We start from the raw sequence: 288,358 nt of genomic DNA on the forward strand, positions 1-288,358 counted from the left end.
AGAAGGTATTACAAACATAGTGATTTAAATTTAAAAAATTCTAACATTTTCACAAATGTCAAGGAAACTGAGAAGAGACCAGATAACTAAGAAGAAACAATACATTGTTTTTGTTGAAATAGTTTTATTCTTTATCTGTGTACACATATTTTGTTTACTGCTTATCATGCTTTTGTTTCTCCTCTCTTTCTGACTCCTGAATTTTCAGTCTACCTTATACATTTTCCACATTCTTGTATTTTCTAATCTGTATGTAACATGATCAATTTATGATCATTTGAAAAGTTTACCAAATTTTTATAGTATATATCTTAAATATTTTGGTGGACAAAATTTGACATAAAACTGATTTCTACTTGATAACAAGCCACACAATAAAAACTTTTTCCTGAGCACATTTAAATTGATCTTTGCCCATTACACATATTTAATACTAATCAGCCATAAAAATGACGAGATAGCACATGCAATCATAGGCCACCTTTACCCTGTGTGGTGGGAAACATGTGCTTTCACAAGACACATGCATTAGTTAAAACCAAAAAGAAATCGCAGAATACAAAAGACAGTTGGTATATGTATATATTTACTAAGGGGAAAATGAACATTTCATCCATTTCATTTATTCAGCTTTTCTCTAGTCCTTGAAAAAATTTTAAGAATATCTTTAATGGCACAAACAATAAAAAAAAGATAATTAGAAAAAAAGGATGGCTGATGAGGAGCAGTCAGCACTGGTTTGCATAGAAACCAATGCCCTGTGAAGCCAGTTACTAAAGAGGTCAGCCTGAGACAGTCAATGCATTTCACAAAGAGATGTTTCCAGGATACACAGAGAGGGTCTAGCAGAAAAAGGCTAAATGATGTATTAAAGTTATTTAATCCCTTCCTTTTACCACATTTCAAAAACTGAATGCTATCAAAATTGAATAATCATTTTAGCAAGGTCAATCTGTAGAGATAGCAAAAAATAAACCTTGAAGAGGTGCAATTAATATTATGGCAAAACACTAATTAAAAATTGAGCACATGTCTCAAAATGAATGCTTCTACATATCTAAAATACAATTCTGGAGAAATTTACATATCGAAACTGTTGCTATTATTTAGACATTATTTGATAAAATTACATAAAATTTTCATCATGCTGAATTTATTTTTAAATCTTGGATAATGACTTTAAGATACATGTTTATTCATATATTACTAAAAGTATAAAATTATTTTCCAGTTTTCATTTCCATATTTAGAAGTTTCTCTTAAGTCTCATAAAATACATACATATGTACATTATAAGTAGGATGTATAAGTGTATTTGTCATAGGTATATAGATATGTTAGTAACTACACAGTAACTACCAAAAAATCCTAAATTTATTTATAAAAATTGTGTATTTATTTCTATATGTTGAAATTTCAGTAGCCTTCAGAGTACTCTCCATTTGATACAATACACTTCTTTTTTTTTATTTTAATCATTGTTCAAATACAGTTTTCTCCTTTTTACTCCCAATCCAGTCCCCCCTCCCACCCCTCCACAATACACTTCTTAAGACATTTTTTCCACTGTTCAAAACAGTTTTGAACTTGTCGATTTTGATGCCTTTTAGTGCTTCTGCCATTTTTTGTTTCACCTCTTCCACATGAGTGCCGAAATGCTTCCCTTTGAGAACATTTTTCATCTGGGGAAACAAAAATAAAGTTGCTCAAGGTAAGATCCAGTGAATAAGGAGGGTAGCGCATGGGGATCAAGGCATTTTTGCTCAAAAACTTCTGAACACTCAGTGTGGTATGGGCAAGTGTGCTCTAAATCACCCATCATGAAATGGGCAAACACGTGGAAAGAGTCTTCAAAAAAGTCACTGATGCCCATGCAGCTCCTCCCAATGATACCAACTGGTACACTGGTACAGATTGGTTCCTAGAACTCTCACCTAGAGGGAAGCCTATACTCTAAGGAACCTCCTTCTTTAGGCAAGATATTTTGATTTTTTCAGGGGTCCCCCCTCATATATAGGTATGTGTATATATGTAGTAGCCATATAAATATATGTGTGTATATATGTGTGGGAGTATAGGAGGGGTAGTATGTGTATATGTGTGTGAAGATAGAGACCTTGTTTTGACTCCATATTTTAGTATAATATAAATTCTCAATAAGTAGGTAATGAGTGAATCATGTTCCAAAATTTACCATTAAACTTTAACTGTAAAAAATTTATATATCATCGAAAGTAAACTATTCAACTTTAATAAAATGTTGATGTTTCAGCTATAGTCAAATATAAAATTTTCTTTTGAATATTATGTCAAAGGTTTTATCATTTCTTAAACTTTACATTAAAAATCTACTACTGTTTAACATAGCCAAATGAATTTTACTTTTTCAATAATTAAAATACATGCCACCTTGCTATGTATCTTTTTATCCAATTTTTAACTTGATATATTTTCTATTAGCTTCAATTTAAAATAATAATAGTGATGTCCTTCAAAAAAGTTCTACATCCACTAAAATTCAGTTTCCACACAACCTAATGTATTTTCAATTCACTGTAAAATAAAGTCTACTACCTATTATGTAATCCAAATTAAATACATCATAATAGGATCTTTTTTTCTAACTTCAAGGCAGTCTACCGTGAACATTTATCCTTCAAACTATCCTTCAAATGTTCTTTTTCACAGGATGTTATAAGTAGACCATAAGATTCCAAATTCTCACTCAGGTGAAACATTTTCTTTCATTGTAGTGCATATGCGGCACAGATTATATTAAACTAATAAATGTGTTCATTTAATTAAAAAAAGTATGCTCCCAGGAATTGCACTAGGTATTAGAACTGATGAGGCAGATATGTTCCGTGTTCTAGTGGAAATGATTCTACTATATGAATAAAGATACGGCATTATTTACCTAATAATAGAGCACTATTACATGCATTGCATCTTGAAATAGAAGTGTTTAAAATTAGTAAAACATTGACAGTTTACCTGTAATAAAACAGCTGTAAAGATATGGTAAGGTACTACTAAGTTTCATACTGAGACATCACCTAACTTTATAATTTGATGTGTCAGTGATTCTACATGATCTCAAATCCCTGCCCTCAGTACCTGGACACCAGGCTACTTACTGATCAATACTGACCTCACCATCTCCCCTCCCCGCATCAACCAGAGGATATTATCTTTTCTAAAAAACAAGGAATGTTATAAATCTCTCAGGACAAATTCTTTCATACTGCCCTGTTTCATCTCCTTCTTATTTTCACTTTGTTCCTCATCCTCACAAAATCTGCTTTCAGGCTAACAAAACTTCCAAGTTTCTCAATATTGTTAAACTACTGGAAAAACAGAAATCCTGGGAAAATCCCATTGTCTTCCTTCAGTGTCTAAATCTGGAATGCTGAAGGCTACTAGAGAAATGCACTTGCCCATACTGGATCCAGGCTGACATTGCAGTTGTGCATGCCTGCTCACAGATTCCAGAGTGCCCCAGGTCAAAATCACCCCTTCTCTCCCCCAGGCTACAGTGAAAGCCCCACAAGAAGGGGAATAACTCCATGATCTCCAAGTATTTCTCAAATGAGCACTTCAATATACTACTGTGTAATCCTAAATTCACTAGGAAAATATTAAATGGTTTCAGACAGGGAAGTAATAAAATCAAGTTTGCTTTTTAGAAAACTCTCTAAATGCATGAAAGGGGATAAATACATTGGACAGTGCCAAGACTGAAGGTTGTTTCAGTAATTCACTTGGCTCAAATCTAGACATGGACAGTGAGCTTAAATGAAAGAGCCAGTTCTGAAGACTTCTGCTGTGACCTGAAAGCTGAAGGTGAAATGGCCAGGAAGTTTTTTCTGTACCCTGAAGGTTACATGCTACCTGAGTGTTAACAGAAAAAAGAACAAGAGAGAGAGGGAAGGAAAGGGCAGGGGAGGGGAGGGCAGGGGAGGGGAGGGGAGGGGAGGGGAAGGAAGGAAGGAAGGAAGGAAGGGAGGGAGGAAGGGAGGAAGGGAGGAAGGGAGGGAGGGAGGGAGGGAGGGAGGGAGGAAGGGAAGGAAAGAGAGAAAGAAAAAGAAACTAACACAAAATTCAAATATCTACCTTAGAAAGTGACTAGTAGTGCGAACAAAGGAAAAATAGAAAAGGAAAAGGACAAGGGTAGCACGTATGAGGATAAGGGTTGCACAATGAAATATTCAGTCAGATGATGCCTCCCTAAGAACTTGTGATTTGAGTAACACTTTGAAGGCAGTGAGGGAATGAGCCATATGCATTTCTGGGGCAAATACCCCAAGCAGAGGGAAAGGAGACAATAGAGAACCAGAGAAGTTACTTAACTGGTGCTGTGGAAACACCCACAGGCAGGAGAGCTCTGTGAAGTGCCTGTGTGCAGGACTGCTGGGCTCTGCTCTCAGTGCTTGCTAGGACACCTGGACTGTCTCCCTCACCCTGGCACATGCCATGCAAGCCAGTGACATCCACCTTTGACCCCATCCCCAAGTTCCCACCCCAGGTCCCTGCTGCTTCCAGGGCCGCAGGGGCTTCTATCCTGGCACACCTGAGGCATGTGGTGAGAAGAATCTGTCCCTGCAGATGTAGAGGGAAGAGGCAAGCAGGGTTGGAGGTGGGCCTGACATCCACCAGGGTCCCTGCCGGAATGACCAAGCTGAGGGTCAGAAGGGGAGGTGCAGGCTTGCTCTGGGCCCCTGAGGAGGAAGCAGGTGTGGCCTGAGAAGTGTGAGAAAATCGTGGGTGAGGCCTGGTCTGACAAGGTTTTGCAGGCTGTTAAAAAATTTACCTTTCCTTGAGACTAACAGGAGCTCTCCTGCCACTGTGTGGAGAATGAACTGTAGGGTGTCGCTTGTAGAAATAGAGACCTCTTTTGCAAGAATTGAGTGGGATGATGGTGGTTTGACCCAGGAGAGTAGTAAGAAGGATGATAAAAAGTGGGTTCTGGAAATGGATGGATGGATGGATGGATGGATGGGTGATAGATAGATGATACATGATAGATAGATGATAGATAGATGATTAATAGATTAAAAGAAAATAGATTTTTTAAAGAGAGAGACAAAAGGAAAGAAACAGCTATTTGTGTGCTTTATTCTCTTGAAGCCCTCCTTCATCATGTCTATCTGGCACTCATTCTCTCATCAGATTAGTGCTCCATAACCACATTTTCTTGTATTGATTTTTTTTTTAATAGTAGGAATAACTTTGAAAGAAGTTGAAAGAAGAAACTTTTGGTGGTGGAGTGACTGTTAGGGAAGGAAGGGGGAGAACTAGTGATTTAATTGTTTAATTAAACTTTTTTATTTTAAAATCATTGTGGATTTACATGCAGTTTTAAGAAATAATGCTTAGATATATAATGTATCCTTTATCTACTTCCTTGCAGTGATAACATCTTGAAAAATGCTTGAATTCAATATCACAGCTAAGATATTGCTACGGATACAGTAAAGATGTAGAACATTTCCATAGTCAAAGGGATCCTTCCTGTTGTCCTTTTATAGCCATATCACACTTCATGCCCAATCCCTGCCTTTTCTTAATTCCCAGAAACCACTTATCTGTTCTTCATTTCTATATTTAGTCATTTAAGAAGTTACACCTGGGTGGCAGGCTGGGTCCCCAGTGTGGGGAGCATGGGAGAGGCAACCACTCATTGATGTTTGTCTCCTTCTCTTTCTCTCTCCCTTCCCCTCTTTCTAAAAATGAATAAATAAAATATATTTTTAAAAAGGAAGTTACATAAATAAAATAATACAGTGAATTACCTTTTAGGATTGTTTTTTTTCATTCAGCCTAATTCTCTGGAGATTTATCCAAATTGTATATATGTAGCTTGTTCCTTTGTATATTTTAATAGTTTTTCATGGTATAAATACACCACAGTTTATTTAACCATTCACTGGTTGGATGTCGGGATTGTTTCCAATGTTGGGCTATTTCAAATAAAGCTAATAGAAATATTCATATGCAAGTTTCTGTGTGAATACAAGTCTTTATTTCTCTGGGATAAACAGCCAAGAGTACAATTTCTGAGTAGTATGGTAGCTGTGCATTTAGTTTTATAAAAACTGCAAAACTTCTCAGGAGTGACTATCATTTTACATTCCCACGAGCAATATATAAGTGATCCAGTTTCTCTGAGTCCTCACCAGAATTTTGTCTTGCCATTGTTTTGAACATTCTGGTAATATATTATTGTAGCATTCATTTGCATTTCCCAAATGGTGTTGAACATGCATGTGCTTATTCACCATCAATGAACTGTCTTTTTTTATATTTTGGCCATTTTCCAGTTGAATTGTTTGTTTTCTATTCTTGAAATTGATACTTCTTCATACATTCTAAATACAACTGCTTTGTTGGACATGTCATATGCAAATCTTTTCTCCCACTCCACTTTGTACCTTGTCTTTCCATCCTCTTCACAGGATGTTTCACAAAGCAAAAGTTTTTAACAGCTCATGAGTTTTTCTCTTTATGGATGCTGGTCTTAATATCAATAAGAACACATTACCTAACCCTAGATCCTGAAGAGTATGTTCTATTTTTTCCTAAAATTTTATACTTAAATTTGTGATTCACTTGACATTAATTATTGTAGAAGATATGAATTTTTTTTTCTTTTTTCCTTCTATGTAAGTTTAATTGCTCCAGGACCAATTTTTGGAAAGGATATGCGACCTTCATTGCATTGTTTTTCATCTTTTTCAAAAGTCGATTGGACATATTTATGTGGGCCTATATCTGGGTTCTCAATTCTAACGCATTGATCTGTGTGTTTATTCTTTCACCATTTTGACACAGTTCTTACTACTATAGCTATAGCATAAGTTTTAAAACCAGTGGACTGCTTACTCTCACTTTATTCTTACTTTTAAAAACTATTTTAGGTATTGTAGTTTTTTTTCATTTTCATGTAAATTTTAGAATTGCCTTATTTATATCTACAAAAATTTTTGCTGGGATTTTGATGGGAATTATGTTTAAATTTCTAATTTATAAAGATTTAGAAATTTAAAAATTTAGAAAGATTTAATACTTTTATTATTTTTAGTCTTCAAATACATGAATAAATTATGCCTATAGTTATTTGGATTATCTTTGATTACTTTCACCAGCTCTATCTAATTTTCAGCATACAAGTCCAGTCCATATTTTGTTAAACATATATCTAAGCATTTAATATTTTGTGATATTGTTACTTTATTTTTAAAATTTTGGTGTCCATATATTCATTGGAGTACAGATTTTTGTATTTTTTATCTTTTACTTTTCAATGTTACTGAGCTCACTCATTCTAGATTTTGTGTGTGTGTGGTTGTAGGTTCCTTGAAATCTGTAGTAGGAAATCATGTCATATGCAAATAGAGAGAGTTTTACTTCTTATTTCTGATCTATGTAAATTTATTATTATTATTATTATTATTATTATTATTATTATTATTATTATTATTATTTTGCTCAATGCTCACTGGCTAGCACTTCCAGAACTAGGTTGAATAAGAATGATGAGAGTAGGCATCCTTATCTTGCTCTCAATCTGAGAAAAAGCATTCAGTATTTGACTATTAAATATAATGTTACATGTAGTCATTTTTCTGTAGATGCTCTTTATCAAGTTGATTCCCATTTTTATCATATATAGGTGTTGATTTTGTCAGAGATTTTCCCTCTCTTGATTAATGTGATCATGTGACTTTTCTCTTTAACCTGTTAATGTGGTGGATTACAAATCTTCAAATATTGAAACAGCTATGCATCTCTGGAAAAACCCCACTTGATATGGTATATAATTATTTTAATGTAATACTGAATTCTACTTGATAATATTTTGTTATGGAGTTTTGTGTCTGCATTCATGAGGAATATTTATCTGTAGTCTTCTTTTTTGTGACTGCTTTTGTTAATTTTTACATTTGAGAAATACGGGATTCATAAAATGAATAAGAATGTTTTCCTTTCTCTATTTTCTAGAACTAATTGTTTTGGATTGATGTTAATTATTTTTTTTTAAGATTTGGTAGAAAATTCCAGTGAAATTATCTGGAAATTTCTTTTGGGGGGTTTTCAAAGTCATGACTTAAATTTTCTTCTTAAGTGTAGATCTGTTCAAATTACCTATTTCATATTAAACAAGTTTTTATAGTTTGTGATTTTTGAAGAACTGATCTGTTTCTTCCTTGTGTCAATTCAAGTGTATAGTACATCACAGTATTCTCTTATTCTCTTAATATCTGTATGGTCTTTCTAATATGTACTTATTAAGCTTTGTTCTATATGTTTCCCTCAACATTGCTGTAGGTGTATCGCCCAAATTGATATGTTGTATTTTCATTTTCTTTCAGTCCAATGTAATTATTTTAATTTCTATTGAAAATTTTTCCTTGACCCATAGATTATTTAGAATTGTGTGGGGCTTTTTTGTTTATTTGGTTTTATTTATTCACTTTTTGCTTGATTTTGGTTTTTTTGTTTGTTTGTTTGTTTTGGAGTTTGTTTATTTTATTTTCTTGGTTTTGTTTTTAAGTTTCCAATGGTTTGCAAATTTTCTGTTACCTTTCTGTTCATTTTCTGGTTTTACTCCACTGTAGTCAAAGAATAAATTCTATATGATTTCAGTTCTCTGAAGATTACTTTATTGTCCAGAATATGGTCTGTCTGTGGAAAAGAATGTATATTCTGCTTCTGCTGGGTGGAAGGTTTTATGAATTTTAATTAGTTTTTGTTGGTTGGTATTGTTAAGATTATATGCTTACTGATTTTCTCTCTAATTCTGTCAATTATTCAGAGAAGACTTTTGAAATCTCTAAGTATAATTGTGAACTTCTCTATTACTCCTTTAAGTTTTACCAGTTTTTGTGTGACATATTTTTCAGCTTTGTTGTTTGATACACGCTCACTTACCACTTCTGTGTCTTCTTTATAGATTGATCCTTTTATTATTATATAATGCCCCTCTCTCTCTGTGGTAGTTTTATTTCCTCTGAAGTCTACTTTATTTGATATTCACATTGCCATTCCTACTTTGCCTTGATTAATGATATGTATGGTATATATTTTCTAACCTTCCACTTCCAACTTGCCTCTATAGTTACATATAGAGGCATAGAAATTAGTTCCTTGCAGACAGTATATAGCTGAATGATAGTTTTTCATACAATTTTCCAATCTTTGTCCTTTATTTTGTGTATTTAAACTACTTATGCAATTTACATTTAAAATATTTAATAATATGTTAAGACCTAAGTCCACATTACCATTAAGTCTGATATTTTTATTAAAATGTCATTTTAATAAAATGACATTCTTTTTTTCTCTTTGCTTTAGAGTACATCATTTTAGTGTTTCTTGAATATATCTTTGTATAGTTTTTTTTTTTTTAACTGGTTGTTACATGTATTACATTATATATATACACACACTTATCACAGACAATTGGGGTCATAATTTTCAAGTGAGGTATAAAAAAATTCATTCCCTTTATATATATATGCCTTTGTAATTTCCCATTTATAATATATTTTTTGATGCATTGAATTCACTTTATATTTATAATCATTTTTATTGTTGTTTTATTACAGCTGTCCCAATTTATTCTCTTTTGCTCTTCTCTGCCCATCCCAAGCCTCGCTTCCACAGTCAATTCCCACACTATTGTCAATGTCCTTGGGTCATTCACACACATTCTTTGACTAGTTCCTTCCTCTTCTTCCCACCATTATCTGCCTACCCACTCCCCTCTGGTCACTGTCAGTATGTTCTTTATTTCCATTAGATTCTTCTTATAGGTTCTATTTTGTTCGTTAGATTCTTCTTATAGGGGAGATCATATGGAATTTGTCATGTACTGACTGGCTTATTTAACTTAACATAATATCCTTCAGTTCCATCCATGCTGGCACAAAAGATAAGAGTTCCTTCTTTCTTTCTGCCACATGGCATTCCATTATGTAGATGTACCATCATTTTTGATCCACTCATTTACTGATGGGCACTTAGAATGCTTCTAGCACGTAGTTATTGTAAATAATTCTGCTGTGAACATAGGGGTGCATATGTTACTTTGAATTAGTGATTTGGAACTCTTAGGGTATGTTCTTAGCAGTGGAATTGCTGGGTCAAATGGCAGTTCCAATATTATTTTCTTGAGGAAATTCCATACTGTTTTCCACAGTGGCTGCCCAGTCTGAATATCCACCAATAGTGCACTAGGGTTCCCTTTTCTCTGCATCCTGGTCAACATTTTTTATTTGTTGATTTGCTTATAATGGCCATTCTGACAGGTGGGAAGTGTTATCTCACTGTGGTTTTAATTTGCATATTTCTGATGGCCAGTGCTGTTGAGCATCTTTTCATATGTCTATAATCCATCTGTACTTAAAGAAGTGCCTATTCAGATCTTTTGCCTTGAATTTTTTAATTGGATTGCCTGTCTTTATGGTGTTGAGTCATTGAGTTCTTTTTATATACTGGAGATCAAACACTTGTCTGATGTATCATTGGCAAATATGTTTTCCCATAAAGTTGATTCCATTTTCATTTTGTTGATGGTTTCTTTAGCTGTGCAGAAGCTTTTTAATTTGACATATCTCATTTGTTTATTTTTCCCTTTATTTCCCTTGCCCTAGGAACTATATCTGCAAAAATATTGCTATGTGGGATATCTGAAATTTTCCTGCCTATGTTTATCTCTAAGACTCTTATGGTGTTATAACTTATATTTATTCCAAAAAAACACAAGAAGAGGGAAGAATACTAAAGGTTTTTTTTTTTTTTTTTTTTTTATGAGACCAGTATCATCCCAATTCCAAAACCAGGTAGAGACACAAAAAAGAAGCTATACATCGATATCTCTGATGGACATAGGTGCTAAAATCTTCTACAAAATATTGGCAATCCAGATTCATCAATACATTAAAAATATCATACATCATGATGAAGCTAGATTCATCCCAAGCATGCAAGGATGGCACAATGTTTGCAAAATCAATAATGTAATACACTACATAAACAAAATGAAGAGCAAAAATCACATGGTCATATCAATAGATGCCAAAAACCTACTTGATAAAGTTAAGCATACAATTAAGAAAAAAATACTCAACAAAGTAGGAATAAAAGAAACATATCTCAACATAATAAAAGCCATATATGAGAACTCTACAGCTAACATTATATTCAATTGGCAAAAACTAAAACTTTTCTTCTTAAGGTGGAGAGCAAGACAAGGGTGTCTGCTTTCAGCACTCTTACTAAACATAGTACTGGAGGTTAGAGCCACAGTGATCAGACAAGGAAAAAAAAAAAAAAAAAAAAGAAAGGCATCCAAATTGGAAAGGAGGAAGTAACACTGTCTTTATTCACAGATGACATGATAGTGTACATAGAAAGTCCTATAGTCTTCACAAAAAAAAAAAACAAAAACAAAAACAAAAAAACCAAGTCAACCTAATAAGTGAATTTTGCAAAACAGCAGGATACACAGTCAATATTTAGAAATTGATGGCATTTTTGTACACCAATAATGAAACATCAGAAAATGAAGCTGGGGTTGGGAAATCCCATTTACTATAGCAACAAGAAAAATAAAGTAACAAGGGATAAATTTAACCAAGGAAATAAAAGACCTGTACTTGGTAAACTATAGAACACTGAATAAATAAATTAAAGGAAGTACAAATAAATGGAAACATACACTGGTTCATGGATTTGAAGAATTAACATCGTTAGAATGTCATACTACCCAAAGTAATCTTTAGATTCAATGCAATTTCTATTAAAATACCAAGGACATACTTCATAGATATAGAACAAATATTTCAAAAATTTACATGGAAACAAAAAAAAAAAAAAAAAAACACCCAAAATAGCCTCGGTAATCTTGAGGAAAAAGAACAGAGTAAGAGGGATCATGATACCGGATATCAAACTACACTACAAGGTCACTATAATCTAAACAGTCTAGTACTTGCATAAGAAAAGACATAGATATTAATGGAAAAGAATAGAGAATCCAGAAGTAAGCCCAAGTCCCTGTAGTCAATTAATATTTGATAAAAGGATCATAAGCATACAATGGAGTAAAAATAGGCCCTTCAATAAATGGTTTTGGGAGAACTGGACTGGACATGCAAAAAAATGAAACTAGACCACCAATTTACACCATACACCAAAAGAAACTCAAAATGGGTATAATATAATAATTTTAAGTATTTCCTCTACATTAATTTGGAACCAGTTTAGATTGTGCTGGAGTTTTTGCTTTAACCATTGGATATAACTTAGAAAACTCAAGAGGAGAAGCAAAACTTGTTGCATTTCTTACATTTTTTCTTACCAAGCATGGTCTTTCTTCTTACCTGTTGGTTCAAAGTTCCTTTTATTGATTTCCTTTTGTTTAGAAAACTTCCTTTAACCAGATTTTTAGGTCTTTTGGTGACAAATTACCCTAGTTTTCCTTCATATTATAATGTTTTGATTTTCTTTCATTCCTGAAGGATATTTTTACTGTGTATAAAATGCTAGGTGATAGTTCTTCTTATTATGACAATTCCTTCTGTCTGCTATGATTTCTGGTAAGAAATCTCCTATATTTGAATTGTTTTTTTTTTTTTTCTTAGAGATGCAAAATCATTTTTCTCTGACTGCTTTCAAGATATTTTATTTGTCCTTAGTTTTCATCTTTATTATGCTGTATCCTGGTATGTGTTTTCTTGTCTTTCTTCTGTTTGAGGTTCAATTATTTCTTGAATCTGTAGATTCATGTCTCTTGTCACATTTGCAAAGTTCTTAGGCATTATCTCCTCAAGTATTTTTTAGACCTATTCTTTCTTTCTTCTTCCAGGATTCTGATGGCAAATGTATTAGATCTTTTATAATATTCCAATGGGTTCCTGATGTTTTGTTTTTCTTTTACTTCATTTTTATTACTATGTTTTTCAGTTCTAAAATTTACATTTGCAAGTCTTTATGTTTTATTTCTTTAGCAAAAGTTTTTATTTGTTCAGGCTATCACTTTTTATTTCATTTCACTCAAGGATGATTGTAAATCCTTGTTGAAGTATATTTATCATGACCACTTAAAAACATTTGGCAGTTAATTATAACATTTCTATCACCTAGTGTTGGCATCTGTTATCTTTTTTTATTTAGTTGGAGATCTTCCTGGTAATTTGTTGATGAATGGTTTGAGGTAGAAACCTGAATATTTTGTATTATGAAATTTGACATCTTACTTAAACCTTCTGTTTAAATTTTTTTAAACACTGCTCAATAGGAAAAAAGAATAGTACCTTCTCATTACTTTTAGATGGAAGTAGAAGTCCAGGTTTTCCCACTTTATCTTCATTGAAACATGAGGAGAAGGGTTCTCATTTAACTGGGAGGCAGTGGGAGTTTTGGATCCCTATGTGGTCTCTACTGGTGCTGCAGTGGGGGGTGGAGTGACCTCATTTCTTCTAGGTGATGGTGAATGTTTTGACTCCATTAAGCTTCCTTTGACATCATGCTAGAAGGGAAAAAGCGAAAGGGAGAGGGCACCTTATTAGCGCCCAGTGAGGGTTCAAGTCTGGCCTCCGCATGTGATCTCTAGTGACATCATTCCACTACAACTATAGAGGCACTCCATTACATATTTGTGAGGGTAGAAGTCTGTGTTTTCCCCTGAACTTACACTAATGTAAGTAGGCTTGGGCTACTGTCAGCCACAATTCCTTTCTTTCATTTTTAAAAATTTTTTTAAGTACAGTGGATATTGTCAAAACCACTTATTTGGTCTTGTTAGGCTGCTCCTTTATAGGGGTGCTTTTTGTCAACCCAAATATTACAGTAATTGCTTATGGCCATGTGATATTAATGGGCTAAATATCAACACATAAAGTTAAGTAGGCTATCATATACTGAGAGGAGAGAAAATGGGCACTAAAAACAATTGTAGTGGTGTCTGAGACTGAGGCTCAGAAACTCAGTTAATCTCTTTTGTCACTGTATAGATTCTTAGCATAGGAGGATCATGGAAAGTACCAGGGGAATTAAGAAACCTGAGAATCATGTAGCACAAGTCATGTGAAACTAATCATTCAAACTTAGCATAGGAGGATCATGGAAAGTACCAGGGGAATTAAGAAACCTGAGAATCATGTAGCACAATCATGTGAAACTAATCATTCAAACTTTCTCATCTTATTTCCTTTTCATCTAAAAAATGAAGAGTTAGGATTGGTTAATGACAGTGATCTCTTCTTGCAATGTAGTTATCCCATTCTATTATGTGATTCTGCATACAAGAAGAAATTAATAACCCTTTCCCACTGAGCTCAGTGAAATGAAAAGAAACATTGATATTTAGTTGGGCAAAGAGTAATGTGATTCAGAAATTTTTTAACACTAGTCAATAATAAAATTCGAGGATATATTTTCAGTCAAAACAAGCTCTGAATGAAATCTAAAATTGGCAAAAGGCAATATATTTTGTTAGAACTAATCAAAACTTGGTGTTCTACATAACTACATTTTTTATCTAAAAAATCCTTTATTACCAATTACTAAATTATTACCAATGAAATAAGTACTAGGGAACACAAAAGTAAAAATCCAACTCTGTGAAAAGGACAAAGTCCACAGACACTCTTCATCTGCTAGAAAAAATAACCTCTTCAGTATCAGTAAGATATAATCTATATATAATACATGTGTCAAATACTTAGTTGTTTATGCTTTCTTAGTTGCTCACTAACAACGTGACCCAAGGCAACTCACGATTTTTCCACTTCCTTAATTGTAAAATGATGGCAGCTCTGCAAGTCTGTTTTAGATAATCAACTTCAGTTTTAAAGATTTATGACTCATATTAACCTAATAGTAATTCAATTATTTGTGGTAAAATGCCAAGGGTCAAAGACAATAACTCTAAGAATGTGTTGATCTCTTTTATCACAGCCACACCCAGTTAAATTCCCCATACTGCTTTATCTTTATGCTCTTTCTGGCACTTTCACCTTTGCACAGCTCCTTAAGGTCTACTCAAAACATTCACTACTCACATGCTCAGTTGCCTCTTCAACTTATTACCCCTTGGCACTGTTCTATTTCCATGATACTAAACTCACAATATGTTCTTGCTATACTGATATTCCCACCATTTCTTCTTCCTCAATTCCACTGACTTTACAGTTTTCTTCCCCATATTGCTAAGTCCCATGATTTTTAAACACTACATAAAAGTTACCAAATTGTCACTTCAATCCCCTAAAAAGGCAAGTAAGCAATTACAGAGAAGCCTTCAACCATACCAATCAATTATTTTATTTATCCAATTTCAATTCACTACTAGATCCATAAACTAGTCCACCTTTTTAATAATTAATGAAAAAGTCTTCTTTCTGCTGAACTCCCATTTAAACTTTCATAACACCAATTTATTGAATTCGCTATACTATCATTCAATGCTTCAATTTCTTATACATTACCATTAAGTTTTTGCATTGAATATCTATTCACACCCATTCCCTGAAATTGAAATTTCAAAGGTCAGTCACTCAATGCCTTCTAAATGCCAAATAGAATGGTACTTTCTCTGTCATGATAAGACCTGTCAGAGGCTTTCTCATTATCAACCACCAGGTTCTTCTCAGGATTTCCATATCCTGATTTCCAGGATTCCCATATGGCCTGGTAGAGACATCACTGAGTGGTGGAAAAATATCTCCACCAAACCAGCTCTGCAAGAGATGCTAAAGGGACTGCTTTAAGGAAAGGAAGGAAGAGAGAGAGAGAGAGAGAGAGAGAGAGAGAGAGGAACACAGGTACATAAATGGCAATGAATAAGTACCTATCAATAATAACCTTAAACGTAAATGGATTAAATGCTCCAATCAAAAGACATAGAATAGCTGAATGGATAAGAAAGCATGACCCACACATATGCTGTCTTCAAGAGACCCACCTCAAGACAAAAGACCTACACAGACTGAAAGTGAAGGGCTGGAAACAAATTTTCCAAGCAAACGGACAAGGAATAAAAGCTGGGGTAGCAATACTCATATCAGACAAAATAGACTTCAAAAAAGAAGCCATAAAGAGAGACCCAGAAGGTCACTTCAACATATTCAAGGGAAGAATCCACCAAGAAGACATAAATATTGTAAATATATATGCACCCAACACAGGAGTACCCAAATACATAAAGAAAATCTTAGAGGACTTCAAGAAAGATATTGACAGCAACACAATTATAGTGGGGGATTTTAACACCCCACTGTCAAAAATTGGACAGATCTTCCAAACAAAATACCAACAACGATACTGTGGCATTGAACAATGCCCTACATGAAATGAACCTAACTGATATATATAGAGACCTTCATCCCAAAGAAGCTACACATTCTTCTCAAATGAACATGAAACATTTTCAAAGATAGACCACATGATAGGACACAAAACAAGCCTCAACAAACTCCAGAAAATTGAAATCATACAAGCATCTTCTCGGATCACAAGGGAATGAAACTAGAAACCAATCTCAAGGGAAAAAAAAACATTCAAAATCATAAAGATTGAATAGCATGCTACTAAACAATGAATGGGTCAAGGATGAAATTAGGGAAGAAATCAAAAAGCTTCTGGAAACAAACCAAAATGAACTCACAGAAAACCCAAAACTTATGGGACACAGCTAAGGCAGTCCTGAGAGGGAAGTTCATAGTGATACAGGCCTACCTAAAAAGATAGAAACATTTCAAACAACCTAATCCTTCATCCACAAGAACTCAAGGAACAATAACAAAGAGAACTCAGAGCAAGTAGAAGGAAGGAAGTAACCAAGATCAGAGCAGAATTAAATGGCATAGAGACTAAAAGCACAATTTGAAGAATCAGTGAATCCAGGAGCTGTTTTTTTTTAAAGATAAACAAAATCGACAAGCTTTTAAGCAGACTCATTAAGAAAAAAAGAGAGAAGACCCAAGTAAACACAATCAGAAATGAAAGAGAAAAGATTACAACTGATACCACAGAAATACAAAAGATTGCAAGAAATTACTATGAAGAGCTGTATGCCAAGAAATTTGAAAACCTAGGGGAAATGGACAAATTTCTAGAAAAATATGATCTTCCAAAACTCAGTAAAGAAGAAGCAGAAAGCGTGAACAGACAGACCAATAACAGCAGGTGAAATTGAAGCAGTAATCAAAAAACTCCCAACACACAAAAGCCCTAGACTGGATGGTTTCAAAGGAGAATTCTACAAAGCATTTAAGGAAGAGCTAACCCCATCCTTCACAGACTATTCCAAAAAAATCCAGAATGATGAAAGACTCCCAAACTCTTTTTGTGAAGCCAGCATCATCCTAATCCCGAAACCAGATAAAGACACAACAAAGAAAGAAAACTTCAGGTCAATATTGCTCATGAACATAGACGGTAAAATCCTCAACAAAATATTGGCAAACCACATCCAACAATACATTAAAAAGATTATACACCATGACCAAGTGGGATCCACCCGAGGGATGCAAGGATGGTACAATATTCACAAATCAGTATATGTAATACATCACATAAACAAAAGCAAAGACAAAAACCACATGATCATATCAATAGATGCAGAAAAAGCCTTTGATAAGGTACTGCACCCATTTATGATAAAAACACTCAGCAAAGTGGGAATAGAGGGAACATTCCTCAGCATAATAAAGACTATATATGAGAGACCTACAGCCAACATCATACTGAATGGGCAAAAACTAAAATCTTTTCCACTAAGATCAGGAATAAGACAAGGATGCCCACTTTCACCACTCCTATTCAACATAGTACTGGAAGTCCTAGACACAGTGACCAGACAAGAAAAAGAAATAAAAGGCATTCAAATTGAAAAGAAGGAAACAAAACTGTCACTGTTTGCAGATGACATGATAGTATACATTGAAAATCCTATAGACTCCACCAAAAAAATGCTTGACCTAATAAATGAATTTGGCAAAACAGCGGGATACAAACTCAATATCCAGAAATCAAAGGCATTTCTGTACACCAACAATGAAACAGCAGAAGCAGAAATCAAGGAAAAAAATCCCATTTGATATAGCAAAAGGAAAAATAAAATACCTGGGAATAAGCCTAACCAAAGAGGTAAAAGACCTGTATTCAGAAAACTACACAACACTGAAAAAGAAATCAAAGAAGACACAAACAAATGGAAACATATACCGTGTTCATGGATTGAAACATATACCGTGTTCATGGATTGGAAGAATTAACATCATCAAAACGTCCATACTACCCAAAGCAATTTACACATTCAGTGTGATACCTATTAAAGTAACAATGGCATATTTCACAGACATAGAACAAACACTTAATGACCATAAATGACCCCAAATAGCTGCTGCAATTTTGAGAAAAAAGAGCAAAGTAGGAGGAATCACAATACCTGATACTAAATTGTATTACAAGGCCACTGTAATCAAAACAGTCTGGTACTGGCATAAAAACAGGTGCATGGACCAATGGAACAGAACAGAGAGCCCAGAAATAAACCAAGTCTCTACAGTCAATTAATATTTGACAAAGGAGGCAGCAACATAAAATGTAGTAAAAATAGCCTCTTTAAAAAATGGTGTTGGGAGAACTGGACAGCTACATACAAAGAAATGAAACTTGAGCACCAACTTACACCATACACAAAAATAAATTCAAGATGGATAAAATGTTTAAATATTAACTGTGACACCATTAAAGTCCTAGAGGAGAACATAGGCAGGAAAATCTCAGATATTTCACACAACAACATTTTTACTGATGTGTCCCCTAGAACAAGGAACATAAAAACAAAAATAAACAAATGGGATCTCATCAAAATAAAAAGCTTCTGCACGGCTAAAGAAAACAGTATTAAAATAAAAAGAGAACCAATCATATGGGAAAACATATTTGCCAATGATACCTCAGACAAGGGTTTAATCTCCAAAATTTATAAAGAACTTGTACACCTCCACTCTAAGAAGACAAGCAACCCAATTAAAAAAATGGGCAAAGGACTTGAACAGACACTTCTCCAAGGAGGATACACAGAGGATCCAGAGACACATGAAAAGATGTTCAATATTGCTAGCTATCAGAGAGCTGCAAATTAAAACCGAAATGAGATACCACTTTACACCAGTCAGAATGGCCATCGTAAACAAAGCAACAAACTGCAAGTGTTGGAGAGGTTGTGGAGCAAAGGGAACCCTAGTGCACTTTTGGTGGGATTGCAGACTGGTACAACCACTATGGAAAACAGTATGGAATTTTCTCAGAAAACTAAAAATGGATCTGCCTTTTGACCCAGCAATTCCACTGCTAGGATTGTATCCTAAGAACCCTGAAACACGAATCCAAAAGAACCTATGCACCCCGATGTTCACAGCAGGACAATTTACCATAGCCAAGTGCTGGAAGCAACCTAGGTACTCATCAGTAAATGAATGGATAAAAAAACTGTGGTACATTTACACAGTGGAATTCTATGAAGCATAAAGAAAAAAGGAGCTCCTACCCTTTGTGATAGCATGGGTGGAACTGGAAAGCATTATGCGAAGTGAAATAAGCCAGGCAGTGAAAGACAAATACCATGTGATCTCACCTTTAACAGGAACCTAAACAACAAAACAAATAAACAAGCAAAATGTAACCTAAAACACTGAAATAGAGAACAGACTGACAGTGTCCAGAGGGGAGAGGGGAGGGAATTTCAGGGGAATTTCATGGGAAAATGGGAAGGGTTTACAGGAACAAATATAAAGGACACATGGACAAAAACTAGGGCAGGTGGAAATGGGAAGGAGGTGGGGAGGGATTGGTGGGTGGGCTGAGATGGGAGTAAAGGGCAGCAAACTGTATTTGAAAAATGATTAAAATAAAATTAAAAAATAAAAACAAGCAAAAAATGCATAATTGGTAGGCACACAATAGACAGAAGGAGGCTAAGAATTTCAGGGAAAGTTCAGGGGAAAAGGGGAAGGGTTTACAGAAACAAGTATAAAGGATACATGGACAAAAACTAGGGGAGTGGAAATGGGAGGGAGGTGAAGAGAAATGGGGGGTGGGCTGGGATGGAAGTAAAGGACAGAAAACTGTACTTGAAAAAAGATTAAAATAAATTTAAAGAAGAAAACACACTCTCCTCCACCTATGAAGGAAAGAGCAAAGGCTGGAATCAATGTTCAGTAATGTTATGAATATAACATTCAATATTGTTCAATAAGAGTATGTCTTAATATTATGTTTCTTAATTGAAACATTTCAAAAAGAAAAAATAGAATAGTATAGGAAATGGAGAAGCCAAAGAACTTAGATATACAACTGATGGACATGAACTAAGGGTGGGGGATGCTGGAAGGAGGAGTGGTACAGGGTAGAGGAGAATAAAGGGGAGAAAAAAACGGGATGAAGTAACAGCATGATCAATAAAATATACCTAACAATAATGATACATACCGATGAAATTCAAGTGGAAAATAATTATTTACAAACCTCTTTCTAAATGTGAAATTCGAGTTTAAATTTTAGGAACAGAATATCCTGAATGTGATACTATATCTCACACAGTATATTATTAGGATACTTCAGAAATTTAGTATTAAGACTATCTTGGGTCTTTATGGGACCTGGGTGAAGCAAACAAAAGGACCCAATACAAAATTTAAGGAAGCACCCAGTCTTAGGTTTGCACAAGTGCAAGATCAACATTTGTAATGGAGAATAAGTACCTCTTTAAATATTGTGCCTTAGGTACTTTGCTTGCCTCACCATAGTTCTGGTCCCACCATTTGTTAAATTCAATAACAGGCTCTAGAAATCTTTCAAAATGTAATTGGGCAAAGAAATTAGAAGGTCCTGCTAAGGTATAATAAGTTATATGCACATAGACTCTAAGACCATATGGCTTCATTATCAAATTGCATATGGTATAAATTTGGTTTAACATTTTAACTAGCCAAGGTGAGATTGGTTAGATTAATCAGAGTGTATATTGCACAGCCATTATATTTAAGTGATTTTACTGACATTGCAAAATTAGCATGTATAATGTTCAGCAAAATAAGGAGGCTCTAAACAGAATTTATTATCTGATGCCAATTACATAATGTATATGCATATTTGGATATATAGTTACATTGCACTTTTAAACCCGGAAACATATCAAATATAAATATTTAATTTTGGTTTATAAACTTACTGGACATTTAAATATTTCACTTTGTATTTTCTATATTGCCAACACTTTCTTTAATAATACTGGATTAAGAAGAGAAAAATACCCAATACCAAAATAACCAAATAACACAAACATCTCTTAGGGCATCAACATTAATTTTCTATTAGTTTTAATCTCAATAGAGGCTATTGAAATCTCAGAGAACTACTACTGTCCTATTGGTGAGCTTAAATAGATTGTAATTAGTTATAGTGCTAATTTTTTAATGAACTGAAACTTCTTGACTACTCAACACTTAAAAAGATGTTAATCTCTACTCCCTGAAACTGAAACAAGTGCATTAAATTCAGATAACATATTTTTGAGTAAGGTATTTATCCTTCTCAGATTTATGGTACAACACAAGTTTACAGAATATTAATCTACCATGAACACAGATTTAAAAATTTACACCTTGAAAAAAATAGAAAGAATAATAAAGTTCACTCTAATCATTCTTTTATTTGCCCTCCAGCATAGATTTATGGTACAACACAGGTTTACAGAATATTAATCTACCATGAACACAGATTTAAAAATTTACACCTTGAAACAAATAGAAAGAATAATAAAGTTCACTCTAATCATTCTTTTATTTGCCCTAATCACTAATATTTAAGCACCAATTTATGGAAATGCATTATTAAAAAACAGACATACCAGCTACCCAATTATAAAATCCTATCTCATCTCAGTATGTCTTCTTTGAGACTATCAGTTATGTCATTTCATTAAGGCCAAATTTTAAACACCCTCCCATTTCCAGTCTCACAAGTAAGATCTCTGTTGCACCTTCTGGAAAAGTTCTTCCTGTTCCTGGTCTAACAAAGTTTATTATCCTGTCCGAGCACCTTCCAAACCTTAGTTCAGACTCTCCAAATCCAAGGAACTTTAGCCATCTGAAATAAACCATGTCAGTGTCCCAAGTGCATCTCCTTAGTCTTTGTGCCCCTCCTTGCACAGCACCATTTCTTAAGTCTTTTTTCAGTTATTCAGACTCTTCCCAGAAGTACTTTCTTGGCAGGTGGATGGCTTCTAAAATGAGAGATAGCAGATTTGTTTCAATATTGCCATCAGCAGAAGCAATAAGTGTAGGCCTTCAAGTTGCTATTATAAAACTCCTGTTTATTTATCAGAGGTCAGCCATGGCTTGAGTAAACTGATGAAATTTATTAAAGGCATAAAGCTAACCCTGAGAGCATTGACTTCTTACAGGTGCCTCTAGGTATCTGTTATAATCAGGAAAGCCACTAACACCAAGTATTTTTATACAGACACAGAATTGGTGTAGATATTCTTTTATAGTACTTTTAGTTAGGGCTCATTACAGCACTGAATTGTTTTCAAAACTTCTTTAAAACTTCTTTTTTAAGTTTACATCCTCAACATATACTTCCAAGGAAACAGAATTTATGACGAGGTTCACATATACTCCACCCTTCATGTGACCTTGAAAAATATGAACTGATTTTATAATTACAATCTTTGTCTTGGTAAAAGTAGCATACATTTTATAGACAATGGAGATACATTACTGCATCAAATATGATTCAGAAGTATTATTCTAGTCTATAGTCTTTTTCATTATTCCTGTCTATGTAAGCTTTGAAGGTTATAAGCATACATTAACAAAAAGCAAAAAAGACAAAAAGACAAAGACAGACAGTAAGACAGACTTTTTTCTTTTATTTAAACCCTTGGTCTATTAAGACTGATGCATACAATCCTATGTAGCTAAATAACTCTTTTTTCAAATATTTCCTCTTGAACTGGCTTCTCACCCCTGAGGCCTTGCTCAAGCAGAAATCATTAAGCCATTATTTAATGGAATGATGTGAAATGTGCATATACCATGTCAACACTTAGCCATTCTGTCTCAGCCCATTTGGTTTCTCATAAAAAAATACCCTAGACTGGCTTATAAGCAACAGAAATTTATTTCTCAATGGGAAGTTCAAGATCAAGGCATCAGAAGGTTTGATATCTGGTGAGACCCTGCTTTCTGATTCATAGACTGAAGTCTTCCCATTGTGACCTCACATGGTGGAAGGTAAAAGGGTGCTCTCTGGGGTGAGGAGGGGGACTTTCTTTGAGGCCACTAATGCCATTCATGAAGGTTCTGCCCTTATGATCTAATCGCCCTCTAACCATCACATTGGACATTAGGACTTTACATACAAGTTTGACAGGGGGAGGAGGCATGAATATTTGGTCTATAATACATCCATAAAAAGAAATCCAACAAGCCCACCCAGCTGATACAGTCTCAGGCTTATCATAATGACTCCAACAATAGGAACCCAAGGATAAAGCCTTCCACAAGTGTACCACCAATTTGGGGGCTAAAAATCTAAAGTGAGTCAATTTTATAAATTTTTACACTCTTTAGTAATGCTAGATAATAGTGGTTCCTATATTTTTATTCAATTCTTGTTAGATATAAATATGTACTGATTTAAAATTTATTTTTATAACCAGACAATTCATTGTTCGAAAATTTCCTGAATAAATATCAGGTGCTTGTGTAAAAATAGAAGTTTCCTTTCTAAATGCATGAATAACATGTTGACAGGTACAGTGACAAAGTATGAAAGACAAAATGCAGTTGAAAATACTCTCCCACTAGCATCCCTCTCCCTTAGGAAAATGATTACATAGTTGGGAGGGGAATGATATTCATTTCCTTATGCTTTAAAAGTATGTCTAAAATGTTCCCTTATACAAGTGTTTTATGATTATCTCATGTGCATTTTAGTCTTAAAGCAAGTGAAACACGAGTCTAAAAATTCATGATGTGGCCTCGCCTCTTCTAGTCCATAACATAATATTTTCTAAATGGCTAATTAGGAAGATAAAACACATTGCTTTGAAAAGCTATAACACTGAAGCTCTACTCTACTAAAATTAATGTGGAATCCTTAAACACTTTGATTCTGAAAAAAATCCTATTTGAAAATTTGGGACATTTTATCTTATGTAAAAGATTAATTGTATAAATAGATTTTTCAGAACCACATTCTGTATTTTTTTCCTCCAATGAGACATTGGTGAGTATATATCTTAAAGAGTATATTTCGTTCACCCATGAACCTCTGAAATCCCAATTTAAGTAACAGGAACAGAATTTGGTGAAGCTGAATACTGATTATGACTTTCTGAACATGGAATTACATGTAAACTTTTTGAAGAAGGCAAGATTGTTACTTTTTGCTATCTTAAATGGGAAAAGGACCTCAGTATGCTTTGATCTTTGTTTTTAAAATGCATGCAGTATTTGTTTCTTCACTAGTATCTGCTTAATTTTGCCATAGATTTTTCTATGAAGGGAGAATTCATTACTAGTTAATTTTTCTTTGGGGTAAATAGGGTTGCCTTTCATTATTCATTTGAAATAAAAGTGTAAAGACAAGCTATAATAAAAACAAATAAAACTTTTCAAAGGCTTCAATACAACTTGGAATGTAAAACTAACAAATTGAAATAAAAAATGTAGCAATTCAGTATTGGAAAAGCTTTTAAAACACAAATGTCGATTTCTTGGAATGTATGACTTCACATGATGAATGATCCACAAGTATAAAATTATTCATCAAAATAAATACTTTTGATAAAAAGACATATATTAATGTAAACCTTTAGGAAAAAATTAGGGCAAAAATAGGGCAAAATTCAAATTTTATAGTTTTAATTTGGTGTCTATTCTCTCACACTCATACAAGAACACCCATCAGTCAGAGTTCACTATTACCATTAACTGCTGTTGAGAATTTAGAGAGGACCTTGTGCTTTTATTGAAGCAGGAACCAGCCCTAACGTCAACTGTGGTGAGGATAGACTGTCCCAAGAATTTCCTTTCTCAAGAGCTCTTTATATAGGTTCAGAGATTATGTGTTGCTCTCATAACATCTTGATCAAGACTCCTTAATAACTGGTAACATGTACACATATTAATATTGGTTTGCCATTTCTAGTCAGTAAATATGCCTTTGGGTCTGTTTATTTTTGCTAACTTGAAATTCATCTTATCCTGTGGTCCTTGGATCTTGGTAAGAGAGATCCCTCTGGTCTATTATCTGCAGCAATTTTAAGAAGTGGGAAATTTTTATCACACTTGCAAGGTCACGATGTGGTCAGCTGTGGTTCCTTACATCATATTTTTATTTTGGCTATTATGTCTTCATTACTATTAGTTAATTTAATTTTCAGTCTTTTGTTTTTTGTCAAATATTTACACACACATACACACACCTGCCAAATCTCCAGTCACACTCTTTAATAGCTCACTTGTCCCTTCTTTTCAGGCTCATCCTAATTTATCCGTCAGTATAGTTTCAACCAAAAACTCAACACCAATACTTGTGACTTATGTAACAGTTTTTTTACTGTACTGATTTAATCATTTGTTCCTGTGCATTACTGGCAACACTTGCTATTCCTATATGTTTGAAACTGCTCAAGATGGCTTCCTATTAGCAAATTATTACTTTGTGCTTAGTTGTAAAATACTGACTTGAGAGCCTTGCTCTTATAACCTAATTCCAATAGCTACTGTTATAGTTTGTCTTAAATGACCGCCTATTTTCTTAGGATATATTTGTGAGAGTGTACGTGAATGGAGCCATTCTCTTCTTTCCATTGCAATATTCTCACTCTTTCCTCTGATGTAGCTTCTGTTTTTGAAATCTAATACTTCTCCATTACATAAATATTGCTCATTCAGTTGTTATTTTACAATTTCACACAGTATTATGTCCAAAAACACAAGTAACTTTTATTTGATGTGAGCATTTGCATCAAGACTTTTCTGCTGAACTGATATTTAAGCTAAGACTTAAAGGATTAATAGAATGGACCCAACAAAGTAGAAGAGACTTTTGGGTGGTAGGAACAACTTCTGCAGGTTGGAAGTAACTTAAATATTTCAAGCAATTGATAGAAAGTGTAGCTGTGGCTTAGTGAATGACGGGAAGCATGATTAATGATGCTGGGGTGGAGATAAGGATTTGGGAGGCAGAGACCATACAGGGCACTCCAGAATATATTGCAGATTTTGGACTTTCTAAGAGAGGATGATGGGAGTGTTTGAAGAGTTTTTAAGAAAGGAAGGGCACTATTTAAATTGCATCTTTAAATTACCAGCTCTGCTTCTATTGAAAAAGTGTTCATGTGGGTAGGTCAAGAGTGAATATAGTTACAATAATTAGCTATTGCTGTAGTTTAGGAATAAACTGATGGACTAAAAATTGGTTTTTAGAGATGGAGAGAAATAATTTTGGAATATTTGGGATATAAAATCAATAGGCTATCTTTAACTTGTTCCTGCCATGGACTCCTGAGACTACACTTAAATCATTCTGGCCAAATATGGTTATGTGAGGAACTCCTCAACAGAATTAACTGCATGGGTTTTGTGTGCAGATGACTGATCATTTCCATTATGAACTGACTGCATTGCACTTATGATTGTTACCTTCAGAACCTCTGAGTTCTGAGAAGCATAATACTGCTGACTTCTATAGATTTACTGCAGAGTTCCATAATTATTTATTGAAATTAATGGAGTATTACAGAGTTTTGAGAATAGTAATAGCAAATTGGAAGTTTCAGAAACAACCTGATCTCCAACTGTATCAACACTAACCTCAGCCATTCTATCCTATCAGTATAAGTGGGTCCTTTTCTACTATTTGTAAAAGGCTGCATGGAAACAATGACTATGAATCAGCCCAGAGAGAGTGATTGCAATATAACCAAACTCAAGGAGCTGGAGTTTATTTCTATAAAATATACTTAAATGAATAATTTAAACCATGATGATGTGAGATTCCTTTTTTTTTCCTTGCAAAAAGAATGCTTAATGATTTCAGATGTAGTTGTTCAAACAAGTCAGCATTTTTCCAAATCCAGAACCTATTTTAAAACATTGCTACAGTTTGAATAATTATAACTGTGTCTTCACATGATCTGCAGCTAAGGCTTTTATGTGTAGAATTGTGGTTATTCTTTCTCTCGAATAATTTCCATACTTTGCTATTCTACACTCTTAGTTGTTGATTTGAATCCTTTCACAGGCTGAAATGGGAATGAGCTGTAAAATGGGAGCTAAGCCTGTATTCTTCAGCATTTCAAAAAATCCTTGCTGACCTGGGCATTCAGGATATTGGATTAGATATTGTACCACATGACTTTATGTTAAAGAGAAATTTATGCCCTGGCTGGCGTAGCTCAGTGGATTGAGCGTGGGCTGGGAACCAAAGTGTCCCAGGTTCGATTCCCAGCCAGGGTACATTCCTGGGTTGCAGGCCAGAACCCCCAGCAACCGCACATTGATATCTCTCTCTCTCTCTCTCTCTCTCTCTCTCTCTCTCTCTCTCTCTCTCTCTCTCTCCCCCCTTCCCTCCCTCCTCTCCCTAAAAATAAATAAAATAAATAAAATCTAAAAAAAAGCTTTAAAAAAAGAGAAATTTTAACTTTCTTAATTATTATTCTGTGTCTGTCTATACCAATAGTTTTTAATACCTTGAAGTAATTTTGCATGTATAAGTCACAAATCTCCCCCAAATGTGTCTATCATTTCCTTGAGATCACATAGTTTTGTATTCACAATGGCTTGCTTGAAGAAGTGGATGTTCAATAACTTTATGCAAAATATGGTATTATATTGGTATTATATATTTCTGTCATACACCACCAACCTCTTAATGAGACAATTTGCATCATTTCTAGAATACACCTAAAAGTCACATTTTAAACATAATTTAGAAAGCATCATGTTATATAATTTTATTCACAAAATCTTTGCACCTTTGTTGCCTGTTTATTGCAAGTTTAAAATTTAAAGTGATAGAATTAAATTTTTCACACAAATCAATAAAACATACAAAAATATGGAGGAAATTATTTGTTAGGAAACAGGACCTGTATAACTGAGAAAAATCAGGCAGCAGTATCACAGACAGAGATGTTAAAATCATTCAAAATCAAGACTTTAGAAATTACATCTCTTACTTTAAAAAAGAAGAAACCTAGAGAAGCTTATTTATAAAACTTTTAAAATATTTTAAATGGCACATATGTTATTATAGGTTCTTCTATTTCTGCCCTAAGAATATTTTAATTATGAAAATAGTAGATTCTGCACTCAGCACTGTTGTGGCTGTATCTTCATAGAAGAAGGAAAGCAGAGAGTTGACACTAGTGTTTCAAATAGTACCAACAAAATTAAATAACCCTGTGGATGAGGAAGAAGTGGAGATTTTTCAAACATCACACTATCACCGGATGTGGAATTAGTCCTTTTTAAAAATATTTTTACTTTTTTTATTTTTTAAGATTTTATTTATGTGTTTATTTTCAGAGAGAGGGGAAGGGAGGAGAAAAAGAAGGAGAGAAACATCAATGTGTGGTTGCCTCTCACACGCCTCCCATTGGGGACCTGGCCCACAACTAAGGAATGTGCCCTGACTGGGAATCGAACCAGCAACCCTTTGGTTCACAGGCCCATGCTCAATCCATTGAGCTATGCCAGCCAGGGCTGGAGTTAGTCTTTATTGGCATTTTGTCTATTTCCAGGTGTTGCAGTTAAAAGACACAATCTACTAATGGGATTTATGGCCTGGATTCTACTGTGGTAGTTCTGAATGAAAACATTCATTTTCTAAATAATATTTTTTTGTCTGTGAGCACTTCTAACCTTATTTATTATTCTCTACTGCTTAGCATGTACATGTGCTCAGAGAATAAAATATAAGCAGATCTAATAAATAAAATGCATACATGAGGCCCCATAAAAGAAAGTAACCATAAAGTCACAAACAGTAAGGTAAGTGAAGTCAGCTCAGTAGTTTCTATGCCATTCACAGTAAAAAATCTGAGTCTTGGCCCTGGCTGGTATAGCTCAGTGGTTTGATCTCAGGATACAAACCAAAGCATCCCAGGTTCGATTCCCAGTCAGGGCACATGCCTGGGTTGCGGGCCAGGTCCCCAGTGGGGGCCATCTGAGAGGCAACCACACATTAATGTTTCTCTCTCTCTCTTTCTCCCTCCCTTACTATCTCTAAAAATAAATAACTAATTTTTTTTTAAATCTGAGTCTCAAGACCCATGTCAACACAACTAAATAATTCTAAGTAATGTGTGCAATCAGAATAATACAAGCACTGGCAAAATATGAATAAAGTATGAAATATTATTCATAGTTAAGAAACTTTGTTCATTTGTTTCATTTCCTTCTCTCAACTTACACACACCCATCCTCCATCTAATGGATGATAGAATAACTCTTAATTTGTAATATTTTAGTCTGTGTAAAACTCATTTCCTATTTTCATATTCAGCAGCACTTGAAGTGTCTCTTTTGTTCCTCCTTCATTACCCAAGGCACATGTAGAATGAGCCAACCAAAGGGTTGAATATAAACTATGTGATTCCCTTCAGAATATCTTATCATTGCCAGTGAGGCTAGATAAATGTTTACATTTGTAGAGCCAGATAATCAGCAAAGCCTGGGTCATTTGTCTATGTACGGCACACCAAAAAGTGTCCCATAGCATCATGAACAGACATTGCCCTTTCTTAAGCTGCAGATCCTTCACACCTCTGGATCAGCCAGAATCAACTTCTGTTATTTTGCTCTGGATAAAACTCGTGGTAGAATCTGAGATGTTTTACCATCCTGCATAGGAAATTAAGGGCAATTCCTCATTGTTGGCATATTAGTCTTCTCACTCTCTCTGACTTGAAGGGAATGCTTTAAGATGGATAGAGGTAACGTACATCATAATTGAATCTTTACAGCATCCGTGGGCCTTTTCCAGCATAAGAATCTACTAAATATTTCTTTTAACAGCAAAAGTGACATTTTTGCTAAATTTACCATTCTTTTCAACACATTTATTTTCAATACTCTGAAGAGTACTATTGGTAAGAACAGACTGAATATGGGAAATCGTGTTGTTAATATGAATTTTTTATATTACTCCCTGCCTAATGTGGCTCAGTGGATGAGCACTGACCTGCAAAACAAAGGGTTGCTGGTTCGATTCCCTATCAGAGAATATGCTTGGGTTATGGGCCACATCCCCCGTAGGGAGCATGGGAGAGACAACCACACACTGATGTTTCTCTCCCTTTCTTTCTCCCTCCCTCCCCTTCTCTCTAAAAATAAATAAATAAAATATTTAAAAAATAAACTTTTGACATTAGAATATCATTATTACATTGGTGTAGTTTTCCCATGTATAAGGCTCTTGATATTATAAAATTATATAATCTTCCCTCTACGAGGATGAAATTCTACCCCTTTAGTATGTATATAAGACCTCCTCTCTATGGTCTCAATCTGCCTTGCTAATCTAATCTCTAACCATTCCCTCCAACTCACCAAAACTCTCCCACTTTCTTAACAATTAGTGCCCTTTATACCCTATGTTTTTGCCAAAGTTGTGTAGGATCCTTTCAATTTGTCACCTTACAGTTCAGCCCCTTGTATAATGGGGGCTCTATTTAGGACCCCAATTCAGGAAAGAGAAGAATGGGAATATTATACACATACTTTTCTGCAGCCTCAATAAGTCCTGGCATTTCTAGTTTTCACTCCCATCAATGGATGTCTGAAAACACTTCACAGAGAAAAAGGTGGAGAACCAAACATGAATGCCCCTGTTATTGTTACCGTCACAGAAAGTTTTTTTTTTTTTGAAATCTTAAGTGATATTGAAATTATTTTCTGGAGATAAAAATGCTGATGATGGTGAAGGTGATGATGATGATCATCATGATAAGCCTCTCATAGGGACTATCATTTATTGAAAACTTATTATATGGCAGTCATTGATTTAAATGTTTTACTACATTAGTGCTAATACATCTTCACAAGTCTAAAATGAAACTAATGATTTCCCCTCTCAACATGTTCCTAATCCTACTCTCCAGTCATCTTGTCTTCATGAAAGTCACCAGCCTTCACCCAGTTCTTTAGGCCAAAGCTGCAAATCATCCTTGATTGTTTCTTGTGCTTCTGGACTCACATCCATTTAGTAACATATCCCATTGTTCCTAGCTTCAGTATATGTTTCCCTTCAACTTCTTTCTGTCTTCACTGCTATTAACTAGTCCAACTCACCAGTATATTTAGGCTGGAATATGGAGAAAATAAAAGTGACACTGGTAAATGCAATGTAACATTCTGGGTTGAACCCTGGAAGAGAAAAAGAACATTAGTGCAAAAACTGCCCAAATTTAAATACAGTCTGTATTTTAGCTAATAGTATTATACTACATAATGTCAATTTCTTAGTTTTGACAAATGCAATATCAAGTGAGGTGTTAACATTAGCAGAGTCTGACTGAAGGATAGACAGTGAACTTTATTGCCTTTGCAACTTTTCTGCAGCTCTAAAATTATTGCAAACAATAACTTTAAAAAGATAACTCTTTCCTTAGCTGGGATTCTATTCCCCTTCAATCCATTCTTCACAGCAGCTAGAGTGATCTTTTAATAATATAAATCTGACCATGTGACTGAAAGAATTTAAGCAGCTCAGAAAGATTAAAACAAGCTGTCCAAGATTATGTAGGTATTATTGGCTGGGCAGGGATTTTGACTTATATATAAAAGATTCATTGTTTCTTAAACATTATACCCCGGATTCTCTGCATGAATTCAGCATTTATGAGGAAGAATTTAATGTCTCCCATTTTGCATATATCACATGCATGTTTAAATTTTGTCTGATTCAAAACCCCAAGAAATCCTTATCAATACCAAATAAACAAATAGGCCAGAAGAATGAGAAAAAGTCCTTTGTGCTTTTCAGCTACAATTCAGTTTGAAAGGTTTGAGATAATGATTTGAAAATTTCACAAAGTATGCAAAAATGTCTTCCTGTGAGGTTATTTCAGTATTTAAGATTGCCTTCACCATGATGGCTGATGGGGTTAGGCACTCAAAAGAAACACACATATACAGAGAATGGAATGATGGATGTCAGAGGGGAGGGATTTGGGGGCTGGGCAAAAAAAGCTGAAGGGGTTAGAAGTACTAATTGGTAGTTACAAAACAGTCACAGGAGTGTAAAGTAAATCACAGGAAATATAGTCCGGCATATTATAATAAATATGCATGGTGCCAGGTGGGTAGTGGAAATATTCAGAGAAACACTTTGTAAAAGAAGATGATTGTCTATCTGCTATGCTATACACCTGAAACGAACAAAACAATGCTGAATACAAACTGTATTTGAAAGGGGGAGACAAGGAATTAATGGAAAGTACACACACAGAAAAGGATATACCAGCAGAATTGTCATTAGGAGACACCTCACATTCTGAATATGGAGTTTCATTCTCCTCTTTCATATGAAGCAATGGTTGGACTATGAAGACATCCTCTAAAATTATAGTCTCATCCCACATCCTAGAATGCAGTAGAGAACTGAAACTATATAAAACAAAAACTTCAAGGATTCTCAAGATATACAATTATAGTTTACCAGCTTAGAATTATGACAAAAAGAGGCTCCAAGTCCTGTTTTCACAAGGACAAAGGCATTTAGTAGTCAAACCTATTATCTCTGGTTATCTGTGGGATCCTCTTTAGACTTAGCTTTCTATTAAATCATGGTAGCTCTATTACAGAAACTTGGACAAAATGAGATCACAAGCAGCAGTACTTTTTTCTTATCCAGTCATCACTTCACGTGATAATAGCAGGGGACAGAGGAAATCTATAGGAAATTTAACCCTATAGTAGTCACGTAACAAATATTTGTAGTTGTTGAATCTTTTCTAAAAAGTACTTGTTTTTGACTCTAGTCTTCTTTTAAGATGAGTATAATCCTTAATGAAATATTATTGACTCATAGCAGAATCTACATACCATAGTGAGAGGTAACCCTCACCTATTTTAAACAAGTCTGATTATATTGCAATTTCAGAACTATAAATAATGAAACCAAAAAGTTCATTTTAGTAGACAGTACAAAAGGTTTTATGTTTTTTTAGGTATCAGCACTCTATAGAGCTCCAATAAAACTTACATTTTGTGAGCATTTTTAAAGCTTGGGGAGGCTTCCTGTGGGAGTTACTATTACCACATCTGCCCTCAGTGCAACATCATGCTTTTTACAGAGCTGGTTATTCAGAAAAATTCAACTGGAAATATTTACTAATTGTTTCAGTGAGTCAAGAGATAAAATACAAATCATGCTCACAGATTTCATAACATGTATATTAACTTTTTGATATATAGTCATAGCATTTTTATTAATGGAAATAGTAATAAATGCATGTGGGATGTTGGTAAAAATACATTCATATCCATACATATGAATATTTTACTTTAAAATCCCAACAGATTAAATAGTCCTAACATAAAACATTTCAGATTTCAATTTTCTATAAAGCTTCTTTATGTTTGGAGAATTTATTATCTCCACATTCCTGATTCTATTGACTATCCAAATACTCTTGTGTTACATCTTCTAAGACATGCTGGGCTACATGCAATTTGTTTGTTTTGCCAATAGTCTGAAATTCTGCAGTGCTTTTTACAATTACTTCAAAAATACTTCAGTTATACTCTAAGTGCACTAAAATATATTTATTCAAAAATGATTTATTTGAGGATTATTTTTTCTAATAGAATTAGAGTTCAAACACAAGTGTATTTCCAGGATAATATAATATATTAACAAGATTATGCAACTTTACACAAAGTCAAATATCCAAAACAGCCAAGGTCTAGCAGTACAGGTAGCAGGCTGTACCCAGACACCCAAAAATGGGCTTCAGATTTTCATATGGTAATCCAGCTTTAAAGAAAATAAATAAAATAAGTGCTTGCAGTTTATAAAGATCTATATGTTTTTGCCTTAAATGTTTCTCATTAAGCTAAACGTAGGATCAATTAAACTCTCATTGGTCACTCTATCACATCCTTTTGTAAGATAGAGGAGAATACGATTATAGTAGCACTTTCAAGATTCAAACTTCAATAAGAACATAGATACTCTTATTACTCTTTTTAAAGTTTCACTTTACTTAAGTAAAAATGTGTATGTTGTGCATTAAAATTTGGATTTTGCAAGGTAGTAAAATATTTTAATATTCATCCATAAGATCATCCACTCAGTTCTTCATTCTTCTATACAAGATCAGAGACTGAGATATAAGAATAGAGCTCATCATATTACGTCACTCTAAGGGTGAAATCTGTTACTTTTGGCTGGTATAGAAGATATTAAAATATTTTAAATTAAATATCTATCTTGTGCATATGCCTCATTTTATTTAATATTATATTTCCTGAGTATTATACTTTCCAAATATAAAAGTTTAACCACAGTACAAATATGGGAATTAGCAAACTGCATATATTGAAAGATAAAGTATTTACTTGATTTCCAATAAAGATACCTGCTGAGAACAATAGTTCTGACAGTGGGGGTTGATGAGTGGGCATATCAGAATTATCTCAGCAGCTTTTCCCAACTGACTACACATCCACTTCTCTTTCTTTTTTCTTCATTTTGCTTCCAACATTTCTTTCCATTATTCTGTGATGCCCCCTAGCAATGCAAATTAGTGGAACTCTTTATGCTGCTGCAGTTAGAATACGCAGAGAGTAGTTGGCTGAAAAGTTTCCCAAATCACTATCTCTACCCTCGCTCCCTTATCTGACAAAAACGATTTATACCATATACCAGAATAAATTCAAAATGGAAAACAGAATTAAACATAAGTCATGGTACCACAAAAACCCTAGAAGAAAATACAGGCAGTAAAATTTCAGATATCTCACAGAGCAATATTTTTGCTGATGTATCTCCTAGGACAAGAGAAATAAAGGAAAAATAAACAAATGGGACTACATCAAATTAAAAAGCTTCTGCACACTAAACAAACTATCATCAAAATGAAAAGAGAACTGACTGTATGGGAGAACGTATTTGCTAACAATACAACAAACAAGGGTTTGATCTCCAAAATATATAAAGAACTTACACAATGAAACACCAGGGAGACAAATAATCCAATTAAAAAACGGATAAATGACCTGAAAAGACACTTCTCTAAAGAGGATATACAGATGGACTATAGACATTTGAAAAAATGCTCAACATCAGTAGTCATTAGAGAGATAAAAATTAAAACCATAATAAGATACCACTACATACCAGTCAGAATGGTCATCATAAACAAATCAACAAATAAGTGCTGGAGAGGATGTGGAGAAAAAGGAACCCTAATGCACTGTTGGAGGGAGTGCAGACTGGTGCAACCCCTGTGGAAAATTTGTTTGGAATTTCCTAAAAAAACTAAAAATGTAACTGCCTTTTGACCTGGTGATTCCACTACTGGGATTATGCCCTAAGAACCCTGAGACACCAATTCAGAAGAACCCATGTACCTCAATGAACATAGCAGTGCAATTTACAATAGCCAAGTGATGGAAGCAACCTAAGTGTCCATCAGTATAACTGTGGTACACTTATACAATGCAATAGTAGAAAGAAGGAGCTCCTACCATTGGTGAAAGCATGCATGGGACTGGAGAGTATTACACTAAGTGAAATAAGCCAAGTGGTGAAAGAAAAATACCATATGATCTCACCTTTAACAGGAACCTAATCAACAAATCTAACAAGTGAACAAAGTAGAAACAGAGACATGGAAGTAAAAAACAAATTGACAGTGACCAGAGGGGAGGAGGAAAGGAGATAAGGCAGTGGGGGAAAGAAGAAGAGTCAAGGAACATGTATAAAAGACACATGGAGAAAGACAATGGGATGGTGGGAAGGACTGAATGTGTAAGATGGGGAGGGGAGATGGGGGAGAGTAATGGGGAAAAATAAGGACAACTATGACTGAACAACAATTATTAAAAAATAATAAAAATGTGAAACTATGTAAAAACTGAATAAATAAAAATATTTAGTCACAAAAGAACTGTAGCAACTAGATTTCATGCATTGTTCAGTATTTCACATTGTATTTATCCCACTTTGAACCTTAAAATAAAACTTTGCAAAAGTTATAATGCATTGACAAACTGTCACTTCTTTGATAAATATCTTAGTAAATAAAATATATATCCATAATCCATTCAAAGATTCTTCAACTATCAGTTGTCCACATTTACAAAGAGAAGAAAAGTATATGTCCAAATTAAGGAGTAATTTTAATATGATTTACACCGTTAAAAGTTAAATCATAAATGGAAAAAGAGAAAAACAATATTGCAGGTAATAAAAATATTTGGGTCTTGGATCATTGTATCTCTGGGATAAATTACAATCAATTTTTGATAAATAATTAAGTTTTCTTAATTGTCAATAATCAGGTTGTCTTCCTTAAATGAATTCTGGTGTGGGGCTCAGAAAAAGTTATGTTAATGTGCCCCAAAATTAAGTAGCTGGTAAAGAAGAGTTCTTATTTGTACAGGAAAAATTACCAATTAAAAAAAAGGAAAGAAAAGAAGACTTCATGATTCATTCTAAAGATATATGTCATGAATTAAGGTAAATATTTAAACATACACTGTTAACTCAATTTATTCTTGTGATTTGTTTTACATTAGAATTTAATTTAAATGTAGTCGGGTTAATTACTGTTAAGGTTTGCCTTCATGTCCAATGCCTATGTTAACAGATGGTAATGAAAGTGGCTTAGAATCATGCGAACAGATAAAGTGAACCAATATGGGATTAAACTCTTCCAAAGATAGATCACCAAAGGTTAATATGAAAGTGTAGTTCAAACTCTGCATTAAAACTTCATCAAATGGTTTTCAGAAAGGGAGAACATTTTCATCCCCACCCCCCCTTCACTTCTCATTGTCCTTCTTGCTGAGGAAGATTTCCTGAAGGAAAAGTGAGAGATTCATGGACCTAATTATTCCACAGACAGATCATTTATACCTGTTAACATTTCCTAATCCACCTCCCTTTTATTTATGGCTAGAAAGTAAAGCCTCTAATGAACTGTTAATTAGAAATGGAAAAATAGATCTCGCTTTTGAATTCAAACCTCATAAAGAAAAGCACAAGTAGGAAAAAACCCAGCTCCATTTAATATGTATAAAATGTCCAATTGAAGCCATGGCCAAATAGCTGTGTTGGTTAGTATGTCACCCAATACACCGAGGTTGAGGGTTCAGTCTCTGGTCAGGGTACCAGGGCATATACCAGGGCATATACAACAGAAACCAATAAATGCATAAATAGTGAAAAAATAAATTGATGTTTCTCTCCCTCTCTCCTCTTTCTCTCTCTAGACTTCAGGGTTTCTTATCCAATCACAGTGTATGGTTAATAGTAACATATTGACAGACTTGTTTTTATTATAAAATTGGGTGGTGGGTACACAATGCAATATACAGATCATGTATCATAGAAATGTACACTTGAAACCTATACAACCCTATAAACCAGGGTCATCTCAATAAATTTAATGAAATAAAAATTTCAAATGGTAGTTAACCACAGGCCATAAAAAAGGCATTTTAAAATAAAATTTTTTACCAGAATTCTGTGGGAAAAAAACAAACTTAGAATTCCAAGCAACACTATAATAGCATAATAATCGGAAAGTTTACACTGCTAGTAAGAAATAACTACTGAAGATGTGTGGATTTCAGTAAGAGGAGGTGGTGCTAATATAAATATTTTACAGTTGGATTTTAATTTTAATTACACAAATATTTTGGATGCCACAGCAAAGACAAAAGGCATTTCAGATAAGGAAAACAAGGCTTTGAGATTTTAAAGAAAGGTTCCACAGTATTCAAGCATTTGTTGATTTGCTTTGATTTCCAGAAATAGTTCTATTTTTATTATTATGATAGGTTGGCTTTTTCTCTTACCATTCTTAAGTTACTTCACAATGAAGGGAGATGTGTTGAATTATTTTCTTAGTCTAGGTAGTACAAAGATAAGTGAATTGGCCATTTTATCATTGGGCACCAGGATTCTCATCAATACCTGGTCTTGACTTGGCACCTACTTTGAGTTCAGTGAATGTGCCCTTTGTCTCAAGACTATCTGGTGCTGAGTCAGAAACAGATGTGCAAGCAAGGCTATCAGGAAGAGCGAAAGGAGTAGGGCCAGGAGGGAAAAGAGAACTTCTTTCATTTACCCACATGAACGAGTCTTTGTTCAGCGTTTGTTTGTTTTTCCCAAAGCTAACTTTGCCACCCTGAGCTGGGAAAGTTATGCTTTTGTTTTAAATACTATGAAAAATTATTACATATTCTTCCATTATTCAAATAAACCTTAAACTTAAAAGTTTGCAGTAAAATGTGTTGAAAGTACAAAAGCCCTGTATTCATATGTAATATAGTATTAATAATGCAGTAAATTTCACCTCCAGAAGAAAAATGTGATAGTTATTACAGCTGAATTAAAGTATTCAGATTTGTTTTACTGGTCACTAGCACATGTTTTTATGAAACTTATGCAATGCAGCCTCTATCAATTCACTGCATTACTCATTTTATGAACAAGTGGAGTAAATATAATAAAAAAATATTTAATCAAGTATGCTGGGTCTTTTTCTTAAATCACTGGTTGATAATGTGGAAAACCTGCTTTTTACTAATGTTTATCTTTTGCCGTTTGAAGATATCGTGAGATGAAGGTCAACTAGAAATTTATTATTATGCCTCTTTGGTTATATATCATTGAAGGTTCACCACAAGTATGATTTTCTATTAGAATTTTTAAAACATGTGAAAATGGGTATCAGTGCAATAGAGAGAAAACAATTGTATTCTCAGAAATAAGTACGTTGAGAATGAGTAAATATTATCAGAATTAAAGAAGCAACCCCAGCCATGACCTCTTCACCGACGGCAACTCCTGGCCTATGCCAGCTTTCTTCTGTTGAGAAATTTCCCCCTTCAGTTTAGATTTTGTAAAAGCATACTGAAAATAGTCACCTCTGTTTATTGTTACTTCTATTACTATACACTTTAAATAAAGCATGATACTAAAATAAATAAAATAAGTGGGTGAATGTCTTAGTGTCTTTCCTTCTCTTACTTTTATCTTCAAGTTTTCACATTTTCTGCATGCCTAGGTCAATGACAAAGGTCTTAGCAAATTAATGAATCTATTGAAATAACTTTCACCTGTAAAATTTATTCTAGAAATAGAAAAATGAGAAAGGAGCACTTGTTTTCCATTTGATTTATGTTGCATATTCGTCAGAGATTAGTTTCATTACTGTAAAGACTTAAAATAAATCACAGTTTGACTGAAATTTCTCCTCTATGACTTAAATAACAAAATGAAACAAATTGGAAGATAAAAGAACTTTTAAGTTCAGAAATATTAATTACAGTGTTACTTTTTACATATAACTATTCCTAAAGTGAAGATTCATAATTTCATCCAGCTTCACTTGGACAGGGGTTAGACAGAAGCAAGGAAAATAAACACGTAAAACTGAAATTGTTATACATGAGAGAAAACGCCTAATTTACATGTAAGCATAATCCAGCATATATAAACTATATACATGTATATACAGTGTATATACATATAATAGTACTATATATATGTATATATAAACACTCACACATGATTGTGTTATTGCTCCTATTACATTTAAAGGCCTATAATATATTAAACAAAATACTTATATGGTAAAATTAATGGTAACTATGCTCTGTTTACCTGAAGTTTCACAGTTGAGGATTTTGAGCTAAATATGAGTTATAAATGTCCAAGTTCAAATTAAACTAGTTCAAATCTCTTAAAATGGAGTGTTCTTTTATTATTATTTCCCCTCATATTATCTTTACTCATTATAGTCATGTATCTCACTCATAGAATAACATCTCATTAATGTACCCTCTGTCATTGCCATTTTTCAAAAATGCAAAAATTTATTGACTTAAACAATAATGTAATTTATTCTTTGGCAATGTAATTGCCAAAGAATAGGGTGGTATGAACAATGAATTTATACTAAACAAATCAAAATAATGTGTTGTAGTAGTTAAAGTCCTTATCTTCTGCAATTGCATTATCAATGTTCATAATGCTAAATACAAATATTCTTTTTAAATATCAAGGGTTTAAAATTAACATTCTTAGGTAACAAAAAAACTTTTGAAACTCAATCATTAAACTCTTCTTGTGATCTCTCTTTCTGAACTTTTATTTAAAATATGGTTGTTATCAGCCTTATACACTGTATATTATTTTTAGTGTTTTGCAATTAGGTGAAATAATATAATTTTTAAATAAAAACATAAAAGCATTCACAAATAATACTGTATATGATAATATGTTAAAACTATTGTGGAATCAGACTAATATACCACATGTATCCATGTTCCGCTCACCATCTAACAGTTAAAGGGGCATTCCATACATTTTATTATTTTAAAGTACTATTACTATAATTTATGATAAAATCTCAATGAATAATAACAAATATCCACTGGATCTGGGTCTTCTTCAAATTGACCATCCCTATGAAGTGAATGGCAATGCGCCCCTTTTTCTAAAAAACAAGCAATTTAATGCAGCAAAAACATGGAACAAATTCTAATCATAGTGACTATATCAATACCCATGGTACTTTAAGAAAATATATCTGGAATTGTAAACTAAAGTAATTTTAATGCACAATGAAAATAAGTGGCCTAGACAAGGGATAGAAAACTCCATGGATGCAAGAAAATTCTCCTCTTTAATACAAAATTTCATTCTCATATAAATTTATTTTCACTAAATAAATTTATTTCTCATCCAAGGGTAAAATCATTACCTATATTTAAGAAGTATTACTTTCTGTTTTTAATAAATAAAATATAATTATCAAGTTGTGTCATAATTTGATATGGTTTATGAATATCCATTTTTTTGTGTAAAAGCACCAGGATCTTTAGGGATTGCACTTTAACCTGATTTGTATAATTTACTATGTTATGAATGTGTGTACATTTGTTAGGAAAATGATGAATATTGTCAGAAATATCTAGCCTTGTACTTTGAGTTTTTATTAAGCACTTCTCTCTACTATTCACCAAAATATTTAACTAAGAAGAATGGGAACATGATAAGTACCTAGCTTAGAGGGACTCCATAAGTCAGATTTTCTGTGTTTAGAAAAAAGACTTTAAGTGAAGGGAGAAATGTTGAGAACAAGAACAAGGAAAGTGAGATAGCTATGAAAAAGGTGACTTCTGGGAAAGTGAAAAGGAGAAAAGTAAAAAGAGAACAATGACACCTATTTAATCGTGGGTCCGATTCTCTTGCATAAGAAGAGCTACATGTCAATGTCATATGTAAAGAAATAGTGAATATTGCCTGTGGGCTTTTCTTCACCTGAAGTAATTTCAAAATATACCTCAAATAATGAAGGACCAAAGTTTTCCATAGAGTGTGACAAATGCAAAGTAGCCCTGAAAAGTTGTATTTTTAAACTGATATACTTATGTTTTGATTTTATGCATACCTGTGTTGATACCCACGTGTAACTAAACAAGAGATATATTAAATATATTCTGAACATTCACAGGGCTGTTTTATTCTTTTTTTTTTTCAAGTACAGTGCCTTAGTTTTATATCAGTTACACAGCTTTAAAAGCTGTTAGTCTCCTTTATTTATGAAAAAAAAAGTGATGTAAGGCATCAGTGACTTGTGAATTACATTCAACGCACAATGATAATTCCTACTAAGGGCAGTTTGAGGAAACGCCAGCAGAAAACACTTGCCCACGGCACAATTCCGCGGCCAGCAACACGGGGTCTGTGAATCCCTAGAGCTCTGCTGCCCTCTAATGGCCCAATGGATAAGTGCCTCCCAAAGCTCTGTGTCAGCTCAGTTTCTTTTCTGAACAAGTACTGGCACCTTAAACATCTGATTTCTTTGGTTTCACTCGAATGTAAATGGATCATAACTTAGATTATTGTCAGATTAATTTTGAACACAATTTTAATGTTATAAAGAGAGAAAAGCTCATTCAACTTCCTCTGACTTAGTTCAAGCATGAATGGGTCCAGTTGCCATATGTGGTTGGAAAAAAACAGTAGCTACATATGTGACAACTTTCACAGATAACAGGATTCTGACAAATTGACCCCTTGGCCTTAGATTTTGATTGGTTAGTGTGTGTGTGTGTGTGTGTGTGTGTGTGAGTGATTTTAGTGTGCATGTTTTTAATACAAGAATAGCAATTTTTCTTTTCCTTTTATCAGTGTCTTAAGATGCCTCAATCCCCAAATACCTCCTCTTAATGCTAGACTTCTTAGCAGTCTAGTTACCTTATTTTTTTCCCAATTACATCCTGCCTAGGAAAAATGGTGCATTATTGGGGTACTAACTTTGAAATAATAATACAATAAAAAATAAGTGAACTATATATATATCAGATTTTTTAAAAGTCCCAATTATATCCTGGTATGGAATGGGGGTGGTTACAACATATATCAACATCACAGTGCATCAAACTTTGTTAGTAAACTAGCTTTCTGTGTAACGAGTAAAGGAAAGGTTTTTGTTTTTGTTTTTTAATGTGAACACGAAAGGCATGGCATAGCTGGAGTTAAAAGTTCAAGCTTTGTATCCTCTATATATAATGTATTATGTTTTTCAAAAACTTTTTATTAGGAAAGCTATACCAGACGCATAATCACTATACAATGATTAAACATTACCTTTACAATTTATAATAACTGAAATTACAGAATAAATATATGCACATTTCTTTTGAATCTTTGTGTGTGAGAGAAAACATTAAAAGTGCTTCCTACAAAGCTGTTAGTGATATATACCCAGTTGCTCTTTTATATATATATATATATATAAGAAAGTGCAGATGTTCTCCAAAAAATCTTGGCATCAGGATGAAGTGTCACAAATAGGATGCTCATCCCTAGGTGTGTGCCTCTGGCCATTAAACCACCGGGCCTCCACTTCCGCAGGATCCAGCCTAGAATATGACTTTTCCTAGGTGGTTGGAGAGATGTTATGAGCTGTACACTAGGGATGAAGGGAAAGGTGGAGCTATAGAGAGGAGACAAATGGATCAAACCTGAACTAATTAGATTGGTCTGAATGGGAGTAGTGTGTGTGTGTGTTGTGTGTGTGTGTTGTGTGTGTGTGTGTGTGTGTGTGTGCCCGCACCAGAAGCAAGAGGCTGCAGGTTCAGGGACCTGTGCGCAGGGATTTGTGATTTGCTTGTGGGTATGTGTGGGAGAGAAAAAAGAGTGGGTGAGAACATTCGAGCAAAGACCCGCCCCCTCCCTCCCCATCTTGCAGTTTCCAGGCATGCAGCAAACTGCAGTGTTAATACATGTACAGGGTCTGTGCCATGATGGGGAGAGGAAAGAGAGACACAAAATTCAATTTGTTTTCTCTGCTCCCTGTCAAACAAAACTAAACTAGAAAAAAAATAGTTACTGAAAATAAAAAAGATACATTGAATTTTACTTAATTAGGATCAATACACCGATCCGCATTATACCTTATACATGGCACAGTCAATGTCTCAAATTTCTGTATAAAAAAAATAATGATAACATTTGCTGGCAAAAGTCTGCGAAGGCACTTCATTGATTAATGATCTGAGTATGGCCCTTCCTCCAAATCACATTTGCGAGGGGAGCACATACATCTGTATTTTCTAGTTATCATGCGGTTTCAGTTCCGTTCAGGGCAGGGAAGTTTGTGAGAATGGATTTATTGGGGAAAGTGTAAAGGGAGCAAGGGATATATTTCTTTCATTTTTCTTTTCTTTTGAAAAAAAAGCACTAATTTATCTTTACTTTTCAGTCAGAACCTATATGCTGTCTTCTCCAGGACTTCGAGGTAATCCGGCTTGGTTTGAAGTTTGGCCCTTAACTCGAGGTAATCACTTTTTTGGGTTTGGTGGTTTGTGAAGCCCTTTCCAGCCGAGAAGAGAAGGGTTTCTTTAAGCCTGGCATCCTGCTGTAAGTCTGGGTATTGCATGCCAGGAGGGTGGACGTGCAGTTCCTTTAATTTGGGCACTGTGCCATAGAGACAGTCCACGAACCCCACTGAGCAGGGGGCTGGCTGTGGCCTCTCTCGGTCTAGTAATATGCTGCCACCACCACAGCCTCCCCCAGGAGGAAACAGCACCACCCCACCATTCTTCTCCTGGTGGCGGAACCCAGCCATGTCTCCCCCAGTTCCTGCAACTACCCCTGAAACCCCACCAACTGCTGGATGGTGAGGATGAGGGTGATGATGATTCACCGTCACTATGGTGTTGAGCTGGGAAGTGGATACTGCCAGGGACCACTCCTTTTCTTTTTCCAGCAAGGTCCGGTAGTTGCTGTGATTCTCCTTGGGTGTTTCAGCAAACTGCTCACTTCCTAGGAGGACCTCCCCCATTCCTGGCGGTTGTGTCCCAGCACCTCCGCGCTCTGCACTCCCTGCCTCCTGGACTGATGCGACAGCCGCTTCCTCCTCCTCGCGAGGCTTGTAAATGGGGTTGTTGCACATCTGGGTAACTGGGTGTGGGATGTACTCATATACGTGACCCACAGGAGGGGCCTTTTCTGGGGAAGAAAGATTGGGTCGACCACCACCTCCACTTCCACCTCCACCTCCTCCACCATCCTCAAAAAGCCGGTGGCATTGCATCTGGATTCCAGTAAGGTCCACACCTTCCTGTCGCTTGCTTCTGAAGGGCAGCTTCTTCCGGCGCCGTCGGAGCACATAGGCAAAAAGGCCTGCAGTAACAAAGACTGCTGAGAAAAACAGAACCAGTAGGCTGAGAATCAACACAGAAAGCGGCACAGGACCCCCGGGAGGAGAGAACTCATAAGGTGATGCACTGGTCGGCCCCCCAGGAAGGTGAGGATCTCCAGGCTGGGCTGGTGATGCTCCAGCTGGCGCAGTGTGCAGCATCTCTGGGCAGAGAACTTCCAGTTCAATTGTGCGCACATCCCGGTGAGTGAGGTTCTCAGGGCTCCTGCAAAGTACATCACCTACTACACTGACTGAGCTGATGGTTTCAATCCACTGTTTGAAGGGGACCAGGTCACAGGTACAGTCCCAAGGATTCTCATTGAGGTCTATCTGGACAATAGCATTCAGGTGTTCTAGAACACCAGCCACAGGAAGGTAAAGGAAGTAGTTTTTCCTCAAGTTGAGCCGAGCCAGGGATGTGCCTGCAAAGGCATCCGTTGGTAGAGTCCTCAGCAAGTTGTTGTTGAGGAATAGCAGCTTCAAGTTGGGCATGAGGCTGAAGGCTGCAGGCTGGATCTCCCGGATGACATTGAACTCGAAGTATAAATAGTGCAAACTCTGTAGGCCTCGGAACATGCCTGGTGTCAGTTTCTCAATATCATTGCCATTGAGAAAGAGGCTCTTTAGGTTGGGCAGGTTGATAAAGGCCCCATCTTGGACATAGGAAATACGATTGTTCCCAAGATGCAAGAGATCCAATGAAGAAAAATTCCAAAAATCAGAACGGTATATTTTCTGAATCAGATTGCTACTCAGGTACAGTTTCTTGGCATTCAGTGGCCTTGGAAGAAGTTCAGAAATATTATTAAATCCTCGCTCTTTGCAGTTGACAGTCAAGCCAAGGTCATTGATGTGCAAATTACAGGTACACCCAGTAGGGCATATAATGGGAATGGGTGGTCTGGTCTGGTAAGGAGCGATGGGAGGTTGGTTTGGACCAGGATATAGAGCTTGAGATGTGGATGGTGGCCTTGGTGTTCGGGGCTGTTTGGTGGGCTTGGGTTGTTTATTTGGAGACTTGTATTCAACAGAAGAAGCAGTAAAATGGACAGAGGACAACATGGAGGAAGGCTTAGTTGGCCATGCATTCTCCTTGTTGGATGACAAGTGGGGAATCCCCAAACTAGCCTCCACCTCAGAGTCGGACAACAGAGGGCAGAGTTCTGTCTTCCTGATTTCTCTCAAGTCCTTCCCATGAAAGTGGAAAGGGGTCTCACAGGTGATGTCTCCCACCAGGGCAGTGTAAGGAATGCGCTCCAGCCAACTCTTTAGTTGCACAATCTCACATGTACAGTTCCAGGGATTTTCTTCCAGCTGGATCTCCATCAGGCTTCTTCCAATGTGGTCCAGCATTCCTCGATAAAAGAGAACCTTTAACCTGTTTCCACGTAGGTCCAAATGTGTTAAGGAGACAGCCTTAAATAAGTTGGTTGGAAGCATGGGGATGAGATTATCATTCAAAATCAAAACCCTCAATTTACTTAGGTTCCGAAATGCTCCACTCTCAATGCGTTTAATGACATTGTAATCTGCTTGCAGATATTCGAGACTTTCCAAGCCAAGAAAGGTGTCATTTCTGAAGACATCTAGTTTGTTCTCATGTAGATACAGCCTCTTTAAAATCTTAAGACCATTGAAGGCTCCTGTTTGAATGTCCTGCAATGCATTGTTCCCAAGGTTAATGGACACAGCGTTATTCAAGTGAAGAAAACTGTTGGTGTACAATTTCCTCATTGAATTCCTCTGCAGATACAGTTTAAAAGGTCTTGACCAGAACTCAGTAATCTGACTAATATTTGTAAATCCTTTACTGTCACAATGTATATGAAAGAGGCTTTCTTTCACTTCACAGTAGCATGGATCAAAACAGGGCTCATCTATTTCCTCTGAGTCCTCTATCAGGGGAATCGGGGTAGTCCATCCTAGAGCAATTGTGCTTAGAAGAATAATCCACAGCATCCTTCCTCTGTGAAATGTCTCAGCTATAGAAGGTTTCATGGTCCGTGGTTGATTACAAAACTGCAACAGAAATAAAGATGCAGATTTTTAGCTGTTAGTCTTATGCACTAGCCTAATTGACTCCTACATACATGTGGGGCCTTTTAGAAGTAAAATGATAACTCTGACAGTTGTTGAACTGACAGTCAAAATGACCTATCATCATGTCTAATTTGTTGTTTATTTTGAACTTAGGAAACTGAAATATTGTACCATGTGAGGACATTATTCTGCCATACTTCATAAAAAGCATATCATACAAAAAAACAAGCCATTATATACTGGGATGGCTTTTAAGTATAGACAGTCAGTAACGATGGCAATAATCTGGCCATTACACCTGTTTGCTTGTTAAAGCTCACATTGGTATCAGAGGTGGCCGTTATAGATCTGATTTGAACTGTGATGAGGAGGGGGGAAGTTTTTTTAAATAATAGGTTTCTACTCATGAAAAGTTGAGATTAAAATATGCTATTAAATTAAAGGGTATTATAACATATGAACCCATTGCTCAATATGAGATGCTGAGATATATGAAATGATTGGCATCTCAGGAAAACTTAAGGTTTCTCTTAGGAAATGATTACATCATGCTTAATTATAGTATATGCTTAGTGACACACTATACCTCTGCCCCCTTTGCCCAAACACAGATTAATAACATCTCCTTCAATTAAAAGATGTTTATATATGTATCATTTGGCTCTTCAAACCTTGTCCTTTCTAAAGAACAAGCCTGTGCACTTGTCAGAGCTAAAGATAGTGACAGTTAAAGGATGCTGGACCTGGGAGTGTCTGCCTGAACAGCTTGGTTAGGAATGCATGTCCGTGCCTTCAAGATCAAGTGAAGAACCCTGGATAAATCTGGAACTGGAACAGCAGGTGGCTGGTTAGAGGACAGTTGGGTAGTTAAAGGCAAGAAGGGGAACCCTTGATACTCATCTGCAGATAAATGATCTATCACATGAAATACATTTCAAGGAAAGACACCATTCTTTTTTAATCAGAAGAAACAAATACAGTGCACTATTCTAATAATACAGAGCCTTCCTCATGGCTCTTGTTCCTTGCCTAATATCATCAGTATATGAAAATGCATACATAAATAAATTATAATAATGCAGCTTTATTAGATTGCCCTTTCTGAGTCACCAAAATGTCCATAGAAATTGAATGGTTGTTTTTAATCAATAAAAATAAACTGGAGCTTGTAGCATATATTTTCTCTCCTCACTTAGTGACATGCATTAAGGAAATATTTAGTCAACCCTCTAACTTAAAACATAATGATAAAATTCATAGGGAGAAAGAAGAATAAATCTTTACATTAAGCATGCATTTAATGTACACAGTTGTAAGGAAAGGAGAACCAGTGAGAAAGCAGAGAGAAATCTGCCTCAGGCATGCAATACTCAATTTTTAGAAACAATTAAATGAAGAAAAAGAGAGAGAAGGCAGCTGAGACTACAGTGCAGTATCAGTTAGTCTCCTTATAAAATATTAAAATCTACATAAGTTCCTTCTTCACCATTTTTATTTTAATGTTTTTTTCTTATTTTTGAGATCCTGAGATCTAGGCAAACAAGGCTCCAGATGCCTTTAACTTACCTATTTTGCAGAATATTTTTAAGCATTGAACATTGTTGGGGGGTGAGAAACGCTTGAGTTTAAGGGTTCTCTCTCCCTCTCTCTCACTGAAGCAAAGGGGGATAAATGGAGGGGGGGGGGGGCAGAGGGAAAAAAAGGCAACGAGCTTGAGACGTGCAGGGAATGCAATGGGCCTTTCAATGGGCTTCTTTTGGATGCAGAACGGCCGCCTGGCACTCTCAATAGAGGAGGGAGGAGAAGGGGCTGCTGCAGACTTCCAGTTTTTGCTGTTGCTGCTGCTGCTGCCGCTGCGAGGCTGCTTTCTTTGGGTGCCGGCAGCACATCATTGGGCACTGGGAGGAAGGGCGGGAGGAAAGCAGCGAGAAAGGCCGGCTCAATCACAGAGCAGAATCTCGGACTTCCCTTGTGCTGGCTTTTTTTATTTTTTCCAGTGTGGGCTGAAACCCTGGAACTGGCTTTCCACGTCTCGAAAATGAGGTCCAAGAATGGGGAACGCATTTAGCACGGTTCCGGGGAGAGCACTAGGAAGCCCAGACTGAAGTGTATGTGTGTCTGTGTGTGTGTGTTTAAGAGGGGGGAAAAGTATAGAGGTAGAGATAAACTGTCAAAATAAGTGAAAGAATGGAAAAGACACAAACCTATGGGGAAACATCCCTTTCGTGGGGAAGATGGAGATGCTAGGGGGTAGGGGGAGTAGGAGTTTTTTCCTTTTCCTTTTTCTTATCTTAACTCTCAAGGAAACTGTGGCCTGACTGGTTTGCTCCTCTAGTTCCCCAAAGCTCCTTTCTCTAGTGTAGACAGATTCAAAAGTACAACTGTCTCTCGGAATTACCCTTTTCATAGCACAAGCACTGCTCCTCAAAGAGGGGGATATAGGTAAATTCGGGTCCCCCAACAGAAGAGCTGAGTCCTGCTAATTCTGCATCCGTGTCTGGAATAAGAGCTCAGGCAGGCAAGAGACTTGAACAGAGTTTCTCTTGCATTTTGCTTCGATCTCTTTGCACCATAAATCCTTTTACTGTGCTGCAGCACAAACCCTTGTATTTACCCTGGATTCAAAAGCTGTGTGTTTCCTTCCACCTTCTTAACAACAGAAGGAAGTCAGTGCTCTGGAAGGAGATGCAGAACACTTGAGTAGCAATGACAGATTTCACTTTCTTCCACCGGGAAATACTTTATGGGATAGGGATGGAGGTATTTTATATATGATATATATCATACATATCATACATATTATATATATCATGCATATATGTGATTTGTATATTCTCCAACTATCTCAGGGAAGTAGATGATAGGAAGTCATGAGGTCATGAAGTGGGGATGACTGAGGGAACCTGTTTCAGTATAGAGAGGCCACCAGATTATAGTTCACAAGAGCCTTGTAAGAATTCTTAAAGGCTCAGCTGACAGTTCCACAGTCCCATCTGCCAGGGGAAAAAGTGCATCTTAGTGGAGAAACTGGACAGGAGCAAGTGTGCAGAAAACAAGTCCACTTAGCATGAACTGTGTGTCATCAATGCCCACCTCCCCTCCATATACAGACACACATGCCAACCTGTCACCAACTCACAAGGAAGGGAGGGAGGGACTTTCTAATCATTGAAAATCTAGACTGAACCGCAATTGCCTGAGGGGTCAAAGTTAGGCAGTGGAGGTGGCTTTCCCTTAAAGTACTCTTCACAAGACCAAATTTTAAAGAAAAACACAGTTAACGTGTCCATCTCTCACCATCCTAAAAAGCCTAAGTCAACAAAACATACCCTTAATGTCGGTTGTTTGCATGATATTTTGCATTTAAAATGACAGCACAAGTGTCGCTCCAGAATAGCTAAAATTGGAAGCAGCCATCAGAGATTAAGTGAGCAGGTGGGCAGGATTCTTTAACGTATCCTTAATATTCCAGACACACCCTATTTCTCAGATAGGTTTCAGACCAACACGGACAGCCTGAGCTTAGAACCAGAGCAATCCCATCTCCATCACCAGCTGCCAACCTCCCCCTCCCACGCGCGCGCGCACACACACGCACACACACCACCTTCTGTACCCATCGTGCAGAGGCGGTGGCTGTTTCGCGGATTTCATCGCAAACCATAATGCGATGGATTCCATGGGTAACGGGGAGACTTCCCTAAGCTTCCTAGTGACAATAAAGGGCCCTCTTTGCAATCATTCTCTGTTTTCCCTTGAACTACAACCCTCTAAATTCTTGGTTTGGGCCGTGTCCTAAAGGATATTTCACCCATGCCCTTTCCTTTATCTCAGTATAGAGCTCCAAAAGTTGGGATGAAGGGCCCTGAATCTCGGGGTTTGTCCGCTTCCAGCTGGGAGCGCCCGGCATCGTTTGTCCACGGGGAGGACAAGAAGCCCTTTCTCCCCCAAGTGCCCGTTTCCTACCTCCCCCTCCCTTTCCCCTGGTCTCCGAGCCCACTAATTCCCACATATACAGGCTAAATATTCCAATATTGAAGCAAAACTATCTACCCCAGGACAATAATTAAAATGCTGCATCATTCATTTTCTGAAGAGCTCTGAGCCTTTTACAGATCATTTTCTAATTTGCTGTAGCCAGGCGAAACGCACAATAGGTCTGTTTAGAAATGGAAAATGATTAAAAGCGCAAGTCGTTTTTCTTCTATCTTTTACAGCACCAGCGAGCGATCCACTGGGGGAGGGGCCCTTTGCTCCTCCACCTGACCTATTTGATGGAGTTACTTACGATTTCCTCCCCCAGAAAAAGGGTCCGAGGTTATGTTAGTCTTCAGTACCTCGCTTTCTGCCAGCGTCCTTACAGCTGGCTAAATGATGCAGTTCAAAAATGCAACAAACCCCTAGCACCTGTGAGCGTACAAAAAGCCACCGCAGCTGAAGTCTATGTGCTCTACAATGCACATCCCACATTCAAGAAATACTGGTTTCAATTAGACAAAGTAGGAAAGGGTGGTGGGGTGGTACCTATCAGTGCAGGGCGCTCACGATCTCCCAGGTTTGCTCCGAGGGACTTCCCAGCCGGAGCTGCAAACTCTCCCGAAGCTGAATTGTATCCATCATGCCGTAGCCTTGCAGTTTGTCCTCTTCTGGCCGCCAACTTTCACAAAGGCCACCAAATCACTCTTGTAATCCTTCTAAGTGTTTCCACCTTTGAGACTTTCAGGGAAATGGTCGCTGCATACCAATAGGAGAGCGGGGCGCTCACCTAGCGCGGCGATGTTAGTGACAGAGCTCACGACCACAGCTTTAATATGCCCTGGGTGGCAGGCAAGCAAGGCTTAGTGAGTGTCCCAGACTGTTTTTTTTTTTTTTAATTTATTGTTATTATTGTCATTTAAGATCTCGGTGCCCTCGATTCAGTGGTGAGCTTCGCAGTCCTGTAGAGCCCTGGCTTGGTGTCTGGGTCTCTCTCTCTCTTTTTCGCTTCCTGAAAGGTTGTCACTCACAGCGCAATCCCTGCCGAGGCCTCCTTGGATCTGAGATGGGACTAGCCCTTGCCTTCTCCGGGTGTCTTTGCTCTTGATCCTTTGGGTACGTGGGAGTGGGGCTGGGTGGTGCGAAGATGAGAGAAGAAGAGGGTGGGGAGAGGCGGGAAGGATGCAGGAAGGGGGCGACTAGATCCCAGATCCCAGCATTGGCCAGACGGCAGAGGGAGTGGGGGGTGGGGAAGAACGGGAGAAAGAGAGGATACAAATACAACGGTATGGCTGTATACACCAAATTCGACTTGGATTGGGGGGGATCTCAGGCAAAGCACGAAGGTGCAGCGATACTGTTGGCAGAGAGTTAGCCCCCTGACAGCTCACCATTCAAACACCCTCACTTCTCAAGCGGGAAGGGGGGGGGGGGGGGGGTTGGAGGGCGGGGAAGGGGACCGCGGAACGTTTCAGGCCAAGGAGACGCTCGCGCCGGCAGCATCTTTTAAGACTGACCTGCTTTAAAAGTGACACTTTAATGGCCGAGGAAATAACTAAAATCGGATTACACGTTACTTACCAATGTCTGCACCCAAACTGGGAGCGCCAGGTCGGGTATTAGGAGGCAATATGCGAAACGCCAGGCTGCAACCCGAATGCAAATCCATCAGCCGCCCCCAAATCGCGCACCGAGGGAGAGGCGCTCGGGAGCCCCCAGATCAGCTCATCGTCGGAGCCTCCGCCAGCTTGTCCCCCCCGCACCCCCGGCCCCTCCTCCGCGCCAACTGTGTAAATCAGTCGCCGCAGTCCTCTCGCCGCGCATCGCAGGCAAATCCCTGCTTAGGAAGCAAGTGATTCTCTCTCTCTCTCTCTCTCTCTCTCTCTCTCTCTCTCTCTCTCTCTCTCTCTCTCTCTCTCTCTCTCTCTCTCTCTCTCTCTCATCGGTCACAATCTGGCAGCTCTACAAAGAAAAACCTTGTAAAAATGAGTGACAGGAAGTCAGCATTCTGTATCTGTGGATTGATTTTAACTTTATTTGCAAATGAGAGGTGGCTGTTTGGAAAATTACAGTCCAGGCCCGAGGAGGGGCGGACGGGGCGATCAGATTAGGAGCATCTAAGCTGTATTGGTGGGCGGTATTGCGAACCACCCCCAGAAGCTGTTCCCAAGTGATTTTCAGTAGCCCCCCACCCTCATGACACATAGGTGAGAATTTGAAAGTACACATATTTCCTTATCTGTTTTCACTGGCTAAGAGAGGAAAATAAAACTGTGGGGTGAGGGGAGGTGTGTGGGCCATTTGCTGGAGAGATGCTGGGTACCACTTCGTAACAAATTAAATAAGGGCACTTGAACAATTATTGCAGCTATGTGAGAGTATTATTGCAACATATATGCCCACTGGAGGCGACCATTACTCCCGCTGCAGTCATACTAATGCAGTCATTTAATGCTCCATCCAATCTGCAGTGTAAACCAACACAGTCCTTTTTAATAGATCCCTTTCATCAGGGACTGTGTTGGAGGAAGGGTTGTCTCCCACTAACTCCCAAAACTGGATAGGAGGTCATCCAGGAAGTCATCTGCCCCTCTCTTGCCATTCCTTCCTGAAGTAAATGCAATAAATTGTTCAAGACAAGAAAAGTTGTGCAGCTATTACAATTGTAGATGTAAAATGAACTCGACCCTATTTTCAAAAGCTTTCAAAGGAACTCTAGCTCAGCCCTTCCAAAGAGGCAGTGCTCTCTTCCAATTCATATGGGGAAACCTTTGAGAAACAGGCCTGAAAATATGATTTTAGTATTTGTTTCATGTATTTTCTATATACTATGTTATACCATTGTTACTCTCTATTACATACACAAAATACCACAGGCCTAGTGGCCATATTAACTCCATTTAAAGAGAGTATGAATTGGCATGAATTCCAAACCTCTCTTCAATAGTTTGTGAGTAATTGTTTCCATGTGAATTTTACACATGGGAGGACATGGATGTAAAAAGGACATTCATCTTGGGTTTTTGACTCACTAGGGTCTCCAAGTTGAGATTTAAAGAGGTAGATATCCAAGAAAGCTTGTAAAAAAGGTTCTTTCCTATAACAAATTGGTCTGGTTTGGGAGAAACCAAGCTACCTCAGTAGGCTGATGTGTCATAGACATGTTTCTGGCCTTTGCAGGTAGTAGTTCCATTGGAGAACAATCACTCCCTAGAATACCATATCCTGTGTGGGCGAGTGTGAAATCATCCACATGCCCCTGAATCTCACAGTAAAAGGATATTAGAGTAACCCTGAAAGCAATCATACAACATACCCAAAATAGCCGAGTCTCTGTAACTTTTGGAAATTATTTTGATTTGATTTGATTTACAAGGTTATTTGTTGAAGAGAGAACTCTGAACATGTTAATATATCTATTCTAAGCAGTGTGGTAGTGGGGAAACGTTGGAAGATTAAATAGGATGCATTGTTAGTGTTGAGTATTTCCAACACAAACCTTTCAGGCCAGATACAAATGTTGTGGGGTAAGTAATTGTGATGGACTTTTGAGTGATTCTATGTTGTGACTTTTTAGTTCATTCTGCAAAGGTATTTACGTGTCCACAGTTTTATTTTAAGCAAATGTAATTCACACTGTGAAAAAGAAGGACTCTCATAAAAAATGTTTTTTATTGATGATGCATAGTGGATAAAAGGAAAGTAGAAATAACCTACAGAATGTATTTGCCGTTCAACAAAAGAAAATATGTTCATATTGCTAATGGACATACACGTTTTTAGTTACCAAGCCATTATAATACTTTACAACTTTCTTTTCATAACTGTCATTTTCGAGACAGGGACTAGGGTATTAAAGAGGCTTGAGTGTGCACATTTTTCTTGTCTAGCATATATTTTACCCACCCTGATTTAAATCAAATAAATAAATGCATCTTTTGAAAGATTTAATATGAACTTAAGTAGTACTAGAGAATTTGTTCAGTAATGGAGCATTCACCCAAGAAATTTCCAAATCCTGTAGCAATTTATGATTATATACAGCATACTTAAGTTTTCTATATATTGTATTTATCTGTTTTTAACTATCGAACAAACATTCATGAAGCTTCCATCTTTCTTATTTTATCCATTCCAAACACTCTTTAAGCCAACCAATTATATATTTGGTAATTATCAAAAAACTAAGTGTATCATCATTTGATTAACTTTGATACCACTATTGAAACAATTAAAATGTAGTTACATATTCCATTTTATAAATGAGAATTTAGTCTGCAAAAAATAAGCAATTAAAATATGATAAAAGAAAAATTAAATGTTTTTAGTTTGGTTTTGTTTTGGAGCTTCTAAGTATTTATTGAAAGATTAAAAGAGTTGAACAATTCAGACTGAAGACTACATATACATAAATATTTGTATAGCTCTTCTTATGCCTTCATGAAAGAAACATGTTTGAAATATTTTATGTCATGTTGTGAAAGTTCCAAAGCAATTGATAAACTTTGTTTTTACAAAGTTTTATAAAATTTAGTGAGTCAGCATAGACTTGTGGGTGAGAGTGACATCTTTTTTTAATTTTTTTTTTATTTATTTTTAGAGGGAAGGGAAGGAGAAAGAGAGAGAGAGAAACATCAATGTGCAGTTGCTGGGGGCCGTGGCCTGCAACCCATGCATGTGCCCTGACTGGGAATCGAACCTGTGACACTTTGGTTCACAGCCCGCACTCAATCCACTGAGCTATGCCAGCCAGGGCCAAGAGTGATATTTTTATTATAACTAATAAGCTATAAATATGGCAAAATTATAAGATACTCAACTAGGCTTGGTCTTTTCTTTCCTCTTTCACTAAAATGTTTAGAAGCACATTATAGGCATTTGCTTAATGAAACCTCAGTTTATTTTTATTTTTTTTTATTTTGAAGTAAACATGTGTTTTAATCTCAAAAGTTAAGTGAACTATTTTAGGATTTCCAGTATGAACAAAGTTTTCAAATTTATATTTGTCCTCTGTGTTAGAAAGTTGTTGTTTCCTTTATAGATGATTTTGTAAAATTATTTGTAATTAATAGATTGTAGATATTAAGATTAAAACTGCTGAGAAGGGCAAAAAAGCTTTAAAAGAGAAAATATATGAAGAAATTAATCAAATATGTTTGCTGAAATGAATTAAACTGTTGAATAATACAAGGTCTGTCCAGAAAAAGCCCAGCCATTGTTAATAAAATGAGAACAATTTGCATGACATTGTAACCTAGCAGCCAAGAATAATGGACTGAAATGTGTATGCCTGAAAAATGACAATTTCACTGTACAAGTCAGTGAAGCTAGTAGATGCCATTGAGCCAGCACATGTACTGTGTGGCTGTTGCATTCAAAATGACTGAGCACGTAGAGCAACAAATCTGCATCAGTTTTTTTGTTAAGCTTGAATATCCCTCTGCAGAAACTATTCAGATGATTCAGAAGACTGCTGCTATGAGTAACTGGTGATTGGCAGCTTCATCACGACAACACGCCTGCTCATGCCACATGTCTCCTGAAGAGTTTTATGGCAAAACATCAAATTACCCAGGTGACTCAGTCCCCCTACAGCCCAGATTTGGCACCCTGTGACTTCTGGATTTTCCCAAAAGTAAAATCACCTTTGAAAGGGAAGAGATTTCAGTCCTTCGATGACATGCATGAAAATACGATAGGGCAGCTGATGGTGACTGGGAGAACTATGTGAGGTCCCAAGGTGCCTACTTTGAAGGGAACTGAGGCATCATTGTCCTATGTACAATATTTCTTGTATCTTGTATCTTCTTTAATAAATGTCTCTATTTTTCACATTATATAGCTTGATACCTTCTGGAAATACTTTGTACATCAGGAAATAAATTATTGGTGGGCATGTAATGGAAAGATGTGAATCACATAAGTTTTAGCAGTAAAATAATTTTTAAGTGTACAATGAGAGAAGGAGAAGAGAATTTATTTATAACGCCATAAAATCTCAGTATCCGGAGGGAATTGAAAGGCTATCTAGTCTGACAAATTATGTGGTATTCAAATCCCTACTTTACTATCCTCTTGCCAAGCTGTTATCCAGACTAAGCTTTAATTGCTTATGGTGTGGAGTTCAGTACATTTTTGGGAAGTCTGTTTTATTTTTGGGCAAACTTAATTGATAGAAAAAATATTGAGCAAACTGGAAAAAGAAACATTTTATCTTACTTCCCATTAATTTGTTCTAGTTACCCCTTCAGGATTTGTTTAAAAATATAAGGCAATGAACTTCCTATTTATTTGAGTTAGGAGAAAACACAGAAACAATGTTTAAGAAATGAGTTTAAGCCAGCAAAGTCATTTAAATTGATCAAATAACTGAAACCATGGAACTCTAGAATTTGTTGCAACTACTACAGTGATAAAATGTTAGATGGCATTAAAATGCTTGAAAGTTATTACTGAAATATTCAAAACAACTCACCTATTTTTCATGAAAATCCTTTAAGTGTCACTTTTGAAGTTCTATGTGTGTTCTCTTAATCTACTAATTTAAAATCAACTACAGCATCATGGAAGAATGGTATAATGGCATCAGCTAAAGAGCCCAGCAAACCTAAATGATACACATGGATGTTTCTAAGTCAAATCAAATGTCTTTTGGTCTTCAAATTTTTTAAAATTATTTATTTATTCATTTTTAGAGAGATGGGAAGGGTGGGAGAAAAAGGGGGAGAGAAACATTGATGTGCAAGAGATACATCTACCAGTTGCTTCTCTCACACCCCCAACTCCCCAGGCCTGCAACCCAGGCATATACCCTGACTGGGAATTGAACTAGAGACCATTCGTTTTGCAGGCCAGTGCTCAGTCCACTGAGCCATATCACCAAGGGCTGGATTTTGAATTTTTAAAAGCTATTTCAGAACATATATATAAAATGAATATTTTAAAATTAGGCTAATTTAAAGTCTGATGAAAAATTCCCCACCAACTATGAAAGAAGATAAAAGGTTTTAATATGGTTGTGTGCTGGAATTTATAAACAAGTGAAAATCTTATGTACAACCTTGTTTCTTAAGGATAGAACAATAATGTTATGAAATACTAAATATATACCTGAATGTTAGCAATTCCTAAAGTGATTTAAATCCCAAAATGTAAACTTTCCTTGAATTTGGCTGCCTTTCCTATATCACTCTACTGAGATCCTTAGGCATGTATTTCCTTTCAGTTTTTATGTTGTTAAGCTATTAATGTTTAGTGATTTGCATATCTGTAACCCTGACTTTTGAATATTGAAATCAATGTTTAATGCATTTTTTCACATTTGGGTATCTAAAAGTAAATTTATGATTCTATGTGGGCCATGTTTTTTGGGGGGTATCATATCTGCCAAAACACAGTTTACAGGTAGATGTGAAAATATTTATTTCAAATGTTGGTTTTAACAAACATTCTTAAATAACAAGTAGAAAAAATAATAAACATGTGGCATAACTAAATCACTGTTTTTTAAAAGTGTCAAAATCGTCAAGTAATGTAAAACCTATGATGCTATAAATTTATCCCCTCTAAAAAAAACCATCAAGTGCTTTCTAGAAAGCTTCACCAAATATATTCATAAGAGATAAATATATTTGCATATTTTCCCAAGTGTTTTAGTGTAGCACCCTTACCATTTTTAAAGGATGATCTGACTTAAATCTAAACTTATTTCTTGTTGTAGTTGGATATTTTCACTAAAAGGGCCGTGATGAAATGTCTCGTCTGACTGAGACAGTGGCAGAGTGTGAACTGACTGCCCTGTCTCCCATTCTGAAACCCTTTGAGGCAGATTTTGTGATGTTTCACTTGAAATTACCTAAAAAGTAATCCAAATATGCCTACATATATACAAATGAGACGTACGTGTCTCTATATGTGTGTGGGTTGGAAGGATACAAAATTGGGCATTAATGGATTTCTTATAAAATCTTTGAATTGTTTTGTTTCTGAAAGAGTAGTTAAAACATACATAGTTTTGGAGATTTTATAGTGTAACAAAATAGTTATCTATAAGATATTAAATTGAACTAAATATTGTAAATATCCTTTTGTTGATATTGGATGACAATACTCATTAAGTTAAAAATTTTTGAAACATTCCTTTCACAAAGATCAGATAGATAATCTCTAGGAACTAATATTTTCCATGGACTTACAAATAAATACCTTGGGAAAATAACTTTGGTTGGCAATTACTAGGCTGACATCAACTTCCTATGTGCAAGCACTTTCTATCATGTATAAAATGGTAATGTGTTTTTGAAATTCTGCTACTTTTAGATCTTATGCCAAAACATATAAAAATACAAAATATCCAATTCTTGAATACTTTCAATATTCCTTAGAGTCTTTGGTAATCCAGTTTAAGAAAAAAAAAGAAATTTAAAAAATTATTTACACTGTTATCTCATGAAAATTCAAGGGCTGAAACCAGTACAGCCAGACATCATGGGAAACATAATTGGAAATGAGGCCACACTTTGTCTCTCTCAGGGTCCACATGGTCTCCCTGTCACCTCCCTCACTTCCCATCTGTTCTCTAAAGCAGGAAGAGTTCTTCTCAAAAACATAAGTCTGGTGTTTCAGTATTTTTCTAGTGGCTTCCATCTCTCTAGGTAAAAGCTAACCTTCTGACACAAGTTCACAAGCCTTATGTGATCTTGCTCACTCGAGATCTGATTTCATACCCCATCCCTTGCTCTCCTGCTCCCGCTATCCCAGGCATAGTTCCCCACTTTGCCATTCCTTTGACTCACCAAGCACAACCTGTCACAGCACCTTTGCACCTACTGTGCACTCTGCCCAGAACATCCTTTCCACAAATATTAGCATGGCTGGTGCTTTCACTGCTTTCTGGTTGCTTTACAAAGAACACACAATCTTGCAGGCTTCCCTGGCCATGCTACCCAAGTAGCATGGGTACTTTTAAACTTCATAACCTTCTTTATTTTTATGCCTACAGTTGTGTCACCTAACAAAATATAGCTGGTGTATTTGTGCACATTTACTGTCTATTTCCTGTTGCAAGAATAAGCCTCATGAAAACAGGGACTGTATTGTATTCATCACGATATTCTGGCAGTTAGAACTGTGCCCAGTACATAATAGGGAGGGATTCAATGAGTGAATGTTCTCTCTAACCTCTACTCTTTTCTGAGTCTGCGCCATTTTTGTTTCTCCCCGCTAAGCTGCTTTCTCTGCATCAGCTAGACACAGCTCATATTTGCTACATGGCCTTTCAGCTGCAGTGTTCTCCACCAACTGGCAACTTCTCTCTTTTACTTTAGTTCACATTCCTGAAAATCTAATTGGACAGGCTTATTTTTCCAGTAAGGCTACAAAAACTATACATTTTTGGCTAGTCTGTGGGTGTACTCTTTCTGGTCAGTTATACACTTTTGGTCTAATGAGGCTGAACCACTTCCCAGCATGGATGATTAGGTGTGAAGGGCTCCAGGCAGGCAGCCAGGAAACACGGACATGTCTAGTACATGAAGCCACTGTGGCCACCTTGACACCAATACTCTTCGTTTCTCCAAGTCCTGCTTGTGAGCATGACATTACTCCTCAGTGCATTGTATCTGCCTTCTGCCTCCATGTTCCTTCCTGATCAAACAATTTCTCTAACTTTCTTATGTTTCTTTGTTACATGTAACTAAGCATCTACAAAATTTCCTGGTAAATATGTCCATGTCTCAAATTTTACACGGCAAAAGTTGGACATATCTAAGTTTCATCAGTATGTGTTACTTTATTATCAACAATTTCCAAATGCTCTTTACTCTTTTTATAATTTTCAACTTTATATTTGAATGTCTTGCCTTTCTAAGGAGTTCTATACAACATTAACCATAGTGCAGAATATATCATAATTTAAGTCAGTGAAACTGAAGTGTTTTTATTTTCCACAGTGCAAAGAGTTGAGGGCATAGACACGTGAGAAGTTATCCTTCTTTTTAATCCCACCAGCACATAAATTTTAAGACTTAAAATTAAAAATTTCTGTTTCCCAAAGGAACCCCACAGAGTATGTAATCAAGCTCTGGTCATCATTTACCTTGGGGGGAAAATGCATAAAATCATTGTAGATGGGTCTCTTATTGAATAGTTTCAAAGTTGAATTTTAATTTTAAAGGAAAAGTGAAATCCCCAATCCGATGCCTGGTGAAAGTAAGAATAGGGGTGGGGAACAGGGATACAGAGGCTTGTTCCTGTTGATCTTTAGGGAGTAAGGAAACAACCCATAATCACATTTTTAAATGCATATCACAGTAGATAATCCTTTAAGTGCTCTATTCAATTAATTAAGCTTATAGCTCATTCAGGTATACAAATTATCCTCTTGAAGGGAAAGAAGCTTAGGGAGATATTTAGAGGGAAATTAATTCCAAGAGCTTTGTTTGAAATATTATAGTCATATGAACACCTTATCACACGAATGATAATGGAAACTCTTTTTCTTTGTTACACTCAACTCAGTGTAACACATTGACTAGGAACACTCTAAACATTTCCAGAGATAAGGTTTGTAATTTTTTGAAGTAACAGAGCATGTTTAACACACATACTTTGTTTTAGTTCAGAGGTATAGATTTCTCTTTTGGAAAGCTGTCTTTGAGTTAAGTATAAAAATCCTGGACATTTCTGATCGAATCCAGCATTATTTTCCTGTGAGTTAAGTAATAGATAATTAATTTCCCAACCCTCATTTGTACCTATATGAAACGACAGTTTTTACTTTATTGTGAAGTATGACAGAAATATAATAACCATAAGCGATAGAATGAAGCTTTTTGTGTGTTTTTGTTTTAAATGGGCACAGTACAGTGTAAATAAAAACCATACTTAACAAAGAATGTGCTGTCATTCTTGTTGTACCTAGTTGTTCCAAGTTTTCTGTAGCTTCCTCTAGGCGCCTCCAGATGGCGCGCTGGTGCCCGTTCTCTCCGCCCAGTGGCCGACCACTTGCCAGCTGCTAGGGAGAAGGAGCTTGGAGGCACAGCACAGGGCTTAACCTGGCTCGGCTGAGAGATGGGTTGCTGAAGGACTCAGAGTGGCAGCTGCAACAGGGCGTCACTCACTATCTAAGTACATTCATTTCTGAGCTCAAAAGGAAGAGCTTAAGCGGGCGGCAGCTGGAGTGTAAATTGCTTTGTAGTATTTAAAAGGAGCATGGATCATGGGGAGCTGAGCTGGTACGAGCAAGAGAAACTACTGAATGGAACTGTGCTGGGTAGGAACCCGTCTGATCATTCTTTGTGTGCCAAACGTTCTGTGTCCTGAATTGTGCCTGTGTGTATACACTCATTTCATTTTCACCTGGATCATGGAGGCTTGGGGTAACAATCTTCCATTTTTCCAACATGATATAATAAAGGCTTTACCGAACATTTTTTTAATAGAAACATGACCAGATTAATGGTCTAAAAAACACATGATAATGACACCAAAATACTTTTTTGAAAAATGTTTCTTTGTTAGAGGAAAAAAAAAGAACAAAGTATACCTAAACCATATTACCAGGTAGTTTTACCAGATATGACTTTTAAAACAAAATAGCCTGTGGGTGCTTGTGTGTGTGTATATATTTAACTACTGCACAATAAATCATTTTACCTGTGGGTGCAGATATAAACACATCTGTAAAGTATGCATGGTTTTTACATCTGTGTGCTAGAAAGAATGTTGTATAACTATGCAAACACTATGATGAAAAATAAACATCTTATGTATGTGTATTTTGTATGGGCTAATATACCATATGAATGTGTTGTGTGTATGTAAAGCTAATATGTATGGGATCTAGAATTATTGCACAGTTATAAAAGTGGTATATATGCATGCATTTCTGTACTTTCACACACAATATTTCTAGGTAGATAACTTAGTAGGAAATCATCTATTGCCTTAAAAATCAGAATTTAAAGAATATACTTTCACTCTTTTATTTTACATTTCCCTAGTTTCATTCAGCACTTAGTTTCCTATGCTTTTAAATTGCAGAGAAAAGTTTTTTTTATATTTAAACATAGAATATTGGCTTAAGTGATTATATGGAAATAAGATGTATAGAGTAAAAATACAGGTTCTCTGGTTTTCAGTTCACTATAGCTTCAATCCACAAGAACTCTGAAAACTTGAGAGTTTTGACTGGGAGATTACATTAGAAACTTGACAAAAAAAAGAAGGATTCAAAAGTTCATAACTAAATTGGGAATAACAGAGGCTCAGGTTTTACTTAGTATTATTACTCTAAAACTAAATTAGACAACCTATAAATTTAGATGCATTCTCTTGTAACAAATGCATGCAGTGAAGCAGATACTGAATTTTGTTTTGCCATTTCATGAAAGCAAATATAACAATTCAACATAAACAAATAGGTACTGGGAGCTAAATGTGCAATATAGTATGCTAAATATAGCCTGAGATGCCACGAAAACGGTCCTTACCCTCAAAAAGTTGCCAGTCAAATGACTGGGGTGGAGGTGAACATATCCATGAATATGAGTATAAACTAAAATACAAATCAAAATAAGTGCTATTATACAGGGACATGAACAACGTGTATAGCATTTAAATGGATAAAGATATCTGGCTAAGAGATTTTAATAAGGTTTTTCTATTGGAAGGGTATGGGTGGAAAGAGTAATTCTGGTGGGTGAAGATGTTAATGATCAGTCAGATATTTGGTTTATGTTGGGTACTGACTTCTTCATTGGTCTCAGATATGAGCAGTGATAGACGATGCTATACAGGTAGGTGGGGCAGTATTGGAGGTTTCTTTGAGCATCAGGCTGGAAACTTTTGATTTCATCATTAGTTCGTACCCAGTGCTATCAACGATATGGATATTCAGTGCTCTTTTAGGAACACTGAGTGCTATGCATGATGGTGAGAGCCAGTATGAGATCTTACAATGATTATATAGTTCATTTATTGTGTATCTATCACATTAGAATTTAGGTTTCAAGACACGAAAGTATTTTACAGCATTATATCCATAGAATCTAGAAATGTCTTGAAAAATATTTATCTACCATAGGAATGAGTGAGGAATGGTATGAGGATAAGGCCGGGATTCTATATTATTTATATTTAGTTTTCCTAATAGTCATCAGTGATCAACATCCTCAAAATTCACCAAGTCCTTGAAACTGTTGTTCTAGTCTATTCCCTTATGGCTCAAGTAATGCAAAGCAAATTTCTGGCAGTAGCCACCATTGATGTTTAATTTTACTCTATTTTTAACCTCTTCCATTAACAGTCTTACCTTCACATTTTTAGAGGGTTATTAAGGTAATTACACACTGCATGATTATTCACGCAGAATTTACCAGTTCATCTTTGTATCTCTACAGTAGGCATATGTGGATGTATAACACATGTGAAGCACATAAATTCATGGAAACAGTTGAAGTCTTTGAGGAATGCCTCTGCGCGCTGCAATGTCTATTTACCGTCTTACAGGAATGCTCCAAATATTTGGTTGTCTGCAACTTAGTTTGAACTCTCTAGACCTTCTCTATAATTGTAGGGGTGCAAAGCGATCGCTTGAGAACCCTTAACAGGGGACACTGGAGTAGTATCCTTGGGGTCCCAGCTCAGCATACATAGGTAGTCCTGTTCTCAGTCCCTGCAAAGTGATGTCTTTTATGGATAGTGACAGACATGTAAAGGAAGTAGTGAAGAAAAAATTTTCATTTGAAATGAGGATACAAAACAAAAATAAATAGACATTTTAAAGGAACTTATAAGCATGGTTCACTTGTTATAAATGCATGTATAGTGTTGTACAAATAGAAAGGTCAAACAATGTCATTGAACCAACAGCATTAAAAGATAAACACCTAGAGATTTCCCTTTTTGCCCAAGAGAGACCTTTCTACTGCCTGACGGTTTATATATCTTAATTTACTTTTATATGATTCATCTAAAAAAAGACAAGGGCATATTTTCTCAGTTTAAAAAATATGTGTCGATGGGGTTCATATGTGTCAATCAAACTGAGTATGCAGGATTTGTTTCACTTTGAACTAATCTGCGGAGAGTCAGGCTTTTTCTCATGTCAATGTCAGCGTGACAAATTTCCATGCCAGTCCTGGTGTCTATTCTGCTGGCCCTGCTGTTAATGCTTTATCTTTAGCCCACGTGCAGGGAGGTGGTAAGATATAGTGACCCAAGACTTTCACCTACTCTCAGCCCTGTGGGCACAGCCTGGCCTGCAGACTAATGGATTAGGGGAAGCATATCTTGTCCAAATAAAGCGGATATTCAGTTTCAAAGAAATATACTGCAGTGTGTACTGCAGGGTTTTCCCCCTAGTGGTGGACTTACAGCTGCTGTGTTTCTTCTACAAATTGAAATAGACTTTTCTTCACATACTGAAGCTAGTTTGGTCAAGATTCTCTAACTTACAGTTTAAAAAACTTGGTTCAGGAGAACATATGATTTTGTTTAAATGGGCATGTAGAAAAATACAAATAAAATGCCCTAAAAATATACTGGGGATTTTTCTTATTTTTGGAAGGCTTGGCATTCAAAAATATACAAATATAAAATACACACAAATAATGGAAATTTTCCACTATTGGATCCCACTCTTTCATAGTGTAAACTTTCCTTTTCCTCTGGTGTGCTGATGTCATTATTTTCTCTAGTCAGTGTCACTGAATCAGTTTAACACGAGTTTTAGTCTTTCCAATAACCCTGGAAACTCTTTAAAGGAAGGAAACCAATTCTGCACTTCCTTCGAACCTCTCTAGTATACTAAAGACACTGCCACTGCCAGCAACAAACAGAATTGAAGTTTGTTCATTTGTTGACAATTAAAGATTAATTTGTTATATTTATACATGAATGCCAATGAGTAGATACAGTCATATAGCAGTGACTTGTAAAGGGAAAAATGGAACTTTTTTTTAAAGATTTTATTTATTTATTTTTAGAGAGGGAAGGGAGGGAGATAGAGAGAGAGAGAGAGAAACATCAATGTGCAGTTGCTGGGGGTTATGGCCTGCAACCCAGGCATGTACCCTGGCTGGGAATCGAACCTGTGACACTTTGGTTCGCAGCCCAAGCTCAATCCACTGAGCTACGCCAGCCAGGGCCAAAATGGAACTCTTTATAGAAGCTCCATATACTGGGAATATTACACCTGGCACACCATATAGAAAGAGAAAATTCCTTCTCTTCAAATCAACTGTTTGAAATGAGACATCTTTTTTAAAATAGTATTTGAAGTATGGAGGTATCTATAAAGGCACAAAGCTTGCCTTCCCTTGGTAAAGCTATTTCCGTCTGGAATAGATACCTTCTGGCATACCTGTGTCCCTGGGGTGTTGTGTAACTGCAGGTAGAATATTGCGAAGTCAGAACTGCTGAAAGTTAGGGCAAATCAGAAGAGTTCCTAGCAGCAAGAATTAACCTTAAGGAATGTTAGAGGCACTGACATACTTTAGAGCTGTTCCTGGAAAAAAAATCATGTATTTTTTTATAATGAGTATATTTTGGAGCATAAAATAACCTGCCACCAAAATGTATAAAAATGAAAATTAGTAGCAGCAAACTTCTATTTTAACAAGTGCTAGAGGAAAGTAACAAAGGATTTGTGGCTGTATTGTTAACAAGAGTGAAGAACTTCTCTGGCATCTCTTCCAAGGCTAACAGTAGAGTTTCTGGTTCCTGAGATGCATTCTTTGCTGGTCTCAGGCTCATTAACAATGGAAGTAGGAGGGAGAGGGTATGAAGTGGCAGCTGCAGCTGTGGGCACTCAGATCATTTGTCACCTGTGTGAAGTTAGTGTTGGCAGCCTCGGAGCTCCAGCACAGAACACCAGGGAGAAAATGCCAGCTGACTATTGTTCCTCACCAGCTTGCTGGCTAACTCAGTCTCATTCTTCAGCTCTCTGCTGAAGTGTTGCTTCCTCCAGGTAGCTGTGCCCGACCTCGCTAAAATACACTTAGCACCCTTCTTTCTGCTCTTAGGGACTCACGTTCTCATCCTTACAACATGCTTAGCACTTGAAGACCTGCCTGCCCTCCTCACTAAACTAAAGGCCAGAGCTGAGCCTTGTCCAACATTGCTCAGTATCTGTGTCTGATTTATAATCGGTTTGGAATAATTATGCATACTTTCTGTTGAATGTTGGCTAAATGAGTACATATAGACTTTGATGACAGTAAAAGTGTGTTTGACTGTCAATATCACATATAAGATAAGAAGTATCTGAACTCTGAGTGTCTTTATCTACTATGTGTAGCAACTGTATACCTTCTTAAGTGTGACTGTTAAAGTTAAAAATCATAACTAGTATTATTATACTATTACTATTTTTCATGGGGTTTCTAGATATTAACTGAGTTAATCCTCAAAAATGCCTATTGTACTTTTGTTTTATATAAGAAATAGAGGCACAGCAATATTAAATTACTTGCCCAAGGTTATAGAGAGAAGACTAATGAAAGTAAAAGACCTAGAAGAGTGCCTAGGAGAGAGCAGATGTGTACTACTCACTTGATGGGGTGTACTGCAATTTTATTTTGGGAAGGCTGGTTCCCATGTAAATGAGAAACTACCCCACACTGTTAAGAACAGTTTGTTCCCAGACTTCAGAGCCTTCTGTTACAGATATCGTAGTTGTAGAATTCCCACAGAAGCTGAACTTCGTCAGACAAAAATGTCTAATGTGTGTAATCTGAGAGAATTACCTTTCATTGAGCATTGTATAGTGTTGGATATAATAGAAACTGAAGAACCATTGTAGGAAATACATTCTCGTTAGGGATCTCAGGGTAAAAAAAGAAGCAAAAGAGAGCATGGTTCATTTTAATACTTTGCACAATTCTTGTCTTATTTACACATTCATTTTATTGCATACCATGCTTACTTTCTCTCATTCTTAAATGTACACATAATTTTGTAGAAAATGTGTAAAGTGAAAACTACAAAGAAAATAAGCAAAATGAATTTATAATTATTTAACCCAGAGATAACTACTATTAATGATTTGGCATAGTACCTTTCTATCTTTGGACAAAATTGCACATAATTACTTTCATATACACATATACCTTTTACACACACATTTGAATATGAAGTCATTTAATAAGTATAATCTTATGTCCTATTTTTGTGCCTATTATTTTATTATGTTATTAACATTTTAATAAAATTATAATTTTTAGTTGCAGCATATTATTACAGTGTGGGATAATATTATAGTTTTACTTAATAAATTTGCTTTTGGTTAATATTCTTTTAATTTTGGAAAATCTCCTAATTTTTGCAATTTTAGCCTATTTAAATAAGTTTGATAGCATGCCTTACCGGTGCCTCCTAAATAACCATATTTAGATGAATAATTAACATCTAATAATAAGGTTGTTTAAAGGGGAGTATGTGTTTCTACTCAGAAGTGAACAAGCTAGCAGAAGCATTTTGGAATGGGTTCATGCTTAAGGAAAAATAAGGCAAACTAAAGTTGCAGGTGGGAACAGAGTCCTACTTCTGGAGTGACCACCCTGTGCCAGGACCTTCGGGGATCAGCTTCACAACCATCATCTCACGGTGATTAGCTGCAGCTCAAGGAGGTGCAATGGCAGGACCAAGCTGCTTTAGCGGCACTGCCAGGATTCAAGTATAAGTCACTTCTGGGTCCTTTCTGTTCTTTTTTTTTTTTTCAATTTAAAACTTGGATTTATTAGAGGGATTGAATAGTTTTTTAAATATGTTTTATTGATTATGCTATTACAGTTGCCCCATTATCCTCCCGTCATTCCCTTCTACTCTGCACACCCCCTCCCACCCACATTCCCCCCTTTAGTTCATGTCCATGTGTCATAAGTTCTTTAGCTTCTACATTTCCCATACTATTCTTGCCCTCCCCCTGTCTATTTTCTACCTATCATTTATGCTACTTATTCTCTGTACCTTTCCCCCCCTCTCCTCCTCCCACTCCCATGTTGCTAATCCTCCATGTGATCTCCATTGCTGTGGTTCTGTTCCTGTTCTAGTTGTTTGCTTAGTTTGTTTTTGCTTTTGTTTTAGGTGTGGTTGTTAATAATTGTGAGTTTGCTGTCATTTTACTGTACATGTTTTTTATCTTCTTTTCCTTAGGTAAGTCCTTTTAACATTTCATAAAATAAGGGCTTGGTGATGATGAACTCCTTTAACTTGGCCTTATCTGAGAAGCACTTTATCTGCCCTTCCATTCTAAATGAAAGCTTTGCTGAATAGAGCAATCTTGGATGTAGGTCCTTGCCTTTCATGACTTGGAGTACTTGTTTCCTGCCCCTTCTTGCCTGCAAGGTCTCTTTTGAGAAATCAACTGACAGTCTGATGGGAACTCCTTTATAGGTTACTGTCTCCTTATCTCTTGCTGCTTCTAGGATTCTCTCCTTCATTTTTATCTTGGCTAATGTAATTATGATGTGCCTTGGTGTGTTCCTCCTTGGGAACTTTCTGTTCTTGTGCTGCCATGGCATCCACACAGCGTTCTGGCAGTGCCTGTAGCTCCGCAGGATACTTCATTCCTTTGGGCCTCGGTTTCCTTGACACCTCTATTGTCATTACAAGTACACTACCTAAATGAAGAAATCGGATTTGAATTTTGATTTCACTTTTTTTAAGTGTGATATCTTACTATGAGTTCCGTCTTTCTCTGCATTTCCATTGAATTTTTTCCCACCTTTCCTGCTGGAGAGCTGTTGATGAAATGATGTTGTGTGCTAGTAATACAAAAGGAACTCCTAGTGAACAGGGGTGCTGCCTCATTCAAAGTGAGTTCTCAAGAAACAGCTTTATGCGTGAATTAATGTTCAACTCATATTTTTAGTTTAAATACTTTACAGAAACATTGTAACTTTAAAAAAATAATCTATGGAAACATTTATTACTAACTCTTTAAAATAATACCGAAGGTTTTAGGGCATTTATTTTCCCAGTATTGTGGGGATTAGGTGTGACTTTCTGAAGACCACGCTGAAGAGAACATTTCTAATATCTAACACCGATGTTCTCTAAAAATGTGTTTTTTTTAGGAATTGGTAAATTGCCTGATATTAATTTCTTTAGAATCATCATTAAAGGTATTAAATTCTTTGTTGTACTGTCAGCAACAAAAATATTTTCAGCTGTACCAATTAATTTTATGAACCTGTTATGAATAATAAACTTAATGGAAGGTTGGTGTTGTACTGAGAGAAAAATGTCATTCTTAGTTTATTAATAGGCTTTTTTTATTAAATATAACCTATATGTCTCCTTTATAGTTGTATTTTTTAACTGGCCCTTAATATATAATTTTAAAATCTTAGAGGGCAAAATAAGAACTTGAGAAGTAATTTTGGGGATGAGATGAGATCTCTACAATTTCAAAGCACTGAAGAAGCTAGATTATAACTTCCCTTGCTAATCCACCACCACGTACAGTTACCTGCATTGTTGTGAACTTCTTAGTTAAACCCTTTTCCAAATCTCCTCTGCTGCTCTATGAGCTCACCTCTTCTTACTTGATCTTAGTGGAGACTGAGCTAAGCTAGTCACTGTCCTTCTAATACATGTCAAAGTTTTTTAGGATGTTGTACTCACACACAGAGCTTTGTGGGGGAACTTTATGTGGGTTTATAAATAATGCAAAAGAGTAAACCTTGCCCTTGAGTTATGTATGTATGTAACAGCAACACTAACATCAACACCCACTTGCTATCTGTAGAATCCTAATAACAATCCTCATGGCAGGTAATATTATGAAAACAGTGGGGAAAAATGAAACAAACCCGATACTGCCTGGTTAAATGACCGTGCTGATTATTTCACCTGGTTCCTGAGCAATTACATTTCATCGAAGTAAAGGCTCTTCTCCCCTTTAGTTTACATATTTAACCTAAATTTTCTATTCCTTTAGTATATCATCTTTAATCATTCCACTTTAGTTTTGTACTACCCAGTTCTAGTTAAAAAAAATTGTCATGTTTATCTCATTCTTTTCATTTCTATTCTGGAATGTGTACAGATTTTTCAATTTGGTAGGGTTGCTAAGGTCTCATTGATTGCCACTTTCTACATAGAATCTTCTAGCCAGTGCCAAACGGAGCTCATTGTATGGATATCTCACATACAGGAAATTAGATTCACTGTAGGCTGGCTTTGTCAAGTGTGTGTACCCATTTATTAAAGTTGGGTATAGTCCATGCAATAAATTATTTTGCTCTGTGCTTATGATTTCATATCATTTTCAGAAACATTATTCATATCTACCACTATATTTTTAAAGAATACATCTTTTCCAGTTTTGCAGACATATTTTTCAAATTGTTTCACTATTCATTGTTGAACTATTTCTGGAAAATAAAAGTGGAGAGTCACCCTAGTTTTTGTAGCACTACAAGGTTGGGAAAATTACAAGAGGCCAAAGAGAGAATGTATTGAGTTTGTGAGACATGGAAAACCTCATCAATAAGGAAAATACACTGTTGGTCTGATGTGATGATCCACATAACATTGCAGTGAGAGGAATATGAAAATCTACGTTTTTATAATTACTGGGCTAGATATGAGGAAATGATTATTTGCAAATTACCATGCACTATATTTTTAACTCTCATTTACTGCTGATAATCAAACTGCAGATTTTGAGAAATTGCTTTGTTTAATTTTGCCTAAAATTCTACTTAAGCAGATCAATTACTGATTTGGGTTTTACTATAAAAAGTATTGTTGAGGAGGAAATTCCCTGTGTGAAAATTTTCTGTAGGGAATGAAGTATTCTAAAATGATTGCTCTGCTATGATTTCCTAGAATCTGATAACAAATTAAATTATATCAAAACTAATTTGTTGCAAAGATAAATGTAAAATGCAGGAGACTGATAGAGATAAAAGAATGTCAGCCAATAAGTCTTCAGGAAATATGCTTTCTTTAAAAAACCACAGTGATGACACAGATATCTTAATTGATGTCTGTGGCTTCATTTTGATAGAGTAGTCTATTAATAACTACTCAAAATATCAGCGATGTGTGCCTGAAGGCACATTTTCAGGTATTAAATCTGAATAGAATGTACCAAATTACATTGCTAAATGCAAGAAAAAAGCCTGGGAAATAGTGGAAAGATCTTTATCCCTTGCCCCATTCTTATTTTATTTTGTTTCTATTTCGATATAATACACTCCCTTGTGTTTTTTTCCCTTTTGCACTCCATCCCGCATCTGGACAGTTTGGAGTAAAGAGGTCCCTGAGTGAAGAGTTGCAGTAAGATTAAAACACTGAAAATAAGGTGTTGGTGGTGGGACAGGGGAAGCAGCCGAAAGGGTGTATGTACTTGCATTCCAATACACATTCATCCGCACCTGCAGGAAGACTTTTGCCATCGCAACCAACTCTTTAGTATTCAGAGAACTCAGCTTTGTGGAGATTTGGCTATAACCCAGACTTGCTTCCCTGGAACACCTAACTTTGTTTTTGGCTGCCGGCTCTATGTGAGACTTCAGTTTCAACACGGTGGAGGACAGTGTTTGCGTCCATGTATGTTATAGTACAAAGGAGCCCAAATTCCAAAGGCAAATCTAGAGGATTTGGGTACACTATTTTGTGCACCCAATAGCATACCTCTTTTCCACCTTGTTCAAGGAGATTTTTGAGATTTGTGTACCATTGGTATATTTCAGTGCAGTGCATAATCAAATGTATTTCATGAGATCTCCCTTCGCTTCATGATTAACACCCGACCATCCATATGTCCAATTATTTCACCTAAGCTACATGCATTAAATAGTCAAATATTGGTTTTACTTTTCGTACTATCCTCAGAGGACTATCAGGTTTGTAACCTTCCTTGAAGAAGTTTTAATATTTTGTAAAAAAAAAAGTAACATAAACAGTGATCCTCTCTCTCTCCTCCAGTGCAAGAATGCAATATATGATGATATTTTGGATTCCTGATCTTTGGAAATATTTGTTTATAAAATCTAAATATTATAAAAATATCACACAGCCAACTATAAATAGCTTCTATCATCTTTCTTTTTGCTGCCAAACAAAGTAAACAGCTCTAATCACTATGGTAGGGAGAAGAACATTTCACAGTGTTTTGTTCTTGACATATTCTCCCTGGGAATGCCTACTCAAAATTAAAACTCATCTTGAATAAGATTATAGATGTTTGTATAAGATAGTAATATAATGGGACATATTTAATGTTAACACTTCTGTCTCTCATCCATAAGTGAAAACATATGAGATCTATGGATTCCCAACATTTAAAAAGACACTAGCAGTATTACAATCCAGCATCCAAGAGAAGGAGGTAATGCATGGGATGAAACTGTTGTGAGAACTAACTTGGGGCCAGGTAATTTAGCATCTTCCATGCTAATTCAAAGTTTGAACTTCTATTCATCAGACCCAAGAGGCTTACCTGTGTTTTATGCATGGGATAAATGGACTATTGTTTTCGTGTTTCAGAGAGATAATTAATTCTAGCAATAATGTGAAGATGAATTAGAAAACAATCTTGTGGGGAGAAAATGTGACACTGAGCTGAGTTAGTAGCAGTAGTGATAGGAAGGAAGGGGAAAAATTAGAAAAGTATTTTAGAAGTATATCAATAGGTAATGGATAGTAAGGAGTTAAAGATGACCTCGAGATTTCTAGGTCATATGACTGGGTACCTAATGATGCCATTAATCTTAATGCAGAGTGACCACTAAGTTTTACTGAGAGGAGACTTCAGATTTTGAAGGGAAACCTGGATAGTGGAGTCAAAATAATGAATTTGTAGTTTGTAGTTGGTCATTCTTAATTCTTCACCTGTTGGACATGCATATTTCTTAACCTTGTCCTATTAACAATTGGGGCTGAGTGATTCATTGTTGTGGAAAACTGCCTTTTGCATTGTAGGATTCTGAGTGACATCTCTGGCTTCTACCACTAGATTCAGCCCTTTCAGTTTTACCAACTAAAAATTTCTCCAGGATGTTGCTAGTATACACTGAGGCAGGGACAATATTGCCCTCAGTTGAGAACAGCTGATGTGCAGATAACAAGGAAGGTGGTACCATTGGGTGACAAGAATTTCAGGTATAGATGAGACATGAAATCAAGATTTAAACTCATCAGTAGTGGCAATTTAAGCAATGTGAGTCAATAACCTTATGCACGAAGAAAAGGTAGATGATTTTATAGTTGACCCTTGCACAACACAAGTCTGAACTGCACTGGTGCACTTACACATGGGTTTTTTTCCCAATAAACACTTGTCCTATTTTCCATCTGCATTTGGGAACCCATGAATGTGAAGGGCTGGCTGTATCCATTGATCTACACCATCTTATATGGGGGACTTGAGCATCCATGGATTTGGACATCATGGGGCAGGGGTGGTTCTGGAAAAATCTTCTCTAGGTACCTAGGGATTACTAAGTTTTGGGGAGTCAAAACTTACACACAAGTTTTCAGCTCCATGAGAAGTTGGTACCCCTAACCCCTGTGGTGTTTAATGTCAACTGCTTAGTGATTTTTGCTTGAACAACTCTAGAGATTAAAAGTTCCTAACCTGAGGATATAAACTGAGGCAGCCCATTTTGTTTTTGGATAATTTAAAATGTTATTATTGTTATATGTTGTTACATTTGAGCCAGATTTCTTGTATTTGGTAAAAATTAATTTTTCTGTATCTCTTTGCTCTGTTTCTGTGATGTTGTGAGTTATAAGGAATATATGTATTTGATCATTTATGTGGATAAAATACATATATATTTCTTATGTGTATTTGGTCTTCATCCATGGTTCCTGGCTCACAGTTCCCAAATCATTTAGAATTTTCTGAGTTACAAGAGCAATGGGAGCATCTTTTGTGTAATGTTTGTTTTCTTGTCCTCAGTCCCTGGAAATGCTTCAGAGCCTTGAGGTAAAATGGGTGTCATATTCATAACAAGTCTTTTACACCAAACTGTTAATGTTAATGAAGTTAATTTGTGGAAAGTGCCCAAGGATGAAAGCTGGTTCCTGGGAGAACCAACCATGAAGTGAGTGTTGGAACTTTCTGTCACAATGCCTAATTTCCAGGGGCGGTGGGAGCAACTAGAGGTTGAATCAATCACTGATCACCAGTGAGTTAATCAATGATGCCTATGTAATGAAACCTCCACAAAAACCTAGAAGGAGGAAGTTTGGAGAGCTCCCAGGTCAAGGGACCAGAATGCTTCCACTTGGGCTGTGTTGGGCACTAAGTTCCGTAAGGACAGAGTAGCTCCTTTGTTTGGGACCTCAACCTATGCATCTCTTTATCTGGCTATTGATTCATATATTTTAATATTCTTTGTATTAAATCAATAATCTAGTGAGTAAACAAACTTCTTTTTAAAAATTCTATGAACTGTTCAAATCAATTAGTTGAACCTAAAGTGGAGGTTTTAGGAACCTCTGATTTACAGCCTGTCTGTCAGAAGTACAGGCAATAACCAGGACTTGTAATTGGCATCCTGAGTTGGAGGGGATCATTGGAACTTCCTTGTGTCAAAAGCACAGGTAACCTGGGCATGCAATTGGCATCTGAAGTAGGCAGTGAATGGTCTGTGGGACTGAACCCTTAACCTGTGGAATCAGATGCTCTCTCCAGATAAGTAGTATCACAATTGAGTTGAATTGTAGGAAACCCAGTTGGTGTCCCAAGAACTATTTGTTGGTGTGTAAACCTCCCATCCCTCACATTGGAATTGGTACCAGAACCTATTTAAGACCTAATTTTGCTTTCATGGGACAGAAAGTGAGTTTCTTGAGACAGTCAAATTATTTTTCCTAAATCCTTCCACATATTTTAATTCAGCTATTGAATCAATTTCTAAAATTCACTATTGCCTCCTGGATAATATCCTGAATATTTTTAACTTTTCTTAATTTATTATACTTTGAGGTTTTTTGCAACATGAACACTATTGGATGACAACCATTTGAAATTTCCTTCTTAAGGTATAGAGAACTGAACAAACTCCATGTTTGACCTGTTCTGTCTAGAGTAAAACAAGCACGCAGTTTCCTAGGTTTTGTCACAGAATTTCTATTACAACATCTCAAAACTGCATTAGCATTTTTGTCAGCCACATTATGCCATCATCTTTCTGTTATTTTTATTTTGCATGAACTTTTCTGTTAAATCATACCATCTACCAGTGATGACTTTTTTGTTTCTAACTCAAGTAAGAAACTTTATTTTTATCCTTTTAAAAGTGATTCCTTCTTTCAGTTAGCCCATCATTTCAAACTGCCTGATCCTTTTGGGTCATGATTTCATCATCCAACATGTTTAGTATTTCTCCCTGTTTCATGCCATCTGTGCATTTAATCAGCAGACCCCACAGACATACTCATCCAAGTTATTAATAAAAAAATGAGTAGGTTAAGTCCAGAGTTAATGGGATTATAGAGTGCTATGGATTTTCTTATCAGTGCTCCTCCAGCTACTTTTTATTTAAAGGCCTTTTTATTTTCATGGAGTACTCTAAAAAAGAGAATCATACAAATAAACATTATATTCAACCTTTCCCAAACAAAATTTTCAAACATAATCCATATATAAGAAATAGTAAAGTAAATTATGTTTCATTTATAGAATGGAACAGCATACTGTCACATGGAAAATGATTTTATTAAGTGATAAAAGGATATAAATTTGAATACAAAATATGGCATCACTATATAGATTATAAATATATATTTAGTAGGTCTAGCTTTAGTTATATCTGTAGAGAACAAAAGAATCTTGATAGTTGCTTCTAACGTGGTAACTATAATTTTTATTGCATTACTATTTTTTAGTCTTAAATGTTACACAATGAATTTGTTACCTTTATATGAAGAAAATAAATCTTAAAATATACTTCCTTATTATATAACTTTGAATCAGCAAAATTAAAAATAGAACCTGGGGGGGAATGTCTGCATCCTTAATGACCTAACAGCCTGATGTTTAATGATAGAAGAAACCTTTCTAAGGAAGCCCCAGTTTTCAACATTCCCTAAGACGGGGAGCAAGAGTTGTGCTACCCTTCCCACCATCAACACTCTGCCCCTGCTGACAGTTATCTTAAGAGATGACAGATGTGGCCAAATAGTCCTGAAGAAACTGGGAAAACATACCTGCCTACTTATTTTAACAGGATTGTTATAAAGATCAAATGAGAGATAAGTGTGAAAATTGGTACATAATTCCTACTCAAGGAAAAGTTTTTTTTTAATATTTTATTTATTTATTTTTAGAGAGGGAAGGGAGGGAGGGAGAGAGAGAAAGAGAGAGCGAGAGAAACATCAATGTGCGGTTGCTGGGGGTTCTGGCCTGCAACCCAGGAATGTACCCTGGCTGGGAATCGAACCTGGGACACTTTGGTTCCCAGCCCGCACTCAATCCACTGAGCTACGCCAGCCAGGGAAGGGAAAGTTTTTAATGAAAGGACTTTAAGTTGTGGTTACTTTAATTTAAATAAGTATTGTGTTTCATAAATATATAGTAGGAGTTCTTGAGCACTATGCAAGGTGAGGTCCTTGAAGGCAGGGGCCATATCATATAAATGTATATACCTTCAACACTTCACACATTATCTTACACATGTTAATAAATGTCTTATGCATGAATAGTGGATGAATCTCATTGCCATCGATATTTGTAAAATGGTAATGGTTTTTATTAAGATAAATGAAATAATAAATATTATTATAAATTATCAAATACTAACACTGCTACTCTGGCATCTTAGTGAAGTAGATCTGTTGACATTATTTTGAGTGATAAACATTTGATTTCTTCTTCTTTCTGCTTCCTAATTTTAGGTACTCGCTGAGACTTTATGCTTGCTCCTATTCTTTCTTTATATTTTTATTATTTTTATTGTATCACTTCATGAGGTCTAAAATATTTTCTGTGTGTGATGACCCTTAAATTAGTCTTGATTTTTTTCAGTCCTACATTTCTTGACTGTTTGCTAACCATATCTTTGGTTTCTTCACATACTCATATTCACCATTAGTAAAACCTAACCTGATTCATAGCCCTACACTGACCTCAGACCACACCCACTCTTTGAGGCGTCTTTTCTGTTAAGGACACTATTCTTTCCTGGTCACCTGTGCTAAAACTCTTGTACTGCCTGGTCTTCTTTCTCTATCCATTAGTTCCATATAACAAAAAGTTTGTAAGTCTTAATGTTTTCATCTCTAGTGAAATAATGGCAGATATCCATCATTATAGTACTGCACTATCTTGACTACTCAGTTATATGTCTTGATATCAAGTGCTATTGCCTTTCCTTAACAACCTTGGGATCAGTTTGTTGTTATCCACAAATAACTTGCTGGGATTTCAATTGTGATTGTGTTTAATCTATAGATCAAGTTGGGAAGACCTGACATTTTGACAATATTGAGTCTTTCTGTCCATGAACATGGAATATCCCTTCATTTGTTTAGTTCTTACATTTTATTCATTAAGGTTTTGTAGTTTTTCTCATATACATATTATACATATTTTGTTAGATTTATACCCAAGTATTTCCTTTTGGAAGTTACTAATACAAATGGTATCGTATTTTAAATTTCAATTTCTACCTGTTTATTGTTGGTATATAGAAAGTAATTGACTTTATTTATTTTGTGTCTCACAATCCTTTTATAATTGCTTATTAATTTCAGGAGTTTCTATTCTTTATTTTTTTAATTTTCTGTATAAACAACTATGTCACCTGTGAACAAAGGTGGTTTTATTTCTTCCTTTTCATTATGTATACCTTCTCATTATGTACATTATGTATGTAAAACAACACAATTTGTTGTTTTAATGTATTAGTTAGAATGTACAGTGCAATGTTGAAGAGAAGCAGTGAGAGGGGGGCATCCTGGCCTTGTACCTGATTTAGTGGGATAGTTTCCAGTTTCTCCCTACTCACTAAGATGTTAGCCACAGGATTTCTGTAGATATTTTTTTCTCAAGGTCAGGAAATTCTCCTCTATTGCTAGTTTTTTGGAAGTTTTCAATATAAATGGTAAATATTAGATTTCAACACTTTTTTCTGCATCTATTAATGTGAAAATTATATTTTTCTTTCTTAAAGTCTGTTGATGTGATAGATTATAACTGATTTCAAAAGTTGAACTAGTCTTGTATATTTGGGTTAAACCATTTGATTACATTTATAATTATTTTATGAATTGTTTAATATTATTTAATAATTTGTTAAGGATTTTTGCATCCATATTCTTGAGATATATTGGACTGTAGTTTTTTTTTTCCCTTGTAATTTATTTTTCTGGTTTTGGTATTAGGCTAATGCTGGCCTGATATAATATGCAGGTATTTTCTCTACTTCTATCCTTTGAATATATTGTAAAGAATTGCTATGATTCCCTCCTTAAATGTTTGATAGATTCACCAGTGGCTCTTTCTTGGTCAAGTGTTTCCAGTTTTGGAAAAATATTATTTAATTCCTTAAAATACAAAATTTATCTTTAAAATAAATTTTGTATTTTAAGGAATTTGTCCATTTTACTTAGGTTGTCATATTTGTGGGCATACAGTTACTCATAGTGTTACTTTTTATTCTTTTAATTTGTAGGAGATTTGTATTGGTGTCATCTTCTCATTTCTGATATTGGAGATTTTTGTTTTTGCTTTTTTTTTTCTTATTTAGCCTAGCTAGAGTTTTATTGATTTTAGTTGTCTTTTCAAAGAATTGGTTTTTGGTGGTGATTTTATTTATTGGTTTCCTGTTTTTAATTGTATTAATTTTGGCTCTAATTCTTTTTTTCCTTTTGCTTAGTTTGCATTTACTGCACTCTGCTTTATCTAGTACCTTAATTTGAAAACTTATTGTTGATTTTAGATCTCTCCCCTGCCCATTATTCCTCTCCCTGTTCCCCTCTGGTTACTGTCAGTTTGTTCTTTATTTCAATATCTCTGGCTATATTTTGCTTGCTGGTTTGTTTTGCTGATTAGGTTCCACTTATAGGTGAGATCGTATGGTATAGTTTTGCGTTCAAAGCTATAAATTTCACTGTAAGCACTGTTTTTGTCTATGCATCTCACAAATTTTGATGTTGTGCTTTCATTTTCATTGAATTCAAAATATTTTTAAAAATTTTTTATTAGTTCTTTTTGGACCCATGTGTTATTTACATATCTGCTGTTTAATCTTTACATATTTTGGGACTTTTACGGGATACTGTATGTCATTAATTTTTAGTTTAACTCCATTTTTTGTGAGTTGAGAGCTGATATTTTATGTTTTCTTTTAAAATTATGTTGATGCTCCCTTTTTTTAAAGTTTAGCTTTGAGTGTTCATGCACTAAACCAGGAATTTTATGATTTATATGATTATATGAAGATTTTTCAAGGAGTATAATCTAACTTTGGATATGAAGGCATACTCCCCCATGGTTCCAATGAGGAGAGTTGTATTTCCATTGATGAAAGATTTTTATTTTCTCATGTAAAGTATTTCTCCTGAATCCCTATAATCACTGAACACCAGTCTTCTTTAATTCCTCAATATGCTGTGCTTAAGGAAAATAAATTAAATGTAAAACAATATGGGATATGCTCCCACATTCTTTCTTCTTCTTGATATTTCAACTTATAAATAATTATAGAAATACTTTCTGAACACTATTGAATGGATATGAAGTATAAGTTTCAGAGCATTTCATTATTTGTAAATCCTCTATATTGTTATTCTTTTTAAACTTGTTTTTTTTTATTAATTATGTTTCAAAGTCACTGTTCTTTTACATGATGTCATGGGGCTTTCAAGTACCCTATTTTAACTGGACACTCCGAAGTTAATAGCTTATATTATACTGTGGTTTCTTAAAGTGAGGTCTCTCTATCAGCAGATGAGCATCGCTGGAAATCTTTTCTGAAATTGAAATTCTCACGTTAGTTCCCCAAACGCACTGTATCTTGAGGAGAAGTCTAGCAGGGACTTTTATCAGTCCCTCTTGTGATTCTGACAGAGCCATGCTTTGAGCACCATGACTTTGTGAGCACCAGATGCAGGCAATGGATATAAAATAACAAAGAGAGCCTTGATTTTTTAAATGTAATTCTTTTCTTCCAAATTTCTGTTATTTGGATTTTTTTTTCTGTCAGGTTTCTATTATTGCCCATGATTTCTGTTTCTCGCCTTGCTGACATGTCTGGAACTGGAATTGTTAAGAATTCTTTAGTATGTTTCCTCTTGTTCTCTCCATGACCTTAAATTTCTATTCAATAATGACAAGCCTGAGTTGAAATCTCTTTTATGTCATTAATTATGTTACTTTGGGAAGGTGGCTTGATTTTTCTGAGTCTTAGTTTCATTGTGTGCAAAATGGAGATGTTACTTTGTAGATATTTTATACGGACTAAATGGTGTAATTTATGTCAGTGAGTGAAGTGCCCGTTATCTACCTTTCTGAATATGTACTAATATACGAAGGTAACTTGAGCCTGTTAGATGGGAAATAAAAGTTATAAATTGTCAATAATGGTATTATCATAGACAATATTTGGAACATTGATATTCAGGGGTGATGTGAGGGAGGACCCCAAAAATGGAATTTATAAAAATTGTGTATTTATTCTCATATGTTTAAACTTCAGTCACCATCAAAGTGCTCTCCTTTTGATACCACATACCTATCAAGGCATTTTGTCCATGGCTCAAAGAAGTTTTTAAACTTGTCAATTTTTATGCCTTTTGTGCTTGTTTGTTTGTTTCACCTCTCCCACATTGGCAACGTTTCCTTCTGAGGACTTTTTTCATCTGGGGAAACAAAAAAGAATCACTTGAGTCAAGATTGGGTGGATAAGGAGGGTGGGACACAGGGGTCATGCTGGTTTTGGTCAAAAACTGCTGACCACTCAGCACAGTGTGGGCAGGGATGCTCATAAATCACCCATCATGAAATGGGAAAATGTGTTGAGTCTTCAAAAAAATTATGAAAATGCAGGTGGGAGGGGGTGTGCAGGGCACAGGGGAAAAAATTTATTAAAGCCAAACACAGCCTTTTACAACAGCACCACTTTGGCGTGCTGACACCGATGGGTTCCCAGACCACTTACCTAGTGGGGGAGGCCTGTGCTACAAGAGGCCCACCCTCCAGAAGATCATTCCATTTTGGGAGCTTCCTCCTCGTATATTATAACATAATTGAAACATATCCCTTTATATTTATTTTCTAATGGTTTTTAATTGTCTTAAAGGTATTACTGTATACCAAGCATTTGTTTTTTTAGAAATTCTGGACCCATCTATAATGGTAAATTATTAGTTTCCAAGCTTACCAATTACTTTTTACATTTTCCCCCTAACTTAAAACCATGCTATGGTTTGTCTCTTATCCATAGCATGGTGTGCCTGTGCATCCTCATTTTAAATCACCCCGCTTTTCCTCCCTTTGACTCACTCTCTAGTGTCTTTTAATATCTCAAGCCTTAGTAATTACAGCATCCTTAGTTCAGCTGAGATGGGCAAGTATATCATTATGTTTAAAGTTCAGAGCAATACAGAAAGCTAGAAGATCATGGGTTATTTTTTACTTTGTTTGATAAAAATTCTTTAGGTTGTACTATAATTCCAGAGAACAAAAGAAATGCCATTGAAAACATTTAACCTTAAGTTCCACCTTTGGTTTTAGGTTAACTTCCTTAGGCTGACAACAAAATGCATAGCTTCTTGATTGGGCTTTCTGAAATGATAAAACAAAGTGAGATCAATTGTGAAAAGAATGGCTACTAAAGACAATAAAAAATTCTTAGTTGATGAAAATGGTTGGAAAATAATAATTAGACTAATTTTAGAGAGTTAACAGATACAAAAGGTATACATTCTAACGCCTCTTTAAAACATGGATATCTTCCTGTGTCTTACTTAAAGCATAGATGTGTCTGCTGCCTGACAATATTTTATCTTGACATGCTGTCCCTATTTTCAAGTCTGTATAGCTCATCGCTTTACAGTCAGATGGCGTGATGCTGTCTACCTCCACTCTCCATCTTCACTTTTCTTAATTTCATGAATTCTCTCTTCTCTCCCAGACCTTCGAGACTACTGCTCTCGGGAAAGGTCAGCTCCTGGTGCAGGGAGGACCCATCCTTTCCACGCATCACCTTTCCTTAACACAGCGAAGCAGGTTACAAACTGTGTGAAAAGAGACCACAGAGACCACTTGGTGGAAGAATTTATTTTACAGACGAGGAACCCCAAACCTAGAGAGGCTAAGTGACCTAATCAACATCCTTTAACAAGTTAGCGATTTCAGCAAAGTAGAATTCCTGAGCCCTGATTCCTAATTCAATGTAGTCATATGATTAAAAACTAACTTTTTAGTTCTACAGATAGAGATAAAAGAACTCTTTTTTTTTTTCTGTACAACAATGAGTGTTTGCTAAATTTGGTGATAGGGGACAATTCAGTGCTTACTGTGTACCAAAGGCTTACTGAATGCTGAGTGTCTTGAGTGGTTGACTTTATTTAATCCTCACAGTAATCCTACAAGGTTAAGAATGTTAATATCCCAATTGTACAGATGGGGGAAATGAGGCTGATAATAAATAGCCTGCTTAATATCAGACAAAGTCATGGACACTTATAAACTGTATAAACAATAATAAAAAAAAAAACACATCCAGTCTTCTTACTTAAAGCCTACCTGTGGGTGGCCAGGGAATTGAGTTCATTCTTATCTGATCAGTGATGGGAAGGTGCAGGAGTGGGTCTCAGTGGGCGTCTCAGTCTTGGCAAAGATCGGACACGGGTCCTGCAGTGTCAGCCTCAGGGTTATTTCCACTTTCCCGCATTATCTTATCATCTTAACAGTACTTAACCCATGCCTCTTGCACAGTGTATGTAAATTTGTAGTAAAAAGTAAAAATTGAATGTCACTATATGCTAAAATCTATTATACAGTGATAAACAAAACCCGCTCACCAAAATAGTAGGAGCAAGGGGAATGGTCTAATCACTCTTGTCCCACAAAGAAACCGGTATTCGCTCTCCATGCCACCATAGTTCCATAATCTAGTGCTGCTACTAACTCAACCTCTATCCCTGTATTCTCTCCCCATTACTTTTCAATATGTTCTCAGTGCATGACACACTGACAAGTCAACCCAGTATACTAAGACATATAATCATTTAAACTTCTGTGCCATTCATTTATTGGCCCATTAATTCCAGCAACATTCATTGAATACCTACTAAAGTGAGACACCTAGCTCAACCAAGGACATAAAATGAAGAAGACACAGTTCTGGCCTTTTAAATTCTATTTATAAAATAGTATAAATATATTAACAATGCTAATAAAGGAAATAGCTTAAATATCATAATTATTATAAAACAGCACTATGCATCTATTATTACAGACATTTTATAGATATTATTATATAAAATATTTTATAGTATTGTGTACTTGATATTTACCAAGTACCATGTTTTACATAGGATAGTTCAGTGAGCCCTATGAGGCAGGTATTGCAAAAACAAGGTGAGGCCCATGTGGGTTAGGGGTTATTGAAGGTTGCAGAGCAGGTATGCAGTAGAGACAACAACGGGGAATGAAGACCTGTGTTGCAACCATGGAAAGCAGTATGGAGTTCCCTCAAAAAAAAAAAAAAAGTGGAACTGCCTTATGGCCCAGTGATTCCACTTCTGGGAATTTATCTGAAGAAACTCAAGACATTAATTTGAAAGAATATATACACCTCTCTGTTCCTTGCAGTATTATTTAAAATAGGCAAGATTTCAAAGTAGCCCAAGTGTCTAACAATAGACGAGTAGATTAAAAAAGCTGTGGTAAATTTACACAATGGAATAGTGCTTGAATAAAAAAAAAGGAAGAAATTTTGCCTTTTGTGACAGCAGGGATGGAACTAGAGAGCATTATGCTAAGTGAAATAAGCCAGTTAGATGAAGACAAATACCGCATTAGTTCACTCATGCATGGAATCTAATGAACAAACTGAACTAACAAGCAAATTGGATACAGACTCAGAAAGTAGGCTGACAGCTGTTGGGGTGGTGGAGCTGGGTGGGGGGTGAAGGTATTGAGAAAAGAAGGGAAAATAAAAGAAAACACACAAAGAACTCATGGACATGGATGATAGTGTGGTGGTTGCTGGGGAGAACTGGGAGTGGGGGGAGGTGGAAGAGGCTAGGGGGAATAAATGGTGATGGACAGAGACTTGACTTGGGCTGGTGAACACACAATACAGTGTGCAGATAATGTATTATACAATTGTACACCTGAAATGAATAAATTCGTTAACCCATGTGACCTCAATAAATTAGATTACAAAATAAAGTTGCAAAAATAAAAAAGAATCAACAAGAGCAATCTGACCCAAAACTTGTGCTTTACCTATTTCATTATGGCACCTCTCTGGTGTTGTCAAAGCTAAGGTCAGATTTTTGGTCATTCTACTTGGAGGATTAAGGGAAGATTTCAATGAGGTTGTATGTAAACGAGGTCTAAAAGATAAGTAGGAATTCTGAAAATAAGAAAGTGTGTTTCAACCTCCAAAAAAGACACAAAGGGTATGGTGTGAAAGTTATTGGTCAGTAGCTTTATGGCCCTGCTGTGTAGAATGTTCTACTGAAGTATTCAGAGTCCAATTCTGCTGTAGCCAATGAAATAGATGAATAGACTTGGAGTTTAAACATATTTTAAACAAAAAAAAACTATTTTACAAGACTACTTGAATTTATTTATGTGCAAATATTGCTTAATAATGGAACAGTAAGATTTTGGAGAACAGGGTTTATATTAATTAATTCTTTCATGGGGTTTTGTACAATAGCCCAGGAAAGATTTATTAAATTAAAAAAAGAAATAGACTAGATTAAGGAACTAGGCAGTTCCTTGGTCTAGTTGTACAGCAAATAGTAAAAATAACATTACTACTAGTAACATAATAAAAATGCAAATATGGTTTCCAAGGTTCTCATTGCATCTTTATCATTGGCCTCACTAGCATGTTTCAAAAATGACTCACTTCTTTGAAACCATTGTTCAGTTTTTGTTACTTTAGATTTATTTTCATTTTCCAGAATTTGTGTAAATGGAATCATACAGTATAAACTCCATTTTTGTCTAATATTTTTCATTCAATATGATTATTTTGAAGCTTGTCCACATTGTTTCATGTACCAACAGTTTACTTCTTCTTGCTAAGCAGTGTTTCTTCGTATGGATATACTGCACTTTGTGTATCCATTTGCCTGTTGATTGTTATTTGTATGTTTCTGTTGACGAGGCGATGGCTGTTATAATGAAGTTGCTCTGAACATCCACATACAATTTATTGTATTGACATATTCTAACATTTCTAGGGGCAAATAAGAACAGAATGGCTGGACCATATGGAAAGTATATGCTCAACATTTTAGGAAACTGCAAAGCTGTTTTCTAAATTACTTGTGCAACTTTATTTTCCTACCAGTGGAGTATGAGAATTCTAGTTGTTCCATCTCATTCATAGTACTTGGTGTTGTCAGTCTTTTAAATGTCTATTCTGATATGTTACAGTGATATCTCATTGTGGTATTAATTTGTATTTTCTTAATGACAATTGTTGTTGAGCATCTTTTCATGAGTCTAGACTTTACCCATATATCTCTTTTTAATAGCATTTTCCCAAGACTTTGCCATCTGTATATCTTTCATGGTAAAGTGTCTGTTCAAATCTTTGGACCACTTTTTTTTATAAATATTTTATTTATTCATTTTTAGAGAAAAGGTAAGTGAGGGAGAAAGAGAGGAGAGAAACATCTATGCAAGAGAGAAACATCCATCAGTTGCCTCTTGCATACCCCCAGGTGGGTGCCTGGCTGGGGACCCAGGCCTGTGCTCTGACTGGAAATCTAAGTGGAGACCTTTTGGTTTGCAGAATGACACCGAATCCACTGAGCCACACCAGTCATGGCTGTCTGCTTCTTTGTAAGTTAGGTTGCTTGTCTTCTTATCACCGAGTATTGGGTGTTCTCTTTGTACTCTGGACACAAATCCTTTGTTAGATACATGTTATACACATGTATCCCCCTGTCAGTGACTTCTCTTTTCATTTTTCAAATAGTGCCTAAAACAGCAGAAGGTTTTAATTGTGATAAAGCTAAATTATTAACTTGATATTTTATTGACCCTAATTTTAGTATTATATCTAAGATACCTCTGCCTAATTCAAGGGTACAAAGATTTTTGTCTATGATCTTTTAAGAAATTTTATTATTTTAATTTTCATATTTAAATCTTGAATGAAGTTGAATTAATCTTTGTATGTGGCATTATTATGAATTAAAGTTTTTTCTTTTTCTTTTTTCTGTTTCTCAAATATTACTTTCCTTAACTGACTGATGTGTAGTGTCTTATAAACCTGTATTTTTGTCTGAGTTGTTTGTAGCAGATGGAAAAGTGAATTCAGTATTACTTGATCTTGGCCAAAGCAGCTATCATGAAGTTCGCTTTTAATTACCGAAAATAAACTGGATTTTGTGATGTAAAAAACTTCCTATTATTTGAGAGTGAGCTAAATAAAAACTGTGAGAAACTGCATAAGTTTGTATTCAAAGATAGAAGAAGGGATAGCCCATTAATGAAATTTAACAGGAGTGGGACACCAAAGACATAATTTTCCTCCTACCTCCTAAATTTGAACTAGGCTATAATCCAATTTAATGTGGGATAGATGCGCAGGAGAAAACACCCAAGTTTGTTGTGCAGTTCTGTATTTGGAGGTGCTGTAGGATATGACACCCAAAGAGCCATTGGTCTGCTGAGGTTTATATGCTCTTCTGGAGCTAAGAAAAATGGGGGCTGTGGTTTGGGGTTTAAAGGGGCTGGAAGGTAATTTACATAGAGATGGAAAAGCAAACGTTTAGTGAACAAGTGTTTGCTGGGCCGTCTTTGACATGGGGCACAAGAAGGACTTTGATTAGAGGATCCTTACTGGGGTTCTCTCTGTGTGTCATACATAGTTTACATTACACTATAGTTTTCTGTGATGATATTTCCCTTCCTGGAGGAGGCTCTCTATCTCAATTTCTTTTAGGTGGTTAGGGGGAAGGTCACAGGTTTTTCTCTGAGTCTTTTACTCCTTAACAACCAGATTAAAATCAATATCCAAAAAGGCATATTTTGAGGTGGCAAACTTTGCCTCCCCTCACAGCACAGTGAGAGACAAACATGAATTATCTGCCGAGCCCCCCATTTTACATGGAGGAGTTACATTACCTCCATAGCAGAACACTGATTTACTCATGTTTAAAAGAAGTTGAGATTTGAGGCATTAATTAAAGTTTGAAAATGAGGAGATGTTTCCCATATGATTCACGTTGATAATGGTCTTTCCAATCTTTCGTGCATCTGGGAAGTCTCAAGAATTCTTCCAGCCAATGATGCCAGCATTGAGGGGACTAGAAACAACTTCTAAACATAATCCAATACAATCAAAATTGACATTTACTTCTTTAAAAGTATATAATATTAAAGAAAATGCAAATTCTGACTTCAAATGCCATTGTGAAATGTCACAGAACTGCCTATTTTCTCCTTCTCAAGCCATTTCCTTTCTTTTGTTGACACAGTTCCACTTTTTAAATTTCTCCCATATTTAAATTACGGATTTACATCTTTTTCTAAAAGTCTGTATGAAAATCATCTTTACAAGAAATTCTTTTTTTCTCTGACAGTAAGAAGATTAACCTCTTGTTTATTCATTCAACTTGTCACTACGTTATGAGAAAACTGAGAGACGAAACCCTGTTTGTTCACAGGCATGAGGTGAATTTGCTGAGAGAATGTCTGTGTTGGTCACTGAGATCCAGGGATGGTCCATGTTGCTGTACTAAAATTGATTACCTTTTTACTATTTAATAGTCTCTGAAAAGTTTTCAGATGAACTAGAGATCATTTTTTAAAGACTTTATTCATTTATTTCTAGAGATAGGGGAAGGGAGGGACAAATAGAGGGAGAGAAACATCAGTGTGTGGCTGCCTCTCACACGCCCGCTACTGGGAACCTGGCCCAGAACCCAGGCATGTGCTCTGACTGGGAATCGAACTGGAGACCCTTTGATTTGAAGCCTGCACTCAATCCACTGAGCTACACCAGCCAGGGCTAAAGGTCATTTTTTGTTGGCCTACATATTAAATTGAAAGAAAGTTCTGAGTTGAAACTTACTGTTCTGAGCTTTGTGCACATTATTCATGTGGATGAAAGGGAAACACTGGATACTTTGTAAAGACATGAAAAGGGGAAGAAAGTTGGGAGTATTCCAGGGGAGAAATAATAAGTAGTATAGAAAAAACTGCAACTTCCAAATCCAATGCCTTATGATTTTTCTATCAAAAATAATATTTTGATGTTTTGTGAGAGTTTTTAAAAAGTAACAAGAATGTAAAATGTATGAAGTACAAGACATTGATCTTGTGTATTAACTTTCTGAAGACAAAAGAAATCATGTTGCACTTTTATTAGAGTTGCAAATCCCTAAATCATTATGGTATTCATTGAAATTTGTTCTGAATTTAAATCTGTAATAGTGTGCCTGGGTAATACTCAAAATAGGGATTTGTTGTTCTTTATTGAGTTCTCTACTAAATATGTTAGAGAAGCATAGAAAATCTGTGTGTCTCCAACATACCATTTTGAAATTTTTACCCAGAGAAACCCAGAAGTCCATAATGTTTAAAACATCCAAATAATGTCACATGAAACTAAGTTAATCATAAAAATTACATCTATTTTAGAATTATCTTTGAAATACATATTATAAAACTCAAAATACCATAAGAGAAACTGAAAATCATTAACCTGACCATCATCTTCAAGTAATAAAAAGTCAATGTTAAAATTTAATATGACTAATTCCTTGGCCTGACTGTCCATAGTTTAATATCAAGATAACTTACATAGTTCTATATCAGTAAGTTAAATTGTAAAATTGGAATTTCCATGTTTAATTTTTTCTGAGGTTCATTGTCACCTTACTCATTCCAAAAATATGTAAAGTAAAACTGTTTTAAAAGACATTTTAGTAAATGTGTTTATCTTTACTTATTTCAGAGTACTTTCCTAACCCTGTTAATGTCTTAACAGCAGCAACAGTATTAGTAAATAAATATTTTTTAAAAAAGGAAGTGATCTCACGGATTTGCAGACCCCTCCACAGCATGCTCAAGAACAGAATTAGTGCATCTTCGATCCACCCCAGAGGTCCAAAGAAATGCCAACAGTAATGTTTCATGAGATGATTTCCTCAAACAAGACCACCTGAAGGAACTGAGGTACCAGTAGGTATCCCACATAGTTTTGATACTCCTCTCTCTTTTAAAGCTTTCAGACTTAAGGGATCATAACAATAGTAAGGGGTAAAAAATTGACCAGTTTCTAACAGGAACCTAAGTAAATCGGAGTCGAGTTTATCCATGCCCTTGTTCCTAACTACTTGAAATTGCAGTAGAGAATTCTTAAAACCAGCTATGGCAGCATTCAATTGTGTTTTCCGAATGCCTCCATTGTTTTGCTCTGTTTCTTAACATGCTACATTTTTACCTTGGTTAGGCCACCATCCAAAACCTTGCTATTCAAAATATGTCTACAGACCAAGGGCATTCGTGTCATCCAGGAGCGTGTTAAAAATGCAGAATCTGGGGCACTATCTCAGTTGTCCTGAATTGCAGGCTGCATTTTCACAAGTTCAGCCTTAGACTTCTGTGTGTATTAAAGTGTGAGAAGTACTGGTCTAAAAGATCTCATCTTTAGTCTCCCTCATGTAGGATGGGACATTTTCTTGCAACTTCCACTGTTTCTACCCCTGTCCGGTGGATTTCTTCTGTTTTTGGAATGTCATTTTATCCTTTTAAGCACTAATTCATGCAAATTTCAAATTATGCCAAGTTTATCATCGCTGGCATCTATTTCATGTTATATTTTTCTGTTTTTACACTTGCTCCCCACCCCTTTTCTACAGAGCAGTAACAGAGATGTCTAAAATGTAAATCTCTCCATTCTCAGTTCATATTGCTCATCTCATTGTTCATCATGGTCCAGCCACACTGGCATCCTTCTTGTCAGTTGAAAACACCAAATTCTTCCTTGTCTCTGAGACTTGGTACCTTTTTCTTGCCTCTGCTTATAATGCACTGTCACCTGCCTCTCCATGTACATGTATCAGCCCTGTCTGATATACTTCACCTGTCTCAGCTGTTCCCCGGTCCTGTTAGGGGCCTTGCATGGAAATCAGATGCATACTTTTAAATACCTACTTTATCACTTCAGAGTTGATATTACTGAAAAGTATACATCATGATGTGAAATCACTGATTGTGAGTAAGAACTTTTTATCACTTGCTCAACTCTGACTCCCGTGTTTGCAGTGGAAGTAAGTCCTTCATAATTATTTGTCGCATAAATAAATGAACAAATATTCTGTTGTCTTTTTCATTCAGTTCAGGTACTTAACTAAACATATACAGAGCACACGCTATGTTCTGATTATTTTTAGTGATACAATGAAGAAAATACGGTCTCAGCTTCCTGAATAAAGCTGACACTGTACAAAGTTAAATCTTAAAGTTCTAGACCATTATTATGGTTGAGCCTTTGTCAGTATTGAGGGAAGCAATGAAAAAAGAAAGACTTTGAAACATATGTCATTAAAATACTTCTCAGAAATAATTTTCCTCTTGTCATACTTGGCTGAGAGCTTTTGCTTTTCTTTTCTAAATTAGAAATTCATGTACATAGACATGTAAACACCTGAAGAAAATATTTCAACTGAAATAGTAGTGAGGGGTGAATATCTATAACAGGAAGTGATCAAAGAAATTCAATCAAAGAAAATGTAGTTAGTGAAGTTGGAGGCTAAAGTTGAAGTTCAAAATGAAATCAGAATGGCTGGATTCCTGTATCTGACATTTTTGGATTTTATCAAAAAGATGTTTCAAAAGTTGTAGTCACCCACACCAGAGCACTTGTAAAGACAAAATACACAAAATGAAGCCACTGGAAAGTTTCAATTATCTGAAATTTAAATAAGAAAAAGAGAAAAAATGACACTAGGAGAAACTAATTTCTACTATGTGTGCACACAGACACTTATAAACTGATTTGTTCAGTTTCTTGACAGTTAAAATTCATAAACCATCTCTGACTCAGACAGTTTTTTTCTAAATTAAAACTTTCTTTCTCCACATATTGTTTTCTTTTTCCCCTCCCAGCCATGTTGTCCTTAGCTATTTTCTGAAATACTTGGACTGTGTACAATTTCTGTAAGGTTGCCTTTGCTCATTTTGTAGAACTGGTTGTAACAAAGGAAATATCCTCAGGGGGACCTGACAGGGAGAAATGTCTTTGCTTTACCACACCCTTAGAATTTATACTCTTATTAGTGAAACCTGGGGTCCACTTAAGCCTACGGTAACAAGAGACAGGCAGTTACTAAATGAGTTAAGAAGCCTTCATGGGGACTGTTGCAAACTCAAGGATGTGAGGCCTATAAAGAGTAGGCACTGGTGACATAGCTTCTGGCTTTCTTCTCGTTTGTCATGAAGGGCTGCTGTCCAGTTTTGCTAATCGTTGCAGTTTTTATTTTAGGAATAGCCAAAATTTTCATTTTAAATGAAATCTCCCAAATTTATAAAAAGCCTTCTCTCTTCTCTTTCTCTGTCTCTCTCTCCTCTCCTGTTTGTCTTTTCTCTTTTCATTTTTCTGTTTTATTCAGAATATAGTACATCATATATAATTGGGAGCACTAGTTTGATGTTTTTCAAAAAGGGTACTAAGTAAGAATGTATTAACCTTATATTAGAAATCTCTTCAAATAGTTGGCACTAGGATTGATATGCCAATAATAGCATTTTCATTAAAGACCCAGATTGTGGCTCTGAGAAACTGTCTAGCCAAGCAAATAAATCTTGCATAGAATCCCAAAATGCTATTGTTGACTAAGGCAGAGGGTTGTGAGATTTTTTATCTATGAGGATCATTCTTCAATCTGTCAGCTGCAGACTTGGAGAAGGATTCAGGTAAGACATTTGGAGCGATTAGTGTGTATTACCAGTTTTAGAAATGTCTGCCCTTCATTAATGTTTTCTAAACACTTACATCTCTAATTTTCTAAACATCTTTTTTTTTAATCACCTGGAATTGATAGATAAACCCAGTGAGCCATGTCAGTAGACCTAAACCAGGTCTACAGAACACATTTACCACAGAGTTGGTGATACAGTTTGACTTCTGTTTTTTTAGTACAACTCTTGATACTTACTTGGAGATCATTCTAGGTTGGTGATGCTCAGCTTTGACTTCACATTAGAACCACTTGAGAAATTAAAAAAAATCTGATGTCCTGACTTACATTCCAAATCAATTAAATCAGAGCCATTCAGTGAGGTATAAGAAGGATCAAGACATAGTAATATTTTAGCTTTTTGAGTGGATCGGAGAATTATCTAAATGATAGTGACTAGAATTCTCCTTAAGGCAGGTAGTTATAAGACTCTTAATACCATGGGGACCAGACAGGCTTCATAAACATAATAATTCATTTAACAAACATGTATCAAATGCTAACTCTCTACTAGATAGTACTTTGCTTGTGCAGGGCAGATATATTGCAAAGATTAATAAAACTATTTTGGCCTCTTGAATATATAAAACCTAATAATGAAAGTCAGTTATTATAACTGAGTAAGTGAAGTCTTAAAGTTGCTTTGGTGGAAATATGCCTGTAATAGTATATTGGGAACTGCCCTTCCTGGTTTCAGGAGCTGTAACCACCGCCCCCCCTCCCCATGGCTATGGCTGAGTGACCTTCCAATCATAAGCCACTAAGGAGACAAAGATTATCTCCCTGTCAGGGGCACTGCCTCTGCCTCCTGTACTTCACCCTGCCTGGCCCCCAATGCATGATCGGTTATCCAATGATGGTAAGATTCCTCAAGGGAAGGATGACCTCAGACAAATACAATCACTGGGCCCCCAGGGAAGGACTTGGGGGCTACAGAAAAAGGGTGATGGATCCTCACCCCTTGGTTTTGACATAGCCTGAGTCCTCATTCTGTCTTCGAGAAGTCTCCTAATCTCCTGGCTGCCTTACTTCCCCTGCCTGACTTAAGCCTGAAACAATGCTGGTGGTGGGTGCAGCCCTGTGCTAAAAAAGACAGGTTCCCTAGGTTGATCAGGCCTAAGAAAGAATATGTAAAATCCTGTGAAACTTGATTTGTTTAGAATGCTCTCAATTAAATGATAAGGGTCCAAGCAGGAAGTGAGTTTGTTCCCCAAAGTTTTATGGCCCTTTAGCTATCTGACTCTGACTCAAAATAGGCCCTCAGAGTTATTTGTATGTTATCTATTGTTTGATCTTAACTGTCTGATAATGATTAATGAGCTTTATGTATACATCCTGTAATCCTATGAAAATTGAACCCAATAAAAGCTGGTCATGGCAAGGGTCCAGGTTCTCTCCTCTTGATAGGGTGGCCAAAACACTCTAAGGCTTGCTCTCCCCTTGAGAGAGAAGCCTCGCTGTCCCTTTTCCTCCACAGGACTCAGTAGCCCTTCTGAATTCATTTCATCTCATCCATAATGCCGCAGACACTGTGGGCTGGTGTCCACGTCACTAGGAGGGGAAAGCCAATTTGATTTGGAATTTAGTTGAGTTCTAAGAGGGAAAAAATAAACAACAACAACAACAACAAAACCACAGGCATTGTCACTAGTGAACTTGAACAATGAATAGTTATTTTTGGCCAAAATAGAATAGGATATTGGGAGGTATACAGTCAGCATGGGTGAAGACATTTTTTTTTTCCATTTTTGATCAATGGAAGACCACTTGAATATCACTCAAAAGTTTATTTTACTCTCTAATATTTAGTTTATAAACGATTGTGGAAATTTCTTGTTTTCATCAATGTTAATATGTAATTATCTCTAAAATGTTTATTACGCTTACGAGAGTAAAGCTTTCAAGCTTTAAAGTGCATCATAATCATCTGGAGGGCTCATTGAAACACAAATGGCTGTTCTTCATCCTGGTTTCCAACTTATAGGTGGGAGGTTGGACCTAATGTTTGCATGTTTAACAAGTTCTAAGTGCTGCTGCTGATGATGGTCCAGAGAGTACACTGTACGTGAAACACTGTTCACTTATAACAAATGCCAGATTAAGTAATCTGGCCAGGGCTTAGGTAAGGACATTTTTAGTCAAACAGCTCACCTTTTTGAACTTACTCATTTGTAAAAATAAAATAAAATAAAATAAAGTAAAATAGCAGGAATAGAGGTCCCCCACATAAACCAATAATGAGCATCCTTCCAAATTGAAAATATTTTTTTGTGAAAGAATGAGTTTTATGGGAAAAGGGCAAGCAAGTGAAATGGAATAATCAATCTCTACTCTGACCCAAGCCATTCAGTTCAATCCTTAAACTTTAATACCCAATCAGCAAAACAAAACCCCAGCCAGACCCATTATCTTCTGATGGCAGTTGAATGATCATTGATCCCCCCTTTGTTATCATCATAACCTCACAGAACTACAAGCTACCTTCTAGAGTGTGTTTTCCAACCTCCAGTCTTGTTCTCCCTGAAAGTTATGGTATTTATAGGTATTAATATGTATTTCTTCATCTCATTGAATTTCCGTTGAGATCTCAGTACACCACAGGGGTTGCCACATCTTAGCTGCTGGCTGACTCACCTTCTAATACAGTGTTTCCAGATTCTCAAGCAACTCTAGCTTTCTGTGGTCTGTATGCAACCTCACTAGTAGGGTAACTCAAGTATCTTTAGATTTCAGAGTATATAATGATGGCTGGGCCAGTGGAGGGAGCTATTTACTTGAGAATCACTGATTTTTTTAGTATACACCATACAGAAGAAACACACTTTTCATGCCTACTGAAGAGCCTAGTGATAAAACATTTACTGCTCTGAGTCAGCACTTTCACTAAGCTGACATACTTATTTTGCTTTGAAATTGGGGAGAAAAGTCACCTTATATCAATGACTCAAAGGATTGTACCTACAATAGGCCTTTGCGACTAGGCAGAAGTTTGGTGGGAGCTGGGCTTGAAAGGGGCGACCTGTGAAATGGGGTGAGAGACACACGATTTGCTGAACGTAGTGGTTCCTTATTAGGTGAGTAAGTTTGAGGGTTCTGGGTCCTAACTCGTCTATGGTAAATCTTATGTTCCATAAGAAAAGTGGAAAAAGAGTCTTTCTGTCTTAGTGAATATTTATCTTTAGTTCAGGGTTACATTTTTTGGGGGGGAGTTCCAGAGTTAAGCATTTATTTTAACAGAATGAGTAAATAAGTTGATTAAATATACAATAGTATTTTGGGACTGGTTAGTCATGCCACTGATCTGAAGAAGACCAGGTGTGTGAATAAAAATGAATATTTAATGATGGCTGATAAAAAATATGAGACTTTCATAATATAAAATTTACCTTTAAACTCAATTTTAAAGTTATGCTATATTGATCTATCTTATTTATGCTTTTCTGTGATGTGATATGTTTTATGAAGTTCAGAATATCTGATTAACCTGTAATTTATAATTTTTTCTTCACCAAATACTTATGAGATTACTAACAATGATAAACAGACCTTATAAGCTAAACCTTAGCTTATAAGATATTCAATGGTTTGCTAACATTTAATTGAAAATGATAACTCAAAAGAATGAAGAAAAAATAGACTGATAATCAGGAGATCCTAGGTTCTAAAGCTGGCTTTCCCTGTTTGAGATTTTGGACAAATTGTTTAATTTTATTGGACTTCACTCTGATTTAAAATTATAAGGTTCAACTTCAAGGCCTTTTTATTTTTTTATTTTTTATTTTATTTTTTTTTCAAATGATTCTTGCTCAGAGCTAGGTTACCTGGTATACCAAAGTAATACATAAAACTGCACATATTTTAAAAAATATATTGTTGAAAAAATAAGTTTACATGTTAAAGTATTCTGAATTTCAAGTTAAATGACTAAGAAATACATATATTTTATATTCTGACTTTTGATCACTTTGTTAAGATTATTAATAGTATAATTTTAATGTTGCTTAGTTATTAAAATTACTATTTCTTCATTATTTACATAATGTACTTTTGTATTCTTACTTCACAAATAACCCCTTAAAATATCCAAGAAAAAATTATGAACTAGTTAGAATTTTTAAAGTAAACAATGAAAAGTCAGTCTAGAGTATATAAAGGAGGATAATGTCAAAGAACTTTATATTATGTATCACATAGTGAAAAATATTAAAAACTTATTTTTCAGAAAGCTCTAAATGTGATCATGATACAATTGTTGATGGAAGCGATAACATTAAGCACAGTTTTAGAAAGCTGACAACAGGTTTTAGAAACCCTAGTAAGGCCTGTAAACCATTACTGCACCACTTCTGTTTAGACAAAGAGAGCTTTGCAAACTGCTCGCCCCTTTAACCTAGTAGATCAAGCTCTATGCATTCTTTGGTTGTGATTTACTATTGATAAGCAATGGTTCTCTTTGATTAAAAAAATTACTTCAGAAACCTTTACAGAACAAACTGTGATTTTTCAAGGCTCTCTTTTCCTACTAAAATATTAGAAATAAGACTTCTGACTTGGTCTATGATAGACCTATCATAGGTCTAACCCCCTCTCTTGCTAGGGGGGTTATTACCTAATGATAATATACAGATTTGGATTTTGAATTACATTTCAGGTAATCAGAGATGTTACTAAACATATTATATTTTATGTGCTGGTAAATACATAGTTTTTGTTTGTATAGCTCAAACCCAGGAAACAATATTATTCTTTAAATCAAATTTAGGACAAAGTGATAGAGAACTATGGATATAGTTATTATTCATTATTATCATTTTTTATACAAAGTACTGTCTGAAAATATAAACTGGATTTATTTGACAACTTCTTTCTTCTGTGTTTTCTGTCTCATTAAAAAATGTTTCAGTTATTTGAATTTCGAACTAGAGCCCCCTAACTTCTTACTTAGAGACAGCTTTAAATCTGATTGTCATCTATTAATCTTACATGATTCTTAATGAATTCAGAATCATAACTCTTAACACTTCACCTTGGCAGCATGCTTTCAATTTCACTGTCTCCTCTGCTGGCCCGAAATCACTAATGAGAGTCTGGATGTCACAAGGCAATGAGGATCACCCGTCATTTGCAGAGCTTAGTCAACTGTGTAATGAAGTCTTGTTTGTTTGCTTTCTTTTGTATAGGACTTGGTGAATCTCAGCACATTTTCAGCAGCTTAGTGATATTGCTCATTTCATCACTTCTCCTAAACTGTTTGCATCATTTTACTAACCATTACTGAACTTTATTTCATTTTGTATACCTACTAAGGCAGTGCCAACATAATTGAAACTAGAGCAGCTAATAGGCACTAAAACAGGATAATAACACTATTACAAGCAAAGACATCAGAGATGGAAAACAATTGAAAACTACATTTACCATATTTCTTTACACATTTTAAAAATATTTTAAGACTAAAGTAAAAGGAAAATATATGCTTAGCATTAAAAAATAAATGAGAGCATAAATGAGGGATGACAGAATGATAAGTATAAATGCCCTTTTCACGTATCTCTCCCATTCTTACTTTAAGTAGTCTTTTTTTTTTTTTTTAATTCCTTTCCAATTTTTTTCTGTGTGGGCTCAGGGCCAAATGTAATTTTTAAAAAATATTTTATTTATTTATTTTTAGAGAGAGAAGAAGGAAGAGAGAAAAAGAGGGAGAAAAACATCAATGATTGTTTGCTTCTGGTGTGCCCCCTGCTGGGGACCTGCCCACAACCCAGGCATGTGCCTGACTGGGAAGTGAATCTGTGATTTGTAGGCGGGTACTCAATCCACTGAGGCACACCAGCCAGGGCCAAACATAATTTGAATTAAAGGAAAAAAAAGGTTCTATGCACTATGTAGATGAATCCCAGCACCAAAATTTAATGCCACATAAATTTGTATTTAAAATATATTTTACAGTTTTGATTTTATATAAATGGGATCTTATTTTTTAAAATCTGAAGTATTCCCTAAGACAAACATACCACATTTTATTTAGCCATTCATTATTATTGGGCATTTAGTATCTTTTAGTTTTTCACTCTTACCAAAAATTCTATGAACAGCATACTTTATATGTATATATTGAAGTATAAAGGTATTTCTATAAGATAGTATTGTAGGAGGACAAAGAATACACACATCTAAAATTGTCCTTCAAAAATGTATACCAATATGCACTAAAACTTACATTGTATTCTAGTCCCATTTCTCTAGTATTTCAATATGCTTGTTGAAAGACACTTTTTTTGAACTTGGCCATTATCCTAGAATCTTACATTATTTTTATGTATTTATAATTTGTGGAAAATATAACAATATAATACACATATAATATTAGGAATAGGTCTGAATTTAAGTTTTATTTAGAGGTTGGAGGCCTTTGACTACTTTTCAGCTTTATCTAAACTTTCAAAATTTTATTCAGTTATTCTTATATTTTCATCAACTTTGGTAGTTAGAATATTATAAGAAGTCATATGATAATGTAAAATTTCAAGGTTATTAGCTTAAAGTTTTGCATAGATTTTTCTAACATTTAAAAATACTTATACTTTTTCCTATCCCTACTGTAGTTTTTTATGGTATTTTTTTGAGAATAGTAAAAAGTTTTCTCTTTTGTTGATATATTTTAAAGTCCACCTTAGATTTCATTGCTTGAATTTGTTATTGTTGCCTTTGATGACTACTGTTGCTTTATTTTTATTTTTTCTTTTCTGTTCACTGTCTTTAGGCTCTTGTTTATTCTGCCAGTTTATTGAGATAAAATTTTTATTTCACTTATTTAACCTTTATTTTCATGACAGATATTTAAGACTAAAATATTTTAGTTGAGAATCATTTTTACTGGAATCATAAATTTTTAAGATGGGTTATTTTCATTGTCTTTCATTGAGGTATTGAATTATTTCTGTAAGATAGATTCTACTTGAAGTCTGTGATTTCCAAATGGTCTGTAATTCATGTAGATTTTTTTATTTAAACCTTTAAGAATTTTCTAATATTTTGCAAATTAATAGTTGTTTGAGCTTATTTTGTTAATTTAAATTAACTAAATTATTGTATAAATTTATTAATTTTAGTTGCATTTTTATTTTGGTCAAATCATATTTTTACTATCATTTTCATTTTTTTCTTTGTGGAATAATTTTAGATTATTTTCATAGCCTAATAAATGTTCCTCTTTTTGTACAGTTAGCATGACTATCTGAAAAGGAAGTGTATTTCTCTATATTAGGTACAAAATGTCATGTTTACACATACCAAGTTTGTTAGTTTTAATATTTAAATTTTATATAATTATTATTTTTTCTGAAAGTCATCCATGTATTAACCTCCAATCTAATTTACAAAAAAATTTTTGACTTATGGCTAATATTCTTTCTTGAAATTATAAATATTGAAAATGTATTTAATACTACATGGCACAAGTTTATTATTGTTACTGTGAGCTATATTTGGTGGTATCTACATTTTATTAATTTAAACTATTTTTATATTGAATGTTTTTGCTTGGGATTCCATTTTCTTAATATTTTTGTGCCTCCTTTTATTTTTAATCTTTTTACCATTCTATCTTAAATACCTGTAGTGGTCTCCTAGTAATTTTTAACAATTTAGTCACTGTTCTTTATTTTTTTTAAGTTTAACAAATTTGGTTTCTATTACATATATGTACACATATACACACACCAACTATTGGAAATGTTGAAGATTTTTGCCTGCAAAAGTTCACAATCTACTCTTAATAATTTATCTCTTGATGAATGTTAATCACATATATCTTCACTAAAAATAACTAATTTGGCATCATTATTTTTAACAATTGTGGAATCATAATTTCTATAAGCATATTTCCCAGAATTAGATTCTAAGAATTTACTGAAGCTATTTTAAGAATGTTTTGTAACAGTAACGACAAATAGAATAAATCTTAAATGGAAGCATAAAAAAACAGAGAGTAGGTGTTATAAATTATAAAGAAATTTACTGAATGAATATTCAGTAGTTCAAAATATTTTTCCAAACAGAAAATGAGGAATGAGAAGTTAGCCATTAGTATAGGCAGTTAGTAAGTTATTCACGAAAGAGAAGGGAAAAATGGCTAAGCCTGATTAACTTTGGAAACTAAAGCTTCTAGACAGATGTCCTAGGGGACAGCTTCCTCCCCTGACAAACAAAAGCTAATCCTCAAGCAGGCAGGCAGAACCAGTTTTCCAATCCCATTAACCAAGATTGTCAAGGGAAGGAAGAACCAGTGACTGGGGTGGGGGGATTTCTTTGCTGGGCACATGCTCAGTATAAGCCAAGATGACCCAGCAGAAGGTGTCTAGCCTGGGAAAAAGACTGGCTTGCGTAAGGGCACAAAATCCTGGATGATCCAGCAAATGGGTTAGATGGGGGAGGGCCCAGCACAAACTGGGGAAGAATTAGGAAGAACATTGGTGATTTGAAAGAAAGTCCACTGTCCTCTAAACACAAGGAGATATAATCAAAGCTTAACAAAGGCCTAGGGTTCATGCACTGTCTCTCAGTAGCAGCTGCTGGGAGGCCTGGATGTGGCAGCCACACTGGTCCAAGCACAGGTACCAGAGCAGTGCCAGTCACAGCCCAAGCACAGCCCTGGAGGTGGACATGCAGATAGGGAGATGAGACACAGAGAAGTTCTACATCTCTTTGTGTGGTCCTCCTAGGTATGGTGAGGAAAAGTGCAGATCTGAGGCCCCAGAGGCTAGACTTCTTCTGCAGCCAGATGGAGCTGAACCACTGGGTCATGTTTTGAGACATCAGGCACCCAGGGACTACTCTTTGTTTTCTCTCCAATAGATCTTGCTACAATTGCTCATATCCTCCTATGCATGCATCCCCAAAATTCTTTTCTCACAACCCCCATGAAAGAATCCTATTTTTACCAGCAACATAGGCAGTACCCAGCCAAATTATTTCAGCAAAAAGTTTCTCATTGCCAGTGCTGCTGATCATTGAATGCCACAGCTTGCTCTACTGCTAGGAGGAAATCTAGACTCATCGTAGTCCGGGTGTCACTGCAGCTTCTGTTCCTCAAAAGCACTGCCACCTCTTGCCACTGTAATGGATACGAGCATCTGTGTCTTATAGTTGGGTCACTTGCTCATGCCCTAACAATAAGGGAGGCCTAGGAAGAACTTGTCTTTATCTGGACCCTTTGGCAACCAGCATCAGGGATCAGTTGAGTGTATTTTCTCAGCAAAGTAAGAGCCAAAAAGTTATTTACGACCAAACTGGCTTTTGAGTATGTAATTTATAAACTATTATGAGCAGGAAGAATCCTTAATAATGAATGTAGGTTATGATTCCTAAAGACTTAGTTTCAGTGGGTGAGGGATTCCTAAATGACAGGAAATCTTTAGGCTCATTTCCTCTGTATATGGTTCCACATTCCTTACAATAATATAGTTCATTACTTGGGACCACTTTCCTGCATCTCTGTTTGCATTAATCACTAAAAATCTTAAGAAGTTGGCTTTAGCTTTGTGATGGAGTGAATGCTTACTTCTCTAAGGTTTTAAAAAAGCACTTTAAGCATGATTGCAATGTTAATCATATGATTGAAACATCTTGATCTAGAATTTTGAATAAGTACAAGGGAAGAAGAAATAGTTTCAACATGCAACATCTCAACAATGTATCTCCCATCCTTCCTGAAAAAGCTCCTGGAACATCTGTTCCACCAAAACAGTAGAGAAAGCCAAGAAGAAAAGGAAGTCATGTATATGATGCAAGGAGAAAAGTTTTACTTAAAAATGCTATATGATATTTAACTTAGTAAATTAACTGCTATAAACACGTTATACATATGAATTAATTTATATTCATAACACCCCTTAGAAGAAGAATTTGAACCGAGTTAGAATTGGCTTCAAAATTCTGACTTATAAACCCTAAAATATGTTTCCTCTCCATGTGCAGAGCTAGGGAGGAAATCATGAAAATTATAGTGGTGGGATGGTCAAGGCCACAGCTGTGTAGAAGCCTTTGAAAGCTATGTCTTTTGAGGGATAGAGGAGAAACTGATAAAATGTTATGTTTAATCTCATGGAAAATTGAATTCACTAATCTACTTCAACTAAAGAAAACTATAAAAAGAAAAATATAATCCAGGGACTATTGGATGATGCAAGAATCCACATTATAAATTAGCAAAGTAAACTAAGAAAAAGTAAAAAAAATGTAGTCATTACAAAAACAAACTTTGTCCAAAAAGAAAACTAAATGTAACTAGAGTAAACTAATTGGCTCAAGAGTAAAAATATTTAACTATAATAATAAAAGCACCATTTCTGATTTTATGTTAATGTGACATATGGTATTAGGATTATACAACAAGTATGTATAAGAACTAAGCCTTTATTTATCCCAATGGGAAAACAAGAAAATCTATTAATTGATAAATTCAGAGTTGGTAGAATTTGAACGGAATTTTGACATATAAAGTTAAATGCCATGATAAATAATTAAAAGATTTTCAAGCTCCTTAATTGTGGGGAGTAGACTTAAAAGAAGTAGCTGTTTTACTTTTAAACAAGTTTTAACTTTATTCCATTATACTATGAATTCTTAAAACAAGGAGACATACCATTTTTAAAAGCAATATTTTTTAAATATAAGAATAGAGAAGAACAGGAACAAATATAAAGGACACATGTATAAAAACTGGGGGCGGGTGGAAATGGGAGGGAGGAGGGGAGGCCTGGGTAGGTGGGTTGGGATGGGAGTAAAAGATAGAAAATTGTACTGCAACAACAATTAAAAAAAATAGAGAAGAAAGCATGAGAGATTAAGAGAGGAAAGCTTTTCACAACCAAAACAGATGAGCGTGTCATTTCTGAAAGTATTTGATAGATTCTATTATCAATGTGAGCTTAGAATTTAAAATATTAGTATAGTTAATTATTTCATTTTATCTTGCTGTTTTGGTAAAATTTAATCTCTCCAGATATATCTCATCACCCCTGTGCCAAATTATTTATTTGTTTGTTTATTTATTAATTTTTCTGTGCTCCTAAGTTAACTGCATTGGTGTGCTCCTCATGTGTCTCATGCCTCAACAAGGACATCCACAGGACTGTCCAACAAGGACAGTCCACCAAGTCATCTCAGGCAGACTTCACGTTCATCTTCAGCATCCCTATTATTTTTAATTCCACACACCACAGACTCCTGCAGTCACATCTAGTAATATATCCATGTTTGCCTTTCAATTCCCCTCATTGTTGCTGTGTTTCAGGTCTTCATGGTCAGTTTTCTGACTTATTGCAAGACCCTCTAACTGCAAACTTCAAAGATATCTCTTTTAGCAACACTTTTACTATGAATAATTTCAAACATTCGTGAAAGCAGAGATAAAAGCACCTTACAATGAATTCCCACCATACCTAATTTAAAATATTATTTTACTTCAAGTTAATACCAGTGAGACATTCTGTGAGCTTATTTACTTTTCACTTCCTCTCTCTCATGTTAGTTCCGATCATTGTATGTTTTCAGATTATATAGACATGGTGCACTATTTAACTTCCTTGAAAGTATCATTTAATTTTAGGTACGACATACTTATGATACTCAGGGCAGATGTCACTAAGAACAATATTCTTTGCTCATAATACTTTGTAGCTGATAGAGTTGAAAATAGTGTAGTTGTAAATAAAATCTTTGGCTCACATTTTCTTCCCTGGAGTTCAATAAATATATCATTCTATTATTTTCTGATATGTTAGGGTTAAATAACCTAATAGTAATCTAATTTTTTTCCTTGTTCAGTCACTTGTTCTTTTTGCCTACAAGAAAAAAGTCTCTTGCTTTTCACATCTAATGGCTTTACCAATGTGTCTTGTTTTAGTTCTTCTAGGTCATTTTTTCCAGGTATGTATTCTACCATTTCAATATGTCATTTCAAGTCTTCTTTTGTTTCAGAGAAATGTTTATGAAGTTAGAGTTTTTAATGTTTATTACATTCTATTGCTCTGATTTTATTAGCATGTATCTCTCAATATCTTTTAAGTACTTTGCATCTATTTCTCTTTTTATTAAAATTTTACTCCTTTTCCTCTTCTACTTCTTTTAAGAGGAAATAGAATACTTCTAGTTCAATTCCTATTTCTTTTTTAATACATTATTTAATTAATTTATTTTTAGAGAGAGGGGAAGGGAAGAGAAAGAGAGGGAGAAATACAATAATATGAGGTTGTGTCTCCTGTGCCCCCAAATGGGGACCTGGCCCGCAACCCAGGCATGTACTCTGACTGGGAATTGAACCAGTGGATCTTTTTTTTTTTTTTTTAAGATTTTATTTATTTATTTATTTATTTTTAGAGAGGGAAGGGAGGGAGATAGAGAGAGAGAGAGAGAAACATCAATGTGCGGTTGCTGGGGGTTATGGCCTGCAACCCAGGAATGTACCCTGGCTGGGAATCGAACCTGGGACACTTTGGTTCGCAGCCCGAGCTCAATCCACTGAGCTACGCCAGCCAGGACCTGAACCAGTGAATCTTGGTTCACAGGCCAGCATTCAATCCACTGAGCCACACCAGCCAGGGCTAATTCCTATTTCTGAAATGATTTCTTTTCTTTTCTTCTTATCATTTTTAATATAGAATTGAGTTTTTATGGGAAATTTATTTACAGAAAATGTAGGTATTTCTATTATCTAAGTAGCCATTCCTAAAAAATATTTTGAACTCCTTTGTAAAATCTCAAGTTAAAAATGACAGGGCTTAGTAGTAAAATTAAGGATAGACAAGGCCACTCAAAATCTGTAAAACTTTGCAGTAGAAACAAATAAACATATAATGACAATCTTTATAAATACGTAAGTAGTTAAAAAGATGTATAAAATTCCTAATAAGTACGTATATTACCATACATATAGGACTTTACTTACCAAACTAAAAAAGATATAAAGTTAGCTGTGGAAAGAGAGATAAGAAGGGTTTGTGTTAGGTTTCTCTGTTAAGGAGACAAAAACAAAAATGATCAGATGTATCAGTTTTTAGGGATGGCAAAAGAGATTATTTCAACTGGGAGGCTTCAGACTCCACCATTGGTTTTCTCGCAGTATTGGAGGCCTTAAGGTGAAAATCAAGGCAATGCTCCCTCTAAGAGAAACTCAGTTTCTTCCCTCTCTCAACTTCTGGTGGCTGCCAGCATTCCTTGGCCTGTGTTTGCACGACTCCAGTCGCTGCCTTTATTTTCACACAGCATCGTATTCTGCACTTCTTTTCTTCTACTGTCTGTCTGAAATCTCCCTCTGCTTTCCTATTGTAAGGGTGCTTGTCGCTGGAGTTAGGGCCCATCCACATAATCCAGAATGGTATCTTCATCTCAAATCTTTAATTACGTTTGCAAAGACCCTTTTTCCAAATAAAGCACTATTTACAGGTTCCAGAAATTAGGATGTAACATACATTTTGGGGGCTACCTCTTTACCCAGCACACAAGTATCATAGCAAACTGTGTGATGATCATTTTCAAGTGAGAAGTTTTGCCACGTGATCCAAGAAGTTGATTGTGGGATCAGTGGGCACCACATAAAAGTTTCCCATGGCTTGCTGCAGTCAGCAGTTACTTGGCACAAAGCACTAACATGCTAGGGAATATCATGTATGAACCAATGCAATTTCATATCATATTGGTATCATTACTGCTTGTCAGTAATATTTGACTAATTCTTTATAAACGTTGTAGCAGAAAGTCTCTATCTTTCAGAGCAAGCAATGGCTCAAATATATATTAGCAGAAATAGATGCTGTAGGTCTAAAATTTTAAATTACTACCAGTCTGCAGATTTTTAGAAAGAAAATTATGTTCTTGTTATTGAGAAAGACTGACAGAATAGCAGTTTACAAATCACTTAACCAGAATTTGTGGTGAATGTAATGCACACAGCATGGGAAAACTGGTATTGTGTCATATGGCATAAAAAATGTAAGTTTAAAATAGAAATTATTCCTAAATCCCTGGCTGGTGTGGCTCAGTGGATTGAGTGTCATGCTGGCCTAGGACGCAAGGGGTCACTGGTTTGATTCCTGGACAGGGCACATGCCTGGGTTGTGAGCGAGCTCCCAAGTGGGGAACACATAAGAGGCAACCACGTTATCGATGTTTCTCTCCCTCACTTTCTCTCTCCCTTAACCTCCAGAAATAAATAAATAAAAATAATTTTTTAAAAAGGAAAGTAGTTTTGGGTACCATTTAAGTAGTGTTTTAAAACAGAAATATCTTGAGAATGGTTCACTTAAAATAAATGTTTACTTATAAAATATATATTTTAAAGAAAGTATTATCAAAATACAAGTCTGTATTTTCAAAATACAATGTCTTTAATTTTCAAGGTTCACTACAAGCTACTAAAATTTAAACTTTGCCAGCTTGGTGTTTTGCCATCAGACTATTTTTGTAAACTTGAGTAAAGTAGAGCATACTGAATTGTGGTGTCTCCCCTCATACCTTTTCTTGGTGCTGGCTGAAACACACTGAGACCCACCACATGTCTCTGGGAACGAAGGGAATCCTTTCATATTTTATTTCTGTCAGGTATTTTTTAAGATAATATAAAATACCTTATAGGTCAAGAATTATATTTAGAAGTGCCTCTGAAGGATGTGATTGCCTTATTGAAAACCTGCACTAGTTTCAGTGAGATCATCTTGAGATACACAAATACTTTACAGAGTGTTTCTTATTTGAAACTAAAAATAGAGATACTTTGAGGTATGAGCACAGTACAATGACATTGCCTGATACTTGCTTCAACATTGACAGTAAAATGTGCTTTTTTCCTGAATCAATAACCATTAAGCTACATTTCCTAATTTCTCTTTGGGGCACAATCATGTTAAACAATGTTCCATACTTATAAAATTTAAGACATGTCCAGCACGAAAAAAAAGACGAAATCTTTGAATTCACAAAAGGATGCATGCATTGCATATATAGTGTAGTTCCACTTTCAGAAGTTGGACTTGCTTTTGAAAAGGACTATCAATATTTATTTTATTATATTAACATTATTTTAATAATATATTTTATTATTTTTTAAGACTACAAACTTTCAGATGCATATCCTATATTTTAAAAAAAGAAGGATGCCCTGGCTGGTGTGGCTCAGTGGATTGAGTGCCAGTCTGCAAACCAGAAGGTCACGGGTTTCATTCCCAGTCAGGGCACATGCCTGGGTTGAGGGCCAGTCCCCAGTCAGGGCTGTGTGAGAGGCAAACACACATTTATATTTCTCCTCTTCTCTTTCTCCCTCCCTTCCAAGCTCTCTAAAAATAAATAAAATCTTTAAAAATTTAAAAATCTATAAAAATAAAAATGAAGAAATATTGAGGGAATATATCAGTCTCTACTGTGTATCCTTTTTTGTTTTGCTCTTTTCTTAATCTGAAGTACTTAATTACATTTTTTATATCAGCTTACATATTGACTTGGTGGATCCAAAAAGAATTATAATACATATTTAAGACCCTCTCCCATATACATCTTTAACCATTTCTTAGCTATTATATTTCAAATTCATTCAATAAATCTTATTGTTATTGCACACTTAATGTTTTTTATGATGCTCTCTTAATAATCATGGGGGCAAAGTGGATAGGACATGGTTACCACCGATACCACAGTTAGGTCAGTGCAAAAGAGCTCTGCAGATAAGAAAGGCTTGAATAAAAATAAATACATGTGTTATCAAAGAACACACATACACTTCTGCTCAGCACAATACATAACCTTAAACACTTACTCTCATGATGGACACCATTGAGATCTCAGGGAAAACTTTACTACATATCTTGGCACTTCTTCTAGAAGCAAACGGTGACTCTAACCAAAGTTTTGAAGATTTGTGGACTGCACCATTGCCAATGTCAAAAACTGACTTTCTGCTTTGGAGTGCAAGAAAAATTTAAGGAGTAGAAGTACTTAAAAAAGACAAATGAATAGTTTTTAAAAGTCCTTTCTTTCATTAATGGGAATGCTTTAGATTCTTACATAGTGAAAGTACCATGTCCTGCATTATCCCCAAAACTGAAAGGTCACTGGTTCAATTCCCAGTCATGGCACGTGCCTGAGGTTGCAGACCAGGTCCCCAACTGGGTGTCTGTGTGATGATGTTTCCTTCTCTTGCACATTGGTGTTTCTCTCTCTCCCTTTCCTTCTCTCTAAAAATACATAAACTATTTTTTTTTAAAAAGAGAAAGTACTGTTTTCCAGGAATGTCAAGTCTTCATTTTCTTTCATTTCTTCTTTCCTCAATTTATGATCCTTAAGGTACTAAAACATAAGCACCTATTTTGTTTTAAAACTGGCTGAGGAACTTTTCTAGTAATTAATAATTCATATACTGTTCATTTTAAACAAATGTAGTTCTAGATGTAATATGCATAAAACATGAAACCAATTTTCTACCTGGGTAAGGAGAAGGACACTGATGATAGACTTGTGAATAGTTCTACTAATATAAAAAATGAAATTAAAAATTTACATTAATTCTTATCATTTTTTAAATTTGATATTCATCAGTGAAAATGTATATACATATTTTTGTTTTACTAGATTGTTTTGAATATTTTAGAAAATAAATACATAGGAAAGCATTTTTCATTTTTGGCTTTCAGTTAGAATTACATATTTGATTAAAATATATTAAATTTTCACATATTTTGGAATAATTATATTTTACTTACTTTTTGATCATTATACAAAAATCTTGATTATCACCATGATTAGTAACCTTGTTAAAATAAAGATAAAATATTTTATGAAATAGGTAATCATCTATGAAATATTAATATATATATTTATATCTGCATATGTATATTTGTGCATTTTTATGGGGCCTGTCCAGAAAAAGTCCAGCCATTGTTAATATGAGACTGCTTTGCATGACATTGATGCAACCTGGCAGCCAAGGAGAGAGGACTGGAATGTGCACACATGCACAATGACAACTTCACTGTACTAGTCAGTGGGAGCAGTAGATGCCATAGAGTGAGCATGTGTACTATGTGGCCATTGCATTCCAAATGACTGAGTGAGCAGAGCAATGAATCTACATCAGATTTTGCGTTAAGCTTGAACACTCCTCCATGGAAACTATTCAGATGATTTAGAAGGTCGTAGCTATGGGCAACTGGTGATTGGCTGCTTCGTCACAACAACGTGTCTGCTCATGCATCACATCTAGTGCAGAGTTCTTGGTGAAACATCAAATTGCCCACATAACTCAGCCCTGCTATAGCCCAGAATTGGTGTCCTGAGACTTCTGGCTTTTCCCCAAACTAAAATCACCTTTGAAAGGCAGGAGATTTCAGACCATCAGTGAGATTCAGGAAAATACAATTGGGCAGGTGATAGCAATTCTAATGAAGGATTTTGCAGAATTTTTTGAACAATGGGAAGAGATACTGGGAGAACTGTGTGATGTCTTAAGGTGCCCACTTTGAAGGGGACTGAGGAGTCATTGTACTATGTACAATGTTTCTTGTACTTTGTATCTTCAATAAATGCCTATATTATACATATTATATAGCTAGATACCTTCTGCACCAGGGAAGTACAGCCTTTTGGCATCTCTGGGCCACACTGGAAGAAGCAGAGTTGTCTTGGGCCATAAACACTAGAAAAACTGATGAGCAAAGAAGATGTTTTAAGTAAATTTATGATTTCACATTGGGCCACATTCATAGCCATCCTGGGCAGCATGCAGCCCTTGGACTATGGGTTGGACACAACTATTAAATCTGGACAGGTCTCATATATGGAATGAGAAAGAGAGAATATGCATAGGTACTTATACACCCTAACAGCAGCAGCTTGTCTGATACAGAGCATTCAGACATGCATAATGATAGCTATATTATTTATCTTTGACATGTTTCTAACTCAATCTTTTAAAATGATAGCTTGGCACATTTTAAAAAATATTTCATTAGGAAGGTAAATTTGCTGAGGTAAGAGGATAGGATATATTTTACAATTTGTTAGTTTAATTTATAGTTTTATGTATGAAGATATATGACTGGTACCCATGTCCTGGACCCTATCAATGTCAGGAGCAGACCAGATCTGCTCTTTTAGGAAACAACAGTTTAATTGAGGAGAAAGACATACACAACCACCCAGACAAGTACTTTGTGGAGAGCTCTAATGGCATGTTCCAAAATGCCAGCTATGCCAAGTCATGGCAAAAGGTCAACTAATATGACAAAATACACTATTGCTATATTCATTAGTGCATTTCTTGTATTTTACAATAAAGAATGTTCATTGTGGAAAATCTGACAAATATAGGAAGGTATAAAATTCTACAAATAAAAATACATGCAATGCCAACATATTGAGAATGCTAGTGTTAATATTTTAACTGCAGTGCTTCAATATTATTTACTTGTATTTCCTGTATACAAAATATTGACCTTTTAAGTCTTGTTTTTGGTGTAGGAAACCACATTATATTTTGAAAAAGTATATACAGTAAAAAATACTAAAAATTGCCCTAGCTGGCATAGTTCAGTGGATTGAGTGGGGGTCCTGTGAACCAAAGTGTCACAGTTTCTATTCCCAGTCAGGGCACTTTCCTGAGTTGTGGGCCAGATCCCCAGTAGAGGGGCATGAGAGGCAACCACACATTGGTGTTTCTCTCCTTCTCTTTCTCTTTCCCTTCCCCTCTCTAAAAATAAAATCTTTTAAAAAACCCTACAAACTGCCTAGAGCCCAAATAACAATATTTTTGGCATGCTTTTTCATATGCTATTCTTGTATATGTGTGTGTATTTATATATTGAATATACACATAGTCACTGGAGGAACATCATCACTAGTCTGAGAATCAACAGGGTATGAAAGGATACATAAATGACAGATCATATAACACCCTAAGTTATACATTAATGTTTTCTCAATTAAAATCAAAGCAACACAGTGGATCAATTATTCTGATACACATTTTAATTATCAAAAATCATTGTTTCTTGGCTATTAAAATGGCTTCTATGTTGCTCTAAGCAAACTAATAACTTTGAGATAGGCAAACAGAACAAGATAAACTTTGTTTTAATAAGTCACTGAGCTTAGTAGCTAAGCTACTAAGCTACTAAATAATATTGTAGATATTAGCATGTGCTTGCAGAAGAAACAGTTATTTCATGGTTTACCCTTCTATCAGCTCAGGAAAAAAGATTCCATCTGGACTCTCTCTCCATGAAGGATGTATTCTCAAGAGAAATGTCCCAGTGCAGGAAAAAAAATACAGCTGAAGGTAATAAGTAGTACCTACCTTCACACTTTAAAGCTTCACACTTCAGGCTGTGGAATTGATTTATGACGATAGGGTCCAAGCAGAATAAAATGTTCTGCTAATCTATTAATATGACATGTTTGTGTTTTTAAATTGTACATTTTTATCTACTTCCTGACTTTTTGGAGTTAGATTCAATGAATTTTGTTTTTAATTTAAGAAGATTTATTAGTGTCATTGTTTCTGAGATCATACATATTTAAGGATGTCTTTTAGTTGTATCCATGAATGGAAAATAACTTGAAGGGGCATAAAATTTCTGACTTTTAACATTTAAAAATCTGATCACATTACTCCATTGTTTTCTGCACAGGAGAGACCTGAAACTAATCTGTTATTTTTTCCTTCTATATGGGAGGCTTAAATTTAATTATCTTTATAAATAATTTTTTAAAGCTACATATGGTGTAAATCTCTTTTTTACTGTGTTTTACTTTTCTTAGAAGGTAGTAATAATTTGGACCTGCATTCTTGCTTCTCTTTAATCCGAAGAATTTTTATGAATAATTTATGATGTAGACTTTTCATCCTGCTTCAGTTAATTGTATCTCCTTTTTGGAAACATTTTCTTGGAAACACCTCCATGTTCCTGGTTCCTTTTCCTTTCTCTAGGCTGCAGGAAATGCAAGTCCTTATGTGGTCTGCTCTCTACTTAACTTCTCAATTTCTCATGGAATCTACTTCATCTTCCTTTGGCTACGTGTGCTTGCTGTCTCACTGCAGGGATTGGTTTGCAGTCCGTGTGATACTTTTCCATCCTTTTCCTTACCTAGGACACATGTCTCATTCTATACTCTCCTCATTCCCAATGATATATTTCTAAAATGGTCACCTGAGTCTCACTTTCGGTTCTTAAAAGGAAACCAAACTGTTCTGTTTTTTTTTTTAAGATTTTATTTATTTTATTTTTAGAGAGGGAATGGAAGGAGACAGAGAGAGAGAGAGAGAAACATCAGTGCGCGATTGCTGGGGGTCATGGCCTGCAACCCAGGCATGTACCCAGACTGGGAATCAAACCTGCAACACTTTGGTTCACAGCCCACGCTCAATCCACTGAGCTGCGCCAGCCAGGGCTGAAACCAGACTGTTCTTACTGTAGTTAAAACATTCTTCAATATGTATTTTGAAAGGATTTTAAAGCTATCCTCAAAATAAATAGAATAACCAGAGTCTCTTCATACAAAACGAGGGTGTTTTGTTGTTTAATACTGGTAATGCTAATCAGACGTTTCATAATGTCTTTTTCTCTAATATGTGTTACATTCTGTATTGGACTTTAAAAATGTTAGCTATCATTCTGTTCATCTCCTTCTTATAAAATTACTAAATGAAAGCTGGGAGAGATTAAGCTGCTTACCTCTGCCTCACAGGTAGTTAGTAGATATGGAGCTTCTGTGCCCTCCTCAAGGACTTTCATACTAAAACATTATCTCACTCTGGATAAGAAATATTTGGCAGGTGAATCATTTTTAGAGTCTTTGCTTTCTCTCAATTTCCAACTGTTTTAGCACATCTTCTAAGAAAACTGGGTAGAGTTTTCTAACAGCAAGGCAGTGGCAACCATCAGTGGTCCTCATTTAGCTGGATGTCATAGGACTGGACTAACATTGGCAAATATTTAATCATCTGTCGGCCTCTTGTTGGTGACTTTGAACTAATCAATATCCAATCATGCATTTACATCATCTGTATTCAGTTCGGCTTCAACCATGGGGCTGATTCTATTTAGATTGTTTTGAAACTATTCTACTCTGCGCTCCTGCTATCACTATTATGTATGACTTATTATTGTAGTTTTCGGAATTCTCCTTGTCTTCTTTTCAGGCTCTCTCATTCAATGCTGATTCAAAATGTCTTTAAAAAAACCTTATCATAAACACAAAGAAAAAGCCTGGTTTAGAAGGTTTAAATCACCAATTAAGATTTAGGATTACAAAATTAAAAGGAACTATAAATGTTTTCCAATCCAGAGCAGCAGAGTTCTTCTAATCAGAATCTGGGTATCCCTGAGATTCTTTCAAGGATATTATGAGATCAAGACTTATTTCTTTTTTCTTTTTAAAGATTTTATTTATTTATTTTTAGAGAGGGAAGGGAGGGAGATAGAGAGAAACATCAATGTGCGGTTGCTGGGGGTCATGGCCTGCAACCCAGGAATGTACTGGGAATTGAACCTGCGACACTTTGGTTCGCAGCCCGTGCTCAATCCACTGAGCTATGCCAGCCATGGCTTAAGACTTATTTCTTAATGATGTAATGTTGTTATTTCTTTTTAAAATTTTATTCTCACATGATTATATAGTGGGGTGTTCCAAAAGCTGCCAATTGAACACCAAAGATTTGTCTAACCTTTTACTATATCAATGACCATATTTACAGAAAAATAAAATACTATCATACTTCTCCATATTTTTGTTATGGAAAGCATAAGTTCTGTCCTTATGTTTTCCTATTAACATGTAATGAGTTTTTGTTATTTTAAAGTAAGTTAATAAACACATTTTTTTAATTCTCAGTTTTAACTTCTAACAGGGTAGAAATTATCACCCACTTTAATTTCTTACTTTAAAATTTTCAAGCATACAAGTTAGGGCAAGTTAATTAGCCATGCTAAGCTTACTGGTATTCTTATTTTTTAAAAGTAGTACCAACAACATGAAAAATGCTAGTTATTATTAATAAGTAGGATTCAGGATATTTATGCTGCCTTTTCTTTCAGAAATTGTGTAAGCATTTTGTAAATAGTAATCTTATAAAAATATTTTAGCTGATTGTCATTACAATTCCATCTATAGATGCCCCAAACTGAATTCAATGATTTCCAGAATTAGCATTGCAGGTGCCATGTAAAATTGTCCACTGTTTCTATGCTTCAGAATAGCATTATTTTACCTTGCAGCTCTCAATTTTCTAAATTTGGATATAGAGTTATGGAAAACTATACATCTCCCAGCATTCTAAAAAAATATTTATAACATGAAATATCAGTTTAGTCACAGAACCACTCAAGTAAACGAAGTAGTGAAATATGATAGTATTTCTTTGCATAAGATATTTAAGAAAATGTCCCATCCTTTCTTTAGAGACTTCCTTTTTTAATGTTCTTTCAGGATTCCAGATTATAAAGTCTCAGTTGGTTCTTACTTTCTGTAATGGTTGTCACTTCTCGTAATCTCACTTTAAAGAGGAGGTGAGTCTGGGAGTACCTACTGTATCAACTAATTGCAGTTAACAAAGTGATTAGAAGATGGGCTCTGTTCAGAACCAGGAATCTTAACTACATAATTCAGAAGAAGTCCTTTGAAGAAAGAGGAGATGGAGCATCAAAAAATACATTACATTTTCCGTGGTAGAGATCATTGCTTTGGGCATATCTTTTGTACTGTAACTATTTTGCACATACATCAAATAGGACTTAAGTTTTAACTAAAAATAAACATAATTTAAGCAATGAGAAAAATAACTCTGTGGCTTCACTAACTTTCATATAAAGGTTTCATATAAAAAGAACTATTTGTTTTAGTCACCTCACCCAATCAGATTGTCTTTCACTGAATTCCTCATGTTGGTAAAGAGTAGAGAAGATCCTTCCTCACAGTGTCTCTCTATTATATTCTGTACAATGGCATGTTTTGCCCGATGACTTTTAGGAACAGTTCAAGTCTACATAAGCAAATGGAAAATTTGTTGATGTTGGAATTAAGTCCCTGCTCCTATCACTAATAGTGAAATGCTCTATTATTTAAGGAAACAAATACAAATTTAACAAGTTTGCTTTAATAAATTTAAGGAAAGCAAATACATATGAAGCAAATCTGTGAATTTTAACTCATTCCATAGTGTGTATGAACAGAGAAAATGGGACTGCTTTGTTTTTGCTGTACTAATCTGTGAATACTTCTCCTGGATCCCAGCCTTTAAGCAGTGCCTCTGTGTGTGCAGTGGAGGGGAAGAGGAGTGACTACCTGAATGCTTCTGTCAAATACAACCCCATTGTTTAAAGTATCCTTTAGTAGTTTGCTTCTTTTGGCACACAACTTTTCAATTTCTCAAATAATCTCTTTACCCTTCAAACCACTCACATCCATATAAATAATGGGGTGAGTTTTTTTGTATCTTTGTAAATCTGAGGGTAAAGGGACTTTGAGTTGGTCTTTGGGTGTGTCAAGTATCTACTGGTCTCCAGGGCAAGAACTCTAGTCTTCTTGCTCTGGGCACATCCTGCAGGTGAAACTGCATTTGTTTCTTTGGGTGGGTACCGCAGACCTCAGTCATCCTCCTATTAAGGACTCACCTGCCCCTTAGCACTCTGGACCTTCCAACCACTGTTATCTGATAGATGTCCACTTACAGCATCCTGGTGTTACAGTGGGTTCTCGGGTTCTCCATTTACTTCCAATTTAATCAGGAAGTAAAATCAGCCTGAGGAAGATACACTTCAGTTCCTCTCTCCTTGATCATACTTTACATTATTTATGAAATAACCTACAAAGTCACCTCCTGACTGGTTGAAGTAAGTAGTCAGGAGAAATTTTCCTGCTCTTGTTACTTTTTTCCAGTAAAACATTTATTTCTACTTTTTTTTTCAGGATTAAAACGAGGTGAAATTTTCTCTTGGTTCTTCTAAGTCATATTCCCCCTCTTTCTGAGTTGACCTAAGACAATGGCAGAACCAGAAGGAGACATTTTTGACAATGACTCTGCAGCCCCGTTCCTGGTGTCTCACATAAAACAAAATTTGGTAAAGTGTTTTTTAAGACAGTAGTCAGGCTTGCAAAGTAAATTCAATATGTATCTATACAAATGCTTGTAAAAAAAGGGAGAGACAAAATAGAAATGTCTCAAGATCTGCAACCTCTGGATAGTGACATAATGTGTCACTGTCATTTCACTATTATTTCCTTTATTTCCCACAATTTGCTTTACATTACCAATCAGAAAAAATGTAAAATATCTCATTATTTCTAGAAATATCACTAATAATGACTTTTCCCTGAAATTTATCTCACCCACCCCACTTAAATACCATGGAATAGAAAACAAAACCAATGATAGGGAAGACATGATATGGATTATTATGTCATAGTTGAGAAGTTGTGTAACATAAAACTGTAACATAGATATAATTTATGAACATTGCCATGTGTAAAATTTTACACAAACAATTAAAAAAACACTTTGCCCCACATGATGATGTCTGATTGAGTACAACACTAGTTAGCTGGCCAGATATAATAGATTGTTTATGTAAAAAAGACATAAGAAACTTAATTAAGTATACCAAAAAAAGGATAAACTTTCAGAACAAAAGAGATTTTTCAAAAGGCAGTATCTTTCTGAAATCCCTTTTTAATCTCTAAAATAAAAGGAACAGGCAAATGAACTCTGAGTTCCCTTCCGACTCTGGTGTTCTCTGATAGCATGAAATCCGACTCCTTAAGGCAGGATAATGTTGCATTGAATCAGGCCAGAGAGCTTTACCAATAGGAAATATTCAAAACTCCTATTAATCAGCAGATTGAAGGAGACTAGGGATGGCTTATGCTTTATTATTTTTCAGAATAACAAAGGTCAACAAAGTAAAACTGCATCTGAGCTGAAATAATGATGCTAAAATAATGTCAATATATAAAACCAAAGGTTTCAGTATTTCAGTTTTAACATAATATTGTAAATTTATATTTGTGAAATATAAGTATACATTTTTATTTCATTTATGTAATTATTTTTAAATCTACTTAGTGCTGACACAAAACATTTTATTCTTGTATACTTTATATCTCTATAGCATTTATTAGGGTCAAACAGTTGGTGCTTGATAACATTAATTAATCGCATATCATTTATTAAGAAGCTACTTTTCAGGCTGACTAGCCTATTTAAAACACAGAAAAATGTGGGAGATTGCCCCAAAGCCACTTAAAATGCATGTCACACTAAAATGAAAGCTTAAAGTCACAGTAAAATGGTAGGAAAAAAGTAGGTGGCAGGCTGATAGTGAGAGAGGGGAGAGATAATGATAAAAATACAAGAGCTAAAACTTACAATTTGAGGCCAGATAAGCCAAGAGAATCATTCTCGTATACCTACCTTAATACCAAATGAAAAGTCTTCATATGAAGTCTCAGTATCATACTTGAGGTTCATAATGATGTTATTTTAAAAATGAGTGAAGTTAATAATATTTGTATAAAGGTTTTATCAAAGATTATTGAAGAACCACAGCTTTAGCTATTAAATGGTTATATTTCAGTTGTCTAAAAATTACACTCTTGTAAAACTCGTTCATTTTATTGTAATGAATACAAATAAAGCTAATAGTGCTTTTGAAGTATCTTTCCTTTATTCTCCTTTCAGTGAAAACACCATCTACTATTTTCCATAGAATCAACTAATGTTGGCTTAAAATCTTGGTTTTATATTTTAAATTCTTTAGTTAGAGAGGATAAAATGTTGAGAATATTTTTTGGATGGTGTTTGCATTGTTATTGAAAGGACTGTTTTTTCTTAATCCCTGCTATTTGTAACCTCTTGCTAGATTATAGATACTATAGGTTTGTAATCCATTGGTGATAGCTAGCCATAGGACAAGTAATGTCTATAGGAAAATTAGGAATGATGTGTTACAAAAAAGTTTAATTATTTTACATATTTGTATATATTATAAATGAGAAAAATAATATTGAAATAATTGAAAGCTCTTTTTAAATCCTCTTCTCCTCATATGGGAGAACTAGGAAGAGACCAGGGGGGCCAAAAATGGGCAGGAGCACTTTTATGTGAAATTGCACATAAATGAACTATAGGTACAGAAGTATTTTCCTTGAGTGTTGATTATACAGACAAGTATAAATAATAGCTAGATAAAGCCTGGTAACCAAGGAATGGAACTAAACATGGGCAATGGAACCAGCAGGATTAATTAGCAGTACCAGAGAGAGTTAATGGGGAAAATGTCTGACAAATTTCCAAGGTAGCTGTAGACACCTGAAAATTTTGGGGGGGACATTCACAGGATAGCTGGTGTATATGCATGCTGACTAAATGTACACAGGGGCTGGGGTGAGGTGAAAAGTTCCTTCTGAGGCCCATACTTCTGAGTACATTGCAGACTATTTTTGAATAAAATGCTGTACAATTGAAGTTTTAAAATGTTTTAGTCTGTTCACAAACACTTCTGAAGCACCTCTAAAAATAATTCTAATATGTAATATAGTTATATAATATAATTTTCCTGGTATTATTAATAAAATTATAACAGTGACATTGTCAAATAATCTTTCCTGAGTATTAGTAAGGCAGTTTGTCATGTCAAAAGTAAAAAGACAAATACTAATTATTGCAATATATACCCATCTAGTATTGGTTGCATTAATTATGAGTATAATTTTCTCATAATCTGGCAAATCTGATAATACCTTAGAAAAGAAAGCATTTTAATTTAATTATATAAATTATTTGTAATCAAAGAACCAACAACCCTTCATAGATTATAGAATAACATCAGGATGGTGATTATCAGAGGGAAAAGGGGGTGGAGTCAGTAGAAGAGAGGATGTGGGGGATAAATGGCGATGGAAGGGGACTTGACTTGGGGTGGTGAGCATAAAATACTATACACAGATGATACATTTTACACCTGGAACCTACGTAATTTTATTAACCAATGTTACCTCAACAAATTTAATAAAAAATAAAGTAAAATGATGCTCTTCATTTTTAAGAACATATATATGTTTCCACCAATTTTTAACTAAAACCCCCAAACCTAAATTTTATACAGTCTGCAGTAGAGGCACAACATAATGAACAGACTATTGCTAGGGCCAGTTCAAAATTTTCTTCCAATATCATCATTACCTCAGAATTATGCCATTGTATAGTCCTTTCAATTCACCTATATCTTATTTGATTAAATTGACTGCACACTCCATCAAGGCAAGGACCATGTTTATAAAATTTTACCACATAGCACAGTCCTTGGCATCTACTATAATAGATATTTATCATATGCCTATCCAGTGATTAAAGGAAAGAATGAATGAGTGGATTTTCCTTTCCTTTTCAATTGGTTTGCCCGAAACTTTAGTTCTTTGCCTAATTCTATTCATTGGCATTCCTGACTGATTCCAGAAAGTGAATGCTGACTTGACATTACCTTTCCCAGCAAAATGATTCCTCTTTTCACCATAATGCTCCACTTTGCCGAGCAATAATATTAGAACCCTCACTTTTACAGTTATGTTAGCCTGCTTGATTCTTCAAGTACTAGGTATAGCTGAACTATTTCCCTGTAGCGGACTTGCAATATGTAGAATGTAACAAACATAAGCTATTTCACAAACAGTCATTGCTTTAGATTTTCAAGTACTTGGGCTCTTTGTTCCTAATAGCTTGTCAGTAGTGTTTAAGTCTTGGATTAAGTAACATGAAACAGCTTCTTGCATGAGTTTGATAGTAATGCAAATTAATTTGTGTGCTTTATTAAAAACTCTCATAATTATTTTTCTCTTTTGAATAAAAACATTTGAGTTTTTAGTCATGTTTTAATAAGATAAAATATAATCTCCAGTGTGTATTATACTGAACTATTATGTTAAAATATCATTAATGCATTATTACATACACTTATTTATAAATAGTTACAATGTGTTCTATATACAGGGCCTGGTAAAAGTAACACCTGCTTGAGTGTAGTTGGTAGGGTAATAATATGGGTATAATAACTTATAGTTTTAATTTGAACATTTCACCTAAAATGTCATATGGCATGCTTGAGTATGATATTGTTGTGTTACAGAATTAAATGCTTATCATTTTGTAATAAAAGATTTTGAAGTTAAAATGAGTATTACTTGGTGCCAGACCCTGTATATAAGATTCTGTATAAGGTAAAATAGTATAAACAGTAATAGCTGTAATAATAACAATATTGTCTCTAATAGATGAATTTACAGTCTCCAGAGGATATAAAAATGCTCAGATATAAAACAGAGTATAGGAGTCACAAATGCTGAGGTTTTAATATCCAAGGGTCTGGTCTTACTCCCTTCTATCTCTTCAGCTCCTCCCACAAAAATCTAATGCTTGTATTAAAGTACTGGCTGTTTTGAAATTTTTTAAATTATTTATACTAATTTTAAAAGTATATTTTAATACATAAAGCATGTTATATGACTTACTAAGTAAGACACAAGTATCCAACCTTTTGGAGAGATGACATAGAAGCTTACATTTTATTGCAGATGAAGCCATTTTTGATCTCACCCTACTAACCATTGTGCCAACTAAGCTCACATTATATTCTTACACAGCACTGTTCTTCTATGCATAAATGAAAGAGTGTGGTTTAGGGGTTAGAATCTAGGCATGCATGTTAAGTTTGACCACCAGCAGCTAAATTTTATGGTTTTATATTGTAGTGTGGTGTATATAGTTTCTGATCTAGTTTGTGATCATGGCCATTTATTTCTGGTTTAGTCTTTTTAAAATCAGATGATTGAGCACGGGCTGTGAACCAAAGCATCGCAGATTTGGTTCCAAGTCAGGGCACATGCATGGGTTGAAGGCCATGGCCCCCAGCAACCTCACATTGATGTCTCTCTCTCTCTCTCTCTCTCTCTCTAAAAATAAACATTAAAAAAATTTAAAAAATAAAAATCAGATGAGATTTATTTTCGGATATAAATATCTGTTTACAAATCTTCACTTTTTCTCTCAACTAGAAGAGATTTAGAAAACATAACCTTTTGGCTTCTGGATGATACATTTTCTGTTTCTTTTGGTGTGAAACTCATTTTCTCTATGTTGAAATCCACCAAATTATCCCAGAACAAATAATTTGTTTATTCAGCCTTGACATGAGAGAAGCAAACATTGGTTGCATGAAACCACCAAGACAGAGGAAATAGCAAATTCACGGAACACTCCTGGCATATATTTGAAATGGAGAACCTTGGTGTTGGTTTCAGAATATCCAGGTCCTCATGACTGCTGATGCCAGTTCAATCAAACAACACAGCAGTGTGGCTGTAAAGCACTGGGTGTCTTAAAAATACCAAATATTCCTGTAAACAAATTGAAATTGCCTTCACCTCAACCATAAAGGAACATTATTCTAAGATTTAAAATAACTCGTATTACAAATAGAAGCCTCACATATTTAATTTATGGTAGTAATAATTATAGGAAAGAAAGATATTGATCTTGGGATCTTATTCTAAAAATTACTGCAAATTGTGTGTTTTTTTTTGTTTAAGAAAGGTATTTTATAAAAAATGATAATTTCTGTCTTTACTCCAAAAATAGAACTTTTTAATGTTTTGTTTTCTTTTGCCACTAACATTTATATTTTTTCATTACTTTCTCAATAAGAGACTTACTAATTCAACAACAAAAAATATTCCAAAACTAATAGAGAAAACAGGTCAAATTTAAAAACTGTTAATGGAAGAAACAAATGAATAACACAAGGAACTGTAAAATTCTTAAACTTTATCCAAATACTAAAGATCTCTATGAAAAAATTATAATTTATTTACTGGTAGTCATAAAGACCAGAGTAAATGGAGATGGACAAAGCAAAATAGAGGACAAAAAACTCTTAATGATTTAAAGTTGAACTAATCAGATTTAAAACATATGATTGACAAAGGACCCCATAACAACTGCTCACATTAAGAGATAAAGCAGAGAATCAGCATATGTTTGCAAAATGTATAAATAGTAAGTTATCTGTATCCTGGAGATAGTAAGCCCTCCGACAAATCAATCTAACATCATTCATCTCCTTCTCTTCTGTCAAGGACAGGGCACAGCATTTACAACTTTAACTGTAAGTTTAAATCTCCAGTAAAGTCACAATACAAATTCATAATTTCCATCTATCCTTTCATGTGTGCTCCAAGTTGTAGTTTCTAGCCTTTATTTCCATTCTGATGATGTAACTCTCCGCTGCCTTTATTCTTATCATCCTGAACCTTGGGACTTGGTTTCACAGCCCCACTGCATGTTGTTATTATTTCCTAGCACAACAGAGTAGATTGTACCATTTTAAAAAATTTCCCTGGGTGTTAGAGACCTTTATTACCTACTATAAGACTATAAGTTGAGTAACCAGTGCATACCACCACTTAATTTCAAGTAGTTGAATAACTACTGTAAGTAGAGGAAATATCTTATGTCAGTTGAGTGGACAACTTATATTGCGGCGTAGGATCGCCCTTAGTTGTTCAAAGAACACTTCTGTGGTGCACTTGGATACCCCATAATGGAATTTTAAATATAATCTCATGTTTGGCCAGTAATGCATGGGTAATAAGTTTATTTTGCCTGAGCCCAGATATTCTAACTTATCCGGCTGCTTTTTAGAGAAATTTCACTAGGGACCAGAATTACTTTTCACAAAACTTCCTTAATATTGTCAAGAGAGCATTTGACATTCTTTTGACAGTTGGTGAAGGCTGCTTTTGGGGAAATTTGAGACTCCAGTACAGCTTACTGTTAATATTTTGGTAATACATCTCCAGGTAGCAATAGCCTTATTGGTGTCCCAAGAGTGAGGCATTTTAAAAGGAGTAACAGGTTAGCTTTTGTTTACTTTCTGAGCACAACAGCATGTCCTAAAATAGGAGAGAGAAGCCACACAATGTTTTGAAGTCACAGTGTTGTGTACATTTTTGAACACTTTGTGTATCCATTGTATCTTTACCCCACTCATGAAACTCTAGAATCACTAAATTTTAGAATATATTCTTATAAGGTATCTGCCTACTACACACACTCAGTTATTCCATAATATGTTGGACAGGAATAGCCTACAAGAGCAGGAATCTAGGCATTTGATGTTACTGCTGCTGACTGATACTGTTTTCTGGCATTCCCCTGGCCCAGTTTGAAGCCTGTGGTTGGTTAACATGGAGAAGCTTCTGCTCCTGTTGTCATTGGTTTCTTGCTGGGTCTTTTTATTTGGCCTTTTGCTTTAAAGCAACACATTCTTATCATGACATGAAATCCCTTTCTTTTTCTTTGTATAAATGATTAATGTACTGTAAGAATATGCTACTATTTTTGAATATTTACTATGTGGGGCTGATATCATACTAAGAACTTTAAAATAATATTAGCTAATATTTATTTAATGTTAACTGATATGTTATAACTTTACTGAGACCTTTATTTTTACATGTGTTATCAATTTTAATCTTCATAAAACTCTGCAAAGCGTGTGTTATTAGCCCCATTTGCATATTCTGAGACTAAATACCAAAGTTTAAATAACTTGGTCAAAGCTTTAAAATATCAGAGTTTAAAATTTACACCTAAGTCCCATTGATAGTAAGAACCAGAAAATCATCTCCTGAAACTGATCATTAGTGTTACCTCCTATATAGTGTGGGAGTCACGACCAGAATCCATCCCAAGGAGCATTTTATGATGAAAAAATGTGTTGGCTTAGGACCAGCTGAGCATAAATTCTTTCTCCCTCAGTCAGTTTCAATTAGTCACACTTCTGTCCACTCTTTGACTTCTTCTAGCTCTTCATTTTTATACCTAATAATTTTAGGATGCTGGAGTCATAACAAAAAACTATTCATCACAAAATTGTTTATAACTCATTATAGCTAAAGTTATTTTATCATATCCTTTCATTTTTTACTACAACATACAACATTTTTATATGTCAAACATAGTTCTTAGATGAAAAAAATGTTCTAGTTCTCATTGTTTCAAAAAGATTCTTTGCTTGACTAAACTTTGTTCAGCCTCCTGAATCTTCTCCTAGGCCTATCTGTGTACTTCCTTATAAAATTTGGTTTTAACAATAACCCAACTAAGTTGGGATGCCCATAGCCTTAATACCCCATCGCTCTCAATATTTGACCGGGTTCCTCACTCTCCTCCACCTCCTAGGCATAGTGCACCACCCTGGGTCATTTTCAGCAAGAATCCTGCTAGGTCAGTTTAGCCAACATCTTTTTAATCCTTTAGGTTTCTTTTAAGTAATTTTCCATGCACTGCTTTTCACTTACACTATCATGGCTATAAATTCCCACTTCCCTACCTGGTATTCAGAATTGAGTCCAATCTTTCCCCAACCATTGTGAGACCCCGTTGCAGTTGTCCCTATACCTACAGCAGTGGTCCCGAATAAAAGTCTGCTTTGTTATTTTTAACTAGTGTTATGGAGATTGCTTTCCTTTAACAATGTAATTAAATACAGGTATAAAGTATTGGCAATCATTTCGATACTTGAATGTTATATTTATTTTCCTTCTTTTTCTGCTCTCCTCTTTTTCCTTCTTTTCCTTCTCATCCTTCTCAGATGTTTGCCTCTTCATAGTCATCAATCTATTTAAAAATATGACTTCCTTTGAGTTCTTTCCATTTTGTCTTTTCCTAATTTTTGACTAAGAATGCTCCGAGATCTTTTAGTTCAACTTTTTCCTCCCTGCTTTTCAAGTATATGCTGAGAACATATGTTTTACATCTTTCTTAGAGTGTGTATTTATTATTTTATTCTCATGAATTTTCCTTTTGAAATATTTATGTAACACATATCTTGTTACATTAAATAAAAGCACTAGCTTTCTAATTTTCATGTTGGTAGTAGTTTGTACAGAGTCATTCACTGATACTCTGGAGTAAGCAGAAAATTATGTAAATTGGAAAATAAAGTTTGTAATAAAAATTTTCACACTCTGTTACTCTTAATCTTGGCAGAAGAAAATAGGACATTAATTTATTTAAGGAAAACATGTTCTTGTTAGAATACATAGTAAGATAAATTTGAATAAACAGTACATATAGAAAAGAGGGTGTTGGCTCTCTGTTGTTTCAGTAGATTAATGAATTTCTGTATTTCAAAAATAGCAATGTGTATTGGCTCCTCTGTAACACTGTATTTTCTGTATTCCTGCAGATTTGTCTTTTTTTGACTCGATATTAATCTCATGCAACTACTTTGCATGATGTTATCCCAAGTTATTATATGTATTTCTAAAACCATTTTAGTACATTTGAAAAATACTACCAATTGCTTTAGTCATTACTTTGAATTTTAATTTTATTTTTAATGTTGATGAAACTCTACTTTATTGAAATATGAGATTTTATAATTCTGGATGTTAAACTATGGCCATTCACTGTTCTCCCATAATAATGAATGCTTTGAATGAGTAAGCCTCTTTCTAAGTAAGGTAGAAACTGTGTGATTCTGGATCTCGTTTTGTTTAATTTGTTCTCAAGTTACACTTTTGACTAGGCACTTAAGCAAGTGATTTTTTCCCATGTTTTACCATTTTTCTTTGTTTTACTTGGCTTCACAAGGAAAAGAAAGTTTAAAAGAATGTGTAATTGTTGTGTTTATGTTAAGAACTGCATCAAAAAGAAGGAATTAACACAACTGTAGGAACTACTTAGGATGGGAGATTGATTGGTGTCAGCTTTTCCAATTTTCAGAACTTAGTGATTAGTAAGAATTTAATAAATGATTATAGAAATAATACATATGATTAGAATGAATAAATATGCTTTCCCCAAATGAGCTTAATGTCATGGGAGAGAGGAATTGTCAGACAGGCAGAGAATAGAATCACTTGAGCGTTGCTCTCTGCTTCCTTTATCCCTCTCCCCTCTGCTAGAATCTGATCAAATGAATTTTCCTTTTCCCATCACAACCTTTTTTTCAGAAGTTATAGTAGTTTTGTTTATTACTTTGCTTATTTTGTGTCTGCCATGTCTGCTTGGATATACCCTCCAGGTGAGCTAAGGGTCATGTCTACTTTGTTCAGAATTTTAGCCTGGTGAATGTGAAGAACAGCTAGTTAAAATATGTGATAGAGGGTGGGTGGGCTGGATGGGAGTAAAAGAAAATTGTACTTGAACAACAATTAAAATAAAATTTAAAAATATGTGATACAATGATTGGCTTTGCATAGGTGTACTTTGATTATACTAGATAAAGGAAAGTGATTCTATGTTGTAAAATCTTTTTCTTTCCTGGTGCATGTGTCTGATCTGTGCACCAAAGTTGCCATGAACTCATAATGGCCATAAATTCTTCAGTGTATTTTCCTTGAAAACTACCCTCAACAAAACCAGAGTATTTGTTTAATAGGTTAATTATTTAACTAAATATGCAGTGCTACTGTTACAGAACACAAGGGGGGCCTGGGGTGACATACTATTACCAAAAGGAACCCCCCAGGTTCACTATCTATTCTGCTTTATAGGAAAGACATCTCTCAATGACAGAGATTCGTGAAAAGGAAAGGAAATGTTTATTTAATGCTATACAGACTTAAAGTAGTGGCCAAACATCTTCATCAAAATCCCAAAAATCCCTTAAAACACCCACAAACACACACAGTCCTTCCTCCCCCACTTTGGCCAGTCTGGGGTACCATATCTCAGGAAAAGAAATAGAAGTCCGTGGCTCAGGCAGCCCCCAGTTCTTCCCAGTAATCTGTCTCAGCTGGTAGGCCTCCCTTGGTTCCCGGCACCATCAGCTATGTCACCGGGATCTCTGCTAACGCTGGGTGGTGGTTCCCTTTTCTAAAGCTGTAGGGGTCCCCACTCTGACAAAGCCATGTGGCTCTCCTTTCTATTGCCACAGCCACATGGTTCTCCGCAGTGCCACAGGCCCATGGTCCTCTCAGCACAATGGCTGCAGGAGTCCCCACTCTTTTAAAGACCAAGTGGTTCTTTCTCCAATGGTTGCCATGTCTGGATTTAAATCCCCACACCAATCCTCCTCCACAGCCCCATTTCTGACTCCTTCCACAATTGGCTACGCTTGCCAGCACTCTCATATCCTTCCAGCTTTACTGGGCTGCCATAGTGAGTTTGGGCAGGCATGGCACCATGTCATGGAGCCAATCACCTCCAAGATCTCACGCAGGCACTGTAACTCGGGGGACCTGCCCCCCAGTTACATCTTGGGGGGACGTTACTTCCATCTCCCTGGCTCAGAGCATGGCCACAGCTATTCAGCATATCTAAGCGATCAGCCAAAAGCTATAGATATGTTAAATGACCACACTAGAGGTTAGCTACAAAGCTGTTGCTATGCAAAACAGCTCTCAATGGTCCTGCTCCATTTGCCCCTTCCCCCAGCTCACACATCTGGGGGAAGGGGTGGGAACACTTTATATGCCTTTCCAATATTTCCTGGACACCCTGAGTTCTGGGCCCCATTCCAAATCTGTATTTGGGGCCCCCTCTTGGTTGCACCCTGTAACACTACTAGCATTTGCAACCACCACTCTGGAACTGCTGAAAACTAATTGCCTAAAAATCATTTGACACTTAGATACTTTGCTTGGGAAATTTTGCTTGCAAGTCTGAATTCATGCTACAGATGTCTCAGTAATGTAAAAATTCATAAATTGAGGGATCCTACATTTCTATCCTCATTGAAATTTTGAGAGGAGACAATAAGATAAAGAGACCTAGTCTAATTTTCCTTAGAGAAAAAGAAGAGTACCTCCTAATTACCAAGAATAATATAATTGAAACAATTTCATCATTAACTGGAGTTTCTCCAAAGATGGGAGGTGGCCTCTGATAGCTAAAACAGGTGGTAGTTGTATAGAGTACCCAGCAGAAAATGAAAAAAATAAGGATAATAGGTGTAGGATAGCAAAGGCAAATGGGGATTTTATATTATGCAAATAAAGTGCTTCCTAAGGCACAGCAGGTGGCTCTTGAAAGATTTCAGCCATAGAAATACACAAAAAAGCTAACACTTGTGCTCACCCTGTCCTTGACTGAGCTTTGGAGAACTGTATGAGTCTGGCTTCTATATACCTTTTGAACCCTTGCCAGAGTTAATGTCTCATAATCCCTTCCTGTGGCTTTTGTAACTGCTTACCTTTTGGTCTACCTCTCCCTGGTCAATCTGCATGTTAATGGTCTCCCACATTACTTACTTTTTTTAAAAGGTAATTTACACTCCCCATTAACTTACAAAGGTAAATCAGAAGCCCTTAGGCTGGCAAACAGGCCTCTCCCTATGTTGATCGATCTTTACCTTTCTCTAGTCTCTTCTCCTTTGCCTTACCCCTTGTCTGCTTTCCTGTAAATATTATGCTGTTTATACATTTTTCACTGATTTACAAACATGAGACTTATTTCTTATACTGAGACTTTGCCATACTATTTTTTTTCAGTTACTTTCCCTCTCCTCACTTGGCAAACTCTGTTTTATAGTGCTGTCTTAAATGTGATATCTACTGTGAGGTTCTTCTGACTCATACAGAGATGAATACTTGGAAGCATTCGATTTATACCTCCGTCATAGTAAGCCTCACTTGTACTGTAACACGTTTGTTTATATGCCAGTCTTCACCACTAATCTGATAACTCAGTAAATTTTCACTAGCAACTACTTTTCTTTCTAAACCTTGCTTCTTTGCTGATCCTCATCAGATTTTGTTGAATGAACAAATTTTCTTGAGAGCCCAGCCACTTACAAAATTAAGAAAAATAATATTTTAGCCTTTTTGGAAGAATTCTCTCTTAAGCAATGGTATAAAATATGCAAACCAAATTAAATATTAAATTATTGAAACAAAAATTTTACAGCAGGCTTACGCAGACTAGAATCCTACAAATAAGAGTACACAGCCAGCTTGAAACAATTACCTACTGATTTCAGAGTTTCAAACCACTTTTGGTAGAAGCACTGGATGATATTCTTAAGAGTTTATGGACTAACTTAGTAAAGAGGTATTAACTCACCAAGGCATCAGTTTCCACAGAGGTAACTGACACTAATAGATTCTGCCATATTTGGTGTCTGAGAAAAAATAAGTGCATGGATCTAGAGTGAATGTGGATTAATTGGTTGCTTGGGGAGATTTTATAGATCACTAAATGTAGAGGGCTGAAATAGAAATCTGAGCTCCAACAGTATTTTTGGAATTGTCAGAAGAAAGCCATTTCCTACAGAACCTTAAATCTGTTAGAAAGGGTTGATGAGCTGATACCCCCAGCTAGCTATTTATTTAATTATTTATTTACTTACTTAACATTTATCTTCTACTACTTACCTGGTTGTGTTTGAAGGGCATTCATTATAGAAGCAACTTGTGTATGACACGCTATCTAGCATTATATTTAAATTAAAGCATTATCATTATTACCATTTGCCTAGATCTACCCAGACCTGATACATACTTCCCCCGCATCTCCCACTGGAGTTATTACCAGTAGCTTAAGACATTTCCTGGCTGAGTCTAAAGCAAAACAACTAAGAGACTTGGAAAATTCCCAAGTTCCACTGTACATACCTGGGTTACAGACAGATTGTACCCTAGGAATAATTCTGGAAACCTATAGTTCCCAAATTAAATTTTAATTCTAAACTCTAATTCTCCAGAGTACTGATTAACATGTGCTTTTGCATGTGTATTTCTTAGGACAAATATGTACTTTTACAAATAATTTTAAAATCTAGAGCATTTTGATTTTAATTAGCAGTTATAATATTATATAAGCATTAATTCATTTCTTAACTGAGGACTAGAAAAATCTTAAAATAATGTTATGTGTTGTGATTCTATTCAACTAATGAAATTCTAGAATGTGAACTCTGAGAGAGTATTGATTAAGTCGTGCTTATGTTTATTACAGTATCAGAATCCAAAATTAAATTTAATTATATTATAATAATAGAGTATATTTTCACAATTAGAATTTTTACAATACTAGTATAAAATACACAAGTATAACAGAGTTTTGCATATGTTAAAATAAAAAGCAATGTATCTGTATTGGGTGAACAGAAAATCCAGCCTTTTGGTAACCCTGCTAAAAGCAAGTATTGCCACTGTATATGCAATAATTCTGTTTAGTTTTGCTGGGCTGTCACTTCTGAGATACCTTGTCCTTTACATGCTATGCATATGATTTTTGTGGCAGCCAAAATACCATAATGTAATGTGACAGAAAATACATAGGGGAAAAAATCTATTCACTTGTGTGTCCTGAACACTTATTTCCAGTTTAAGTCAGAATATTGAGTTATGAATAGAGTTCACAGGTGGAGGTTGCTGGCTTACAGGTTTCTGTCCCTTTGTAACACTTTTTTTTAATGAACTGTTTTAGCACATTTTTTTTTCTTTAAAAGTAATGCAGTTTGAAGAACTTGTTTTCACGTATGTATTTCCTAGTAAATTATGTTTCCTAGGGGAAGTTTTTAAATATACTTGGGAGCTCTGCTACTGACTCATGAAAGCACCATTGACCAGCATCCCATTTCTATAGTGTTAAGTGTGTAACTGATTTACTCACAGGGTCTGACGTTGGGGCCTCATGGGGTGGCTTATGGTGCTATGTCTTTCACAAGTGTCTGAAAGTAATGAAACATTCTTTATTTCGGTGAATTTAATGTATGTTTTCTTTTTTAAAAGATTCTATTTATTTATTTTTAGGAAGAGGGGAAGGGAGGGAGAAAGAGAGGGAGAGAAACATCAATGTGTGAGAGAAACCATTGGTTGCCTCTCGCATGCTGCTAACTGGGGTCCCGGCCCTCAACCCAGGCATAAGCCCTGACCAGGAATCAAACCAGTGACCTTTTGGTTCTCAGGCCAGCTCTCAATCCACTAAGCCACACCAGCCGGGGTGTAATTTATGCACTCTTTTAAAAAGAAATTTTATATTTTTGTATTAAGAATTATGCTTTATGAAAGCAAGTGTTTTCTTATAAGCATTAAGAAATATCACAGAAATTTATTTATTAGCATCTTCATTTTAACACAGTAATTTTAAATATATATATATATATATATATATATATATATATATATAATCATTGCTAATCAATGCTATTAATACCTGGGCTTTTTCTTATCCAATATCAGCAAAACAGGTGGTAAATCCAGTGCTATTAAATGAAAATGAGGATGGTGGTATGTGAAAATAAGAACAATGTAGTAATGCGGTGATTTGTGGTGTTTTCTTTAAAATAGGCCCTAGGGATACAATCCTCCTATATCATATCCCTACTAATCATAGTCTCTGGTCTGGTAGGAAGAAAAGATGAATGTTAGGAGAACCTTTTTTGATTAACTCGAGTAAAGAAAAACTCACTACTTCATGAGTTCTCAATTTTTTCTTGAAATGTTGACAACTCCATTAGCAAAATATAGTATTGAAATGTGTCAGAAGTGCTGGAGTCAAAGACCTACAAAATTAATTTTGTACTCCAGAGAAAAAATATAACTTAAATTCTAGTCTTTGGAAGTCATCAGTTCTGCTTATATCCTGTTGTATTAACAAGGTAAATCAAATGGGTTTCTTGGATATAAAATATCTAACAATATAAACAATAGATGATATCTTTCATTTTGATAGAATGACTGAGTAACTTCTCACTCCACTTCTTGCCCTAACTTATAACTATTAAGATTTATTGTGTAACATCAGTACTACGTCTTCCATCTATTATGAGAGAGGCATGCTTTTAAGTCCTTTGGTTCTGCATTTACTGAGCACTCATATCTGCCCCTTCAAAAAGCTACAGGAAGAATACTAGTTGCTAATTTATCATTCCAATAAAAAGTTTAAAAAATAGTTTTGTTTGTGTATGATGGCACATACCCATTTATTTCTGTACACAGACTATGTACCTGTAAAAAAAATAGTCATTTATAAAACTATTTACTCATAATTTCACTAGTTCAGTAATTTGTATTCTGCTTGAAGTCATTGGTCTCTGAGGTAGTTAGATGGCAATTAATTTATATAAAAGTAATCAGATTGACCTCAATTTCCTGATGAAATAAAACACAAATAGTAATAAAAGCATGAAACTATTATAAATCATATTTTTAGGAGATGGAAAATCTGTAAATCAATATTTCTAAGTCTTGTGAAGATGAGTTACAGGTAAAGAAGAATATTAGTTGTCTTCAACACTGTTCCTTTCAATTTACCATTTACCCCAATTACAACAAATAATGGCTATTTAAAGCATTGATTTATGTATTATTTTAGTAGTTATTGTGGTATTTATCTTCTGAGATATCCAGTTATTTCACTCCAAAAGCTTAGAACACAGAAAAATAGGGACTACATAAACAGAAAAGTTATGGTAATAGCAATATGTGATAATTGCACATATATGGTATGCATGTGCTATGCATTTTAAATATTTTAAACAAATAAACATACTGCAATAAATGTTTTAATGTTTACAATATTAAAATGCTATGTACACTTTAACTATGAAATCACATAGCACCTCACTTTTGTCTTCTGCAAAATGTAGAGTAAAAATAAGGCCTAACAGAATTATCCAGAGATTAAAATGAGATTAAAAATAGTTGTAGCACAGACTTGTTCAATAACTATCAATAATTATTGAGTATTTCTAATATATTAGTTTCTTTTTTAAAAGATTTTATTTATTTATTTTTAAGAGAAGGAAGGGAGGGAGATAGAGAGAGAGAGAGAAACATCAATGTGCGGTTGCTGGGGGTCATGGCCTGCAACCCAGGCATGTACCCTGACTGGGAATCGAACCTGGGACACTTTGGTTCACAGCCTGTGCTCAATCCACTGAGCTATGGAAGCCAGGGCTCTAATATATTAGTTTCTAAGTGTAGTTCTCAGTTCTATAACTTTTATAGATTTTAATTAAAATTATATGTAAGCTTCCCGTCAACATGGAGGCATAGGCAAACATGCCTCACCTCCTCAAATATAGTGAAAAATACAGCTACATTGCAAAATTAATATCACCCAGAATTGTCAGAAAATTGAGCTGTGTGGAATTCTATAAACCAAGGATTTAAAGAAGCCATATTCATCCAGATGGGCAGGAAGGGTGGAGATGCAGAGAGGGCGGAGAGGTGTGGAGACAGCAACAGCCCCACATCCATGTTTGATGGGTAAGCAATGGGAGGGATATTTGGGAGTGAGGGATCACAACCCCAGTCCATACCACCATGGTCAGGGACCCAACAAAAGGAGGATAAGTCCCCATAACTTCTGGCTGTAAAAACCCCCCGGGGGTTGGAGCAGTGGAAGAAGCTGTGTTCTCTTAAAGGGCCCACAATGGACTTAGGGCTAACCCCTTCTGGGATTCAGCACCAGAGAAATAGCTGGAAGGGCACCAGTGGCGTATGGGGAGAAAATGAATCCCAAGTGCCGGGAGACAGCTTCCTCCTGGGCAAAACTCCAGAGCCTAGGCAGCAGCATTGTCCCCTCTGTAAGCCCTCCACCACACAGAATAACAAAGCAGAGACATGGGTTGCCCTGTCCTGGTAATTATCTAAGACTCTAGCCCATATAACTTAACAAGTACTCTAAGACATGGGTCAAGGCATCTCTACATAACAAACATAAGGAGGCTGCCAAGATGAGGAAACAAAGAAATATGGCTCAAAAGAAAGAACAGAACAACACTCCAGAAAAAAAGAACTACCATATTTTACCATGTATAATGCACACATTTTTTGCCCAGTTTTTTTAAGGAAAGTAAGTATGTGCATAATACATGGGTGGTACCTGAAATACGTTGTATCTGTCTTTGTGTCTTACAATTACTTGTTACATAAAATTTTTTGTACCATTACATATTCAAAAATAAATGCTAACCTTTCTTTATAATACAAAAAAAAAACCCCCACAAGAATCTAAATATAAATGAATAAAAGATCAAATTAAAATGAAAGTTTTGTTACCTAAAAGTGTGAGCCGAAAACATGGGTAAGCATTATAAACAATAAAACATGGGTAAATGAAATGAAGGTAAGAAATCTATCAGATACACAGTTCAAAACACTGGTTATCAGAATGCTCCAGGAACCCATTGGGTACCTTAATGCCATAAAAAAGGCCCAAGCAGAAATGAAGGTTGCATTAAGAATAATCTACAGGGAATCAACAGTGGAGAGGATGAAAGTGAGAATCAAAATTTGGAACACAAGGAGGAAAAGCATTCAATCAGAACAGCAGAAAGAAAAAAGGATTAATAAAAATGAGGAGAGGCTTAGGAACCTCTGTGACATTTTTAAACATATCAACATCTGAATCATAAGGGGAGCAGAAGAAGAAGAGCAAGAAACTGAAATTTTACTTGAAAAAACAATGAAAGAAAAATTCCGTAATCTGGTGAAGGAAATAGACATACAAGTCCAGGAAGCACAGAGAGTCCCAAACAAGATGAACCAAAGAGGACCATACCAGGACATCGCAATTAAAATGTCAAAGGTTAAAGATAAAGAGAGAATCTTAAAAGAAGCAAGAGAGATGCAGAGTTACCTACAAAGGAGTTCCCATAAGACTATGAGCTGATTTCTGAAAAGAAACTCTGCCAGCAAGGAGGGACTGGCAAGAAGTATTTAAAGGATGAAAAGCAAGGACCTACAACCTAGATTTCTCTATCTAGCAAAGCTATCATTTAGAATAGAAAGGTAGATAAAGTGCTTCCCAGCCAAGGTAAAACTAAAGGAGTTCATCATCACCAAACCACTATTATGTGAAATGCTAAGGGAATTATATAAGAAAAAGAAGATCAAAATGATGAACATTAAAAGGACAATGAATTTCTCACTATCAATAATTGAATACAAATTACAAACTAAGCCAAAAACCAGAACAGGAACAAAATCATAGATATGGAGATCATTTGGAGGGTTATCAGTTTGGAGGGGGCAGGGGAAGAATAAGGAAAAAGATGCAGGCATTAAGAAGCACAAAGTGGTAGATACAAAATAGGGCGATATTAAGAGGAGTATAGGTAATGGAGTAGCAAAAGAGCTTATATTCCTGACCCATGGACATGAACTAAGGGGAGGGGAGATAGCTGGAGGGAATGAGGGTACCAAGTGGGAGGGGGCAAAGGGGAAAAATTGGGACAACTGCAATAGTATAATCAATAAAATATATTAAAAATAAAATTATATGTACATTTTTGTTCATTAATCCCACATTTTGATTTTATTCTACCATCCCTTCAGGCATACTTTGAATATATATCCCCAAAATATACTTATTTTCCTCATTAGCATAATATAGAGTGAGGAATGTAGAGAAAAGAGGAAATGATAAAAAAATCTCTGTCCTTATGAAGGCAACATTTTTGCAATAAAAATAATGTTCACTAGATATTAGGAAACAGTTTCTATTAACCAGGAATGTAGTTTTGCATGTTACTTCATTATAAGCTTTACTTTCTTTTGTAAAAATAAGAGGCAATGGACTAGGCAGCTTTTAAGTGTTATAATTCTAAGAATCCTACAATGTAAATGGAATAGACAAATATATTGTGAAAAAAAATCAGGAAATTTTGCTAAGCAACCTAAAGCAAGCGAATGAGTTTATGCTTACTGCTTCTTAAAGCTGCACCCCCCCCAAAAAAAAACGAATAATGGTCTTCTTTCCAAAAATGAGTACATTCGTGTAGCAGATAAATTATAATTTTGTAACTGCTCTTCTATCTCATCTACTCTGGGTTCAAAGCCATGTTCTGGTTCTCTTCAGAGAACACAATATTTTGGAATCTATCCCAGCTAATAATCAATGCAAGACTCTGGCAAAATCTCAACACAAATGGATGCTGGTCTTGTGATATCTGCAGAATTTCACCACCTCTGCTTTAACTACTCATAAATGAATGTTAGAGTAGCTTAATACACAGGACTGAAAGCAAGTAGAGGTGATAGCTACAAAAGGAGTTGGAAATGGTGCTAAAAACCTGGAAATGTAGATGTTGATAGTCTGAGATAGCATTCCAGCACAGTGAGTCCCAGAAACTCACAGCCAGTATCAAAGTGAGAAAGATCACTTCTAGGTTTTTACATAACTAGGGGGGAAAGTCTTTAAACAGGAACTACAGATGTATATAAGCAGCATGGCATGAGGAAGTCGTTTTCAAAGGCTATAGGGATTGTGATTTTGTAATAATTATTAATGCACTGCTATTTATATACCAGAAAAGATGACCTTCGCTAAACATGGCCCTGATATGAACAGTTTATAAATTTGTTAACTTTCTCAGTTTAACCTCATTGTATTACCAGTTTTTATTATTGTATCTCCTTTTTGGATGCTTGTTTGTAAGCACATGGAGGACAGAGATGAATGATCTAATCTTTCTATCTGTTTTGTAGCCCAGAAAAGGCTTGGCAGAGTAACTAGTACATGATAGGCCCAGAGTAATAACGCTTTATATTTAGAAATGCTCTCAAACACATTTATATCCCTTTATTCTTTTCTTATAATGGTCTCGTTATGAAAACAAAACAGATAACATCCATGTTTTATGTAGGAAACAGCTGAAGTTTACAGATTTTAAATGACTTGTTTGAAGTCAGCAGCTCCTCAAAGATAGAGCTAGTACTTAAATCTCATCCTTCTGTCTTTAAACTTAAAGCTTGAGCCATCGTATCACCCTGGTTTTTCCCCATTTCAGCAGGTGTGCTGACTGATGCTCAGAAGCCCTAAATGCTTTCCTCTGCATGACATTACTGACAAGGAGGTGAGCCAGAATGCAAGCCTGCAGGTAAATAAAAGTTTATCGTACTATTATGGGGTTCAGAGTAAGAATATTGAAAATAAAAATATATCATATCACTGAACACTTTAAATAGGAATATAGTTTGTTTCTGGAAATCCTGTGTAAAGATATTCATAGCTGAATAATGTAAATTTCTTTTCCCATTAAAAATAAGATAACTGTAGAAGAGGAAAATGAAAGAGAGAGCGAGAATGAGAGAGAAAGAATGAGCAAGAGACAGAGAGAGATGAGGGGAATTAAGTGTGAGGAAAACTTTACAGTGTATATAGTGGGCTAAGAAGTAAACTATCTTCTGACAGACAGGTGACAAATTATTTCTTTCTCCTTGATAGATCACGTCCTCATTTGTAAAATGACTGTAAATTGACTTTCATGTTTGTTTTTCTCATCAGAGAACAACTGTCTCTAATAACTCTAGATCTGAAGGTTCGTACTGAAGTGTGAAGTCTAGAACAATCTACAAAACCCAGAGTTGTGGACATTCAATTTCTAGCTTTAATGATATACAAATTATTAAAGCTCTCACAATTTGTCTTCATCACCTTCCCTTTTCATAACCGATCCCTTTACTTAATGTACTCCCTCTTAGGCTTTCCTGCCAACTCTCGAGTTCTGAAGTCCTGTCCATGTCTGTCCTTGGTTCCCTTTGTTCTTTCTCACTCAGACATATGACAATGTTAGGATCATAAATGACAGCTTACTTATGAAATTCTCATGAAAGTATTAACTTTTCTACCCAAATTGAATTGGTGTTTTCTCTTCCATTGTAAAGTAGCAATAAAAATATTGATAAAATAATTCATGCTAAGATCATTATAGTTACTCCTAAAATCATGTGTAACCTGTCAAGAAGTACTTGCATGTAAGAAAGGTATTGTCTAAACCCTAACAGTGGAATTTCATATGTCAGCACATATTGTGATTTGGTAGGGTGTGCTTTCACATATTAGCAAAAATTCGAAGCATCCCTCAAGCACACTGTGTTGGCCAATCACCTATTCCACCCTCTCTATAAAGCCAACCTGTCCCCAACTCCAACATGTGCATTAGAGAGCCCGGCTGCTGTCCTACCAGGCATGCAGCCAGTTGGCTATAAACCTGCAAGGTTTAGTGCCAGAATGTCACTGAATCCTCTCAAAGTTGTTTAGTAAAGTGTAGACTAAGATTACCTACAATATTTGCTTTCTTCTCCTTATAGGAATGTGTCATGACAATAAATGAGATAATTTAGGAAAAGCACTTTGGGATCCCAGGAAGAAAAGACATTTTACTCTTTCAGGTTATTGCTGTTTTTAGTATTACTAATAAATGTTACATTGACGCTGGCCTAAAGGTGAGGTCTGACACTTTACTATTACTATATTTGAATATAAAATTTCTGCAAAACTGTTTGCAGTTTGCTTTCAGGCTACCCAGGTATGGTGGCATCTATCAGCTTATTGAACTCCAAATTGTGGAATGACTTCCCTTTCTCAGTCTGTAATGTGAACAATTTGCTTTGTAAATAAACAGCATTTTTCATAGTTGGCATGCTGTAATTTCCAATATAAATGTAAGCTAAATTGATGAGTTCATTAGAAAGAACATAGAAAGGTAATACTCATTTTTTTCAAGGGATGACTACTACAGGAACACCTAGTTTATTTTCATGCTTATTGTTTTTATTCTGTACAAAACAACAAAGAAACCACAGTAGGCAAAGTTAAAAAAATAAGCAGATAAAAGCTTGTGAATGGGGGAAAAATCTTGCCACATGGGGAAAAAAACTATATTAATTTGAATGAAATCTTCCCTCTTTGTGTCTATATAGAAGGCAGATCCTTTTTTGCACTGTTCTCAGATTAACTCTCCTACTTCCCCTATTGCCCAAACCCTACAGTGAGATACTCCTCACGGCTACTCAGCTTCAGAGCATAAATCGAAGCTCTAAACAGCAGAAGTCTGAGACATTACTCTAGCCTCACCACAGGTCCTCCATTTTTCCTTTCATCATCTCTTTCTTCATCCTCATTGGATCATTTGTATCGGACAGAGAACAGCCTGTCTCCTAGAACAGGAATATTCTTATTTATCCCTGAACCATACTCTGCTGGAAGCAGAACCTCCTCCTGGAGAACAAGTTAGGGATTCAGTTTTACACTTGACATTTCTGGATTGAGAAAAGATAGAGAATTTTCCTTCATTCTATTTTTTTTTCCTGTGAAGAAATTGGCTGAGTTCCACAAAAGGTCACAATGACTTCCTTATTTGAAATGTTTATACACTATGAAAAGAATTGTATCCCATCAAAATAATCTCTTAGACAAAATTAATATAATAAATAAAATATGATAAAGGTTCTAAAATAATTCTTAAATAGGTGTAAGGATTCAATTCTCTTTGAATTCCAATGTAGGCACCTGTGATACTCCCCCATATATTGAAAAACGATATACATTATCTTTATGAATAGTTAGAATGAGTATACCATTTCATGCCTGTATTCTAACAGCACCATCAATATAATGTATTCATATTATTAGAGTTAGAATTGCTAATTCAAATCTGCACTGCTTTATCAGAAAATGTAAAAAGGTTGCCAAAATCCGTTTTAAGAAAATGAACCTAAGACTATAGATATTTGTAATTTATATTTCTAAATTATTGTCAAAAATAGAGAAAGAACATATATATTTTGTTAAGGAGATGAGTACTTTAAAATTATGTGGGGATTTATTGTTTAAACAGGGAAACTTTGTATCTCAATGCTGGAGTTACATTGTGGTAGGCAATTACTCATCTAGGAAATCATCAATTCTATCAGGTGGTCAGAATCTCTTATAGTTCAAGGCTCCCCATACTTAGTTTAGGGCCATTTTTTGTTTTCTTCTAAATCACTGATATTGAACAAATGCTCATTGTAATTGTAATGCTTCTTAAAAGGAGACTGGGGGGTGGTGAGTGAATGGTAAGTTGAGGGTCTCCCACTATGCTCCTCTTCATTGGAAATGACTGCAATGTGCAGAGAAGGAATCTGAGGTTAATTTTGTTCCGCGCTTCTTTTGTATCTTCAACATTTCTATGTTGGAGACAGAGTGTTGCAGTAGCTGCTGACCTAGGTTCAAAATGAACGAATTCATTACATGTATTGCTGATGGACCTTTAATGTAGTATGCCACTTCTGTTTCTGAATAGAGAATCCATGGATACTGGAACAGAAACATACATGCACGCAAATGCATGTAGATGTGCATATAAATCTCTTTATTTATTTGAATATTTGTAGTTATATGGCAATATTTCATCTGTAATTTGATTTCAATACAAATACAATAATTTTTTAATTTTTCAAATTGTTGTTCAAACACCTGTCCCTGTTTCCCCCCATTACTCTACCCTGTCCTACCTACCCCCCACCTTCCACCTTCAATCTTCAAGTACAATAAATTTTTAAGAAAGAAACATTTATTTAAAGAAATATTCTTTGATTATAAATAAGGCCATTTCTATGACAGTATGGGCTTTTCTCCTAAAAAATCTAATGACTGACATGCACATCTTTATCTGTATGAATGATGCCCCCTTTGTGTCTGGTCTGTGGAAGTAACAAAGTTTATCTCTCCCACCACACAGAGCCCAGTTTTTGTAGATGAAATAAAATAATAGAAGAGAATGAAATAAATTGAAAAAATATGATTTCCATCCTTGGCTATAAAAATGTAACTAGTTAATAATTTATTGCTATAATTTAAAACAAGTAGAAAGCAACTAAACACGGAAGACATTAAAATGTTAGAACTTAAGTAAATGATGGGATCCTTTAAAAGGATGATGTATCAGACTGGCCAGGAAGGATGTCTAAGTATGGATTGGTAAGCGACATTAAGAGGGAGACAATGTTCCCTTGCTGGTGTGGCTCAGTGGATTGAATACCAGCCTGCGAACCAAAGGTTCACTGGTTTGATTCCCAGTCAGGGTACATGCCTGGGTTGCGGGCTGGGACTCCAGTTGGGGGCTCTTGAGAGGCAAACACACATCGGTGTTTCTTTCCCTCTCTTTTTCCCTCTCTTCCTGTCTCCTCTAAAAATAAATAAATAAAATATTTTATAAAGAGCAAAATCAGGTAAGAAAGAAACATAATCTGCAGGGAATAGTAAAAATACTGTCTTGACTATAACTGTGTGTGTATATTAGAGAATAATTGCTTATCCAACCTTGGATAGGATAGGTTAAACCAGATCATGGCAAGTCCTGAAATCTAGACAGAAACCTGATGTAGCAGACAAGATGCTGTTACATATTAATTGAAAAGGAAATATAGCAATGATTTTGGGAGATTCAACCAGTGATAAGAACAGAAACTTTTGAGAAAGCAGATTCTGGAAAGAAAACCAGATTTCATGTATTAAAAAGATAATGAATGGGTTGATAGCTTAGGGAAATAATAGGTGCATAACATGTATTGAAGGATTCTACCACTGCCAGAAAACTATTGAGCAGTGGAAAAGAAGGAAAATGAAAATCATTTTCCCCTTTCCTTTGATTTATTTAAGTTTTAAGGATTCCTTGATGTGCTTACAGTAGGAATGAAAGGAGAGCTTGAAGAAAACCTGTTGAAAATGTAAAGAGAGACTGGGAAGAATCAGGGCTGGGTTTCCAGAGACAGTGGGAATTAATGAGTTTAGAATATTGTAGGAAAGAAAGAGAACTAAGTAAAAATAAGAAAATAGATTTAGGAAGGGTGGTCTAGAAGACTTTAAAATAAATTCTTAGTTATAATCATTACTGATTTTTAAATGATAACCCAGAACAAAAGATCATCTTGAATTGCTTTCTTAATCTTCTACAGTAATCATGATGTGCTTAAATTAGTTTTAGCGGATACCAATGTATGCTAATTATATGAAAGTGTATGTCACATATACATACATGAACACTTTTTACAGCAACCAGTATATATGAAAATTAAAAAACCCTTTTCCTACTGAGAATGGACAATAGAGCTTCTTTATCATTGTTTATAAGCATCAGAAATAATTTAATTTATTCAATATTATTCCTCTTAATTTAATTTTTATTGAATTTTTCCATTACCATTTAGTCCCCTTATACCTCCCTCCCTGCAGCAATCACCACACTGTTGTCCATGTCCATGAATCCTTTTTCTTTGTAACATAGATCTGATAAAATATTGCTATGAGCAATGTCCAAAATTTTGCTGCCTATCTTTTCTATGATTTTTATGGTTTTAGGCCTAACATTTAAGTCTTTGATCCACTTATAATTTATTCTTGTAAGTGGTGTAAGAAGGTAGTCTAGTTTCATTTTTCTGCATGTATAAGTCTAATTTTCCCAACACCATTTATTGAATAAACTATCTTTAATCCATTGTATGTGCTTGCTTCCATGGTGAATATTAATTGACTATAAAGGTGTGGTTTTCTTCTGGGCTTTCTATTCTGTTCTACGCATCAGGTTTTATGACAGTACCATGCTGTTTTGATTACTGTGGCCATACATTATAGTTTCATATTAGGTAGTGTGACTCTTCCAGTTTTGTTCTTCTTTCTCAGGATTGCAGTTGCTATGTGGGGACATTGTGGTTCCATAAAGTTTTTTTGAATTATTTGTTCTAGTTCTGTGAAATACATCATTGGATGCTTCAGATCTCTAGATTGCTTTGGGCAGTATGGTCATTTTAAAGATGCTAATTCTTCCTATCCATGAGCATGGCATGTGTTTCCACTTATTTCTATCTTCTTCAATTTCTTTCATCCAAGTACAGGTCTTTCAAATCCTTGGTTAGGCTCATTATTAGGCATTTTATTCTTTCTGAAACAAATGTGAATGGGATCATTTTCTTAATTTCCCTCTCTGTTAGTTCATTCTTGACATATAGAAATGTAACTGATTTATGGATATTGATTTGTATCCTGCTACTTTGCTGAATTCACTTATCAGTTCTAGTAATTTCTTGATGGGATCTTTGGGGTTCTCTATGTACAGCATCATATCATCTGCAGATATGACAGTTTACTTCTTCCTTTCCAATTTGGATGCCTTTTCATTTCCCTTTTTTTGTCTTATTGCTATGGCTAGGACTTCCAGTACTACATTGAATAAGAGAGGTGAAAGCAGACATCCATGTCTTGTTCCCCTCTTAAGAGGAATGCTTCTAGCCCTGGCTCGTGTAGCTCAGTCCTGGTTCACAGTCCTGTGAACCAAAGGGTCACTGGTTTCCAGTCAGGGCACATGCCTGGGTTGCAGGCCCAGTCCCCAGTGGGGGCCATGTTAGATGCAACCACACATCGATGTTTCTCTCCCTCTCTTTCTCCTTCCCTTCCCCCTCTCTAAAAATAAATAAATAAAAATCTTTAATGAAAAAAAAGGAATGCTTCTAGATTTGCCTGTTGAGTATGATATTGGCAGTGGGTTTGTCACATATGGCCTTTATTATAGTTAGGTATTTTTCCTTTAATCCACTTTATGAGAGTTTTTATCATAAATGGGTGCTGGACTTTATCAACTACTTTTTCTGTATCTATTTATATAATCATGTGGTGTCTTCCTTTATCTTGTTTATATGGTGAATCATATTTATTGATTTGCTAATGTTGTACCAATCTTGTATTCCCAGAATACATCCACTTGATCATGGAGTATGACCTTTTTGATGCATTGCTGTATTTTGTTTGCTAATATTTTCTGAGGATTTTAGAGTCTATGTTCAGCAGCTTAGTGGCCTACATTTTTTTTCTTTGTAGTGTCTTGATCTGGTTTTGAAAATAGGATAATGCTGGCCTTGTATAATGAGTATGGGAGCCTTCTCTTCTCTTGAATTTTATGAAATAGCTTGAAAAGGAGAACTATTAGTTCGTCCTGGCATTTTGGTAAAATTTGCCTGTGAAGCCATCTGGTCCTGGTCTTTTGTTTGTTGGGAGTTTTGGGATAACTGTTTCAATTTCCCTAGGTGTAATTTGTCTATTCAGATTCTCTGATTCTTCCTAATTTACTTTGAGAAGGTTTTATGTTTCTAGGAATTTATACATTTGTCCGGGTTGTTCAGCTTGTTGGTGTATAGTTCATAATATTTTCTTATGTTCTTTTGTATTTCTTTGGTGTCAGTTGTTATTTCCCTTCTTTCATTCCTGACTTTATTTGAGACCTTTCTCTTTTTTTCTTGATGAATCTGGTTAAAGTTTTGTCAATGTTTCTTATCTTTTCAAAGAAACAGCTTTTACATTCACTGATCTTTTGTACCATTTTTTTAGACTCTATTTCATTTACGTCTGATCTTTATTATCTCCTTCCTTCTACTCACTTTGGGCTGTTTGTTGTTTTTTTAAGCATGAAGTTAGATTATTTGAACCCTTCCTTCCTTCCTTCCTCATAGGCCTGCAATGCTATGAATTTCCCTCTTAGGATTGCTTTCCCAGTGTCCCACAGATTTTGGACTGTTGTGTCCTCATTTTCATTTGTTTGAAGGTATCTTTGATTTCTTCTTTGACCCCATTGTTAACCCACTCATTGTTTAAAAACATATTATTTAACTTCCACGGCTTTGTGTATTTTTCAGTGTTCTTCTTGTGGTTGATTTCTAATTTCATAGCATTGTGGTTGGGGAAGATGCTGGATATGATTTCAATTTTCATAAATTTATTGAGACTTGTTTTGTGTTCCAACATGTTATTTATCCTAGAGAACATTCCATATGTATATGAAAAATATGTATATTTTTGCATTGGGATGAAATGCTCTAAATGCATTTAATGGTGTGTCATTTAAGGCTGCCGTCTCCTTGTTGATTTTTGTCTGGAAGATCTATCCATTTGAGTCAATCAGTTATTAAAATTCATGACTAGGACTGTATTTCTGTCAATCTCTCCTTTTATGTTCATCAAGATTTGCTTCACATATTTAGTTGCTCCTATGTTGAGTACCTAAATATTTACTAGGGTTATATCCTTTTCTTGGATCTTTCCCTTTATCATTAGGTAGTGTCTTTCTTTGCCTCTTACTATAGCCTTGGTTTTAAAGTCTATTTTGTCAGATATAAGCACTGCTATCCTAGCCCCTTTTTTCCCTTACCATTTATATGAAATGTCTTTCTTTATCCCTTTACTTTTAGCTTGTGTGTATCTTTCCATCTGATGGTGGGTCTCTTGGAGCAGTCTTGTTTTTTTTTATCCATTCAACCACCCTATGCCTTTTGGTTTGAACATTTAAGCCACTTGCATTTAAAATGATTATTGATAGATACATATTTAGTGCCATTTTATTGTTAGACTATTTTCCTCCCTGTCCTCCTCCCCCTCCTCCTTCTTCTTATTATTATTCCTCTTCTTCTTCTTAATGCAAGCCCTTTACCATTTATTGCAGTGCTAGTTTGATGTTAAAAACCTCCAGCTTTTTCTTGTCTGGGCAACTCCTTATTTCTGCTTTGATTTTAAATGATAGCCTTGCTGGGTAAAGTAACCTTGGTTGTAGTTTCTTGCTTCTCAACAACTTGGACATCTCATGGCACTCCCTTCTGACCTGAAATGTTTCTGTAGAAACAACAGATGATTGTTGAATTGATGCACCCTTGTAGGTAATTACCTGCATTCCACTTGTGGCTTTTAAGATTCTCTCCTGGTCTTTAAGCCTTTACATTTTTATTATGGTGTGTCTCAGTGTAGGCTTCTTTGGGTCCAACTTGTTTGGGACTCTCTGAGTTTCCTGACCTTGCGTGCCTTTTTCCTTCACCAGACTGGGGACATTTTTAGTCTTTATTTCTTCAAATAAGCTCTCAATCTATTGCTTGCTCTCTGATCCTTCTGGTATTCCCATGATATGGACGTTTTTATGCTTTATGTTGTCCAAAATGTTTCTTAAGCTCTCCTCATTTTTAAAAATTCTTTTTTTGTCTTTTTGCTGCTTTGCCAAGGCGTTCTTTTCTACCACATCTTCCAAATCACTGATTCAGTCTTCTGCCTCATCTAACCTACTGTTTATTTCCTACAGAGTGTTCTTTATTTCAGATATTGCATTCTTTCTTTCTGACTGGCCCTTTTTCATGATTTCTATGTCCTTTTTCATGCTGTTGACTATCCTTCCACTTACTTCTCCAACATCTTGGATCTCTCACAATATGATTCATAAGAGTTTAATTCCTTTCCTTAGAGAAGCAATGTTTGACATTTAAACTATTTTTTAAATTATGTTGTTCTACAGACTTGGGAGGACATCTTATTCTTTTGCAATTAACTCTCTCTGTTAAATTGTTTGCCACATTTCATCTATCTCTCCTTCTGGAGAATTCTCTTGTTCTTTCATTTGTAGTCTGTTCCTTTGTCTTCCCATTTTGGCTACTGCTTTGCGGTTTGTTTGTTTTTCCCCATGTATTAGGTAGATCTGCAAAGACTCTGGTACAGGCCCTTATCAGACAATGCTTGTGACTGGCCCTGATCAACCTGTTTGAGGCTATCAGTGATCCACAGTTTTTGGCTCCTCTGCTCAGCTTGTTTGTGTGCAGAAAGAACCAGGTTTTATACCAAGGCCAGCTTCTTCACCACCAGACCCCGGGGGAAAGTCAGCTGAAGCCTCATAGATCTTCCAGATACTTGCCTCAGCTGTTAAATTGATCAGTTGTAGCCTCAAGCTGTAATCAGCAGTCTGGCTTAAGCTCTTCAGGGTGGGGCAGAGTAATTTCTGTGGGTGGTGGTATTGCTTTCACATTTAGAGAGGAGTGCTTACCTGAGAAAGATGGCTTCTGCAATACGGGGGATAACTCAGCACAGGGATGTTGATGGCTGTTCCTTTAATACCCTCCCCAGAGCCACCAACCCATACTCTCCTCAAGTGTCTCTCATCCACTCTGTCCTCACTCTGCTGGAGCCCAGGGTAAGTGTTTCAAACAAAATTTGTGCATTGACCCTTTAAGAGGTTCTTTGATTCTCCAGCCATCTCTTTCTGCCAGATAGAAACTCTGCTGATTTTCACAGCTAAATGTTTTGTGTGTGTTTTTTTTGTTTGTTTGTGTTTTTGTTTTTCTGGCTCTGGTGCTGTAGGCTAGGAGGCTAGCCTGGGGTATAGACCCCACACTTCTCAGGAAAACCCTCTGGCCTCTGAAATATCCCTCCAGAACTTCAGTTGCCTCCTATAGGACCCCAACCAGTCCTGCCATATGTCCTCCACACTTTCTACCAGTCTTGTGTGGTGAAGTGGTTTCTTCAGTCTGTCCATGGTTATAAGGTTTTTCTCCAGTTAGTGTTCAGTTGGTATTTCAATATGATTTTTCTACAATTTAGCTGTAATTCCAGATTGGTCCTGGGAGGAGGTTAGTATAGCTTCCACTTACTCCTCCAACATCTTGGATCTCTCCCAATATGATTCTTAAGAGTTTAATTCCTTTCATTAGAGAAGCAATCTTTGACATTTAAACTATTTATTAAATTATGTTGCCCTACAGACTTGGGAGGACATCTTATTCTTTTGCAATAAACTTCAAAAATTTTTTAAAGAAAGAATCACTATTTGATGAAACTGAAAAGAATATTTAGAATGCCACAGATTTTTGTTGTTTGTTTGAGTTACAACATAACATGTTATTAGGGCTATATTATTATTAATGTAAACAACCAAATATATTTTCTTAGGAAAGGGTTAATATAAGGTCAAGGTCAGGCTATTCTTATGTGAAATTAATTTAAGTAATAATCATTTATAACAGAAAATGAAGATTACTCTAAAACATACCTTGTATAGAAAATATGTGGTATATGCATTTCAAATATTTATCATATACAAGTATAATTTATCTTAATAGTTCAGAAGCCTCTATTTAATTAGATGAACTTTGTGTTAATAAAAATAAATCAGATCCTAATTAACGAATGTATGACTTTCCATTTCTGCATTTATGATTTCTTATATGATATGATTTTTATTCTTAGATAAACCATAGGTAGAAAGAAAACAGGTTTAGGAGAGGTGATGGTGCTCATTGCAGGGCAAGGGTAACTTAACTAACACTTATCACTTAGCACATGCTTTACACTAAGCCCCATGGTAAGTTATTTACACACAGGATTTGACTTTTTCAACACTCGTGAGAGGCATATAATATTTTACCAATTTAAACTCAGAAAAATAATGTTGGGAAGGTTTAATAAGTGCCTCTAGGTCACATGTCAGAGCCAGTTTTCAGGTCCAGATATGAATGATTTTCATAACCATGAACTCAACCACTTTTCTGTACTGTCTTTTTGTATCTGGCTCAGAATGAAGAAATTAATTACCTGAGAAGGCACTATAAGCAATTATCTGGTGTTTGTAACCTGGAAAAAAATGAAACAAATAAGAGCATAAAAATATAAAAAGTGTTTAGAACTTCAGAAATTTAAAGCTGAGAACAAAATTTTCAGTTCATATGGTATAATCCATCTAACTGAGAAAACACAGGTACCAAGTGGACACATAGCACAGTAATTCATATTGAACAGTTTTTAATCCATCAGACCCATTTACAATATAACTCATTTCGAGCCTGAAATATCATGAGGCCAGTTCTTTACCACATGAGAGAGAAAGTAGAGGAGGTGAGATTGTGTTAAGGAGTGCAATGTTGTCAAATTATGTATCTAGTCGCCAAGTTCTCATCCACATGTTGATTTCAAATTAAAAGAAAAGGAAGAACTGTGGTAATAATTAGGCAGCATTTAATTTAAATTCAGAAAAATATTATTGAGTACTTTCGATGCACCAGACTCAGTATTACATACTTCTATATTTATTCTCATTTAATTCCCACAATCACTTTTGGAGCTATTAAGATATACAGTTATGTAGAATTAAGATTAAAACTTATTGACAGGCATATTAATTTCAAAATTATCGCACAATTCCACATTCAAAGTTAATAATTAATTATTAGATATTAATCAGTCTGGCATAAATATGAATGCTTTGGCAATCAGAATTGCCTTTGGTTAAATATGCTTTGGTATATCTAAGTACTTCTTAAACCATAGGGTATGTTTTTATTACTGTACAAGTTTTTATATCTCACAACATAATACTGTAATTTATTGGTGATTTATGAGAGCTTCAAAGATCAGTTTTTAAAATTTTTGTAAAATATATATTTTTAAGATTTTATGTATTTATTTTTAAAAATAGGGGAAGGGAGGGAGAAAGAGAGGGACAGAAACATCAATGTGTGGTTGCCTCTTGCACAGCCCCTGCTGGGGACCTGGCCCACAACCCAGGCATGTGCCTTGACTGGGAATTAAACCAGAGACCCTTTGGTTCACAGGCCAGCACTCAATTTACTGAGCCACAACAGCCAGGGCAAATTTTTGTAAAATATTTTAATGAATTTATTTCTATATCTTCAAGTATTATTTTACTTAATTACTACTTAACAGTCTTCATTAAAACATCCAAGATAAGACAGCAATGCTTGGAGCTCAGAGTGTAATGCTAAAAAAGATATACCATGTTGCTTTTAATATAAGATGAGGGAAGAAATTTGTCTTATTTGTTATATTGGGTGCCCACCAATCAGAGGGCCTGCACATTACAGGCACTCCATATCATGTTTAGATGAACAAGTGAAATACGTTTAGAGGAGAGACATAGGCTGATATAGAGTACATGACCTGCACTGGTACATTTTGGGTAGCTAAGGTAAATGTCTATGAGATGTTGGCAAAGGAGAACAATTTTGGCATTTTTTTCTTTGCCCTTGTGACAATTACATCTGATTCATTATAGGCACAGATCTTGTATAATGGTTTGTATATCGTTTTTAAAAGACCTTTAAAAGAAATTTAAGCCAGTAATTTGAGTTAAAATGATCACTTGTACTGAATTAACTTAGAAGAGAAACAACTGAAAAGAAATGTAAAAGGCCTAAAAACAGGTATTGGAGTTCAGAACTCCCAACTCTTCTAAGTTAGATATCTAAGCCTTAAGTCATTGTACCAAAGGAAATAACATTTAATGTGGAGAAATGAATTAGTCTTTCCATCCCCACTTCCTAACTCCTCAACTCCTGTCTTTCTTTCCTTCTGCTATTTTAACTTGGCAAAACACCAAATCCTAGATAAATCTTTTTACTTATTTTTATTGTATTTTTTCTATTTCCTTTTAGTCCTCTTATACCTCCTCTCCCCTGCAATCATCACACTGTTGTCCATGTCCATGAGTCCCTTTCCTTTTTTGTTCCACCCCTCTACCCACTCACCTCCATCCCCTGACTAACTGTCATCCTGCTCTGCATTTATGAGTCTGTGCCCATTTTCCTTGTTAGTTCAGTATGTTCATTAGAGTTCACATGTGAGTGAAGTCATATGGTATTTGTCTTTCTCTGACTGGCTTGTTTCACATAGAATAATGTTCCCTGGTTCCATCCATGCTGTTATAAAGGGTAAAAATTTCTTCTTTTTTATGGTTTTTATTCAATTTTATTCCATTGTTTAAATGTCTGATAGTTGTTTTATCCACTCATCTACTGATGGACACTTGGGCTGCTTCTGTATCTTGGCAATTATAAATAACACTACAAGGAATATTGGTGTTCTTATGTACTTTTGAATTAGTGTTTTGTGTTTCTTCAGATATATTGCCAGAAGTGGGATCACTAGATCATAAGGTAGATCCATTTTTAATTTTTGAGGTATCTCCATACTGCTTTCCACAGTGTCTGCACCCATCTGCATTCCCAGAAATATTGCAAAAGGGTCCCCTCTCTCCACATCCTTGCCAGCACTTGTTCTTTGTTGATATATTCTTGATGGCCATTCTGACAGGTTTGAGATGATATCTCATTGTGGTTATAATTTTCACTTTTCTGATGATTAGTGATGTTTGGCATCTTCTTACATGTCTATTGGCCATCTGTATGTTCTTTTTGGAGAAGTATTTATTCAGGTCCTTTGCCCATTTTTTAATTGGTTTTATTTTTTTTTGTGTGTGTGTGTGTGTGTATGTATGTTGAGTTTTGTAAGTTTTTTGTAAATTTTTCATATTAATCCCTTACCAGATAAATCAAAAATTATGTACTCCCATTCTTTGTTGTCTTTTAATTTTGTTGATGACTTCTTTTGGTGTGCAAAAATTTTTAGTTTGATATAGTCCCATTTATTTATTTTTTTCTTTTGTTTTCATTTCCTGGGGAGATATTTGATAATTCTAATTACACATGACTTTTCCACAGTGATTTTTGTGTCTTAATTTCCATAGATGAACCAACTTAAATATATGTATATATGTACAAACAAAATATTTAATAAATGTATACTTAAACCAGAACTGATGTTTCCAGACCATTGTTTCTGACAGTGCAGTACTTAATCTGTATCATATTTACCTGAGCTGTTACTAAAATTTCAGATTCCTGGGTCCACCTCAGACCAACTAAATCAGAATCTTTGATGGATTGACCCATGGAGCTTCATTTTTAACAAAACCTGGATAATTTCTATGCACCCTAATTTATAAGATTTGTTCTGTATTCTCTGTCCAAAACTTTTCACATTGTCAGACAGGGGTTACATTAGTAGCTGTGAACGTTTTTCCCTTGTTTATTTCTGCTATAATATAATGTGAGAGATTCCATCGCATGTGAATCAGAAAGGAAATTGTGTTGGGAGAAAAAAATTCTCATTGTTGGAAGCAATTATTGTCTTTTTTCTTTTTGAAGAATGTGTCTTAAGAAGAAAAAGCCAAAGTGCTTCTCTTGACCTCACATAAAGAAAACTTTTGTACAATCGAATTACAAAAATGACTTCTAGAATAGATACTACATTTGTCTACATTTTCTACTTATTTTTGCTTCCCCTGTCTACACAATCCATCTTAGTGAATAATGGAAGTCCTGTCTTCTTTTGTAAACGTCTCTGAATGACAGTCATGGAAATCATCTTAAAAAGGTCATCTTGTCCTTCCCATGACCTCCAAGCCTCATACATTTGAAATTCTATTTTTAAAAGACTTCTACAATTACAATATTCTGAAATCCCTTGGGAACCTATTTGGTGTTGGGCAGCCTTTTTTGTTATCAAAAAGTTCTTTCTTCCTTTGTTTTGCTATTAAAATTTATTTTTGTCTGTTATATTTTCAACAAAATAAAAATAGTTGCTCAGCACAATCTGTGGAATAACCCTTCCATTGAAGATTAAAAATTGACCTTCCAGCTCTTTTCTATTCTGAATAATATAAATCTTTTTAACCCTTCTTTCAATTTTCATTTTCTAATATTTTAGTCATTTATCTTCCTCTATCCTGAATTCTCTTTATACTTCTTAAGTTCTAAGGTGTAAAATTAAATACCGTAGGATCACATCAGTGCTGACTATAGTAGGAGGGTTACCTTGCTTTTCTTATTTACTCTACTTTTATTTATACATCATGTAGAACTCTGAGAGGAGCAGGTAAGATGTAAATGTGTGTCCTGATGGTTATGGTCTTGAATACTTTCACAGCATGTTCCATAATGTTATGGATGTTCTTCCCGAAGTTGTTTGTATCATATGCAATCTCTTCCTGCCTACCCATAGCATTCTAAGTTTCAATTAGATTAGTTATTTTCCATTTCTATTGGTGAAGCCATTATTGCAAAAAAGTTGTCAGAGAAGAAAAAAGCAGCTCTTCATTTTAACAAAGAGAGAAAGGACCACTTTATATTCATCCTGTAAAGAAGCTAGAATTCCTTAAGGATATGAAATACAGTAAAACAGAATTCTGTTTTCCCAAGTTTCTTAATGCACAAGACCCAACATTCTCTTTATATTTTTCTTTTATATCCTTATCTTGCTTAGCTATCCTAAATTCTAACAGAGAGTTTTAACTTGAGAATAGCTTTCATCCACCAAAAGCAGTGAAATTTTAAGTAAGTGATGTTTAAAATAGAAGATGAAATGGTCAAAGGTATAAATCAGATTTATAATTGTTTCATCAATTTAACTAAATGCAGATGACTTAATATTGTTTTCATTATTTTGTTTGTTGTCAAAGTGACCCAAATAGCACATCCGTATCATCTCATTCTTTAATTCTTTCCCAGTTCTCTACTCAGCTACATTCTTTTCACTCTCAAATTGGCATATGGGAGCTTAGGGGAGTTCTATGAAGACATTGCATGTTTGCAAAGCATTTTCTTAAAACACAAAAGTCATCTTACTCTTCTCATGCGTTTAATACAATAAATTGCCTCAAAGATAAAATTTACACTTTTTTGTATGTACTTTATAATTTGAGATCATACAATGTCAAAATATTCTGCTTTTCAGTTTCTCTGCCGTCTTCCATACACCTTCAACTCAATATTTTATTTTCCAGTTTATGCCATTGGATCCTTGTTCTCATAAATGTATTCAGACATGGGTAAAAATTATATATCATCCCTCTATTAATGTGAAGCTCATACATTTAATGAATTTGTGAAGTAGCTCTTAGTTTTTCATTAGCAGAAATTTATTTCATTCTTTATGTTCTTATGGCAGTTAAAATATGTTTGCTAAACAATTTAACATTTTTATTAACATTTTTTAGATTAGCAACCTATCTTTGCTCTGGAAAATATGCCTTTACATGTTAAGACTATATAATCACCTACTCATTTGTTCAATCAGTATTTTAAGACAGGCTAGAAGTCAGGTACTGTGTTTAATGTAACACTGATGAAGAAAACGGATGAGAACCATGTTTTTTGGTGCCTTTTTGTTTTATTTTTGAGAGGAGCTAACACATAGTAAACAATTAAATAAGTATAAAGATTTATTTATGTATTTATGTTTAGAGTGGGGAAGAGAAGGAGAAAAAAATCAACATGTGGTTGCTTCTTGCATGCACCCCACTGGTGACCTGGCCTGTAACCCAGGTATATGCTCTGACTGGGAATCGAACCAGTGACCCTTTGATTTGCAGGCCGGAACTCAATCCACTGAGCCGCACCTGCCAGGGTTAAATAAGTTTATTTCAGGTTGTGATAGAAAATAAAACAGAATAATATAATAAAAGGCATTTCAGATTTGGTCTAAATTAAGAAAAATGTTTAGCAAAATCATATCTAAGTATATGATCTTTAAAGTGGGACCTGAGTAATAAGAATGTGTTAGATATATAAAGACCTGTGAGAAGACAGTTATAGGCAAAGAGGACAGACAGCATATACACAGGCACAAAAACTAACAATGGACTTGGTGGTTTAAGAAATTGAAAGAGTGCATGTGACTAGAACACAGCAAATGTGGATGAACATACTCAGAAATAACAAGGGAGAAGCAGTCAAGAACCATACAAATTATGTAATTATAGAAGTTCTTCTTTAACTTTGAAGTCAGTAGTAATTGGAATTAATATTTACTATCTTTTAGCTGCATAAAGGAGGATATTGAATAGAAAGAAAATTGAAAAAAAAGCCATATTCATAATATTTAAATACAAGTAGTTTTACAATTGTGAGTATGCAAAATACAAAATTTATTATTGAAATATCATTTATTAATTATTTTATTATTTTCCATATGAACAATTGTAAACCTACTTTTAGCAACCCTTTTATATCAACCTAATAGCCAAGTGCTATTATGTATAGTATAATACAGTATGTTATAGTATAGTGTCCAGATCAGGGATAATGTATGTACATAGCATCCATTTTAGAAACAGTGTGCTTTCTACACCATAATTTTTTAAAATATCTCTGAGGCTATGCAAAATGTTACTTTAGACAGGTTTGTCATGCACAAAAGGTCCTTTGATGTCAAAGAAAGACATACACTAAGATGTGAAAACAAAATTCGTAATTTGAGAATATAAATCTTTGTATGGACATAAAATATATTAGGCTATAATCTTCTAAAGGTTAAAACTATACCTACTTTATACAATATTTAAATATCTTCTACCCAAATATTTAATTAAATAAATATCTATACTAAGTTATGTTTTAAAATTTCACCTTTGTTTACTTCAACAATTAAAATTATTTTTTAAAATCTCAAAGCTTGAAGTAGAACTTTTTGTCTATTCTTATCATAACAAATGTTAAATAATACTTTCTATTTTTATAAAATAAATTTGAATCAACTCCAAGACCGTCTTGTACATTATTTTAATAGAAAATAATCATTGAGGATGATCTATCATATTTAACAAGCAACAATATCTCAAAATAATATTCTAAAGACTGAAAAATTCAACATTACAAGATCATTTTCTCCCATTAAGCATTAGGCAGATGGTTGAGATCACAGTGGTTCTTGTGAGTGGGAAGCAATAACATTTCCATGCTGTACCATGGACAAGCATCAGCTGACACATTTTTAGTGGAATACTTGATAGAACTTAACATTCCACTTCTATAATGAAGTGTTTGTGTTCAGATAATTCCCATTTTGAGATTTTTCTCATGGTGCCTTGTCCACACCAGAGGCTGGGAATTCCCTGCAATATTTCATTAGCCTTGTCAACCAAATCTATTCATAAATGAGAATAAATGAGCATGTCATCATAAGTTATTGTGGTAATTTGTGAAACTGCTAATGAGATATTTTCAGAGCTCATAAAAGGGAAGAGCTATGTCATTAAATTACTGCACAATAATTTTGTTTTGGTACAGTAAGTGAGCCGATATTTTATCAAAAACGACACCCTGATGCATTGATGAACTGAAGATGAACAATTAAATGTTCCAATGAAAGAGGTCTGATGTTATTTGGAAGTAGTTAAAACTTACAAAGGAACATAGAGTTAAAAACAAAGAGTAATTATTTGGAATTAATTGAATGTTTTTAACTTTTGAAAATTCATGAATATTATAAAACATATCAGTAATGGCTCCCTAAATGTATAAAAAGAGGTACATTCAAACATTTTACTATATAACAAGTATGTGGTGTTCTTTAATATACACCCAAACATTGTTTACAGGATACTCAAGAGATAAACAAGTCTTACTAGTAAAGACACAGGGACAGTCATATAATTGTGGCCATTACATTTGGAATTTGCTGTGCTGCCCTGTAAGAAAAGGACATGGACAAAGAGAAAGAAGAATATATGAGTTTAGCTCAATTTGGGCAGTGCAAAAAAAAAAATAAACTGTATAATTATTCTAGTAGGAAATAGAGGGTGGTGATGTTGGCAGATACCACAGCACACTCTATCAAGAGGAGGGAAAAATAGACTATTGGAATGGAAAACATCTCTAGCTGATTAGGGAGAAGGGAGCCCCTGTGGCTTACTAAGCACTGACATTGGCAGTATTATAGAGGTTATACAGACACCAGCTCATTAAATGTGTACCCTTCAATCCTTCAGTTTCATGTCTGTGGTGTCCAGAGACCCAGTACAATTTTTGTGATATAGAGGAGCATGTATTAGATACTAAGTCCTCAATGTGGGAACACCTCAAAGGCAATACAGGCAATATGTACAGCCTGTGCATGCATGTATATGTGTTAGGTGCCTTGAGTCAGCATTGATGCTTGGTGACCATAGGAATGTATTGTCCTACCAGGCCTGCTCAGGTCCTACAGACTTAAGCCTATGGCTATTTTATAAAGTCAATCCATCTCATATTTGGTCTTCTTCATTTCCTGCTGCTTTCTATTTTTTCCAGAATTATTTTCCTTTCCAAAGAACTCTGTCTTCTCATGATGTTCCTGATGTAGGACAGCTTTAGTCTGTCGTTTTTGCCTCCAGCAATGTTTCAAGCTTAATTTGCTCTGAGATCCACCTGTTCATGTTTCTGGTGATCCAGGGAATCTGTAGAGCTCTTCTCCTCCATATCAAATTAATCAAATTTTTCCCTTCCAGCATTTTTCCCTGTCCAGCTTTCACATCCATATATACTAAAGGAACATGAGGGTGTGAATGATCTTGGTCTCTGTCTTCAATGACAGATCTTTGCTCTTGGTGATCTTTCCTAATTTATCCACTGCTGCCCTTTCAACTCTCATCCTTTTCTTGATTTCTTGACTGCGGTCAATATTTGAATTGGTAACTGAGCCAAGGTAAACAAAATCTTTAACAGTTTCAGGGTCTTCATTGTCTATATTAAAGCTGTGCATTTGTTCTGTAGTGATGATTTTTGTTTTTCAATGCAGTTCTGTTTTGACATTTTCTTCTTTCACTTTAACCATGTCACTTCAAAGTATTGCTACTTTCTAGCAGTATGATGTTGTCTTTTGCATATCTTTAATTATTGATATTTCTTCCACCAATTTTCACTTTCCTTTCCCTGTATCTAGTCCAGTTTTTTGTGTGACATATTCTGTGCACAGAATAAACAGATAGGGAGATACCGTATTTTTTCAGACCATAAGATGCACCTAGGTTTTAGAGGAGGAAAATAGGAACAAAATTTTTGAAGCATAAAATGTGGTAAAATATTTAATAACAAATAACATAGTATTTCACCAATGTAAATGTAAACAAAACTCAACAGCAGCATTAACAACCATTATTCCTCCCAAATTTGGGGAAAAATGTGCATCTTATAGTCCAAAAAATAAATGCAGCCTATGTGTACAGGGACTTTATAGAGTCAAAACAAACAAACAAACAGTATATAGATAGATATTTTGACATTATTATACAGATAACTCATAAATCCTCTTTCCTTTTGACTGTAATTTCAATTTGACTACCTTAATGTGCCAAGGCAGATGAACATCTTTCTAAAACCTCTCCTACCTGTGACTTCTATATAACTCAATAAGGTCATTACTCTAATGTGCTCTTCCCTAACAAAAGCTTGGTCAGACCCGGAAGCCTTGGAGTTGACTAATCTCAATGAATGATAAGAGTAATCATCATTGATTTTATCAGAAAATGTTATAGGGTGCTTATTAGGGCTAGGGCTTTAGATCAGGGGCTTGGGACACACTTAGATATGGAGATTGCCTGTACTGCAGAACCTATACTTTAATCTGGGAGATGGGAGACACACATAAAAAGAAAAGTGAGTTATAAATGAGTGCATTAAAAATGCCATAATTCTTTAGGACAGTCACAGACATAGAGGTATGTGATAGCTAAGAAGGCTTTGTGGAGAGGAATGCCTTCAGTTGGGACATAGAGCAAAAGCAGTGATAATTAGCATGTTTTATAGTTGTACAAAGTTTTACATATCTTATTTAATTTGTTTTTTATAAGAACCATGAACATTATTAGTTCACTCATTTTTAAGCTGCTAAAACTCAAGGAATTTAATGATAAAGTTGAGGGTCAAATTCAGGCATGCTATTTTGTTACTTATTTTATTTGCGACACAATTGCTATTCATTTGAGGACTTAGACCCTTAGATAGGCCCTGTATGGCAACTTCATTACCAAAACTATGGATGTAGTATAGTGGTAAAGAGTATGGGACCTAGCATTCATATCCTGGCACTATTCCATGTTAGCTCCATGACTTCTGACAAACACCACACCTCCACTTTGTTTACAAATGATAAAAAAAATGTGATTCATTCTAGGATGGTTTGGAGGATTCAATGAAACAGTATCTGCAAAGTACTTAGACTACTATTTACCCTGTATTAGGCTAATTGTTCTCAAGTTTGGGCTTTTAGGCCTTTAAACTTAAAAAATTATGTACACTCTAAAAAATTATGTACACTCTAAGAAACTTCTTATGAAGTTTATAGCTATCAATATTTACCATACAAAAAGTTCAAAATATTTCTCAGTTAATTATACATTTAATAATAAAACAATTAAAAGCTAAAATACATAAGTTTTAAAAAATATAGCTATACTTCTCAGACAAAAAGTGAAAAGAGTGGCATTGTTAGAGTTTTGCAAGCCTCTACTATTTGCCTTCATAAAATAGATCTATATTATCATTTCTTCTACTTGCCATCTGCTGTGATATGTTGTTTTTGTAGACATATGTGGAGAAAATCTGGTCTTACACAGATGTGTAGTTAATAAATGGAGGAATGTTTTCAAAATCTTTTCATATATTTTAATAGTGAATTTCTTCTTTGATACTCTGCCCTGCCCTACACACCCCCACCTCCCACATTCAATCCTTCCCCCCTGTTGTCTTTGTCCATGGGTCATTTTACATGTTCCTTGACTTGAGCCTTAAACTTCTTTCCTCTGTTATCCGCCTCCTGCCTCCCCTCTAGTCACTGTCAGTTTATTATTTATTTCCATATCTCTGGTTATATTTTGCTTGCTTGTTAGTTTTGTTGATTAGGTTCCACTTTTAGGTGAGATCATATGGTATTTGTCTTTCACTACCAGGTTTATTTCACTTAGCATAATGTTCTCTAGTTCCATCCATGCCATCACCAGTGGTAGGAGCTCCTTCTTTTGTTCTGCTGTGTAGTATTAAACTGTTTAATTGAGCCACAAGTTTTTCATCTACTCATTTACTGATGGGCACCTAGGTTGTTTCCAGCACTTGGCTATTATATACTGCTCTGCTATGAACATTGGGGTGCAGAGGTTCTTTTGAGTTTGTGTTTCAGGATTCTTAGGGTTTAATCCCAGCTGCGAAATTGCTGGGTCAAAAGGCAATTCCATTCTGCAATTCCATACTATTTTCCACACTGGCTACACCAGTCTGCATTCCCACCAACAGTGTACTAAGGTTCCCTTTTCTCCACGGCCTCGCTTGCACTTGTTGTTTGTTGATTTGTTACTCTGATCTGTATGAAGTGAAATTTTCTTGAAGGTTAATTGAAATGTGGAATCTGAAACCATGAATAAATGAAATTTTTGAACATTACCTCATTAAAGTTCATTGACCTATCATGTACTCTGGGTAAATCTTTTACCAACACACAATGTTGGTTCATTGAAAAATACTGGTTAACTTAATTATGCTGATCTTCTACATGTTAACACATTTGGCTATAAACATCAGAGGTCACATTCAGTGATATAACCCACCACTAATCATATGAGAAATGACGTTAGTTATGGGGAAGATCTTAAGCTTATGAGATAAATTAAAGTTTTTTAATTTTTGTTTTTACTTGAAATTTTGAATGTCATTGCTAACAAATGGTGTCAGTTGTTTCCTCCCCAGAGCCACCAGCCCTAGACTCTCCTCAGGTATCTCTGATCCACTCTGCCCTTTCTCTGATGAAGCCCAGGGTAGTGGCTGCAAACAAAATTTTGTATGTTGACCCTTTAAGAGGCTCTCTGCATCTCCAACCATCTCTCCCAGGCAGGCAGAATTCCTGCTGCTTTTCAGATCTCGAAGTTATCTGGTTCTCTTTCTGGCTCTGGTGCTGTTGGCTAGGGAGTCCAGCTTGGGGTTTAGATCTTAGGGGGATCCCCCCAGCCTCCGAAATATCCTACTGGAAGTTCAGTTGGAGCCCATGGGAGCCCAGCTAGCCCTCTCTCACCTCCTCCACACTGCCTACCAGTCTTGTTGTGGTGAAATGATTTCTTCTGTCTGTCCATGGTTATAAGGCTTCTCTCCAGCTAGTGTTTACTTGGTTATTCAAGATGGTTTCTCTACAATTTAGTTGTAATTCCAGGTTGGTCCTGGGAGGAGATTAGTGTTGATTCCACTTACTCCTCCATGTTTCTTTGAAGTATAAATGTTCTTTGTCTATTTTTGAAAAAATTGACAAATAACCACTGGGGCAATTATAGTTTTTCTGTCAGTTTTTTCAGGTAAACATTATTTTCCAAGTAAAAAACAATAGTACCCCTCTTAATTCAGATCATTGCACAACTGAATTTTCTAGAGCTGACCAGATGACCATAAACTTTCCATTTGATCACATAGAAAAGTAGAAAAGACATATTCAAGGACTGTGATTCAATAAAATGAACTTTTACTATTATGTGGATACTCTTAAATGAATCTAACTTTTTTTTTTTTTTTACTTTTTTAACTGTGTGCTGGTACGGGATAGAGTAAAAAATAATACAGTTTTCTCTCATAGCCTAATTTGTGCTAAAACACTATGAGTTTTCTCCACCATTGACTTTTCACTTTCGGTGCAAATGTCAAAGTGGTGAAAATGGTAAACAACACTTTAGTATTACAAAAAATATCTTTGACCTCATGAAACCCATGACAATATCTATGCTCAAGATTTTTTTTACCACACTTTCAGGACCACTTTGAGAACTCTTTCCCATGCCCAGTGCTGGTAAAAGCTGGCCTTGTTGTGCAGCCTCATTCTTTCTTCACACACCCAGGCCCAGGAGTGGGAGCCACAAGGTGGGGGTCGCTGAGAGCTCCACACAGGTTGCCCAGGGCCCATCACAGGCACTATCTGACATATGCCTACACCAGAGTCTTTGCAGATCTACCTAATACATAGGAACAAATACAAAGACACAGCTGAAATGGGAAGACAAAGAAACAGCCCCCCCCAAAAAAAATAACAAAACAAAGAGAATATTCTAGCAGAAGAATGAAATGAAGTAGAGGCAAGAAATTTGTCAGATGTAGAATTTAAAGTAATGATTATAAAGATACTCAACAGCATAAAAAAAAGACTTCGAAACCATAAAAAGGACCAGTCAGCAGTAAAGAATACAATATCTGAAAGAAATAATACACTGGAAGTAATAAATAGTAGGGTAAGCATTCATTTGTTATTACTACTATTAAGAAGAAAGATTCAAGGTTTGTGCAAATATAGATGTGAATGGCAGGAAATACACTTGGAGAAGTAAGAGTCAGATTGTAGAGTTCTGTTTTATAAGGGGCCCTACTTATTAAAAAATTTAAACCAACAGCCCTGGCTGATGTGGCTCAGTGGATTGAACCTTGGCTTATGAACCAAAGGGTTGCTGGTTCAATTAACAGTCAAGGCACATGCCTCATTTGCGGGCGACATCCCCAGTAGGGTGCACGGGAAAGGCAACCACATACTGATGTTTCTCTACTTCTCTTTCTCCCTCCCTTCCCCTCTGTCTATAAATGAATAAATAAATAAAAATCTTTTAAAAAACTAAACCAACAAAACAAGACCTAACATTTTACTTCTTTTTCAGGCTCTATCAGGATGTCCCCATGAAGCACAGAGGAATAATTCTACCCACAAAATATACAGCATTCAAATGGATATAGACCATATAACTAAATAGTCCACACAGTGTTTGTGAGTTTGAGATGTTCACTGTTGGTCAAGTGTACTGCTTTTGTGTATCTAGATTTGTCAGAGTAGGTGGGCATACGTGTCTTTGTATGGTACATATCCTTTATGGCAGCCCAAAGGACAAGTTATTTGTATATTATTAAGGAACAATTATTTATTCCTACCTGAGACATATTTTATAGTCAAACTACATGTGCACTTCAGTAACACAGACCAAAGAAGAGTGATTTTGTTCTTAATAAATATAATTTTTGAAAGGTGTATCTGGGTAGCATTTCTTTTATATGCTTCTGAAAAAAAGTATTACCTTGTCCCTTCTATATGAGCTCTTATTTATAATTATACTTATATCAAAAAGGGCATGCATTATAGTATTCAGCTTCACTGAAACTATCTCTCAAATTTAGAATTAACTTATTTGTACAGAACTTTTTATTGACAGTAAATAGTTTGAATATATCATTCTCTCACTCAATATTCTTAAGAATCCTGTGAAATCTGGCTCTTATCTTTGTTTATTTGTCCCTTCTAAATGGCTCTCAGGGTACAAGGCTGAGAACTGAGAATCAGGCCTTTATCATAGACCTTTTGATCTTTGTTTAGTCCTAAAACAAATATGCCATAATTACCTTCACTTTATATGAAAACATATAATTTATCACCTGCCGTATACAATAAAAATGTTAAAACCTTCCCCTAAAGTATACTTTTTATATTTATATCTGACATGGTCAAATCACATTGTAAAACTGCAGTACAAATACTTGCAGCTCCACCTCTGGTTGCCAGCAGAGGTTGCTCTTAGGTTAGTGATTGCACTTGGATGACTTATGTCAAGAATATCATACAAACTAAGCGAACAAGAACAGAGACAGTCTTACAAATGGAGAGCATTTTGTTGGTTACCAGATTGCTATCATCTCTTGTACCTTCATCTTCATCTACTTCTTAAACATACCATAAATTTTCAATTCTATTTCCTGTGCGCTAAACATTTTCCTTTGTGTAATCCTGAGTATGAGCAATCTGTTCTTGCCTTTTCTCTTTTCTTAGGCTTTTCACACCCTGTCTCTCCCCCATCCTAAATGTTGAAATTATAGATACAATTTATGAAAGCTGTTTTCACCACTCTTTTCTCAATTTTCCAACCAAATACATGTGATGTCTCTTACTCTTGATCCACGCTAACATTTGTCAGTATTTTTATACATACTCTACCCTGATTTTTGTTCACTTTTATTCCTTGCATACTAAATTGTGAATGCATTCATCTCTGTATACCCTGAAGGATTTTACATGGAGTTTTATAGATCATAAGCTCCCAAATTTGTTTGCTATTATAGTGTCTATAGTTTTTCATTCGTTATTATATCTTTTTCATTAATTCAGTTATATCTTATTTTAGATTATACTATATATTCTACAAAGTATTAGTATAGTGTCATTAACTTTCTTTATATGTCTCCATAGCTCAAGGAATATTTTAAATGCAATTAATATAATCTTTGTTCTTGATGATATAGTTATATTAACTCAATGGAAATTCACCTTTAAATTTTTCTCTGGACTATGGTGATATTTGGTAAAAAGAATTGCAATAACAATGGTGTTAATTGTAGTTTGTTTTCCAGGGCCTGAAGACCTATTCACTTAAATGATTTCAAAGACTGTCTCTCCTCTAACAAATATAAATATTTAATAAATCACAAATATCTAAAAGTAGTTCATAGAATGTCTAAAAATGAGTATATGTCCTTATTAAAGGATTTCATAAACAATTATAATCTAGTTATATGACACAATTTTTAAAAATCTAAAAAATAAATTCTGGAAAAAACATTAGTAATAAATTTAGTGTTATCTTGGCAAAATTCATGGTTATAATGCAAAGATAAACGGAGGTGTTAATATTTGTTTAAAATTATTAAAGTAAAACATGTGCATTTGATATTATATCATGATGTCATCTATGTAAAATTAAACATTGAGCAGTTTGCTGATGTGCTACACTGCTTTGACAGTACAACAGCAAAACATGAGTAAAATAGTATCAGAGCAATATCTCTTGCTTGGACTGGTTAACAAAGCCTCTGTTTTTTCAAAGGAGAATAGTGGGTTCCTTGATTGAGCAATGTTGCAGGTTGGGTTCTTCCAAAAGCAGAAACTGGGACAAAGTTGTTTTTGCTTTTTTTAAATTTAGGGTATAACATATTTATTAGGAATGGCATTTGAAATGGACATGTCTGGAAGGGGAGGGAAGGAATCAAGATCAGTCAGAGGGAGAGGTCCAGGTTTGATGCTGACTGGACAGCTAGAGAGGACTCTACAAGGAGCTCTGGAGCTAAAATTGACCTATCAGAATCATCCCAGGTTGGGCTAAAATTGGGGTGGCTTGGCTTTTATAACCCTGCCTCCAACAGTCGATGGATGAGAACTTCTGGAAAGTGTAACCTTGAAGAGGACAATCTGAAACTCAGTCCCTTACCAGGTGTGATGGCTGTAGACTTTCTGCCAATTAACTGGGGCAATAAGAAGCAACATCTGGGCAGTGTGTCTCTATGTCCATGACCAGGTTGCATGATCAAACGCATGGAGTTGCAAACGGAACCTAGATTCAAACTGATTCTAGGTTTACCTACAAAGCCTGTGTTTTTAATGGCTGTGCTACAAATTCCTTGCTTCTCTCTCTTCTGCAGGCCCAATAGGCTGAAAGACTTTACCCCCAGTCTACCCATTGCTCCTGTTGACAGTATCATAGCTTGTCTTTCACTGCCTTCCACTGAACACAACTCAAGACTGTAGAAAAATAACAATCACCACATTCATGAGACTATCTATTGAGCTTCTTTATACTTTCCATTTGTGAGCACTTGGAGTTACATATTACTTATTTATATACATATTGGTTGACTTATTGAATCAAACATTTATTAAGTAACTACTATTTGCCAACAACTTGAAAATTTATTCGTGAATAGAATTAAGTGAAGAGTAGAATGGTCTTGATTCATCGAGATTTTCAGTTCATCGGTCCTTTAAATTGTCCAAGATCTCGGTACACAGCCTGTTGCAAAGTGCTTACTGCCCAGCACTCCCTCCGGGATGTCCAGCACTGTTCAAGTGCCTTAGATTGCTCTCCTTCACCCCATGGGGCTTTGGAGTGCTTTAAAAAATCCTCCACAAAACTTTTAAATGAAATAATGAGGCCAGTTAAGAATTTTGAGAGGCTTCTAGGTGAAAAATCCAGTGAAAACTGTCACAAATCAAGCCAGCCTCGTGATTCAAATGAATAAAAGCTCATCCAGAATAATGGGAGACAATCTTCCCAGGTTAAATACAGAACTAAACTGAAACCTCATTGAAAAATATAAATATAAAAATTATTTAAAAATCTAAAATTTTAATTGAAGAATAGAGAGAATAATGTAGGTGATGGTTAATGCTATCTGAGATTCTGTTAGGTACTAAAGGTGATGTTATTTTGTTTAGTTGTGAAATTTATATTCATTATTTCTCATTAGCAGTCTGTTTACTCTTCATATTACTGTTGAATGGCAAAAATGACATAGCTGATTTTTTGCAATAACCAGATTTTAAAATAATTTTAAGTGCTTTTGAATTCTTTTAAATTCCTGACAATCCTTTTCAGATAAACCAAACATCCCACTGAAAGATGGGTTCATTGTATAATTATGGAGGAAAATGTTTCTGTATAACATGAGTGTTTTTGATAGCTCCATTGTTTTAAATATAAGGGTCCTGTTTGGTCCCTATCTGAGGACTGTGCTCATCAGTTATCTTTGGGCATATAAAGATGTTGGTGATGATCATGGCCATGCTTGCTGCAATAACAAAATAGCTCCCGATATTTTAGCACATTTTAAAATCCAGAAAATATGCTAAGTAATTAACATATATTCTCAATTAATTTAAACAATTGATGTAATTTTATTTTCTGCAGTTTCTAGATAAAACAGAAGCTTAAAAAGGTATAGTTCCTCCCTGCCCAGTAGCTCAGTTGGTTAGAGCATCATCCTGATACACCAAGGTTTCTGGAATGGTCCTGGTCCAGACACATAAAGAATCAACCAATGAATTCATAAGTAAGTGGAACAACAAATCGGTGGTTCTCTCTCTCTCCTTGCTGCCCCTCTCCACTTTTGTCTCAGTGTAAAATCAATAAAAAAGGTTAAATTACTGAGTGTAATTTAGCCAGTAAACTAATTTAAATTTAGATCTTTTGCACTAAAAATTCTGTGACAGTATACTGTGCTATGCATATGAGAGGAATAAACATTTTACTTCTTATTCTTTATTCTCTATTTTCATTCAGTTGCTCAGAACCACCTAAATTAGCTAGTACTAAGTACCTTTAAATACCCTGTTTTATAGGGATTGTAAATACTTTTCAGAATTTAACTAAGCATCTAAATGAAAACTCCATCATAACTTCCTGTGCCTTAAAAAGAATTTGGTAAGATATGGACAGCATTTCAAACTTTGAAGATTTGCATTAGTAAAGGTTTTGCTATTGCAAAATGTATGCTATTTCTAGCTCTTCATCCTCTGATATCAATTTTCTTACTAGTTGTCATTTATTTACTAAACTGATTACCAGAAATTGTAGACATTTTATTACAGTCACACTCCCTTTCCAAAACCAATATGCAGGGTTTGGCAAAAGTAAGTTCACAGTTGTGAATATGCAAAACACAGAGTTTATTGTTGTATTCTTATTTATTAATTACTGTATTGTTTTCCATATGAAAAGCTTTAAACCTAAACCTATTTTTGCCCCACCATGTAGGCATTACTCAGGACAGGTTAGAGTAAGAATAAAATAAAATCCAAATACCCATGGGTTAATATTTTAAATGTTTGTTTTTCACAGAGGCGTCATGTGATTCACACCAGGTGTCTCCACTGGGTATTTCTCCATCAAGCATTGACTCATGCATTTAAACTGTTTGCAGCTTTTAGCCATCCTCTCAGAAGAACATGCTTCCAAGTCACCGTGGCAGGAAAGAGGGCAGAAGGTCCAATGGGATGTTTGAAATGGCTAAAGCCATGAGTTCCTTCCATCTCTTCTGTCATCTGTAACACACTGGCGGCCATGTAACTGCCTTAGTAGCAAGAGTGTCTAGGAAATCTAGAGGGGCAGATAAGACAAGCCTCTGCCACAGTTTCTTACTGAATGATCTTTTTGAACTCCCAAATCTGATGGAACTCAGAAAAGAACTATGTTGTCAGGAATAAGTGGAACAGTTTGGGACCAGAAAATTCATGAGACTCATTTCACAACACTTTGTTGTGTATGTCAAAGTACACAATCACAGTTCTGTTCTTCTAGGCCACTTAGAAGCTAGTAACAAGATTAACCTTTATTAAAATGGTTTACAAAATCATGATGTTATGCACAGAAGAGTGGGATCAAGGTAGTGTAGTGAAATAGGTGGTGGAAAATTGGGGAGCTGAGCTGTAGGTCCAGACCTACATGTGATCTAACCTAACACAACACGGAACCTCTCCAGGTCTCCTTGTCTTCATATGCAAAGTGAGAAGGGCTGCTCAAGTGTTCTTCAGACGCTTTTCCATCCTTAGAATTCTATGAGTTTTGCTTCCCCAGAAGGCAGGACAGCAAAGGTCAAAGGCATAAACTCTGGTGTCAGAATTCCTTGATTTTAATTCCGGCTTAGCATTTATTAGCATTGTGAATTAAATTTTTCATGTACTTCAGTACTATCATTCACAAAATGTTGCCTCATATGATTCTTGAGAATATTAAATGACTTAGTACCTGAAAATTCACATACCTGGAATACAATATCTAATAGCTTTTTGTTAATATCTTTATCTAAAAAAGTACTGAAATAAAGCTTGGTAGCTTGTCAGCAGTAACAGTTACTTGGGAGCAAAACTGGAAGGTAATTTCTTGATTTTAGTTCTATTTCTACTAGGCAGCATTATTACTAAAAAATTCTAAATATTTTTATAAAATCATTGTTTTGAAATTATTTTTTCTATGAATGGGATTTAAAGTGAAAATGTAATCATCCCCATTTATAGGAAAATATTTCCAAGATTTCTTGCAAAATATCTATTCACCTATTAATATGGGAAAAATATTGAGAGCTTCTGAAAGAAAATATTATTGAATGCTTAACAATAGCAATATCTTATTTCAGACCTAAATTTATTTATTATAGTATTATTCATAATAGCCAAGATTAGGGAGCAGCCCATCAGTAGATCAGTGGATAAAAAATTTATGGGATATTTACACAATGGAATACTACTCAGCCACACACGCACACAAAAATGAAAATCTTACCTTTTTTGACATCATGGATAGACCTGGAGTATATTATGCTAAGTGAAATAAGTCAGTCAGAGAAAGACAAATACCATATGATTTCACTTTTATGTAAAATGTAATGAAAAAAATACATGAACAAACAAAATAGAAACAGACTCAGAGAGAGAGAACAGATGACAGTTGTCAGAGGGGAGGAGGTTGAGGCCTGGGTGAAAGAAAGTGATGGGATTATGCAAAAGCAAACTAACAAGCAAAACCTTGTAGACACTGACAATGCTATGGTGTTTACCAGAAGGAAAATGAGATGGAGGAGGTATTGTAGAACAGAGTAAGCAGGGGTTAAAATGGTGATGCAAGCACATTTGACTGGGAAGGTGAACAAACAGTGCAATATACAGATAATGTTTTATAGAACTGTATACCTGAAATCTATATAATTGTAGTAACCAATGTCACTGAAAATAAAGGAAAATGAGATTTAAAATCTGAAATACCCAATTCTGTACAGGGTGGCTTGTAAAGCAATTGCAGAGCCTGGATAACAAGATATTTTTCTGATTGTGAACATAGCCCCATTATTTTGAATCATTATTTTTTTAAATTCAGTTGTTTCAGCAGTATTCAGTGTATTTGCTTAGGGAATAAAATAATTGTTACCAAAAAAACTTGTCATATTTTAAAATAAGTATAGTGCATTACTTTTTACAGAACTTACAGAGGAAGACATTTAGTGATAGCTCCTTATGACATGTTTCTCACTTGCTTTCAAGTTTAATTTTCACAGTCAAGCTCAGAGAAGGGTATTATTAACCTCTGGTTCAAACAAGAGAATGAACTCACACAGCTTGTGTATATTGGGTCCAGGACTTATTTAAGCCCAAATGCAAAATTCTTCTGAACACCAGCTTCTCTTGAATTGCTAACAATCATTAGGGCCTGATGGAGTAAAGGAGGCATTCTGTTATTAATCCAAAAGAGCACACAGTCTGGGATTAGAAGATCTCATTTTGAAGCTTAAATTTGCTCTCATTACCCTCAAAGCTGCTGAAATTTTCCAACAAAGAGAATGATTATTCTTTTGTTGAGTAGAACAAAGTATATGAGTAGCTATATTTAGAAATTGCCACCCAGTAATGTTATTCTACTATTAAATGTATTATTTAAAATAGAAATATAATTTGTATATGAATATTCCCCATACAGATGTTAAACATAATTTATTTACCTTAAGATTATCAACTTTACCTCTTAATTAGTAAATCCTGGAGCTTCTTTATTGTCATAGTCTACTTAATTTCTCTGTGTCATTTGACCTTTACTTTTTTTTAAATGTTTTTATTGTTATTCTATTACAGTCATCCCAATTTTCCCCTTTTGTTCTCCTCCACCCAGCCCATCCCTCACTCCCACAGTCAGTCCCCACACTGTTAACCTTTACTTCTTTCTAAAATTTTTCCAAGCTTTATCAAGATATCAACATATAACATTTTTAAGTATGAAGTATACAATATGATTAGATATACCATAACATTTCTACTCATCTATTGATGGGCACTTGGGTTGCTTCCAAATTTTGGCTATTATAAGTAATATTACAATAATAAATTTAGGTTTGAAATAAAATGCTGTTATTGCTAAGCACTCAATAGTGTACCTCCATTCCCTCAAGTAATTATGATTTGTGTGGTGATTTAAGATCTACTTTCTTGACAACTTTCATGTATCTACTTTCATGTATATAATACAGCATGTTTGTTATAGTCACCATACTATGCCTTAGGCCACCAAATCTTATTTATCTTGGAGCTGGGAGTTCATTTACTTCTTAAAACTCTTCTGTAGTGGCTTCTTCACGTCCCTTCTTCTTTTGCTCTCTTGTGTAGCCTCCACTCCTACTATTCCTTCTTACTCTGTGCATTTTTTTCACACCCCTGCCTTCTGGGGCCTTGGTTGTTACCTCCAATGTTTTTCTCTTGTTCTCTCTTAGTAGGATCACATTCAATGGAATGTTTGTTCTCTTCCAGTGGCTTTAATGAAAGTCTCAGGTCAATAACTAACATGTATGCTTTTAGCTATAACCTTTCACTTAAATGCCAGATCTATATTTTTAACTGACTTTTTGCTGTCTTCCTCATTTGATTTTCCTTTTCCATTTCTCTTCTCATATAAATTGCAAAATTGTCATTAACCAATCTTCCAATGTAGAAAAATAATAGTCGCTCATATTTTTTCTCTCTCCTTCCTTGTTTAAATGTAGGTAGTTTTCCAATATTATTAGTTCCAACCATTATGCAGATTTGAAACCTTGTCCTAGGCACTGCCTAGGTTGGCATTGCCATTGATTCTTGTCAGATCTATCACAGCAGCCTTTTAAATGGCTATTTACTTCCCAAGCCTTCAGGCCACAAGCAGCATCATTAATTTGGCTTGCATTCTTAAAATATAAATATTAGTTTAAATATAACCGATTCCCCAAATACATCACAATATCTAAAACTTCCCTCTCACAAAAGTAGCGATATGATACTTAAAAGTAGAACTTTTTAGTCGGAAAGACAGTTTGGCAACTGATGTGACAGTTAACTATTTGTGTGTAAGTTTAAACAGATTATTATTTCTTTAAAGAAGAGAATCTCCATCTGTAAATGAGATCATAATAAAATATTTTGACAGAGTAAGTATATGTAAAACACCACACAGTGTTGGAACACCTGAGGTATTTAATAAATGGTAACTATGTTTTTTTTTTTTCCCTAACACATGGCTGTCCATCTCTGCCAGTAATCTAAGCATCAATAAAACTGAGATTTTCAGCCTTTTTTTTCAGTGTATGGTTCTTTCTTATCTACTTGTTCAAGCTATTTTCTTTTCCCAGAATATCTTCTTCTATACTGGTTACTAAATAAATTTCTCCTCATCTCTGGAGATTATATATCACTTTCTCTTGGTGAATCATTGTGTGATATTTAGGAAGCATTTGTTTTGCCCGTGTAGTTCTTTGTTACTTGACTTTGAGCAGGTGAGGAGGTACTTCGTCTCACCTTTCTGGCACATAGAATATTCATATATTCAGTGAATATTTGCTAACTGAATGCAGTATGATCTTTCCCAAAATGCCTACATTATAGAATTTTGTCCAAATTCACTTGTAACTTTCATTTTTCATCCTAGTCATTTTCTGAAATCTAGCATTATTAGCTTTTTTTAATTCTTCAAGAATTTTTCCCATTTTACTGCATTAAACAGTTCCAGAAAAAAAAAATGCCATGAGTATAAGAGGGTTTTATTTGCTTGCTTTTGTTATTTTTAAATGGGAAAATATATATTTAAATGGCAGCAAAAATATGGAAAATAGTTACATCAAATATAATAGACAAAAAATGATTTTTATACAGAGATAAAATGTTATGGTGAAAAAATAATGTAGGCTTATAAGACAATCTGCTTAAGCCATGTTTTATAATATTGGGTTGGCCAAAAAGCCCATTTATTTTTTTTCATAAAATAAAGGACACATTTTTCATTTTCACCAACAACTTTGTTGATTTGGATATATCACATGAGTCAGCTATCTCCTGGTATAAAGTTGATTGTTCTTAATTTATGTCTCAATTTGATTGCTATCAACTTCAACTGGTCTACCCAGCTATGGAGCATCATCCAGCAGGAAAATTTGCAAACCTCTTTTGAAATGTTTGATCAATCACAGCACTTTCTCCATACACTGCACTTTTTTTTTTTTACATTTCAATTGTGCTTTTACTTTTCTAGAAATAATAAAACATTCTATGCCAAGAATGCATATTTTATTCCATCTTCAATATTAAAATGGCTACACAAAAATTCACCGATTTTGATTTTTTTTAACGCACACTGGTATGACAGCCGTCACAATGCAATCTAATGAAATTGTTTCAAATGAAGTTAAAGACAACTAAGTGCTACTACGACCATTGTATGGAAAAAACAAATGACCTTTCTGTCCAACCCAATAGACTTGTGATTGTTGGTAAGCTTACTGAAACTTTTTAAAGTTAAGTTACTTGAATGAGATTAATAATACCTATGTCTAATGTTAATGTAAAGATTACAAGTAAAGTAAATTTGTAAAATTACCAAATGGTACATGGAATAGAATAAGCATTTGACAATTGTCAAATCTCATCTATTTCTTCACCACTTTTACCAAAATGGAAACATTTACTTCAGATTTATTAAAAAAAACATAAAAATTCAAATAAACAAAGGATAAGAAGAGACAATTTGAAAAAATGCATTAATAAATATAAGAAAATGATATTCATTTTCTATAAAAGCTTAAAATGTAAATTAAAGTAACCTTGAGAGAGCTTTTCATCTTCATAAAAATGAAATATTTTTAAACATAAGACTTCTAATTCTGGAATGGTTTTGATGAACCTGGTATACTAATATATTGCTGTTTGCAATATAAAGGTATATAACCTTGTTATAATATGCAAATTATTTATATGTAACAAGACTTAAAATGATATCTATGCTTGATATATTTCTACCACTTTTTTCTTATTAAATAATTTAATGGAAATAGAAGGCTGTAAACATGAAGCTACTCATTGTAGAATTACCAAGAATTGGAAAAACTTGATCGAATCAGCCAGAATGCCCCACATTAGAATTACTTAATAAATAATACTGCCATGAGTAAATATATAAAAATATTTGAGCATTAAAATTAATACATGGATAGTACATAGTCCAGCTCTGTTTAAGTAAAATATTATGTGAGCCAAATGTCTCATTTAAATTTTTCTAGTAACCACACCATGAAAGAGATAAAATTAATTTTAGCAACATATTTTATGTAAGCAAGAATCCAGAATATTTTATTTCAACTTTTAATTAATATAAATAACTTATCAGTAGAAAATATATTTTTTTACTAAGTTTTTGAAATCTTGTGCATATTTTCCACTTACAACACATTCCAATGTTGACTAACCACTTTTCCAATCTCAAAAGACAAGCTACTATCATTTTGGAGAGGGGAGATTATCACTGTATATTTAAGAGAAACATAAATATTTTTAACAACATAAACACTATTTCAACTATTAAGACGAACTCCTCATTTATGGATTAGTGAACAAAATAGTGAAAGGAGGAGAATGACAGAATAACTCTTTGTACACAAATATTCTCCTATTTTCATTGTTTATTCAATAAAAAAGTTTTAAGTCGCCCTGGCTGGTGTAGCTCAGTGGATTGAGCGTGGGCTAGGAACCAAAGTGTCGCCAGTTTGATTCCCAATCAGGGCACATGCCTGGGTTGCAGGCCACGGCCCCCAGCAACTGCACATTGATGTGTGTGTGTCTCTCTCTTTCTCCCTCCCTTCCCTCTCTAAAAAATAAATAAATAAAATATTTTTTTAAAAAAGTTTTAAGTCTTTAAACAAGTGCCTACTACAGCCATTATGTCTATATGCCTTACTAGAAGGTGATGATGAGCTTTAATTTGTATTACATCCACATGTTAACTCTGTTAGTATGGAATTAATAAGCCTTGCCAACTCAGAGCTATTTGGTATGCAAAATAGCCTGAACATTTTCATAGAGAGTAACAAAAAAATGACCTTTCTGGATTAGGTCAGTTTGGCATCCTACTATTTTTCACAGTTTTGACAAATTATATTTGGTTTATTCCATAAGTAAATAAAGTAAGGAAATATTTTCAGAGACTTAGAAAAAATATCTAGCATTATGCTTTACACATATGACAAAAATGCATACTTTTTCAATTTAATTGATTTTTCACCTCTATCAGTTGAATTGCAGGTGGGTTTGTTAAAACATTTGTCTTGGTTAAGAATTGTTTTTTATTAATCTATTTTAATATAATGTTCATAAAGAAGGAAAGGCAGAGACTTAAATTACAAAAGTGTTACAACTTTTGGCTTCTAGAAGTGAATACAGTATTCTTGCATATAACCATTTTCCACCTAAACTTTTTTGCCAGGATTATTGCCTTTCATTTTTTATTACTTTATTGAGATATGATTACATTTTAAAAAGTTATTCATATTTAATATCTATAACTCAGTGTATTTAGGAGTAAGTATACCCTCATGAAACCATTACCACCATCAATAAGGAATAGACATTCCATTATCTCCCAAACTTTCCTTCTGTCCATTTATTATTTTTATTATTTTTATGTGTGCATGTATGTGTGCAATGAGAAGAAAACATAAGTTCTACCCTCTTTAAAGTACACAATATGGTATTGTTAGTTATAGATATCATGTTGTATAGTAGATCTCCAGAATTCATGTTGAATAATTGAAACAGCGTACCCTTTGACCATCACCTCCCTATTTCCTCCTCCCCACAGACCCTGAGCTATATGAGTTCCTTATATATTTTTGAAATTAATCCATCGTTATATATGTGCTTTGCATGTGTTTTATCCTATTCTGTGGGTTGTCTTTACAGTGAAGTTTTTTTTTATAGTTTGATATAATACCATCTAATTATTTTTGCTTTTTGCAGTGCTGTCAGTGTCATGGCTAAAAAAATAAATCGTTGCTAAAACAAATGTCAAGAAACTTTTTCTGTGCTTTCCTCTAAATGTTTCACACTTCAGGTTCTTAATCCATTTTGAGTTAATTTTTATGTTTGGTAAGATATGGGTTAAATTTCAAACTTTTGCATGTGGATATCCAGTTTTGCCAATGTTGTTTATTGAGAAGACTGCACTTTCCCCATTTTGTAATCAAGGAGCAGCTTTGGCAGATTAGTCAACTCTATGTGCATGTCCCCCTCCCCAAGGTCTCTATTTTATCCCACTTTGTTTTTGTGCCAGCACAATACTCTTTGAATTACCAAAGCTTTGTAAGAGAATTTGAAATCAGTTGGTATGATATGTTCAGCTTATTCTTCATTCTCAAAATTATTTTGGCTATTTGGAGTCTTTTGTGGTTCCATATGAATTATAGGACTGATTTTTCTGTTTCTGTGAAAAATGCTCTTAGAATCTTGATAAGGATTGAACTGAATATATAGATCACTTTAAGTACTGTGGACACTGTAGAAACATTAGTCATTCCAATACTTGAACATGAGATATCTTTCCATATATTTGTCTTCAAATTCTTTCATCAATGATTTATAGTTTTCAACATGCAGAGCTTTAACATCCTCAGATAATTTATTCTTAAATAGTTCATTATTTTGGTGTTATTACAAAGGGGATTATCTTCTTAATTTCTTCTTTGGACATGTGTTGTTAGTGTATGCAGAAACATGACTGATTTTTTTGTATCCTAACATTTACCGATTTACTTACGTATTGCAACAGATTTTTAGAGAATTTTTAAGTATATATCAAATAACATAATCTGTGAACAGCTTTGAATTTTTATTCCAATTTGGATGATTTTTATTCATTTATTTGTGTTTTAACTGCTCCACCTAGGACTTCCAGTACTATGCTGAATGAGCATGATGAGAATGGGCATTCTTTCCTTGTTCATGACCTTAATGCAAAGGTTTCCTGTTTTCCCAATTAATTGCAATGTGAGCTGTTGGTTCATCACAAATGGCCTTTGTCATGTTGAGATTTATTCCTTCTATACATACTTTGTTGAAAGATTAATCAAAAATGATGTGTTGTGGGATTGTGCACCTGAAACCTGTAGAATTTTGTTAGCTGTCACCCCAATAAATTCAATAAAAAGGAAAATATTAAAATAATTCTTTAAATTGAAAAATTGAATTTTTTCATTTGCTTTCTTTTGAGATAATTACATAATTTACTATTTTTACCCTACAATATATTAATGTGGTATATTATATTTATTAATTTGTGAATGATGAACCATCCTTGCTTTTCAGGGATAAATCCCACTTGATCAGGTGTATGATCCTTTCAATACACCAATGAATTCATTTTGCTTGTAATTTGTTGAGTATTGTTGCATGCATGTTTATCTGGGATACTGGTCTATAATTTTCTTCTCTTGCAGTGCCCTTGTTTAATATTTGTACCAGGAAAATGCTGGTGTCATAAAATGAGTCTGAAAGTGTTCCCTTCTTTTCCCTTACTGCAAGCACCTTCTCTTTCCCAGATCCTAGCTGCCCACACCCACTAAACCATGTTGATTTCTTCAGTGTGCCAGGAGGGGAGAGACAATGGGATCTCTCCAGCAGTGCCCCGCAACGCTGGGGGAGCCAGGCACTCTCTCAGCTTTTACCCTTCTCAGTGGGAGAAATAACTGGCTGAGGGCTCTCCCACTGCTCTGAGCAGTGCCACCCTGGAAGAAGGGTGACACAGGTAAAGTGAAATTGTTGGTATTCTTTCTGCACCTATTCTTGAATGTTCTGCTCTACTGAGTTACTTGAACCTTGCAACTGAACTCTTTGGCTCCCATATGGTTGTGTTTGTCTGTGAGTTCTTCTGCAAACAATTTTTTCTGGGGGGAGTTGAGGGCTGGCACTTCCTCATCCACTGTTCTGTAATGTCGCTCTGAGCATTTCTGTGCCTTTCATATTTTATTTATTTATTAATGAGTAGGGAAAGTATTTATTTAACCTCGACATGATGTTTGTTCTCCAAAAGTTACATTTCGATATGATGTTAATTTTTCTTCCAAACCAAATTTCAAAATGCTTCAGGACAAGATCATTGTTTATTCCTCATAATCCTAAATGTTGTCCCATGTTGCTATGCCTCTTAAGGTCTTCAAATGCATTGATCTGATTTGATCTATAAGCGCTGAAGTAAGTGTCAATAGAATTAAAAATATGAGCACAAGAGTTAAATTTATGTTTTTAAATAGATAATGGCATAATACAGCACTTAAGTAGTTTTATATAATAATTGAGCTATCAAAATGTCTAATAGTGAATAATCATGCATTTCATTAAGGAGGAAAGAAGCAGAAAAAAGGTGGAGATGGTACAGTGTTGTGTTATTTGAAAATGTTCATAAAATTAGCCCTGGCTGGCGTAGCTCAGTGGATTGAGCGCAGGCTGCAAACCAAAGTGTCGCCAGTTCGATTCCCAGTCAGGGTACATGCCTGGGTTTCAGCCCATGACCTCCAGCAACCGCACATTGATGTTTCTCTCTCTCTCTCCCTCCCTTCCTTCTCTATAAACAAACAAACAAATAAACAAACAAATAAGTAAATAAAATCTTTAAAAAAAGAAAAGAAAATGTTCATTAAATTAAATAAAAGTGTTTCTTTATAACTTTCTGTGTAGGAAAATCTTTTTTTTAATCATGGCAACCAATTTCGAATGAGCTGTGCCTTCAGACCAGTTCTTGGCAGTACTGACTCCCCTTTCCCTCATCCCGCTGCAGCGCTTCTGGCATTTCCAGTCTCAGTGTTATTACTGTTTGCCTCCGCTCCCCTACTCTTCACCACCGCAATGCTAGGCCATTGTTCAAAAGAACAATCACAACTGAGTTTATCTAATCTGAAGCAGATTTAGACTATAAATAATACCCTGCTAAAATGTATAAACACTGCCTGGTTCCAGAATTCCAGTTTCATTTGTAATCCCCACGACTATGCCTACATAGTCTATCATCATCTCTGTTGAGCAAAAGGCCAGAATGTGATTACACACATTTTGGGATGTGGGAACCATGGACAACCCAGCCCACCAGTTATATCCAAGTGAAAACCTAGTTTAGGAAGATTTTTAAAATATAATCACTTAATTTTGCTTTTTTTCCCAGTTGTCTTGGAAATAATATAATAACATTAGTAAGATGCTTTCATTCAGAAATGAAAAATAAAACACCTTGAAGATGTTTAAGCTGTTTAAAGATCGAATTTCAAGGACAATATAAACAGGCTAATTGATTATGGATAATATAGCAGTGCACTAAGCAATAAAATGATAGATGATGATAGATAGATGATAGGTAGATAGATAGATAGATAGATAGACAGACAGATAGATAGATGCTGGTGAATTTCAGAATCGTGGGTCCACTGGGTTTCTATTCACTTGTGTTAACTGCTGAAAGATTTTTAGGTTGAAACTTATTAAATATTGCATTCATTGCAATAGGAGTAGTGGCATTGCCAGTGGTAGTAGGATTCTTCCACAGTCACAAGAAATGCAATTTAAGGACCTATACATAGAGGACTTGAGGCACAGTGGTAAGATTTATTGGAGTAAAAACAAAAGACTGCCCCCAGGTGCCTAAAGTCTCATCTGCCACCAGGTGGCTCAGCTCTGTCTACCTGCAGAAGAAATCTAACCTCTGGGGCTTCAGACCTGCATCTGTGCTTTTCAGGCACAAGACTTGACTTGCAGAACTTCTCTGTGTCTCATTTCTTCATCCGTACATCTGCAGCCAATACCCAATGGCATCCAGGCTGCGACTGACACAGCATGGGCCTGCGCTTGGGCCCACTCACCTGCCGTGCCCACACAACTGCTAAGGAGAGTATGTGAATGGATGAACCTTGGGCCTTTGTTAAAATATGATTATATTACCTTGAGCTTGGGATGGGGTAAGCTTTCTTTCAAGCTAACCTGTCTTCTTTCTAATTCTTTGCGGGCTTGTTCTGGACCCTCCCCTTACGACTGTCATTTTTTCTCCTACTGTGTATGCCGTCGATTTCTACATCATCACCTGGCTTCCACTGTGCATGCCTCAACAGAAGAATGTCCCACTCTTGTTTATGCCTATTTAAGCAGAATTAATGTTTGATTTCATTAGCTTTGATAACTAACTAGCTATATATGCTAACAGTAGCATTTTAGAAGTCTTTAAATTTCTTATGACAAAGAAGCATATATTCTAATAGATCTCTTAATGTAAAGTTTTGCTTAGTGCATGACCTGAATAACTTTGCTGAATTTCCTTGTCTGGATCAGTACTTATGTTTCAGTTCTGTTCTCAGAAAATTGGGTATTTTGCATTAATACAGTGGGTCCTCAGTTCTCACAATTAATTTGTTCCAGAAATCTGTTCCAGCAGTGATTTTGTTCAAAAAAAAGAATCTTCTTTTTCACTTGAGAAACACATGACTGACCATGTAGGTCTGAGTATAAACGGGTTGTTGGGTCAAAAACCGAAGCTTTGTTTGACAACTGAGACATTTTTTTTTCCATGAACAACTTGGTCAAGAACTCAATTGTTTGAGAGAGGTGACATTTGAGAACTGGGATTTGACTGTATACCAGAAATAAATGCTAATTCTTTACAGAAAATAATCGGGGATAGGAAATCTACCAATTTAACTTCTGAATGACATGAATTCAGATGTCTGTCTTCACAGAGTTATCTACTTTAAGAACAGAATTCCAACATCGAGTTTTGGTCTCATCTAGTTCTTTTCCTCTGGTTTCTGTAGGACTGGATCTATATGTTCTCAGAAGATACTGAAGCTTCTTGATTATTCCCACTTCTCAAGACACAAGGTAATTAAAAAATGCATAAACTTAAATTTTTCAAAATATATGCTATTTCTCAGGGTTTGGTGTCAGGTTATCCAGTTTTTCCAATCAACTTTATCTCTCTAGGTGACCTATACAGTCCCATAATTTCTAATACTTATACCAAACACTTCACAGCCTTTCTTTCTTCTCATTTTCAAATATATACATCTAATGTCTATTTGATTTCTCCACTTGGGTCTCAAAGTGTAATTATACTCTTCTCTTCCTGTTGTCCTCCCAATTTCAGTAAATCACATGTCCACTTTATTGATTAAACTAACCTACAAATTACCATTAATTTATTTTTCTCTCAGCTCCCATATCTTGCCCAGCATCAAATCCTATTACGTCTTCTCAAAATACATGTTGCAGCATTACTACATTAGTCAAGAAAATTTCACTCATCTGGATTAATGCAATAGTTTATTTAATAGTTTGTTTCCACTTTTACTCCTTAATTAGCAATTCAGCACACAGCAAACAGAATGATGTTTTAAATTCATGGAATCCCTCTGTTCTAAACTCCCCAACACTTTCTCAGTGTTCTTAGAATAAAACCCAAGCTCCATACAAACATCTAAATGATGTAGTCACTGCCTCCCTCTTCATTCTCATTGCTTATCTCTCTCACCTTCTCATTGCCTTTACTTGAACCAGGCTAGGACACTTTAAATTATTAGAAAACACCAAACTTATTTCTACCCTTGACGTTTTGCTGTTCTTCCCTCTACTCTGAGTTCTGTGACTGCTGATCATCATATGCACGGTTTCCTCTTTTTATTCAGAGCTCAGCCCAAATGTCATCTTCTCAAAGACAACTTTCCTGAAAGTCCCTCTAAAAGCCTCCCAGTTCTCTCCATTTTATCCACTTTTATTTAGTACCTAGCACTCTTCAGTATTTAAATTTATCTTACTTGTATTTTATTTTTATCTTTAAAATATGAATGCCATTTGTATAATTTCCTTTTCTGACCTTTCATCACTCTATTTTCAACTCTAGAAGAATATTTAGAACATACTTGGTATTTATCCTGGGAGGATATTGACACATAAGACAGGGAAAGATATAGTTTAATGACAATATGATATTGAAGTAATCGACATTCAATCCACATTACCCCTAATCTGGTTTAGGTAAATGCTAATCTAAAGGACTCTTAGACACAAAAAGATTCTTTAGGTAATTGAGTTTGTATCATGCTATTACAAAATTATAAAATGTTTTACTTTATTATTTTGTAAAGTTTTTCAGCAATGAACTTTATTTAATCATATTTAAGGAAATAAACCCCAAAGTTAGTTAGCCTGGAAAAGGTTACTTTCCCCATTTAACATATTAACCTTTGAAAACTCTGGTCAGCATCCACACAGTATTTTCCTGGAACATAAGGTATGAACAGGCCAATATCTTTTTTCAAAGTTTTTAAAAATAAAACCTAAATAAATATGAAAAATTAATTTGAGAATCTGATAGGGAATTAAAAATAACTATTTTTCATTGAGGAAAAAATATATATACAACTAAGTTACCAACAGTAGAAATCTACAGAAAACTAGCAAAAAAATTAAAAAGTAAAAGAATGGATACTTTCAAATAGTTCCAGATTTAGAAGAATGTGACTGGGAAAGGTTGAACAGAAAATAGTGTAGTCAGACAAAAAAGTAAAACTATCAAACTTGCTCTGTAGAAAATGTAAAACAGATGGGATATCATCAACATGAATATCCTGGTTATAGTTAGGGGCAATGTTGTAAAACCAGAAATTCATAGTTAAGTCAAAGGAGAGATTAAGAAGATTAAACTGAGAGGAACAAATCTATAAAATCTATATTTGAATACAATGTGAAGGGATAGTTTTGAGAAGCTGGTCATTAAAAAATCTGGATTTTTGGCTACATAAAATTTTTGGCTACATAAAGCACTGCCAACATGGTAGTGCTTTGAACTTTCATTATGTATTTATATTTTGCTTTAAGGCTTAGATAAGCAACAAACATGTATATTAAAAAAAGTGTGACATAGGTGGGGGATGTATTTTAACTCCCAAATAAAAAAAGTTATTCTGAATTTCTGCATCTCTATATGCATGTCCCAAGCACTGTTTTATTTTTAAACCTCATTCCTGGAAGCACTGCAGATGTCAGATCAATTTAGAAAGCCATCGGGTAGCTCTGAGAATGCCATGACTGCAACTGAAATAGAATTTGGCCAAAATGAGAGCATATGCCAAGGATGCCAAAAATCACAATAACCTGGCAGGTGTGTAGCTACTATTTAACTGTAAGATCATTACTGGTCTTTCTACTGAAAAACTATTGGCTATTTATGCAGTGAAATAAAGCCCATGATTTAGGCAGAAACTTTCTGTTTTGATGTCAGTAGTAGCTGGTTGTGAATTGAACCCAATCACAAAATAGGCTTTCTCGGAAAACTATTTGAAAAAAAAAATTACCAGTTATAACTCAGAAACAAAAATGGGAGAATATCAATTTAGAGAATATTTTGGCTATATATTTTAATATGCAGAATGGTGTTTATATTCTTCAATACATATATATATATATATATATATATATATTTTAGTATGAAACATTTTGGGTTGATCTCAGTGTTATCTGAAAAAACATTTCAATTTTAGATGTTTATTATGTAAGAACTCTAATAAGATGATTATTGTTTTAAACAGTTTTCTGTATATGTTCACAGTTCCTGGATCTCTCCTTTCTCATCTGCATGCTGGTCTTATGGTCAATGTTGTAGTTTATAAACAACTCTGCTCTCCTGATTCTTAAAATCCCAAGTTGGCTAAAGTTGGTTAAATGCCTAGAAATGCAGGATGTGTTCTTAAATTTAGGAAAGATAACAATATGTGTAAATAGTCTCCTCTGGATATACATTATTCTCCTCCTAACTGATACTGCTCAATGGACTGCACTGTATTTTAAAGTGGGAAAATGGGCTATTTTGCAATTGCTGGGATTTTTCTATTTCATCATTTAAGGAAAAACTTGATACAAAAGATACACTTCACATTGCAGATGTAGTATCTTAAAATGCCATATCAGGATATTCATTTTATTTTTGTAGTGGGCAAAACATTAAATTTGACCTGTGTTTCTGCCCTGCCTCTTCCATGTAGAGTGTATTTGGTCAAGTCACTTATCTCAGATTTCATTCTTTAATGAACAGTGTGAGTCTAGTAACACTTAAATATGGAAGAGTGTTAATTGTAAAAAATAAACAAGGATTTATTACTAACATCAATGTCATTTTCACCATCACTAATTTACCGTTATGATTATCAGCAAATTTGATGTAGTCCATGGAAGATTCCAAAACTCCCATACTCACAAACATAGACAAATCTTAGCCCATTATTTATGGGTTTAGAAGGCAGTATTTCGAATTGTAATACCACTAAGTAGCAAATATAATTTTGACTAGTTTTTTTATCTATTCTATATTTGCACCTATCAAATTTTTAAAAAGCTACCTTGGACAAATAAAAGGAGATATAAAAAGTATAAAATTTGAAAGATGCAAATATTTGATTCAAGTAAAATAAATTATTGCTTGCTTCTAGGTGTTTTATGACCAATTTTAAATCACAAAAAAAAAAGCTTTTGGCAATCTCAAAAATGCTTTCTATGGAAATTTAACCCCCAGTTTATGTCTTAAAAGATATGATTATGTCAGTTATAGAACAGGACAAAGAAATTACATTTGTTACTGTTATTATATTAAAATAATACTGATACAAAATAAATTATAACACAAAATTTTGTTTTGATAGGTAGTATACTTTATGCCATTTGTGCTGGATAATAATAACAATGTAATATTACTATAAAGTAATAATGTAATATAAAATTAGATTATTAAATAATCTAGAAATTCTCTATTAAAATAGACAAATGCAAGTGTTCCTAATAGTTTCAATAATCAACATTGTTGAGGGCAAACCTCCAAATCTAGGAAGCAAAACAAATAAAAAAGGAACACATTTGGCAAATAGAACTGAATTTTTTGTCATTTTCAAACTAAACCAGTTTAGTTTGTGTTGTATGTTTTCTGAATTTTTCACTTTTTTAATGTTTTTTGTACATCCATAAGAAACACATAATATGCTACAATATGAATAACTAGGCTTGGATAGTCTGTGAATAGTCTGGTTATTTATTCACCCATTCATTGTCTGAGAAAACAAAGATGTCAGAGTATCTATTTCCAATTAGTCTTGTAAATACAAAAGTAAATGTTACAGAGTGGTGTCTCACACACAGACACATGTACGCACCACATACAATACAATGTCAGAAAAAGAAAACTGTGATTTCAACTTTGAGATACAGACAAAGAAGTCTTTAGAAAGGAAAAAATCACCTGCCCTAAGTTTCTTGAATTAGGTTTTGAAGCCTCACAAGAGGATTTCCAATCATTTAAGATACAATTGTTTATTCCAGAAGGAATTAAAAGTGATGTGGAAAAGCAGAGAGGAGGAGCATGTGGCCTGAGATGAATGAGGTGGGATAAGATATATGAGGAAGACAAAGGGAGAAACTAAATCATGGAATACTTTGTAATTCCATTTAAGGATTCTGGAGTTGAGACTGTGGCTCATATAGCACCCTTGATGCTAATATAGCATTTGAATAATGAAATCAGACTTTCAGTTTTGGAAACTCATATGAAAGCAATAAGTCTAATGAACTGAAGTGTGTAGAGTAGAGGCAGAGACATGAACTTGGAGGTTGCCACATAGTTTTACAAAATATGATGAAGACCTAAATAAGACATTTAAATATAAACAAGAAAATGTAGTGAAAATGTGGTAGGACATAGCACTAATTTACTGCATATGAAGTCAGGCCAGTGCAGGAGAAAGAAAACTACCAGGTAGCTCTAGGATTTCAGGTTGAATACTAGCCCATATACTATTTTTTATCCAAATCAGAAACCTTCTGAAAGTGAAAGGGGATTTTGAAATACTCAAGCTTTTATAATGTTAACATTTATTTCTCAATGAATTTTTGGGTTTTATATCAGTTAATACATGAAATACAAAAATTCAAAAATGATTTTTTAAAAAGTATAATTATTTGTACAAATACAAATGTGTATCTGTAGATCAATACTTGTAATTGAGAACTCTCTTCTTTATTATTCTATAGTACATGTAAGCTCAGAGTTAATTCTGCTAAAAGAATAACATTTTTATTCTATCACTTTTATTAAAATGTGAGATTTTTATGGTCTGCCCTTATACTGTTATTTCAAGTAATTTTTCAACAAATATTTTTATATAACAAATATGATTCTTTTCAATGTCTTACCAAACTTAGATAACTGAAAAAATGCTTTCTCCGTCTTATTTTATTCTAGTAGTGAACATTAATTTATTCAATTAAAGAAAGAGAAGCTTCAAAATTTTTTCTGAGTACAACTTATCCACACAATATATTCTGTAGCTACACTATAGATTTTCAAAATATAAATTATGAACTCTGTTAGAGCTCTCATCATCTGATTTTCCAAGTGTTTTATTGTGTTTCTGTAGGGAAAAAAATTCTATCTATTTACAAATTTTGAGTTCAATAATTTTAAATTTCTAAAAGTGTCAAAGTTGACATTTTTGACAATTTAAAAAAAAACTCCAATGACAAAATTTTGAAAGGCACATTACCAAAATTTAGGGAACCTTCTCACAACCATAGTATGCACATATGTTTTGACAAATGTATACACCCATATAGCCATCATCCAATCAAGGTAGAGAGTGTTTCTATCACCCCAAACAGTTCCCTTATGTTCCTCTATATTCAGTACTTTCCCCAGCCCTAGGTAACCACTGATTGACTTTTCACTATTATAAAATTTTTCACTATTATAACATGTTGTATAAATGTAAGCATGCAGAATGCATTTTGGGGTTGACAGTTGCCAAAATTTAGCCATTCTAACACACACACACAAACTTGGAAGTACAAGAGAGTTAACACGCTATAGAATAGAAAGGGGTCTTGATCAATAGGAAAAACTGCTAGAAATAAATACTTCTCTTGTCCATTCCTCAGGTAAATAACTCATATACACATTCCACATAGTTCTTCAGAGAGTCTCCAGTGGAATCAAGCCCAGGGATCTACCGCAATCACCACCCTAGCATTGGGTTTCCCTCTTTGTTTTATTCTTCCCACTTCCCTACTTTTCCCAAACACTTTCCAAAGTAAAACTACTCCATGAAAGTCTCTGTTTATGCTCTCTTTTTTGTGCCAAACATGCTAAGAAAAAGTATATTAATGTAAGTACTCAGGCATAACCATGCAAGAAAATGAAAAGATCCCTCAAATTTTTGAAACAACCTGGAAAGTGTTGCACTGTAGCTTGAACTATTTCTTCACAAATGTGTTTTGGGAGTGGTATTTGCCCAGAAAACATGTATTTTCTGCCTGTTGTATACATGCTGTGCTTAAGTATACCCTTTAGATCAAGTTTGTTAATTTTGGTATTCAAATTCTAATTGTCCATGTATTTGTGTCACAACCATGGGTTTGGCTGGGGTGGGCGCGGGCAGTGACAGAGGTGAATGAGGACACTGTAATTGAATGGCAATAAAATAATTTAAGAAAATGAAAAATAAAAATAGCTTAGTGGTTAAAAAAATAATATGTAAGATAAATATGTATTTTAGTGGTTACAGTTATGGTGGGGGTGCTATTGTCTTTTGGTCGGGGACACTAAACATTACTGCAATGCCTAAGAGAGTGTCCACCAATAAACAAGATGCTATCTGACTGAACCAAGAACCTAACTTTCTTTTACATGCACCAAGGATTGCATTCAGTCATTGTTTTATACTATATTGAATTTTCCAAGCATACAATTACCGTAACAGATAAGAGAATATCAAGTCAGCACAAGAGGTGACAGAGTCAGGAACAAGTGGCCCCTCACTCAGAGCTGAATCAACTGGCTCAGAAGTAGCTCTTGTTCCTATGCTGTGTATATGGGCTAATGCATTTTCCCATCGGTTAAGCCCATTTGATTTGGGGAGGCACAAGATACACATAATACACTTTTTATTCTTCATTTTTTTCAGGATTTCCAGACATTTATTTAATTAATGGATTATTGCCACAAATCATAGAATAATGAATTGTAAAGCGCAAAAGAAAGCTCATTTAAGTTTTTAAAAATATACTGAGCCAGAAACAACCTAAAAGTTCTACACAAATATATTTATTATGACCATATTATCTTGTTATTTTAGCAAAAATGATCACCCATTTATATAATACATTAAAAATGTAAAAAAAACTTAATATTATTCCATTTATTTTAAATGTAGGGCCTTAAGTAAGCTTTGTAAAAAGTACAATTAATCTTTATTTTCCAGTTATATAATTATGCATTCACTTATCATTTCTACCACTTCCAAAAACTACACTTGAAGTGAGTATTGAATTCATTAAATGCTTTTTTAACATTGAGATTATGACATTACTATTTATAAAATGTCATTTTCTATTTTTATAATTTTTTAAATTGTTTTTAATTTTTTTATTCTATTATAGTTGTCCAAATTTTCCCCCTTTGCCTTCCTCCGTCCAACCCTCTGCTCCCACCATCAATCCCCTACACTGTTGTCCCTGTCCCTGGGTCGTTCTCACTTGTTATTTGACTAATCCATTCCCCTTCTTTCCACCTCCTTCCTCCCTCTGGTTGCCATCATTCTGTTCCAGGTTTCTATGCTTCAGGTTTTATTTTGCTTGTCAGTTTATTATTGTCCATTTGATTCCTCTAATAGGTGAGATCATATGGTATTTTTCTTTTGTCTACTGGCTTACATTACTTAGCATCCTACTCTCTAGTTCCACCCATGCTGTCATGAAAGGTGGGAGTTCTTTTCTTTCTGCTGTGTAGGATTCCACTGTGTAAATGTACCACAGTTTTTTGATCCACTTATTTACTGACACTTAGTTTTTTTTAATTTTATTTTATAATTTTAAAATCATCCAAGCATTTTGAGACATTACATTGTTCAGTTGGTATCTCCTTATATTTTTTAAAATCTCTTTTACTTGGGGGTAGTAAGTGATTTCCTTTTTTATACTATACTTCTATAGGAGGGTGCAGCCAGGGGGCCCCCAAAAGAAGGATTTGTAATGGGGGTCCAGAACTCAAGGTGTCCAGGAAATATTAGAAAGATATATAAGATGTCCTCACCCTCCACTACAGTGTGAGTTGAGGGAAGGGACACGGGGAGCGGGAGCATTGAGAGCTGTTTTGCATAGCAACAGTTTTGCAGCTAACATCTGGTGTGGTCATTTAACATATCCATAACCTTTAACTGGTTGCATAGATATGTTAAATAGCTGTGGCCCTGCTCTGAGCCAGGGGGATGGAAGGAACTTCCCCCCAAGAAGTAACTGGGAGGCAACTCCCCCTAGTTACAGCACCTGTGTGAGAGCTTGGAGATGATTGGCTCTACCACATGGGGCCACCCCTGGCAGACTCATTATGGCAGCCCAGTAAAGCTGCAAGGATATTTAAACCCAGCCTTGGCAGCCATTGAAGAGAGGGAGCCACGCAGCTGTGGCAGTGGAAAGAGAAGCACAGCTAGTGGAGAGAAAACCACATGGCTGCAGCCATGTAAGGAGAACCACATGACTTTGGAAGAGTGGGGAGCCCCCTCCCCCCCCAAGCAGCCATGAGAAGAATTACCATGGGGCTTTAGCAAAGAATCACCATGCGGCTTTAGCAGAGAACCAGGTGACACAGCTGATGGTGCTGGGAACCGAGGGAGGCCTCCCAGCTGAGCACAGATTATTGGGAAGAACCGGGGACTGCCTGAGCCACGGACTTCTATTTCTTTTCCTGAGATACGGTACCCCAGACTGGGCAAAGGGGGGAAGGAAGGACTGTGTGTGTTTGTAGGTGTTTTAAGGGACTTTGGGATTTTGATGAAGACATTAAGTCATTACTCTTAAGTCTGTATAACTTGAATAAACAATTCTTTTCCTTTTCACCAATCTCTAACATGGAGAGCTATAATTCTCTGGTGAAGGGAAAGGCGAACCTAGTACAGGGGGACCCCAGGAGAAACAGAGGTCAATTCGGTAGCATTGTGGGACCCTCTTCCCTGGTGGTCAATCAGGGAAAATCACGGGAGACCACATGTGCAGTAGCTTTAAAGCAATGCAATTACTTGCACATGCTCAGTAAAAGCCCACCAAAACTAGCCAGGAAGGATCTGCCCTGTAAGAATAGAGTCCCTCCAGCTCATGAGGTCAATCTCTGCTTGGAGTTGGCCTGCTCCCATGTTCTCTGCTATAAACTCTGGGTGTTTGGTTCAATTCTTTGTCCCAATCACCAAGAACCTGGTTACCTGTGCCCACCTATGACACTTCTAACACTTGGTAATGTATTGAGTTGGTTTCCATGCTTTTCTATACCATAGAGAATTTAAGTAGCACCTGAATTTTCAAAATTACCTGCAGAATTGTATTCTTTTATACTTGAAAATATTCTTCCTGCTTCTCATGATTATATCTTAATTTTATTTGATTTTCTTCTAAATATAATTGTCTTTTTTTGTACTTATTGTCTTTATTTTAATTACCCTACTTTTGAATATATTTACCAGTTCTATTTTTATGTTTTTATATAGTTCCTTAACCTATACCATTATTTTATTATTTCTACACAAAATGCAGTTCATATTATATTACTATTTTTAATATAATTCTTAATATATATTTGTATGGATGTGCCATCATTTTGTTGCTTAGTTTGAATTATGTATGCTATTTATATTTTTTCTGTTATAAATAACATTGTGATAAATATCATTTTGAACACTTCCTTGTGGATTTCTTTATTTCCTGAGGATAAATTCCTGTAAGAAAATTACTAGACTAAATAATTTCTCTCTCTATTGCCAGCTTTGTTAAGCATTGGCAAATCAAAGTTTGTAGAATATCCACTTGTATACATTCATAAATTTACTTCTGAAGCATATGGAAATAGATTTAGATAATATTTTATCTTTTTCTAGGTATTACTTATTAAAAATATAAATGGGACTAGGTGACCCTACAATTCCTTTTTTCCAGCTTATAATATTTATTGAAGGATTGTCAAAGATATTTAGTTTTAGAATTCTCAAAATGAAGAGAAAAATGAGGAGATAATGAAAATAGTGAATTTCCATGGAGATTTGGGTGCTACTCAAGAAGAAACAGTTGAAGTAATTTGGCACTGAGTTATAAACTTTGAAATCTAATATTTTCTATAATGTCATGTTTTTACTTTATTATATAAATAAGGGAAGGGAAATATATTTAAGCATGTCTAAAGTTGTTAATGCCTTCACCTAGAGAAGTGAAGGAATGTCCTAGAGCAGCAGCAGAGTGAGGCTATTCTCTATCCTCTGATGACCTTTGCCCTCTGACTTTCAGCTTCACTTTCAGCTTTTTTCTTTGTCAAATTTCAGTACTTTCCAAGGACACTCTAACAGTGGGAAAGCACATTTCAACTTAATTTAGAATAACAGGACAACTCCCTTGGCTTGCCCTAACATAGGCCTCCAATTTTGTATGTTGAAATGGTTGTTTAGAATAAGGGAACATAATTTTATATCGAGACCTTCAATTGTTTGTACATATAGTGAATTCTGAAGGAAAGGATGGGAAGTTAGAAATGCTTGTATTCAAGTTTGTGTTTGCTACTTTTTAATTTAGTGACATTGGGAAAGCTAATTAATATCCTTAAGTCTCAGAAAGATTTAATGGTAGGGTGAAAATTTGTATGAGTTAATTTACAGTCTATTGTTTATTACTTATGCAAGTATGTTTTCACTGTTAAGTTGATGTATGGTGTATGTGTGCAAGCACACAATTTAACAGGCTCAAGAATCATCAACATATACTGTAGCCACTTTCTCTGAAAGAGAAAACTTATTGAAGGAAAACTTGGACACAGATGTCAGATCTGTCACCCATTGGATACATGACCTTGGATAAGTTATTTAATTGCTCTTCTGTTTTATACAGCACCTTTTTCCTTCCCATATACTGTCCAGGGGAAGAAACTGCTTGGGTAAAATGACTTTTATTCCTGGAGCAGATTCTTTCTCTCTTCCAGATCTTTTATTACACCCTAGCTAACCATCTCATTATGCACACTGCTAAGGACAGAGAAAGGATGTGGAACAGCAAAAACCTCCTTTGTCATTCAGTGTCATTACTACTCATGCAGTTTATCCTCCACATTTACACTCAATTACCACTTATTTAAATTTCTTCTATTTATCAATGATCATATAACAATGATTTTTTAAATTGTATACCAATATGCTTAGAACATATGTCAAATTGTTCAGTACTGGGTGAACCAATCCCCAGGAGATATCTGTATTGAATCAAGAGCTCCCTAGAGCTATGAATACTTTTGTTTTGTTTCAGTAGGTTTTTGTCGTTGTTGTTGTTTTCCCTTTATGACCTTTATTTAGGAAAAATTTGCATGGGGCTCACAATCAAGGTTAGAGTACTCCTCCCAGCCCAACAGTGAAGATGAAATGAAATATATAGCTGGCATATTGTCATTCCAGTTTCAGTAATGCTTGTGAATGTGGCATTTACAGACCTGGTGGAGTTTGCCTATGTAACTATTCAGAATTATATTTTCCATTGTTTTTCTATTGTATATTGTCTATTATCAGAAAGCTAACGGCTGAAAATATAACTCTGGATAAATTTTTCACTAATAAAAGTGTTGTACATGAGTGATGCCATTTTTTATCAATTACATTTGATTGTGACATTAAATTCCTTTTATAAGCTTAAATTTGAAATAAAGCAAGGGAATCACTATATAAGAGTTTTAAAGTAGATGCAATTATTTTGTTTAAATTCTCCTTTCTGATTGGCTGATATAATGGCTCTTATCACTCTTTGACTTATAAAATCAATTTCCAGATAAAGGATTAAAATCTGTGAGATAAATTCTAGACAAGCCTTGAAGTATTTCACACCCTGGGTTTAAGATTTGGTTCTCTAGAATGCACATTTCAGTATAGTATTAATAGAAACTACTCTAAACTATTGTATACATATGAAAGTTGTCTTGCTCCTTTTGCAGTACATGATAAATCTCTTCTTTTTTTATTTCTGTGGTAGCAAGTATTAAACTTTATTTCTTCACAATATATAAAGTGAATTGGAGTTTTTCTTTTCCAAATGCTTAAACTGGGCAAAAGTAAAATGTGGAACAGTTTTAATCAAGATAAAGTATTTTAAGTCTGAGATATTCTTTCCCTGATCACAGTTAAAGACTGCTAGTTTTATGTGAAATAAAAACAATTTCAGTATACTCCTGTGACTTGGGGGTTCCTTTTATGTTATTATTTTAAACAACTATGGTAGAAAACACATTTCAGAAATGAAATGTGTCCTAAGTTTATTATATCCTCTTTATTACTGATTATAGATACATTATTTAAAAATATTATACAATCCAATAGCTATACAATAGCTATATTGTTAAAAATATTATACAATCCAATAGACATCCAATAGCTATATTGTTTATTAATACATTTTATTTTTATCGTGATACATTTATATTTAAACAATCACCAAAAGTTAATTATATCCTCTTTATTACTGATTATAGATACATTATTTAAAAATATTATACAATCCAATAGCTATCCAATAGCTATATTGTTAAAAATATTATACAATCCAATAGACATCCAATAGCTATATTGTTTATTAATACATTTTATTTTTATCGTGATACATTTATATTTAAACAATCACCAAAAGTTAAATATAATTCATTGGTGAATGGATGTCATCCTATCATATCATTATTTAAACTCACTTGACATAACTTATTTTTCTGTTTAATTTTCCTCAAACCTCCATTACATATAATTCATAAATAATTTTATTAGTAGTTTGCAAAAAGCCAAGTCAGTTAGTGATTTTAATAACTTTATTTGGAATACATTTTATTATAAATTAAAATGATCAAAAAATGAAAAATAGAGAACTGAAAAATACTACTTCAGTATATGATACATTATATTATTTATATATTATTTTATATTTTGTATTTGTTCCATGCCTTCTATTGAAAAGTTTTTTGGAAACATAAAATTATCTTGTGTATGTATGTTTTAAAATTGAGTCAGTTTTAAGTTTATTTCTTTTAAAATTTTATTACATATATAAGGGCAACATTGCTTAGTAAGATTATGTGAGTTTTTAGTGTGCAATTCTGTAATATATCTAATGTATATCACATTGTGTGTTCACCACCCAAAATGAAGTTCCTTTCATCATATATTTGACCTCCTTTACACTCTCCTACCTTTTTCCCACTCTTCCTCCTATTGTATCCACCATACTGTTGTCTGTGTTTATGAGTTTTTTGCTTACTTGTTTGTCTTATTGGTTCATTTTTCACTTTTTGCTTTATATCCCACATGAGTGAAATCACATGGTTCTTGAGCTTGTCTGTCAACTATTTCATGTAGCATGATATTCATCATATCCACATGTTGTCACAAATGACACTACTTCATTTTTTCTCATGGCTGAGTAGTAATGCATTGGATTTATGTAACACATCTTTATCTAATCATGCACTGAAGGACGCTGAACTTATGCCCATGTTTTGTCCACCAAGAAAAATGATGCAGTGGACATAGGGCTACATATGTCTCTATGAATAAATGTTTGCAAGCCTTGGGGGTAGATACCAGAATAGGAATTTCTGGATCATAAGGTAACTCTATTATTAATTTTTTGAGGAGGTGCTGCGTTGCTTTCCATGATGGCTGTATTAGCTTACACTCCTACCAGTAGTGAATGCTAATTCCCTTTTTTTCCTACAACTTTGACAATGCTTGCTATTTATTGACTTGTCCATAACAGTCATTCTAACAGGTGCTAGATGGTATCAGACTGTTGTTTTGATTTGCATTTCTCCTATAGCTAGTAAAGTTGAGCATCTTTTCACACATGTGTTGGCCATTTTACAGGTCTTTTTGGGAGAAGTGTCTGTTCAGGTCCTCTGCCCATTTATTAATTGGATTGTTTGTTTGTTTATACATGTATATGTGTATGTATATATGTATGCATTTATTTTGTTGAGTTGAATGAGTTCTTCATATATTTTGTATTTTAGCCCTTTGTCAGAGGTATTGTTTGTAAATATATTCTCCCATTTGAACAGTTGCCTTTTTGTTATGTTAATGGTTTATTTTGTTGTGTAGCTTTTTAGTTTGATATAATCCTACTGATTGATTTTTGCTTTTACTTCCCTTATCATTGGGGTCAAATACATAAAGTTTTCTCTGAGACGAAGGTCCATGAATTTCATACCTACATTTTCCTTTATGGTACTGTTTGAAGAGTAGAATGAAAAATTATCAAATTTGTGTGGAACCAAAGAAGTCCCAAAATAACCCAAGCAATTGTTTAAAAAAAAAAAGAGAACAAAGCTATAGTAATTAAATCAGCATGGTATTGGCAGAAAAGGGATGCACAGATTAATATGATATATCTGAGAATCCAGAAATAAATAACATATGTATGGACAAGTACTTTTTGACAAAGGAGTCAAACACTTTAATGGGAAAAAGAAATCCCCTTTAATAAATGGTGCTGGGGAAATTGGAAAGGTACATGCAAATGATTGAAACTAAACTGCTATTTGTCACTACACATAAAAGTTAGCTCAAAATGGTCAGAAGACCTAAATATATGACCTGAAAAAATTGTGTAAGTTTTTGGAGAAATAATATAATAGATACCTTAGATATATTACTTAAATCCTTAGTATACTAAGGGTAATTTGAGAACAGATAAGATAATGTATTCAAATCTATTCCTATAGGTTATGATAAATATAGGTCATTAAATTCATAGGGAAATATGAAGTCTCTACTTTAAGACATATAATTTTTTGATATAAATTCTTTAGTGCACATTTTTACTGCTTATTTCTTTCACTAGGAGTTCAGTGATCAGAAGATGAAATTGAATAGGCTTATTATAGATTCTACACTTAGAGAGATTACTCAACAGAGTGAAGTGCATCTCAAGTATGTATGTGGAATTCATAACTATATAGTATATCACGAGAAATGGCGACAATGTTCAGACATGTATTCAGCATGAAGGGACTGCCTTCTACAGTAGCCTGTTCATGTCAGGGACCTGGCAAGGGCATCACACTAATGATTAGAGCAAAGCTAGAAGAATAGCAAACATTTGAACATCAATGACATCACTGCTGGACAACCTATAGTTACAAGTTTAAAAAAGGAAACACAGATTAGTTTCTTTCTACAACTAAACAGTTTCTGGAATCTTTGCTTTTGGAAAAATTAATTTGTACCAGGAACTAAAAAGGATGTTTATCAAGAGAAGACATGCCATGGACTTGGGGGATACATTTGCAAAACCCATATCCAGTAAAGGACTGCTCCCCAAAATATCCAAAGAAGTCATAAAACTCGACAAGAAAATAAACAACCCAATTTTAGAAATGGACAAAATATCTAAACAGATACCTTACCAAAGAAGGAAAACATTTAGCAAACAATCAGATGAAAAGATACTCAATATCGTATCTCATCATGGAGTTATAAATAAAAACAGTGATGAGATGTCTACATCTCGAACACTGGCAACACCAAAGGCTAGTGAGGATAAGGAGCCAGGATCTCGAACACTGGCAACACCAAAGGCTAGTGAGGATAAGGAGCAACAGGAGCTCAAATCCATTGCTTGTGGGAATGCAAAATAGTACAGCCATGCTGGAAAAGAATTTGTAGCTTCTTATAAAACTTATTATATGCTTACCGTACAGTTCAGCAGTTGTGTTACTTGGTATTTACCCAAAAGAGTTAATAACTTATTCCCACACAAAACCCTGCAGATCTATGTTTATAGAAGTTTTATTCATGATTTCCAAAACTTGCAAGTAAACAAGATATCCTTCAGTAAGTGGATGGATAAAATATTTCATTGTTTTATCACAGTTTTGACACAGTACTCTCAACAATGAAAAGACATTGAGCCAACTTCAATGCATATTACTAAATGAAGGAAATCAATTTGAAAAGATACACACATGTGATTACTACTATATGACATTCTGCAAAAGGCAAAACTATGGAGGCACTAAAAAGATCAGTGTTTGCCAGAGGCTGAGGGGAGGAAAGGATGAATAGGCAGAACACAGAGGGTGTTTAAGGTAGTAGAACTAATCTGCATGATGATAATATAATAGTGGATACATGTTGCCCTGGCTGGTGTGGCTCAGTGGATTGAGCGCCAGCCTGTGAACTGAAAGGTCACCAGTTCAATTCCCCATCTGACTGGATTGCAGGCCAGGTCCCCAGTGTGGGGGTGTGAGAGGCAACTACACATTGATGTTTCTCTCCCTCTCCCGGTCCCTTCCCCTCTCTAAAAATAAATAAATAAAATTGAAAACAGTGGATACACGTCATTATGCATTTGTCAAATCCCACAGAATGGATAACACCACATGAAAACTGGTGAAAATCAGGTGTGAGTGTAGGTTCATTGATTATAACAATGACAAAACTGTACACTGTATAGATAGTGCTGGGCAGTGAGGGGGACTGTGCACAGGTGAGAGGGGGCTGTATGAGAACTCTGTACTTTCCAATCAGTTTTGCTGTGAACATAAAACCCTGCAAAAATTGAAGTCCATGGAGGACTGCAGGGGAAGGAAAGGAGGGAAATAGGGAAGAAAGGTGGAAGAGGTAAAGGCTTTTGGAAGGTAAAGGCAACCCATGAAGCCCAGAAAAATTAAATAGAAAATTGGAATAGACCAAGGAACCAAAAGTAATACAAATTTTGCCATGTTTTTTTAGGTTGGATATAAACACATTCCAATTGGATTAGGACAGATACATTATTCAAACCTAATTATGAACCCCCTTAGGGTCTTTCAATTTTTTTAGATTATAACCCACATAAAAAAACACAACATTTACATTGTAACCTATCAGACACAGGTGTACCTCAAACATCTGCACACACAGCTGGATGAAAACATTCCCTAAACAATTTTACACTTGATACATGGATGCACTCTGATATTTCCTCTTTTTTCAACATTATTAAAACATACGCGAAACAGAATTCAGTTAACTCTTTGTTTCTCTGTTTGTTTACAACTCTAGATCACAAAGCTTTGCCTGTTCAAATCAGAGACTGTGTTAGGGTCAGTCACACACATAGTTGCTGTTCTTTGGTATTTTACAGACCCCAGAATGGATAGACAAAGCTAACATAATATTCTGTCTGCCTGGACATTTAGGGATTAACTGCAAGGGAGGCACTGAGGGGCATCTTTTGGTTTGGTTCACATGTGGAGAACAGGGCTTGGTAGATATCCCATCTTCCTCCTCCGGGCAGAAGCACAGTCACCAGAGAATGACAGTTACTGAATCCCAACACCAAGTTGTTCTCCCCTGGATGGGTTAGGTTAGCCAGGAGGGTTCATGATGGACCCATGCAGCCAAGGAAAGCTGCACCTTATGCCCTGGATTATCAGAAAGGAATCCTATCTAACACATAATAACAAGAATGAAAAAAGTTGGTACCAGGCCATGGACGTAACGGGTAAATAGCTGTCACTGACTGGCATTTTATCCCTCTTTGCAGAACACTGAAGTGATTTGACTCTGTAAAAAGAAGAGATAGAAAAAGGGTTACATATGTGTATTCAACACTTAATACTTCCTGTGGCTACTAAGGAGAATTTTGCCTTTATTCACTGTCTTTTCTGTTGTCTTTCGTTTCTTTAATCTACCACCAGAAACTGTTGGCCTGCCCCATCACACAAGGACTGTTCTAGGGGGCAGCTTGACCAGCTCCAGGCCATGTCTACCTCAGAGTGGTAGCTGAACTTTCGCCGAAGGTACTAGTGCTAGAAAACCATTACCACCAACTTCATAATTGGATAGGGAAAAGGGAAAGAGGCTAGAGAGACAAGAGTCTCCCCAAGGTGGATTAGGAAAATGTGCTCGGTAGGTTGAGAGGAAGAGAATATTTTAAATGAAGCTCTATCCTCCCTATGAGGGTTATAAAAAAAGAAAAGAATTTTATGACATGTTGCTCTACATTAAAATAAATAACTCTACTGCTGTTTCTTCAGAAATCTTTAGAAGATATAAATTGCTTTCAATCATATCTTGGTAACCAAATTATCATGCTGTTGTTTCACTGTTATATTAGTAGTAGTAGCAATGATAATAATAATACTACAATTATTATTATTTTGAGAATACTATACACCAGGACTTAGCTACAAATGGATGAGTTAACAACAAACTGAAAATTAGAAGTGTTGCAATCTTATGTAGTTACTTTTTTTGAATACTATGTAACATTTAGTATTGCTCTTTAATCCACCTTTGGGTCTCAATTCATGTTTTGATGTTACTGGCAAAAGGGGAGATTTAGGATATCAGTAAACCTAAATATAGCACAGGAATAAATTTAAAAAAGCTTAATTCACTTGCTGAAAGCACATTTTTAAATATGAGTCATTTTTTTCTTTCTAAGAATGCAATTCAAAGTTTTAAAAGCAATACACAGCAGAATTCAACAAGCCCTGGAAAAGATTAAGGCTCAAATCTTAAGGGAATAAAGCAGATAGCTACAAGGGTTTAGAAATATTTCAATTTCAAAAAAGTTTTCTTTTTATTCTCTCAGTTGTTGATGGCAGTATTAAACATATTTTACTATCTGCAAGTTCTATCAAAAAATAGAGAAGACAGAAAATATGAATGGAATCACTATTCCTTGTGGATTATATTTGACATGATATACTATAGTGTTTTGAATACCCAGTTTTATGTACCTTTGCTGAGAAATGGATATCTTTACTTTGTCCTTTTTATCTGATTTATAACATCATTGAATACAGAAATCGCACTCAGTCCAATATGATTTCTCATCTGTCTCTCAATTTAAAAATAACTGCCTAAATAAAAATCAATGACTGTTTTCTGTTTTTTGTTTTTTTAAGAAAATGACTCAAGTAGTCCTCCTTCTCAAATAAGAAAAAAAATGGAAAACACTTTATACAAATATTATCTGACTGAGAAAATCATACTGTAGGTTATTGGTTTGGGAGTTACCGATGTTCATTTCAGTATTAATATTGTATTTTTAGATGTGAAATCTTAATATTAGCAAATATGTAGTGAGGCACACAAACAAAAACCTTCCTTTGGTGTGATGTATTGATGTGAAATCACACCAATAGGGTGTTCTGTTGGGCTGGAGTGAAAATTTTGCTTCCTCCTTTGAGGCATTTTGTGATAGTGTTTTCTCAGGCTGTTCTAAGGACTATATGCATTAATCACCTGTTAAAAAAAAAACTTAATTTCATCTTTAGTCCTACTGATAAACTTCAAGTGTTGGGCCTCCAAACCTACATTTAAAAAAACACCTCTTAAGAGAGAAATGCTGGCCTGTGTTTCATAATAAAACCATATTCCATAGAAATTCTTACATTAGTTTAAGTTACCAGATAGTCAAAAATGTTGCAGTTAATGATAGCAGATAATTTGCAGTATTAGGTAGAATTTTAATTATATAATTTAATTTGACATGTCTTAATACTTTAAATGATATAACAATATTTTCTTATAATTTAGAAATATGTATTATTTTATTATTCACTAGTAATTGGGGATGAAATCAGTTATAGTTAATATGTGACATTAAAATTAAGTACTTAATATTTAATAGCAGTAACATTTTTCAGGGTCTGGCAGAAGTAAGGCCTGTTGAGTGCGGTTGGTGGGGTAATATATGGCTGTTAACAATTTACAGTTTTAACTTGAACATTTCACCTAAAATGGCATATAGTGTGCTTGAGCATGATATTATTATGTTAGAGAATTACATGCTTATGATTTCGTAATAAATATTTTGTTATAAAAAAGGGGCATTATTTGTGTTGGACCCTGTATATTCCAAAGTAGGTTAGTGTTTAATGTTCACTATATGAGATTTGTGTCAAGGAATTTGTTTTTAAAGAGGTGACAGAGTTTGTTTTGTATTATGGTTAGAGGAGGTCCAGGGGGTCACTAGCCCAGATCGTCCACTTCAGTGATGAGAGAAGGGAAAAGCCCAGGAGATGCAGGGAGCACCAGTGCTTGGCTCCCAGAGTGTTTTCCATCAGTGTCGTTCTGACTCGTCATTCATGTGCCTTTCAAATAGGGAAGAGATCGGGGCTGAGAGCATAGATTTCGTAGTCAGTGACACCTGCACTTGAACACTGACTAATCTATTTCTACAACATTAGCAAAGTTATTTAATTTCCTGTGCCTTAGTTCCTCAGCACATTGGGGAAAATACAATTTACCTTACTGGATGAGTATAAACATTAAATAAGATACAGCATTTCAAGAGTCTCACTCCTTATTGATATCTACCGTACATATTTACATATTTGACTGTAAATAACCAATCATATGATATATATAAAAAATAGAGAAAACTTTTCTAGAGACCTGAAATCTAAGCAAATTACAGAGTAAACTAGAAAGTAAAGAGTAATTTTTAACATTCTGTATTAATAACTCTAAGACCAATTTATCATTTTGGTAGAGATAACTTCAAATGTAACATTTGATAGTAAAGAACATAAATTTGTTTCTGAAGAATAAAACCATCAAAACAGAGTAATCCTTAGGAAAATTTTAACCTATTTCATTGCATTTTTAGACTTTACTATATGGAGATATTTTAAACTAAGACAAATAAAAATTATCTTTCTGCAAACCTACAACAGTTTAGAGGTGTTCAGGTTTGTGTTTCACAGACATTTTTTACATTCTAGACTGCAGACAATTTAAGAAAAAAACTACCTTTTTATCTTGATGAACTAAAACATATTCTATTACTTTGTCTCCACATGCCTATGTCGCTGCCATCACTTTTCCAACCACAACAAACCAACAAACCATATTAATTATAACTTTTAACAAAAACAACAAACTCTAATTTATACAGCAAACAGAGAAGTAGATAATTGATAACTTATATGTGTGTGTGTGTATACATTTTAACAGACCACCCAAGCTAACTTGATGAGCTCTCCAAGTCAACTGATATCATTTTAAAATTGTAAACATGAACTTACTTGTTTTTATAACCCAAAGAGATAGCCACTATATAAAAATAAAAAAACTATATAAATTTAAAATGATGTTTAGTATCCATTTTAATATTTAACACACTTTGAAATTAAGATTCCAACAGTTATCCATAGTTTTGAGCTACCTCGAATCTTGAAATTAATGGTTAGTGTGACATACTACAAATATAATCACTTTTTTAAAAAGTATTTTGTGATTCAATTTAGTCAAATATAAATTTAAATTTTTATAATTTTTTAAACATCATGTAAGAGTAATATTAGCTTATTGGATTAATAAACCAATATGAGAAGTTTAAGTAGCTTACTTAAATTAACTAGTCTCTTCGTATAATAACAAGCCGATGATGTTAAAGATAAAACATATGTTTACATTAAACCCATCCTGACAAATCCAAGCCAAAGACATAGAGTAATTACTCACATTTTTAACTAGCAGTATTAGATTAAGTCTGATTTGTTCAAAAACAACTATAATTATGTGATTTAGATTTTTTAAATGTGTCTAAGAGAGCATTTTCCATAAGAATTATTTTTAAGATGTCTAGCATCCTTAAGATACTAGAAGCTCACTTTCCTTATTTTCTGTAAATTTTAGGAACATAAATTTTAGGAACATTGGATTTATATGTAAGTGTATTTGTCCTTATAAAACAATCAAAGCAGAGCTACTGGAAGAAACTTAATCATCTAATTTGCGTTAATGCCCTCTGGTGGCAGGAAAAGACATAACTCTAACACCAGGAAAGGTAAAAAGCTTTTCTGAATTCCAGACACATAGCCAATAGTTCTAATTTTACACGAGTAAAAGTAAGTCAGAAGTAAGCCATAAACACAAAGCCCACCAGTGCAGTTCAGATATCAAAGAGCTATTTCTCTTCCCAGTGGATACAGTGTTCTTCAGAGGTTTGAGTCGGTAAGTAGACAACTAACACATAAGAAGACTAGCGTAACAACGTAGTCATTTCTCACCCTACTGAAGATAGACCACCGTCATCCACCTGACAGAGCTCTTCAAATGCTCAAACAATAAAACCAGATCCCCAGTTGCTGCAGCCACCAATGGGAACTACTTATCAGCTATGCACAAATCAAACACAAATCCAAAACACAAAATTGCTGGGGAAGAAAAAATTAAAAAGCACAACTGGAGAGTCAGGAAAGGTAGTCCAGGGCTTCACTTTGAGAGCCAAGAAGACTTGCTTGGGCTTAAGTAGCACAGCAGATGTACTTTTTAAAAAGGTTTTATGCATTTTATTTTTAGAGAGAGGGGAAAGTAGGGAGAAAGAGAGGGAAAGAAATACTGATCTCAAGCACCCAAACTGGGGACTAAACCTGCACCCCAGACATGTGGATTCAAACCGGTGACCTTTGTGGGACAACGCCCCACCAACAAGGCCACACCAGTCAGAGCTGAGGTACACTTTTCTGGCAATGCGACTTTTCTGACTTCATCAGCTAGGTTCACTCAGGCATCAAAGTAAATGACCTCCCAAACTATCAAAGGTTAAAAAAACATGATTCACATGCAGATATAAAATAAACCTGTATCAAAGATTTTATTCAACTTAATGAGGGGACTGACACCACAATAAGGCCATACATACCAAGAAGTATTCAAGAAGCTGTAATTTTAAGGCAATAACATAGGATCGCTGGGTTTGATTCAAACCGGTTAATGTCTGCAACCTGTAAGCATTGGAAAGTTCTTTTGCAACAGAAAAAAAAAAATCACCTCCATTCCTTCCAGTCAAAAATTCACATATTAAACTCAGACACTTTAGAAGTGTAAAAGAGCCCAGTAAACTGGAAGTCTAGAAAGTCAAGCCCAGGTCTGCACTGAGGAACACTTAGTAATCTTTGTGTTTTATTTGTCTTATCTCCACATTTTTAATGCTGTTTTCTTCACTAAGATCTTTCTATCTCAGATTGTTCTTTTTTATCGTTATATGTTCTTATTGTATGATTTTATCTTAAATATTATTTAATGTATTAATTAGAATTTTAATGTTATATTTTAGACTCTAAAGTTTTACTATGTGTTTGAGGGTTACTTTTTTGTTTTTAACCTTTATTCTTTATATTTATTTTATTGATTTTTTTTCAGTATCCAATGTTCCTTGATTCTTTATTCACATTGATGGGTAAAATATGCTGATTTGTGCACGGACTAGCAATGACATTTAATGTAACATTGGGGCTACCTCTTTAAGACCTCAATTTTGCATGAGGCAGTGACTGTATGTTCTGTATAAGTGGACTGTACATTTGACAATCAGGGTTTCTGTGAATGCATGGCTGTCAAAAGAGCAATTGAATTGGTGACACCCACCATTCCCAAGTTAAAGGGGATGTGTGAGATGGTGTTCTGAGATGTCGTTCTCTCCTAAATGTCTCTGTTTTCCTTTTATTCCAGATTTATTGAAAATGGATGAGGTTGCTTAGCTGTGCTCTATTTTTCTCTCCAGTCTCAGAGCTCTAACCCAGAGCCTCCTGCACACAGAGCCCTTTTTCTATGGACGTCAGTCCTTAAGGCAAAGCCACTCTTCCCGCTGGTTGGTTTAAGATGGGAAAAGGAAAGGGCCAAGGCCCAATCGATAAACTGCTCTGAATGCTACATTTCTTCAGTCACCCATTCTGAAAATTTGTGGCTTTTGAGGTTGTAATATCCCCAAAACTCTCTTAGAAAGGACAGTATCTACTTTGATTTTCTCAGGCCAGTATTTTTTGTTGCATTGGTTGTGATCATATTATATTAGTTGTGGTATCTCCACCATTCAATTACATATGCCTTCTACTATTCAGGTCCTCTCATGAAAATTATTTTTTTCAGTGCTATTGAGATTTCATTAATTTTAACTTAATGTTTTTATAATATCCTTCTGTCATTTAAATTCAAAATTTAGAATGGGGGCTGGAATACATTTGTGCATAGTCTGCCCTTTTTAACCAGAATTTAATCCTTATAACCTAACACATTTTTTAATTTAATTATAGATATATGAATTATATTGAAATAACTTCTTAAATGTACTTGAATAATAGAAACACATATTTTGTAATAATATATCATTTTCACTACATGACAATCTTTGGAATATATGTAAGATGTGTTGAGGGAAAAAACTTTTCTTTCTTCCTCCTTGAGCCCAGTGTTTGAGGATCTGAAAATTGACAATAAGCAGACTAAAAAAAGAAAAGAACAAAATTTATTTATACTTGAATGCAAGAGTTACTCAGTGATGAAGAGCCAGAAATTAAGGTTTGTATGTGAAAAGTAACAAAAATGAAGAGGGAAGAGGGGGTATACAGGGCTTCAATGGGAAGGTCTGGAAGGTTCTGTGGGCTTTTCTGATCCTAATTGGAAAGGGCATTCTGTCTCCATAAAAGCTGAATGAATTCACAGGAAACTTTCCCGAGGAAAGTTAATTGCTGCATACTCGGAAGACCCCACTTTAGTCAGATAGAAGAAATTCAGATAAGTTTTTTAATGCATTTTCTCTAGCTTAAATGTTTTCATTTTACAATGAACTTTATACCAACTCATAGAGTTCAATGAGTTCCCCATTTGAAACTTCCTTGTAAGTTTAACAAAAATGAGACCATATTGGCTGGTATGGAGGGAGATTTAGGTTAGAAATTGTAAAGTAAAAGGTTTGCAAGGGGAAAAACAGCACAGATTTAAAAAGATGAGCTAGTAGAAAAAGGCAGTGTAAGGCCACTGCCCCATATCTCAGTGAACCAGCCTCCTAGTCCTGGAAATAGTTAGACCAGTCACGAGTCACGTTTTAGGAGAGAGCCTGGCACGCATCAGAGCTCATCTTCTATATTGATGGGCCAATCAAGCAACCACTGAGAGGTGTTTACATGGGATCAAACAGACAAAAATAGCAAGGGTTGGAGCTGACTATAAATCTAATTTTTGAGTCTAGAGTTCAGATAGTTGAAAGGATTCCAGATGTACAGCTGGCGCAAAATGCCTTTCTGTAGTGGAGCGAGGGCAGGACTGGCAATCTGGTGGCCTTCCAGGATGCAGTCCATGTCATTGCTGATGGCATGGATGACAGTGTCACAGTCACAGTTGTTTTCAGGAGCAGAGCATGGAAGACACAGGTGTTCTGGAGAACTCCCTGAGGGACCCTACCTGTTGTGACAGCTCCTTTCAAGTTTATGTCAAGTTTTCCAGCTTCAGCTTCCAGAGCTTTGGGGCCTGAGTAGCCTAGAGAGTCAGTGTGGTCAGTCAGTTTTAGTTCTCATTGATACCAAGCCAGGAGGGTGGGAGAAAATTGGAAACATTAATTTTTACAAATTCATTACTGACAAATGTTAAAAGTAGCAGGATATAATTTGCAAAGAGGTGAAAAATAGCTCAAAGACAATGAACAGGAGCAGAATCTGATAAGCCACGTGGTGCATTATAATTTTTCCATTGAAACATAACATTTACTTCTATAATAATTTCCATTTTGACCAAAGATGAAGTTAAATGGTTTTTGTTTACAAACTATGTCTACTTTTATTAAATTTGGCCTATTAACTTACATAACTGCAACATGAATTGATCACATAAGCTTTTTTAAAATTCGGCTTTACTGGAACTTTCTATACAGAGCTTCAGATTGGAGAGCCAAGAATTAAACATTGTACTTCACCTGCAGTACCTGTAGATATGGGTGAACTCTTCTCTTCTCAATTTTCCCCAAAATATCCTAAGGTTCCTGGACCTGCCTGGATGTGACCTTCCTCACTTACCTGCAAGGCTCAGAACTCTTCTGTGCCAAGTGAGATGACAATTTTTACAAAGAGTGCTTTGTAAACATTGGCTCATAAAGCCTGTCTTAGTTCCTTAAAATTGTCTAATCACATCAGATTCTGTATATATCATTCTCAAATATGACTTTCCAGTTAAAGCTTTGATAACATGATTAATTTTCTCAAGTATGTTCTACATAGAACACATTCTCATTGAATTTATGCAAATTACTATATTGCCATGTAAGAATACTTAATGAGAATGCTTAATGAATTCTAGAAAGATCCGGCAAGGAGAAAAGATAAATGTTTTACTTCTGTGTGCAAAATATAATCTACTAAATTTGTAAAAGTTATAAATAACTTAAGGAAATGAGAAAAGAGACTCCTTAAATATGAAAAATAGAATGTGGAAGAACAACTAATGTTCCAAAAGAAATTCATAAAATGTATAATAATTATGTATCACTTTATTTCATCCTATGTAGTTAATTCTTATTTTCCCTGATCTTGAGTTAGTAGTTTTATCACCTTCTCCATCTAAGTTCTACAAATAAACCCTTGCCCAGCCTAGTGGTATAATTTTAAAGTTATTAATGCTCTCAGAAGTATATACTTCAGAGCACCTGTTAGAAACCTTTCCATGACTCTGAGACAGTCCCTTTTGTTGAAGATGAAGCATTCTGGCTAGCAGCAGGTTGTAAAAAGTTTCAGGAGCCCTGGCTAGTGTAGCTCAATGGATTGAGAGCAGGCCTGCGAACCAAAGGGTCACTGGTTTGATTCCCAGTCAGGGCACATGCCTGGGTTGCAGGCCAGGTCCCCAGTGGGGAACATGCGTGCAGGAGGCAACCACACATTGATATTTCTCTCCCTCTCTTTTTTTCTCCCTCCCCCCTCTCTGAAAATAAATAAATAAAATCTAAAAAAACAAAAACGTTTCAGGAAAATCATCAGAGTAAACATAATTATCTCAAATGGCAAGAGACTTAAAATAGCTGTGGTTAAAGATCTTAATAGAGTTCATAAAAGTAATGTAATTGACAAGGAAATTTGGTTGTTTCTATGATGTATGACATTTTAACTAATAAGTAGAACTATGAAAGATAACATTATACCATTGTTTTGTACTATGAGACAAAACATCATAAGGACATATTATGGACAGCAAGGATATTAGCATTTTTCTAGGAATTTTTTATAATTCCTGAAATATTTATAGAGATAACATTTACCCTTAACCAAGAGAAAGTTAAACATCTCTTCATATTTGACAAAGCTTTTCATGCCAGTTAGTATATCAAACAAAATGATTACTTAAAAGCATCTCTCTTTTTTTTTTTAATAAGGTGAAAAAACAAGCTATCTGAGACTCTTAAGGACATTCTGTGAAATCTCGAAGTCAGTTTAAGACTAAGATTTCATTTAGAATTCCAGTTTGGGAATGGAAAATATCAAAAGTTGTCAAAATGCTATGTTTTGAGCACTCAATTAAATAGGATGACAGGTAACTCAAAAACAATCCTTAGTTACCTATTCAACCAAACTGATGATAAAAGATTTGTAAAGTGTCAGTAGGAGGTAACATGACTATGACAGAACAAAGAAACAAAAACAAATCTTTAACTGGAAACTTATTTCTCTTAAATAACAGAACATGATAAAGACAAAATAAAAGCAAAATAAATCATCCTGGTAAGTTAAATAATTTTTCTTTCCTAGACAGGTTAGTCAAAAGTTAAAGAGAATACTTTTATTTTCTTATTAAGGGCAGATTAATTGTTTTTTAAGAGAAAGAAAACCAAAGTCAAGTTTTCCATCATATACTTTTGATATTAAAAATTATTAAAAACACAGTCAATCTAAGCGATCTTGATCACATAAGATATTTTTCCCTTACCTAACTTTCCCCTTCTATTTATTGTAGACTCTTTACCACTCTCTATAGCGATGTAGACATTTTTCTTACATTTTTACTTTCTTCATTTTGGAATAAACTTTAAATAACTTCTCAACAACTACTATAGGACAAGATTAACTTTTAATCTCATAAAAACATATTCTATATTCACTAATATTTTCTATGACAGTTCATTTTGTCAACTTTACTGGGACATGGGATATCCCAATTAAACATTATTTCTCTGTGTGTGTGTGCATGAGTGTATGGGTGTGGGTGTGGCGTGGGGCTTGTTTCTGGATGAGACTAGCATTTGAACTAGTGAGCTGAACACAGTGGATAGTTTTCTTTAATGTAACCAGGCATCACCCAATCCACTGACTGCCTGAATAGAACAAAATGGCAGATTGAGAAGAAATTCACTCTCCCTGCCTGACTGAGGAGCTGGGACATTAGTCATCTTCCCTCTACTGCAATTTACATCATTGGCTCTCCTTGTTCTCAGAACAACACCACTTGCTTTTCTCGGATTGCTACCTGCCCATCATGAGACTTCTCAGCCTTCATAATTGCACAATGCAATTCCTCATAACACATTTATAAGGTATATATGTATTTATTGTATATATTTTTATTATATACAAGTCTGTGGAACTTTTACTAATATACATTCAAACAAAGATTTTTCCCTTTACTCTTGTTTTTTATAGTGGTTTTATTTGTATGTTTTGATTATAACTTTTAACCATTAGTAACTTTCATTTTACAGAGATCCCTAGGAAATAGACAATTATGAATTGCCAGTCATATACCAACAGTTTATAGTAAATGAGGAAATTTTATGAATATTATAACTTTACAAGTTCTAGAGACACATGCTTCTTTATAGTGCGATTTTTCAGTGTAATAGGAAGAACATGTTTATTAACTGACCCAGATTTCCTTACTCTCTCTGCAAGAAGTCAATATATATGTATAAATGTATATGTGTATATATATACTTGTTACATTTAGTAACTAATACTTCAGCATTTTAACTTATTTAGAAATAATCTAAATGTTTATGGAATTCTATTACTTAGAATAACTCTAACGTTTCAAGTTACTGAAAAGATCTTGGGAAGTACTTTTAAGCAGACATATAATAAAACAAAATTATTGTTGAAATAAATTTGTCAGAGAAATAACTCAATTTTAATAAAATTTGATCTATAAACTTTATAATCTTATCCATCTAGTAGATATAATATTAACTTATTTGACTAGCAGACTTTGGTAGAGTGAAAATGTATATTTGTATTATAGGCAGCACTATCAACTTTGAGGGCATGCCTGCTGTATTGAACCAACAATATTAAACCACTCTTATTTACCAAAGGCTTATCCAAATCACATGGATTTGAAAAGCATTCAGATTTGTTCCTACATTTCTGAGAGTATTGGAAATACATAATTTATATAAAGGCTTATTTTTCTCTAAGACAATTAGAATGCAGCTCATTTATTAATTTGGTAGAAAAGGATTATTTATACATAACACACATAAATATTGATCAACAAATCAAATAGAGTTCTTATGCCTTTCATTATAAAATTTTAGTAGTAAGTTATAAACACAGTAATACAAATTTACTAATTTAAATATGAATTCACTCTCTTTTTTAATTTTTTTAAAAGATTTTATTTATTTATTTTTTAGAGAGGGAAGGGAGGGAGAAAGAGAGAGAAACATCTATGTGCGGTTACTGGGGGTCATGGCCTGCAACCCAGGCATGTACCCTGACTGGAAATCGAACCTGCGACACTTTGGTTTGCAGCCCGCCCGCGCTCAATCCACTGAGCTATGCCAGCCATGGCCCAGAAGAATTTACTCTCTTCTTTGATGACTCTATATTTTTATCTGAATTGTGTTTTTGGCAAATAGAAGACATTGCTACCTTCTCAATATGAAGCTAAAACTTCCCATGAATATTTGCGGAGACATTTTAAACATTTTCTTTTGTCATGACATACAGTCTTGTGCAGGCTGTGGACTAAATTTTGCTACCAATTGTCCCTGTTTTTATGAGGGTCCCTGAGGCCCTAAGAAGACCTGGAGGGTAACATGGCAGACTAAAATTCCAGTAACTGGAGATTAGAGGAACATCTTGGGGGTGGAACCAGGGAAAAGCAGGCATATTACCAAAAAAGTCAAAATGGTTCAAGGGACCCTGCTCAACCAAAGAGGCCTGGCAGTCTAGCTTGGGAAGAAGGGATTGGTATGGAGGTGGACCCACTCAAAGCATCAAAGTTGAGGAAGCTGACTGGACATTTGTGAGAAAGCACCTGGTTCATCCTACACCCAAGCTAATATAATCCCAGGGAGAAAAGAAGTGTTCTCTTACTCACCTGGCAATGCAGTCACCTGTGTATTCAAGTGTTCTCTCATCTGGGAGCATACCAGCTGTACAGCTCATGGTAGTTCAGGCTCTTCCTGCAGCCTCCAGGAGAGTGCAAGGAAGAGCAGCCGGAGTAAGCTGAGCTACCTGGGTCAGGGCTAAGACTGCTTGGAAGCCACGTGTGGGCACCAAAGAACTATACTTCAAAATGGAGCAGGAACTCTGGACACTGGCTTTTGTCTTGGCCTTACTGGGGATACAACTGGAGTTTTTCCATGGGGGAAAGAAGAGTCAGCCTTTAAGACGAGAGTCAGCCAGTCTCCCATGTCACACAGCACCTGAATAAAGCCTCTTTCCTTTTGCTCCAACATCTGCCTCAAGAGTGTTGGGAACCGCCCTGCGTGGTATCAGAAGCTGTAACCCCCACCAAGGCTAAGGCTGAGGGAGTGGCCTTGGACCATAAGCCATAATGGAGACAAAAGCTTATCTCCCTGGCAGTAGCACTACTTCTGCTGCTTCATTCATAACTGAACCCCAATGCTTGGTTGGTTAGCCAATGATGGGTAAGATTCCCCAAGGGGGGAATGATCTAAGACAGGCACGATCACGTGGGAGGCCCCCAAGAAAGGACTTTATGCAAATGAAACCAATAAAAAGCCTCTCCAGTGGGGGAACGGGATTCTCCCCACCAGAGAAAGTGGCCATTCCGTTTCTACTTCCCTATAGGACCTGGTTGTCTCTGTGTATGTTTTTCTCACGTGTTGATGAGCCATCCACAGCGTTCTGTGGTCACTGCTGGCCAGTGAGCTCATGTCACATGAGTCTGGCTTTCGTGGCAACAGGCATCTGAACCCACATTTTTGTTCAGTTACAATATTCTATTATGAATATTATACTTGGGAGAATATCTAGATATGTGTGTATGCCTTGCACACATACATATACATATATAGACTTGTAGTTGTTTTTATTATTACTGTTATAATATGGAATCTATGATTTGAAAAGTGATATAATTTTCAGTAGAAGGCAGAAGATGACTAATGCCCAGCTCCTCAGTCAGGCAGGGAGAGTGAATTTGTTCTCACTCTGCCATTTTGTTCTGTTCAGGCAGTCAGTGGATTGGGTGATGTCCAGTTACATTAAAGAGAACTATCTGCTGTGTTCAGCTCATTAGTTCAATGCTAATCTCATCCAGAAACAAGCCCCACGCCACACTCACACCCACACTCACACACACACACACACACAGAAATAATGTTTAATTGGGATATCCCATGTCCCAGTAAAGTTGACAAATAAAATGAACCATCATAGAAAATACTTAATGAATATAGAATGTGTTTTCATGAGATTAAAAGTGTAATTTTGACTTGTAGCAGTTGTTGAGAAGTTATTTGAAGTTTGCTTCAAAATTAAGAAAATGAAAGTGCAAGAATTTCAAATAGAATGATATATGAATTTTTTACACATTTTTAAATAGATAAAAGCACAATTTCCCGATAATGTACTAAAATTTAGTGATCTCTTTCCTTTAATTACACTTTGTTAAAATTTACTATTATTTTCCAAAAGTCAGTTTTTTTTTTATAAAGACACTATTGTAATGATATGCTTCTGGTTCTTTTGTGGTTTTGTTAATGTTAAAATATGGAACACAACCTCCTTGTTCATGTATTATACTGAAATTTGCACTCCTTTTTTATTTTTTTTAGACTTATACTCACAAAACTGAAGTTTTTCTGCATTAAAACATAATGCTGACTGGCACTGAGTTTCTTTAAGAGTAACAGTTGGAAGGAAAGGAGAAAGAGGTGAGAAGGCTGAGGAGGAAGATGGAGCGATGCCAGGGAAAATGAAGGCTCATTTTGCACAGGGGCATGTGAAAGGGAAAGTAGTGGATTAAAGCTAAGGAGGAATTGCAGATATTTGGTTAGGGCAATCTGAAAGAATTTTAATACCGGAAATGTGAAATTCTTCTGCTTTTGTTTATCTTCATCTGTTGTTTGCTGTGAGATTTACATTGTCTCACGTTTTTGTTTTTGTTTTTGTTTTTGTTTTTAATTACTTATTGTTGTTCAATTACAGTTGTCTGCATTTTCTCCCCACCCCTCCCCCTCCCCTAGCCAAACCCACCTCCCCCCCTTGCTTTCATCCTCCCCCTTGGTTTTGTCCACGTGTCCTTTATAGTAGTTCCTGAGAACCCTTCTCCCCACTGTCCCCTCCCCACCCCCCCTGGCTATTGTTAGATTGTTCTTAATTTCACCAATTTACACCACACACAAAAATAAATTCAAGGTGTCTTGCATTTTTAAAGGGAAATTAGGCCTTATCACTCACTCAATTTCCCTCTGTCTTTATAATTTACAGGGGCAACATTTGTTGTAATTGACAGGCACATTATTGTCTTTCTTGTCAGATGTACTTGGTAATTTCTTTTTTAAATCTAGTCTCTCAATCTGTAGCTTCATTTTGTTTCCTCTTTGCAATTCTCTGCCATAAATACCTACAATTTAGGGATGTCCTTCTCTCATCATACTTCATGGATATTTTGTTGTTGGGGGAAAAAAAACAATACCAGTTCTCCTGATTGTTTATCTTTTTCTACCAACCACTTTAGTGATTATTTGAAAATATTTTTGTAATGCCTATTTAGGTAATATTGGAAGATAATTTCAGATAAATGTAAAACATACTATGTATTTTCTAACTCTCATGAGATGGATTTCTTCATGTGCTATTTAGCATTTAGTTTTAAGTAAATTTGTGGGAATCCCATATGCTGGTGGTTTTGTGTCTACACACTGGGTCCTTTGGTTCCAAGTTTCTTATGTACAGTGTAAGGGTTCTACAGATTGTTTGGAGTCTCAAGAAAATGTTTGCTCCTTTTTAACTACCTAGAACAATCTGAATTAGGGGCCTGGTTATAATGAGATTATAAGAAATAACCTCTCTGTCTGAAGGGCATATTACTGATTGCTGAACATGTACTCTCCCTTCAGTTACCTGCTGAAGCCTCAAGATGCCTCAGCTCATCCTCGGCTCAGAGTGTCTTATATACCTCAATTGCCCTTTCTGCCTCTGAACTACTTCTGTATGTTGGGTTCTCATACATATGTGGGGAATTAAATTTGGTCATTTTCTCTTGCTAATCTGTCTCATGGCTATTTGGTCATTAAACCAAGCAAAAGAACCTTGAGGATAGAAAAAAGTTTCCTCTTCCTCAGCCGTAGAAAACCCTAAATGTGTAGCCAAGTTGTCACAGGCATTTTAGATGAACTTTTAATTATTTATTTTTCATTCCACACTACCAATTTATTTTTTAATTTTAATTTTATTTTTAAAGGATTTTATTTATTTATTTTTAGAGAGAGGGGAAAGGAGAAAGAAAGAGAGGGAGGGAAACATCAATGTGTGGTTGCCCCTCACATGACCCCTACTGGGGATCTGCCCTGCAACCCAGGCATGTGCCCTGACTGTAAATCGAACTGGTAACCTTTTGCTTTGCAGTCTGGTGCTCAGTTCATTGAGCCATACCAGCCAGGACTAGATTAACTTTTTAAATATTTCATGTATATTACTTATCTTTCAGGGAATCACTTACTATGGTTAATGTGTTTGGATTTATCTTTATATGTTTTTAGATAAATTTTAAATTCTCTTCACAAATAAAACTTATTTATGATTAAAATATATTATTTACTAAAACATTTACATTAAATCCTGTATATAGTCCAAATTTCCTTGTCATCTTAAAATCACATAACTTTTTTATATCACAATTATTTTTTTTCAAAATTAATTTCCTAGTTTTAAAAAACAGTAATATTCTTTGTCAAATATTCACTACCTCAAATACTACCAGGTCTTATTAATTTTTCTAGAAATAAAGATAATTTGACAAAAATGTTACTTTTTCAAATAAAAAAGGACAAGTAAAATATATCATATACTTAAGAATATTAGAGCTGGGAAATTCTGCCTTAAAAATCTTTATGCTATTCCTGCCCTGGCTGGTGTAGCTCAGTGGATTGAACATCAGACTGTGAAACAAAGGATCACTGGTTCGATTCCCAGTCAGGGCACATGCCTGGGCTGTGAGGCAAGTTGTGCCTCCAGTAGAGGGTACCTGAGAGGCAACCACACATTGATGTTTCTCTCCCTTTCTTTCTCCTTCCTTTCCCTTCTCCCTAAAAATAAATAAATAAAATCTTAAAAAAGAATCTTTGTGTTATACCTTCTCAAGTCTAAGTATGAAACACTTCTATCATTATTGAACTTTTTAAAGAGTTTCTATCTATTGTATGGTTCTTGCTTTTAAATTCAATATTTTTAAAATAACTAAATACATTTAATAAAACTTGGGTTACTGAACAAAAATTATACATGAATATTCAACTTATTTATTTTATATTACTTTTAAGCATAAAATATCAGCATATGTGCATATATATTTGGATTCAAATTTATACCAAAAATAGTTTATAATTTTAAACTGAAATAAGTTAACCCTAAGAATTTGAAATGTTTTTAGAGCTACCTATAAAATTAATTATATTATCATCTATATTAAGCATTACCAAACATATCAGATGAACATTTCTTAACTATGAATTCCACTTTATAATTCTCATATAAACTGAAGTAACACTTCCCTGTAGTAGAGCAGTCCCTGACCTAATGTGCACACAGAAATGTTTATCAAATAAGAAAGAAGATGAACACATGTATTCCTAACTGGAACTTTATGTTTATATAAACTGATTTCTAAATGATAGCTTCTCTTTGAACTCTCTTAGGATGATAATACATTTCTTTATGTGGAACAGCCCTGCTTTATATTCGTTTTCCTGCTGTATCTATTAATAATATATCCTTTCATCCCCTAACGTAGCCAATGTCCTGGGGTGGGTGATTCGATTATATGGCTCTTCTACTTTTATTTAATTACATACGTGAGAAAGGAGAGAGAAATGTGCAGCTCACATCACTATAGTCATTTCCTTCCTAGACTCTGTGTGCATATAACCAGTTTCTGTTTCAAGATACTACTTTTGTTACAAAAACTTTAACGTCAAAATTGTTTGTAATTACCTTATTTTTTTACACATATAATTAACTTATTTAAGTCAAGCCATGCCTGTCTGTCTTGTTTGAACTACGTGATCAGATAAGCTAGTTTGTCTCCCAGGAGGACACTAGTGAAATGAAAAGGGGAAATAGGTAAGTTTTAAAGCCCTGAATTAAAATTATGTATCGGATGTCTGCTTAGTTCTGAACCATTACCATTGTAGCTTTTTATTGTCGTCTGCAATGAAATAATGTGGAAGAAAGTGATTTGTAACTTACTAAACAATCAGAAACAGAAAGGTGACAATGGTAGTCATTATAGCTGTTTACTGAGTACGTGCGGCTCTCCTGCTTCTGGACACACAATAGCATTGGTCTTCATTGCCCCTTGGAGCTAAACAAATGGCCAAGAAAGAAACTTTATAAGCCAGTCCATGGTTTTTCATCTTCCCTTTCCATGAAAACTTAAATCAAGATTAAGTTTTTGTGTAACCTGGCCTGCTATAACTATCTGAGTGGAACCTGCTATATGTGTATAGCATGAGTGAGAAGTCAATTCTTATGTTACACCACTGAGATGTCAATGTACTTGGTTGCCGTAACATAACCTAGCCTGAACTCAGCTATATCAACTGCTAAAATAACCTTCTTGAGTAGTACTTATCAGATTCTGTGGAAAACATCTGCACTTTTTGCTTTCAGAGATATAGACCATTCCATTTCTCAGCCCCGCCCCCCCCCACCCCGCTCCATGCCAGCACCTTGACCCTCTATTGTGGTGAGTCCAGATGGCAACTAGTACATTTGACCACACAGTCTGCAAGTTTTCTGTGAGGAAGTTGTGAATGAAGAGTTAAGAGAGATTTCAGGGGTTATGTTGTTTAACTCCACCATTTAGCTAGGTCACATGGAAAAGTATAACCTAAATAAGTTCTGGCAGTCACTCATGTGAACTTGGCCAACATACTCAATCTTTATGACTTTATCTTCCTTAACTGTAAAAATGCTCACCACCACAGCTTTCTGTCAGGTTTATTTAAAAGATTAAGTGAGTAACAATCAGATATTGTGGTCACAGAACATCTGTGCAACCCTCTATTGTTACAAATTTCATCAGGTTAGGAGGTAAAAAGTGGCTGAGTTAGGATTAAAAAATAACATTTATAACAAACTTTACTATTTTATTTTTATATCCTTTAGCTATTTTCTACAAACTACACAACAAATTTATTATTTAGATAGAACAGGAATTGTTATTATTATTCCACAATAGTCAACTGAGACCCAGAAAGGGTAGGGTTTATCCAAAATCATCCTGTAGTATACAGCACAACTAGAGCTTGAACCTGAACAGTCATCTCTGACTTAAATATCACAATCTATCTTTCCACAACCTTGAAGGTTATACTTGGTACTATGGAAGTTCTAACCACAACTTTTCCACCAAAAATAACTTTTATAAAATGAGTATTTCTGATTTTGCCAATACTCAACAGATAATAATAAACAGTATTGGATAATACTTAACAGGTTTTAGAGTGTATTAGAGAAAAAATATCAAAATAAACTCCTATGTAATAAACGATGTATAGGGCTTTTATTTATAAATTCCTGGGAGGCGGCTTCTAAATCCTTGACATTTTCATATTGATAAGAGTGCCTTTGTTAACCACAGTAATCCCTGATAAGTTTACACTAAGGAGGTGACTGATGGGGGCCCCTTAGATAGTTGTGTGAACAGGATGACTCAGGATAAGGGCCAGCCAAGCCAAGAAGACCAATTAGCTGTAAGGTTGAGACTTTTGAGCCATGTGGTATCAGCCTAATCTCAGGTAGGAGAGTGTGGCTAGCGATTGAGTTTATTGGCACTGCTGAAGTCAATCATGCCTTTTAACAAAACCCCAGTAAAACTCTGGTATTCAAACTCCAGTGTGTTTTCCTGGTTAATAACAGTAATCTGCATATTGTCACACAAAATGTGCCAGGAAGGTGATGTGTCCTGACACCACAAGGAGAGGGCAATGGAAGCTTCCTAATTTGAATCCCATGGAGCGGGTTCAGGTTTGTTTTCTTTTGTGATGACAAACCTATTATCATAAATATAGCACTTTCTTGAGTTCTATAAGTCATTCTATTGAGGGAGTAGCGGAAAACATGGAATTAGTAGTCAGCTAATTAGAAGTGTGCATTTGGGGTCCCCTGAAGTTGAAGCTGGTATCTGACTTGAGTGTGTCTTTAACTTATGAAGTGTGGTCCACCTTCTGGTAGTTGTGCCAGAGGATATTTCACAATAATTCTTAGAGGAAAAACTTTCAGTTTTTCATTGTAGGGTGATATCGGAGGTGAGCTTTTCATAATTGACTTTATTATGGCTAAATAATTTCCTTCTATTTATAGTTTATTGAAAGGTTTTTGTTATTATGAATGGTTATTAAGTTTTGTCAAATGCTGTTCCTAGATCTTTTGAGATGGTTATGTGATTTTTATCCTTCATTCAATTAATGTGGTGTTTCATATTAATTCATTCCATAAGTTGAGCCATCCTTGCATTCCAGGGATATATCTCACATAATTATGGTGCGTGATCCTTTTAATATGCCATTGAATGTGGTTTGCTAGTATTTTGTTGGGGATTTTTATTTTTATGTTCATTAGGCTTATCTGGGGCTATGGTTTTCTTGTTTTATCTTTGTCTACCTTTAATCTCAGGGTAATGCAGCCTCATAAAATGAGGAAGAAAGTGTTCCTCTTTTCTGCTATCGAAGGGATTTAGTTGTGGAATGTTAACCAGACCATGACTATAAAGAAGATCTGTTCCCTTTAGACTTGGAAGATTCTTCTTTGAGTAATAATGTTTGAAGAATGTCAGAATATGTTTATTTTCCTGTAGATCTAATCCTACAACTTTATTTATATTGAGTACTTCTTCATATGGCCTTAGATTTTAAGTGCTATTTAATGGTCTTCTACTTACAGAAAACATAAAGCATAGACAAAAAGTATAAAAAACTGGTATATAAATACTAGATATTAATTTGAATAAGTAATTATTATCTAATTATATGAATATTAATTTGCTTATATGTAATACTTGTATATAAGTAGAGTTCATGAAAACAAAAATTGGAAATAAAGATTGGATGGTAAGATGTTGAAAAAAGTATAAACATATCAACCTTCTCTGTAACCTCCAAGGTTCCTCCAAAATCTGCAACATTATTGCTTATATCTGATCCTCTAGAAGTTCAACTGCAATGGGAAATATTATGTTTATGATTTACTAAGGGGTATGTTTTCAGGAGAAATTAGTAAGAGTATGAGAGAACCAGGGTGCGGATGAGGAAAGAGATGCAGGGACATCATTTTAGATAAATTAGTTTATATTCCCCTAAGAGCTTTAGGGAATAAATGGCAATCTGGTACATCATGACTTGGGAACAGGGCAGAGGACTTTTGTACACTGCCAGCACTCAAGTTGTAATTGATTATGAGTTTCAGAACAGAGAAAGGGAGAAGGTGCCCACTTTACTCCTAGTTACTTTTAGGAATATGTGTGTGTGGTTAATTTGACCTGTCAACTTGACCTGGCCACTGGTTGCCCAGACATTTGGTCAAACATTACACTGGATGTGTCTGAGAGTGTTTCTAAATGATATGAACATTTAAATCAAAACAGTAAAGCAGATTGCTCCTCCTAACCTGGGTGGACCTCAACAAATCAGTTGAAGACCAGAGTAGAACACAAGAGCTTATCATCTAATGAGGAAGAAGTAACTTCTATATGACTGTCTTTTCCCAGAAGCATTTGTTTTTTTTCCTGCTTCCAGACTTACTCTTCCTAGATCTCAAGCTTGCTGGGCCAGAGACTGGAAATATACTATCAGGTTTCCTGGTTCTCAGATCTCCAGACTTATGTTAAAACTAAACCATCAGCATGTCTGAGTCTTCAGCTAGGAAGCTGCAAATCTTGGGACTTGTGAGCCTTTGTAATTAGGTGAGCCATTCTTTATAGAAACTATTTCTATAGATTAGCTAGATAGATAGATAGATATAGGTATAGGTATTTATCTATACAGGCTTGGGGTAAAAGTAGGTTTACAATTGTGAGCATGCAAAACACAGAGTTTATTATTGTATTATTATTTATTAATTGTTGCATTATTTTCCATGCAAACAACTGTAAGCTAACTTGTGTCTCACCCTGTAAATTGGTTCTTATTTACACCCTGTCTTATTGGTTCTATTTCTATAAAACAGCATCATTCACTGATAGATGGATTCCATAAAATAGCAAAATCCACCAGGAAATGTCAGTCAATGTGAGGTAATGTCAGGAAGATTGTGATGCTTGTTTACTTATTATTGAGAATGCAAAATCTCCCATTGAAATGTGATAATCAAATAATACAATCATAAAAATACTTTTAGACCATTCGCAACAGCATGGATGGAACTGGAAAGCATTATGCTAAGTGAAATAAACCAGATGGTGAGAGACAAATACTGTACAATTTCACCTTTAACTTGAACCTAATCAATAAAAGAAAAAAACAAACAAAATATAGCCAGAGACACTGAAAGTAAGAACAATCTGACAGTAACCAGAGGAGAGGTGGGAGGGGATAATGGAGGGAAGGGTTTTCAAGAATTATAAAAGGCACATGGACAAAATCAAGGGTGAGGGTGAATCAAGAGAGGAAGGGGGTGTTGGCTGAGATGAGGGAGAGTGGTGGGGGGGAAATGCAGACAACTGTAATTGAAAAACAATAAAATAATAAAAAAAAACTTTTAGAAATGGACATTTCTTAGGGATTATCTTGTCCAATATACTTTTTCTCCATAAAAGTAAACGGAGGAAGAGAATGTAAAGTCAATTGAGGAGCAGACGATAAATGTGAGATGACTTTTACTTACATTTTTAACACCTTGATCAGCAATTATTTTTACCTGGTGTTCAATATGAAGCCATTTATATACAATACATTTTTAATGTTGAAATCTTTTTGCTTGTGGCTCTAAATTCAACTCAGAAAATGCCTCAGATGCAATTTTCTACAAAATGTTTTATTAAAAGTGATGTATTGTTTATAGAGAATAGAATATTATGAAAAAATATAGCCATGTAGCCATGTTTTTTTAAGTAGTCTGTCATTAGAAATTTTTAAGAAAGCAATGATGATGATAAAGGCAACAATAGCAAAAATATCAACAATATAGTCATACTGATACATTTAATACCTAAATGGTCCATGTGTGCATTGATTTATTACCCCTGTTTTGCATGTAAGCAAACTAGAATCTGACCCCAGTCACTGTGGCTCAGAAAAGTGTCTTCTCAACTGCTGTATTCTTCTCTAGAACACAAATGCTCTGAATACCTAACAGTTATTCAAAACAGTTTCATATACATTTACCAGAAACTTATGAACTTAAGTACTATCTCACTGCTTTTCTTGTTTTGCTCTGTTTTTTTTTTTTTTTTCCATGAACTCCAAAGAGTGGACATTTATTCTACATAATTTCACTATCAAGTGAAAAATCCTGCACTTCATCATGACTCAATAAGTTTTTGAGTAATGCCATTTGCTATTTGAATGTGAAGACGATGGTCCTGATCCACTGTCAAAAGGCCCATGTGTGGGTTGGTTTTGCAGCTAATGAGGGATTGGATAGGCTATAATAATCATTCTTAGAGGAAAGTGCAATGCATAGAACTCAGGGAGGGGTGGTTGGCTTTAACTTCTGCTTTGTAAGCAGCCATCTGTCTTTTGCCAAGTCACCTAATACTATAACAATCATTTTCCTCTTCTTAACATAAGGAGGTTGGAGTCTGGACATAGATAATTGTGAAGATTCCCTCCAGGTATATTCTAACACTCTATGATCCCAGAATCTAAGCCTCATTACTAGTGGGTAAGAGTCAAAATGAAATATATGAGGTTGCTTTTTATATGTGGCAGATACTTTTGGCTTTGAAATTTCCATGTTAATTTCTATTTTGAGATTCTCTTTCCTCTGCTCTATGGTCTTTCAGAAACCTTGCTGTTAGGCAAGAACCAAAGTGCTTGGAGTGGATAAAATTAGTTCTTTGAGTTCTTAAAAATTACTTAACAAGCTGAAAACAAGAATGCAAGAAGTTAAATGTCTAAATTTTCAAAATAAACCTTAAGTCAACCAGCCTAACAATTGTTTCCTGCTGAATTGGAATGACAAATAAAACACATTACCCTACCTTATCCATGTAGACAAGTTATGCAACGTGTCAAGAAAGAAGAATGACTTTGGACCTGCCCTCTGGAAAAGATAACCTTACTTGGCATTCTTCATTGTGATCCTTGAACAGTGTGCCTGGGTAGTTAGACACTGGATGGAACAATTGGAAAATATTGAATTAGTGGGAGGTAAGAGAGATGTCTGCAACAGCTGAGGCAAAATGAACTTTTCTGCTGAAAAGAGCATCCTAGTTACAACCATCTGAGCTTAGGCATCAATCCACCTGTGAGCAGGACAAGTGCGGGTGATATATGGAAAGATTATTTTAAAATCTGCTTGAGCTGGCTAATCTGGAGATTTGCCCAGGAAAGAGAGCCTTGGAAAAATCATGATGGAAACAAGCAAATTTTATTATATTTATGCAGAGCTGTAGGGCCATAGAAACTAATTGGACAGCCTACCATTGCTAAGCAGATAAAAATTTCATCATTAATAATTAATATGGCAGAAAACTCTTTTAACTGTTTTTCTTCTTTAATACCTATTGCACAGATTAAATAAGTATGTGCATTAGTTTTATGTGATTTCATGATAGGAAAAATACTTTCCTCACATGTCTTTATAAAGCTAAACCTGCTCTCTTGTAACTTGCTGAATCTATTAAATCGGCTTTCAAACATTGCTATGCTGCCAAGTAGAAGTAATAGGAACACGTTTTTCTAAAATTGGAAGCATTTTATATTGAATGTTCAAGAAAAATCACAAAATCCAAGTGCTTAATTCCTTTAAAATGAAGGTATGTTTGACATCTTGAATTATGCAAAGTATTTATAACACTAAATAACAATTACGTACTTTTCCTTCAATACAAACAGGGTCTTTTTTTAGCAAACTGAAACATCTATTAAAAATAATATTAATGTTCATTGGCACTGTGTATTATTGTCTTTTGCAGACATCAGTTGAGTGATTATGATTTATTCCAAATGAGATATTTTTAATGAAAATATGTCACAGAGACAAGCTAAACCATTTCCAGTAATATTGTAACAGCTTCAAAAAGAGATACTGTAGCACTGAAGAGAAGCATATGATTTTTGGTGTCAGTGTCAGAGAGTTATAGTTTTAATGTGTTGAATCAGTTACAAGTGATGACATGAATGAATTGATGTTATAAGAGCTACTTAATTTGAAAAGAGACATTTTTACTCAGGGACTTAACCAGTATTTTATAACAAAGTTAAAAAGAATTAAAATCTGCCAAAAAATCTGGGGTAACTTATTTTTAATAAAAATAAATTTTAGGGTATAGTGATTAAGTTCATAGACAACATAATAGTTGCAGTATAAATATTCATATTTATTTTTGTAAAATATTTAATATTTAGCTATTGAGTTGGCCATCCTGAAACTTATTTATTTAAAGGATTCTAGCATGCCAAATTACAATGCTGTTTTAGATAGGTTGTATTTATTAACAATTGAGGTATTAAGGTAATGGAATTCATAGCACATAAAATAGAATAATATGTACCAAAAGTTTAATTGCCTGTGCTCTTTTGGAATGTATGTGTATTCCACTCACTTGGAAAGACTAGCAACAACACTATTAATCCAAGAATTGTAGATCACTGCCGATAACCAGACAGTAATTATTATTGCACATTGCCAATGAAGCTATTGTTTTAAGTCTTGGAATAGCTTTAGGTTAGGGTGGTATACCTTGGAATAAATTCTGACAGATATAACAGATTGATGCAAGCCACATTCAAACTAAAAGTAATACTTAAGAAAAATGTAACTTGTTTTACTGCTACTTGGTATCTTTATACCACCTCTAAATGCAGTATAACTTTCTATCTTTTTCTCGTTATAGAGTGGCATAGTACATGCTTCAGAAACAAATTTGTTGTAGAGAATACATTATTAATTTTGGTAGCCTTAATTCAAACTGTAATTAAATAATTCTGTAATTAGTTGTTGAATGGCTGTCTTTCAGCAACTAGCATCCTTGAGATTATAATTTTTGTGAAGGCTTGGGCAGTGTCTGCCTTGTGAACATAGCCTCACACCCTGTCTAGGGCCTGAACACAATAGGCAATGACTCCATAAGAAATTCTTCCTTGATTCAGTGACGGCCTGGGCCCACAGCTAGTAACTGGGAGGGGAAGGAATTCAATTCTGAGCTGCTAACTCCTTGCTCAGTGCTTTTAGGGACAGTTCTGAATTTGTAAGTGACAGGGTATGAGCATTAAAATCATGGATATATTTCTCAGTGAATGGAAGCATTATTATTGAATAAACTATGTGTGTAGTGAGTAGCTTGACCCAATAACTTGATTTGTTTTTGTGACACGGTTTCATAGTTTGCTAGTTATGGAAATGCCTTTAAGTTACAGTTTATGCTGCATATCATGATTCTAGAGAGTTCTTGGCTAGGGCCACTGATTCAATTCTCACAGGGAAATTAGATTTTCCAGGGACATTTTTTTCCCCATAGAGTTCACACTCCCAACTTGAGCTGAAAATGCCTGTCTTATTCTAAAGGAAAACTCCAGGATCAAATGTGAACAAACATTGACCATTTCCCATGTCCAGCCCTGAATCATTGGTTGACCAGGTGGGCCACTGTTAAGGAGTTCTCTTAAATACTATCTAAATTTCTTCTCCAGGTTCAAATTTATATGAAATTAATAGCTTTAAGTTTGCACATTTTATCTCTTTAAATTCTTAAAACATTTCAATTAAATTAGTACTGACATCCCAATTTGAGATGAAGAGAATGAGACAGAGAGGAAAGTCAAACCTATGGCTTCCCAATTCAGCACAAAATTAAATAATTATTCTGCAAAAAAAATAAGGATGGCATGAAGTATACTATTGATCACAGTCTTTTATGAACATAAAATATGATAGAAAATATTGTGATTAATGTGATTTGTCTGCTAAGAAGTAATGTACACAGCACAAACTATTATTAGTGTCATTTAATCTAGACTTCAGAGTGTTGCAACTGGGGAAAAACTTCCTGAGTTTGTTGCGCATGGGTCACCGGCCAGCAGTGACCACGGAACGCTGTGGATAGCTCGCCGAAAAACACGCGAGAAAAAACACACACATGCACAGAGACAGACTAGTTTCTGTGGGGAAGTAGGGACGAAATGGCTACCCCCACCTAGTGGGGAGGGCCCTGATTTACCGTCCATACCTGCTTTTATTGGGCTCATTTTGCATAATAATTCAGGTAAAGTACAGTACTCATTAGGGGGAAGTAAGGAACTATAGAAAACAAGGAACTCTGCTGGTCTATTGAGTCGGGGTCAAAGAGCTGTAAGACTTTGAGGAACAAACTTCCTCCTTGAACCCCTCTCATTCAAGTGAGAGCATTCTAAACAAAGAAGGTTTCACGGTAATTTACATGTTCTTTCTTAGGCCTGATCACCCAGGGAATCCACCCCTTTTCAGCACAGTGCTGCACCACCCTGTCATTGTTTCAGGCTTAGCCCGGGAACTAAGGCAATAAGGAGATTTTCTCCCAGATGATGACAACTTAGGCTAAGTCAAAGCCGAGGAGCGAGGGTCCATCACCCCCTTTTGCTGCAGCCCCCCAAGTCCTTCTTTTGGGGGGCCTCCCAAAGTGATCGTGCCTGGCTTAGGTCATTCCCCCCATGGGGAATCTTACCCGTCTTTGGCTAACCGACCAAGCTTTTTGGGGTTCAGTTATGAATAAAGCAGCAGAAGCAGCATTCCTGCCAGGGAGACAAGCCCTTGTCTCCTTGCTGGCTTATGGTTCCAAGGGCGTTCCCTTAGCCTTAGCCTAGGCGGGGGTTTCAGCTTCTGATACCAGTCAGGGTGGTTCCCAACAGAGTTGATATGAAATTCTAAAAATATAAAAATTATGTATGCTTCAGAATTGTAGGAGCTCTCAAATATTTGGAACTTAACTTTTATGACTACAATATGTTATTCTTTAAGTGGTATAATATTTTGAAAATATAACTGTGAATATTGCAAGTAAAAAATGGAGCTCTCTGGGCATTTTGGGAGGCTTGGATAAGGACTCTTATTCTACCTCGGAGGTGAAGACTAGTCACACCAGGATCATACTCCTCTTAGAGCTTCACCAGAGAAAGAGAATCATAAAGCATGTAGGGTCACATTTGTGGCCCAGTAATTTTTTTATATTTTTCCCTCCATATTTGACAACACTGATACCAAAGAAGAATCCAAGATTGAATTTCCCTGCTTTTAGTTGCATGCTTGGCAACTAAAAGACAGGCACTAACCAAGTAAAATGAACCTACACAATGCTTCAGCTGGAAAAAAGCAAAACAAAACAACAACAAAAACAAACAACAGCACAAGCAGGCTTTTTGAGAAAGTCAGATCTGGTGATGGCAGACTTTGGTGCAGGCAATGAGTCTGAGAAGTAATTATAGCAGAATTGCTGAGCATAGAGTCCCAGGTCCCCAGTTATAAGGCCTGTGCTGTAATCAAGTCTGTGCATAGTTTAGTGCTTGAGTTTGGGTATTATTACCAGCAGCATAATTGCTAAACAAAATTTTCTGGCCCTCTTGGAACTTCTGAGGGCTAATTTATATTGTTTCATAAAGTCGTCCTCTGTTTCACTTTGTTCTCTTCTTGCCACTAATAAACCAGCCTAAAATAATCCCATCCCACATACCAGGCTTGTGTGAGACAGAATAATTATTCCCCAAAGATGTTTGTGTCCTAATCCTTGCTTCCTGTGAATATATGAAAGGGATTCTGCAGATTTTATTAGATTACAGACTTGGAATGAGGGAGTTATCCTGGATTTTCTGGGTGGATCCAGTCGAATCATGTAAATCCTTAAAAGCAGAGAACTTTTCCTAGCTAAGTCGGAGAGCAAGAGAGAGAAATGTGACCTAAGAAGAGAGAGGAAAGATGTTATGTATGAGAATGAATCCATCTACTGCTGTTGGCTTCAACGATAGAGGAAAGGGGGCCTGAGCCAAAAAAACTCAGGCAATTACCAGAAGCCTGGAAATTACCCTCGGCTGACAACCCACAAGAGAATGGGGATCTTAGTCCTACTGCTGAATGAAACTGAGTTCTGTTAATAACATGAATGGCCGAGAAAACAGAATTTATTGTGGTGCCTACCAGGTTCTGATACACAAACTGTAAAATAATACATTTGTAATTTTTGAAGCCACTAGGCTATGGTCATAGCAAAGTAGTGCAAGGCTAGAACAAATTCAGTAGTTCATGGGGCAGTGTCTGATTGGGAACATTGTCCAGCATTTGTATAAAACCAGGAGAGTTAAGTCCATCTCTGGAGACATTGATAGGACGGAGAGCCAGATTCTTAGTCACAGTGTTTATAATCATTCATTCTTGCCCAGTCTGTTATCAATCCTCAGGTGTGCTGTTGGATTACAGAGCTGGTATCCTGTCCACATGGGCCCCTAAAACTATCATTTGTGCCTTGATTCTCATGATAACCAGCTTCATGCACTTGACCCTTCTTTGCTCTGGAAGCTGCCATATTCTGTTCCTGTCACTCATTCTTTTGTTTGCTGCCTTGGACTTGGACAGAGCTTTACTAGCTGTCACCCTGGCTATGACATAATCCAGTCCCAGCTTGACTATGATTTTGACTCTTCTCCTGCAGACTGCTCTGTTTTACTGTCTGCTTTGACCTCTGAACCCAGATTCCAAGTCAGAAAGATCTCTGTGCTTAATATCAAGAGGCAAAGTAGAAAGCAGAAATAAGCAGTGAGATTGGTATATGGCAAAAATTCAGAGGAGGTAACATGAAATGCAAAATAAGGGTTGAATCGGAAGGTACTGAACCTAGACAGTGCTAGTGACACTGGACAGTGAAATAGTTAATGCTTCTACTTCTCTGTGTGTAAAATTTAGATACTATTAACAATTCATAGATTTCTGATACTATTGAATAAAATAATACCCTATCGCTCTTAGTACAGTCTCTGGAAGTAAATGCATTATAAATGATACCTTGTTTGATTGCTGTAGGGTGCATGCTAGTGTACTTTGTGTATGCAGAGAGAAAACAGAGGAGAAAGGCAGTTGTATCTTCTTAAAATTTTTTCTCCAAGTTGAACTGCTGTCTTTATGAAAACACTCTTTTGATTTTGAAATATATGTTTGTCAACAGTAATTTAATAAATCTAAATATTAATACTCAGTAAGTTTTCGACTAACATAAAATTAGTATGTGCCTGCATACTAATGTAGGCCCTTAAGATATGAGAACTTAAGGTCTGAAAAAAAGAAAAAAAAACAGTGAACTAAGTTTTTTTTTTTTTAAGTATATATATGGCCTTTGGAGTGTGTTTGAATGCCAAATCTTGGACACCTCCTAAGACCTATTAAAACAGAATCTGTGTTTTAGTAACATACGCAGGTGGTTCAGGAGTACCCTCAGGTTTAGGAAGCAGGGATATAAAGCACAAACAGCAAAAATTGTAGAGGTAGCCAAATTTAAATTTTGAACAATTTGAAGTTGTCACTACAATTAAATTATTCTTATGCCTTTTCCATTTTATTTCATCATTTATAAAATGGGGGACAGTATAGTACCTATTTCATTGGGTTAAAAGATTTAATGACCCATATCATTAATAACTAGATAATATATACAAAGCTTTCTTTTGATAAGTGGGTTGGCTAATAATAATGCTTATCAAATGCAAATGTGACCAGAAGTCTTTATTAGCCCATTCCCCAATGCAAGTCTTCCTCTTCCCGCAGGCCCAGCAACCCTGTTTAAACAATAGCTATACAATAACTTGGGTAGTCAGGTGTGATTAATCGTTTGAGATGGCAGCCAGAGTAGACCAGGAGGAAAATCAACCCTTTTTTGTTTTTATTTTTGCCGGAGTAGTAGGAAATATAAAAAGAAAGAAGGCTCTTATTACACCTTGTTAAAATACCTAACATTTGAGTTTTTATATTGATTAGTTTATTACCTGTGAAAATTCTTCAGTTTCAGATATTTAGATCTTGAAAAAGTCCTTTAGTCTGTGAGAAGGAAGCCATGATAACATCTAAAATGAGAAAAGACATAGATTAAGACATGTGGCTTTTTATCGCTCCTGTAGAATTATAAGTATAAAGCAGAAAAATGGAGGCCTAGCCTAGATCAAGCAGTACTTGGGTTTAAATTCTATTTTTCTTACTATATGACATTTGGCAAATATATTAACTGCTCTGAAATTCTGTGTTCTCATCTATAAGCATCTGTCTTAAGGGATTATGGCTCTTATTAAATGTAAACACATATTCCATGCTGTCTGGTACATGGTAGGCATAAAATAGGCCATTGTTTTCTGTTTTTTCTGAATTTTAGGTACATAAATAAGTCCCATACCACGATAGGATTTGCACATCTTCTTTGCTCTCTTCACACTGTTCACTAAGGCCATGTCTTCCTTTCTCAGATTGTTCATGGAAAAGCAGAAACAAAGACTTGAATGTAAGTGTAGGACAGAAGGATTCAGCCATCTGCAAACATAGACCTGCATAAAGAAAAAGGGAGCCTGGAGGGTAGGGGGTAACTGATTGAAAAAAGGAGAAAAGGGACCCTAGACATTGATAGAAAAAAAAAATAAACTACCCTTCTTTTCAAGGACAAGAACCACAAACGAAAGGAGTTGAGTTTCAATATTTCTCTATGTTAAAATTCTTTACCAATCCATCAGCAAGACACACAACTCTGTCCAACAGTCCTGGACTCTTAAGTATATCCTGGATATAAGTTAAAAGAGTTAGACGTTATGCTGGTGACTAAAATGGAACCAAACACAACTGGAGGTGATTTCACTACAAACCATAGCAGGTATGCACACGCCACTGAGGATAACTCCTGTCTGGATCTTATTTCAAAAGAGAGCAGACACAGGCCAGAAAAAACCATTGAGGCTTCATTTCCAATGAACCTCATGCCAGGATATGAAAAACCTTAAATTTGTTCATAAATTTGAGTGACTACCAGTGTTTCACACAATCACTGATAAACTAGGGAATATTAATAAATATTATATAATATGAAAAATGCTTGTATTATTTGTAAATTACCCTGTTATTATATTCTTTTTGCTGATATATTTGGATGTATGTATAACAATTATTTTTCATATAAAATATACATTATATGTTTCTTTATTGTGTTATTTTGATATTTTAGGCTTCAGAACCAAACCAAACAAAAAGATACCATTTTACATTGATGGTTAGCTGTTTTATGTATCTGTGTAGACAGCTAAAGTAAAAGTAGCCACTAAAAGTAGTCCTTGAGTTCTTTATGAAAATTATTTTATCAAGTACAATTTTATAAGATGTATTGAACACTCACAACATACCATGCACTATCAATTGTGCCAAAATGATAACAATGAAAGAGATATGTTTTTTACAAGTGCTGTGTTAGCTGTTGTAGGAATATTTATAAAATTTAGAATAAAAGATTCTATGGAAATGAATATTTCTGTGCTCACGTGTTATAATGTTTAAAAAAACTAATGTGTGTTTTGCCACTCTGAAGTGATATTTCTTTTTCATACTTTAGAGATATATCACCTAAAAATGATAAAAGACTTTTGTGTTGATATTATTATTTGCATAGTTTTACACTGATAATTCAGACTTAAAATATTTGTAATAACAGAATAGGTAATTTGAACTAATCTTCATAACAAAAACAACTTTAAAATGCTGGATAAAGTTAAAAACAAATTTCTTGAAAGCATTTTTGAGCTAACAGGGCTAGGAAAAGTTATAAGGCCAAGACCTGAAAGGTGAAAATCTAAAGATGGTTGTTGGAATTTTATGTCCCTTTCTCCTGGGGAGTGTTAGCTTATGCTGGCAGAGGAAGCTCCTGAAAATCTGAGCAGTCCTGTTGAAAATTTCTCAAGGCTGGAGGGAAACTTGAGTAAGCATGTAATTTTTGCTCTTCTATGAGTTAATGACTAATTTCAAATTATATCAAACTTGAAAACAAATTGAGACGATCACAGATCCTAGTATCTTTTGCTGCATTAAAGAGTTTAAACAATTATGTCTCATATATGGTGACAGAAGGAATTTGGTCTTTGGAGATAATGCAATGTACAAATGGTGTGTTATGGAATTGTACACTTGAAATCTGGGGGGGGGGGGGGGGGGCTCTGCCCACAGAGCTCCCTCATCTGCCACAGATGAGAATAAAGCTACCAAGACATGATCTGCTTGGAGAGAAGAGGTGGCCAGTCTCTCCGAGGAGAAGGGTCATGAACCTGTTCTTCAATGGGCTTTTATTGGGTTCAGTTTGCACAGGAATACAGGTAGGGCTCGTTAATCCTTGCAGTAATGATCAAACAATAGATGACATACAAAAAACTATGAGAGCTTATTCTGAGTCAGGGTCAGTTAGCTAAAGGGCTATGAAATTTTGGGGAAAAATTCATTTTGTGCTTGAATACTTATTAGAAAATTGAAGGTATTCTTAGCAAAACAGGTTTCACGGGATTTTATGCATTATTTCTTAGGCCTGATCTCCCTGGAGCACCTCCTGTTCCCGCCCAGGGATACACCGCCCTCTGGCATTGTTTCGGGCTTAAATCAGGCAGCCAGGCGATTAGGAGACTTCTTGCAGACAAAATGAGGACTCAGACTATGTCAAAGCCTAAGGGTGAGGGTCCATCACCCCCTTTTTCTCTGCCCCCTCCAAGTCCTTCCCTGAAGGCCCTTTCACAACTATGCAGGTCTTAGGGTTGTCCCTCCTTGTGGAATCTTACCCATCATTGATTAACCAATCATTGGCCCCAGGGCCAAGCAGGGTGAAGTAAAAGGGGGCAGAGGTTGCACCCCTGCCAGGGAGATAAGCTTTGTCTTCTTAGTGGCTTATGGTCCCAAGGTCTTTTACTCAGCTTTAGCCATGGGGGTTTACAGCTTCTGAAACCAAGCAGGGCAGCTCCCAACAGAAATCTATATACTTTTATTACCTAACGTCAGGACAATAAATTTTTTAAAAGAATGTAAAACAAAATATGAGAAATATTTTCTCACTTATAATTGACAAGGGCATGTTTTTGTGTATATAGTTACCACCTCATAGGAAATATGAGCAGGAACATGATGAGAAACTTTATAAAATAGAATATCAACGTGTCCTATACAGGCACATAATTCACTAAGTTAAAAAATGCATAATTCATTAATTTTCAGGGAAGTACAAGCAAAGTCTTTCATAAGTTACCATTATTTTAGTCTACCAGGATGGGCAAAATTAAATGACCTCAGATACAAAATATTGGAAAAGAAATGAAGTATCAAGAATTATTAAATGTTCCTGTTGGGAAGGTAGAGTGGTACCGACATTTTGGTAAACAATTCAACAGCACCTAATAATGTTTTAGATCTGCACAATTTATTATGCAGCAGTTTCACTTCTGGGTGTATATCAACAAAAAGCATGCACAGAAATACTGTATAAGAGTGTTAATAGCCACCCTCATACGACAGAACCTATGCAGCAATAACAATGAATGAACTATAGTTACATAAAATGTTAGATACCAAATGTATATGTACTGTATTATCCCATTTACAAAAAAAATCTAGCACTGACAAACTTGAACTATAGATTCAGATATAAAGGGAGTGATTGTGTTTGGGGAAGAGGAAAGTGTGAGGATGTATTAGATACATAAGGGGCTTCTCTGGATGTGGTCTATTTCTCGACCTGGATGATTGTTATGTGATTGTTCTCTGTGATCATTTGTTGCATTACAGATATGTTTTGTACATTCTTCTGTCTATGCATTATAATTCATGCTATAAATATTCACAAATCATATTTTAATATAATAGACATCATTTGTATTTATTTTTATTTTTTAAAAATTGTATTTATTTATTTTTGGAGAGGGAAGGGAAGGAGATAGAGAGAGAGAGAGAGAGAGAGAGAGAGAGAGAGAGAGAGAGAGAGAGAAACATCAATGTACGGTTGCTGGGGGTTATGGCCTGCAGCCCAGGAATGTACCCTGGCTGGGAATCGAACCTGTGACACTTTGGTTTGCAGCCCACACTCACTCCACTGAGCTATGCCAGCCAGGGCTAGAAATCATTTTTAAATAAATCAGTTACAAAGATTAAGGAAGCCTACCAATATAGAAAGCATACAATACCTTTGCTCACTTAGGTCTCGCACTTGTTTGTGTGCACAGAAACCCGTCGTAACAACCTCATCTATGCCCGCTTGGCAGCACTCGACCTCCTGCAAGCCAGTGGAGGTTATTTAGAAAATTACTTTTTCTAGGGAATTAAATCAGCCAAATATATTCGTATAACCTATCATGCCAAGTGTAACTGGTAAAGCTGCCTCCACATTTAGGATTAGACAATGGCAGATGACTTGTTTGAAAAATTAAGTTTCATCTGCCAAAGAAAGGAAAACAGTGCCTTAAAAAAAAAAACAAAAAACAAAAACAAGCAAACACAATGATGATTACTTGTACTTCAGAAAAATTGTGTATGGGTTGGAGTGAATTCCCCCAATTTTTTATTTTTATGAACTCCTCCTGGCAGATAGCATTTATTCTAGTAGAGCTATGTGAATATTATATTGAAAATACATTCCTCAAAAAATGTAAAATGTGTTGCATTGTCAGGAATTGGGTGAAGACGTATGAAGACATATTGAGACATATAAAGGCTATGTGGATTTCTTGTTCTATTGCCAGTAAAATTAGCAGTCTGTGTCTGACGCCATGAACTTTCTACAAATTCCTTCTGTCATATCTTTACTGTTCAATGAAGTACAATAGAGGATTGGACAATGATCTTGTTGAGTAACCATAGATCTACAATTAGAAAAGGATCTACAATTAGAATTAATTTCCTAATTGAAATAATCACAATATCTACACGTTTAGAATATAAGAATCAACCAAATCACCCAGACATTTTTTGGAGATTTTATTTATTTGTTTATTATTTAAAAATGAAATGTGGGCTAAATTGATTTTCATTTCAAAAAATATTTCACCACTAACTTGTTTTAGGGAGAATTTATTCTTTTAATCACAGAGTAAACATAAGCCACCACTAGAGGTTTATTATTTAGTATACTACAAAACAGTTTTACTTCAGAATTTGTGGAGACTGAGATCATGAACAAATAAAATTTCAAGCCAGAATTCCAAATACCTTGCTGTATAATTACTTTAGGTATTCAATAATTTAGTAAATGTTCAAAATACCTTCTACAAGCCCTACATATAAAATATATTACTCATGGAATTCTATAGATTTTCTAAAGCTTTTATTGCAACATTCATCAAAGTGGGGAAGACCATCTGTTGTGCTCTCAGAAGTCTGAAATATACAAAAAAGAAGTTTGCAGCAATACCAGTGTTGTCGAGAAGTTAAACCATCGCAGCTACACACAGATGATAACCTAAGTCTAAGTAAGAAGGATACAGGCAGAAGTAAAAATGAATAAAAAATTTCTTTCACTGATTATTTGAAGCGGTGACCATAAAGGTTCCAGACTATAAAAAGAAGCAAAGAATAAAAGGAAAAGAAAAAAAAAACTTTCGACATTTGCCTTGCCTACATCCAAACCTTCTGCAGTAGTGTGTGTGTGTGTGTGTGTGTGTGTGTGTATGTGTACAAGACATGAGATACAAAAGGAAAAAACAAAACTAGCATTATCATTTGCAGACATCTGTATTGTTCAGGGCCTTTTGAAACTTGAATGTCTTTCAATTGCTTTGTTTCTTTTTCTCTTTCTATTTTTTTTTTTTTTTTGGTGTATTAACATGTATCTAAGCTTCAATGGTAGTTAATTACCTGAACCTAATTTTGATTAATACCTTCGCCTGAAAGTAAAGGAGACAGCGTGTCCATTAATGGATACACTGCCACCACTTTACAAATTCGCTTTCACCACCCCAACTTTCGGTCTCTGTGTTGCTTTAATTAGGTCATCTGGTTGCCAAAATGAAAAATAAGGTTACAAAGATAGGATGATATTTCGAGGAACTCTCCAGGAAGTTAACTGTGATTGGAGGCAGACACAGATATAGGAATAGAAGAAGTGGTTTGATTCGGGATATCAATATACTTGAGAAGACTGATAAAGTATGGAATATTCTGGCATTTAAATGAGGTAGATCCCAACCTCTAAATATGCACAGTATTATTTTTTTGGAGCAAGAGTTGTAGTAGGTGATAAAAGTGGTTCATCCCTTCTAAAAAAGATACAATCAGAAGAAAACTGGCACTAATGGTACATCCTGTTGTGTCTTTATACCACATTCATTTTCTCCATTAATCCATTGATGGATATTTATTTGCTTCCACTTCTTGTCTAGTTCGACGAATGCTAAAATAAATCTGGGTATACAGTCTATGTGTTTATTTTTTAAATTATTTATTTATTTATTTTAGAGAGAGAAATGGAGGGAGGGGAGAGAGATGAACTTGTCTTTCCACTCATGGGTTGATTTTTGTATGTGCCCTTACCAGGGATCAAACTCACAACCTTTGTGTATTGGGATGATATTCTAACCATCTGAGCTACCTGAGCAGGGCAATAGTCTTTGTTTTCGAAAATAATTTTATCTTACTAATTGTGTATTCTTTGAGGTAAGTACACCATGTTAAGAGGCTGTTTTGAACCTCAGTAAAAGCAACTTCATGGAGCAATGTATGAGATAGACAAGTAAAAAGAGGAAGTTATTTATGATTTTAGTAGACAGATTATCAGAAAAAGACAGAATATGAGAGAGAATAATGGAAGAAGAACATTTTAGAGAAGATGAAAGAATAGATGACTTAAGCAGATAAATTAAGGCTTGGGATTTAGGCTCAGGCTGAAAGGGAAAAACCTCCTTTGAAACTTGGAACAAAGAAGTATGATTGGAGGTATAAGTATATGTTCTCGGGTAAAAGATTTCATGCCTAAAATTTCCATATTTTTTGTGAAATAAAAGTCTAAATTCTCTGTTTGAAATAAGGGTCAAAAATGTTGAGGAACATAAGAGAAATAAGGCACATTTTCACTGAGCAGAATTAGAGAGGGAATAGTTAAGAGACAGCTAAAAAAACTTCTGAAAAAAATTGTATGACCCTATTGATGTTAGAGAGCATATGTATTTGCAGTGTTCTGACTCGTGCATTTTCTCCAAGGGTTCTCTGCGGTTAGTTTCTGACAGGAGGCTATTCTAAATTGATTTATTGTTTCATTTTTACGCATTTAAAAGTACACTGAGTGCATATATTTTTTTCAAACTAATGTTTTGGGTTTCTTTGGATGTATTTCCAGCAGAATCTCTAGGTCATAAGGTAGTTTCACTTTTAATTTTCTGAGGTATCTCCATATTGTTTTCCACAGTGGCTGCACCAGTCTGTATTCTCACCTACAGCGAACAAGTGTTCCCTTTTCACCACCTCCTAGCCAGCATCTGTTGTTTATTAGTTATTGAGGATAGCCCTTCTGACAGGTGTGAGGTGAAGGGATTAAGCAAAGGAAAAAAACAAACAAACCTCATAGAGACAGACAATAGTATGGTGATTACTGGGGGGTAAAGGGGTGGCAAGTGGTAGAAGAGAATAAAGGGAGAGAGCTAAATGGTGATTGAAGGATACTTGACTTGAGTTAGTGAACACACATTATGATATACAGATTATGATTTATTGCAATTGTACACTTGAAACCTATGTAATTTTATTAACCAGCATTGCCCCTAAAATTCAATAAAACTTTTAATAAATAAATAAATGTGCACTCAGTGCATACATATTGTTTGTCGGGCACTAGGTTTTGCACAGGACATGCACAACACACAGAAATGTAGAGCCCGTGAATGCCCATTAGGGTTCAAGCAGAAGAAACAAAACTAGTGTGAAACACCTCAGGCAGGAAGATACTCCATGGCTCTCATCCATGGGAGAATTTCTTCTCTGTTTTAGGGAAAACTCACACTTATTCTGAAAGCCTTCCAGGAGTTCAGCCAACCCTACCCAATTTATCAGTCTGACTTAATGTCAACTATTAGAAATGCTGGTTTGGGCCAATAGCAGAAGTGGAAGTAGTGAGAAATGATTGGAGAGGTTTAATATACTGAAGATAACAGCGAACGGTTTGACTGCTGACTTGGAAAAAGGACATAAAAGAAAAACTTCAAGGATATCTATGTACATTGGCCCCTCTTATTCGCAGTTTCATTTTCCACAGTTTGAGTTACTGACCCTCAACTGTAATCCAAAAATATAAAATAGAGGAAACGGGTGTGTGTAGGGTGGGGGAAAGTGGTGGCGGGAAAATGGAGACGGCTGTATTTGAACATCAACAAAAAAAGTAAAAACAAATCATATTTTCATGAGATGGTATATGGTATCAGATGAATGAATATTAGTGGACACACACTACCAATAAGTTATTAAAATTGCTATAAAAATGGAAAATCCCAGGAATAAAGACTTCACAAGTTTTAAATCATGCCCTATTCTAAGTGGTATAATGAAACCTTGTGTTGTCCCACCCCATCCTTCCAGCGAGGTAAATCGCCCCTTCACCCAGCACATCCATGTTTGCACAGATCACGCTCCCTGCCCATTAATTGCTTAGTAGCTGCCTAAGGTATCAGACTCTTGTAGTATCCCATTGTGTGTTCAACCGAGCCTTATTTTACTCAATAATGCCACATGTATATAAGTTTTATTGCAGGGTATTTTAAAATTGTTCTATCTTTAGTTATTGTTAATCACTTACCTTGCCTAATTCATAAATTAAATTTTATCATAGATATATATATATAGGAAAAACAGTATATATAGTTTTGGGACTATCCATGGTTTTATGCATCCACCAAGGGTCTTGGAACATATTCCTTGTGGATAAGGGCAGACTACAGTATGTAGGCCGAAATAATGATTCCATTTAATGATTATTACTTAAATAATGGGGAAGAAGGCTGTGGAAAGTTCAACTTGGCCAAGAGTTGTCTGGGCTGGTAATATATCATGTGCTCAGTGTTAGGCATGCTATGTTTGAGGTGTTTGTTAATATATCCAAATAGTGGTATTAAAAAACAAATTATATTTATGAATTTAGAGTTTAGGACAGAGATTGGCCTGCAGACATAAATTTAATTGATCATCTAGATACCATGAGTTTGAACAAATCACCTAGAAAGTTAATGAAAAGGGGAAAGAAAAGAGGTCCAATAACTGAAACTGGTGTGATTCCAATATTTAGAAGTCATGAAGTTGAAATAAGAGACAGAAAAAGAGATTAAGAAGACACAATCAGATGTAAGGGGTAAGTAAAAACAAAAACAAAAACATTGATCTACTGGGCTATTTCTATTGACATACAAGTATTTTAATAGTTCTTCCATACCAATTCTGTATTTTCCTTCAGCTCTCACCACAAGTTGTTTCCTATCTCTTTCTTTAGCCAACACTTCTTGATAGAGAAGTGTTTTCCTACTGTCTCCAATTTCTCTCTTATAATTCTCTCTCAAATTCAATCAGGTGTTTGTTCCAACAAGCCACCAGCAATGCTCTTTTCAAGGTTATTAATGGCATCCTCATTGCTAAAAGCAATTGTCAGTTCTCAGCTCTCATTTAATTTGGCCCATGGGTAGCATTTGATATAATTACATAAGCTTCCTCTTTTTTAAAATGTTGGCTTTACTTGTTACCCCGTGCACCCTCACCCAGCACAACTGACCAAAACCTTGGTTTCCTAGACATTATTCTCTCTCTTATTTCCCTTCTACCTCTCTGATGACTTTTTTCAGTCTCATTATCTACACAATATATACATAGTATATAGTATACACAATATATATTATATAATATATATTCCTCATGGCTTAGACCTTGAAATACTTATTTTTAGTGTCTACACTCACCTCCTACATAATCATCCAGTTTCACATTTCTATCTGTTAATGGCCCTGACATTTATACCTCTATTCTAGACATTTTCTTTGAACTATAGACTTCAATATAGAATTGCCTAATCAATATCTCCATTTAAATGTCTACTTGTCATCTTAGTTTGTTTAAAACTGATCTCATGATGTTTGTCCCGAGTAGATCTGGTACTGAACACAGATTCAGCTGCCTTCTGCAAAAAAGCCAATACTTGTGAGACAGGTGCTGGTGAAAGGAAAAATGTTTATTCTGGTGCCAGCAACCAGAGAAGATGACCAGCTCCTGTCCTAAAACCATCTAAACATCTCTGGTCAAGCCAGTAACCTTTATAAAGAAAAGGAGAGGAAGCAGGGATGTAGGAGCAGTATTTTACCTGGTTTTGATAAGAATCTTCACGTCAGCATATTGAATCAATCTGCATCAGCTGAATTCCTGTGGTAGGTCAGCCCCAATCTAAGTTTCTGGTCCTTGCAATGTGCTAAAATAGAGGCTAAAATAAGGTTGTTAGCAAAAACTTTCTTTTTCCTACTTTTGTTTCAACAGGCTGTATAAAATTATATATTTTGGTTAGTATAAAATTATATATTCTTTATTCTCTATTTACAGATCCACACTTAGTATTCCACATCCTAGTGAATGACAATGCCATTCTTCTGGTACCCAATTAAAAACCCATACAACACACTCTACTTCTTTCCCTCACATCCTATATTTGATACATCAGCAACTCTACCTTCAGTTCATTTTGAAATTATGTTATTTTCTGCTCAATGTTCTCCAATGGCTTTCCTTTCCATTCTGAATAGGAACTAGCATCCTTAAATGATCTACCAAGCCTACAAGATCTGGTTTCCTATTATGTCTCTGATGTTTTCTCCTTACTCTCATTTACTCCTACTCAACTCCACTGACCTTGCTATTCCCCAAAGGGATCAGGCATGCTCTTGAATTGGGACCTTAGCAGCTGCTACTCTCTTTTCCTGCTCCTTTTCAGAACTTTACTCAGATATCGTTTTCTCAGTAAGATCTCACTTGGCTACCATATCTAAAATTACCTCCTTTACTTTTTTATTTAGTAAATGATAAATCCTGTACTTTACTTAATACTCCATTTATTTATTTATACCCAAACTAGAACATACATTTTATACTTCCAGGTTCTAGAACGGTGCTTGTTGTGTAAGATTCAATAAATAGTTGCTGACAATTAAATAATGAAGTTAACCAGTTTCTCCTGTATTATCAGCATTTTCTCTTTTCTAGATCATCCCTACCAGCATATAAATAAAATGTTAATATTTCTCATCTAATAAAAAAATGTCCCTTAAATCTCTAACTTCCCCTTGTTGCCATTTACTTGTTCTGCTACTTTAATAGGAAAACTTAATGTAAGACATATCTCTTCATAATTAGAATTCCCTCTTCCTAACATCTCATCTGTCCCATATGTTGCTCCAATAAGGCTTTGTATCTCCTGACCTCTCTTGGTTTTTGTTACCAAAATAACATTCACATCTTTTTCTTCTTTGTAAAATATTCAGACCTCTCAGTGGCATTCAGCACAGTTGAACATTTTTTCCTTTTGGACACGCATTCTTCTTTTGGCTTTTTGGATGACACATTTCTACCTCTTATCTCAAATTTTGCTCTTCTATGTCAGTCTGTCCTTTGTATGTCTGATTGGCAGAAACGATTTCACATACCTGATTTGCATCTTTAAAGATGAGTGAGAAAGTGAATTTTCAGGCTTTAGTCAAAAAGAACTCATAATTGGCAAAGTAAAAAATATATAAATATGTTCAAATATTCTGGAGGCTAAAATGTGACAAAAGTTCACATCTCCCCAGATTTAATTCATTATGAAAGACTTTCTGCCTTACATTAAACATGTATCTTATATTGGTCTGTGCCTTTAGCTCTACTGCATCAACTTAATTCAAGCTACCATATTCTCTCATTTGGAAGACTAAATAGCTACCATGCCTTCTGTGGCCACAGATTCCCCTTAATATTTTCTCCACACTGTAACTAGAATGAGATTTTTTAAAAATATATTGCTATCAACCCACTTAGAAGACTAGGTGGTTTCTCATCTTTCATTAAGTCTAAATCCATGCTACATCCTACAAATTTCTATATAATCTGGCTCCTTTAACTTCATGTAAATCTAAAGGATATCCCATAATTTTCCTAACTTTCTGGTGTTTTTCTATCCTTAAACCCTTTCCCTTGTCCTTCCTTTGTCTGAAATTTTTTGAAATGTTTCAATGAGAGCATCAAGCTAGTTTCCTCTTACCATTCAGTTCTCATTTTAAAAAATTCTTCCTTCAGATAAACTTTTCCTTGATAATCAAAATAATTAGACCCTCATCCTATTAGCTAGTCATTTTATTTTATCACTGTTACATTTTTTTTTCTCTCTACGACCTTCATACTGCTAGGTAGAAGTTTAGGAGAAGGAGGAGGGATAGGAGGAGGTCCATAGTACTTGGGGCAAAGGCTCATAAATAACTCTGATTTACTGCCTCCCACCACATATCCGTCTTTAACAGGATAACAAGAGATGGTTTGGAACAAGATAAAAATCTGAGTTAATAGACCTTCACCTATACTTATGCTTAGGAAGTCACACCCTTCCTTGGAAGAGTGTGTACCACCTTTTCCCACTAAATCAATGTGTAATCCCCCTCCACACACACACTTTATATAAATTATCAGGACAGAGAGACTTTCCCATCCACCTGGGCTAAGGCTTTTCCCTTTCATGAGAATGTATCACTAATATACTTTGCTTACATATGAATAGGCTTGCTGATCTGTAGTTCTTTACTGCATTGGCAAGAAGAACCAAGCTGCCCACAACATATCTGTTTCATTTACTTTTAAAATTTGCCTCGTTTCCACCCCTTCTCAGGTTTTCTTTCCCCAGACACCTACTTAGTTTTAAGCATGATAGAGAGACATGGAAACTAAAACTGGAGCATCAGTTTGGAGAAACGAAAAATAATTACTAGACTAACAATATTATTATACCTTAATACAACCTAAGAAGAAAGTATATTTTGTATAATGTTGTTTTTCTATATCAGGGTTCAGGTTATAATATATAATTCTGATTCTTAAAGAGATACAATCATGGATCTGGAATAAACTCGATTGTTTACTTCCAGTCAGAATAGCTGAGACACTTCAACTGGACTTCAGATGTTCACATACCTTCATTGTTCATATAGGAAAAAGTAAACAGTTTGATTACCCTTTGCCAGGATTACTATTTGAAAAGTTAGCTTTCTGAAAGTATTGATATGTATATATTTCAAAAGCATTAAATTAGAAAGTGAAAATTATATAACTTGTCTGTTCATTATGCTAGGAAGATTTGAAGGGTGAATTAAATTTTATAAAACACATTGAGCGTACTATATATTTTCACCATATCTTTGTGGTACTACAAATATATGAAGAGAAAAATATAATTTTAATTTTTTGCCTTTAAAATGCAATTCTATTCCTGGGCTCATTCAGCAGAGTAGAAATAACTTTGACATTTGTAGTTTCAATATATGGTTTAATATACGAGTAAACGTCCTTGTGGGAAATCTGTGTTTGTAAATTTAAACATTTATATCGAACAGTTTGAAAGTATGAGGACTACTTTTACAGCTGAGAAAAAGGCAGACGCTTAGAACTGAACTGAAGCTTGAATCAACAGAATGGAAACCTCTTCTCATGTTGATTCACGTGGACTTGCCTGTGACATCACTTGAAAGCACAGAAATAACATCACCTTCAAGGAACTTCCTTGTCTGGTGTCATGACAATGAGGACTGGGTGGTATAGGTGACAGGGGTGGTGGGAGGACTGACAGGATTTTAAGATTAATTCATTTTAGCTGCTCTTAAAGGGACAACTCATAAACATCTAATATAATTTTATTTTGAAAAATTCAGTCTATAGTGGTGATCATACAGGTATCTTGACTTTTTTAATTGTATAACCTATCATTCTAAAATGTATTAGTGAGTTTTATGAATTATGTCACATGGTAACTAACATTCATAGTAGAAGAGCATATCTACTCAGTTAAGGGTTATATCATAATTGGTGCTATGTAATAAATATTTCTACCCAATTGCCCTTTATGACTAGCGACCAGGAAGTTTATACTTAAGGATATAAATTTAAGACAGTAATTTACCATTGTGAAAATCTTAGGGTAAACATGAAAGACACATAGTATATCAATTTTGTTATTATGAGTTACTTAATACAAATACTTTAATGTTTAGAACACATAAGATTAACAATTAGAAATGTTAAATAAAATAATTAATTTTCATATAGTCCCATCATATACTTAATAATACCAAAGTTTTGTTTGAGAATAATGATCACAATTGTATATATTTACAGCACTAGGGTATATCTAGAAGTTAACAACATTATAATCTATCATGAATTGCAGTAAGTGTATCCAGTGGGAATAAAAATGCAATTTAATATAATATTCATATAATTTTTCTCTGTTGATATCTTGTTTATAAGTCTTTGTTTTTTGAAACATATTTTTGCATTTAACTCGTCATAATTTTTGTTGTTTCTGGGATATATTTTTCTTTATATCTGAATTAAATTCACCCTTTGGGAATATAATGTTCTTTAGAAAGATTAAAGCAGCACTGTGAGCCATTGAAACTATAATATTATTTTTAAAAAAAGATTTTAAGAGGTTATATAAAGTAAATCATATCTACAGTTAGGATAAAGTAAGAATTGTGCTTCCAGAGATTACTGCATAAATATTTGTCGAAAGGAATTTCCCTGTGGTTTAGTGTTATTAAATTATGTGAGTTATGAGCTTTTGCATTTTCTTTGGAGTCATCTATCATTTGCTCTGTCACACATGGAATTTGATGAGACTATGTACCAGGGGCATAGTGCATTTCTTGGTTTCTTGGGCCCACTTTTCTACATTGTGGGACTCATTGAGGGTCAGACCATACTAACAGAGGTTCCTAATCTGATAAAATAATGACAATAATAATACATTGCATTTAAAAGCGTAGGTTTCTTTGGTATCATCTTCTTGAGTATGTGAAATGTTATGTCCTATTTGAATGCCATTAATTTTGAAGGTGAATTAATCTTCTCTGAAGATTTGTTTGTAACAATTTTCTACAACCCTGTGCTGAATCCAGAAGTCTTAATGGCAAACATTTAGTTCTAGGAGTTTATGACTTTGGACTAAGCCACTAATTATTGAATATGTTTAATACAAAAAACATTAAAGAGTACACTTTAGGAAAAGCAAGTCATTCACACATAATTTATAAAAATGCTATGGGTGTCAGAATTTGCTACTTATCTTCAATTTTGTGTCACAGAGTGGTTAAGGCCTCCACCAGGATTCTGTAGTGTTCTTTTTCTTTCCTATTGAAGAATCACAAATATCAATTCCTCATATAATTATTTGGGGGTCATATTTATTATTAAGTTAAACAACTGATTTAAAAAAAGGGGGCAATCAGCAAAAGAGACAGAGGCTCAATTTGTAGAGGTTCATTAAATAAAACTTACTCATAATTTTATCCCCACAAACAAATATTGACTTCAAAATTCTCCTTGATTGATTAGTTTATCAGGAAGTCTATCTATTAAAGATAACTTGGGTTATATTTTGATAGAATACTTCCAGGAAATTACCATGTTTACCATTTTACTGAGTATAGGACTACCTGTGTAAGGCGATCATTTCTATTTTGTGTGTGGTCTGAAAGTTGCACTTATTTGCTTGATATTTTCCCATCACGTAATACCAATCCTTGATGCAGTTTCATAGTTGGTTTTTATCTCTTAACATTCAGGACATCTTGCTGTTGACCACTCATCTCATGACAGCAGCCAAGGGTCTGTTTGCATAAGAATATACTTGCAGCCCTGGCTGGTGTGGTCCATTGGATTGAACATCAACCTATGAACCAAAGAGTATCTGCTTCGATTCCCAGTCAGTGCACATGCACTGGGTTGCAGGCCAGGTCCCTAGTCAGGGGTATGCAAGAGACACCAGTTTCAATTCACACATCAGTGTTTCTCACCCACTCTTTTTCCCTCCTTCCTCTCTCTCTAAAAAGAATAAATAAAATTAAAAAAAAATTATGCACTTGTAGAATAGCTTTTGTTGAAATTTTTTGACAGAAATTTTCTGGATGTGTTTGTCTTACAAACTTTTTCACTCATTCATTTTCTTTCTTCATAGTCTGTTTCCATAAAGAAATTTTCTGTTACAATTGAAATCATTATTGCAATTATAACAATTTTGAATCATAGTAATTATTTCATACTGTGACTACAAAAATGTTAAGTCATCAGTATTCAAATAATCATAAATTAATACTAACATTATCATACTTTGCTATCTGATCAGGATTAGCTCCCAGAGTGATGTCAAGCTAGATACTTCTTTCTGCTTTTTATTTTCTGGCTACTGTCTCCTTTGTTTTTTTCCACTTAGCTTTCCAAAAATGTGTCTTTTTTTTAAGGTTCTCATCAAATGTGTATAGTACTTTTTTAGAAGAGCATTTGTAAAGGCAAATCCCTGGATCAGTGTTCTCAATATTATATTTTAATTACAATTGAGAATTGTAATTAACAAACCAAGAATTAATTAAGTGCTTCTATATTATATATAACAATCAAATAAAGATGTAAATCATAAAATTTTGTTCTTTAATATTATATATCCTATTATATTATAAAGCATTTCAGCTGATAGATATATTTGTATTAGTTCTATTGTTAATAGATAACTCCTAGAAACACCCACACACAAATACAAATAGAAACAAAATATCTGAAGTCTGAGTAAAAAACGTGATGCACCTTACTGGTAATTTTTACTGCTAAATAGTATCTGAAGTTTGTTTCTTCCGTTTAAATTGTACGACTACAAATCTGAATGGAGAAGGAAAACACTTGAAAATTCTGTGAATGCTGAGCCATTTACAAAGTTATAGGAAATAACTTACATAATTACTACCATCAATTAGTATGAACAGTTACTAAAGCATTTTGCATAAAACTTCTTTGTAGGACAAAGCAATAATAATGCATATTGTCTCCTAGAGAATATCATCTACACTTTCACTTAGATTTAATAGGAAATACAGCTCTTTGAAGAATAACTTGATTTTAAGTTTATGTCAAATAGAAGTGTTTTCCTTGTTTTGCAAAATCTGCATTTATCTTTTTATTTCCAACTCATTTGTAGCTCCGTACAAACATGCTATGAACTAGATATTAACAAGGTAAAGAAAGTTTAATCTTACATAAATTGGTATTTTTAACAACTTGCTAAAGTAAACTTCCTTTATAATATGTGTTTTAAAGCCTATCATTAAAAATGGACTAAAATATCCTAGGAAGAAAAGGAGTCTTTAAAGGTCATTATCCAGTTTACTAAAAGTACTGCAACTGAGTAATTTCAGACAGATTGGCATGTTTTCTCTAGAGAGAGAGGGAGGCCCTACGTCTTTAACAATTCCTGCTGTGAGAAACATTTAATTACTCCTAACTTAAAATGCTTATGTTTCAGTTTCCAATGATGAAGATGAGAGTGATGATGGTGATGATGCTGATTGTACTTATCACTTTGGTTCTGGCCTCAGTTGACCTGAAGAACAAACTTTCTCAATCTTGCACTGATCATTTTTTTTATTATTTTATTTTTAGAGAGATGGGAAGGTGAGGAGAGAGGGAGAAGAGCATCAATGTGTGGTTACCTCTCATGCATCCTCTACTGGGGACCTGGCCCCCAAACCAGCATGTTCTCTGACTGTGAATCAAACCTGGGACCCTGTGGTTCCCAGGCCAGCCCTCAATCCACTGATTCACACCAGCCAGAGCTAATAGTGTTCTATATTCATGAAATCATGACTAAGTTTCATCTCAGTCTTTTCACTTATGTTTTAAATTATTTTATTATTTCATTACCATCTTCAACTTTTCTGTGAAAAATTGTTATTCTTTGTAGATTGACTTCTATTTTGCAGACGATATAAATTAATATATACCATGTCTGTAAATTTCAGCCAGATTATCTGTTAGCACCTCATTAGAAATCAGCTAAATATATCGTTAGCAAGTTTGGAGACTATGTTTCAGATGGGTTATTTTCAAAGCTAGCAATTAGCATACTCCAATTTTGTTTTTATTAGAAGCTCAAGAACATCTTTGAAAGAAAAAGACAATCATCTTTCAGAAAAATTAACCTAAATTCTCATTAAACTTAGAGAATATTTTTAGAATGGTATGAATGAAATTATGTACTAGCTGAAGTACACAGATTTCATTGAAAGGTAAAGTCTAGAAACACCTAAAAGACAGTTATTCAGCTGAACAGCCAAACATGAGACACTGTAGGAAAACTTTTTTATTTAATGTAGAGAAACACTGTATATTAAAATGTCCTGACCATTGTCACAGGAATGAGATGATATTATTGATGAGGAAAGAATATGAGGAAGCCTGCTGGGAAGCTGGAAATATTCTGAAATGTGGCCTATGTTTAATAAGGCCACCTGAATAAATATGTAAAAATTTGCTTACATACCCACTTATGGTGTGTGTATCTTGCTGAAAGTCATACCTCCATTCAACGTCAGAAAGATCGGTACTCAAAATTGCAGGTACTGACAGTGGCAATTCTCAGTAGTACATTGCAAATAGCCTTAGGGATTTGTTCACGTAACCTCAGTAATGATTTCTCAGAGCAATAACACCCTAGCTACTGCATGTGTATGGTTGTGTGTTTGCATAGGGTTAGATTTGTAGATGCCTATTTCATTGTGAAAACTTTATTGCAGAAACAAGAAATAACAAAGTAAAAATAAACATAAGTCAGTTTGAAATCATGTTCAACAAAGCATTGCTTCAACGTATTTCATCTTAATCCTTTTGCTTGAAAGCATCATTATACACTCTAAATTTGTTCACAGTTTCCACTGGGAAAATATTGAGTATCCTGGATTATGAAATAATTTATCTTTATGGGTATTATCATTAATAAAGTCTTGCAATATATAGCCTGTTAAATTCTTAGGCATGAGAGCTTCTTTTCACATCATTAAGATCAAAAGATAAAGTAGATTTGCATTTATATGTAAAAGTTAGGGAACAGAGAACTTAATATTTCTTTCAGCTTCATTGAGGTATATTTGACAAAATTGTAATATGTTTACTTAAAGTGTACAATGATGATTTGATAGAAATGTGATTGTGAAAGCCTTCCCAATATCAAGTTAATTAACACATTCATCACCTTTTTTCCGTTGGGTGAAAACATTTAAGTTCTACTTTCTTAGCAAATTTAAATTATGCAGTGGTTACCAAAAGTAAGTTTATATCTGGGAGTATGTGAAACACAGTACATTCTTGTATTGTTACTAATTATTTTACTATTTACTTGTATTACAACTGTAAACCTACTTTTGCTTACTCCTGTATACTTATTAACTGGAGTCACCACGTGATACATCTGATCTTCAGAAGTTATTTACTTTATGTTGAAAGTTTTCAATCTTTACCATTCTCTCACTATTTCTCTGACTTTCACCCCCAGCAAAATGACCCCTATGCTCTGCTTCCATGAGTTTACCTTTTCAAATTTTTTCTTAATATTTTAATTTTAATTGTATCTTATTATTCATGCAACAAAAGTTGTCCGCATTTTCCCCCTTTGCCCGCCACCACGAAGTGACTCCATTCTCCAACTATTTCCACATAGTTGTTGGTTCCTTAAGTCATGTACACACAAGGTCTGTCCAGAACGTATCCAGCCATGTACTACAAAAAATAGACATTTATTGAAGATACAAGAAACATTGTACATAGGACAATGACGTCTCAGTCCCATTGAAAATAGGCACTCTGAGGCCTCAGGCAATTCTCCCAGCATCTCTTGCACTGCTCAAAACACTCTGTAACAATGCTTTGTTGGAATCACCACCAGATGCTCCATCCTATTCTTCTGAATCTCATCAAGGGTCTTAAATCTCTTCCTTTCCAAACATGATTTTAGTTTTGGGAAAGCCAGAAATTGCAGGGCACAAAATCTTGGCTGTAAGGAGGCTGAGTCACCTGGGTGGTTTGATGTTTCACTGAAAAAGTATGCTCGAGACATGATGTATGAGTGGGTGCATTGTCCTGATGAAACTGCCAATCATCAGTTGCCCATAGCTGAGGATGTTTTCTCCTATCGCATCTGTCAACCAACATAGAACATGAATATAGTACTCTTTATTAATTGTTTGGCTTGGAAGGGTGTACTTGTGATGGACAGCACATTTCCAATCAAAAAGCACAGGTCATATGGTCTTGATTTTATTGCGACTTTGCCATGCCTTCTTCGGGCATGGAGAACCAGGCAACTTCCACAGGTGTGACTGTGCCTTTGCTTCCAGATCATAGCTGTAAGCTTAGATTGACAATTCATCTCTAGTTATCAACTTTTTAAGAAAATCTGGTTATTTGGTAGCAGTTTGAATCAAGTCTTTAGCAACTGCAGCACAATGTACTTTCTGCTCTGATAGCAGAAGCCACAGAACAAATTTTGCCATGACACATTTCATGCCAAGAGCCTGCGTTACAATCTTGGACACAATAGTTTTGGGAATCCCCAGATCAGCTTCTACACAGTTCTCACACTGTCAGTCATCAGTCTTCGTTAATTGCAGCCCCTAAGTGTTCAGCATTCTCAGGTGTTCTGCTTGTTGCAGGTCTTCCAGAATTTGGATCACTCTCAACAGGTTCTCAACCATCTTTGAAGTGTTTGAGCCACACTTTTATTTGCTCTGAACTCATTGCATATTCCCCAAAAGCCTTCTGAATCATCTGAATAATGTGATAAAAATCTGATGCAGATTTGTTGCTGTACTCAGTCATTTTGAATGCAATGGCCACACAGTACACAGGCTCATCAACCGTGTCTTCCACCCCCACTGAGTAATACAGTGAAGTTGTCATTATTCACACATGCACATTCTAGTCCACTCTCCTTGGCTGCCAGGTTACATCTTTCATACAAGCCATTGTTGTTATATTAACAATGGCTAGACTTTTTCTGAGCAGACTTCACCTTCTACAATCAGTCACATATAAGTGATATAATACAGTATTTACCTGGCTTATTTTATTTTGCATAATGCCTTCTAGCTTCACCTATGTCATAGCCAATGGCAGGATCTTCTTCTCTTTTTTTTAAGGCTAATTTAGAATACATTGCATATATACACCACATTTTCTTTATCTGTTCATCTTTTGGTAGACATTTAGGTTGTTTTCATAACATGGCTATTATGAATAATGTTACAATGAGCATAGGAGTGTATGAGGTCTGTCCAAATAAGTCCAGCCATTGTTAACATAATGAGAACGGTTTGCACGACATCAGTATAACCAGTATAACCAGGCAGCTAAAGAGAGTGGACTGGAATGCACATGCATGAACAATGATGACCTGACCCTACTAGTCAGTTGGGGTGGTAAATGCCATTGATGAGCATGTATACTATGTGGATGTCACATTCAAAATGAGTGAGTAGAGTAACAAATCTGCATCAAATTTTGCCTTAAGCTCAAACGTTCCTCCATGGATGATATTCAGAAAATTTAGAAGGCTTTCCGGGATTATGCAATGAGTTCAGAGCAAATAAAAGCATGACACATTTACTTCAAAGATGGTTGAGAACCTGTTAAAAGTAATCCATGTACTGAAAGGCCTGTAACAAGCAGAACACCTGAGAGTGTTGAATATTTATGGGGGTAAAATCAACAAAGATCAATGACTGACAGTATGAGAACTGTGCAGAAGCTGATCTGGGGAAAATTACTGTGTCCAAGATTTTGATGCAGGAGCTTGGCATGAAGCATTTCATGGCAAAATCCATTCTGCAGCTTCTGCTATAAGAACAGAGGGAACATCATGTTGCAGTTGCTAATGACTTGATTCAAACCACTATAAATAAACCAGATTTTCTCAAGAAGTTCATAACTGCTGATGAATGGTGGGTCTATGCATACAGCTGTGATCTGGAAATGAAATCCCAGCCACACCCATGGAAGTTGTCTGGCTCTCCATGCCCAAAGAAGGCATGGCAAAGTCGCAATAAAATCAAGACCATATGACCTGTGCTTTTTGATTGGAAATGTGCTGTCCATCACAAGTACACCCTTCCAAGCCAAACAATTAATAAAGAGTACTATATTCATGTTCTATGTTGGTTGACAGATGCAATATGATGAAAACATCCTCAGCTATGGGCAACTGATGATTGGCAGTTTCATCAGGACAATGCACCCACTCATACATCATGTCTCGAGCATACTTTTTCAGTGAAACATCAAACCACCCAGGTGACTCAGCCTCCTTACAGCCAAGATTTTGTGCCCTGAAATTTCTGGCTTTCCCAAAACTAAAATCATGTTTGGAAAAGAAGAGATTTAAGACCCTTGATGAGATTCAGAAGAATAGGATGGGGCATCTGGTGGTGATTCCAACAAAGCATTGTTACAGAGTGTTTTGAGCAGTGCAAGAGATGCTGGGAGAACTGCCTGAGGCCCCAAGGTTGCCTACTTTGAAGAGAATGAGGCATCATTGTCCTATGTACAATGTTTCTTATCATCTTGTAATTTCTATCTTCTTCAGTCTCTATTTTTATAGTACATGGATGGATACTTTCTGGACAGACGTCGTATATCTTTTCACGCTAATGATTTAATATTCTTTGCCTATATACCCAGAAATGGGTTACTGGGCCATATGTTAATTCCATGTTTAATTTCTTGAGGAACCTTCATACTGTTTCCCCATAGTGGCTATACCAATTTGCATTCCCACCAACAGTCTTTAAGGGTTCCCCTTTCTCCACATCCTCCCCAGCATGTATTATCTTTTTGATAATGGATATCCTCACAGGTGTGAGGGGTACCTCACTGTGATTTTGAATTACATTTCCTTGGTAATTAGTAATATTGACCAATTTTTCTTGTACCTGTTGGCTATTTGTATGTCTTCTTTGGAAACATATCTATTCAGGTCATTTGCCTATTTTTAATTGGGTTGTTTTGTTCTATTATTGAGTTGCATGTGTTACTTGAATGAGTAACACCTTATTAAACAAATTTGACAAATATTTTTCCCAGCCTATAGGTTGCCTTTCCATTTTGGTGGTGGTTTCCTTTTTTGTACAGAAGCTTTTTAGTCTGATGTAGCCCCACTTATTTAACTTTGTTTTTATAGCCTTTGCTTTTGGAATCACCCCAGTCAATTCAATAAAAAATATGTTTCTGTTGTGTTTGTATTTTTATATGAAACTATTATAAAATTGAATACCATTTTTTGAGATATTTGCATGTTATTTTATAAATCCTCCAATATTCATAGTGCTAGGCTAATATATGGACTAAATTATCAAGCTTCCCTCTGAGATCTATGTGCAAAATTATTAAATAATACTTCATGTCTTTCCCCCTAACAGTTCCTTGATAGGGGCACAATTTAGAAAAATAAACTACATTGGGAAATATATTAGAATGAAGAATTGTTTATATTTCTTTGACATTCTCCCCACATTTTTGGATGTATTATTATGTCTTTACTTTTAAACACTTCAAAGATTCTCTATACTGCTGAATTAAGCTATATCTATGTTTGTTTGTGGAGAATATAAAAGGTAGAAATTCAAATAAGGTTTTATCACTGCAGTTCATAAAATGTCTGGTATTTAAGAGGAGGATTTTAGCCAAGGACTTTCTTCTGTAATTGGGCAGATATTTGTCTCATTCATATTTGATGCTATATTACAGTTTTCATCTCCTTGTTTTAAAACACTGACACCCTTTATGGCTTGGTAATGTTCTCTTCTGTTTCTGCTTAGTTTCAGGATTTTTTTCTCATATGTACATGTAAAACAAATCTCACTTGATTACTAGGCCAAATCAGCCTATTTGTGTAGAGAACCCCAAGGGACTGGAATTAAGTCCCTTGAGTACTTAGCATTTCTTGTGAGTCAGGAGCAAAGCTGAAGTAGATTGATGATCAGAGACACCAATACCTAAATTCATGGGCAGAGCTGAAAGACACACTCTTTGTTCTATTAAAAGTATGTAGACCCATTGTTTTTCCTTAATATTGTCCAAGAAAGACTAAGAATGAATACAACTCCTATGCCAATGGAAATGTTTTAGCCATTACTGAAAGTGCTGTGATGGCCTCATATTAATTCTTTAAAAGCTGAACTTCAATAAATGGTGCTCAGTGGCAATTTCTATTCATGTAGCTTATTTTGAAATAAAAAGACATCATGAATGATTTCTTTGGCTATCCTCATTGCATAATCTTGTTTGTGTGCTTTTGATTTTCTTTCTCAGATTCTCTGGCAGTTAACTGAAAGGGAGAAAGTTGCCTTACTTGCTAATCTTCAGTTTAGTTTCCAGTGTTTGTATTAGGCTTGGTTTTTTTTTTTTTTTTTTTTTTTTTTTTGCATGTGTATATTCTATTATACTCAGTCTCCTTCTCCTCCTGAACTGGCAAGGAGTCGGGACTGAGGAAGACTCATTAGAAAGCGCTTGGTAGAGGGCTGACATTAACTATACACATGAAAGTTAATGAAAGTAAACATGGGCTACAAAATCAAACAGGGCTAAAGCAAGAAAAGGGAGTTAAGAAAAAATTCAAGCTTTTAGGAGACCTATGTGTGGGTGGGGTTAAAACAGATGAAGAAAGGTGCATTTCAAGGCACTTCATCAGCTTGGGGGAAAGTAGGTATAGAATCTTTTTATGTTGTATCTGCACTTGTTATAATGGGATTCATTCGGCAACATTTGATATTTCTTTTCCACTGGCTTCCATTACACTCATGAGAATTTTGTTTTAAAAAATCAAGTTGGCGATCACAGATGGTCACCTTTGTTTTATTTTTAAGTGATATACAATCATTAGTACATATATGTTAATATGTAACAGACCTATACCCTGTTTCAACTATTTGTCATAAGTTATGTATCAGTACACATATTGACGAGCAGGACTGTCTGTTCTTCACAGATAAGCAAATCATAGTAGCCCAGCGCAATTCCACACCCTCCCATGAGCTCTCAAGGTGATTTGCTCTGCTGTTACTAGGTAGATGTGAAAACAGACCCTTGTCATTCAGATTTTAAAATTATGTGGGTTTTCCCTTTTACCTTCCAGTAACTAATGATCTGAAGGCACAGGTCAATACAGGATATTGCTGTGGGGCTGCATTTGCCTCTTGCCACTGTGCTCAGAATTTGGGGTTTATGTGGTCCCTACTTTGAATTTCTAGATCTGGGCTGATCTTGAATCTACTGAACTAGATCTTTCTAGATCCTTGTATTATTAGATTATTATTATTCTTCGGTTTTATATCACTTTAACTTCGGACCATTAGCTGCTTTCCCCAGAGTCTCAGCTTATCTGATTCCCTATGGCGTTAATCAAGGCTATGGCAGTGCGTCTCTAAACTTCTCTTCATCTCTACTTCTCCCTCACAGAAGCTGCCATCATATCTTTCTTTAACTGTGGAAATAACCTCTTTAATAGCCTCTTCTTCCAGTCTTACCACGCATTCATCTATACTCCACATGGTAGCCACAGTCTTCTTTCTTCCACAAAAATCAAATCACATTACCAATGTGCTTCAAAGCAGTTCAATGTCATCTTTTATGAGCAAATTTTGTTATGCAAAGATGACTTTCACATTCTGCACTTCTAATGTGACTTGATATTTCTACTTCTTGAAGGCGGTAGCCTGTGTCCTCTCCCTTTAAATCTGAATGCACTATGATTCTAGTGGAAATGACACTAAAGCTGATAAAATCAGATAAAACCATGCCTGGTTCTCTTGGACACTTGCTTTTGCCCAATCCCCATGTTTGAGTAAGCCTACAGTAGCTTGCAGAGAAGTCTGTATAGAGACAGACTGAGGGCTCCAGCCTCAGCTAAGTTCCCAACCAATCACCAGTGTTATTTTGCCCGCCCTCTGAGGCATCCATATTCATATCAGCAACAGAATGGGCCATTTCCACCAATCCCTGCTGAGACTGCAGAATGAAGAGCAAAGGGAATTGTTGTGAGATTTTAAGTCACTAGGTTTTGGGAAAGTTTTATTTTTAAGTACAGCAATAGAAAACTAACACAGGTTTTAGTACCTGAAAGTGGGGTACTATTGTAAAGACCCCAAGCCATGTAACATTGGCTTTAAGACAGGCCACATGAGGAAGCTAAAAGGTTTGGCAAAATGTTAGCAAAAGCTCACATACCTTGAGGAGTCTGTCTTTGACAGCTTCAATAAAAATAAAAAAAATGTGATTGGGAAATGTTTGTAACGATGAAAATTTTGGCGACTTCCATGAAGTAACATGGAAGGTAGGAAATTTTCCAATGAACTCAATGATTAAGCTAAGGGTATTTTCAGGCAAAATATTTAAAATGTCACCTGGGTTTTAAAAAATTTCCTACAATATAATATGAGAAGAGAGAAATGAGCTCAAGATGAATTCTTAAAGATAAAGGATCCAGAATTTTCCTAGTTCCAAACAAAATCTGTTTCTCTTCCCAAACCTCTCTAGGTGGCAAATGATGCTCAAAATAAGTTCTGGTTTGAGAGGGAAGATGAAATGTACCGTGAAACTTATATTAAGATCTCAGATCTGAGATGGCTCTTCACAGAACCTTTCAAACAGACAAAGCCCTTCTAAAGATCATAATGATGTAATTTTCAGCACTCTCCATTACATTATAAGGCTTATAGTCTTTTCAAGGGTTTTACCCCACAGACGTTCCACTGTGAGGTCAAGGAAGAGGATGACTTATCTGGAAAAGATTTGTGATTATAGCTTTTGTCTGGTGAAGTGAATTCTAAATCAACACTCAAAAAGCCCACCAAAATGCTGAAAGAACTGTATCTGCTTATAATAAAAGGAAAAGAAATATGACATGAGAAAAGGTCCTGGACCTTTAAACTTTAGAAGGAAGAAATAGACTGACAAAAGCTCAGGAAAAAGCAGGTGGACTCAGACAGAAGGACCAAGAGCTCATGGGTTGAACCTGAACCTGGAGCCATGGAAAATAACTTTGAGGGCACAGGACTAAACTCCAGTCAAGGAACTGGCAACGTGTGCCTGCCTGTTGGTATTGAGATGAATTAATGACTACTCTGCTCCTTCCCTTTTCCTGACATTTTGAATGGGAGTGTCTACAGCAGTTATTCAATGCCTGTTCCACCATTTCGTTTTGAGTATTTGGAGACCTAAAAAAATGATCTCTTCAGGTCAGATGTGTCACATGTCATCACATCATAGAAAGAGGGCTCAAAGAACTGTGTAAGAGTGGCTGCACATAAGCAGTGTCATCTACACAGAGATCTGATTTAGATAATTGAATTCTTTGAGCTGATACAATTATAAAATGAGACTTTTTAGTCTTTGGAAACTATGTGAGAGGCACATAAATGCTGCAGCCTAAAGATAAGACTGTGGCAGATTGTGTTTTTCAAGGATGGCTTTAACAAGACCTTCTATCTCAAATGCTTCTTCTTACAATATGACGTTGATACTCCTCCACTGGGAGCTATTGCCTTCCCTTGAATCTGGCCAGATAGTGACAATACATGCTACATGACTTTTGAGATAAGGCTATGAAGTGTGATACATCTTTCCAGTTTACTGAAAATGTTTTCTCCTAAAACCTAACCTGCATGTGTATAATCCTGAGACCGATGTGAAGAGGGCCATGTGAAGAACTTAGGACCCTGGCTTACAGTCTTCACTGAGCTCCCATCTAATTGTCAGCATCAACAAGGCAGTCATGTGAGTAAACCATCTTAAATCTCTCCACCCCCAGCTGAACTTTCGGCTGCTGCTGCAGAGAATATTGCAGAGTTGTGAGCAAAATAAATCAATTTTGTGATTTAAGCCACTAAGTTTTGAAATGATTTGTTACATAGAGTAGACAATTTATACAACAATGAACATAGAATAAAATAAAACATCCAAACTTTCCAATGAAACCCTATATGATCTAGTTCTACCGATTCCCCAGCCTCATGTCATACTATTTATTCTCCACTGTGCTCACTTTGCTCCAATCATACTGACTTTTCTTCTGTTTTCTACAGTCTAGCTAGTTTCTGTTTTAGACTTTGTTGTTGTCACTCCCTGGATAGAAAATTATCTTTTGATTTTGTAATTCAGGTTAAATTGTATGAATTTACCAAGAAATCCAACACATGTACCTATTTATTATTATCATGGCATATCTATCTACTATCTATCTATCTATCTATCTATCTATCTATCTATCTATCATTTATCTATCTATCATCTCTCTGTCTATTATCCATCATCTGTCTTATCCTTCCCACTACTAGAGCAAGCTCTAGGGGAACAAAGTCATTGGTTTTTGTTGTTGTTGTTTTGTTTTTTTTTCTCTGTCTCCATTACCTTGGCATATAGTAGGTACTCCACAATTATTTGTTGATCTAATGAATAAATGGTAATAAATATACACTATCAAGAAAACTAGAATCTAAGATTTTATACATTCTGTAGAAAAGGGCAATGTTTTCTGTTTTTATTAGGTCCATTAAGTTGACACAGAAAAATGTTTACTATTTTGTAATATCATGAAAAATAAGTTGATTTATACACATTTTGAATAATTGCTATAAGTTTTTCCGTATCCAAAATAACATAAAATAAGATCACATTTTCAGATAAAGCTTGACATATTTAATTAGTTGTTTTTATCTGTTGATATAAATATTTTACATTCTAGAAGACAAAACATAATTCTGAAATTTTCCTTTTTAATATCATGTTTGGAGTTTAGTATTAAACTATATAAAAATTATTTTCCGGAGAGGAAACATGTTCAGGTAATAGTCAATAAAAGCAAATACTCAATTTCCAGGAATTTGGGGTATGGATCCTTGTTATAATAGTGATACAGCTTTTCATCTAGTCAATGTGTAAAATAGTCAAATGATTTTAATTTATTTAGTTGGTTTCTACTTTTCTGCACTCCAAAGCCTGGGTCACTGAGTACACAGATATTGTTAGAGTAATCTTTCTTACCTAGAATTTGCCACCTTTTCAGAGTTCTAAAATAAGTAAGAAGAATTGCCCCAGTGATTTTCTCCCTTGGGAGGAACAGTAAGCTGAAGTCTCATTAGCATCTAATCCTGAAAGAATCAGAGTATCTATTTATATCGTAGCCTAATATTTGCAGCTTTCCTCAATGTTCCTTAGGATTTTCTTAGGTATATTCTTAATGAGACATGTACACCAAGTCCTTCAGATTTGAGAAACGTGAAGAGGGAGTTACAGCCCTAGGCCCACAGATAACCTTCCACTTTGCTCTACAGCCCTGTTCTAATCAACGTCTATTACTGGTTCTTGCAGAAGAATCTCTTGGGATTAGTAGTTGAAGATGCTAATTGGCTATTACTTCTTGCTCATTTTCTTCTTTGATAAGAGTGAGAGGTTGAACCTTCAATAGATTTTATAATTATGTCTTATTCAATTAGCAAAATCATAATGTAATTCTACTTAAGTACAAACCCAGAAACAATTGTTACTTAATTCTAATTCCTAATTCAAAGTAAATAAATCAGCTCATGCTTGTACTAACAAATTCCAACGTACATACATAACAACATGTTGATTTTATTGCAGTGCCTAAGTCCCCTGATGAGCAAAAATATTATATTTACTTGTGCTTATCTTTCTGTTTCACAAGACACCCCTTTAATTTCCATACTGTTCCCTCAAGCTATTATGTACTTTCCCCATCACCTGCTTCCCATGTTGCCTCCTTATCTTTTTCTTTCAATTTCTGCTTGGCCTTGTTTCTCTATTAGTGACAGCTCCTTTGGTGATCTAGCTTCCTTGACACTCCTCACCTTCAGACAATTTTGTAGTATCTTTCATCATTCTCCACATATATTATTTGCCTTATGCCATACTATATTTGTAAAATATATAACAAATTGGTAGTATTTTTATTTTATAGTTGATGAAACTGAAGTGTAAAGATAAAAGACTCCCCAGAGGCTGTGATTTGTGAGGCTTATAGTGGGTTTAATGGGGAGAGAGTAGAGGTAAAATGCCAAAATGGAGAAGTTAGAGAGAGCTGGGATGAGTGATAGAGACCTAAGGAAGAGGGAGTTAAATGGTCCAGGGCATACATGACCTAAGGCACAGCACAAATAAAAAGAGGGGTAGACCTTAAAACTGATGATTCCTCTCTTCTGATAACTTCAAAGTACAGATAAATTTGACATCTCTATCAGCTCATTCCATGGGGATGGATTAAAAAAAACAGAGTATTTATCACTTCTTGAAACTTCAAAAGTTTGCAAAAATCCTAAAATGTTGAGTAAAAAATATCATGAATGTCTTAGTTTTACATGTTATTGACATTTCTCTTTATCCCTCCTAATATACTTTATAAACTCAAAATATTCACATTTCATTACCTAGCATGATATTGTTCACCCGTCACATTCCACTTATTAAATATTAATCATGCATATTTTATTGGCCTAAGTTATGCATTTATTATACTTTCTTATGTGGGAAGGAAAGTGACTTCAATAAAGATCATGGTTTCTAGTATTAGTACCTGCATGATAATATCGTCAGCAGTAGATTTAAGGGATGCTATTACTACACCTTCTTGAAATTTATCAGCTTTTCCCAGTCCTCTCTGTCAGCCGCAAGGTTAGGCCTCTGTACAATCTTTTCTTCTTTCTTGTTTACAGGTCTGATGTGAACAGCTGCAGAGTGTGTGTATGATGAAAATTTAAGGGATGCCCCTGGCATTCTGAAGTGCACAAGCTGCAAAAATCTATCTAATGGCCCTGCATCAGTTCCGTACAACAGAGTTTCTATTAGTGCCCTCAGCAGAACATACTCTAAAAAGGAAAAAAAGAAACGAATTTATATCTACTGATAAACAGAAGATATATTTGATAGGTATCTACAATGAGACAAGCTGTGTTCTAACTGTTGGAAACTCAAAAGTGAATAGTACACATCTAGCCCCCGTTTCATGGAGCTGACATTCTAGTATGGGGAGTAGCAAATAATAAAATAAAAATAGAACGAAACATTGAAAGTAGTAAGTGCTATGAAGGAAAATAAAGAAAGGTAATAAAATAGACACATATAGATGTTGTTTTAAGAAAAAATAAGCATCTCTTAGGAGTGGAGATATAGGCGGAAAAGCTACTCTGTAAGAGGATTATGAATGCACATCTGTTAAAGTGGACAAGTGAGGCTGCCGTACAAGCATGTAGTGGAACAGTATTTCAGGATGGGGGAATGGCAAATGCAAATGCCCTGAGACAAGTGTGTACTTGGATTACTCAAGGAATAGCAAGGAAAACACTGTGGCTGGAATGAAATAGGCAACTAATAAAATGATAGAAAATGGGGACATGGAGAAAACTAGGGTAAGGCCAAGTAGTGACTTATAAGCTAAATAAGACTGAATAATTTATTCTAAGCCTGATAAGAAAGTATGGAAAGGTTTTAAGCAGAAAAGTAACATTATCTGATTTGCCACTTAATAGCATCTTTCTTGCTGCTATGGGGAAAAGGTAGATTGAGAGATGAAAGATGGTAAGTAATGAGGCAAGTGGGAAGCTACAGGAATTGCCCATCTTAGATGTGATGATAACTTTGATCAGATTGTTGTTGATGGTGGTGGAGGTGGTGAGAAGAGCAAAAATAAGAACATATATTCAAGGCAGCTCTGCTTGCTCTGTCTACTAATCACTGCATGATTAGATTAGATATGAGGTTTACGAGATTTAAAAAAAAGGATGAAATGTGACTGTTACGTTTAAACCTGAGCAACTACATAAGTGGTAAAGCCATTCTCTTTCATAAGAAACATTGGAAAATAAAGAAGTTGAGGCAGAAAATAATAGAAATCAAGAGATTATGTTTGGAGTGTTGAGTTGAGATGACTGAAGATATCCAGTTGGAGATCATTGTGATTTATATCGGGTCTATTCACTTCCCTGAATAGTTCTTGATGGGTCATAGAGAAATTTTTCACAAGGTTTGGAAGGCAGAAGTGAAGCAGCAGCCATATTCCTTTTATTCCCAGAAGCGTAATGCAGGGGATGAGGTTTGTTTGAAAAGCATACATGTGGTCACTTATCTGCTGACTCACCTTGCTGGTATGAGGGTGTCCAACTCTCAGAAACTGAAGGTATATTAAAAAAGGAAGCAAACAAACCCTGTATGTGGCTTCCAAAACAAATTCTTCACTGTTTGCATCATAATGCTAGATGCATACTGAAAACAAAGCATATCATTTAATAATGTGACAAGGGATTTAAGTCATAATTAAAGAACACTACTTGGCCAGAAAGGATAGCAAACACATTTACACAAAGCTTCCACTAGTCCTGGAGCCTGGCAGGTGCTGGCAGTGCCTGTAAGAGGCTACAGATTAAGATCTGCTGCAATTTTGCTGGACCAGTTAAAAATAGCCATAGGCCAGACACATGCCATCTATCAGAATTAAGTGGATCACTCAGCACCTGCTTCCTGTACCCAGTTTTCTGTTACTCCATGTGCTTTCCTAGATACTGACGGGTCCTTGGCCCTTGCTTCTAGGTCTAACAGCGATCTCTACCCAGGGAAAAGGTAATGGTCCCTGGAATAAGATATGTGAGCTGGGCATATATTTATCATCTCAGAATTGAACTTCCATCACTAATAATAGCTATCCTGTACTGGTGTCCTCACTCCATGCCAACATTTTGCAACACACATTCCAGTTTTTAATCTCATTTAATCCTGGCACGGTCTAGTATCATCCCTAGTGGTATAAGGCAAGGTCTAGTATCATCCCTATCTTGTATTTGAATAAATTCAGTTGAACAGTTACCTAAGTACATTGCTAAGGTCCCATAGTAAGGGCAGAACTATAAAGACTTGGTCAAGAGCCACCTGCTTCTAATGACTGACCTGACTTGCTATATTAAATTGTTCCCATGGGCTAAGAAGGAGCTTGTTAAAAGCTTCTTTCTTACAGAGATTTCTGGGAATGTATGACTGGCTACATTGAAGCTGAACTCTGATATGGGCACTAGATCCTTTGAAATCTTGAAAGAAAAAGTCAAATCTGCAACCACTCTTATGCTATTTCAAAGGAAATAAGATTCTGTTTTGAAATCAAGATGACAGATATATCTTTAAGACAGACCCTTTTATTCTTCAAAAATCACTTGAATAAATCATATAACTAGGTAAATAAAAAGCCGACTCCACTATCAATAAAGCTATTCTAGATTCTTCATTATAAGCAGTAAAAATGTTTTGTATAATAATAAAAATATATTCACTCTGGTACATCTCTGCAGACTGACACCTGATTTTTTATTGAAAGAATGTGACTTGACTGTTCTAAAAACAACAGCTTGTCCTGCAGAGAAATCTGAGCACCGGCTGGTGGAAAATTTGAAGCTGAGTGTCAAAAGGCAAAGGAGATGTTTTGCTGAGGGTCCTTCAAGGAGCCCAAGTACAAGCAGTGATGAGCTAGACAACCAAGGTGAGCCATAGGACTGAAGCAACACTAGCTGGAAGAAAAAGGCAAAAGGTACAATCCACCAGGGAGATGTCATCATCACAACTATGTATGTACTGAAAAACCTACAGCCACAAATTATACAGAGCAGAACTCCTAGAAATAGTATTTCAGAAAATAATGGATTTTAAAAGTCCAATAAACAGAGAATATGATTTTTTTCCTAAATACTCATAGAATATTATTAATAAAAATTAATAAAATGCAAAAAAATGTATGTATGTTAGTGGAAAAATAAAATAAAATTAGAGTTTAAAAGCAAAAATAGACAAAAATAATCTTTTAGAAATGAAAATAAAAACCTTTATTATTTGTGTTAAAGAGGGAATCAAATTGAAATTATAGATGATTTGTAAATAATATTCACTACATATCAAACAGTATATCAAAATCATCCTTAACAGAAATTTTATAGTAGTAAATACATTTTAACAAGCCTGACAATAAATGAAACTTCTGTTCACCTTAAGAAGGTAATAGAACAACACAACATACCCTAAAAATGTCGAGAACTGAAATCTATGTGCTTTAATGGCCACTATGTCAAAAAAAAAACTGGATCTAAGCATACTTCCTGTCCCTTTATTTAAAAATATTGATAAAAAGCAAAAATACATAAATTACTTGATCTAGGAAATGTAAGTAAGACTATTAACTAACTAAAGTAGCTTTTGAAGTTATGCTAATGGCTTATTAATCAAAGCTCATTTTAAGACTCTTGCTTCATGGTGACCAGCAATTCAAAACTATTATTTTTTAGCCAGTTCATTTCTAGCAAAACCCACTGTAAACTCATTCTGTCCAGGCACTAAAACCTAGTAAAAGTGTCTTTCTCCTCCTGACTTTTCCTTTCTAAGATACTAAAATAGTACTACAGCAAGGTGGTACTCTTTACTGCCTTCAGGTTAATAAACTTAGCTTTGTTTGATAAATGATATTTCTGAAGGAATTTTAAGAAGTCATCTGAAAGAAAATAACAAAATAAATGTAAAAATTATTTAAATGAGGGAGAGGGACAAATCTTTTTCAAGGAAAATCTGAAAGCAATATATTGAGATACTCATTCTCCAGAAAGTGGAGCTAATTCTCATTCTTTCCCAACATCTTCCCCTTGAGAATGAATCAGACCTGCTGATATCCACCAAAGAATTGTCTAAGGTAGGTGAAAATGGTGAGTGTGCAGTGGAGAAAAATGGCAAACACCCACCTTAGCCAAATGATGAAGTTCAAGTTCAACATTACCAATGATGCCTGAGAATATCGTTACTCCTTAATGTGGTATGAGAACGATATTCTTCCCCAAATTCTATAGCACCAATCTAGTCAGGAGAGAAGAAAAAGACCCATATCTGGGGACATTCAACAGGATACGTGGCCAGTGCACCTCAAGATTTTCAAGGTCTTGAAAATCAGTAAAGACTAAAAAACCATCACAGATCGGAGGACACACTGTAAATGTAAGAAACTGTATGTGAAAGGGTGGCCTGGTCTGAACCCTGGAACAGTATGAGGACACTAAAGGAAAACTGATGAAATCCAAGTAAGTCTAGGGTTTAATTATAGCAGTGTTCAAAAAAAAGTAGTGAAGTTGAAAGCAAAAGAAAACTTAATAAATAAAAGGAAAACACTACTGATAATTCTGATTAAAAACAAAGCAAAAAAATTATTAGTACTTAAAAAGGGACATAGCTAAAGATTCAAAGTTGATTTAAAATTGACTCTATCAAAAATATTACTCTGCATATTTGAAATTTTTAATGAAAAATTTCTTTAAAAGTTGCAGATTTAAAATACCAAAACATAATTTTACCTTTTGTGACAGCATGGATGGAACTGGAAAGCATGCTAAGTGAAATAAGCCAGGCAGTGAAAGAGGAACACCATATGATCTCACCTATAAGTGGAAACTAATCAACAAAACAAACAAGCAAGCAAGATAAGACTAGAGACATCGCAATAAAGAACAAATTGACAATTACCAGAGAGGAGAGGGGAGAGGAATAAGAGGGGAAGGGCCATCAAGGAGCATATAAAAAGGACACATGGACAAATCCAAAGGGGGTAAGTTCAAGGGTGGAAGGAGGGATGGGTGAGGCAGGCAGGCAAGGCAGAGTAAAAATAGAGATAACTGTCTTGAACAACAATAAAATAAATTAATAATAATAAATAAGTAAATAAATAAAATACCATAACTTAATCAAGTCTATTGCAAAGGCAATGTGATCTCTAATGAGATTTAAATGAAAGGGAATAAAATACTACTATAAGTAAAGGGCAGAATATATGATTTCTACACAGAAAGTATAAAGTTTACAAATAAGCCAGTATTAAAACATACAACTATGTATATATTAGTTGATATCAGTACTAATATATACATAGCCTTTTTGTGTGTGTGTGATAATAAAACAATGTTAGGAGAAAAAATGTAGTTAATAAAAAACTACAAAATACATAGAAATATTCTAAACATAAAATACTTCAGATTTTTGTGAAAAATACAAACCATTGCTTAAGCACTAAAATAAAACATGCAAACATGTAATATACTGATATGTGCCAAATGAATCTGCACATCGAATATAATTCTATTCACAATCATAATCAGTTTAGCATGAAAACCTTTTAACTACTTTCAGTTTATCTGGAAGACTGACTGTAAAGAAAACCATAAATATGTTGAAAGGTGGGAAATAAATTACTCAAAGTGGTGGGGTGTCCCTGACAGACAGTAAACGTTCTCTACAACAATATTCATGAAAGCAATACAGGGGGAAGGCAGTGCATGTATATACACTGGAGGTATACAACTTGCATAAAGATGCTAGGGCTACTCTGGAAAAGCAAATATTGCCTTAAGTTCATGGGCTCTGAGATTTGAAAAGGAGGGGCTCACGTGGCCCTGGGCAAGTTTTATTTAGCAGAGAAATCACAAGAGGCCATAGATGGGAACACATCAGGAGTGACCGTGGCATTATCTCCAAAACCTCAGGGTTGTTTACTGATCAGGACTCGTTCAATGATAATGTGTGGATGAAACAGAAAGGTCGTCTGGACCCAGTCAAGCTGCCACTGTCGCTGTGGTATGTGTCAGTGTTCTCCAGAGAAACACAGCCAACAGACAATTTAGCATGGAAATTGGTTAGCAATTTCCAAAGTTTAACTAGAAGAGCGAATCTGTAAGGAAAATCATGATTATGCTGAAATGTTTGAAACACTTAGTGATGATGTTAGTTAGCAAAAACTAAATCAGTGCTTGCATCATAAAAATGGTACTACCTGATGTAACACAGGGCTTAATGACTTTGCAATATTGGCCCTGCTGAGCCCCATGTGATGATTCAGTTCTCCCTATATTTCCTCCATTCACATTACCATGAAGTTTCTGTGGGCAGAGAAACAGTTTCATGCTTTGGCCATTGTAGCTCAGTTGATTTTATTGTTGTCCCGTATACCAAAAGGCTGGGGGTTTGATACCCACTCGGGGCAACCAATCCATGTTTCTCTCTCACATCCATGTTTATGTCTCTTTCTCGCTCCCTTTTCCTCTCTCTCTGTAAGATCAGTAACATATTTTAAGTCTTTTAAAAGAAAAGGTTAGCATCATTTGGCTTGACTTCTTAAGTGATCATATCATAGATAGAGAAAGAGCATTTAATTGATGTTCTAAAACTACCTTGAGCCTCTTCTGATTTTCTCAGGACTATTAAAGGATTCCCCCACGACACCAACTCAGTTCCAAACTGATGTGCAATGCATGCACCAGAATTCCCTGCCAGTCCCTGTTTATAATGGCCCTCCAGGTAACCCGATAGGAGTACATAACTGAAATGAAGAAGAAAATTAAACTGTTTTCATTAAGAACTTGTAATTACCATAAGATATTTGCACACCTTAATTTTGTTGAAGAAACATCAACCCACAGCAACAGTGAGAACATTTTAAAAGAATGGAAGTGCAGGTTTTCATCAATTTGTTCAAACAGTAAGGAAAGGAGGAGAGATGCCACAGTGGTATTTAATATTGGAGCGTGTTTTATTACAGACATCTAAAACTTGAGCACAGAGTCAAAAACGGGTCTCCCTATTTCAATAGAATCCACCATCCTATAAACAACCTAACAAATTTAATAAAATAAACACATCAAAAGTCAATTCTACATAATATAAACTTATGAAGGAATTTATCATAATATGGAAGGTGTGTTTTCTGCATGGCAAATGCTCGTAGCCAGCCAAAAATAAAACAAAAGTTGCTACAGCCAACAGTTATGTAGTACAGGGTTCCAAGTCTGTTTATAAATAGCTGCCAAAGCAAGTGGTAAAAAATAATAAGTGCTTTAAAAATGCTGAAGGAGTTTGATTTATTAGAGAAAATTGTATGATATAAAGTTCAGGTATTTACTGTAGTGAAGATTCATATAATCATGGACCACAGTAAAATTCTGATTACTGTAATACCACATCCATGTAGGAAAAATAAAACTGGCCAAATCATTATATTTCATCAAAAAATAGGATCTCAAATTTTAACTTCACTTAGCTATATTTTAGTGCCTGTTTACCACTTTTAGAGAGAATTCTTTTAAATAGTTATATATATGTATATATATGATCATAGAATTACTAAACCAATTAAGAAATTATGATCCTTCTGGATAGTTCATCTCTGATTTGAACATGTTCCAGGTACCAACAATCTCTACTGTTTAACCAACTGTTCTAGAACAGACCATGAAATTTGCCTGGGGTGAGGATTACTGAGAATGATGACCTGGACTCAATTCTAGGTTGTTTTTACTTTGATTTTCTCCCAAAGAAGCCAATAAACAGAGTGGTCAATGTAATGAAATAAGAAAAATAGCTGTGTGCATACAATGGCATAATTTGTCTCTTTCTTATCACCCAGGTGCCCCGGTGTGATGGTGTTAGCACACAAACCATCGGAAATGAGATGCGGCCGAGTCAGAGTGTGGGTCCGTGAGCTCACAACCTTTCGTGCCTCCAGTAGTCATGTCAGCACCCAAAAGAAACTTGCATTATCTTAAAAGGTAATGATTCCATCATTTCAGAATCTGCATTCCCACACCATCTCTGCAGGGCCTAGAAGGCTCACTTTTATGCTCACTTAGGCATAGCAGGGACTATCATACCAATAATATCCCATTTTCCTCTTTACTAGTACATGAAAAAAATTGCTTCTTGAAACAAAAGGAAGACCCATGTACAAGTAATAAGGAATATGACAAATAAAAATTTGTCATATAATTATTCAAAAATGATATATTTTTGAATAATTACTTTGATAAAAAAGAAACTTTAAACTATTATCATAGGATATGCTGCAAGTTTTTTTATTATTTTCCAATTTTATTGGTAGTCTTTACAATATACTTAGAAACTTTAGTATATGCATAAGCGGTATCACAAATGCAATAATGGCACATTCATATCCTGATGTGATATATGAGCTTCTTCTGATGTAGTAGCATTTTTACATTTCCCTTTTCTCTCAGAATAGACTGTGGCACATTATAAAATAGATTCCCTTTAGTTCATGACTTGTTCAGTTGCAAATTCATGTAAACTACAGGATCAGTTTGGCACCTGCTGTGATCATGAGTCTACTGCTGTTTCTCTAATCAGAAAACATTCCTATTAGATAAACCATCTGGCTTGAAAGCATTCCTTTTGCATTCAAAATGGTTTTGTGAGGCTGCAGCCAAAGTATATTTTTAAAGGAAAGATGTGTCAGCAAGACCAGTCTGTTTACTAATGGAATAGTCCTCTATTAAAATACCATTTATGGAATAAAAGCCATAGAATGAAAATATCACACAACATGAATATGTTCTAGTACATGTGAAAATGTGGGTGGTGGCAATCTTCGGCTAAGGTCATCCACTAAAATCCGTTGAAATTTAGTCAGGCGTAGTCATTATCTGAACAGAGCCAAATAAATGACATGTTATTCTGATTGCAATCATTTTCATTGAAGTGTTGTGAATGTTGCTTCGTGACCATCGGTATTATCTGTGGGTACTAGGACACTACTTGGTTATTGACTGAATCATGTTTATTCTTGTGTGTGTGAGCAATTTTTATTTATGCTCATATTTTTCAGGCTATATACATTTTCTATCATTTAGTCAAATGACAGGAAAATATAATTTTACTTTAGAAATAATTCATAGGAACCCAAAATACATAGTTTTAATATTTTGAGTAAATTTTGAGTATCTACTAACAAGAAAAAATAAAATATTGAAGTACCAGTGTTTTAAAGTTAAGCTTCACACTCTCAAGGAAAAATGAGGAGGCTAAAAAATACTACTTTTCAATCTTTTCAATTAATGCATTTATCAACATTTTATTGTATGCATACACTTGGCAATGCTTTCTTAGTTATATCTTCCCAAAAATAAAGACATGGTTCCTGCCTTCAAGGTGCTTGATTCTATTTGAAGAAGCAAGACTAATAGATACAATAACTGCCTAGTCATGGAACAGTACCTGTGGATTTTTGATATTTAGTTGCAAATATCATAGAGATAATAAAAAAGAAAAATCAGAATGGTGGAAGTAGATTTTATAATTGTTTTGATGGTACAGTTGCTGTTAGAAGGCAAGAAACTTGTGAAGAATACAAATAGAAGATCAGAAATGAAGGGCACAGGCAAAATGAACTTTTATACAGTGTGTAATGGGGTTTGAATTTAGATGTCAGACTTAAGGTATCGAAAGCTATCCAGAGTCCTTGTAATATGAGATAAATAATGTAATATTTGTCCACACAAATCAATACTCTCATTTTTTGCTGTTATTTTCTCAACTGGGCTCTAAGGCCTTTTCCAACAAGGCATACACAGTGTGGGGCAAAAGTAGGTTTACAGTTGTGAGCATGAAAAAACATGCGGTTTATTCTTATGTTAATATTTATTAATTATTTTATTACTTTTAATTTGAACCATTGTAAATCTACTTTTGCCCAACCCTGTATTGTATCTGAAGTATATAGTAATGTATGATGCTTTGAACATCGTAACACTCACATGCTACTTTTTTGAACGTTTGAATGAGTACCTGCGTGATAGATGCTGGCCATGTTTTTTTGTTTGTTTGTTTTTGTTTGTTTTTATATGTGTGTTTAAGAAGGGGAAGGGACTAGACAAAGAACATGTATGAATGACTGAGACGGACACTGAGCCAGCAGTATCCATTGCTGCTGCAGATGCTTGTTGAAACATGAGAAAAACATACACATGGACAACCAAGTCCTGTGGAGAAATAGGTACCAAACGGCCACTCTCTAGTGGAGATCGCCCTGTTTTCCCACCCAAGCAGGCTTTTATTAAGAATACAGATACAGTTTGTGGATTATAGTCTGGCAGGGAAGATCAAATAAATAGGTAATTTTCAAAGAGGCTGACAGAACTCCCAATGGGATTCTGGGCTGAGATTTGGGGTTTTATCACTTAAAAAGACTACAGGACCTAAAAGGCTAGTTTCGTTTCCTGCCCATGCCTTCATATTCTAATTCAATAGCATCCTCCAGCAAGCAGATCTCACAGGATCTTGCATATTCTGTGTCCCAGGCCTGATTATCCCGGGGTTCTGCCAACTCTGGTCTGGACTGCACCGCCACTGTTATTTCTGCAGGCCTGAGTCAGGCAGAGGAGACAAAGGCAGCCAGGAAACTTGGATTTTTCACAACTGAGAACAAGGACTCAGGCTTTGACAAAGCCAAGGGGCCAGGGGTCAATGTCGATCACCCCTTCATTTCCACAGCCCCCCAAGTCCTTCCCTGAGGCCTTCACATGATCATGCCTGTTTTAGGCGATTCTCTCCATGGGAAATCTTACCCGTCATTGGCAAACTGAAGCACTGGAGGCCAGGCATGGAACAGGCAGCGTTCATGCCAAGGAAATAAGTTTGTCTCCTTAGTGTCTCCTAGTTCAGAGGTCTCTCACTCAGCCTAAGTCATGGGGGGTTACAGTTTCGTGAGACCAAGCAGGGCGGACCCCAACAAATGACCCATGGACATGGACAATGGTGTGGGAATTGAATGTGGGAGCAGGGGCAGTGGGATGGGTGGAGGAGGGCAAAGGGGGAAAAACTGGGACAACTGTAATAGAAAAACAATGAAACATGATTTAATAATAAATAAATAAATGCATTAATAAATAAATAAAAATACCTCTGCCATTTTATGCTAAAAATACAAATTTTTTTTTTATTGGCAATGTCTGAATTATCAAGTAATGTAGTTGAATTAGTATAAAGAAACAATTGTTGCTCAAGTAAAAAAAAATTATAAAGATCAAATTGGAGAATCCTAGAAAATCCTAATAACTCCCTTGAATTGCCTCTTTTATCCTAACTTGTTACCATTTTCTTTTTTATTTTTTCTGGCTTTAAATTCCCACCATTTAAATCACTCTTTTGGAAAGTACAACAGATGTGAAATCATTGTCTCCTGGAGGCTACCAAGAACACTCTTTATTTTTGGAACTGTTATGTATTATCTGGATCAGGTGTTGGAATACTTTGTCATCACACTATTAACAAGGACATTTTCATCAGATTTGTTAACAACTCTATAAGCAGAAAAGAGACTTTTGTTCTGAAATAAAATGATAAAGTGCAGTGAAATTTCAGTAACAAGAAAAAAAGTGTATTATCAGTTGCTCAGACTTGGGAAGGTACACCATAAGAAATTAAGCATATGGAAAAGCAAACTGTGTTAAAACATGTCTACCTACATATCCCGTGTGTATATGTGCGTGTATACTGGCGTGTGCTATATAAAAGTATCATCACCTATAAATGAACTGGAAAATAGAAAAATATTATATAAAATAATAAATAATAAAATGTTAGTAAATAATTATTTTCAATAATGGATACTTATATTCAACCTTAATATAAGCATCTTCTATTTTCTATTAAGGTGCACCTTAAGAGTGGGTACTCAGCCCTGGCTGATGTAGCTCAGTGAATTTAGTGCTGCCCTGTGATGCAAAGGTCACTGGTTAGATTCCCAGTCAGGGCACATGGCTGGGTTGTGGGGCCATATCCCCAGTAGGGGGCATGCAAGAGGCAACCACACATTGCTGTTTCCTTCTCTCCCTCCCTTCCCTTCTCTCTAAAAAATAAATAAAACCTTTTAAAAAGTAGGTACTCAAGAAATTTACTTAGCTAGAAAAATCTGTTTCTGATAAACATACAAGTTAATAAAACTAACATAAGGCATTTATTGATTATTTACATATGTCAGGTACTGTGCTGAGTGTTTATGCATTCATATTTCATGATTTATTTCTTACTATAATCTTATGGTATTTTTTTTTTCAATATGGAAACTGTCACAGAGAGATTTAGAAGCCTTCGCAATGCCACAGAACAAGGCCTATGAATGTAATCACTCAGCAGCCCCATACATAATAATGCCTGTCTTGAAACAAAGGAGGAAGTGGGTGACTCCTAGTGTTGGTTTTGTGGTTCTGGTTGATGTTTTCTAGATCTAGTGAACTCTTAAATAAGGATACTGTTCAGTAAAGTACGGTCATTAAAGTGGTTGAGGTGAAAAGCTGATGTCTTACCACTGTAAGGATGAGAATCCAATCTGACGCAAGACTTCTTGAAAGTGATCTGTAAACCCAGAAGTGTGGTCCTAATTCAAGGCATCTGAGTCAGTGGCATTCAGGTTTCAAGGACTTGTTGACTCCTCACAAGAATATACTTTTGGATTCTTTTGATCTTGCCAGAAAGAAATGGACCAAACATTGAAAACATTCATGAACAAGCAAGTGAATAATGATATGTTTTAACCAGCATTATGTATTTATGATTTTTAATCATTGGGGATTTCCATGCATCGCTAGCAGAATAGTTTAGCAGTTAAGATCGCGGTGTCTTATATTTGTGCCTGACTGAATCAGAGATCTGTTACTTTCTAGCTGCATGGCTTAGGATGAGCCACTTATCCTCTTTGTGCCTCAGTTTTTTATTAAGTGTAGGTTTGAGGCTTAAATGAGTTGAGTACTTAAACACTTAGAACAGTGCCTGGCACATAGTGAGCACTAAATACTGTTAGTCGCTGTTATTAAGGGTTTTATGTAGACAGTCTTGAAGGAGGCAGATGAATATACTGATTACTGAAATTCTGTTTAACTCCTTCTCTCCCCATCCCATGCTACCAACAGCCTTATCCACTTCCCAGTTTAGAATCATAAGTTCCAACAAGAGATCTTACTTACATGACTCTCTCATAAATCTTAATGATGTAGAGGCAGAAAATGATTAGAAGCATTGATTTAAGTAGGGGTGGATCACATGATCTTAACTGTTAATAATATCTTTCTTCACTCAGATTTTTTACTTGCTTTATGAAACAAGCTTTAAATCTTGTTATGGAATGTAATCTTCAACAGTGACTATCATGAGCACTCCAAGAACCCTCTATCTCCAAGGGAGAAGCTGCTTACATAGCAAATTTCCAGGAATAAAATGCACCTTCCTTGAGGAATTGGAATATAATATTCTCATTTCACTGACAAGAGCTTCATGTAACTCATTGTCTCCTTGTCTTTAATGATATGCAAAAATAGTAGGTATGTGTGTTGTTAAATATAATATATAAAAGATGTAAGTTACCAAAAGAGATGCAGCACATAATCTTCCATAACAAAAGGAAGCCCCTATGGCAGTTACAGTGTTCCTTTGGGGTCACATTCTTTTACTTACATTATTGAGAGTGTGGTGATTGCTCGGGACAGGGGCTTGGTTGACAATGGAAGATGGTGTGTGGGGATAAATGGCAATGGACAGAAATTTGACAGAAGGTGGTGAACACCCAGTATGGTGTACAGATAATGTGCTGTAGAACTGTGCACCTGAAACCTGTATAATTTTATTAACCAGTGTTACCTCATGAATTCAAAAAAAGGAAAAATAGATTTCTATTAAGAGTAAAAATATATATGCAAATGGCGATGTATTGTAGCTATTTCTAGGAAAAAAGCACATGATTAAAACATTTTAAATACTCATTTTTATGCTGCAATTAAAAGTGACATTTTGAAGGCAGCTATTGTAAATAATAAAATGTGTACTAATATACTAATATGTACTAAATATAATAAGTTATAAGTTTTAAAAATATTACACAAGAATGTGATTCTTATGCTATGACTCTGGTGAGAAAACATAGATATATCATTCAAAAGATCTATGCAAAAACTGTTGCCCCTGACGTTAACTAAATTGTTTAGGGTGAGTAGCACTTTCCACTGCAAGCTCTTTTGAACTTTTTTGTCCAAATGTGTGTATTCCTTAGTATTAACTCTCTCTTAACCCTAGTGAAATTGAAAAGGAGATCTTGTTTCACTAAATCTCTGCAAGGCTTTGGAATATTGGGTAGTACTGCTTTAAAATCAATGCAGTTAATACACTTAAAGGGAATGAGGCCCTCTCTCCACTTCTGCATGGTAGACAGTGTGCACAGGCACATTGAGTCTGGAGAGAAGGGCAGCTCCTTCCATCCAGTGCATTGTCAGCAGGGTGTTGGTGTCCCACAGCAAACAGCAGTAGTGCCAGATAGTGGCCGATGGACTCATGCTGAAACACTAACAAAGTAGCTACAGGCAGGCAGCGAAAATTTTATCAGTAGATACTGCAAAAGATAATTCCCACAGAAGAATGATAAGAAGGTAAATTCACCTTGATGCTGTCAATGTGTTTATGAACATACATGAACTTTTTCTGCAACTGTACCCCTCACTAACCCTTGAAATTTGGGAAGCCTTGGCAGAAAAATGGAGGTTTTGCGAAAGCAAGTTAGGATGTAATATTAGAATGTAGTTTGTGCTATTCGAGCTACTGTGATCAGGAGCTAGAGGATCATGGTAGCATAGATAAAGTAAAAAATATATATACATGTTTTTACTTTTAATAACAAAAATGTATGTCAAATTTACCTAGGAGCTCATACTTGATGTCATGTCCTCAGATATTGATGGATTTTAATACAATTAAAAAATGACCCTTATGGACAAAAGAAACACCAAGTAAACTTCAGACAATTCTTGCTTCTAGCCCAAATGCTGTGGATTGAGTTCCAAACAACTGTTTCTGAATAACTCTCCTTCACCCAGAAAGGAAAGGCTAGCAGTGGGAGTGACAGGTAACAGGTGGCATTTGAATATTTCACCTGTTCCCGGACTCCTGCCTGCTTATTCGGAATTCTCATTTTACTTTTGTCCTTAACTGTTCTATCACCCAGTACTCTCTGCTTTGGTCATACTGTTGTTCTGAGTCCTGTTCAAAGTCAATTTTCCAAGAGAGCTGCAGGGAGTGCAGCTCTGGTCTGAGTCACTGGAGCCCTTCTTCCCAGCCTGCTGCTCACCTGAGGACCAAGCAGCTGGAGGTGTCTTTTCCAAGCAGCCCAGCACCATGGGAAGCGGAACATCCCTCCAGTGCCTTCACCATCCCTTCACACCTCAATTCTGCCTAATATCAGGGTTTAAAATGACCAGCACCCTGGGAGGATTATTATTAGTTTGGAAAATCAAACAATAAGCAGCTTGAAATTCATTTTCCATCATGTAAGCATTACAGTGAGGTTGAGGTGCAATGGAAAAAATTAGATGGAGTGGTGATTTCATCCTGTCGTTAATTTTGTTTCTCTAAATTCCTCTAGCACTCATTACCTTTACATCTTTGAAATTAAAGGAAGGGAAACACTTTTATTTTTTATTGTTTTGAATTTGCTTACTATGTATTTGTGACTCTATTTTAAGTGTCAGTTTTCTGTGAAAACTTGAAAACCTTTTGAACTAACTTGATTAAAATTTTCTATCAAAGTTTATTGTATTAAAAAACTGTTTTGTGCAGGAAGCAGAAGAGAAAAGCAATTCTTTTTTTTAAGATTTTATTTATTTTTTTAGAGAGGGAAGAGAGGGAGAAAGAGAGAGAGAGAAACATCAATGTGTGGTTGCTAAGGACCATGGCCTGCAACCCAGGCATGTACCCTGACTGGGAATCGAACCTGCGACACTTTGGTTCACAGCCTGTGCTCAATCCACTGAGCTATGCCAGCAAGGGCTAGAAAAGCGATTCTTATTGCTAAATTCTGTCCTACTCAATATTCTATTAAGTGGTCTCCATTCATCATAGATACTACACTAAAGGTGGACTCAGGTTCTGACTTGAAACATACATCTACCTGCCCTGGGTTAACAGTTTCCCCCCAAATTCATACCCACCTGGAAACTCAGAATGTGACCTTCACTAAAGTCTCTGCAAGGTTTTGGAATATTGGGTAGTACTGCTTTAGAACCAATGCAATCAATACATTTAAAGGGAATAAGAGATCCTTTCTCCACTTCTGCATGGTAGAAGGTGAGCAAAGGAAAGGAAGGTGAGGTGGAAATAAGAAAGTCATGTGAACAGGGAGGCAGAGATAGGAGATGTGTGTCTAGAAACCAAGTAACACAAGGGATGGCCAGTATCCACATAAGCTAGGAGACAGGCATGAGAGAGTTTTTTTTTTTTTTCTCCCTCAGAGCTTCCAGGAGAACTCAACCTTGCCAGCACCTTGAATTTATAATTCTAACATCTAAAATAATGGGAGAATAATTTCTATTGTCTTAAGCAACCCAGTCTGTGGTACTTTGTTACAGCAGCCTTAGAACATTATTATATACTTTTAAAAATATACAAAATAACACATTTTATATTCTATTTAATTTCATTTTCCAATAAAATACATTATTTCCTAATAAAACACATTTTATTATATTTTAGCCTCTGCTGAGTAAAATTATTGAAGGCAACTAACATCTATTGAATATTTTAGAACTTCTAGGAACTATGCATTAATAATTCTCACAACTATTGTGAGTAGACATTGTCATCCTGAGTTATAGATTAGGGTCCTAATCTATAGGAGGGGAAGGGGAAGGGGGTCTTATAATATTAAATAGTTAAGTCAGTATGCAAATTCACTTCTGTTTAACTCTGGTATTTATTGTCTACCTGTTAATTTTTAAGAAGAGAAAAATGAATTATTCTAACATATAGCAAGATTTTAAATCATGCTGAGCAAACAAAAGAACTCTCACCCTTTATCAGTGTGAAACCTATGTGTGTTTTTTCCTCCAACATTGCAAAATGTTGTACAGTGTATCATCAATCAGAATGAGTTTACAAATTCATTTAGAAGCACATGCACTTTCAAGTGTCAATTCCTTTTTCAATGAGAGTTCTCTCTGATACTGCAAAGCTTTTATGTTAAAGCGATTCTAATGACAAGACCATTACTTCAGGTATTGATCAAAACTGCAAACAGAAGAGCAACAGGGAGGTTCTCCTAAAGATGTTCTTACAAAGTGGAAACTGTTGAACCAATGCATTATTCTCTTATGTAAGCAGAGTTTTCCTTTTACTCTGTATTAGTTCATGCCTGATCCTTAATGATAGATTTATTTATAGCAAAGTAATTACTACCTTTTAAAAGGAGCATCTATTATAACGAAGGAGTCAACGATAGTGTTGGAGCAGTTCATTAAAGGTATAATAGGAGTGTTTGGGTGGAGAAGAGAGAATATGTGGCTCATCTCAAGCTTAAACTGCATCCAACACTGGAATTCATGCCTATTGGATATGTCAGGGAGATTCATGGGAAGAGGGAGGAGAGGCATTTGAGAGAGTATTTTAAGGGAGGATGAGAGAACATCAGAGAACAGGCCTCCTCTAATAACAAAACTTTAGATCTAAAAAGGGAGATGTATTAGTTTCTAAGGCTGCCATTACAAAGTAACACAGGCTGGGTGGCTTACAGAGCACAAACTTATTTTCTCACAAACTTGCATGCTGGAAATTTGAGGCTAAGGTGCTAGCAAAGTTAATTTCTTCTGAGGCCTTTCTCATTGGCTTGTAGATGACCATTTTCCCTTTGTATCTTTACGTAGTCCTCCTTCTCTGTACGTGCCTGTGTCCAAACTTCCTTTTCCTGCAAGGACACCCATAATATTGAGATAAAGCCAACCCTAGTGAACTCACTTTAACTTAAATAACCTCTTTAAAGAATCTACCTCCAAATACAATCACCTCTGAGGAACTGGAGGTAGGTCTTCAACATAGGGATTTGGAGGAGATAAGATTTAGAAGGGATGATTTTCAATACAATATTACTTTTGTCAAAAAATTACTCCCTGGCCCAAATGTTCATAGATTTATGTCTAATTTCTCCAGAAGTTTTGAAAAATATAGACTATGAGACACTATAATAATCTTACAATAAAACATAACGGCTAAAGTGAGAAAACGATTCTTCACTTCTGCACTGAATATAGAGCCATGTATAATCCACCAGGGTCACTGTTGAAGATGCTGAAGGAACAAAAGATTTCCACCAACAGTAGCAAGAATTTGGCTCCCAACTGTTTTCACCATATCTTTTCCTAAACCCAGTTGATCACAGATGATTCTGTTGTCCCTGCAGCTTGTCCTATGATTAACACAACCTCATTTTCTTCAAACCTTTCAAGAATTTGAACAGTGGAATTTTTTTTAATTTTTATTTATTTACTTTAGATAGAGGGGAAGGGAGGGAGGAAGAAGAAGAGAAACATCAACATGCGGTTGCCTCTCACGGGTCCCCTACTGGGAACCTGACTTGGCCAGCAGCTTAAGCATGTGCCCTGACTGGGAATCGAACTGGTGACCCTTTGGTTAGCAGGCCAGCACTCAGTCCACTGAACCACACCAGCCAGGGTTTAACAGTAGAAATTTTCTAAAAAAAAAATATGCTGGATTTTTCCTGGCCATCCTAAACTTTTCTTATAAAGTTTTTAAACTTCTTGCTCTTCATAGAACAGTCATGTACTTTTCATGTTTCCATATTTTAGTAAATGAGAGCTATTGGCTTTTTTATTCTGTAAGAGCCTCATTTGCTTTCTGAGATATCCGTCTCAGCAGGGAAGGAAGTTCCTAGCAGAAGAAGGGGAGGCAATGATGCTGAGCAAAGATGACAGTCCCAGCAGCAACAGCAGAGACTGGGAAGGTGATGGGAACACAGGATGGACACAGTTTAGTGGGAGGTGACAGAATGTTAGTCAAAGTGCCTTCTTATAGGTTTTAAACAGAGTGGTCTTGTCAACGGACATTTCTGTGGGGAGCTGAATCTGGAAATGAAAAAGAGGAAAGAATCTACATGGTTAACAGGACTTACTCAAGAGTATATATAAAGAAGCCTTTTGGGACTTACATATGTTTTAGGACACTTTAACAGGGACAAAAGTTTCAATGACAGTAAAAGGAGGAGACAGTTAACATAAGTGGGTCATTATTGCTGATGTGACCCAGGCCCACAACTTTATGAATGATGCTTCACAACTTAGAGTTGTGTTCTAAGGGAAATGTGTTTTATAGAATTCTACACTCATACTTTATTCTACAGAAATGGCCCTGTCTGGAACAGCACAACTGCTCATGGCCATAAAATATGACCCAATATCGAGACCTAACTTAGGTTGTCCTTAAGAAATACCTTAGATGTTCATATTAATGCATTTGCACATTTATAATTATATTTTATTTTTTACCCTCAAAAATCCTATTAGGTAAACATGATGCTGTTCATATCTAATGGAGAAGTCTATTTCTACTGAAACATATTCCAATAGCACAAATTTTAGTATATAACATGTGCTCAACAAATATTTGATGGCCATGATAAAATAGATGTTTTAGATCTTCATGAATATGATAAGTTCATTCATGGTCAGCCACACCAGCAAGAAGAATAGATCATTACCTGTGTCTTTCAATTAAAAAAGATAACAAAAATCCCTGGGGTCCCAGGCTGCATGATGGCCAAGTAAAAATAATACTTAATATAGTACTATACTTAATTGCAAATGAATAATATTTTTCTTCTAGTAGACTGATAAGGGGGAGGAATTAGAAACTCACTTCTCCATCTGAAGACAAAAATTTTGTTCATTTATTCAACAAATATGTACTGAGCATTTCTATGTGACAAAGTAACTTATGAGACATTTAACGATGAGACAAGTTTATGTTGTTCAAATAAGTGACGATTTGTCCTCTTATGAATGACAGAATTCCAATTCACAGTGGCTTTAAAAAAATAATTTATTGATTGAGCATGACCTTGTTTACTGGCAGGTTGTCTACATGGGGCTTCCAGACTTCCAGGTTTACATTCTACCAGTTCATAATTTTAGGGTAAAGAACAACTCTTTCTATAGTTCTAATAAAAATTCCAGGTAATATTATTATTGGTCATAATTGATTCACTTATTCATTCATGAATAAATCACAGAAATCCAGGCAATGATGAGTGGAGGTATTTGTCTCATCAGAACAACATAAACTCCTAAGAGCGAAAAGAAACTTATATTTTGTTACCAAATAAGTGGGATTTAATTTTGGACAAAAAAAAAACAACAACCAAAAAAGCACAGAACTACATTCCAGCTCTTGATGCATACTGCAATACAATGACTTTTCACCTTGAATTTTAGTAACTTTGGAACCAAAACTAAGTTGAGTCTTAGATTCCTAAATCCTAGGCCAGAATTATTTAATTGTACTCCCTGTCAGTTTTCATTATGGAGAGTAAATAAGATCATGAGCTAATTGTGCTTTGAAAAAGTAATGATGTGCTGAATAAATGGCTATTATACATGCTCCTTAGGCAATAATCTTAAAAGTTCCAGATGTCCTGCTTCTATTTGTACAATTAAAATTATTCAAATTTGCCTTGGCTGGGTATCTCAGTTGGTTATTGTGTCATTCCCATACACCAAGGTTGCAGGTTCCATTTCTAGTCGGGGCACATACAGAAAACAACCACCAAATGAGTAATAAATAAGTAGAATAACAAACTGATGTCTGTCTCTCTCTGTATCTCTCTTTCCTTTCTTCTCTTCTTCTAAAATCAATAAAAAATAATAAAAGTATTCAATCTTAGTGAATGTACTAAAGTTACTTGGAAAATATGCTACGGTTAGACTTTTTTTATGCAATGTATTTGATGATGACCACTTCCAGATGACAATAATCTTCTGTGCTAAGATTCCTGTGCAATGAAAAGTCCTCTCTAAAACAAAGATTGCAAAGTGTTGGGCAATGTTTTCATTTGAATAGGTCTCCAGTCTCTCTCATAAGGCTCTTCACAGTAGCTCAACTTGTCTGCTCACTGAGCTCTCTCCAGCCTATGAGTACTATCAAACTTTAGGATCAACTCGCTGGCCTGGTAACTATCTCCCAAGTCCTCAGCCCTACTTCTCTTCTAAGGGAAAGTATTTCTTCCTTATTGCTTTCCCCAGAAGAACCATATTCTTGTCTCTTCCAAAAGTATATTTCTTATTATTACCTGTCAAGAGGCTTTGAGGGCCTACTAAATTCAGATTTGGAGACATCAAAAATCCTAAAATCAGTTCATTTTCCTTAAGGAAAAGAAAAGCTTAATATTTAAAAGTTTTATAGAAGTAGGGAAAAATATGTTTCCCAACCTTTTAACATAGCAAACTAAAAATAGAGTGGATTTTTTGATAAAACAATTTGAACCATTCAGGCACAATGAATTACATTATTATTTTTAGAAAATATCTCATTTTTCATCATAAATTTAGTTTTTAAGAAACATGATGGCACCCTGGCTGGTGTGATTCCATGGTTTGGGAGTCATCCTTCAAAGTAAGTGGTCTTCAGTAATATTCCTGGTCAGGGTGCATGCCTGGGTTGCAGGCCAGGTCCCTAGTTGGGAGTATAAGTAAGGAAACCCACTGATGTTCCTTTCACACATCCATGTTTTTCTCCTTCTTTCTTCCTCCTTTCCCTTCTCTCTAAAAATAAATAAATAAAAGTTTAAAACAAAAAATGATGGAAGTTTAACTTTTTTAACATGAATATATCCCTTATAAAATATTTATATGATCAAAATCATTAATCTAAAGGGAGCACTTACTTGAAAGATTAGTCTTACGACAACTAAACTTTGGCAAAGAAGAACTTTGATGAAGTAAGTACTGAAGTTCTAATTAAATAAAAAAGAAAATGACCTTAAAAATGATCAGGTTCCTCCAAAAGATTTTATAGTTTGGAGAATTTTCTGAGTAATGACTTATCCATGTATATGACAGTATATGTACTGGTCAAGTTGGTTTCATATGTGTAATGATTATGTTAACTGTTTTATTTGTCTACTTGTTTAATTTTCCCTATAAATTAACTATTCAAGATGGTTTCACTTCCTAAATAGCATATGTTGCATATTATTAAAAATTCCAGTGTTCTAGAAATTGTTTCTTCCATTATTTTCCATGAAATAATTCAACAGCAATAACATTCATGGGGGAACAAACAAAAATTTTTATATAAGAAAATGCAGGAGGAGCTGCTAACACTCAAAACCTAAAATGGAGGGAATAATTGGCAACAGCAGTATTTATTCATCAAGAAAGGCATGTGGATGGAACTAAATAAAACATATCACTAACAAATAATGCATCCCTGCATCTCAGGAGGCTCATCCCAAAGTACTCTTTGAAGGTAAAGCAAATATTTAAAGTAAGGCGAAAAACTAAATGTTTTCAGTGCAACAACGACCTCAAGAGGGAATTGGCTAGGAGTAGAGGAGAAGATTAAATGAGATCTTATATACATAACTGTAGTCATAGGAAACAGTTTTCTCTGTGAGGATGAAAAAAAAAAAAAACTCTGCATGGAAGGGTCAGGGGGAAGAATTACACTGTTGCCTGTTTCCATTGACAAAAGAGTAAAAGCTCAAAAAACACAAATTCAAAATCCTGAATGATAGGGAAGTCTCCTTTTAGCCTAAAACACATTCTTACACCATCCGAAATATGGACTTTTTATAAGAAAGGAGCCCAGAAAAATAAATGGGCCTCAGGGAAAAGAATTAAACAAAAAAAGGGAGACTATAACAGTATTTATTATAAGATTTATTAGACAGGCAAAACATTTTTTTATAAATATTTCTGCTTGAATTGTGATAATTGAATAAAAATTATTCCCATCCAGTAATAGGGAACCTTTCTTCTGAGCACTCTCTTTACCTATGTGGATCCCTTAGGAAAAAAATCAAAGCTGTACTTGAAGATACTGGAGCAATAACATGAGAGTAAAGATAAACTAGGTCATTCTTCTGGGGGAAAGGAAGGAGTTCCAGGGATGTACTAGGAGCCTATTAGGATTCTCTTTTCTCCAGAAGATATATGTTGATTCTGGAATCATAAAAATATCTATTGAGCCATATTGTTTTTGTGAAAGACAAGCAGATGCAGAAGAGGAATACAGGGGGGAGATTCTCTACATAAGTCAATTTTTGTACTTTTCAAATTTTTACTTATGTGAATGTATTTCTTCATCAAAACCTTGGTTTTTATAATGATTCTTTTCTTTTTTTTAAGTTTTTTTTTTTTTTAATTTATTCACTTGAGAGAGAGAGAAACATCAATGTGCGGTTGCTGGGGGTTATGGCCTGCAACCCAAGCATGTACCCTAGCTGGGAATCGAACCTGCGACACTGGTTCGCAGCCCACGCTCAATCCACTGAGCTACGCCAGCCAGGGCTTGACTCTTTTCAATAAAACTGAAGTAAAATGATTTATCAAAATCCTTCATTAATATAAAATATTCCAGGCTTTCTGCTATAATAATTTAGAGAAACAATGATGAAAAAAGCCATCACCAAAGTCATCTTGTTGCCTTCAGAATTTATCTTCAAAGTTGCCATCGGCATTTTTCACGTTGTCAGTTCCATTTAAAATATTCTGTCATTTCTTATTTTATTAACATATGAATCAGAATTCCTACTTTACATCCACAATTTATGGATTTATGTTGGATGAAGGCTGCTTGATTTCTTTTAATTTTTCATTCTCAGAAGAAAATGATATTTTAGTGACTAATGTGATACAGGACAAAACTTTTCTCCAAGTTTTTATTTCAATGTTTTTTAGAAAAAAATTACTTGCAAGCATCATTCAAATAATATTTTTGACAAAACATTCTCTTGATATCTGTAATAATATCTATGTTCAGGTATATATTTTGGTCTGAAAGCTGATTCAGTACAGTAATATAGAAAATGGGATTAAAAAATAAACTATGTTAACTTCAGCATGAAATAAATAATTATTTAATAATAAAATATAGCTAATTTCTTTTTATTTGTTGTTTACTGACACTTTCTTAATCTTTAACAGGGTTGCTCTATTCAACAGTTATTGGTTTAATTTGTGTTTGATACCATATTATATTTTGCAGACACAAAGCAGGTAAAACCGTTTATTCCTAGAAAGATGTTTATAGGTTAGTGGGAATGGCAGACAGTTCAAATGATTGCTATTTAATATTAAGTGTTTCATGACTATATGTATGGGTGCTATGTGACTATAAAAGGCTAAGGATGAGAGGTTTAGTTATTTATATGATACTAGAACAATATGAATGGTTTCCAAGGAGAAACAATACTTGTTACTACATTTGAAAGTTGATTAAGATTTTTCTACTTTCTTCACCTAAAAGACCCTCCTTTTCTTAACGATTCCTTTAATTGCTATAAAAATGTGTGTTTCTCATTACACATGTTACACTTGTAGTCACATCTGATATTGTGATAAAACTCAGCATTTGTCTCACATAATTCTCTCTTTGGTATTAATTTTCTTTCTAGTCTCTTCTGGTACCCTTAAATTATCCTACATTATCTTTATTTTGTTTCAAAATATTATCTTTTTATAGACATTGTCTACTGTTTAAAATGTTTCTTTTCAATAACTCAAATTAGAAACACAGGCCATTCTTCTTATATAAATATCATAAGAACTTTTGTTAAGCCACAATGACTTTTTTCTTCTCTCTTTTATGGAAATATTTTTGAACATACACAAAAGTAGTAAAAATAGTATAATGACCTCTGATACACATATCACCATCCCCTAACCATTAACATCTGGCTAATTCTGCCCCAGACTTAACCTGTTCATACCTAGTCTAATTCCCATCATTCTATATTACTCAAAGATAATCTTAGGTTCTATATAATTTAATTGAAAAATATTATAGTATGCATTTTTATTTTTAAGATTATTTATTTATTTTATTTTTAGACGGGGGGAAGGGAGGGAGAAAGAGAGGGAGAGAAACATCAATGCGTGGTTGCCTCTTGCACACCCCCTAAGAGGGACCTGACCTGTAATCCAGGCATTTGTCCTGACCAGGAATCGAACCAGTGACCCTTTGGCTTTGCAGGCCAGTATTCAATTCACCAAGCCACACCAGCCAGGGCTATAGTTTGCATTTTTAAAGATAGTTTCATTCATTAAAACATCATTATGTCTAAATATTGAATATTTTAATACAATATTAAGTTTGGCATATAAAATATTTCATCAATGTTCAAATTTTCATTTGTATCATAATTTTTGCTTTGAATAAGTTGGCATGTTCCTACACTTACTATAAATCAAGGGTTGTAAAAAGACCACATATTAATAAATGTAAGCATGTATAAATGATTATATTTAGTATAAATGAATACTGAAGTACATAAATTTAAAAAATTATTCATAACTGAGCTATTTTCTCAGTTGCTAAGATATGTAAAATCTATTTCCACAATAAAAGTTATTTAGTTTAATTGGTTTGTGTGTTGTTTTTTCCCCTGGAATCATCTGAATTCAGAACTTTTGTGAAGATTTAACTTTCTAGCAGACTGCTCTCCAGTGAACAAAACATAATACATTTATATTTTCATTACATTTAAGTAGAAATTCAAAATTTGAATTAATAATATAGGGCACTGAAAAATTCATGTCTTTTCATTTCACTTTTTAAAAACAAGTACAAATCTTAGAACTCAAGTATTTCATGTTTGAAGTTTGTTTATATGCTCATAAGCCAGCTACAGAATAATTATTTTACTGATATAATAACTTTTTGTGCGTATGTGTTTCAGACACTTTTTTGTGCATTATTCTAAGTATTGTTATTTGTTTACTGTGAAATACACTGTAAGCACCCTCTAACCATTAAAGGAAACAATGGACTTTACATAAAATAAGTAAAAGCATTCCTTGTATTTTCACATTAGATGAGCAGTTCTTAGACATTTTTTCCAATAGCTTTCCATAGAAACAAAACCCCTACACAAATCTGAATTTGTTTTGTATGAATTCACTACCCTTACTTAAGTAATTGGCATTGTTGAATATTTTAGTCCATTTATGTTTAATGTAAAAATTAGTTTAGTTGGTTTGAAATGCACCATCTTCCAATAATTTCTATGGGTCCCATTTCTTCTTGTTCTGTTTTTTCTCTTACCTGTTGTATTTTGATTAGAATTTTGTTTGTTTTTCACACCTGACTTTAACTCTTTCATTGGTTTTTAGCTCTTCATCATTTTATATTTAGTGGGGAAATTAAAATATTCATTCTTAAATTATAAATGTCCACATTAACATGCCACTGCATTACATGTTAATATAAGAAAACTAATATAATTTATTTACTTCTATTATTTATCCCATAGTCATGCATAGAGTTTACTTTTTCATATTCATAAACTCCAAAAATGCAACATTCTTATTGTTGCTTCATGCCAATTTAGTTTCTATTAAATAAATTAAGAAACCAGGTAAATTTTTATATCATTTTAAATTTCCACCATTTATAGCACTCTTAATTGCTTTTTCTATATTTTAAGTTCACATATATAGAACTTTTGTTAAACATGAAGCACAGCCTTTAACACTACTTATATTTGTCTTTCTGTGCATAGCCTATTTCACTTCGCATAATGTCCTCCAAGTTCACCTCCGGGATTTCCTTCTTTTTATGGCTGAATAATATTTCATTGAATACAAACACCACATTTTCCTTGTCTATTCATTTTGGGTATTGTGAATAAAGCTACAATGAATGTGGGAGGGCAGATATCTTTTTGAGGTACATCATTTTATTTGCATATATACCCAGAAGTAAGATTGCTGAATCATACAGTAGTTCTGTTGTTAATTTTGAGAAGTCTTCATACTGCTTTGTATACAATTTAGTTTCATATCAACAGTGCTTCTCTTCACACTTCCCTATATTTTTTATCTCTTTTTTATAATAGCCCTCCTAACAAATATCATAATATCTGATTTTGTTTTTAATTTGCATTTCCATGATGATTTGTGTTGATGATTAATAATAGTATTAGTTCCAGTGGTTGACATCCATCATTCCAAGCACACTATCATTTCCCTATGCTTCTCTCACCAGCTTTTGGGGCAACAGACTGTCCTGTGACCTTAATGCTCTGACAAATCTAAGAGTTTTCTTTAGTTTCTTCAGCATTTTTCTTGTTGTGAAGACAGTAAAAATAACTTCCCATTTCTTTACATATCAAAGCTAACATTGGAAATCTTCACCATTGTTTTGAAAGGATATCTTTGGTGGGTATAAAATTCTGTTTTGGGAATCTTTTCCCTTATTCTTTTAATGATATTATACATTATTGTGCAGTTTTCAAACAATTTTATTGAAAAGTAAATGTTAGTCTTTATTTGTAGGTAATGTATCATCTTTCTGCTTTTAAGATTTGCCTCTGGAAAACTCATGGGCTGAGGGCAATTTGCTTGCCCAGGAACCTAATAGTAGGCATGTCTGTATGTTACATAACTTTGGAACCAATACCATTGGGACACTTAACTGTAATTGGGGAATACATGAGGCTCCATGTGGACTAGCTTAAAAATTAAACACTTCAGAGGTCTTAGACTTTTATGTTTTGCTTCTAGTAACAACACCAACTTCTCACTCTGAAAAATGCAGAAGTGCATTTTTCATCATGTTCCTTCATGTTCCATCAAGGGAAAGAATAAACTATTTTGAAATATGCTGAGTAGCTTTTCCTCCATTGTGTTATTGTAATTAATATCAGGTTTCAAAGGAAACTTCAGTACCCAAGTATTATCTGACTTAGGAAGAGCAACCCTGTTCTATCTTCTTGCCTCAACCAAGTGGGATAAGAAGGCAGAGAAGGATTTGTGAAAGCCATAGCTCAGGGATACAGGCACACCAAAAGACTGAGCTCTAGTTACAGATTAAGAGAATGGCTGTTTCCCTAGCACCCCAGCACCAATAGGGCACAGTTAGCTGCCATTACTTTCACTCACTCTTAAGTACCTAGAGTTTTATGTGCCACTGATTTTTAACAATCAATGCGATCTCAGTAAAAAAGCCAAATAACCTCTTAATATTATTAGGAAAATTGTCTTACTTTCACAGTTGTCCCCAGAACCTAAGTTTC

The 288,358-nt window shown here is 35.1% G+C and overlaps 1 protein-coding gene and 1 long non-coding RNA gene across 4 annotated transcripts; one reads left to right on the forward strand and one right to left on the reverse strand.

Moving 5' to 3' along the window:
- Positions 1-42,231: 42,231 nt before the first annotated feature.
- Positions 42,232-52,767, reverse strand: SLITRK3 (SLIT and NTRK like family member 3). Of its 3 annotated transcripts, none has more exons than XM_028505302.2 (2): positions 52,592-52,767; positions 42,232-47,014 (listed from the first exon to the last, which is right to left on the reverse strand). In XM_028505302.2, exon 2 carries the CDS (start codon positions 46,991-46,993, stop codon positions 44,054-44,056), a length of 2,940 nt encoding a protein of 979 aa, XP_028361103.1. In that variant the 5' UTR covers positions 46,994-47,014; positions 52,592-52,767; the 3' UTR covers positions 42,232-44,053. The 3 variants fall into 3 exon arrangements, with proteins under 3 accessions (XP_028361103.1, XP_028361104.1, XP_035873527.1); XM_028505303.2 differs by lacking the exon at positions 52,592-52,767 and adding an exon at positions 51,560-52,428; XM_036017634.1 differs by lacking the exon at positions 52,592-52,767 and adding an exon at positions 51,324-51,553 and having other exon boundaries at positions 42,668-47,014.
- A 9,276-nt stretch (positions 52,768-62,043) lies between these two features.
- On the forward strand, positions 62,044-196,200 carry LOC118498800. Its single transcript, XR_004901264.1, has 3 exons — positions 62,044-62,282; positions 180,758-180,824; positions 195,873-196,200. It is a non-coding gene; the product is annotated as an uncharacterized LOC118498800 (long non-coding RNA).
- Positions 196,201-288,358: the final 92,158 nt, after the last annotated feature.

This window comes from Phyllostomus discolor, chromosome 2 (genome assembly GCF_004126475.2).
Source record: "Phyllostomus discolor isolate MPI-MPIP mPhyDis1 chromosome 2, mPhyDis1.pri.v3, whole genome shotgun sequence".
Classification (NCBI taxonomy): domain Eukaryota; kingdom Metazoa; phylum Chordata; class Mammalia; order Chiroptera; family Phyllostomidae; genus Phyllostomus; species Phyllostomus discolor.

Coding starts and splice junctions, on each gene's coding strand:
- SLITRK3 (XM_028505302.2), bottom strand. CDS start 46,993: ATGAAACCTTCTATAGCTGAGACATTTCACAGAGGAAGGATGCTGTGG.